This window comes from Callorhinchus milii, unplaced genomic scaffold (assembly GCF_018977255.1).
Source record: "Callorhinchus milii isolate IMCB2004 unplaced genomic scaffold, IMCB_Cmil_1.0 Scaffold5, whole genome shotgun sequence".
NCBI classification, from domain to species: Eukaryota; Metazoa; Chordata; class Chondrichthyes; order Chimaeriformes; family Callorhinchidae; genus Callorhinchus; species Callorhinchus milii.
The window spans coordinates 35,980,524-36,215,001 of NW_024704746.1; the positions used below are offsets into that span (position 1 = coordinate 35,980,524).

The 234,478-nt window shown below is 39.4% G+C and overlaps 4 protein-coding genes and 1 non-coding gene across 8 annotated transcripts; 2 read left to right on the forward strand and 3 right to left on the reverse strand.

The window, feature by feature from the left end:
* Nucleotides 1-17,233: 17,233 nt before the first annotated feature.
* Nucleotides 17,234-129,544, reverse strand: tmem117 (transmembrane protein 117). Of its 2 annotated transcripts, none has more exons than XM_007903723.2 (8): nt 129,480-129,544; nt 119,846-120,155; nt 95,861-95,993; nt 76,777-76,876; nt 53,328-53,425; nt 37,738-37,897; nt 20,167-20,296; nt 17,234-18,362 (listed from the first exon to the last, which is right to left on the reverse strand). In XM_007903723.2, exons 1-8 carry the CDS (start codon nt 129,483-129,485, stop codon nt 17,740-17,742), a joined length of 1,560 nt encoding a protein of 519 aa, XP_007901914.1. In that variant the 5' UTR covers nt 129,486-129,544; the 3' UTR covers nt 17,234-17,739. The 2 variants fall into 2 exon arrangements, with proteins under 2 accessions (XP_007901914.1, XP_042191417.1); XM_042335483.1 differs by lacking the exon at nt 129,480-129,544 and adding an exon at nt 124,379-124,401.
* On the reverse strand, nt 119,127-119,198 carry trnal-caa. The gene has a single exon. It is a non-coding gene; the product is annotated as a tRNA-Leu (tRNA).
* Nucleotides 129,545-141,788: 12,244 nt separating the features above from the next.
* Nucleotides 141,789-156,833, forward strand: mdm2 (MDM2 proto-oncogene). 2 transcript variants are annotated; one of them, XM_007903725.2, is made up of 11 exons: nt 141,789-141,973; nt 144,863-144,953; nt 145,107-145,181; nt 146,686-146,819; nt 148,421-148,470; nt 149,481-149,545; nt 150,113-150,203; nt 150,666-150,826; nt 152,410-152,529; nt 152,702-152,785; nt 153,362-156,833. In XM_007903725.2, exons 2-11 carry the CDS (start codon nt 144,876-144,878, stop codon nt 153,860-153,862), a joined length of 1,359 nt encoding a protein of 452 aa, XP_007901916.1. In that variant the 5' UTR covers nt 141,789-141,973; nt 144,863-144,875; the 3' UTR covers nt 153,863-156,833.
* Nucleotides 156,834-158,871: 2,038 nt separating this feature from the next.
* On the reverse strand, nt 158,872-175,349 carry cpm (carboxypeptidase M). Of its 2 annotated transcripts, XM_007903724.2 has the most exons (10): nt 175,226-175,349; nt 174,728-174,893; nt 169,873-169,970; nt 168,050-168,228; nt 167,502-167,689; nt 166,179-166,349; nt 164,871-165,023; nt 163,846-163,994; nt 162,750-162,882; nt 158,873-159,097 (listed from the first exon to the last, which is right to left on the reverse strand). In XM_007903724.2, the coding sequence occupies exons 2-10, from the start codon at nt 174,879-174,881 to the stop codon at nt 159,069-159,071; spliced, it is 1,254 nt and encodes a 417-aa protein (XP_007901915.1). In that variant the 5' UTR covers nt 174,882-174,893; nt 175,226-175,349; the 3' UTR covers nt 158,873-159,068.
* Nucleotides 175,350-189,242: 13,893 nt separating this feature from the next.
* Nucleotides 189,243-216,517, forward strand: cpsf6 (cleavage and polyadenylation specific factor 6). The gene is given in 12 exon segments (XM_007903726.2): nt 189,243-189,441; nt 195,800-196,018; nt 196,690-196,793; nt 197,706-197,851; nt 199,140-199,310; nt 199,467-199,520; nt 200,052-200,216; nt 200,219-200,555; nt 201,005-201,120; nt 201,529-201,682; nt 202,278-202,472; nt 214,249-216,517. Coding segments are annotated over 11 exon segments (1,716 nt in total). The 5' UTR covers nt 189,243-189,381; the 3' UTR covers nt 202,468-202,472; nt 214,249-216,517.
* Nucleotides 216,518-234,478: the final 17,961 nt, after the last annotated feature.

Below are 234,478 nucleotides of genomic sequence, written 5' to 3' on the forward strand. Positions count from 1 at the left end.
TCTGTGTTTCTCATGCTTCTCTGAATGAACCCAAAGACCTTGACTCCAGGTCACCTAATCTAATCTCCATAAAGCTGATTTAGAATGTCAAGCAATTTTTCCATGAAGATTATTATGGATTATGCCATAGTTCTAATGCAATGGATAAAACACGCTCCTGAATTGGCGTGTGTGTTATTTTTACTATCAATGCAAAAATGCTGCAAATATTTTGCATTTGTGCTGGGTAGGGAATGGCACATAGAAAGAGTCAGTGGATGCTCATGGTTGCTTCAGCAGTGACATCTGTATTCTGCTGTCATTTTGAAATCTGCCCCAACAGAAGGATAGGCCTCCAGCTCATCCTCAAATTAAAGATTCGAAGCTCAACAACAACAAATTGCAATTGTATAGCACTTTTCACATCGGGAGGACACACACCCAAGGCACTGGACAGTTGAGGGTTTGCATCTGAACTGTGGGTTGGATTCAGGATGGGGGGAAAAAGATGACCGAGTAACTCTGGGATCAAGTCCCAGAGCTTGGGGGCAGAAAGGCTGAAAGACCGACTGCCAATATTGGGCAGGGTGGGAAAAGACTGGAGCTGCTGTTTCAATTGAAAATATTTTCTCTGGTTTAAAATTTATGCCAATTGAAGACAGACCAACAAGCAGGTAGGTCTTGGAGGTAAATACACTTATAAAAAGCAAAACATTGACCCCCCCCGCCACACACACACACCGCCCCCACGCCCTCCTCATCATCCATTATGACATGAGGTCTGAGTGAATGCATAAAGCAAAAGAGAATAATGAGAGTGGCATGCATTTATTTTACAAGATACAGGTTTTAATGGTTCGGAGAATAAACCTGTGCACAATGACTTTGATATGAAAAGTGCTCTGTTAGCTATGGAGAGCTGCTGGACAATTGGGTGCCTGAACGATGTGAGTCACTGGTGCAGTTGGTTTAGACACCACATGATTGGAGTCATGTAATCAGCCCCTCTGATCTGTAGAATGTTGCTCACCCGTCTCTTTCCATATATAAGCAGTGGGATTCTTCAGATCTGCTCAATCTTTATCCCTTTATATTGTGAAGGGAGTGGATTCTTACCCAAACAACTGCTCAAGATACCCACAAATTGAAGCATGTTTAGCTTCCTTTCCTTTGACATCGTCCTTATTTTTAATCTTTCTGTCTTCCTGGTATCAGGCTTACAGGGATTTGGTGTCATTGGGATCCTAGCTCCCCTGTAAAGGAGACTTTTGCAAAACCTTTATAGCTTTAGATTTTGTGGGCACGAGTATCAGTCCAATATATATGAAAATGAACCTGACTGAGCCATTCTTACAGGGAATTGCAATACAGATATGTCAGTCATTTTGCCTTGTAGAGGTTTTATTCCAGATAGAAGTTTAGATTTTTCATGTAATTATAATAAAATGCATTATATCACTATATTATTATAAGCACAGTACTGTATTAGTTTAAATAGCTTACCCCAAAGTTTAAATACTGAAAGTATTTGGAAGCTGTATTTTGGTGGATGTCATGTGGAGTACAATGAATGTTTTCCTTTCTGACCCTCAGCTATCCTTCAAACCCCACATTTGTACTGTGACCCGTTCCGCTTTTCCACATCTCTGCAACATTGCCTCTGCCTCTCACCATAGGCCACCGAGACCCTGATCCACCGTTTCATTGGGACGTCCTCCCGACGTGAAAGGTGCTATACAAATGTAATCTTGTTGTTGTTGTTATTCATTACATCCCAGCTTGACTATGCCAACTGCCTGCTGGACTTCCCAACTCTTTCCTCTACAAGCTGCAGATTCAAAACTCTGCAGCTCGTGTCCTCTCCCGCACCAGGCACCAGGAACCTATAACCCCCGTTCTTGCCCAGCTTCACTGGCTCCCCGAGATCCGTTACTGTGAAGCGCTCTGAGACGCCGTCCGGTGTGGAGGGCGCTATATAAATCCAAGTTGTTGTTGTTATACTCAGAGTACAAAACCCTTGTTCTTACCTGCAAGGTCCTCCATGGTCTTGCTACCTTACCTCTCCAACCTCATAAGCCCATATCAGCTGTCCTTTCCCCCCGCTTGGTGGGCACCAGCCTACGTCAGGTCTCACGCACTTCTTGCCCCCGCCCCACTATTGGCAGTCGGGCATTCAGCATCTCTGCCCCACACTCTGAAACTCTATCCCGCAATCCCTCCACCTCACCCCCTCTCTTGCCTCCTTCAAGTCCCGTCTGAAGACCTTCCTCTTCGATCGTACCTTCAGCCACTCTCTCACCCCATCCCCCTGCCCTTCTTCTCTTCAGACCCCAACTTTCAGCTCGGGTCCAAAACCCCTGATTGTCCAGCGCCCTGGGACATCTTTCCGACGTGAAGAGTAATTTTTATTTTTTAGCCAACAAAATAATCCTAGAAATAACAACACAGCAAAAACTAACGCCACAAATCAAGAAATATTCAATCAAGAAACATTTATTTTATTGGCCAGCCAAAGAGGTTTTAGAGTGAAGTTGGGCCAGGCTATTCCAGGACGGAGGACTCGTCTAACCAACAACACCAGACAGCTCTGAGATTAACCCGTTCAAATAAGAAGTAGCATTGCAGCTCACTGTCCCACTGTATGAGAATAAACAGCATTGGTTATCACAGCTGTACATCTCAATAAAATGTGAGGTCCCAGGGTTCTATACCGTAATATTGTGGAGATTCTTATATTAAATTTACATTGCAATAATAATCAATGATAGACAAATGCAGGCCGGTCTGAGCAATTTGTTTTGCATGCGGCACAAACCATTTTAAAAGATGACAGTTGTACAAGCAATACTCTGGTTAAGTGACACACTGTATCAAGCTCATGCTATGGCCATGATCTCTCTACATGCATTTTACACTGGATTCCGGGAAGTGGGAAGAGCATAACATGAAAGGCGCTATATAAATGTAAATTATATTCAGCCATGCCTTTTCTCAAGTATATAACTAAAACCATAATTCCCTTTTCACACAGTTAACTCCATGAACTGTGATATCATTACCAAATGGAGATTAATCTAGGCTGACACTCTAATTCAGTGCTGGGGGTGGGTGTTGCATTGTTGGTTGTGCAGATGAGATGTTAAACCGAGGTCCCACCAGCCTGATCAGGTGGACACTGAAGATCCCACTATTCGAAAAGAGAAGTTTCTCCCGGTGTCCTGCTCAAATCCCCCAAATAAAATTATCATTCACCCACAAATACAGTTTTTCCACCTTACAGTATATTCTGCGAAGTGCTTCGAGACATGCTCCTGATAGAAGGATTATTATTCTTTTTTCCATCTGGTGCAAGTAAAGAAATAATTTGGATGCAAGGGCAATACCTTATATTAGACAGCAAAAATGGCCTTGCAGTAGCTACAGTACTGCGTGAGCAACAGAAATAAACTGAAACCTTGATAAGTGACCTCTTTATTAAAAGTTTCATTTAAGGCTGCATATTTTGTAACTCAAAGTTAATTTATAGGTCTGTTAAGCGGAAAGATCTTTGTCTACCTTATGAGTATCAGAAGATTAATTTCAACATTAAGTAGCTATCCAGGTTCATTTATTTCATGAGAATCTATGTCTGCTCCTTTTACATTTGTCTTAATTTTGCATTTTTTGCTGAGGTTTGTGATAATCGATGTAAGCGATGATATATGGCAGAGCAATGCAACTTTTCCACTTTTTTTTAAGTGCTTGTCAGTATGAAGTAAGGTATAGCTTGGGTTAGACAGAGAATGAAAAATTCCTCACGTCACTTGGTATGGCGGCATTGACTCTGCATTAACACCAGGCAAAATAATACACTTGTTATTCTGCCCATTGACGCAATTTGTCAACACTGCTACAGTTAGCGATGTGAGAATGTTTTCATCTCAACTGCCTTAACAATATGACACCTACTACAAAACATTCACACTTTCCATGCAAACCTTCAAATGCCATCTGAGAGCTCCAGTTTGAGATGTGAAAAAACTGAAGGTTCTGAAGTGGCAATCTCATGCCACTTAGGAATTAGTATTTTCAGGATTTCAACTCTTTTTCCCTGTGGCATTCTTCAAACATCACTTTTGTTTAGCATTTTCATTCACTTCCTCGCCTCATCTCGAAGAATTGTGTTTTACCAATATTAACAGTAACAGTAGCATTTGAACAGAGGCCTGTGTTTTAATCCAGGAAAATCTACAAGAAGGTAGCATCATGCTGATTACTACTTAGCAACACAAAACTTTTGAACAGCTTAAAAAAAGGAGCATCAGATTTCCATACCATATCTGTATCTCCCTTTAGCTATTTGACTGTGCTGCCATGTTTATGTCTCTTTGGAATATTGTTGCTTCCATGGCTCTCTTTTACTGATTGCAAAGGAGAAAAATCAATATCTCATTTCTCACATCAGGGAGACCGATGAACCTGGCAAAAGCTTCAGCAAGGACTTTACATCCTGCTGACAGAAAAAAACATGTTTTTCCCTTCTGCAGACCTACACTTTACAAGCAGTTATTGACAACTTTGTGGTACTTGCTCTTCATAATATCCATCATTTTATAGCTTTAGTTCTGACTCGCTCATTCCAGCTTTGGCACACTGCACCTTAAAAGACCGAAGCTCACAAAGTAAGAAAATAATTCCTTTACCATCCACACATCATGTCCGTACCCTTGGCTGTGAAGTATTAATGTGAATTTTCCTTTGGGGTTTGGGCCGTAGGGAGTCAGCACAGGTGGAATTGGAAACACAGAATACAGTTGCACAGGGATTAGATGCATCTGGTACCTCAACAAAAGTAGTCAGTCACTCTTTTCTATGATAATAATAATAATCCATGCATTTGATATAGCACCTTATCACATCTTCGAGACGTCTCAAAGTGCTATAAGCCTAAATTCTTAGGACATTAAATCCCAGATGAGATTGGTTAACCCAATGTAAATCAGAAATTGAAGGCGATAACCATATGTAGTGACATTCACTATTTTAGTTTGTGTGTTATATGGACCATCTTTGGTTTACATTGTCACAATCATTCTTTAACTTTCAGCTTTTGCATGACCTAGATATCCCAAAACTTCTTCCTTGTGTTCTTTCTTTCACACATCAGTTATCTTCCTAAATGCTTAGCAGATGCAATCTCTGGGAAATGCAGCAGTCAGGATATCACAATGAGAAATCAGTTTTCTTATTTGGGGAAAAAAAGGCATCTTGTATTTAGTAAGAAGTTATATCTCAGGATATCTTCTCAGACAACAAACTCCAACAACAGTGATGGAATTAAAGCACTTTTACCTTTTGTAGAAAATAGGTTATTTTGTACCCAACTTGGATAAAATGTCTAAAAGAGTTGAGTAAAAAAACTCACGCTGCAAAGTACAGTACTGATAATTTATATCAACGTTTATTCTTCTATAAACAAGAGTAGATAGCAATGAACTAAATACCCATGCTCGGTGGTGTATCACAGCTGAAGCAAAAATCTTGTTCTTGCCAAACAGATGCAATGTTTGACCAGGGTTCAGATTATTCCGTCTCCTGGAGGAAGCCTGATGGCACAAATCAATCATTGTGGAAATCAAATTCAAATATAAAATATATGTGACAAAATCCTTGCTAAAATTCCTCAGAGTATTTTGCTTTACTGGACAAACTTGATTTTTCTTAACAAAAATTCTGAATCATCAAGCAATTTGGGGGGATGTTTTTCTCTAAAGGTGGCTATATGAATGATGAATGAAATGGCTACATAAGATAAAGCATTATGAAGTAAAGTTTGGACAATTATTTTTTGAGACTATCCAGAATGTTACACAATGGAGGTGGGATGCTATTGCATTTTTAAGAACCAATCTAAAGGCAGATATTGTAATAATAATGATTCTTAAATTTGATATATTTCACATCAGGACGATGTCTCAAAGCACAATGCATGATATATGGTAAAATCTGGTGACTGTGTATTTTATAGGCAAACGTGGCAGCTAATTTGTGCATTGCAATGTTCCAATTTCTGCAATATTCTGAGGATATTGTAATTGGAAAGAAGTAGGAATAATCAGATATTTCATAATAAGCGATCAGCTATTTTTTTCTACATTAATCTGTTACTCCAAATCTCTGCCTCAGAAATAGTAAAGGTTTTGATGAAAATTATTTTACCATATTATTTCAGGCCGAATCAAGAGACGTCTGAGAAAGATTATAGTCGATGAATTAATGTAGGACACTTGTGGATTGTAAAATGCCAAACCTTTAGCTCAGTTCTGGTATAGATGTTGCCCTTCTTTCCTCAACTATATCGCCATCGTCACAAAACTGAAAGGAATGTCTGCAGGTTGAAACCAATGGCAAAAGGATTAGATTTTTTTTAAAAATCTACCATTGAAGCAAATGTGATTCAATTATGAGCGCCAGTCAATCCCTGTTCTTCCCCCTTGGGGTTCAGGTTTAAATGCAGCCTCGGGTAAGGCCATGAAAGTCATCTTTTACTAACAGCAATAAAGGTCATGGTTAATAGAGTTCCTGCAGCCTCAGCTGAATCCTCATTGGTCACAAATCCACAACATAAATCTGCCTCATATTTAGCACTAATTTAATTCAGCAGCAAGCTAGCAGAGTCAGCTCAAAGGCACTCAAGACAGAGTGGGAGGATGATGGTGTGAGTGCTTCATAGGAATGGAGGTGGGGTGGGCAGTCCAGAGTAAAAAGGGGAAGCTTAGTCTCTAATGGAAAAGATTTACTATGAGCACTGTATGGTTTCACAGTGCATTCATAAAACTTAATTTTCTGATGTCTCCCTTAAAAAGAAGTGAAGTACATAAGAATGCAAAATAGGGCTACTGAACAGAATAATTTCCTTTTGTGCACGGAAGCTAACTCTGATTGGAAATTTGAATGATTTGTATCACAAAAGGAGTTGACAATTTAGTTTTCTCCAATTATTAAAAAAAAGCTGTTACTATGCATACATATTGATGACCGAAAGAGTGAGTGCATAAGTCAATTTTTAAATAAAATTGTTTTGTGCTTTGGTTAACATAACACGGATCTATTTAATTCCTGCTGTTCCATGAGTTCATCCTGAAGGTATTTACCTGGTCTTCATTCAGGTCATCAGTCTTTACCCAGATAACCCTTTTAAATGAGTCTCAACTGAGAATATGGAGGTCACATCATTGAAGGGGTTGTTATTAATGTTCTGCATTCATTAGCATCCACCACCCATTAACCTTGCCTCTTGCATGGCAACCTGATATATTTCTCTTGCTGAGAGCCCCAGAAGCACTAATCTAATAAATAACCTTTACGCATCAGAAAAACCACAGAACGTTATGGTTTATATTTACAAACTGATAGTCTTGATTTAGTTAATTTAGTCATTCTATAGTCAGACTCATTTTAAAACATACTTGAATCTTATTCATGAGCAGCAAACCTTGTTGAAAGCAAGTGTGATAGAGTCACGTCAACCAAAGTTATCTGTAATTTCACAATGCGTTGTTAATGATTAATTAGACTTTGCAAAGTACACTATGTAATAAATCATGTCGTCTTTGAGATAATATTGAATGGGTGCTGTGTTTGCACAGAACTGTTAAATTCTTGCAAGTAACATGAGAAATGTGTAGACAGATCTCTTCCAGTAAAAGTAATCATGTCCCAATCACCATGTCAGATTGCAGGGTTAAGTTGTCTGCATAAAATTGAATTCCATGTAATATTGTGATTATAGAAGCTGTTCCTTGGTACTGTTCAGTTCCTCCACAAAGGAAGTACTGCTAAATCTGAAGAAAGCAATAATTTCGGAATTAAGTGATTCCATCTATCCTTGCAAAGATATTCAGACATTTAATAATAATATTCCTTGCGTTTGATATAGTGCCTTATCACATCTTCGAGACGTCTCTAAGCGCTTCGCAGAATATACTGTAAAGTGAATTGAATGCATATTTTATGGGAGACATTTTATTTCTGATAAGCAAAGAGTGCAGTATACATTGGCAGTTTTACATCCTAGTTAGTAACTGTTGATCATCACTGATAAATGGGTGATGTTACAACATACTATATTGTTGCTGGAAATTTTTTAAAAATCCAACATGTATAATGCTTCCATAAACTTCATTGAAGATATTGGATCTAACAAGTGGCGATATTTATTTATGGTATCCAGAAGCATGTCATGCTCACAAGAAAACTCACGGGATCTCTGCTCTGAAATTAGATCACATAAGAGTGGAGCTGTTTTTATACAATTTAAGGAATCCAGTTAGATATTGCCGCATATTAAGTTCCAATAAATTAACAACAATATTACAGAAGTGATTTCAAGGCTGTAATCTCATCTTTGGTCTTAGATGAGTTACAAACTACTCAATACCATCTACTCTGTTTATTGTTGTCTCCTAATAATTAATTATTCTCTATGTGAGGAAAACACAAATCACGGTGTGAAACATGGGAGAGGCAGCCTGGTTTCATCGAGGCTAAGATTCACAAAGGATATGTAAACACTGAATTTATTCAGAGCAGAGAGCTTGCAGTAAGATTACCACACATCTGGTTACCGGCAGAATTCAATATTTACAAATCCTTCGCAAATATCACATTTTGGATCGAATAGTACAAATACAGCGCAGGCTAATGCTAAATTATAGCATAAATACATAACTTTGAAATGCTTTATTCAATAATTCTAAACTGAAAAATACTGCAAATGGGCAGCATGTCAATGAGCTTCTGATAGAATTAAATAGGTATAGTTTCAGGTACAATCCTTTATTAGATCTGAAACCATGGGATGGGAGGCCCTATATAGCATAGAGAAGGGCAACTCCTTGTTTTCCTTTCTAGGTGTTCTCCCAAGGCTCTGGCCAATGCAATTTCAGAGCGGGAAATATAAATCACAAATCTCACTCAATCACTTCACTGCTGACAACAAATATCATACAGCTTCCAGCAATGTCAGTTGGGCATTAGTCTTAGTGTTGTGTGGTAGATTTTACAATGAAAATAGACAACATTAGTTAGATATATTGCATTTATTTGAACAACTATAATTGCTTCTATTCATCAAGGCAAGGTTTGGAACGTTTTTAACTGCAGACAAAAGCAAACCTGGCAGGTGATCAATTTAAATGATTCTGAAAAGCTCTCCTGACACCTCAGCATTGAGTTCAAAGTATACGTATTGACAGTTAACCCAAACTATACTGATTTTTAATAAACTTACAATTTTGCTGAAATAAATTAATCTGTAAAAAATACTGAAATACCTTAATTATTGCATTTTGGCAACATTATGAGCATTAACGTGTTCAGTAGCAACAACAACAATTTACATTTATATAGCGACTTTCACACCGTGCGGACATCTCAAAACACTTCACAGAGCTGACTGGGGACCTGAGCTGGAAGGGGGGAGCTTGACAATGGGGGGAGCTGGAAAAAGATGACCAAAAACATGGTAGAAAAGAAAGGTAATGAGGCAAGTTCAACGGGGGAGTGAGTGAGAGAAGGAGGGAGAGCAGGGGCGAGGCCAAGGGACTCTGGGATGGAGTTCCAGAGAGAAGGGGGAGAATGTTTAAAGCTCACCCACTGATCGAGCAATTAGCAGACCTCTAAGTATCTGTTTAGTTGTACATAAGCAGAGCTCTCCTTATCCCTGGAAAAGGAGTGATTGGAGCAGGTATAACACTCTAGTAACTTTCTGTTCTGAATCACTGAACTAATATCATAGACAGAACTTGCATAGTGTAAAATGTGCATAAGGCATAAAAAAATGAGCTTGGGACATGCTACTGTTGGTACATCTCTAAGGCACAGAAGGTTTTAAGGTCACATGATGCTCACTTCAGCACCTGGATTGGTATTTAACATTAGTTGGATTTGTGGACGCTTTGCAAAGCACACTCAGATTTTCCATTGTGCTTCATACCAAAAGCGACAACTTCAATAACATTTAATCTGTTTGCCCCACAAACAACTGATGTAACCATAAATTGTAAACCATAATTCATTTCCCAATGGACCTGTTGTTTGTGATGTTTTATTTTTTATGATATGTGCAATATGAAGTTAGATATTTGAATTTGTGTGGGTGAACAAGATTTCAAATTAGTTTTCAGCATTAACTTTTTAACTAAGTTTGTGTGGATCCGTAGGCTTATATATAAAAACAATTGTCATACTATTTTATAAAGTGAATTTTCCAAACCTTATTCTCTCTATACATACAGATAGATGGATAAAGTACTTTTAAAAAAATGGATATAATTCTCTTTTCATTCTTAGCCTTTCATCACTATTAGGTGACACTTGTCATGAAGCACATGTCCGTGTACTACCTCTACTACCCTAAAGGGCAAGAGTTTAAGGTGTCTAACCCAGTGAACTAGCTCTGAGCTAATAACAATTCATCACAAAGAGGTTGGCATTCTGCACTCAAGTTCTGGGCTAGCTGCCTACTCATTAGGGAATGCAAGAGGGAAGACATTTTTGTTAACAGCTTACAATAACCTATTATGCATAGGGACAATAATGTCTAATCCAGAAAGGGGAGACTTGGCGGTCGCAGCAAAACTTTTGTATACTAATTTAGAAGTGATCATCAAATAACCTTTCCCTATGAAGTTCATGCTTTAAAGAGTCCTGTAGCTCAGTGGTTAGAGCACTCGCTTTGCAAGCGAGAGACCTGAGTTCAATTCCAGGCAGGGCGAAACCTTGGGCAAGTTTCCTTACTCCACACGCCTAAATAATAATCCCTCCAAAAAAACCAAAAACAATAATTAAATTGGTCATTTTCAATCTACGACTGTTTGTGGGACATTGCTGTGCGCAATTGGCTGCCGCGTTCGCCCACAAATATACAGTCAATTCACTTTACAGTGTGTTCTGTGAAGCGCTTTGGGACGTCCTCCTGACGTGAAAAGCGCTATATCAAATGCAAGGATTATTATTATTATTATTATTATTATTAAACTCTTTACACCAGTAGCATTTTTGAAAAGAAAGAAGTAAACTTGCAATTCACCATGTTGGATAAAACTGAGCAGTTGGGAGTTTCCAGCTAGAAATACATGATAATAATGCTGCTATAGCCTTGGGTCACTGAATCATGAGCAGAAGAGCATAAATAATTGTTGCTATCGAGCTCACTTTCTATGCAGATGAAGCTGTTATTTGCTTTTTTTTAAAAAGCATTTTGTAATTTTTTTTGTCAATTTTCATACAAAGTAACTGCATTCGAGGAATAATGATTTTAGGCATTGTTCAGTTACTATATACATCATCCTCCAGTCCCCACATTGCAACCTTTAAACTGAGGAACAAATGAGATAATCATTTGTGTATTTTTTGATACATAATAGGACTGCAGTAAAGTAGGGATCAGTGACAACTCAAATGGTAAATCTGAACTGATCTCAGATCAAGAGCCCAGGAAAATTATAGATCTATCGATTTGGGAATAGATTTTCAACAAGTTCATCTTTTGCTTTTTTTAAAATTGTTCCCCACCAGAAAAGGCAATAAAAATGTACCAGATTCATACTAGGAAAGAGGAGAGGCAAAATGAACTGCAGTGTATTCACCCTGGATCTAATTTGCAATGACTTTGTAAAAATTAAGTTGTTGATCTTGAAAACAGATGTCTTAGAATCTCACTTTATAGAGATATAAGGTTTTAAATAGGTTTGAGAAAGTAAACTCAGATCAATGCTTTTGAATGCACTTAGACAGCAGAACAAGAGGACACAGGTTTAGAGATCGGAAAGTTTGGAGGGTTGGAAAGGACAATTTCAGCACAGTTTTTCATTGCTCGGAGAGTAATTGATAATTGGAACGGTACTAGGAATTGTCGTTTTGGCCAGAATGGATTCATTTAAAAAACTGCTTGTTACTGTGACAGAAGGAAGGCGGGTATTCTGGTAAATTCCACAAGAGCATCAATATGATGAAAGATGAAAAATATTTAAAATAGTATCTAGATCTTAAAATATTAAAAGAACAATTCTGCAGCTATTTCTAGTGAATTAAATTTCCAGCAAATGACACTTAAACATGTATTCAGCATCCAGCAAATTTCTCAGTGTTGTTTTATAATTTAGGCTCATTTACTTTTCTGTAGTTTATGTTTATACCAGAAATCCAGGTGATTCTCTAGACTTCATTAAATTTCAAGTTACTTCTCACCTTATGTTTGTAATTATCTTTTTTCCCCCAGACTTATTTGTAACAGTTGTTATATAGCTTTCCTAACTAATGGAAGTTCAAATTGCTTGTGGGCTTGATGTACCTTACTAAATTATCAGGTGCTATCTCCACAAAGTGCCAATTTAGAGGATTAATGATGAAAGCTTTATCTTCAGTTACAAGTGTGAATGCAACCAGGAGATTGTCTTAAAGTGCTCCACGGGATTTACTGTGAATCAATGTGACATTGTGTGTTTTATTAGAAAAAGTAGCAAGTGATAACTGTCAACAGAGTTTGGTGCAAACATTGATTCATTAGAAAACTTTTCTTCAAAATAAATGACTAAAAACAATGATAAAATCTCAGATTTAGTAAAAAGCTACAACATATACAGTTTTCAGTGCTTCTTCTTGCCACCAAATACCTTTTTACCAAATCCGTTACTTGCAGGACCTAAAAGTCAGTCTATAGGTAAAATCGTTAATCATTACTGACAAACCCCAGCTCTCAGAAGAGGTTGGGCCAGACAAGGAACAAGTAATTGTGAAACCATTACAGGACTCAATTCATCTGCAGAAAGATACCATCTGCTGGAGAGTCACCTCTCGCTCAATTTCAAGTAGCGTCCAACATTTAACAAGAACATATAAAAACATAAGAATTTGCATGTCAAAAGAAGACCAAGGTCCATCTGGTTCGCCTTCTACCATTCTAGCAGTGGCTTGACATGTCATGTCCCAAACTATATACTGTATCCCGAGATATTATTTTCTAGCAGAAATCTATCTAACTTGTTCTTGAAACAAACAACATTTCTGGTGAGAATTTATATTTTTCCTCTCTTCAGTATTCCACATGTCCATCAGTTTTTTTCTCTCCCTTTGAAATGGAAGGGTTTGGAGTTCAATAAATAATCATTATCAATCTATTAATGAAGGTTAACAAAATGCAATTTGTTTCATTCTGAGGCATCCCTTGACAATCAGCTAAGGCAGAACATCACTTCAGATGCACTAATTCTGCAAGAAATGCCTGTGATGCTTATCACTCAAATCTTGAGTTCCATATTCAAGCGGTTGGGGGAAGAGGAGGAAGAAGGTAGAGAGGAAATTAAACTACATTTGGCAATGAGTCATAGCTCATAGCTGAGCCACTGAATACAGGCTAAAGCACCCGTAGGAAATCTATTTAGTATGGAAACCTATTCAGCTCTTTAAAGGATTTAGCAATATACCTACCGCCACTTCTGATGTTTTGACTTGCCAACAGCTGTACTGATGTTATGCACGTGGTGTGATCAGATATCAAAATCATTTAAAAAACAGTTTTTGGATGTGCAGGTCTATTAGACCTTTAAACTGAGTGTGCTGACTCCCGATGTTCAGATAACACTTCTTGCTTCCTCCCATTTTCAGCATGATCATCCATACAGTAACTTTTTTTATTAATGAATAAAAAGACAAGCAACAAAATTCAACCTCCAAGTTGCAATAAAAAATAATAGTGGTTACTGGAACTGGTTTCAGAATTATCTCTATAAGTGTTGTTAGCACCATTAATGATAATAGATACAATTATAGAGCCCCAAAGTCAGAATATAAGTCATAGGATTTATTTTGCTGGATAAAATACCATTGGCTCTGAAAATAATCTCTCGAGTCTAATGGTGATTTGATAGTTAATGGTAGAAAAATAAGAGTGATATCAGGAGCTTTTTGAATATCACCAGGCTGACAGAAATTAAGTATGCAGATTGCAGTTTGTCACTTGTGCTTTCACTTGTAAAATTGAGAGATTCCTTGTGACATTGATAACAACAAGGCTCTCCAGTGATCAAAAGTGCTGCAAGACTGAAAATGTTTCTGTTCCAATGGAGTGCTCAGAGCTGGGCATCACACAAAAGATAAAATAATTCATATTCAAATGAATTCAGGAGTTTCAGCCACCAAAGCAACCTGTGATTGCTTAATTCTATAGAATTTGCTCAAAATTGCTGTGCACTGTGATACTCCAATGTGATTAAATGTATTATAAAGAGGAAAACAAGTTGACTCACACCTGAAATTAGGTACTGGAGAAACAATAACAACTTGCATCAGAAATGATGGCTATACCTAGTCATGCAACAATTAAACTGCTCAGAATCTATACTGTATATTAAGACATGTTTCCAAGTGACAGATAATGCTGCCACTTTAATCACAAGGATTTTAACAGCTTTATGAGAACATACGTTGCACTCTAATATATACAAAATGAAACATTAAAAAACGACATCACTTTTTGCAGATCATAAGTCATTTTAATGTTATTACGTAATTTTTGATATCAACATATGTTCATTAGTTTATTCATTGCAATAAATTACTAGCAACAATTAATAAGGAAAAACAGCAAATATGAAGACAAAAATTTCTGATCTTTGAAATAAATTAACATATATTCCAATAACAATGTTTTGTTTTCCAAATGTACTAAGAAACTTTTCCATGGTGGCAACACAGTTCATTAGAGCACCAGCACAGAGCACCAAAGAGTGGTCAGATGTTGGGTTTTGCCACAGGCTACCAATGCCCAATCTCAACTATGCTGGTGGGTGGAGGAACTAAAGGAAGATTGCTGGGTTGCTCTTGTGCATCTCTCAAGCTCAAAGGTGACACCGATAACAGCTTGGGAGCAGATCATAACCTACTTTATCAAAACAAAATCCACTAAACTTAAAAAGTGTCTAGCCATAAGAAAATGTTAATTGTAATCGTGACATTAACAACATAGCATGAAAGTTTTTTTTATCTATAGAACACATGTGCTTGTGCACACATTTCAGGCATATAAGACTTCAGTTCTCAATGAAAAGAACAGGCCCAATAGAAACAGTTTTATACTCAGCTCCATGACTTTTCATTCTGATGGTATATGAGGCACATTACGTTCCCCAATGCTTTAACCTTATTGAATTTTTTTTTTTTAATTCCGTGATTCAGAAGTTTGTTTCCTTGTGGTTTGAAAGAGACAAATTACACAGATTTAAATCCAGACTAAATGGATCTGAACTCTCTTTAATAGTCCTATACAAAATGGTATGATCTAACCAAGTTTGTGTAACACCCCCTCTGGCCCCGTAATAACTAATCCAGTTAAACATAGCTTCCCATTAAATTGACTGCCTTACTTAAATGGAAGGACAACCGTAGTATATTCAGACTTTGTTCAGCAGTAGGGCTCTCATCGTAGAGTGAGGATGTCATATTAAGGGGTGTTGTTCTGCGTGCCAAGAAGTAAACCACACTTTGATGATTTGCACTTGTAGTGGAAAAATCCAATTATCCTCATGCAACTCAAAAAGTGTTAAATGTATTGGCACACAAAGTATCAATCATCAAGATGGATAAGAGTTTAGGAAGCTTTATTCATGTGCAGTATGAACTATGAGAAAGTGCCAATATGCAGAAAATGTGAATAATTCTCCAAGCACTGGCCATTCTCATCTTCAGTACAACATATTACAATAACCTCTTTTGCTCTAGTACCGACACCATTTAACTCCAGGAAAGTACTACAAATAATAATCTTTGCATTTTACATAGTACCTTAGCACTTGTTAAAACTTCTCAAATAACTTCACAAGATTTACTGTGAGGTGTAGTGACAGTACTTTGTACATATTATTTGACTGCCTTATTATTCTTTCAAGAGGTCTGTAGAGCAGCCAAGCTAAATGTTAAATCTATCCACCTCCCTACTCCTGCTATGGACCTCTATTGGATATCTATTTGGTTAGTGCAGTACCGGAGGTCTTCCCATGCTCATACCTAGTGTCCTTAAGCCTACATAACATTTGGTTTCAGTCGCATTTTACTTAGTTATTCCAAGTTATTCAGTATATTAAGCTTGTTAATGTTTTATAATAATAATAATAATCCTTGTATTTGATATAGCGCTTTTCACGTCGGGAGGACGTCCCAAAGCGCTTCACAGAACACACTGTAAAGTGAATTGACTGTATATTTGTGGGCGAACAAAGAAGGTACATTATTATGTCCTATTATGTCCTATTTTCAGCATGATCATTTATACAACACCATATTTACACTGGGCAACTTTGTCCTTATTTCTCTAGTCTCACAGTCCTGACATGTGTGCAGATACAATTGTGTCACTTGCATTAATGCAAAGTTTGAAAATCATATAAAATAATGTTTTAGTTATGAACAAGTCAGCACTGAGCAAAGTGAAACTGAAAGGAGACACATTGATCATATTTGGCAAAATTAGAACACAGGAAAATATTTGATTGGACAGTAAAAGAGTCGTGGCAGGGAGAGCATAGGTCACAGTGAACCCAACTCAAGACAGCCGATATAAATGTCATCCCATGTCCCAGTTCACGTCATCAACACTGAGCTGTGAAACCCCAACTCGGAAGGTTAGCCCAAGCTTGGACTCGAGAGAAGGCACACGGACTGAGCTGTCAATATTGCAGGAATGTTAGGGACAACTTCATGATGGGCAAGGGTGACCCATTTGAAACCAAAGATTTCAAAGGTGACACGGATCAAAACAGGAGAAGGCTTTTAAACCAAAGTGAGTGATAGTCACTCCACATCAGCATCACCCAGCAGGTATGCAAATGAGAACAGTATAAAATTAAAGACTTGTGATGTTTGTTCAACATTTTTAGAGAGTTAGACCTGCTACAGTGAACGCAATTCTTTCTTTGTGCTTCCGTTAGTAATAAAAGTTAGTCATCCACATACCCTCTGACCCATCACTGCCTCTTTTCTTGCACCTTCATTGCTTTTTTGGCAGGCAGCCATGAAAGCAGAATTAAAAAGATTAATCAAAATGCCTCCTTTCAGCTGTCAGAACTATCTGCACCACACTCAATTAAGCAATGGTGCCAAGTGTTCATAACTAGAGCACTGCCACAATCATTTCTTGTAAAGCTGTCTGCAAACAGTACAGAATTACATGATCAAAAAGTCCATCAGGGTATCAGGCAATGTCACAACAAAAGTCAGCAACAGCTACGGGTTTATTTGTAAATATGAAGACCTCTTATCGATTTTAAAATTCATCAAGTAGAATAAAAATGGAAGTTCTCAAGGCACGACAAACACAAGTACTTAACATCTTACCCTCGTGTTAGAGACAGAGACTAAATTACAGTACAATTCAATACAGCATTGAAGCAAACTGTGTGCAATTGTGGAAGGCAAGACATTAAGAAATGTCTAGGTGTAGGCACGATATACTTATTAAAAAGAATGGGGATTTCTTTTCTACAACAGAAGAACCACTTAAATAATTTGGTTAGCATTTTCTTTGTTATCTAGGACTGTGATTTTCAAGTCAAAAGTACACCAACACAAAATGTAAAAAGGTCTATAAATCTGTAAAAATGAAAAGGTTAAAAATCTACTTAAGGCCTGCGCTTGTTTTAAAATTGCATTTGGATATGTAGATCAGCCAATGCTTTTGCTTAAGGAACACAGAGGTTCACAGAGGAGATATTAGACTCAGTTCTCTCACCTAGTCTCAGTTATATCATTACTCTGTGGCCCCTGGTTGAAAGCGCACTGATCCTCAGTAGATAAACCTGAGGTGATATTGTGTTGATTAGGTAATGTAACCTCTGTGGAAACAAAATAGTCATCATTCATCTTCTCAGGCTCTTCCTGTATAACAATTGCATCGTCTGCAGCCAAATGTGAAACTTTGCTATGTTGAGAAAGTGTCTTTGTCTTAATCTTTACATACGAGCTACCAGGCTTATCCTTAATTTGTTCATTTTTCTGGAATCTTCCAAAGAAACATATGAAGAACCCAAACAAGATAAATGCCAAGATGCTTGGGACAAAAGCGAGACACTTGACCCCCAAGTTGGCACCTACAAACCTGCTATACAAAAATAGATCACCGTGGGTGTAGGTCTTGTTAGTCAAAGGGCTAATATTAGTGGACCTCCATTCCCAGCTGAGAGTAGTTTTATTTAAATCCTTTAAGCAGTCGGCATCTTGCACTGTATAGATTTTCTCACCAGGCCCCACATACTGGCCGTATTCATACGGTTGGTAAAATATCTGATTTTTCCACATATTCAGATCCAAAATCAATACCAGAAAGATGATTCCATAGTTAAACCATTTACCTGCAAGAAAATGCGATAACACTGTCAAAATCATAATAGACTTAAGTTTGCCAGATTAATTCCCACGAAGGTACACTCTATGCAAAGTGGTGGTGGGGAGGGAGGGAGGGAGGGAGAGAGGGTAAAGGGAACAACAACAACAAAATTACATTTATAGAGCGGTTTCCACGTCAGGAGGATGTCCCAAAGCGCTGAACAGTCAGATGTCGGGGCCCGAGCATGGGGTAGGGGTAGTGTAGGGGTGAGGGAAGGCAGAGAGGTGGGAGAGCGACTGAAGGCATGATCGAAGAGGAGGGTCTTGAAGGAGGCAAGGGAGGAAATGAGGTGAAGCGTCCGTGGGATGGAGTTCCAGAGTGTGGGGGCAGAGAGGCTGAAAGCCCGGCCACCGATGGTAGGGCAGGGCGGGCGGGAGACGTGGAGCAGGCCGGTGCTCGCTGAACGGAGGGAGTGGTGGGGGAGGGAGGGGGGTTTGATAGGCACTGCACTGCAATTTTTACAATGCAAAGCACTCGTATACATCAGCCGATGGGTAAAGCAGACATGCATTTTTTTTACAAAGCAAACATTCACATTTTATGAACCACTACGCTGTATGAACCTTTACATTTGCTTTACACATTTGCAACTTTCCCAGTTATTAAGGAATTTAATTTTCTCTGTGAAGAATTACATGCATGTGCAGATGCCTTTAAATACTGCAATATATCATGTAATCTAATCATTTCCATCAATTTGTACTTTTTGTTGATTACACACCAAAAGGATATAAAAGTAGCCAGTCGGCACAGAAGATAACCATTCGAGAACTATTCTGTTACTGAATATATGAAATTCAAGTTCAATTAATCAAGCATATTTTTAAATATAAGTATACAGAGTCAGATCATTGTGGGACAAATATTGATTGAACAACAATGTCAACAGTTTAATTGTTGGAATAGCCTAGGTGCAAGAAAAAAATTTTTGGACAGCCAAGAGTCTGACACATACAGAAGTCCATCACCATGCTAAAGAGTACTCAAACCAAACAGAGTTGCATGCCTCCCACCTAGACATGGAAATTCCAGAAATGTTTATTGGAATGGATTGCACACTTTGTCCCTGGAGGGACGCATCTTATATACCTAATTCTGGAAAGTGTTAGGCGCAGGTCGGCAAGTCAATGTTCGGAGATCCCAGAGTGTGCACTGGGGTACTTCTGGAGTCTAACCAGCTAAATCCACATAGTTTGCCATTGAAAGGACTGCCTGGCAAGCTTTTCCACTGCTTATTCAGCTAGGACCACCCTACCCATTAGGCTTGCAGGGTTAACGGGAGCTGACTGGGAAGAGTCCCTGCCTCCAGTGACTAGTCTGCCCTTACAAGTAGGCTTGCTGATGAGTCAGCCTGGCTATGCTCAGGAACTGGACCACCGAGACCACCACAGAGAGTTCGCTCAGTTCTGACATTTTGTTGCCAAAACATGTTACTTTGGAGAAAATTTAGCTCCATGGAGACCCTCCTTACCACCCCCCCTCACCTCAATCAACAATATGATTGTTCAGCAATATGAAAAATAACAATCAATCACCTATGTACTGGCACTTCCTAAAGTGCAAGAAAAAAAATTACTAGAATATTTCTAGAAATTGTTTTCAGGCTCATCTAGTTGAGTATTTCTTTCTTCCTTCTGGCAATGTCTAAATACTTTGCTGGATAAATGGCAAGCCCATATTAATACAGCAAAAGCAGCAAAAGGGCTTTCACATTCCAATTCTTTAACATATTGAAAAATTTAAATGTTCATAGTTTGCTTGTCATTTACCTGTGATGTGGATATGATACTCATCCTTGAATATTCTCTTGAAGTGAGGGAGTCGTAATCGAATGTGTGAGATGGGCAGACCAGGAAGGTTGATTTCCAAATTTCCCATGAATTGTGGAAATTCCCAATCCTAACAAAGGAAAACAATTGAAAAAACATTGAATTGCTTAATTCGACCTGGAGACATTGAGTTATTTTGACATAACGTAACTATAATGCATTCACATCAAGAAACCCAGGCTTTTCCTTTGTTATTGCATTTCCAATAACTATTTCTATTCTATTTTCTTGTGCAGCTGTTATTTTCCAAGGACTAATCTTTATACATTGCCAAGATTTTAAAAACCAAAATGGTACAAAGGTGCCATTAAACCCCAGCTTACTTTCTCCCATTCCTATTACACTAGTGGGATATTACAATCATTCTTATATTGAATGTATAATCTGTATAATTTCCTGAAGTAATTCAAACCAAAATTACATTTGCTAGAATTTATTTTATTTCACATAGCGATTTCATTCGACATATTCCACATTTCGCATAGCCTTTGTAAAAAACAATCTTTGCTGTATCCAAACAGCATTCATTCTGATCAGATGAATTTGCATTTAAATATAAAAAGTAAATGAATAAATCTGTATTGTTACAATGCCTTATTATGTCAAATATTTCAAAACACTGCACAAGTAATTATTGTCAAGTGAAGTGACTATTTTTGGAGGCAAACACAACTGCCATATGGGCCAGCAAAATCCCAGACTACAATGAGGAAAATTACCAATTTATCTATAGGATTGTAGGCAGAGAAATAGTGTCATGGGCTTGTTATATCCATCTAACAAGCAGTCAGGATCTCGATTTGACAAGATCACAAGATTGGTCTGGATGAAAGAGGCCTTTCAGCCCATCTGATCGCAACCGCACAGTACTGCATGACACTGCTTTTTTAAATGAGTCTAGTGCTGTGGCCTGTATCAACTTTCTTGGCAACTTGTTCCAGGCTTAAATGCCTTCAGAGCAAAGAGTATAATATGGGTCCTGCCGAAAAGCCAGGCTGGCTATGCCGTCATCAGTACTGTGGAGTCACCCGGTTCAGGTACCGGACTACTGAAACCACCACAAATTTGACAGCCTCAATCATCTTCACACCACAATCATTCAATCCTGACTTAACCCAAAAGACAGGTTCTAGATCCACAGAAACTACAACAACAACAAAATTACATTTATAGAGCGCCTTTCACGTCGGGAGGATGTCTCAAAGCGCTGAACAGTCAGGTGTTAGGGCCCAGTCACGCGGGAGGGTTAGTGTAGGGGTGAGGGAAGGCAGAGAGGTGGGAGGAAGACCAAAGGCATGGTTGAAGAGAAGGTTCTTGAGCCCGGCCTTGAAGGAGGCAAGGGAGGAAGTGAGGCGAAGGAACCGTGGGATGGAGTTCCAGAGTGTGGGGGCAGAGAGGCTGAAAGCCCGGCCACCGATGGTAGGGCGGGTCGGGTGGGAGACATGGAACAGGCCAGAGCCCGATGAACGGAGGGAACGGGCAGGTTGGTAGGGAGTCAGCAGGTCAGAGAGGTAGGAAGGGGCAAGGCCATGGATGGCCTTAAAGGTGAGGACGAGGATCTTGAACTCGATCCTCTGGGGGATGAGGAGCCAGTGGAGTCGGGCGAGGGTGGGAGTGATGGGGTCATGGAGCCTGGTGTGTGGGAGTACACGAGCTGCAGAGTTTTGGATGATCTGCAGCTTGTGAAGGGAAGAGTTGGGAAGGCCGATGAGGAGGGAGTTCCCGTAATCGAGCTTTGAGGTGACGAATGCATGAGTGAGGGTTTCGGCAGCCTGAGGGGTGAGACAGTGGCAGAGTCTGGCAATGTTGCGGAGGTGGTGGTAGGCAGTGCCGGTCATGGCGCGGATGTGGGGGAGAAAGGACAGTTCAGGGTCAAACAAGATAACTAATGTACACATTGGCATCTCACTCTGCACCTCACTCTGCACCTATCCCGAAAACCTCCAAGGATTGCTAAGAAGCAAATATTTATTCAGTTCTTTATTGAGAGAGTTAATTGATGAGGCATAAACTGCATTTGAGGTCCTCTTCCCCCATGTTTCTCTCGTCAGCTCCTCTAACTGTACATAAAGAGATGCCATCAGCCTGCCTGCACTCACTCCCCTTCTAGTGCAGTTTAACTGTGCAATATATAACATGTTAAGAAACCTTTATGTTTCAATCAAGAAAAAAATGTTACTGTGGCTATCACAAATCAAAAGAAAGGCTTGCAGCTGCATCATTTTATAAGTTATTGATGGGAGTTCTCTGCTTCTTGACAGTGTCATCTCTCACTTTCCTTCAAATAGTAAGGGATATCTGTAGCAGCGAAGGAAGTTGTAAGATAATAATCTGGAGTATCAGAAATTTTCTAAAACTCAGTAAAACATTTATTATTACTCAGCATTTATGCCCTCAGCCAATAATAATTGTAATAATTCTCATCACCGCCAAAACTGCTCAACAAACCAAAACAAAGGCGGTTAGATGCTGACATGGCTGCTGCAGATTTTTATACCACACAACCAGCCAGAGGCTGAATATTTTCAGTGTTGCAGATTCAGAATGCAGGTCTCAGTATTATTCCTAATTGGTCAAGGACACAATCACGTCTTGGAGGACAACATTTCAAATTGCTTGTATCTTAATTTCTGAACTTTTAACATTCAAAATAATATTTGTGCTATAATTCCCTTTTCAGACTGCTAGCCAGTTAAGATCATTAATGAGACTAAAAGATATTGATGGGAGTGTGTTACAACATTAAAACAACTGAAACGTTTTAATGTTGTCGTAAACCACAAGAATTATAACGAACATCACAAGTTATTTCGCTTGGATAAGGTCTTTGTGCCTGTGTAAAAATTTGCTGTTGATCTTTATATCTTCTGCCATCATTATAATTGCTGTCTCCAGTTTTGCCTTACATAAACAGAAGCAGAGGGGGATGAAGAAGGGTCATAAAGAGGGAAAAGGTATGGCCTCATCCTGTGTCTAAAATTGTTTTTTATTTACTGATGGTATGCAAATTAGGCAGCCACAACATTTATATTTAAGAAAATATGCTGCAGGAATCATAGATTGCATGTAAAACACAGATATAGAGTAAGCAAATAGCTGCTAATGCACATTGTACAGAAATATCTAGATCATGTTTTGTGATATCAAGATAAATGGAACGTAGGTTTCATGACAAATACTGTGGTCATTCTGTGACACTGTTTTGACACAAATGGGAACATCAGAGTCATTTCATCATATTCCTCTCCCACCGAGAAAGTAACAAATCCTCAATGATTAATAGTCAGAGAGGAAACGAGGACTGTCTGCAATACATACTTGCAATACAGGGCAACTGTTGTAATAGTCCCCGTTTTACAGCACTGGTTTCCTGTGGAACTGCACTGATTGGAAGTGTGATACGCCCAACTTGTGCACACAAGTTATCAGGTGACCTGATAATCTGGAAGTCGGCCATTTTTAGTGCAGGAAGCCAACCACTTAGCACTAAAAGCCAAGTGTATCACACGTGTAGGAAGTAATTTCCTGTACATAGTGCACCTGTACAAGAATGCAATGCACAGAACATGACATCAGCAGCAACCCTGTAACCCAGAAGTCTTGAATGAAGTTCAACTGTTATTATCAATGCATGTACTTTGTTACCAGTTTCTGATAATCCTAAATCGATAAAAGGCTGAGAAAAGGCCAGCAAGAAAAGTAGTGACACAACTAATGTGGTTTGCAAACACTGTATTTTAGATCTCATAAATCACAGAATTGATGGGTAAGATGATGGTACTGTACTGCTGAACTAAATGGTACATTTCTATCACTGCATATTCTAGTTTTCATTTTTCTTTGCTTAAAAAATAGCAAAATGGTTTTTTTTATAGGTAAGTTGTATTTACTCATCAAACAGTACAGTCTGATTTATTTGAGGTGACACATATAGAATTCACTATTTATCTCAGGGTGAGGTTTTATGATGTTCCTCTTATTGCTTTACTTTACTTGACAGCTGGTGTATTGTAGGGTGTAATACAACAATGATTAAAGTTGGATAGATATTGTGGAGTTTAGAAGTATTCAACTGTCGTTGAAAAGTTAGTTAAGAACGATGAGCGAGCATGAATCTACAATGTACATAGGATTTGATTTATTTCACTGGTGTATACAACACATTTATTAGAACACATCTGAGGCTGCAGGAACATTGGGCTCAGCCTTTCATTGTAGCTTATTAAATTCTGGTATTAAACTCAGGGTCTTACAATTTTGTTGTCAACAGCTTTACTCTTGCATGTTACCCCAGTTGGCAAAATCAACACAAAGGAGTTGTGTGAGGTTTTATGGTGCGAAAGAAAGGAGTTCCCAGACCATCATTAAACCTTTCCTGTAAACAATAGGGTTTTCTTCTTTGTTTTATACAGAGCACAGAAATGCATCTTGTATGTATTATAATAATGGGCTACATTTAGCTGCCCTGACTGTCTTTCAAAATGAATACATCAAATTAAAAAGAGCTTGTATTACAGGTATTCATGCATTATTATAATAATTATAAGAACTTATTCAAATAAAATGTCACATCAGTCAGGGTTGCTAGCTACACATGTTGGTTTTCTGAACATTAACAGATAAAGCCATCATCTAGCTCAAGAAAATTGTTCTTCCCTTTGATTAAAATATTGAATGGAGGGAAAATGCTGTGCTTATACTGAACTGTTTTTATGTCTCATGTTGTTGGCTGACCGTGGAATGATCAGTACCAGCGAAGGTGAAATACCCAGTCAGTACTCGGGTTTATTGGGTTGAGGGGATCTCAAGATAGCCCAAAGGTCCCCACCCACTAAGCTTACAGAACTCTAAAATGCAAGCATGTTCCTCTACACATCAAATGTCATAGTAGGGAGCAGGTCCCAAGAATTTTAGTGAAATGAGAATTCATTGCAAAATTCATTGCAAAATTCCTGCCAAACCAGAGCTGTTAGGAAATACTTTGGAACATCCTCCCGACGTGAAAGGTGCTAAACAAATGTTATTTTGTATTGTATATGTTGGGTTGTTTATGGAAGAAGAGTCTATATGTGTTATGCTTTTGGATAAGCAAGTTGGCAAGGTAATAGGAAAAATAGTTATAGTAATTCTGTCATGAGACTGCACCTATAGTCCTTGCCTCTTCTTATCATGACCTTCATCAAATATCTGAAGAAGAAAATGATGACTAGTACCTTTAAATTTGCTGACAATACAAAATTCTAGGAGATGACTGATTGCATTATGTAGGAAGAGATTATCCAAAAGGGATTTAAAGTGACTCGGTGAAATGATCAGTAAATTACATTTAACACAGATAAATGGAGGCTAATGGACAGTGGAGCTAAAAGCATTAAATAGGGCTATACAATGTTGTTTAACTTTGAAGGATTTGTGAATGATACAAGGGCATTCACTGACACTATCAACACGACATGAGATGCCAATTATGAAAGCAAATTAGAATAGACGTCATTGATAGGGGCCAGACAAGGATACAAGAGTAGAAGGATGTAAGTTCGGAAACTTGCAATGACTGGAGATTCTTACATGAAACATAACATACACACGTGGAGTCCTGTAGCTCAGTGGTTAGAGCACTCGCTTTGCAAGTGAGAGACCTGAGTTCAATTCCAGGCAGAGGGCGAAACCTTGGGCAAGTTTCCTTACTCCACACAGAGCCTAATAATAATCCCTCCAAAACCAAAAACAATAATAAATTGGTCATTTTCAATCTACGACTGTTTGTGGGACATTGCTGTGCGCAATTGGCTGCCGCGTTCGCCTACAAATATACAGTCAATTCACTTTACAGTGTGTTCTGTGAAGCGCTTTGGGACGTCCTCCCGACGTGAAAAGCGCTATATCAAATGCAAGGATTATTATTAATTATTATTATTATACACATAGATCTTGAAAGTAGTCAGTTTATATGTAGTACAAAAAAAACTTAAGGAAAAATAAACATTAGAGATATAAATTAACAAGAGGCATGCAGTGAGATTTTGTGATCACCAGTGTAAAGGGAAACAATTAGAGAATGGTAACCCATTAACCATAACAGAAAGATGGGTTGGAATTGCTAAAGAGAGTTAGAATCTAAAGTAACCAATCTAGTTGATTGTAAAGGAAACCAGATCAAATGGAACTTAGCAAGATTGTGCACAAGCTTTTATGAATGATAAACATCAATAAAGGAGAATAACTCATCCGCCATTCCTGGTAAAAGGTATTTTTTTCTACCCGTACTCCACATTTTGCTGAGCAATATAATGCAGCTGCTTCAAAGAAGTGAAGGTAAAGGCTTCCTTATACAAATGTGTGATATAAAGTGTACATGAAATAGCACAGAGCATAGTCATCCCCCATTACATTTTGATTTGGTATACTATGGGTCTGTATATAATGCAAGTGGACCACGTACGGGAAATGTGGGTCAATACTGGCTTCCTGAATGCTGAACTTCGGTGAAGTCAGCAGCAATGCCATTTGTGACCTGCCAACCCAGAAGTGCTGACCAGCACTACATTGTGACTCATTATACATGCATGATCTGGACCCCATAAAACACTGCATTACAATGTAGTCAAACCGTACTACACCCAATCCACTACTCAAAAAAACAAGTTAGCAATATTCTGCCTCAATATTGTTACCCATACACTAGCGGAGGCTCAGAAACGGTATCATCAGTCATCTTCCACCTTACTGAATAAGTATCATGGCCTGGATGGGTAGACTAAACTCCTCGCTATTTCCTACCACCATTGTACACTTTCATTTGGAGATTTTAGTGAGATACTTTGGGTATCTTGTGGGAGGATGTTGGTGTCTGTGTGAGGGATTATCACTGCTCCACGCTTTTCATTGGAAAAATGTCTGATATAACCACACTCAAGATTTTCCTGGAAAACTATCATTTTGTTTGAAGCAAGTAACAAAAAACAGCACAAGTCGAATAATTGTGAGGCAGTTATTCCATTGGAACATACCCAGAACAGAAAACATTGATTAATGCATTGGATAATCATATTTGAGTGGTCCATCATAAAATATTGACATTCCTCTAAAGATGTCAAACAGAATGTGGTCTTACTCTTGCACTATTTGTGGAAACAAAGCCATGATGTAAAATATGTTAAATTATATTTAATCTTAAAAATTGGATCCCTTTATTCAACTCTTATGGACCATTTGGATAAAATACACACACGCACACAGTTCCTTTTCAATGGGTCTGCATTCTGTTAATCACATTAATAATATATGGTAACACACTAGCAGGGTTATGTTGTTATGTGTCCTGTCACTCAACTTGTCAAACATGAGCTAATCTTTATTACTTCCTACAGAATGCATATATGACAACAATAACAACTTGCATTTATATAGCACCCTTCACACAGGGTGATGTCCCAGGGCTCCTGTAATGGACATTCGAAAGGCCCAAAAAAAAACAGACCGAGTAAAGCTTCACAATGTCCCATTTTCTTTATGTTGACATTTTTCTTCAATTTCTTCTAATTCCCTTGACTTTGGTATTCTTTCCCTGCCTTTACAAAGTCCATCCTGAACTTCAATTTCAAACTGGTTCAATATTTAATAAATAGGCTAGCTTTCACTTGAAAAAATACTTCAAAATAGTATGAGTTGTTTGTTCAACTTTTTAGGGTTTTCAAAATCGGCCATTAAAAATAGATGACACTGATTTAAAAAATATTGTAAATGTAGCAGTTAACAATTTATGTGTATTTTATATCAAGAAGTAGATCTTGGACCGTTGCCAATGTGGTCAGCTATAATTCAGCACCAAAACATGTACTTGTACTGCATCTGTAATAGAAAACTCCAACAGATCATTCATCTAAAACATGTGCCACCGCAAACCTAACTGGGATTGTCTTGCGGAATCTTTAGCGTGGAAAAAAAACTTCTAACAATGTTTTTTAAACCCTGATGTAAACACAGCTCTGATCCTCCTGCCTGTACCAGTGAAGTAACCAATGTTATTCTTGCAGGCACGAAAAGCCTTCATGCCCATTCTCTCTGACCATCAGATCAGGCAATGAATTGTCGTTCAATGCTGCTTGTCATATCAATGTCTCTTGTAACAATTTGGGCCATCATTTTTGGTGCCCTAATCGGTCCTATGCATCTCAAGTGATTTTATCTCTGTTTGTAACTACCGTAAAGACTATGGATAGAGCTGTTATTGTTACTACTGAATAGAATCATCTTCTTACCGCTCTAACAATTATTCTTTGCCAAAGCTGTGGCATTCATGTCAATGGATCTTGGTCCTTTACTTGGGTTCTAAATAAGAATAAAATGGGATACTTAAAAACCTTAATACATCTACCATTTTCACATCATGTTGATCTCGTAGTTTTACAGAAAAAAACAGAAATATTGGAATACATACTGGTCACTATACTGCCTATAAATCTCTTCAGTACAGCTATATATATATGCAGTCTTGGATTGATTGGTATTTAACATATTAAAGTTGTTGAGCCTTCAACAATATATTTCCTGGATAGGTTAGACATGCAAGAGTGCATTTGCCAATTAGCAGCTGAACTCATAAAATTTGTGGCTTGATTTCCAAATCCCGGATATGGGGAAATAAATTCTAAGAGCAGATTAATAACACATTTGACAATGTAAATTATTTGTGTTCAATGCTTTACGTTAAATGTTCAATAAAATTTACATATTCTATTACTTACAAGTTAAATGACTCTACTTGAACAGCAAAGTTCAGATTAAAATATTAGTGTTTTAAATTGATGGAAATTTCCAAACACAATGAAGGAATAAATAACTGGGAAGGTCATTAAAAAATGCAAAGTAAATAGAATGCGATTTTGGTCATTAAAATTTAAAGCCTAAATTTATCATTTTCACGGACAGCTTATTTAAGATTTTAATCTATTAAGTGCTACTTTATGGCCTTGTTTACTTACTTCTGAACAGCTCTTTTTAAGCATGACCACAAAAAGTTTGCCAAAGAGTATGAAGAATTGCAATGAGTTGTTATAATCTCCAGCTCTCTGCAGCAAAGAAAGTCTCAACAGTTTTATAATTTAACTTGAGTGAGTTTCAAAAGCTTTACCAACTAAAGGGCTTTGATTTGCTTGTTATATCCCAACTTTGTGGGATTTTTCTAGTAGATGAAAAAAGTATTTATAGTTGTAGAACATTGCTGTACACCCTGTATCTCGCCTTGGAGCTAGCTATTTAAAAAGAAGACTGTAGGAATCTGGGGTAGGAATAATTGGGCCAGTAAAGTAAACACAAATCCCTGAAGACTGTGTTTATAGAAACTTCTAGAAATTCTAGTTCCTTTGGGGTGAACATACTTAATTTTGAACCTACCTCAGTCAGTTCAGATCTTTTGGATTGTCAGAAAGATTTGCACAAATGTGTCTCTTGCTGCTCAAGATTTCTGGGCAAAGAGGAAAACTATGCATGGTGTGAGCTGTACAATCTGACAATCATAAAGTTATGAACAGATTTTTTGCAACAACCTGGCAGCTTTATTTTGAGCATGTGAAATGCCAGAATTAAAAAGCTCAAGGTTTTCTGAAGCCTTGTAATAAAAGAAAATCCCACAGCCTTTACTGCTGGAACTGTATGAATCTCAGTGCACCAATCAACAAACGTTTAGATAATGGAGATGCCACTTGAACAGGATTTGTAATGTTATGGAAAGATAATGTCGCCATGTATTGCATTTATTTTGAATCCAGTGAAACAGATGTTTCTGACAAATCCAAATCCATGAAGCTTATTCTGCCACATTAAAACCTTCTAACTCTGAAAGATGCCTTGGGAAATACACGCTGACAAAGACTCGTTGGTTATAGTATCATCTTCCAGAAGCCAGTGAGCAACAAGCATCATGTCTAAAGATATAGGAATTCAACTGAGGAAAAAGAGGAGCACTATTTGCCTACAAATTTGCCAACAAATACACAGTCCCGCTACAGTAAATCCTGTGAAATGCTTGGGAACATCCTGCTGTCGTGAAAGGCACTATACCAATTGCAAAGATTATTATTATTCATACATTATCATCATCATCTGGGTACCTACACGATCCACGATTTACAAATTGTTTCACAAATAAGAACCCCAAGTCAAACATGATCATTGTATTGTTATATAATTCAGAAAAGCCTTAATATAACTCAGTAAATCTGCAGCATCATCACTCTCAGAGCACATAAGGGCACTTCTCAGGTTCTATAGTGGAAAATAGGCCTCAAAAGGGAACAGTTTTTAGCTTTCCATCAATATTTTTCATATCAATACAATGCAATGCAAAATTTGTAGTATAAATGAATGTGATGAAAAATATAACCCCAGTTATGTGATTTAATATCACACCATGGCCAATTTTTCCATATACTGTCTCCATATATTATTTGTGGTCCTGAAATATTGACATGAATTATTGAAAAAAAATTGTGTTTTCCTTCGGAAAGAGTCTAAATATTACACTTACTTTGCTAAGTAGACAAGCTGTGGCTGGAAATTCAATTTAACCTGTCTAAAACATGTTTGTTGTATTATACGTCGTACCACCAAGTGATGGATTAACCACCTCCAGAGCTTGTCAGACCTCTCTGCCAAAGCTGACTTATTGGATGCAGATTGAAAGAAATGCAATTTCAACTCTTTATAAGCAGTAGATTTTCCCTGGACAACAACGTGCCACGCAAGTCTGGTCTGTAAGCCTTTTAGTGCTCAGAAGGCATTTGGGAGAACAAAGATTTTTAAAAAAATCTTTTTAAAGTGGTACTGTCATCCCTTTCAGTATTATCAAAGCAGCCAGAAAATATCACCCTCCAAAAACCTTAGTATCGACTTCAGCTGCCACCTTGGATACTGTGAACAGTCACTTGCAACTAATGGGGTATTCACTACAGCATAAGTTATTTACTGTTTTCACACATCAACTATTCAATTACACGTTCCCATTGCTGATAAATCTAGAAGAGATCCTGGATATTTTACAGGAATGATAAATAAGAATAATAATCCTCGCATTTACAAATGTTTCTTTCACGTCAGGATGATATCTCCAAGTGCTTCACAGGATTCTACTGTAAAGTGTAGTGAGTGCATATTTTGCAGGTAAACATGCAGCCAGTTTAACAAGCCTTACATTTGATATAGCAGTGGCACACAGCAGTATCTCACAGATAGCATGAAGTGAATGACCAATTTTATTTGGAGGTGGGGAGGTCGTGGGGGCAATTGTTGGCCAGAACACTCCCACCTCTGAGAACAATAGTACTTCTGCACCAGTTTGTAAAAAAAATTATTTCGATTAACCGACACTGTCTCCGATGATTTATGATCCCATTTTCTTTCCAGCAGCAATCAATCCTGTTTCCTGGTTCACTGGTGCTTCTGCAGGGTGGCACTGTACTTAACCAGTAACCTCCACCTCTGCCCTGGAAACGTTACAAATCTCAATCACAAAGGGAACTGAATGAATTTCAGGACAGGGTATCTGAATAAAAGGCTCGCCTTCCACTACGAGAATGCTGAGCTGGAGTTTGTTCACAACAGTAAGTTTAGCAGCACAACCAGGAAATTGCAGGCACATGTGCCATTTACAACAAAACTACTAGAACTACTACTACAAATACAACAAATTACATTTATGCAGCACCTTTCATGTTGGGAGGACATCCCAAGGCACTGGGATCCTAAGAGAATGTTTATATCAGACCCATGTAATTTCCTCCTCCCAGTCTAAATAACAGCGTACTGGAGTGGCCAATTCAGTTACTTTCAAACACGAAGACTGAAACAAGTCAACTGACGATGACAACAACAACATTACATTTGTATAGCATCTTACACATTGGCAGGACATCCTAAGGGGCTGGACAGTGTTTCAGACCCAAGCTGGGGTTCGGGAATGTGGAGGGGATGGAGGGCAGTGGGGAGAAGGAGGGTGATCGAAAGCACGGTCGAACAGGAGGATCTTGGGATGGGTATTGAAGGAGGCAAGGGAAGGGGAGAAGAGGAGGGCAGGATGCAGTTCCAGAAGGTCGGGGCAGAGTGGCTGAAGGCCCGCCCGCCAATGGTGGGGCGGGCGAGGTGGGGGACGAGAAGCAGGCCGGAGCCCGCTGAGCGGAGGGATGTTGGTAGGGTGGATCGAGGCCATGGAAGGCTTTGAAAGTGAGGACCAAGATCTTGAACTGTATCCTCTGTGTGATGGGAAGCCAGTGGAGCCGGGCGAGGATGGGGGTGATAGGGTCATGGATCCTGGTGCGGGAGAGGACACGGGCTGCAGAGTTCCGGATGATCTGCAGCCTATGGAAGGAGGAGTTGGGGATGCCAACAAGCAAGAAGTTTACATAATCAAGCCTGAATGTTATGAATACATGTATGAGGGTTTTCGGGGCCTGCAGTGTGAGGCAGTGGCGGAGCCGGGCGATGTTGCAGAGGTAGGGGAAGGCAGAGCGGGTCATGGCACAAACGTGGGGTAGAAAGGATAATTGAGGGTCAAACAAAATGCCAAGGTTCCGGACTGGCTTAGTAAAGTGGAATGTGCCTCCATGGATGGTCATACTGTGAGCGCCTGAGGTATGGAGGCGCTGATGGGAGCCAATTAGGAGGGACTCGGTATTGTTGATGTTCAACTGAAGAAAGTTAGCTCTTATCCAGGACTTGATGTCTGACAGGACAGCAGTGGTCCTGGAGTTGAGGGTGAAGGCAGAGAGATACAGTTGGTTGTCATCCGCATACATATGGAAGTTGATCCCATGTCTGTGGATGATGTCACCAAGAGGGAGCCAATAGATATTAAAGAGAAGGAGACCAAGGACAGAGCCCTGAGGAACACTGCACGAGGTGATGCGGGGGCTGGAGGAGAAGCCGTTTGTGGAGATGAAATGGAGGCAGTGTGAGAGGTACGATCTGTATTATATCATCTAATAAACATTTTGCTTCCTTCCCTCCTCTGGTCCCTTTGGTGGCTGAGCCTCTAGACTCTGGAACTCTCTTCCGCTACCCCTCCATCTTGTCCCTCTCTCTTTGCCTTTAATTCCTGCTTTAAAACTTATCACTTCAACAACATAAAGTCAAGCTTTTGGCAAGGTCCTCATCTCACTGGATTTTGTTGTGTTTTGAATGCTACAGGTGTTAATGAACTGATCACTGGCCATAGTTTAACCACAGTGAAAAGGATAACAACAACTTGGATTTATATAGCGCTCTCCATGCCAGACGGCGTCTCAGAGGGCTATACAGTAACGGATCTCGGGACCAAGCCAGGGGGAGGGGAGGAAGGTGACCAAAGGCGCGGTCGAAAAGAAAGGTCTTCAGCAGAAACCTGAAAATGGGAAGGGAGGGAACGAGATGAAGGGAGTGAGGAAGGCAGTTCCAGAGCCTCGGGGCATTGTTGCTGAAGGCACGGCCGCCGAGGTTGGAGCGGAGGACTCGGGCGACGAGGAGGAGGCCAGACCCGGAGGAACGAAGGCAATGGATACTGTTTTAACTAACAGCTATCCGTCCACAAGATAATGAGTGGATACATTCCAAAATACTCTAATCAGAGTTCATGTTCATAACTGTAATCCTCTGGATATCCAACTTGTTTGCAAGACAGTGTACAGGGATCCACAGGAATTTCGTTGAACACAAATCCTCTTCAAAATAATGATTTTTCAAAAATAGAATGCATAGGAGTCATCTGCCAGCAAGAGTAGGTATTTATAATGGTATTTATTTTTCTCCTGTAAACTACAAAACTAAAATTTAACAAGAATATACTATCAAACTTTTAGCCAATGTTTACCTTCTCTGCGGTATAAATCCTCCCACACTGCTCAGGAATAATATGTGCTTCCAATTGTTAATCTCAAACATGGCAAAGGCAAAGTACAAATTTGGACACCCAGGAGTTATGCTGCAGCATTTGTTTAGTCAGAGAATAGACAAACAAAATAACACTCAGTAGGAGTGGCACTGAGCAGTGCCGAAGGTATAGGGAGTAGTGGGGTGGGTGGCAGGATAACATGTCTGAAATTAAAAACTGGTATAATTGAAGGCGGTGCCATTAATGACCCATTCGCCCACCCTATTGCAAAACCCGTCACCGCCACTGGACATGAGGGATGTGTGATACTAGCTATTACAGGTTTTGATCTGTATTCTTTAAAAGAAATAATACATTTCTAAGATTTGTAAGTAACCTTTCCTCTGTCTCTGACTTTCTGTGGGACACAAGTTCACCATTTTTCAGGACACAACTTTGAAATCTCAATAATGTTTTATTGGATATTCAGCATATTGGATAACTAATTTCTTCCCATTGATTCACAGCTCCTCTTAAGCTCATACATTTGATTCCAATAGATTCCACTGTCACTTGCAGGTTAATTTTATATTTAATTAGAACAAGCAATATTTGTTATAATGGTGACGAGAGGTGACATATCGTATTGTAGCCACAGAATCACATTGATGAAGAAGGCCCTTCAGTCCATTTGATCTCATCAATCCTGAATACCAGCCCAAGTGAAAAAACTTAATGAATCAGCAGAATTCTCTTTTAAGAGGTCTGATATCATGCTACCCAGAGGCAAGTACACCATGTCCCCATGTAGAGGTGTAAGGCATGTTTAAAATAACCAGAAAATATTAACATAGACAGCAGTATCTTCTCAATATGCAGCCAATTATTCAGGCATGGAAAGCTTCTCAAGTAGTTGCCTGAATGACATTCATTCAAAAAGAGCAGCACTGAGTCTTTATTATCAAAGTTAACTACAGTATGTATTCAACTGCATTCTTGGATTTCATCAAAGGGAAAGAACACTGTGAAAAAGCTGCAATTTATTTTGTCACGACATTAACTTGCCAACTCACAGACTCCTGTGTCTCAGCAGAAATGCCAGTGCTCACTTGTCCTCTCACGTGTCCTAACACATTTCCATCAACTGTGAAACAACAGTAACTACCGCTTCATCTCTCAGATCAGAGCCTACTAAGCACCCACACAAATTTGGAAAAGCATTATGTAAAGCAGATTAGTATTAGCAAGAATTAGACGGCAAACTAGGATTTGATGCCATGGAAAAGATCTTAAATTAACTTGAAATGAAGAGATAATTCAGAAGGATCCAGCCAGTCCACTATTTAACAGGCCTTTTATCATAGGACCAGAAGGAGGCCATCCAGTCTGTCTACGGGAGATGGCCATTCTATCTGTTGAACCTGTTCTATCACTGTTCTATCCATGTTTCTATCATGTAAAAGTGCATTGCCTGTGGATCTCTGGGATGCATTTCTGGTTACTGAAAGGAATTATCATTTGGAGTCCACATTAAGAAATCTCATTTGAAATTTCTGTATTTCAAACCTTTTCCAGCAAACCTCAAAAAAAAGATTTTAAAATGTTTAGTACAAATGCTATCACCTTTTTAATCCATTGCTTGATAACACTTTCTCTTCCTGCCAAGTGTATGTGCACAAGCAGCCACATAAACCAGCCTTTGTGTTTATAGTAACACTACCCTGGCACCAGCTGTCTGACCACCAGCTCAGAAGTTATTGATGAGATTTTGGGAAAGAAAATGTTTCTACGCTAAATATAGAAATGCATTATAATACAAATATCAGAAATCATGCAATTATAAAAATAGGATAAGGCATGTCTTAAACCGACTCCTTTTAAACTCCCATTATCAATAGCTTCTGCAGCAGTTGGATAACAGTACCACAGTTTGGAATCAGGTTGCATAGAAAGTGGGAAGCTTGCCTGATATACACATACATACCTTTCCTCCACTAGATTACAAGAGACAAGAAAAATCAGTCTCGATATATTGTGCATGCCGAGGTGCATCTGAATCCAAAGGAACCAATTTACAATAGTTCAGCTTTTTTGTTCATTCCTTAATCACATAGTGCTTACAGAAAACATGCCAAAGCTTCCGTTGCAAGCTTATGTAATACTCTGTACGTGCAGACTTTAAAAAAGGTTACTTACACATTTAAGAAACAGAAAGCAGTGCTCCCAACTGGAGTCAGTTTTGATTAAAAATTGTTTTTAATTCTTGCCCTATCACTAAATGCACTTCACTGATTCTCAGCCAAGCACCTAAATGGATCATTTTGTAGCAGTAGTAGCAGAATGCTCAGTCATGGAAGAAAAAGAACTCTCCTGAAAATCAACTGCTTACAGATGCACAATTCTTGTTGGTCTAGTACAGAACAACACTAATGGCAACCCTGAGCAACCATGGTATAAGCAGCTGGCTGCAGAAGCTGCAGTGTAGCAAGAGACAACAGGAGAGAAACTGAAGGCGATATACAAGGACAAAATACAATCTGAAAATGTCACTTGACAAGACTCACTGGAAAACTAAGTTATACAACAGTATATGGTTTTTAAAAAATATCGCAAACAACTCTTCCTGCAACTGATTTTTCTTTATATCTGACAGAAAGCATTGGTTGGAAGCTTCACATTGAGGGCATTTTAAAATCACATTGAAAACCTACAACTGAAACATTGTGACCTATTTTTATACACTGTTGTTGTCTTGGAATGATGCGTTTTAAGGTGTGTATTATCATACACTTAACAACAACAACAACAAGATTGCATTTATAGAGCGCCTTTCACGTCGGGAGGACGTCCCAAGGCGCTGGACAGTTGGGTCGGGACCCGAGCAGGGGGAAATGGTCAGGGTGAGGGGAGGGAAGGGAGGAAGCGAGGAGGGGGTAGAGAGTCGAGAGGGGAGCTGAAGGCACGGTTGAAGAGAAAGGTCTTGAGACCGGCCTTGAAGGAGGAAATGAAGGAAGCAAAGCGAAGGCACTGGGGGATGGAGTTCCAGAGCCTAGGGGCTGAGAGGCTGAAAGCCCGGCCACCGATGGTAGGGCAGTTAGGGCGGGGGATGTGGAGCTGACTGGCAATGGAGCCAGAGGAACGGAGGGTACGGGCAGGTACGTGGGGGGATAGTAGGTCGGAGAGGTAGGAGGGTGCAAGGCCATGAATGTGGCCTTGTAGGTGAGGATGAGGATCTTGAATTCGATCCTCTGGGGGATGGGGAGCCAGTGGAGGCGAGCGAGGGTGGGAATGATGTGGTCGCGTAGCCTGGTGCGGGACGTACACAAGCTGCAGAGTTCTGAATGACCTGCAGCTTGTGGAGAAGAAGCACTGAAAGAGATAAAAACAAAGTTAGCACATGCTAAGACACTCCAACATACTTTAATGTTTAGTGATGTCCTTCATGTACTGATTTTCTTTCCCAACAAAGATGGACCTTATGTTTTGGGAAGGACTTCAGGTGAACCCTACCAAAATGTGATCTGATTCAAAGCAAAGCAACTAAAATGTTCACATTAATATGCAGATCATAAAGACAGTTTCACAATATCGTCTTTCACTCTCTTTAGATGCATTTTGACTGTGAAACCAAATTTCAGCTTCGGAAGAGTTAACAAATAATTTGGCAATACCTGCATGACTATAAGGAGGTCAAAGACTAGGACAAACGAGGCCAGGAAAGCTCTGGAGACTTCATCACTTGGCATAAATCCTCGGTTCAACTTGTCCCAACTGATCCAGTCAGTGGTAATGACAATAACAACAACAGATGTCAGGGAGATCAGCACTGACCTGTGAAAACAAGACAGAAATATATTTTTATTTGTTGCTTGCTAGTAAATAAAACGTGCTGGGTGGGATGGTCAAAGCTTTCCGTCAACTCTCAAAGCAAAGAATTACAAAGGAAACATTGGCTATTAACTTTTCTCCAAGACAAATAGTTTAGAAAGAGATGGCCTGTTTAATTCACATATTGTCCTTTCCCCATCTTTTGTGTTGCTCTATATATTTTTCTTTCAGCTGGATGCTGTGACGTTTACTCCCATAACCAAAGCAAGACCCACCTGCCAACAGGTGAGACACCTGGAATATCCATACACATCCAGGGTGAATCAACCACGATCACAATCGCTGATGATGGAAAAGATTCAGCACTCCTTTAATTTGTGATGTCAAATTAAATGCTGAATTGTTATGCTGAATTTGTCATGTTACTTGACAGTGATCATAAACATTAAGGTATGTACCAAATGCCACACACAAACAATTTGCATTTGCATTTTGCTGTACACCAGTATTATCAATTTTACTGTTTTGTATCACCGAAGGGAGTTGACAAGTATTTTTTTTCCCCCCTACGATGCCCTTTGAATTTCTCTCCTATTTCTCATCTCCCGAAGACTTAATAATCCCTCTAGCACCTCACCCAAGTAATCCTTCTTCACGTGATTAACCTGGACAGTAAATATCAGCATGATTTTTGACAGCATCAAAGCCAAGCCTGATTTGGGTTGCTATATATCAGTCAAAGCAGGAATCCTAGCCAAAGTTTCAGCCTTCTCTGGTAATTGGTGAGGCCAATTGCAGTGCCCCACTGCCAAACCAGCTGGCATTGGCAAATAACACAGACTAGGGATCAGACATTCCAGTCTATCAGGCTTTGCATAATCTACCCACTACAGAGTACCATATATGTAATTATTTAAGAGTCGAACTTTCGCGGAATCCTCAATATTTTATCTTTTTGAGTGGACAAATTTTCGGGGATGACCCACATTAAAAGAAACTAAACTGAAAATGGGTCAATATACCCATTTTCGCCAACAAAATATACAGTCAATTCACTTTACAGTATATTCTGTGAAGTGCTTTGAGGTGTCCCAACGACGTGATGAGGCACTACATCAAATGCAAGGATTCTTATTATTATACCAGTAAAGCGGGACGCAATAAAATACCTTACAATTCAAACCCTTTTCACGAGGCTGCCGCATGCGTGAACACAGCTCCGACACTTCCCGTCGTCACAGGTAAGGTGTTTTGTTTTGCTCTGCAAATTATTTTGCAATGTTTTACTTTTATGTATCCTGGAGCGGTTTCGTGATTTCCGCGGCAATTATTATACCCGAAGATATTTACATATACGGTAATTGTCATATTCTAAATGCAAGATCTAATATTACAGAACAGCAACATTTATGTGCATTTTTTCGTTTAATTTGAAAATGGAATACTAACACCTCCACTGTTAAAGCAGCATCTAAGTAGTTTAGCTTTCCTCTTTCTTGACAGACAAACATTAATTTTCCCCTGAACAACACTTGCTGTCCCTAAAGCCCAAACTTGTCCACAATTTGAACACTGCTCGCTCATCCAGAGAAGTTTTTTTAACACGGCTCATACACTTTGAACAAAACACAAGAAATGACTTGGCCTGAATGATTCTTCCCCGACCTTCATTCTCCATCCTCATGCTCACTTTTTGCAAACATTTCCATTATCCCCAATTTCAAAATCAATATTGCTATGATCATTGTTCAACTTGTTTTTTCACCTTTGAAGACCTGTTGGAGGTGTTTAAAATCCCAGAAAGATTCATAGGGCTGACAATTGATAGGCTGCTCCCAATGAGCCAAAATGATAGCTGTTATGTAGCAAATCTAAAAGGGAGTCTAGGAGGAAATACTTTACACAGAGGGCGGTGAGAATGTGGAACTCACTACTGTATGCTATAGTTGAAGGAAAAGAATCAAATTATTCAAGAGGAAACTTGTTTCATGCATGGCAATAGATGTGTACAGGAGAGGGGAATAGAAGGGATGGAGATTTGTGTGGAATATAAACACAGACATGGCCAAATTAGACTAAATGACCCATTTCCATTTAATTCAATGTAAAATACACCATAATACATGCTCATTCTCCTCATGGTATTATAAATCAAATCTCAATACACAGTCTCCTAATGTAACAGTCTTTTTCAGGATCTTAATCCTGTTGAATGCTTCAACTGATACAAATGTATTTCTGTTGGCCATTCACCTTAATTCTGAATAAAATAAACTCATCATGGCTCACAAAGGGAATACATAACTTGGCTTCACACAGTGATTTTAAACATTTGCTTCATTGGCAATTCATCAGTGGAATTGCTAAATTGTTGCAATTCCAACAGCAACAAATCTGCCAAATAAACAGTTAATTTAAACAACAAATGCAAATACAGTCCTCTTGCTGCTTTGCCAGCTTTGCTCTTAAAATATGACTGCTGAGAAAATGACAGCTGAATGTTCCTGTCCATATGCAGCCTGACCCCAATTACCAGGCAGTGAGTGTTCTGTGCTCTTGTGATGGATGTGAAAGGATAAGCACTATTTCAGCGACTCTGCCAGACCCAGAAACACAGTGGAGGCAGGGATGGCTGGACTGGGGATTTGCTGGAGCAATGACATCTTTAAGCAGAAAAATAAAGGAAACAGTTGGGTCTAATTTGCTGCATTTCTTCCCTTTGGAATTCCCTATGGCGCAGAGCAACTCAACTCTGGACATATCTCCTCCCGATAACTAGAAATATGTCAAGATGACTGTGGGACTTCACTTTGATCACTTCAGCGTGAAGCCCTATGGTCAACATGACATACTTCTAATTATCAGGAGGAGTCTTAAGTTACATAACTTCAGATCCTTATTAAGCAATTACTTCAAGAAATCTTCCAAATTAGACCACTCTCTTTCTTATTAAAAGTCAGCTTCAGCTGTATAATAATTGCACAGATAATTGAACAATGTGCATTTTTCTTTCTAGGATGACATGGTCATTCATTACAGAAATCTTCCTCACCATGCTCCATTTTATACCACACAGCAATGTATATCATACACATTACACCCTTCCTCTCTGCTTTCAAACCATCTCTCTTTGAACTGTGCCTTCAATTATCTTCCTCCTATTATACCTCTCCTTTCCCAGCCTGTTGGGGCTCCCACTCTGATTCTTGGGACATTTCACTGCATGAAAGTTGCTTTACAAGTTAGAGGATTTTCTCCCCCTTTGCTAAACTGTGTTATGTTATTGATAAGTTACTCATGTATATTTACAATTAATTTCCAAATTGCTCTAATCCTGTAATAATATTAATAATAATCCTTGCATTTGATATCGCGCCTTATCACTTCTTTGAGAGGTCTCAAAGAGCTTCACAGAATATACAATTGACTGTATATTTTGTGGGCGAAACGCGGCAGCCAATTACACACAACAGTGTCCCACAAACAGTCGTCGATTGAAGTGACCAATTTTTTTTTGAAGGAATTATTACCTCTGGAAAAACGATCCGCTAATCAACTAACAACCGGGCTCCTATTTGCTGCTAGGTAAACAGGAGCGTGTGAAGTAAGGAAACTTGCCCAATGTTTTGTACAGCCAGGAATCGAATCCAGGTCTCTCACTTGCGAGGCGAGTGCTCTAGCTACTGAGCTACAGGACTCCATGAAAGAAAGGAAATGTATTGTAATGAACTGAAGGTTGTGGAAATACTCCGATGTTGGTATTTTCTGCACTCACAATATATTTTGATTAACTGCAGCCCTGAATTCTAAATCTCAGTCAGCTTCATCACTTCCTTGGTGCAACTGTGTGTGACAAGATGAACTAATAGAATACCAGGCTAAAGGGATGAGTTTATATGGGATGTATAATAGGATTAAGCTATGGTGTACAACAAAGCACAGGCCTTAGGTTCTTGAAGTAAGGGCTTTCGGAGTATTATTGCTGTGATTGATTGCACGTTTGCCCATAAGATTAGATATACCAAATTTCTAACACCAGACAGTATACAAACAATTTAGTGGGAGAGTAGAACTGCAGAAAGGAACAGACAGTTACTGCAAGTCGAGCAACTGTAATGGCTGAAGCTGGCAACCCTTTTGTCTTTAAAATGCTAATTTTTAAGTGACAATAATGTCAAATATTGAAACATGCTCTCATGGCAAAAAGCATGCATGAATTAGAAGATATATAATGCTCCAGTGCGGTAATGTAGAGTGCTGCATTTCTGGAATCAAACTTTAAACTAAGGTAACGTCTAGGATTTAGGTGAGCATCAACAAACCCTTGGGACCTCCTCCCAATGTGAAAGGCGCTATACAAATGTGATTTGTATTGTGTTGAAAGGGAATTTATTCCAGCGTTCTACCTATCCTGCATGATAAGAATAATATGAATAAAATTTTGGGAAACAGAAACAGTGAGTCAACCTGGCTCCATGGTAGTACTTTCACCTCTGAATCAGAAGGCTGTGGGCTCAAGCCCTACATCGGAGCTTTTAGTTCAAATTCAAGGCTGACAAGTGCTGGGGTGCACTGCATTGACAGGTTCACATACTTAGATGGACAATAAAGATCCCATGGAACTATTAGAAAAAANGAGATGGGAGCTCCTCACGATGTTCTGACCAACACACCCCCAGATAAAATTGGTCTATTTGTGGGATATTGTTGTGCGAAAAATGGTTGCTGTGTTCACCTACAACATATATAGTTGCTACACTTAATGCAGTAGGATTCCGTGAATGCTTTAAGATGTTCTGACAACATAAGGTGCTATATCAAGTGCAAGGATTATTATTAATTAACACAAGAGTACACAATCAGTGCAGCACTAAATAAATTGAGTCATTTCAGAACCTCAGGCACAGCCAAGTAAACATGCTCATTACTTTGTATCAGTACAGATCTTTGCTTGGATCAACTGAGCACTTAAAGGGTCAAACTTTACACAAATCGATTCAGAGTTTTTATAATATAACTCTGCCTGTCCCAGAACTTACATTTATACAGCACCTCCCACATTAGGAGGACATCTCAAAGTGTTTAACTCTGCCACCTAAGCTTGGGGCGTAGACGAAGAAGAATTTTCTCACTACTGTCGTATTTAATCCTCTGAACTTTCTCCTTAAACTCCAAATATCATGTCCTCCATACACTTCATCTTCCCTGCAATGAAATAAAAATGAATCACATAGTCTCCAGCCCTTTCTTACACAGGATCTTAAAACTGGGCACCTTGTTGCCTTGGTGGTGTCATACACTATGGGCCTCAGTTAACCTGTTTTCACAGTGAAATAAACAAACTGCACACGTCATATAAGTAGGAGGCATTGAGCAGTGGTTTGTATCCAGTTGAGGCTAAAAGCCACCATCTACATCTCCACTGTCAATGATTACTGGACACATTTTCATATCTACTGACAGGTGAGGTGCTGGTTTAAAAAGTTACTGTCCTCCACCTTAGGAAATGCGTTCTACCTAGTTCACATCAGTGAACACCATTATTAATTTAATGATATCTCAGACACTGCAGTGAGCAAATAATATTCTCCATGATTCTGTGCTGAGCTGACAAGCATGAATTGGAAGAGTGGACAAATGAGAGATTGCGGTGTGGAAGATTTGAAGTTTGTCTGTGTGCTGCTTCCTGCCAGGAATTCAAAAATTTCACCACCAATGTCATGATGAGTGAGAGTTTACTTACTTGGAATTCAGAAGTTTGGTTTTTGTAACTCTTAAATTGGTATTGGATTTTCACGAATGTCAGACATCCAATTACCTCCCGCGCGCACACTCCACCCCCCGCAAATAAAACTGGTCTGCTGAATGGAATACATATTGGACCAAATAATTTGACACATCGGACTCACATTTGCAATATTCGCAATCTAGATATGTTAATTCAAATCTTTGGTTTGCAAAACATGCAGCCAACAGCCAAGATGCCAACAGAAAGTTGCAACTACCTGGTTTGTGAATATCATAAATTACCTCCTCATGTGATTGAAGAGAAGTGTTGGGTGGGTGGGGAGAGAGGGGATTTGGGTGTAGTAGATTAGCACTCTTTGATAATGTGCATTACTGAATAGGATTTCCTTTCATTTCTCACTTCGATTTGTCAAATATTTTTAACTCATATCGCGCAGTTACAAGTCTACCTTCATCAGGCAGACACACACCATCCCATGAATGTGGAAAAATCTGAATGCAGCACACAGACATAAAAGCAACCATCTTGGACAATTCAAATCAATAATTGAATCTTGATTCAGGCTGTGAATTATTAGCTACAGTTTATCTGGCCAGATATCATGACACTACTGAAGTCACTCACCCATTGTACTCAAATAAACATATTGTATTTAGTCAAATATATAGCACATCATCTGAATTATAAGCTTCCAGATAGGTGACATGCAAGCTTGACCTCTGGTTTTCGGTTACATTGTGATGCATATTTTGCAGATTAGTCTCATCAACGCAACATATTGGCACAGCACACCACATTACAACATTCTAACAGAGTCTCTCTGTGAACTATTCTTCACGGAAAAAAGGAAAATCGTTTTCCATGTCTTGACCAATATTTACATTGTATCAAACTCTCAATAGCAGATGCCAAGGCCACAGAATAATGGGTCTCAGATATTGGAGTCGATCACAAGCTGATCACTAAACAATAGCAACCAATTTCACTTCAACGTTTTCACTCTAAAAGCAAACAAAGGCTATTTTTAGTGATCAACATATGATATGTCCCAGTCTCTTAGCCCTTTGGGCTGCAGCAAAAATCTAAACCCAGATTCCTTATCTCTGGTATTAGTTGAAGAAAACAAGCTGGTTAACTCAAACATGCTATTTACAGAATCTCCCAAGGCACTATCACTGGTGAACTACAGATAATTCTATGATTCTACCCAGTCTTATTCAGCGAATAGGTCATGGCAACAGCTGTAGGAGTATTTTTTTTTAAAAATTGCCAAATACATGATTGAGCTTTTCATTCAAACGGTACAATGTTTACCACTCACCTAGCAACCTATTCTCGTATTTCAATGATATATCTTCCAATTTCCTAATTAAATACATAATTTTCCTGAAACATACAAGAGTTCACAGGCCATCAGACACACAAAAAAAGTTTCTTCTTTTACAAAGATAAAAACACAACTATTTATGAACAGGATTATTCTTTCATCAGTATCTTATAACAGCTTTTGTGACCATTGACAGAGTAGAAAGAGTAGCTAGCAGTAAAAGGTTTAGTGTTGATTTCTTTGACCCTGAAAGATGCAAGTAATGATCTCAAGTGGTACCTTTGCAAAGTATTACAGGGAGAGCTCATGGTTCGTAGAGTTTCACTTCACTGGTAGAAATAGAACAAGTTTTACTGCTTCTCACAGCAGCCAGAATTTTGATTCAGGCTGTGAATTATTAGCCACAGTTCATCGTATCAAATTGAGTCTGACTCTATTAATTTCTCCCTTGCACTGTGCATTTTAATCTCAGCTCTGTCATACCTTCCACTGACAATAAATACAATTAGCAAATTTAATTCTCTTCCTATCAATCAAGTAAAAACTTGCAGGATCTAGAGAACTTTAGTCTTTTAGACTGGAAGGCATCAGAAATAAATTAAATAGAAAATATATGCTGCAGGTTCCTGCACATGAATTTCACCGCAAACCCTAGTCATACATATTTAATCCCTCCCGAGACACTGTGCACTATTTTGGATAAATTCCAAGCATTAATTCCATTCCATTAGATTCCTTACACTCTATGATTCAGAAACTGAAAATAATTAAATTTATAAAAGTCTTTCTATTTGGTAAACTGAGCAATAATAGAGGATGCATTCAAATTAAAAACAAGTTTGTTTTCAAAGAAGCATGAAACATGCGTGTACTCATTCACTGCTGAAGATTAGATGCCATTTAGTGTCATTGCATATAAAACGTACACCAAGGAAAGAGAGAGGTGACTATTCTGCAGCACTGCTCTTCAGGAGAAGCCACAGCACTTTGGCTAAATCTGTGCTTCTTAAAATGATCAGAAAGCATTCACTCAATGGCTGTGTTGGTAAAGACATTTCCCAAGCGGAATCTGAGTCACATTGAGCAGGAACTTCCGATGTTCGACCCCTGGTCTGGGCTAAATTAGCTGATCCCAGCATGGGATGGGTTGATATATTAAAGAAAATGAAAATTAATAGCCAGGGTTCTGATTTCTGACTTCCAACACTTGATCCCTATTGGAAACCGCACAAACCTGAATATCTAGTGAGGACAGAGTAAGGCATTGTGATACTTTCCATAATAGCATAATAACATATTCTTAAGCGCAAACAATATCTCCTCAGTTGAGTGTAGCTTTCAACCAATGGAACTATTCAGGACAATTCAGAAGAGGAAGATTAAAAAAATGTTATTCTAAGCAGACATTAGGACAAGCCAAATTGAAGTAATGAAGAGAGTGAATGCTTATAATATCATTACTAGATCTAAGTATTTATGTCAGGTTCTTTAGAAGCAGAAGTATAATTGAATTTTTAAAAATGCTACCTAAAAGCTGTCAGGAGAAATTGTGTAGAATGCCTACAGGCTGCAGCAAGTGAGATTTCAACAATAGAGTGGGTGAAAAAATTTAACACCACAAGGTTAAAACAAACAGATTAAGAAACTATTCCAATATTAATAATGTTTAATTTTTTATCAGATTGGGAAGGGAGAAACACATCAAAAGGTACATTTTCAATCTCATCCTCGTCAGTGTGGCTGATAGCCTTTCAAAGTGTAATATTTTTGCAGTCAAAGATCGCAAAAGAAGGTTGGATGAAGAAAGCATTTGGCCCATTTGATCTTATTTCCAGAATGCAAGCAATCTTCCCATTACAGTATTAAATGGTTCGATGCTTGCGTAAGTCACAAGAACAGAATCAAGTTGAGATCAGCGAATGGAATACAAACTTCTTACAAGATGTGCTTTGAGAGGAAAAAGATTTATTTGCAATGTCAGGCTTGGCTGTGATGCGCTCCATAGCTCAGTGACCTGCCAGCACTCAATGCCTTGGTTATCACATGAAGAATGGGCACTTGGGTCAGATATTAGAGAACCATGAGCTCCAGTGGAACCATACTTCAGTGTCTTGAGAAGAGGTGGAAAAATGGTGTATCTTTCACCGCTCTTCAAAATGAAAACTGTAGTTCTCTCCAAGCACAAAATGTTTCCTTTTTTTCACAAATGAGTTCACCTTTAGCTTTTCAGGCATTAATCGATCGCTTTGCGTTATCGGAAAGCTATACATTTTAAGCAATACCACATAATACAACAGCTACCACAGTAAAACAAACCAGCTTTTGGTACCAGGGTTTCAGGATATCAACTTTGTCATAGAAATAACATAATCAACACAGACACAAGCAATAAAACTACAAGTAAGTTAACTGTAAATGTACTGTTAAAAATTACTCTCTCCAAGAGTTAACTTTTGACTGCCAAATCCTAACCATTGATGAATTAGTTGCTGTGTTGATCCATTAAATTCTATTACAGTATGAAAGAATAAGTGGTTTATAGCAGTCACCATCCCAACTGTCAGATGATGGAAGAGTACAATCCCTTGAGATATTAATCCAGTGCGAAAACATTAAGAAGCGCACTCACTGATTTCCCAAAGGAGACTAAGAATGTATGATTTAAAGCTTCTCTGAGGTTTTCTGTCAATATCGTCTCCTGTTAAAAGAAATTGCAGAACGTTTGCTTTTGTTCATAGCATATAGTTTTTTTTATTTTAGTTTTCCTACCTACTCCTCATAACTATCTACAGCTTTGCTAAATATAAATTAATGCATATTGTTGAGATATGAGCATCCACTCATGAATACACATCTCAAGGATGAATTCTGCTGATTTCCATTTATTCAGTAAAGTCCCCAGCAAAGAGTGTAAAAGGATTGGGTGTCTGGTGTGGACAGTAAGGCATGGCTGTGATACTTTCCATACTAGCATCATCTTAAACAGTCACTGTCACAGCTCACACAAAGAATATAACAATTATCTATTTTCTTGTCACACTGCCGCACAAAGTTCTTTCTAGTAGTGAAGGGAAAGCCACTTGGAAGCAGTTCTATTCTATTGTTATATTATCTGGCTAGATATAAAGCATTTTCCTCAAAGTTTTGTTATATAGAACTCAGGAGATTAAAGATCAAGACTACAGCATAATGTAAACTCTGGTTACAATTGCACAGCTAAATGCTCTAGTGTAGAATAACACGCATAGTTTATATATAATATATATATGTGTGTGTGTATATATATATACACACACGTGTGTATATATATATACACACGCACATATATATATATATATCAGTAGTGTGTTACAAGATCTAATCCAGTTGAAGGATTCTGGTGACAAGAGTGTTTATATAATCATTAGAAGCTCAAGGCGATGTTACAGCTCACTCCGGCTTAACTTATTTAAGCAATATATGCAACATACATCATTTTATGAGTAATTTTCCTGTCTGTTCACTATAATCCATTGAAATTGTGGAGTTCATCATTGCAGTCTCTGAAAAATGGCTTTTGTTTTACAGCAGGTGACACAGATGCCTCAGATTCATTATTATTGCAGTTTGCTTTGGGACGTCCTCCCGACGTGAAAAGCGCTATATCAAATGCAAGGATTGTTATTATTACTTTGTAGAAAGAGGAGTGTATTGGTAGATTCTGAAACTCAATACCAATTTTTTGTTGCTCTCTAATACAAACTAGATTTTTTGGGGTGAGGGGACTTTGGAATACTAGAAAATAAATTTCTATACTCATTCAACACAAATGTGCTAGTGGTTGAGCATTAGAAAATCAACTTAAAATACACACTTCCCTCACTAATGGTCATCTCCCTCAGATAGAATCTACACTGAACTTTCACTGGATATTGTGCACGAGTTGGATTTCATTTCTTTCCTCCAGTTAACCTGCAGCTTACATTTTCCATTCCTTGTTGCACTTTACAAATTTGGATGATGTCTCCTCCAGGCCAGGTCTCCCTTTCTCCATTGTAAAACATTTAACTTTGTAAGACTTTCTTATTAACTCAATGCCAGCTCTCAGAATTCTCCTCTCACAATGCTTGTTATTTATCGAACAAACAAAATGAAGCCATTTTCTCTATATCCAGTTTGAATGATGGTACCCCACGGTTTGGCATGTTTAAGTAAAATGCATTATAGATAATAAATCATAATAATGATAATAATCCTTGGCATTAGATATAAAGCCTTATCACATTGACAAGACATCTCAAATAGTTCACAGGATATACTTTAGAGTGTAGTTACTGGTTTATTTGTAGGCAAATGTGGCAGCTAATTCACACACAGCCATGAACTGAATGAGCAATTTTATCTGGGGGAATTGTTGGACAGGACACTTGGGAGGTGTTCCCTTCTCTTTGCAAGCAGTAACACTGGATTCACACCGCCATAATGTAGACTATAACCTTGAAATCCCAACTGTATCAAATTTCTACAGTGGAAATTACTTCGGTAAAATTTGTGTGTAGTATGATGTTCCGTTTCCCAAATTGTCCCCGAGATATTCATAAAACTAGTTTGAGTTTACTTGTGTTCTATTCTCAGTCCAAAAATAATCCCAAAGTGCTGTTCTCCATCATTTATCATCTCCTCTGCTCGCCCTCTCAAGCACCCTCCACCCTCGCATCTAATCCCAAGGGCAAAGCGGTCCTGGACTTCTTTGTCTCAAAGATTTTGCAACACTTTGAAAAATTTTGGAACCTCTCTCTCCCTCAATCCCTCTGCCTTGCCCCTCCTTCCCCCTTTTCAGATTACGCTTGAAGACCTTCCTCTTCCACCGTGCTTATGGTCACCTACTCCCTCCCCACAGCTCGATGGCAGGCTCCACCACTGTTACGTTCTCCAAGACGCTATTTGTGTGAAAAGAGCTATATAAATGCAAGTTGTTATTAGCTCATATATTAGGACTATTTAGGTGATTCCTGATTAATGTGTGGCAGTATGGAAGCCCTATGATTTATATTTGACGTATCTGTGCAAAAGGTGTGCGTTTTACTGTTCACAAATGCTCTTAAATTAATACATTTTCTTGCAGTTGCAGAAATGTTAGATTCTAATTTGTACAACTATTGTGAAGGTGCTAAAACCAGCACCATTCCTTCAATCCCCTCCCCTGCCCCACAAACAAAGTCACAAAAACAGTGGGATGTCACTGATTTTGCATAAAGCAATTGGTCTGTCTTTGCAAAAAAAAGCAATTAAACTCTCACTTACTGATTCTAATTCTTTGTCTGACTAAGGACTTTCAAAGGGTTCGCTTTTCCTTCTACAGTCAAGCGGTTCTATAATCTCTTTAGCCTTTGAAGCTCAGTGGTTCAAAAAGCACTACCACCAGACAACTCCTGTCCGATGAGGAATTGCTTACTCATGTGCAGAGGTCGACTCACAAATGACGAATAGATGCAAATAGCCTGAGATTCTCAAGTGTCCTTTAAGTGCATCTACGGGGAAGGGATTGACTTGCAATTAGATGCAACATTTAAAGCTCTTGCAACATCCACATATAAATGAATCTCCCTCGCCAATATGTATTTTTAAGAGCAAATGAATGATTTATAAGTACTTTAAATGGTTGCCTCACAGCTGCAATGCACACAAGACGATTTCAAGACTCGCGGAAGACAACGGTGCCTCCAGTGATTATTATAAATTCAGCTGAGAACATTCAATGAGGAATCATTCATCAGAATGATTATACTTAAGAAATAGTCATTTTTGCCACATGAAATAATTTATATTACACTATTGGATCAAAATCATAAAATATGATATAACAAGAGAGTAAAGCATAGGTTCCATAGAAATCTACATTACAATAGATAATTTCAACCCATTATATTAGTGTCCATGTTTGCTCTTCCAAACAAACTGTCTATCCCAATCTCAATTCCCTGAAGCCTCGAAAATCCTTCTTTCACATTTGCCTATCCAAGGGCAAAAATTACCTGGATCTAGACTTACTCTATTAATAATAAATTACAAAATACATCTTTTATGTTTGAAGCTGGTTTTCTGTAAATTCTTACAGAATAGTTAAGACTGAATTCAATAATTTGCCAAATCCTGAATGCTCTGAAATGCTACCAATAGCTGAAAAGAGTCACTCGGTGCTCCAAGACATTATCCTGCGTGAAAAACATTGTATAAATGCGAGTTATAGTTGTTGCTGTAAATCAAGATTCCAGTGGAATTTTACTCATTGCATTCCTTTTTAAATTCCCAATTGAGGCTGCTCCAAAAGCCACCCCTGGCAAATCATTCCACACACTGCCAAGTGAGTGGGAGAATGTCTTTCCTTAACTTCCCCTCTCATGCTCTGACCTTTAATGTGAAATGTATGCCCTCTTGTCCTTGAATCATTTGCCAGGAGAAATAGTTTCTCACATTTATTCTTTCAAGCCCTTTTATTATTTTGGACACCACTCTCATATAACTCCTTAACTTTCTCTGCTCCAGCTTTCCCTCATAGATATAGGCCTCATCTCCACTATCATCCTAATGAATTTATGCTGCACCCTCTCAACAGCTATAATATCCTTTCTGAAGTGGAGCACCTGAAATTGCACACAATATTCCAGCTGTAGCTTAACCAACATCTTATAAACATTCATCACCACACGGATGATCCCAGGAATGAAGTAGTATGTAAATTTCAATTAATGAAACTTAAAATAGCCTCACTAAAGCGCAATTCCAAAAAAATCTGTAAAACATTAACCTCATATTGGAGTCCAAACACATTGTTTCAATGCAGCCACAAACTAGATGACTCATCAGGCCTTGTGTGTGTGCACAAGAAGTGATATCAGCTGCCATGTGTATAGCTTGCATGATATAGGATGTGATATCATGACAACCTGATGACCTGGAAGTCCGCCTTTTCTTAATCGCAGAAAGCTAACTTGTCAGTGTCAGAAGTAAGGTAAACTGCGTTTCTATTGAGCATGGGACCATTGAGAACTCAATCATTGAGTGAGGCTGGGTTATAATTGGGTTTCACTACACTAATCATGATAGGCACCAAGCTCTGAATATATCAGTATGTGTTCACAAACCTGGATTCATCATCGACTATTCAACAGACTATTCAACATGGTGAAAGAACCTATACAGGATGGTTTACCCTGTGAAAGCCAGCTTGATGTTCTGTTGGTCCCAGCCCAGTACAACACTGATGTACGTGCAGTGTGTAGGGCAGCACACACATATTAATTTCAACAGCTTGGAAACATAAAGTGAACCTGTGCAAACATATCTGCTGTAGATTCAAGATGTATTGCTTTAAAAGCCAGTGTTATCACATATTCAAACACACTTACTGACTGCTAGAATGCATAATCCTACTGAATGTCATGACATAATATCATACTCCTTTAGACTTGATTCCCAAGTATTGCACTATATTCGCTCCATTATTTCCAAACAGGTGTCATCAGCTTTTGGACATTTATCCAAAACACCACAAAACTATGGCCTGCAATACCATCTTATCAGGTTCTGTTTATTTGCTCCATTATGCATATGTGTAGAAAAATAATGGAAGAGACTTGTATGGTTATTTTATTCTTTCAAATTCAGAAGTGAGCAAGTGTTGTATTAACTTTCATTAAATTGAGAGAAAAACTATGCCGTTCAATGAGTGGAACACTGGACTTGGAACCAGGCGGTTCTGGGTTCAAATTTCCATGTGCAATCTCCTGGGCAAGATTAATGTTTATTCTACTCTGTCAGAATTCTAAATTGTTAACATTTTGCATTCACTGCACGATTAAAATCAATTCCAACAAAGAGAAGCTGGGAAAGAGAAGCAGGTTGGTGTTTGCTGTATTTCAGTAGATTCAATACAGTTTTACCAAAAAAAAGTATATTAGTCCATGGTCATAAAGATCAAATTATTCCTTCCTATAGCCACAATGAAATTCATTAAGTCAGTGAATCAGAGGTGTTCCCATGGCTGCAAATAGTTTTGAGATAAATTCCAACTAACAGACAACTCTTTGGGGGCATAAAAGTGAGGAATGTTGAGATTTGTGCAGAACTAACTGGTGCCTTGAAATGTTATGCTAAGCAATGAGTTGTGGCATAAAGGGATATGTTAATGAGAGATCTGTGCAATATTTATAATCACATTATTGCTGTCACTGTTGCAATCAGTACAGTAACAGATTAACAACCATCACAGGAAAACTAAAAGGCTTCAAATGTGATTATCACAGGAAATAGTTTTACACGTAATTAAAATGCAGCAATTACAGTGAGAGCAATGGAACACAACAACTCATCCTTACCAGAACAAGACAATCCTGTTATATCCTTTTCTCCAAAAAGCTCGAGCAGTCTTTCCCCAATCGGGATACAATTCATCTTGAAGCATCATGTCCGTTACCTTGGTAGAAGAGAAATGGAAGTAAAGTTTTGAAACAATGTGAATGTAAAGAATTTGTATTCAATCCCAAAGTAAAGCAAACATTTTTTTAAAAAAATTATTAGGTGATCCACTTGTTTAAGAAACTTTATTAATGGACCAAAAATGTTTCTGCTCTTTGCGGTGACCCTTATGGGGAATGTGAGCTGCTGAGCGAGTTGAGCACTGTTTTGGGATCGGATGAGTATAATATTTGGTCAGTTTTCTGCTCAATTTTTCGACATGTTGTTACCTCCTATCTCTACTAACATACAATAAGATCAACAGGCAAAATATACAGTTTAGTCTGCACATCAATAATAATAATCTTTGCATTTGAAATGAGACATCTCAAAGCACTTCACAGGATCTACTGCAAAGTGAATTGACTGTATTTTGTCGGCAAAATGCGGTAGCATTGACACAACTATGAAATTCTTGCGTTGTTAAGCAAATTTGTCAAAATGCAGCAGGTGCTGGGAAAGGGAAAGGCTTCCAATCTCATCTTGTACTGATCATTCAGGGATGGTGACATATCAGCATCGGAATCAAGTGATCTATACTGATAGATAAGTACAAGAACTAAGTACAAGTATCTTAGTGGAGTCAATCACTCCACACTAGAAAATGACTCTTATATATAATTTCACTCAACAGGAACAGGACATTTTTTAAAATCAATCTTCTTGAGAGTATTTATTTTATACTAAAAGTACTACTCTAACATATTATTGTTCCCTTTAATATCTATGGTTTATGTTCAATTCATGAATACTATCTGGACCACCAAATCAATGACTGTTTGTGGGACACTGCTGTTCGCAATTGGCTGCTGCGTTTCACCCACAAATACATAGTCAATCCATTTGGCAGTATATTCTGTGAAGTGCTTTGAGATGTCTCAATGACATTATAAGACGCTATATCAAATACAAGGATGATTATTATTCTTATCAGATATCACACCTTACTCATCTTGAAAATAGGCCACGTGTCCTTTAAGCAAAGGCGTATCTGAGACATAAATGACTTCTTTTGGTTAAGAAGCTAAGCATTTTGACAGCTATTCATCTAATTCTACATGAATTGTAGTGAACTCATCACTTCCAGAAATGACAACTGCAGGGGGAAAAAATCTCTCTAACTTGCCCTGACAGCCTCTGGTGAAGATGTAAAACAACTTACACTTGCCACTCTGTGTGCTTTCTATTCCTCCAATCTCTGGAGCTGAATCCTCCAACCTCAAGCCCTCCCTCTCTGCTACCTCCCTCTCTCTGACTACTATTTTGATCGCCCCCCACCCCCACACACACACTCCCACTTTCCTCAGGCTCCCATTTCATTTCACTTCAAGATGTTTTCGTACATGAAAGATGCTATACAAGTGCAAATTGTTGACCAATTCAGGTCAGATATCAAGGAAGGGCTGTGTGTTCTCCAAATGGTTAATGAGAGGTCCTTCTCTATAGCCAGTGCGCTGTGTGCATACAAACTAATAGCACTGTTAGCCCACACGTGCTCTATTGTTAAACCCCGAAAACAGTTCCTGCACACATTGTATTCAGTGAATTCTATTCAACTGTTCATATTTTTTCTCCCCCTCTCTCTCCCCCATAACATAAACCACAAAGATAATTTGAGATCCATCACCTTAAAGAGCCCTCCACGAGATTTCTGTTAGTGTAATCGTGCAATACAAATAGAGACCGTTACAGAAAGATTGGACTCTGCTGGATCATGGAAATGCCAGTGATATTCCTTTGGCATCAGTATAAATAAAATGCCTTGTACATAAAACTGTCCTTCTCCATCAGTTAATAAGCTTTTCAAATCATCAGCAATTCTGGTTACATCAATGAACGGCACTCTTGTTTGAACGATAGCAGCAGCATGTCATTTGCAACAAATTAATCCATGTATCATGTATTACAAAAGATCCATTTCAGTCGAGGAAAAAACATGACTTCAGCATCATTTCTTAATGGTGAGCTCCATGTAAACCAGCAATAACTGCTTATTCAAGAAAGCAGTTTTCCCTTTTAAGTTTCACTGCCCTGAAAGTTTATTCAATATCATTCCCTGCCAAATCATTAATGAGAATGTGCAAAATTGAACTGACATTGCTGAGCAGCAGTCTGAGAGAAGATCGCAATTTCAGTATTAGGTATGATCACACTCCTGTGGGTTTGAGGCAGCTGGCTGGGGTCTCCAGACAACTTGGAGCTTTTATTTGTATGGTCATGTCATCGGATCAATGTCAGGTCACTGACAGCCAAGCAGAAAGCTGTGGAGAGGATTAGCTATTTCAGGGCTTAATTCAATAAAGGAAAAAGCCAATTATCTTTTACATTTTTTTAAAAAATCTGATTCATTTCTCTGGGGCAATTACTGCAGAATCTGCAGGAGGTGATACCGTCAAGCATTTCAGCTGGTGAATATTGTGCCTATGTTATGTAGGATCAATACTATAATAAGTGACTTTCTATTGCCACCCCTACTGGAATGTAGCACAAGAGCTTCATGCTGCAGAGTACATGTATCCCAGCAAAAATTTCTATTTAAATCTGCAATCTCCATCATGAAACAAGCTTACACTCTTGCGTATACTTGCCTGTAGGTCTCTACTGCACTTAACAGTAAATCCTGTGAGGGGCTTTGAGACAATTTGACGATGATTTGATGTGAAAAGGTGCTATATCAAATGCAAAATGTATTATTCAATAAATATTAAGAAGAACTGTAAATTTTTCTTTGCTCACATTCATTTTATCAGGGTCTCAGACATCTCATTTATTGAGGGCAGTATATTTACACAGGTAGCATGTCCAGAAGAGGCATTTGTTTGCCTTCCCTGTGTAAAGGCAATAACTGAATCAAATACTTACCCTCCTCAGCAGGCTTTCTGTGAAAACAGCAGCATTTCAGGGTCAGAGCGTGACTGACAGAGAAGGTGAGCTATCCCAGCTGTCTAATGCTATCAAAAGTGCGGAAAAGCTTTAAGACAGCAGACGGGTTTATTTTCCCTGTGCTGAGCTAAGCTAAAGAAATGAATTGAAAGCTTTTACAAAAAGCTTACATTAATATAAAAAAAAGTTGCAATAACATGTGGGCTGAACTTTCATCAATTGGGAGTCCATAATTGTTAGGAAACAGGAGTATTCTTTAAGTGGTGCAGTTTCACAAATAATTACCCTTGCTGTCCAGGTCTCCTACCTAATAAACCCTGTGCATCAGCATCATTTGCAGGGTTGGTTTTAATTAAGAATAGTTTCCTAAGAGACCTGTAAGGAAACAGTTCACTGGCAGCACAGATTCAAAAGAATTGAATCTATATTTCTCTACACTGGAGAATTTGTACTGCTGGCAATCTGGCATAATTTTTAAGGATTGAGTGAAAATCAATTGCGTTAATTACGACAGCAAGAACAAGCACAATCCTTCAGCCTCTGGATATTGGATCTGCATTGGATTTGTAGGTAAACCCATTGTGAACAATTAGCAATCGGTGTTCATTGCTGGCTACAGTGCTTCAAAATGCACTGCTGCATGATGCTCGTTCATAGAATAATGAAGGATAAGAATGCGCTATGTAATAACGTGGGACATTCTGCTTCTGCACTAATCCCATTGATAATTATTGTGGGAACACCCCCTCCAGCCACCTCTGTCATTTTGTTAGAATGGCTCCGTTCAAAAGCTATTTTTCAAGCGAGTAAACCTGCTCGCCAGCCAGCAACACTTTTGATCCTCCCACCGAGCAGATCCCAGCACTTCACTGCCGTTTCGGAGAACATCAACTTACCTCAACTTTAAAACTCAAGGATTTAACACTTACTGTTATCAGATTTTTTGCCTTCCCATTGTAATGCAAAGAATGAAACTCGCTTACACTCTGGCTGCTTTTACTGATGATTGGAGAACTGTACATCATAACAGAGGCTATTGTAGATTGAAGAAAGCCTTTTGATCTACTTGAGCCCATCCTTCCAGAATACCCAACCCAACTTCTTCCTATTTCATCATTAAATGGTTTCTTAAGTGAGTCACCAGAAGAAAAACAGAAGGAAGAACAATGCTGGGAATGGCTAGTTTTTTAATGTTTGTATTCCTGAGAGTGAAAAANTATCACTTCCAGCAGACTCTTTCCTGGAGGCACCAAACTGTGAGAAAGAATCCCACACAAGCACAGAACAAGCGATAATGTAAGTTGACACAAACACATCAAGTCTGTGATTCACATTAAATTTCTAGCCTTGAAATGTCTTAACACATTCAGTTGGTCAGGAAAGGGAGAAGCTACAAACTAACATCGATCAGGTGCATCCTGAAATAAACCACAACCATCAGATTGGGTTTGTGTACCAAATGCTCTGCAGTCGTTTTGCTAGGGTGATTCAAAAGCAATTTGCTTACACATATCCCCCCGTTCAAGCAATGCATTTGGTGGCAAAATATAGAGAACAACCTAGCACAAGTGTGCTCCAGGGGGCCAGAGTTTTGATCTTTTCATTCCATGCTTTGTTAAGATACTGTTATACACCCGAAACAAATTAGGTTACTTAAAACTAATTTTAAAAGGAAATGTAATTACAAAGTCTCTCAGACTTGCAGCTATAACATGTGAAAATGACTTTCAATGTGTCGTAAGCTCAGTGAGCTCAAAATGAAGAATGATAGATAGGTTAAATCCTGGGATACAGATGTACCCAATTAGCCTTTGGATATAATTTGATACTTAGAAATTTTCCCCATCTCATACGTCACGGAATATTGCTGTGCGTAATTGGTCTGTTGCATTTGCCTGCAAATACACGTTCACTTCACTTTACACTAAATCCTATGAAGTCCTTGGGCATGTCCTCCTGACATGAATAGCGCTATACCAAATACAAGAATGCTAAATTTTTATAAATCACATGTTGGGCCTAAACTGGAGTAGTCTGTCCAATTTTGGGCACTACACATTAGAAAGGATATCAAGGCCACATAACTGAAGTATCTCATCCCTCAAAGGAAATGACCAGAATTATACCGGGGATGAGGGTCTTTAGTTATGTGGACAGACTAGAGAAGCTGAGATTGTTCTCCTTGGTGCAGAGAGGTTAAGGGGAGATTTAATGAAGGTGTTGAAAATTATGAGGGGTTTGATCGAGTAACTAATAAGGAGAAACTGTTTCACTGGCAGGTGGGTCGGTCGGTAACCAGAGGACATAGATTCAAGATAATTGGCAAAAGAACCAGAGGGGAGATGAGGCAAATTTTTTTTATGCAGCGAATTGTTATGATCTGGAATGCACTGCCTGAAAGGTTGGTGGAATCAGATTCAATAATAACTTTCAAAAAGGAATTGGATATATACTTGAAAAGGAAAAATTTGCAAGACTATAGGGAAAGAGCGGGGGAGTTGGACTAATTGGATAGCTCTTTCAAAGAGCCAGCACAGGTACCATAGGCCAAATTGCTTCCTTCTGTGCTGTAAGATTCTATGATTCTAACAATATACTTATTTGCTGAAAATGAGCCCATTCCACCTGGATCTGGAATTGCCATGTGTAGGTGGGATGCATGGAATTCTCAGTTTGGTTTGGATACTCTTAAGCATGGGTTTCTGTACGTGTCAGGCACCCGGCTGATGGAGGTCATGAGAAGATATGGGGGGGGGGGAGAGTAGAATGAGGATGGAGAGAGATGAGGTGTAACATCTGGGGTGTATGTAGGTGGGTTGGAATGGAGGAAGCAGAGACAGCGCAGCTGATCTTGTCAATTTTGGATACCAGGAAGTCCACTACCTCCTCATGGACTTGGAGATGAGGGTGGAGGCAGCATGTGAGGGTGGTCAAAAGAGGTGGTTGTTGGTGGAGTAGATTCTGGATTAGAAGATTTACTGCGAAATGGAATAGATAAATCATCGTTGGTGTCTGCAAATGAGATAACAGAAATTCCAGACAACTACCATAAAAAAAAGTTACATATATGAGAAAACAGAAAAGTTCAGAACAAAATGCATGTAAAACAGAAAAGGTTTACAAACGTCAAAACTGGGACTGATTATCTCCAGGAACCAATTAATGGATAATTCCATTTGCACTTCTCTCAGAATCTATAACAAACACCAGTCAATTCATTTCATGTAGACAGCTCAATTAACACTTCACAAAACAATTAATGTTTATTCAACTGATTTTCATTAATCCCACTCCACACAAATGTCACATAGCCTAACTACATTCAATTAGATGGCCCTTATTATATTAATGTTATAACCCGCCCCCCCTCCCCGTTAAAGCAGTTGAATAATTCTGAAAAGAGGCACAATTTAGCCCTCAATTACTGAAAGATCCAAGATTTTCTTGCTCCTCCTTTTAGGCTCATACCACTGGTTAAGAGATATCTTACTGTCAATGCTGTTCTTAATGAATCACTACTTGGAGGTACACAAATGCTACACTGGCAACAACCACTAAGATGTAGAGATCCTTCTTGTGAGGAGGAGAGGAAAGCAGAGTTGCTTTGGAGCTAAGTTGATACTCCTAAGCATGGTGATGGCTTTCCATGTCAGTCACCCTGCTGACCAAATAATAATGATACACACAGGTATGATTTATCCACAGGTGCATCAGAGGCACACGACAATGGATTTCACATATATTTCTGCCAATCTTGTACCACTTACTGTGAGAGAATTTAGAGCACAAGTATAAACAAGCTATTCTAACTATGGAAAGCTCACAAAAGAGTCATCTGATATCCACACAAATTCCTCAGTCCTTGAAAAATGGACAAATCAAGCAGGTTGTTTGCTTGAACCTATTCGATTACGTGGTTTCATTGTTGACACTTCACAATCAAATGTCTGAGTGTGTGGGTTGTGCAAACCAGACCTCACAGTCATTAAGCAGTTATCTGTAAAGAGAGTGCAATAGTTAATTAGAACCAGAGAAACAAACTGTGTGCTCTGCGGTAATTGCTATACTCATGAAACGTTTTTCCTAAAAACAAATGGTTATTCAGCCACTTAGGGTACTCGCTAAAAGCTGTCTCATAACACTTGCTGTATGATCACTTAGTCCAGCCAGATCAATGAAGTTTAAATAAAATATTACCACCATGTAGAGTCCTGTAGCTCAGTGGTTAGAGCACTCGCTTTGCAAACGAGAGACCTGAGTTCAATTCCAGGCAGAGGGCGAAACGTTGGGCAAGTTTCCTTACTCCACACAGAGCCTAATAATAATCCCTCCAAAACCAAAAACAATAATAAATTGGTCATTTTCAATCTACGACTGTTTGTGGGACATTGCTGTGTGCAATTGGCTGCCGCGTTCGCCCACAAATATACAGTCAATTCACTTTACAGTATATTCTGTGAAGCACTTTGGGACGTCCTCCCGACGTGAAAAGCGCTATATCAAATGCAAGGATTATTATTATTTGTTTAAGACTACAGCAACGGAAACATAAATGTTGCAAGTGCTCAAAATTGAGCATTTTGTGTGATCAGATCCATCTTATGCTGTGTTTATACTGCTAGGGTGCCTGAGCAATAACAATAAATTAAATACCTTCAAAGCCCCTCCATGACCTGGCTCCCCCTTAGCTCTGTGACCTCCTAACCAACCAACCTGCCCACTCCCTGCGCTCAGCGGGCTCCAGCCTCCTTCACGTCCTCTGCCTAACTCGCCCCACCATTGGTAGGCAAGTCTTCAGCCATTCTGCCCCCACCTTCTGGAACTCCATCCTGCAGTCCCTCCGCCTCACACCCCCCCCCACCCCTTGTCTCCTTCAAGATCCATCTGAAGACCCTCCTCTTCGACCGTACTTCTGGTCACCCTCCTCCCCCCTCTGCCCTCCATCCTCCCTGATCCTGACCCCCAGCTTGGGTCTGAAACACTGACTGTCCAGCACCTTGGGACATCCTCCCGACATGAAAGGCGCTATACAAATATAATTTTGTTGTTGTTGTTGCTACCTGATTACAGAGATGATAACATAAGCGTACATTCTATCATTCTACATAAAATAGATTCTATCGTTATTAAGGAACTTGGCGCGACATAAACCAGCATAAATGTAAGCACTTCACATACTTTACTGTGGCTCTGACATTCTGGGCTGAAAAATAAAAATCAACCCATTTGCTCCTAATTACTCTCTGGTGACCCCTGCTGGAAAGTGCTTATGTAATAATAATAAAACTAATAATAATAATCTTTGCATTTGATATAGAGCCTTATCACGTCTTCAAGACGTTTCAAAGCGCTTCACAGAATATACTGTGTTTCTTGTGGCAGAAACGAGGCAGCCAATTGCGCACAGCAGTGTCCCTGTTCGGACAATAGGCGAAAATACGATAGGGATTCAGTATTTATACTCCCCGTGAGTCTTCACCCATTTCTTACTCCCTCCCATATCCTTCTATTCCCCTCTACCTCATGTGAAGATCTAACTTCATTTTTAATGCTGCTATGCTGTCTGATTCAACCACCACTTCAGGCAGCGAGTTCCACAACCTCACCCTTCTGCATGTATAACCATTACCCTTAGCTATCCGATGTTATTAAATGATTTTCAATATGGACTCCCAAAATAATGGGAAAAGTTCATTATTTCATCAATTTGCTGTCACAAGATATGTGTTAACTTACATTTTAGAGCAAGGCTTATTTAAATAGTAGCAAATAGATCATTTTGTGATTATTTTACTAAATCATAGCTTACATTTTATAAATTTTTACAATTATTTTACTACGTCCTTATGGGCATTTACTCATTGGTATTCACTACAATATTCCAACAACTGTACAGTACAGAGCAGAGGGTATTGATTTGAAATGGTTATTCTGTTTTACATATTCATATAAACAATTGAATTAGTGTTTATATTGCATTAGCACAGAAGTGCACCAAAGCTTTGAGGATCAGAGGGATGCAAGGTTGACACCCTCGACTCCCTCCCCAGTGAGCTCCTAATCTCAGCCGTGCTATTATGGAAAGCTACCAAGTGATACCAAGATGCTTCAGCCCAAAGAAGTCATCCAGTCTTTCTCACATCTAGTAGCTTGTTGAAATGTAAGAACGGTAGATGCCTTGGAGTAGAATGCCAGACATTGTTTCACCAGAGAATTGTGCACATGTCGAAACATTAAGTGGGTAAAACATAATAAATTAAACATAATGTGTTGTATTTGGTCAGGATTCCTGAATTAAGGGTCGTGCCTCTGTCCACATCCCACAAAGGTAATCACGTCCCTGTCTAAATCACACCAAGATGGTCAAGTTATTCTACGTAATTCTTTTTTAACATACACACTATTCGCTTCATCAAGTGTAAAGTAGAAGCTGCCCACACACCCCACAAAATAACAAGAAATATCTACCTTTAAATTTTCACATCTGGAACTGTCCAAGAAAGATGACTTTTGAATAATTGCTCAATTATTTAGTGGGAGTCTGCAGCACATTGCTGTGCCTTCTCATGGGTACAGAAGATGAACAAAGCACTCACTGGAAGAAAGTGGGCAGTTTGACAATGACTGGAACAATAGAGATGAGTCATAAGGATGTCAAACCACACAGGTGCCAAAATGTTCATCTATTTTATTCTCCACAACGACACACAAGCTCCTGTCGAGCAAAGCTTTAGCTATAAAAAAAAGTTATGCAAACATTCCACTCTTAATCTGAGTTAGTTGCTGTTATTTTCTACTTTTTTTTTAAAAAAGCACCCATAAGAAAATCATAGATATAATCTCTTGCTGCTATATATTTAATGGATAAACAAAGGTTAACCTGGAGTCATTCTACAGTGTGGATGAGAATCAGTGGGAGGCTTGCAATGCAGTCCTGCAATTCTGCTTCACATAATGAATTTTAAAAGAGGAAAATGTCAGCATCTTATTTGAAATCTGAGCAACTATTAATATTCTACTCCTATAGCAGCTAGATCAGGGGATACCAAAAATATTAATAAGCAGATTGATTCCAGCTCACGGGTTACATGTAATATTTTTGGTTATTTAAGTGCAATCTCTTTAAAAGCACCCTTAATCATCAATACATTACAAACTCTTGCACTTTTAAAACCAGCCAAAATGAGATTTTGTGTAAAAATTACTGCCCGTCGACTTTTGATATTGAACAGAAAATGAACTTTAGTAAAACTGAGTTTTCTTGCCAAAGATGCATACTAACATAGCTTTTAAAGGTAATAAAAGGATCACGGATGGAAAAAGTCTTAATTAAACAGGCTAGCTGCTTAGGTCTGTTAACAGAAAGTATGAGTTGCTGTATCGCAGAAAGGTCAATATGGGCACTGAACAGAAAGAGTTTACAGATTGCATTGAACAACACTGCAACACTCCGAGATGTCAATCTGCATCTAAATACAATAGACCAGCCATCAGAAATGAATAATAACTTTTAAACATTTGTTCTTTCACTCATTTTTTTCAAGCAAGCACAACAACAAAATTACATTTGTATGGCACCTTTCATGTTGGGAGGACATCCCAGGTGCTGGACAGACAGAGTTTTGGATCCGAGCTGGGGGTCGGGTCGGGGAGGGTGGCGGGCGGGGGGGGGGAAGCAGGGAGATTGAAAGCACGGTCAAAGAGGAGGGTGTTGAGATGTGTCTTGAAGGTGGCAAGGGAGAGGGTGAGACAAGGGACTGCGGGATGGAGTTCCAGACGGTGAGCGGCAGAAGGCCCGTCCACCAATAGTGGGGCGAGCGAGGCAGGGGACATGAAGCAGGCTGGAGCCCACTGAGCGGAGGAGCGAGCAGGATGGTAGGGGGTTAGGAGGTCGCAGATGTAGGGGGGAGCAAGACCATGGAGGTCTTTGAAGATGAGGACCAGGATCTTGAACTGTATCGTCTGTGTGATAGAAAGCTGTGCGCAATTGGCTGCCGCGTTCGCCCACAAATGTACAGTCAATTCACTTTACAGTGTGTTCTGTGAAGCGCTTTGGAACGTCCTTCTGACGTAAAAAGCGCTATATCAAAAGCAAGGATTATTATTATTATTATTAAAGCTAGTGGATGGCTGTAATAAGGTCATAGAGCCTGGTGTGGGAGAGGCCGCGGGCTGCAGAGTTCTGGAGTTCTGGAGTATTGCTAAAAGTATGTTTCTAAGCCTCTCCTGTGTTTGTTTTTTAATGGATCTGCAACAACTTTGAACACAACTTCCATTTAAATGTCTCTTTTTACTTAGGATGAATGTAAATCTGAGGAAATGCTACTTCAGTGAGCGAGTAGTAAATGTATGGAATAGGCTTCCAGGGAGACAGTGGAATCAGAAAATGTTGATTCTTTATAATATCTCGGAAAATATATAGTTTGCGACATGAATGTACACCCGACTGCCAGGACGGTGGAAGGCAAACTGGATGGAAATACTAGAAAAAGCTTATCAGAAACAAATCTGCTATGATTTTATGTACAGTGGAATCTGCTTTGGCCAAAAAACGGACGTCGGGTAAATCGAACAAAATGGCCAGCCCCGATTCTTTTGTATGCTTACCTGTTGTAAATATGCCTGTTAATTTGGACGAAACTCCGGTTCATTCGGGCAAAATGCCCCATTGGTTGCCTGAACTGAATGTACTCGCTCACACCTTCTGTGTATCGAGGGCAGCCAAGTGGGACACCCGGACGGAGAAGGGAGGAGTCAAATTGAGATTGACAGCAGACTCCAGCCATTCAAAAGTGGCAGGAGTTGGGCTGTCAATCAGTGTGGAGACGGAGGAATGGGGAAGAACAAGGAGGGAATATCGCAATTGATTGACAACTGAGCCGCTAACTTCGGACACAATATACATCACTGATGCATCCAGCATAACTGGTTTCCACTGTATTGTTAACCAGCAAAAGTTATATTATACAAAAATTCTTCTTCCTTCGGTCTGGTACCTTTAAAAATCTTGAGAATGTTTGTTAATTGACCAGAACCGATGAAGAACTTAAATACTGAAATAATGAATGTATAGTTGTGCAAAAAGCTACTCAAACAAAAAGAGGTAACAAGCCAGATGAACAAAATGGAAGGAGATAACAGGGTGATTTATGAAGCAATAATAAAGCTAGATTTGGACAAAATGTAAATATAAAATGAGGTAAGAGTCAGGGGGATGAAAGAGTAAACGGGACCTATGGCGGCAAAGTCTTCCCTAAGATGTTCAATTTCATTAATATAAATTGCTGGATTCTCCCAGAGCTGGTTAAACTCATTCATTTGAACTCAGTGTCTTGAGTTCAAATGAAAGTCAATGGAATCCAAACCCTTGGCTTTGAATTGGATGTGTAAAGCGCTTGAATTCAAATCAATAACTAGCTGAAGTATCTGACCTGCAATTAAACATTAAGGGAGTTCCTTACAGTGAAGGTAGCCTTGACCCGGTGGATGTAAAATCTAATCTGAATGCTTTCTTTCGAATAACGTATGGGATTTAAAATAAAACAATGCACTTCTTTGTTAGGAGTAACAAAATACTAAGCAACACATGGGCAAGATTTTCATTTAAAAAAAATCTAAATCACTCTCATTGTGAGACTCTGATTACAATGCTAACTGTGTTATATAGTGAGTTATTCTAGGCTGCTCAATTCATCTCTTTATAACAAACAAACTACTTGCCTCTAAGTACTGCATGATAACAAGAGAGCAAACAACAATGACAATTTGACATTTATAGAGCGACTTTCATGTCAGCAGAATGTCTGAAAGCACTTTTCAGAGCTTGCTGGAATCCCAAGCTGATTTGTGTGTGTGTGTGTGTGTGTGTGTTGGGTGGGGGGGTAGTTGAAGAAAAGGAAGATAGGTGACCAAAAGCACAAGCTCAAACTGGGCTACACATATTATGGCTGTAATGTTGCACATCTTTAAACGTCGAGATTCGGATCAAACGTATGGTTTAAACTTGGAAATTCCTTGAATACTGAACATAAATTACCTGGGTGTGATGGAAATAGACCCCCACCACTCATGGCACCATTCTCAAAGCCCACATCCGTGAAGTTGGAGCATACCTTTAATAAACAATTCTGTTTCTTTGTTTAGCAAGAAGCCACAATCTCACTAACCAGAGATTGAAAGCAATGATTTGCAAGTCAAATGTAAGACCTAGCTTCAAGGATATCAGCAATGGGAATGCTGTCTGGGCTGCCAGATAATTCATATTCAATACTTGAGAATTTTCTAAATATAGAATGCAAAATTTAGTGTCAGATCTCAAGGTCAGAAGTTTGTGGCTTCCAGCTCCACTGGGAGACGCTACATTACTGGAGTTGCCTCTGTTTCGAATGAAGCATAAGTCAAGGACCCACTTGCTTCTTCATGTGAATGTGGAAAGATTCCATGACACTATTAAAAGACAAAAGGGAGTTTCTCCCGGAGGTTAACAATCCTACAGATTATTTGATTGTTCACCTCTGGTTGTTTTGCAGGAACTTGCTGATACAAGTGGCTGCAGTGTTTGTCAACAAAAAGACTCACTACCCTTGACATTATTATAACTAAAATTATTCTCTGAGATGCTGCAATGAGATAAACTACTATGAAATACATGTCATTTCTTTCTAACGTTGCATTTATAAGATGACTGAATAATTTTGAAGTTTCTATTTGTGCCTTGTTGCTGTGCACAGGTAGTGCAAATGTAATTCATTACATCTTAAATGGATAGAGTTAATGAAGATTTGAGCTCCTTTGCTCACCAATAATCTGAATCACTCTACTAGCTAACCAAACTACCGACTCAGGCTGTGCTCATCGACTTCCTGGGTTTGATCGCTGATTGATCCTAAACAGAACAATGTTTTATGTCTGAGATGAAAGAGGAATGTTAAAATGCAGGCTAATATAGTTCCCGTTTCCAGCAGCACTCCAAAGTACTGATCTGAGTGAGTGAATGAAAGCAAATTCATTTTAAATTCAGCTTGAGGCGCTAGTGTCTTACATGGCGTCCAGCATACCAATCTGCCTTTTGCACAGGCCTGTCAAGTAGTTTGCCAATGTGGTGTCAGAAGACCTTTCGCCTCAGAAGCTACCCAAACCCCAGAAGACTGAATTTCGTCTTCATGTTGACAAATGAACAAGACCAGAATAACAGGGGGTTGATCTTCTGTCAAACAACAGTATTCTGTACAAGAAAGGCATGGTTTCCATTTTCACTGCTCCTATGACCTACAAACTGAAGTCTACCACTAAAGGAATCTTATTAGTTGAAATGTACTTGTAATTGATTTAGAATGTCTTACCATCTACTGCACATTGTACAACACTATCACAATATGTTGCGATTCTTCCCCATAAAAAATGTAACATTTAGTATGGACTTGGCAAAAGGAACTCTTCACTTTTGGTACAATCTTTGTTCTGCATTTCAAAGTCGCACATTAAAGAAAGTTGCCTGATATTCAGCATCGACTTTGCTCAGTTTATTGCAACTTTGATTTTGACATTTTTTGTTTCATCTAAGTCCTGCAGCTTAGTGGTTAGAGCACTCGCCTCGCAAGTGAGAGGACCTGGGTTTGATTCCTGGCAGGGTGAAACGTTGGGCATGTTTCTTTACTCCACACACCTGTTTACCTAGCAGTAAATGGGAAGCCGGTTGTTAGCCAATTGGTGGATCGCTTTTCCAGGGGTAATAATCCCTTCAAAAAAAAATAATACTAATTTGGTCACTCAATCCACAACTGTTTGTGGGACACTGCTGTATGCAATTTGCTGCCGCGTTTCACCCACAAAACATATAGTCAATTCACTTTACATTCTATTCTGTGAAGCACTTCGCGACGTCTAGATGATGTGATAAGGCGCTATATTTTGTGTTTTAATTATTAAACCACTAAAATCCTGCTAATCAGTTACTGAACAATAGTTTTAACAGGTATGGCAGAAAGCCAAGTACATGCATGTACAATGGTGATCCAGAATAATAATAATTATAATAATAATAATAGTCCTTACATTTGCTATTGTGCCTTTCATGTCTGGAGAATGTCTCAAAGTACTTCACAGAATATACTGCAAAGTGTGAAGACTGTGTATTTTTGTCAGGGAACATGGCAGCCAATTGTGCACAGCAATGTCCCACAAATAGCCACAGAACGAATGATCATTTTATTTAGGGAATTGATGGTCAGGACACTGGAAGAAACTCGCTTCATTAAGGTAGATTTGAAGTGAGCATAAACATGAATAACCAACTGGAGCCAGGATGTGGAAGCTGGAAGACAGGTAAATTAAAGCATTTTAAGTTAGTAGAAAAAAATAGAATAAGTAAAAAAAAGCAAAATATATAGAAAATAGTAAAACATAAAAATGGAGCAGAGAGGAAGCAGAAAAGAAACAATTCAAGGGAAAAAAAGTTTAGATAACTCAGTACCGGCAACTCTATGGAGATTCCAGACTGGTTCTGCACATTCAAATTGCACTCTGTGACAGTAAAATGCTAAAATTACAGTAATTAAGCAACTCAATTATCAAGATAGTTTTATTATATATAATAAACCTAGCTTCCACATTCACTTTTTTTTGGAATGAAATTAATAGCTGGAGTTTGATTATTTACAAGAACAAATTACATCTGTTTGGCGCCTTTCACGTTGAGAGGATGTCTCAAGGTGCTAGACAGTCAAGTATTTTGACCTGATCAGGAGGAGTGGACAGTAGGGAGGGTAGGAGGCTGACCGAAGGCGTGGTCAAAGAAGAGAATCTTGAAACGTGCTTTGAAGGAAGGAAGGGAGGGAGGAAGGTGAAGGGACCGTGGGACGGAGTTCCAAAGGGTGGGGGCTGAGAGGCTGAAGGCCCGATCGCCGATGGTGGGGTGGGCCAGGCAGGGGACGTGGAGCAAGCCAGAGCCTGCTGAGTGGAGGGAGCGGACAGGTTGATATGCTGTTAGCAAGTAGTTTACGCTCACACTTGTGCTCACTTGACAAAATGTAGCATTGACTTCAAAAATTAAATACAAAATATACAATTTAAAATAATAGCTATAATAATAATAACAATACTTGCATTTGATATAGAGCTTTTTAGTTCAGGAGTATATCTCAAATCGTTTAACATGATTTACTCTTGGCTGGTTGTGGGACATTGCTGTGCCTTCAAATAAAAGTGACTGCACTTCACAGTATATCTGTTAAGTGCTTCGAGACCTCCTGAAGCTAAAGTATAGTGATGTGTATTCTGTAGGCAAAATGAACTGAAAACAAAACATTTTAAAAACCTGACCAGGTCACTTTCCTTTTCAATCCCTTCTACATTCTCTTCTTCCCCATTTTCTGTACAAATCATTCATCCCATTTGTGATTTCCGCATTTGTTACTTAAACCTAGGTTTAGTTTGACACCTGAAATCCTCTGGTAAGTGAACTGACTGTCTCCAGAGAAAAAAGCAGATTAAATCATTTAATAAAATTCACCATATGTTCAATAAATAAGTGGGGAGCCAAATCAGAAGTTCATATCTAGCAGATTCAGCAATGGATACAGTCAATACAGGCAACACAATTGACCAGTAATTCACTTTGCACAAGATCTACAAGAGTGTTGTTGCCCTGGGAGCATATTCAGTGTCTTCTTTATTGATACATTCCCCTTACAATGTCTTCCAGCTTCCATTCCAAGCCCGCAATATTCTGCAGACGAGAAATATAAAGCAAGGTACAGAGAGTTGCCCCCCTCAAAAGGTCACACTCAAAGATGCCATTAATGACTGCAGGCATTTAATGTCGATTGTTCTCACGTGGACCTTAAAACTACAGGAAGGCTTTAATTACTTTTACATCTAAATGCAGAATAGAATTGATCTAATTAAAAATAAATAAATATGCCGTGAAGAGGGAGTCAGTAAATAATTCAGAACATTCTGATAACGGTGAGGCTACTTGGATTCCATGGTTTGCCTACCAAGCACCATAAAAGCAATGCTATGCACAATGAAACCCCTTCCAAACCAAGTCCCTGTTTGTGCCCCCTGTAGAGCTGCCGATCAAACACTTCTGCACAAAATTATATGCGTTTCTTATTACAAGGAAGGATCTGAGTGAGTGATGTAATGGTGTCTGGCAATGATATTTCATAACTATAAATTATCAAATGCCCAAATCATTTTTAAGTCCTCATTCAGCATGTCACATGCAAGAAAGAGCTTTGTCAGAGCAATCCGTACTTTTGACAGCAACAGTTACGACAAAGTGACCCCATTTACATGAAGTCGATAATGCCAGCTACTATATCAGCAAGATTCAATCTAACAGATCAATTTAATAAAATTGGTATTCTAATCACTTTACACCCAGTCAATATTTTAACTGGTACCGACAATTATCAAATCTTTGTATATAGGCTAACTTAGAAATTCCCCCAAACCTATATCTTCATCTGCTTGAAGTCCAACAATCTTAACTACTGCTTTCTGCCAAGAACGAAGTTAAAGGATCAGATGTATAGAAGTCAAGAGGTCATGTCTCTGTTGATAAGGCTGAACAAATCTTCTCTACTTCTCAAAAATAGGTAACTCAATCCTAAATCTTCCTGAACGGTGAAAAAGTTATTATCTGCCTCTCACTGAAATAAAAACAAGAAGCCAAATACAAACTAACAAATGTAATGGCATAAAATGAGTTGCTTCACAATATGTGTATATTGTTTACATTGTGCTGCTTGTACCAAAATGAAAAAAAAATGTCATGGCAATTCATGATGGAAAATCTGATTAAATCTGTGGTGAGCAATAGTAGTGGATCCCAAAACAAATCCCCATGAAGTCTCACTGTCGATCCTACCTTGAAAAAATGCTTGCCATGGCACATCTATTTACACCGTTGATATACGCAGCAACTGTAAATTGGTTTGGCCTCAGTTCTGAAATGATATGTTGGGCAGTCACACAAACTCTCTACTCTTTAAGAACAATAAAACTGAACACCATACCAAAGTTCTTAGCTGAATTTTCCTGAATTCGATTTGGAGCAAGAAATATAAAGCTTCCCACTGCACACCATTCTTCTATTGGAAAGGATAGGAACATACTCTGTAAGGTTTATTATTAATAATAATCCTTGCATGTGATATCACACCTTTCCCACCAGGAATATGTCTGAAAGCGCTTCAATAAATTTACTATGATGTGTAGTAACTATTATTTTGGAGGCAAACGCAGCAGACAATTTGCACACAACAATTTCCCCCAAACAGCTATGAAGTGAATGATTAATTCAATCTCTGGGATTGTTAGCCAGGAGACCGGGTGAAACCCTCTTCTCTTTTTAAATAGTGCCAAGGGATCTTTATCATCCAACTGAACAAGCAAACTTGACCCATCATCACTTACGAAGGAGAGTACCTCAAATAATATAGCGCTCCCTCAGCACTGTATATTGCTGACCTGGACAATGACATTGTCTTGAATCCACAACCTTTTGACTCAGAGGCAAGAAATCGTGCTACCAACTGGGCTAAGCTGACACCAAACTGTCAAAGTGTTCTCAGCTCATAAATATCACGTCCTACTTCTCACAAGGCACAAACACATTGAAGAAAATGTGTTCCAAAACTTCTTTTTGCCATCCTGAAAGTGCTGTATAATAAGAATGTTGTCTAATGTAGAGACTGAAGAATAGTATTGACCCCTTGCAGTAGCAGTAAAATATTCCCAAGCACAGTAATTGCATCGATCAATTACTAAGTATCAATCAAACAGAGAGATTCATTCTCATTGTACTCTGAATCATTTCAGCAATATTCATTATGGTAATTTCTAATTGCCTGCTTCATTATTATTCAACATAAGCCAGAGGTGGTTTGACCAGTGGAATCTAGGGACATTTCAGAGTGTTACATTTCCATTCGTTAATGTTTATACTTAAACAAGGATATAGGAGTCGAGTTAATGAACTGAGAACTATCCCTCCACCCTGCCCCTTCCTTCAGCTCATGCCTGAAGACCTTCCTATTTGACCGTGACTACGGTCACCTCCCCCTTCCCCTCAGCTCGGGGTCGTGCTCCGCCACTGTCAAGCGCTCTGGGACACTACCCTGCGTGAGGGGCACTATATGAATGCAAGTTGTTGTTGTTGAGAATGGTTCTGTTATCCAGAAATTGTATCTTTGTTTAGGTCAGCCAAGTTTCTGACCATGCAGAAACCCATAATCGCACTTATGAGGATCCATACCAGAGTTCCACATATACATGCCCTCTACATGTAGAAACGTCCCCATATCTGGAATGCAATGCGCACTCTCTCCCTAGAAGTTTGCACTCTGCTTAACTAATTCCAGAGAGTATGAGGTACAGATTGGCAAAAGTCAAGGCTTAGAGGCTTCAAAGTGTGCATTGGAGTATTAATATAATTTAACCAGCTAACACCACATAACTTCACTTTACAGTATATTCTGGGAAGCGCTTTAAGACATCTTGATGACGTGATAAGGCGCTATTAATGCAAGGATTATTATTATTATTGGCGTTGAAAGCACTGTGTGGAAAGCTTATCATTGCTTGTCCAACAAGGTCTATCCTACACAATTTGACTTTGGCTTGCAAGATTTACAGTAACCAAGTGGGAAGAATCCCTGCTCCCAGTGTTTTGGCTGCCTTTACAATGAATCCTGTCGATGAGCCAGGCTAGCTAGCCCACACACAGAGCATTGACCCAATTCCAGCATTGCATTGCCAAGTATGTCATCAGAAAATGAAGACATAAGTTCCAGGAGCACAAGGTGTAACGAGTGGGAGGTCACCTGGAGACGAATAATACAATAAAGAGACAGGATGATAATCTGCAAGCAAAAGCCAACAGTAGTAATGAATGGTGGGCCACTTGGCCATTCTGGAGAATCCAATAAGATTTAAGTTGCAAGTAGGGGCCTGTATAAAGCCCGAGCAAAAGACAAAGACAGGAGTCCTGGTGACCAAAGTCAGGAGAGTGTTGAGATGGTATGATTGACCTATTCTGACTCCAGACATCTGCAACCCAATTCTTCCAAGATACTGCACTGTCGCTTGCTCAAGCTCAGAAGGATACTTAAGTGTGTGCATTTTATTAGTTGTAACGCTCAAAAGGAACAAGACACAAATAATAAACACATGTCCTTGAAATCCTAATTGTGCATTTTGAAGTATTGTTACGGAGCATAATCTCAGAGCAATAACTCACACTCATGCCGTGCACGAACATAACTCTGGTTGAGTTTCATGACAGATGTAAGGGTTTATGTTAACAAGATTTATTTGTTTTGAAACTATAATTCAGGTCATTGCTTTTAATGACTTTCTAAGAAACTCCAAGACAGAAAAACACATGCAACAAGAAGTTTGAGAGTGTGATAACAGGATCCAGTTGTGTTTCCTGACATGTATGTTTATTTGTAGGAGGTGACGGAGGATCTCAATGGTATTAGCAATCAGTCTCCTTAACAGGTAGGGCTTTGTTGGATTTATTCAATTCAATGAACTACCAAAAGTTAATACCTAATTCATAAAACTAGGCCACATGAGGAATGATTAAAGTTAAATAACTCATTACAGCCAGAAGTTACTACACGCTTATTTCAGAATCTCACTATTACTCATCTTGATTGTTATATGTGGCTCTTGACTTCTTAAGCAAACAACTTTAAACCTTTTTTTTAAATAGTCTTTTTGCTAAGAGATTGTAAAGAGATTAATCTTGGAAATATTGCTTCCTAGTTTTCAATTTGATCTGAATGTTGTTACAAGTTATTTTACTGATAAATATTGCATCAAGTTGCCAAAATTCCCATTCAATTCAATATGCTGTTTGCACAAAACAACTACATTGGTGTGAAACATTATTGAAAAATAAGAAATTGACAATGAAGCACAAATGCAGCCAAGGAAGCTTTGTTCAAACCTGAATACAGATTTCATTTGATGAAGGACAGAGATGCTTTCTCCAATATGGTCATCACAATAAATCATTGCCCATGCAAACAGCCTTCCTGAATACTATTAGAGGATGTTATTTCAGAAAATATTCCATTAACTATTTAACCCTTTGATGGCTGCCAGGTCGACAGAGACTCATCTCAGTGGATGTGTATATTTTCCAGCTCAAACGGTTTAACATGCAATGCTAAAATTGATAGAGCCACTCAAATATCAGGAACAGCTTTATTACTATAATATTAGCTAAATCCACTTACTAATACATTCAAAAAAACCTCATTTTAAATTTAAAACTTCACCTTTGGTTCCTCTGTTGCTACTTTCACTTCTATTTTCACTTCTTCCATAGGCCCTATCTTTTAATTTTAACCTGGTTTTCTACTTTGCATCCTTTCTATCTTTTTTTCCTGTCTATTCTTTCCTTTCTTCAAATCATTTCTAATTTCTTAAAAGTGGTTCCTTGCCTTTCTTTCAACCCCCGCCATGCAATTTTGTGGAAAGCAATATAGGGAGACCATTAATAATCATTGCAAGCTATGGGGCATATACTGTATATACTGTATATGCCCCATGGCTTGCAATGATTGATGTCATTGCAACCTTTGCTTTTCAGATTTTTGATGTCTGCAACATTTGTTTTTCAGATTTTTTTAAGCATACACTCATTTCTGCAGAGTCACAAGAGAGTCACTTAAACTACCTACAAAATGCCTGCTCAATGCATCAGCTATTTGGGTACAAAGGCTGACTTGCAAATACCCAAAGAGTTTGACTGGGAGGCAGCTGGGAATAAACATAAGAGAATACAGTATTTGCTTTTGGGGGAAAATCTAAGAGGTGTGACAAGTGTTAGTCAAACAACAATTGTCAAAGTGGTAATAATGAAGGATAAAGGCAACGGAAGAGTTTTTGGGAGAAGGAACCAAAAGAATGAGAGATGCAGAGAGATGGAATAAGATTAAAGACAGAGAAGATAGGGTGAAACTATTGAATGAAATATCGAGGTGAAAAAGTGAGTGGGGAATACAATTTATATTATCACAAATATGTGTGTGTGATATCAGTCAGCTCTAAAGATCACTACGTAGTTACAGTAGTATTGTAGATTAAAGGACAATCAAAAGGATTGCTTTATTGCATTGGTCATTCACTTCATGGCTGTTTGTGAGATATTGGCTGCCACATTTGGCTACAAATACAGTCACTACACTTCACAGAAAATCTAAAGTTCTTGGAGATATTCAATATTAGAAGCGCGGTATGAAATGCAAGGATTGTTATATTACTTCAAAATAAAATGGGGCTTATTTCATTCTTTCACAAAACTTTAAGATGGAGGAATGATTATCTTCTTCAAGTTTATCTTATTAATAAAGATATACATATTTCCAGGTGATACAGCACCCTAACATATTAAACTCATTGAAAGCATTTCTTACACACAATGCTTTGAAGTGTGTTATAATAATAATAATCCTTGCATTTGGCATAGTGCCTTTCACGGTGGTTGGACATCTCAAAGCGCTTCACATGAACTTACTGTGAAGTGCTCACTCCATGGCTGTTTGTGGAACACTGCTATGCACAACTGGCTGCCTCATTTCGGTCACAAAATCCACTTTACAGTATATCCTGTGAAGCGCTTTGAGACATTTAAATGACATGATAAGCCGTGGTATAAAATGCAAGGATTATTATTATTTATTATTATTAAATGGAGTGACTGTGAATTTGTACGTGAACATGGTAAACCAGTTGCATACAGCAATGTTCCAGAAACAGCGTTATGTAAACATGTATGATTTACAGACTTTAAAAGCCCAGGCCTAGCATCACCAAACCATTACGTCATGATTTATCTCATTGTGTTGTCTGCACTATGGGCCTGGATTATTTGCTTAGGTTTCTTAATATAAAAAAGCTTGTTGGACTTAATCGAGGGTGAAAAATTCTGACCTTGTTTAGATAATCCTCTCTAAAATTTGATAACACTATGGTTAATGCACCCTTTTACACTTTCAAACACTTTCAAAGGGCAACTTGCAAATAAGATGTTCTTGTACTATAAAATGTACTTTGAGCAGGATTTTTAGCAGTCAAGAAGATTCTCTTCTCACTCATTTAAAACACGAAGGACAACTCTGACAGGATACATCATGCACGTCTTTGTGAATGAGTTTAGTTGTTCATTAATTTTGACTGTCACATACAGTAAGAGAAAAAGGCAAGCAGCAATTGACCAAGGAGGTCAGCATTACAATGGTTTATTTCAGATATTTAAATGGATCTTTACTTAGCTGTCTGTGTGTCCGAATAAGTCTGATGCTAACAAATGTACAATATAGGAAACGTATTGGGATCTTATATTTTTTTCTATCAGCGGCAGCAGGATAATAATGAATCTGCCATAAAGAAATGTTCGCTCACCATCCACGCGGTGACAAAATCTCCCATCCAGGTTCCGACTGCTGCTAACTTCATGAAGGTCTCGTTTCTTATGCCCATGTGTTCAGTGATGAGGTACATACTGCAGAAAAATGACAAATTGCTATCACTATTACAGAGGACGCAAAACAGAAATATTAAAATATTCACCACAAAACGTCATCTCCTCTGGGATATCGTGCAATTTCAAAAACACTTCCATCAATCTTGCAAATCTCTTCAAATCACCAATGTATTAGGAAATGTGTAGCTCAGAATAAATCCTGGGAATGAGAAACTACCATTCAGCCTACTGAAGTTCATCCCTCTGGTACATTAACTCTTACTATCAGGTTAATTACTATCCACCCAAAGTTTGGGCTTTGCAGCAGTTAACAAGGATCCACTATAGAACATAGTGAGATTTTAGAACTCGCCACTTGGAAGTGGTGGTTGAATCTGATAATATAGATGCATTCATGAGGAATGCTACACCTTTAAAAGAGGAATAGGGGAAGAGAAGGGATTGGGAGGGAGTAAGGATGAATGAAGACTCATATTGAGTATATACACCAGCATGGACTGGTTGAACGAGTGGCCAGTTTCAGTGCTGTACACTCTTTGTAAATCTTTGTAAAGACAGTTCTAACAACCTAACATTTCTTTTCAAAGTTGACAAATGTGTCAGCCTGGTTCAGTTAGTAGCATTCTCGCCTCTGAGTCAGAAGCTTGGATTCAAGCCCTACATGCTGCGACTTTGAACTCTGGTAGTCTAGGCTGACAGTCCACTGTACTGCTAGCAGCATGTTGCAATTTTGAAGATGTATTTCTTTGGATGATGTGTTAAATTGAGGTCCAATCTGAACATTAAAGATCCCGTAATAATAGGGAAAAAGAGAACAGAGTTTCTCTCAGTGTCCTGGCCAGTAATCCCCCAGATAAAATCGGTCATTCACTTCAGAACTATTTGTGGCACATGGCTGTGCATAATTTGGTTACTTTGTTCACCTACAAAATATAGTCACTACACTTTACAGTGAATTCTGTGAAAAGTTTTGAGATGGCCTACTGATGTGAAAGGCACAATATCAAATGTAAGGATTATTATAATAATAATGCTCTCCAAGCATTGGAAGAGTATCACATAGAGTGTATTCGCACGACTCCCTTTTAGCCATTAACTGACAAACACGAACCACTTAGAATTAAAACCTGAATAAAATGTATATACATTGTGAATGAAAGGCCTGTCTGGAAAATAAGTCTCAGTCTGTAAGGATTAACAACTGCAGAGTGGTATTTCCCATATATTTATTTAAACACTTAAAATCACTACTGATGAGAATTGTGCTTTAACAACAAGTTCAAACACTGTAGCCAAAGAGCACTAGCTGAGGATGAATGTGTCATATATTGATCCTGGGTGCTGTAGATTTACATACAAAGTCCTTCACTGTACATCAGCAGACCATCCATGCATTGATTGAATGGAACCCTTTAAAGTTGATGTAGACTTTGTATTTGACTAAGTGCACTTTTAGCTCTGTGTTTGTATAGATTATAACACCTAAACCCTGGGAAGGTGGCAATTGGTTGAGAATTGTTGATGTACCTCTATTTGCTTTATAGCTCAACAACAAGTGTGTCAGACACATATTGATTGAAAAACTGACATTGTACGCTGGCTCACGCCCAATAAAATCTCGACTAAGTAATTGAAAGAAGTCAGTGTCAAAAAGCTGTAACCTTCACAGGCACAAGCAGAGCAGACCCTGAAACCATCTGCTAACATACAATACTTCAGTACAATAAACTCACAAGGAGTTCATGATATCTACTATCCATCCAGTGAGGGCTGAAACTCCAAAACAGACCAGCCAAGCTGGTTCATTGTCAGGACTTGGAAAGGAAGGAATTCTTCTCACTCAGCTCCTGTTAACTCTGAAAATGAAAGACCCAATAGTAGGGTGGCCCTAGCTTAACAAACAGCAAGAAGCTTGCGAGACAGTGTTCTGAAAAGCAAGCTGTGTATTTTGTTTGGTTAGATTCCAGCAGTAAACCAATGTAGAATCTGGGGTCCCCAAATTTTGGCTATTGTCAACCTGCATCAAATACCTCCCAGAATTATATAAACAGGATGCATCCCTCCAGGGAGAGTGTGCATTGCTTTCCAGCCACGGGGAAATTTCCATGACTAAGTGCCACATATATGTTTGGATATTCTTAGGCATAGTGATGGGTTTCTGGATGTGTCTGACCAAAAGAAAAGTACAATAATTGTATTGCTTTCCTGGAGAAGCTCAAGTTCCTTAAGCACTGCTCCATTGTTGGGCTACATTATGGCTTTTTAGACACTTCTTTAAACATGGAATCTCCTAATATTCCTCACCCATGTCCTCATTCTTCCTCCAAAAGAATAAAGGCACCTATAATAAGATCAAAATCCATGTTGCAGTCCTCTTGTGCTTAATGTACAATGTAGTCATTTTATTAGAAATTGTTGCGGTACTGAACAACTCAGGCCAGGATGGTTCAATCTCAGATGTATGCTGCATTGGTTGGCCTTAACCAACAGCAGTTAGATGTAACCAATGGCTTCAAATGTGTCAATGATCCTGATTACCAAGCCCCCAGATGGCAAACACATCTGGATAAAGACAGGATCTACCTCAGCTGTGTGTTTTCCCCCTTCCTCCATCACAATTGAATAGCCTTCCCACACTCAAGGCTTGCACAGAAAGAATGTCACTTGGACAAGGAATCCAAGAAATTGGAAACCTAAAACTTAACAACTGGTTTCGGGAGACAAACTTAATATATACAAAAGCATTTTTTTTAAATGTAACTGTATTGCAATGTGAATAGCTAAGGACAGCAATTTTTTTGAAACAAAGTGTTAATTACTTGAAGGATACTGCTCAAAATATACACATTGCAATAAAAACAATAAATTTACATTGATGTAGTGCCTGTCCTGTTCAGAGGTCATCTCAAAATGCTTTACACAATAGACTGAGAGACTGAGCCAAACATTGCCAAATGTCCATTAAAAATTCTAAATTAACACCGAAGGACATCCAATCGGTTAAATTATTTCGAAGTCTCCTATCTGCAAACCACAATAAAAAATGTACAGGCAATAAGATCAATATGGCTATGCAGAACTTAAACCATTTGGGATCACTCAACTTGTCTTAGAAGGAATGTATCTAGTTTGTTACTCGGTCTTCAATTAAGGAATCTTTTATGTTTGCTCACAGGACTTGTAAAATAAGCCGTTTAAAACCTTTGTTTTTTGTCCTGCTACCAGCTGTCAGCCTGCATTTCATAATGAATATAATGAATGCGTTAAAATATTGAATCTGTAATTGTGAGCGGCTTGAGCCCAGTGTATTCAGTGATATCTGAAGTAAGAGTGTCTCCTTTGTGTGTCACTGTTACAGCACTGCAGATGCTGCTGGAACAGCTTATTAATCTGTGCGAAGGGCAAGTTATAAATCATAAACCATCAATAAACTATTAATTTTAGAATTTCTGATGCAGGCTTCATTTATGCAATTGTAGGTGTACAATGACTGATCTCTTCCACTATCCTAAAATAACTATCTTGATGAGATTAGGGATTTATAGCTGCATTAGCTCAGTTAGAAGTGGAGTGACTTGGACTCAATCCAGCCGCTGAAGTTGATCCTATGGGAGACATTCTCTCTCTGTGTAATTATAATCAATAATTCTTGAGGCTCAGACACACATCCACAGACTAACTATGGCTTTGACGATGTGCCTAAACTGCACAAAAGAAATACATACTTCGTAGGGATTATTTAAAAGAAGAAAATCTGTATTAAAAGTACGCCCTTCTCCCGACTCCAAGGTTCTAGAACATTGCTATGGTAGATATCAACTCTTAGCACAACCAACCCCACTTGAAATCAGCCCTCATTATTACAATAAAGACTGGTACTGTCATTGCCATAACATAAGTAAGGTGAAACAGCATATTCTTAAAAATACCACAGTACTGTTAGGTTATTTTTTCATTGGTTTACTCGATCTTTAACATATTAAAATTGCATTAGCTCACATTAAACAAACAAATAAATGAATATGCAGACAAAGATAGGTACGGGGGGGGGGGAGGGTAAAGCAGACATAAGAATATAAGCAATGCTAGACGAAAATAGACCAAGGTCCATCTGGTTCGCCTTCCATCTTCCTGGCGGTCACATGCACATATGTCCCAAAATACCTTATGTACTACATCCCATAAAGCAAATTTACCTATGTCTTATCTATACTGATAAAGACAAAACGTTTGTGCGTCTGTCTGTGTGACTGCCAATAATCCAATAACCGATTGACAAAGAAACATGATTTATACTTCATCAGAAAGTTCTTGCATGGCGGAGTATCATGGGAATGTTTGTTTTTGGGGATCTCCTATCGTCAATGAGCTATATTAAAACAATGCTTTAATTAAGCCCCAAAATATGAGGTAGGCATAGTATTCTGCAACATAGTAGCAACACAGGAAATCACACACCCTTCTAGAGAGATAGTGCTATACTAATAAAGACAAAATTTCTGTCTGTTTGTCTGTCCGCCAATACCATAATAACCAATTAACGTAGAGACATGATTTATACCTCATCGGAAAGGTCTTGCATTGGGGAGTATCATGGGCATATTTTGGGGGGATCTCCTATTGTTATATAAAGTATAACAGTATAATTTGAAGTATAATAATCTAGTATAAAGTATAATAATCTAATATAAGGTATAATAATACTGAAATCTACATTCCATACTGGATCCTTTGGTTGCAAACGTAGCTATATGGGTACAGCTAGTATCCTATAAAGCAAAGGAGATCAATCTGACAAGCCATCATCGCTGAAACTGGCAAGTTAATGTTTATAATGATCATAACATTTCTAATGCTGATTGTTTCAACAAAAACAACTTGCATTTATATAGCACCCTTCACCCCGGACAGAGTTTCAAATACTATTCTGGCCGCTATGCACCTTATCCATGGCATTCACTGAAAAAGTTAACAACTATAATCAGATTTTTCACCATGATTTATTAACAGTATCATGGTTCTCAAAGGTTAAGATGCAGATGGATGCTTCCATCATCTAACGTTCCCCTGATTCAAGACTTAAACATTCACTGTGGAAAATGCATAGGTAGATAAATGAGTTTAATACCCTAACAGAGTCAAATATAGCTTTAATTTGACTTTTTCAAATATATCCGACATAGTGGTTTTCCTCTTCTCATTCATTTTAAAGGCTCAGTGGCGTATATATGCCAGTGTGGTAATAGCCTGGGCACGTTGCCATGGGAACAACATCCCACTGCAAAGTGCCATTTACGAACACAGAAAGATGAGGTAAGTTTACACAGGTAGCATAGTGTTATTACAATGAAGACTGGAATCAGTCAGCTGAATGTAAACTATTCCTTGGAGAGTTTGAATTCCAACTTCAGTGAAACTGCCGCACAGAGTAACATCAGTCTGTGATCAATTGAAGGAGTGATGCAGCTTTCATTACGCCTTTGCAATAATGTTAAACTGAATATACCTCTCCCTTTTTTTCCTGCCAGAGTAACTAAACTAACAGTTCTTCTAAGGAATCAACATTCAGATAATGGGTCAATGGGATAATGAGGGGAAATTGCGGAACATGATCATTGTTGTCACATCTTACAGCACAAATTTCCCCCCAATGGGCAGTTGGGGTGTTGCATCACTGTATTATAATTCCATCATTTTAGCTAAGTGTAAGAAAAGGGACAACTAAGGGACTTAAAGGAAACAAATTCATTTGGTTACTAAGTTGTCATCTGCAACATAGGTACAGCGCTGTGAGACATACTGTCATAAGGATTCAAGGAACAGATGCAGAGGATAAATAGGTTCGCTAGGGATTCGTTTCTCCATGATGCCATCTGTGCTGAAGCAGTGAATCTGGTGATTATTGAGGTGGGACAGAGCATTGGAGCCTATATAGCTACCTTGCTCATCTTACCATATGGCAGGATTTCTCCTGGAATGTGGTAGCAGGTATACCACCTGTGATTGGAATAATCACAGCGCCTTGGGAGGCCTCACGACGTGAAAGGCACTGTACAAACATAATTTTGTATTGTATAATATCCAAAACTAGTACTGAGCCATGGCCTGTGTAATACAAATCTAATTAAATATTCAAACGACTATTGAGTAGATGCCAAGTGTTTTATGACACAGGGTGTCATAAAATGACACAAATTTCAATTTATTTGGGACACACAGTGACTAAAAAGAAAAGGAAACAAAAAATCCAGTGACCTTCTATATTGCAGGGCAAGAAACTAGCCTAATGTGAAGCCAGCTGAAGACCATAAGACGTATTAAACATGTGATGAGAAGAAACAGCTGAATTCAGATTTTTTTGAGAGGTAACTAAACTATGTGATGAGTCTCTCTTTGAATTGGAGCCATGAAATGTTACAACACTGAAGAAAGCTATTCAGCCCATCAAGTCTGTCCTGGCTCTTTGAAAGCGCAATCCATTTCAGTCCCACTTACCTGCCTTTTCTCCATATCCCTGCAAATTACTCTGTGTAGTCTATCTATATAGACTATATATCTATATAGATATTTATATAGCACCTTTCACGTCAGGAGGACATCTCAAAATGCTCAACACTAGATCTCTCTTGAAAGCTAATACAAATCTTCTCTCTACCGCCGCATCAGACAGGATAATCCATACCTTAATATCCCTTCCAAATCTCCCCCATTTACTTATCCATTTCTCTTGATCCTAAATTTCCATTGTTACTTCAGTTATGATGGTAAGACGACCTTGGTGATTTCCACAACCAACTTCAATGATGGTTGTCTATTGAGTTTCAAAATGCATTGCATTTATAATCTTATAAATTGATAATCATATCTCTCAATGTGAAATGTGTCATACCAAAAGCATTATTTTTAGGATTATTATTAATAAATCGGGAAAGTAACAGGTGCAGTACAAGCAACTTTTTTTGCTTTACAGCATTTTATTTTCTCTCTAATCTCTCTAGACCGTGAAACAACTCCAACTGAGAGAACAAGTAAGTTACCACCCAGCCTTCACTGCTGTGTGACTGCTTGCTATGAGGTGTGCAAAGAAACTTAATTCCCTTCCCATGGGAAGTGGATCTCCAGCAGCTGAGATCAGAAACTCCAATTGTGCGGAATCACAGGAATGGTCCTGCTTTCTCCCTCTGCCTCATACAGTCTGTTGAAACTCCAACACACTGCACCACTGAGGGAGAAACATTAGCACCTTCTACATTCATTCCCAATTGATTTTGCACATTAATAAGCTCATCTCCAAATTGGTCAATAACTTTCGGCACTCATTCACACCCACACAAGGCAGTTCATAAATTAAGCAGTTGATTTATAGGTTCAGCAGTAAATTTGTTTGCAAAATTTCCATTGCGTATGAAGGTTCTTGTGCTACTTATTACGATAAAGTGATTCAATTTTTAATAAAATAAATTAAATTTTTTGGGCAATAATATAGATTTCATTCTCTCAGTTCATGGGAAGTAACAGTTTACAGGAATCTTGCAGTTCGTGAATCAAATATTGACAGTCTTCACATTGGAGAGCACAGCCAGAATTCTTGATGCTCGTGTACAGTCAGCCACTTAAATGTTGTGATGACACAGAATATTTAAAAAATGTCACTAAGATATAGGGAATCTTTGCTACAGTAATCTTAGAATTATGATTTTTTGGGGAGTATCTTTTTAAAAAAGAGTTTCATAATGGCAAACATTGTATCTGTGGCTCATTTGTGCAGCAGTTTTAATGAACTATTTGGAATGCCTTCAGCATGTTTTCACTGTGAACCCTTTCTTCCTGCTGAGAATGTGAGCTGTTGCCACATCTATTATCTCCCTAGGAGCCTGTCAGCACATCTCCTGGAGGGCATCAGATGGCTCTTCATGTTGGAGGTACCAGCTGGCAGCAGAACGAGTACCTGACTGAGGTCCCTCTGCATTATACCAAATTCCTAGTCTGTGACAGATATATGGCAGCTCAGAAATAATTGCTTCAAAGTAACGTCCTGCATCATGACAGGGTGAAGGGCTCTTTCTGAACTTGCCTGGAAAAGTCCAGGGACCTGAGACTGACCTGCAGAGGCTTTATTGCATCTCAAGCTATCCCACTGGAGCCATCATCTCCTCAGTCCCTCCCATACAGCTGGTGCCACAGCATTAATCACTGCATTATTAGATTCTTGGGGGCTCTGCATTGATGTGTGGAGTTCAGAGATAAGGGTCAAGTGTTAGTTATTATCTTAGCAATTCATGCAATGCTAGTTCCTGTATAACGTACCATCTAATCCTTTGAGACAGCAGAATATGTGCAACAATACAACATTCAACAGTGCTGATTTTGACAATATCGAGTGCTGAATGGGTAGCCAGGATTCGATCGCATGATTTCAATACAGTTTTCCCTTCCATTTAAAAAACAAAAAAAATTAATCAGGTGTAAGCCTAGCAATCTTCTGGTCATGCATCCTGGGAAGCAACCATTTGTTCAATGAATGAACACTCGGACAGAGCTGGAGAGTCAGGGAGGACACAATGTAGAGATGCATGTTCTTTATCCATCTTCTTTCCCTTCATTGCTTTAAAATGATATTTTGATTTTTTTTACTGTATATTATTTAGGAAATCAATGCATAAGTAATTAAAAAGTATTTCGCTCATCAGTCCTCACACAGTAGATAGAATGGCATTCGGTTTGTCATTAATTCAGTTTACATTGTGTACATCTGTCGCATGCTTTACACTGGAAATATTGTGACAGTGAAACAGTCCAGCAAACTGCACTGTGTTAAGTCAGTGTTACAGAATGTATGACATTCACAGAAGATTGAACCCTTACAACAGGGAGAAACATTTTACTAACAAAATCCGATTAGATCATGGTTCCGACATTAAGGTACAACCTTGTAAGTTTTTAAATTCTTGTTACAATAGTTTTCCCATCAAATACATGACTGTTTCATTGTAACAATAAGAAAAATAAGCAAACCAGCAACCATATATATATAGTGCTAATTTTCTCCCTTTGATGGAAAGGAGTGATCTGGCTTCCTTAAAAAACCTACATCTGTACCAGACTCCTCCTGCACATTCATTCTCCCAGCCCTACAACAATGACACTTATCAGTAAGCTGACAAAATTTGTGACACATTGAAAAAAGGAGGAAACGAAGCAATAAAGTGGAAATAGGCTGCTGCAGCAGAATGTAAGTCAGGGACCACCGCTTTCAAGTTCACACATCACTTAACACTTGTGCCGACCAATGATAGAATAAGACCCAGTCACAAACGCCTCACAGCAATCATTTCAATACTCACCTGGTTGCTCAGAATCCTTTCAGCCTGTCGCAATCACCATAAAGATTATGGTAATGGCTCAGCTCATTTAAGATCGGTTACAATAAATAATCACCAGCATTATGGATATTAATTTGCCCGTTTCATAAGCAGGTACTTTTTTAAAGTACAAAATTTCACATAGTTTGTGATTATATCTGGCATATGTGTAAATTAAATATATCTATCATACACAGACATGCACACATTGGATCTTCTATTTACAATCTAGGAATGCAGCAGTTAACAATCATGAATAAGGCAAAATAGTTGAGCTAACACTTTGTGGAACCAGAGTGCCCTCCCTCCTGGATTGATTTGTAAGTATTCGACTGTAGCTATTGTCTCATAATAAAAAATCACATCTCTTATCCATTTACAAGCTAGAACCTTAAATTCAGACTGATAAGAATTGTGCTCTTGCAGTTCATCCCAACACCGCTCTTTGGACACAGAAAGGCCAGCAATAATTAGGGCTTTTCCTTTGCCGGCTGTGAATGAATAAACATCAGTTGCATTTGAAAAATTATGCAATATGGAGGACAGCAAATTCCTTTGCTACTTTTCATCGGGAAGAAATCCGATATTGCGCCAGGCTCTCTGTTAACGTTTACTCACTTCTCTTCAAAACAAAATGGGATTGCTGAGCACCCTACTAGTTTGTTTGCTTGAGCTTCTTTCTTTTCCAGATCATAACTTGTGCTGACTTTGTGTCCTTGCTCAACACCCCCCGGCCATACACACACACGCACACACTGTCTTAATTAGCATTGATTATCCAATTTTATGCTCAGTTAATCCTTTTCTTACACATCAAATTTGGAATAATCTCCCTTTGCATATTTTGTAATGATTTTAACAACTCAGAATTCATTATTTACTTGCCATTTGTCCTGCTCTGCATCAAACCAACTGATCTAATTAAAGAGAGTGTGGGGTGGAGAGAGCTTTTGCCGAATGCTGCTTATTTGGCAGAAATAATTCCTGCTCATAAATAAATTTCTTCCTGAAGAACACAACCATCTTTGGAAGAAATAAACCAGCACATGTTGAAAATGCACCTGAAAGAGAAATACAGCCAGATATTATCCACCACTTTAACCCATTTTTGCATACAAACAGTCCCCCAAGGTGAAAGGTCAACATGCTAAACGATTTCTCGTCCTCTGGCATACTTTTGCTACCAACAGATGTGTATGGATTGAATGCCTTCATACATAAGAGGTAAAACAGAGACTGATGCATTTAGAATAAAGGAAGACATTTTCTTTTTGATATTTTAAATTCGTTAGAGGTGCACCATTTCAGCTTAACACATCATTGAAGATAATTTTAGTCTCTTTGGTACAGGATATAGAGTTGCACTGAGGTCTAAGTTGCAGTGTTTCTTAACAGAATTGATTAATAACAATGAGTCCTAAATCGGAACTCTTTTCTAGTAATCTTCAGCATGTTTCACTGACGGATGTGATCTGCTTCCAGTTACCAAAAGGAGTCCCAGTTTGGGAATCAGAAGAGTTATTAAGAAGCCCCATCAAGAAAACACCACAATCTAGATCACACTTTGACAAAATTAGCGGATTCACTTCTTACATTAATCCAGAATGACCAGTGCCTTCAGTTTACCATACATATTTATCCACTTGCTTCATTCTGTACTACCACCCTATTCTGTAAGTGGTGTTATCACCCAACCAGTCCTTTTCATGCCTGATGCAACTTAGGACAAACAGCTTTAAAGTGAGGGCCAAGATGATTCCTTTGATCAATTAGCAACACATTGATTATGCTGTGCGCAATTGGCTGCCGCGTTTCGCCCACAAATATACAGTTAATTCACTTTACAGTATATTCTGTGAAGCGCTTTGAGACGTCTAGAAGACGTGATAAGGCGCTATATCAAATGCAAGGATTATTATTATTATTATTATTATTATAGACTCTTGAACAAAGAGTGCACAAATGTCACAGCCAGATATTTGGCAGCAACATCTGCTGAATATCTCTACTTTCTATTTTTAATGAAGAACTCTCAAGGTTTTCACAGGGGACTTTGAATGTATCAGGAAAGGCAGGCAACATACACACAATAAACCATTAGCTGCAATACCAAGCCCCAGATAGGTTCCTAGTGTCACGTAGGAAATGTGTTTCATACAAGTTTCAGACAATTAAAAATATAATAACGGTAGCAATCAAATGCAATATTACTGCGATTACGCACGTCGATTGTCTAGAAATGTAATCATTCCACTATTGTCAATGTGTGGATTATAGATGGGTTTCACACATGCTCCTTTAACATGCTCCATAATATTTGAAGAATATCTCAGTATTAAAAAAAATTACAATGACTGGGAACGTCATTCTTACTTCTCTGCCCATCCCCTTGATCCCCACAACAAGTGACTTCAATGCAACTGAATGGAGAGTTTGATACATTTTACCAAATTGTCCATGCAGCATTCAACAAGAGTCCCACTGAGGATCCTGCCCAGTACCCAGTCAAATACAACAACAACTTATATTTATATAGCACCCAGAGCGCTTCATTACAAAGATGTTAACAGCTATATTTACCACAATTTGGTCCCCACATACATAGGAGCAGAAGATGGGAGTGGAAAGATGCAGGTTACTGTTTCACAGTGGCAATCTTGCAAGAGATTCTCCCTGCAAACAGTGCAACCGAAAAGCTGACAACACATACTTCTTCATTGCTTGGCATGCAGTCTGGAAGGGCTCAGGGTGTTAGAGCAGCTTCTTTAAACAGTTTATTAACTCTGGTGGCAAATGAATGTACGTGAGGTAACATCACTTTGTGTTCACAACGGTTAGCACTAAGGAACAGAAGTAATCCACTTAACTCATCGAGTTTATTCTACTGGTTTGTTAGATCACAACAGATCTTTTAAAACCCATGTTCTTGCCTTTTCTCCAATACTTTTTCATGCCCTTACTTCCCAAATATCAATCTCCCTTTTAAACAACCAAATTGATTCAGACTCTCCAGCTTTCTGGCGGCTAAGTATGCCACATTTTCATAATTTTATTTGTGTAGAATGTTTGTTCTAATGTTACTTTTAATAATAATCCATCCATTTGATATCGCACCTTATCACGGCTTATCACATTGAGCTGTCTCAAAGTGCTTCACAGAATATACTGTAAAGTGAATAGACTGTATATTTCGTGGGCAAGACGCAGCAGTCAACTGTGCACAGCATTGTCGCACAAATAGTCGTGGATTGAGTGGACCACATTTTTAAAAAATGTATTTCAAGGAATTATTTATTATCTCCAGATAGCGATCCACCAATCAACTAACAACCAGGTTCCAACTTACTACTAGATAAACAGAAGCGTGTGGAGTAAGGGAACTTGCTTAAGGGGGTTTCGCCCTGCCCGGGAATTGAACCCAAGTCCTCTTGCTTGCGAGGCGAGTGCTCCAATCAATCCACTACAGGACTCTACCACTTACTAGCTCCAATGCCTATTTTTTTCCTTTCTGATCTGGGCTCAAATCACCCTAGTAGTGTTCTCCATCATAGTATTGTCCATTACTTTCACAGCAAATGGTGTCCTGAAATCTGTGGCAAACAAGGGCCGAGTATACATTCATACCAAGTATTGGAAGGCTGAATCTGATTTTCTATCATCTAACTGGTGAAGAACAAATGCACTTGACGTAAACTGCATTGGTGAAGAAGCAATGTTGAATATTTCTGCATCTTTGACTCACCAGGATCCTACAAGTTCATTTCACGTATTGAAGTGCAACTGAAGTAATTCGCGTACACTTCAGCCTACAAAGAGTGCATCAACTTGAAATGTTGCAGAATGGCTCCAAGTCATTTGCCACCCATAAAGCATTTAGTTCCAACCCAAAGGGATTGAATAATTGCATGACAGTGTAGCTCAGTGAAAAATGAATGCAGCTGCTTAAATGTCTCCCTTCAGCATTGGTGCTAAAAAAAGCAAAACGTGCCTGCATCAAACCGCTTCATTTTTGCCAAGAGCCCAATTAGCTGCCTGAATCTCTGCCTGGTTCGATACTGATGATCTCAGTCATCTGTTCTCCACATTGTTCCCCTCCCCTGTAAGCACCAGACAAAGGCACAACACAATACCGAGGTGCAGCTGTGAAAAGCTACAGGGAAACTAGTCTCAATAGAGACTGCAAATGCAGGAACAGAAGGCATAATCTAAATTAGGTATGATTAATGACTGGTCCACAAAAAGATGACCCTAATTAAATAACAGTGGTTAATTAGCGAATGATTTATGCAGATGCAGACACTTCGAGAGGCTGGAAATGAGATTTCTAACCATTAATATATAGGACTGGAAATGCTGTCTGTGTTTTTTATTTCCTGTTTTTTTACTGAATATCTCGTCACTTAGAAGAGGTTTACGCTCTACAAAAACGTTCATTATTTAAGGCAATACAGATTCACTGAACTACAGTTGCAGGCATTGCAAAAAGCCTGCATCCTTCGGTTTATTTACATCGAATGGAAATCCATCACCACCCAAAGAAGCAATCCAGTTGGTTCTTTTATCTTATGTTGATGGTGCGCAGAATTATCTTTTATTGAAAGACAGAGCAGTGAAAGCATGTAGGGGCAGAAAGCAAAACAGGGAGTATTAACCACATAAATGAGCGTCAGTTTTTCAAAGCCCTGAATCAAATCTGTTACACTGTTGCCTTTGTGTCACATATAAATAAAAACTTTACAACTGAAGATCAGTGTTGTTACGGGTCACTGCTTTACCACAAATCATACAAAGGCAGAATAGCAGAGAATGTTACATCATCTTCCCATTCAATGGACCATTGAGAGATTTTTAAATCTATTGTCCCCCCTCCTCTCTTCTTCCAACGGCAATGATTCTTTTCTGAGGAATGGTTCTGTGGGCGTCTGTTACCTCGCCTTGGGAGCTAGTGCCTATCAGCAGGCTATATGATTGTGTTCGCCAGACAATCACACATCCAGGAAGAGCCACTGGATTGCAATCAGAAACGGAACCACAAGAACGATTTGGAAGAAAGCCTTACTAATTTGCCCTAGCTAATTTGTCCCTTTCCCTTGTCCAAAGGTACTGAGTCCAATTGCCATGCCCTGACTGCTGTCCTCGCTCGAATAAGATGAGACAGGGAATAAAACTTGAAATCATACAGAGGAGGTGAAGTCTTTTCTCTCCAATGGCTAACGAGGAGGTAATCACAAACCCGTGGCTGGTTGCTTTGATAGATAAATTACTTGCAGCACAGGAATCACCATTTACCATGTATTTAAGAATTTTGGTCTACACGTAACCCTAACCTTCTAACCAGATATTTATCTGTATTTTTGATGGTAATTTATTGACTCCCTTTCGTTGAGTTTGTCGATGCATCTCTATTATCACTAGAGAAATTAACACAATCTTTTTTCCCACTTGAGGCCGATTATATTTGTCCATGTGAGCACCAGTTCTTTGCTCAATCCGAATCATTGCATACAGCATTACACAACATGAAACAAACCATTCCCTTAAGTAGCCCATGCTGGTGTTTAAACTCCATGTGAAACCCCACCCCTCCTAATCTCCTCGTCCATATCCTCTATTCCCTTCTTCGTCATATATGCTTTTGACGAAAATCTTTAAAAAATGAAAAGGTTTAAACTTTATTTTTTTGACATAATCCTTTCATTATTTTGGAGAGCTTAATGATTCCGCTTCACTCTGTTTTTCTAATGAAAACTGGTTCAGATTTGCAAGTGTCTGTCCAAATCTCAGAGCACCAAATCCCAGAATCATTCTTCGTCATTCTTCTCTGAACACTTTCCAATACTTCAATGTCCCTTGAAAACAATGTCCCTAAGAAGACAGTCACAAAGTGTCTTCCAAAGTATCATTTCAACAGCAGATGCAGTGCTGAATTCCCATTCAAGAAGACTGTCCATTAGACAGCCAGGAAAAACAATCCGGGAAAATACAAATGGACAGTAAAAAAAACAGCCACCGAAGTGGGGCCAATCATTCCCTGCAATTACTGACCTCAAACCACAGAAGATTCTGGTGTAAATTGCACTACTGCATGAAAGCTGGCAACCTGCAAACCTGACAAAATCCCTCTGTATTTGTATGACGCCTTTTATTTTGTAAAAAGGAGAGTGTGTGGGTGGAGGGGAGGTTACAAGTTCACAAAGCGCTTCCAATAAAAAGAAACTTCTGAGAGAAAGATCTAGGAAGCAACATCTGAGTGGTTCCCTCAGCCTCAGGGTTGTGGAGAGAGCTGGGATTTGTATCTGTGCCAACCTGCTTTTTCATTTCCACCTTCATGCGGAAACAGCACAGAACAAAGGGAAAACTGGTCATGTGAGACGGCAATAATAACAATAAAATGAATGAGATAAAATGAATGAGATAAAACGTCTCACCATCACAGAAGCACTGAGGTTCAGATTTTGTTGGCAGACAGTTTTGCAAAATGGCCTTTTTGGAGACAAAACAGCAAGGTTTGTGGACTGACGTGGAAAACAATAGATAACATTGAAAACTTGAAAAGAGGTACTCACAAAATCTTAACCCTCCTTAGTAGCACCACCAGGGTGCTCACACTATGGGGTTGTTTAACAAAGGCCTTGTTGAGAAGGGATATGTCTAAAGCTCTTCTGACTTCTCCATATGCAAAGCAAGTTCTGATCAAAACGTTTGCCACAGCACCACCCAGTGGATTAACTTCAATTTTAACTCAATGCACAGAGTAGGTGAGATAGAAGAATAATCCTTGCTTTGATCTAGCCCTTCTCTCGTCAGGAAAACATCTTAAAGCGCTTCAACAGATTTGCCGTAAAGCATAGTGACTGTATTTTGCAGACAGAAGTGAACTACAACACAGATGGACATTTTTCTGAATGGTGATGTACCTGGTGAGTGATTGTTCATTTAACAAATGGATATACACAGGTCTAATCTGCAGTATTTCAGAAATCTCATTGCATGAACCTTGCTCCGCAACTAGATCACATCAGAGCAGTGTCACTGCAGGTCAGCACAATGTATTTCTGGTTCCCAGATGGAATCCCCATTTGCGTGACTATTAAAGATTCCAGTTATAGACATCACTATATACATTCACAGATGACATTTTCTGAAGAACTATAAAACAATTGGGTCAACAAATCTGGGTTGGTTTGTATTCAAATCTCAACATGTTGCTCTTTTGGTTCTCTTTCAATTTTCACAGACAACCAACTTTTAATGCATCAACATACACAGAAAAACTGCACAGCAAATGTAGATGCAGAGACAGATGAAGAATATCTCCAGTAATAAATCAAAATGACCATTAAAAAAAATTGCTCTCGTGGTTGTGGTCTATTCATATTCTGTTTAACTAACATAGAGCAACTTTGATTTCAGGATTACTTGAAGGCTCCACTGTGTTGGAGATTAGCAAATAACTTGAAAACGTAGTTCAGTGTTTCTATGGGAATCAGACACTGTGAACCATTCATAGAGAAGGAAAATGCAACATGTGAGAAGATAATTATCCCATCACCATCACAGGCCACATTTTTCACCCCATTTTCTCCACTAATGAGAACTGTGTTAAAAAAAAGGATTAAAAATAAAACCCAGATTTCAACAAAGATAACCAGTGGACTTGTCCCTTCTGAGTCCTGGATGGATGGGTACCTCATAATTAGTCCCATTTATTACTGGTGCAGATGTACAATTTACCACTGTGCTACATTGAGGCTTACAAATAATTGCTCAAATTAAAACAGGTTAACAACTGGAAATTGATCAGCACTAAGAAGTCAAACTTAACATCCATTAGAGGCAAACAAGTGTGAAAAATAGTGTGAAATAAACCACCAAATTACACTTCAGCAGGTTTTAGCTTTCAGTTCAGCAATTTGTTGACAGGACAATTTTTGACCAAAAAGCTGAGTCTCTACAGCTCCCATATCTGACACTATTGAGTGCTTGTGAGGAACCTGCCATTCACATGACCTAGCAACCAAGATGAAGAAAAGGAGGAAAAGGAGGTGATTGACATTGTTCAAGAGTATCCGACATCAGAGGTCTACAAGGTAACCAACTGAAGAGGAAGTCTAAAGTCTTGGACCCAAGTTCAAAGCTCTCCACTGCAATTGCCTTACTAGGACCAACCCTTTCATTCTTGTGCCAGAACAACACAAGAGGGTTAAGAGCCTGCGTTTCCAATCCTTTCCCAATCCATATATTTAGACTATTGGAATTGGACGAGCTACAAATTTAACAATGCAGAAAACTGTAAACGTGCTATATGTTAGTTAGTTTCAACACCAGTGTGGGTACCACTACATGGCTCTGGATAGACAGACATTGCAGAATTTAAATCTCTCTTCTCCTTCTCAGTTTGTCCACAAAAAACGCAGTCATTCCTCTTTAAAGTATATCCCTTGAAGTGCTTTGAAACACAGTCTTGAAGTGAAAGGCACTATACCAAATGTAAAGAATATTATTACTGTTATTTATTATTTTTGGCAATGCATTTAGGTACACAACCAAACCTGCTTTCTTTCCTGACAGCCTCTCTAAACTTGCAACAGTTCAAAACATACTTAATCTGAAACTTCAATTCCTTCAATTTCTATTCATTATTAATAGAAATCACAAACAGCGGCCCACAAAATCTAAACACCTTTCATCAATGGGGCGATTTGAACCTGCCAGTTTGAGACTGAAGCTGAAGCTGGTGTCAATCAAATTCAGCAGCAATACACAAAGCCATCTGTTGTGAAGTGAAGGGCTGTTGCTGTTCAGCCATTAGGAACAGTATCGTGAGCTTCAGGGAAAAAAATAGCAAGGCCTGAGCTGCACCCACTGCAATAAAAACATTTTCAGAGATCTCTCAATACAAATCAAAAAGAAACAAGCAGTGGCCAGGTTACAATTGCAATAAGATATGAAAATTGAAACGGAAACCATCAGCGCATGGCTGCCATGAGTAAGTTTCCCATTTAGGTTTCCACATCACTGCTGTTACTCTTAACTTTCTTCCCCAGCACTTCCTTCCTGATTTGCAATGAAAGCCCAGAAGGCACTTAGTTCAGATCTATATTTAGGTTTGCACCAGTAAAGGAGTTAAACGTTACTGGGTGATTTACTCAGTGAAGATCCTGTTTGAATCTGGCTTGAGTTCACAAAGTGTGGCTGAATCTGGAATCATAAAGTGGATCTGTAATTGACAAGCAGTTCGCAGAAAAAGAATATGACAGATTTAAGATTCCTCCGTCGGTAAAGCACAGAGAAAATGACATCAAACCCCCTCTCATCTCAGGGCTGAGTGGCAATGCCATGAATTAAGGAATGTTTCAGTTTGAAAAATGTGTCAATTTAATTCAACGATACACCTGTGAATTTTCATTTCGGTCACATTCTCAAACGTAGGCAAGATAATCAATGACCATAACACTGTGAACTAAGGTCTTGATTTAAACAAAAGCAGCACAGTCAATGTCTAACTGGTTAACAGGAAAGGTGGTTTAAGGCAGGATGCTGGATGCTTTTTCAAAAAAAAAAGCTTGATGCTATGGGAAGATGCTAGGATGGTTATTCCGGAAGCCTCACTAGCAGAAATAATTGCTCACAAACTTACCTCATGTTTCCATCGAGTGTGAGGCACATGTTGTAAATATTAGAGAAGATGAACAGGGACAGAATAGTGGAAAAGAACATCACCATCCAGGAGCCATGATCCTCTCGAAACATCTTCAGTCGAAGTAACTGACCTAGTGCAAGAAATGGTACACAATGTTACTTTGTTCCAAAAGAAGCAACAGGTGATTTGCTTCAGGTACAAGATTTTAATAATAAAAACAAGGGGTGAAAGTTCTGCCATTATATGATAATCATCATCATAGGGGTAGAAATTCCAACAATTGGGAATTTAGAATTATGAAATGCTACATTAATTGACTAAATCTAGACCCAGGTGGAATTCTCTCCACACGTCATAATTTTGCCCACAAAATACAGTCACTACACATCACAGTATATCCTGTGAAGCACTTTGAGAAGTCCTCCCGATGTGAATGACACTATATCCAATGCAAGGATTATTATTATTATTAATATGACTGCTGTTTCAAACTGTCTCCTAGCATGAACACTTTTCGGAGAAGAGGATATTAGAAAAATACTAAAATAGCCTAATTTCCAAAGGGTTGCTTTTGTATGGGGCAGTGATAGCAAGACACTGGAATAGCTACACAGGATTATTTCTACCACCTTTTTTCCACTGTAATTGGCATTACTTTTAGCTTAATTTTTAAATGTCTGTTTTTTTATGCTGCTTTTGCAGGATTGTGCTACATCCTGTATGGCGGGGAAGGAAACTTTGGTTTGCAGAGACTTAAGCCTACCCTGTGATTTGCACATGCAAATACAGCGATAAGGTTGTCACAGAGCAACTCTAGCAAGGGACAACATGTCTCGGTCTTATCCAAGCAACCATGTGGAGAGGTTATCCAGTAGCTTTTGTCGAGGTTATCAGTCCGCCCATGATATGGTTTATCAATTATGGTATTACCTGGCAGATAAGAAATGTAGAAAAACTTTGTGCTGATTCCTTCACACAGACATAGAACCAGGTGCAGTATTAAGATTAGAAATTGGAAAATTGATTGAAAATAGGATTTGTTGCTGTAACTCAGATACAAGTTTAAAATTTTCAATATAAACTACCTGCGTATATACAATACGGTCGCTTCTGCTTAACATCAGAGTTTCTTTAAGAACTCCATGCAACCTTCTCAAGCATGTCACATTGCACTGGCACATCATTTACAGTTCCAAAACCACAAGTATCCAGATTGGCTCTTATCAGTAAAATTCCAACCTTCTTGTTCATGCAGATACACAACATTCAGTCCAGCCATATCCCCCACTAACAGGACTTCAAATTACAGCTCAGGTGATCAGATGAGAGGAAAGTCTTTAGAGAGGTTACTGAGGGTAAAGCTAAATCTTTGAGGGCTGGGCACAGTTTAGGCAAAGGACACATTTACTCTCAGTGGTAATCCGCTCAGTGTAAGTTTAAAGTAAAGAATTAGTTTTGGTGGGTAGCAGTGAATGAATATGATATAACAACACTGTAGCCAGTAACAGTTTCAAGTAGGATAAACTAATGGTCCTTCTAATCTACCCATCCAGAGAGTTTGCAGTTTGTTGATTTTATACACAAAGCAAACTATATTTCTCCCACTCTTTGGATTAACATTCAAGTTCTGACTTTGCATTTGGAGGACGCAAGGAACTGTTATGTAAACAGTTTTCTGAGTTGTGCACAGGGTCACGGATCATTATCTGAATGGTTAAATGCTTATGCATTTTGATGACAATTTTCAAGGTTGCATGGTTTTTCCTCCCTAGCCACCCCCGCAACAAGCAGATATAAATTTACAAAAATCTGCTACTTTTGTATGGAGCTGTGAAAAAGTTGTGAAAGTGACTTCCTTGCAATAAAATCATCTAAATATAAATCTGATGTTAAGCAGAAGCAACACACATGCCACAGACCAACCGAAAGGAGCTGAGATTGAAGAAAACAGTGTTGACTGAGGACATGTTCCACAGCCAATATCCTGGAGGAAGAACAGATGTTCTGGCAGAGAATACTACAGGAGGGTGCAGGTGCTTAATATAAGTGGTAGAACACACTGAGAAAAGCTTGCACAATCTTTTAAGGCAATGGACATGAAACAGAAAGTGATTTGACAATTGGATTTTGCCTCTGTTGACCGTCTAAGAATGGCCAGAAACTTCAGAGGCAAATAAACGCTGAACAACTTGATGTTTTAATGGCAAGGGTGTAAAGGTTATACATAAAATGTTATATATACATATAAATACGGTAGAATACGGTGGGGAGCGGGCAAAACTGAACTTCCCAATGGTTTTGGTGGTAAAGTCACTGCTGCACAGGAAATGGCGACATAACAGACATAGAATGTCCCATTTATGCTGATCTCTCATTTGTGCCAAATTACCCAAGATCACCTCTGGATTACGGATTGGAGAAAGCAGTCAAGATTCCCTTTCATGATCACTATCCAGAAAGCCCTGCTGGAAGATGTTAGGAAATGACAGGATCAACCTGACATTCACTGTCTGAACTGATGCATGAAGAACAGTCACTCGGGTAAGGTGCCAGACTTTGACTGACAAAATCTCACCATGAAACAGTGATTTTGAAAGATTAAATGGAGGAGGGTAACAAAATTTTGTTGTGCAACATTAGAAACTACAATATTGAATCGTTTGTTGTTAAACAAATTATGTGTATTTCAAAAACAACAGTTTCAAATTCTTTCAAAACATTACAGAAAATATAATAATGTATCTTTCAAAGCAGGCTTAGTTTCCTCCAACAAGCATCATTGTAGTCACCTTTTGAATAATACCTTTGTTTTACTTACCAACACAACTGATTCATAAAATACATAAATTGCATTGCTTCAATTTTGCCACTGATATGCAAACAGCAGAACATTACAATTTAATATTACTGGTTCAGAATTACTGTGTGTAATTTAGTTTTTTATTTAGTAATTTAGTTTATTCAAAAATTTAGTATAGGTTCGTATTTCTTATTGAGGGTTATAATTTTAGTTGAGGTGAATACATTGACATATTTAATGTATGCATCCTGTGTTTATCAAATTAGTTTCTTTGTTGGATTTGTACTGATTATTTCAATGAAATCTTTGTCAACAATTTTGATGTTAGAATAACTAAACACTCCAAGGAATTTCTTATAAAGTAATAAAGCATCAAATCTGATTACACCCAGATTGAAATTGATGAAGATTTCACTGTAGCGGGTGGATTGAATGTGAATCTGGTCCTTTATCTGATAAAGTAATGCAAGTAAATTGGATTAAATGAATACAGGCAACCATTATTGATGACATGCTTCAAATAAATCTTTTCTGTCTTTATTGTAATTCTAGATTCAATCATTATTGATGACGGCCCATTGGATAAACCCTGATACTCAAGATAGTGATGAATTTTATAGGTCTGGAAAATCTGAGGTTCAATATTTAATCTACACTGAGTTAGCCAATTTTAGTCATGGCAGCAATAAGGGCATTACAGTTGGCCTCAATGTCTCTGGGCTAAGAAAGGCAAAATTGCCTATAAATCTTGCACTCAACTACTATCGAATGACCATTCCTGGAAAACTCACTTGTGGAAGTATATTTGGTGCGAGTAGAACAAGCCTTCACATAGGTGCTCCCCACAGTTAAACATTCTATTCAGGCTGACAATTGAAGAATGGCCACTCGATCAACGTACTGAAAGGTTGAACCTGGTCTTAAAACTGTACACCACAATGACTGTCAGGAAAGGAGGGGTCAGCAAAGAAATTGAAGAAGCAATATTCCTCAAAGTAAGAAACAAAAAACACAATTATATTTATGAAGAGGGAAAAAGGAGAAAAATTCTTATGACCTTGAAAAGAATTATAGAATTTTTCTTTTTAAAATCACGGTTGTGTGAGGCTTTTCACACAAAACTGGGATATAAAATAAAACCTATTTTGACTTGCTACGTATCAAATTCCATATTTTGCACATCCAAACCTAACTCGTGAAACACTGCTTTCAGCACTTAAACAAAAGTATCATTAGCAGTGCAGGTTCATTCACTACCGAAGCTGTGCTAATAAGGAAAAGCACTGTCCATGGAGATTTTTTCACTGGCAAATCTTATCAGCTCAAAGGTGAACACCATTGACCTAGAGCCTGAACAGATTGATGTGCTTCTATTGTAGAAGAGGCAGTAAGCTTCACCCCAGTTGGGAGAGCAGGCTCCTGGTATTATGTTGGACACCTTCCATGAGGTTACCAGAAGCCTGAAATTCTACATAAGTCTTTATCCACCGCAATACCAACATTTGATGTACAGAATTCAATCTTAATTTGAAAGTCAGTTTTCAAAACAAAACTGTAGAAAGCCACTTGTAAATGAAAGTTATATTTATCAATTTTATAGAATTCTGCACACATTCTTAAATTTGTAGACAAGTAGATGCTCAATCCACTTTACAATCTATTCTGTGAAGCGCTTTTAGATGTCTCAACAATGTGATAAGGTGCTATATCAAATGCAAGGATTATTATTATTAAAACTAAGATCATGCAAAATTAGGGGATTTATTCTTAAATTGCTGAACAGAGAATAAATACTATCTTTTTACAATGTTGTAAGTAAATTTTGGTCCTGATATTCAATCCTAAAATCTGCAAGTATATTTTCACCACAAATTCAAGAAGGAAGGGAAAAGCGAGATCTAACCAAACTCACATGGACAAAACGATGAAACACTGTGTACAAAAAACACAGGTACACAAGGCATCCAGCTTTGCTGATATTCTGGACAGAGACTGACAAAGTTACATTCTCCACTTTATATATTTTTAGATAAATAATGCACGTTTTGAAAAACACATACACCATAGACAATGTTCCTGTTAAAACTATTAGTGGAGCTGATTCCTGCATCACCCTAATGCTCCACTATTCCAGATAAATCATTAATTTCTTTTTTCTAAATAAGTGTAATGATTAAAATTCAACGTGAGCGTAATAAAAAAAATCAAACAATGCAATGGCAGAATGCAGAGCTTATTTTGATACTAATATATTCATGGTACCTACAGGGCTAATGAGTTACTGGTCTTTTCAGACTTGTGAAATAAATTCCATATTGTGGCTGTCACAGTGAGTTATTCCCTCTTTATATGGGAATTGCTATCTTTCTCATCTATTTTATTTGGCTTGTGTGAAACATTAATCCTGGAACTGGTGGCTCAGTAATGGAAACCAATAAATCATGAATTCATTGACAATAGTTATTCTGCCAACACCAAGGTTAGTAGCATAGGCAATAAACAAATTAGGATGTAAATTTAGGTGTGAATGGATTCTCGTTTTAATGTCATTTCCTACTGTCACCTCCTGCCAGAATGCCAGACCTTTTCAATGGAGCTTTATTTATAGGGTGGTTAAAATTGTGGGGTTTCCTAATTGAGTTAGGCCGGTGTACGCAATAAGATCAGAAAGGGCATTTACCACCCTCAAAATGATTCCTGGGGCTTTCCAGCCAGTTTTGGACACTAACATTATTGAGACTTCTTTCAAAACACATTAAATAAGCAACAGAATGTGTTTGGCAATAACATAATTTAATGCCTACTTTTCAAATTTTTATGATTTGCAGTTGTAACTGTTTAACCAATAGTTTCCATGTACATCAACACTTCATCCCCAGTTATTACTCTTCTCTTTTTGAATCATGTCAAGGGATCTCTACAAGGCAGACAGAGCCTTAGTTTAACATCTCATACGAAAGTTCATTCAGAACTCTGCAGCTCGTGTACTGTCCCGCACCAGGCTTCGCAACCACATCACTCACACCTTCGCTCACCTCCACTGGCTCCCCATCCCCCAGAGGATCGAATTCAAGATCCTCATCCTCACCTACAAGGCCATTCACGGCCTTGCTCCCTCCTACCTCTCCGACCTACTATCCCCCTACTTACCTGCCCATACCCTCCGTTCCTCTGGCTCCGGTCTGCTCCACATCCCCCGCCCCAACCGCCCTACCATCGGTGGCCGGGCTTTCAGCCTCTCAGCCCCGAGGCTCTGGAACTCCATCCCCCAGTGCCTTCGCCGCCTCCTCCCTTTCCTCCTTCAAGGCCGGTCTCAAGACCTTTCTCTTCAACCGTGCCTTCAGCTCCCCTCTCGACTCTCTACCCCCTCCTCGCTCCCTCCTTTCCCTCCCCACACCCTGACCATTTCCCCCCTGCTCGGGTCCCGACCCAACTGTCCAGCGCCTTGGGACATCCTCCCGACGTGAAAGGCGCTCTATAAATGCAATCTTGTTGTTGTTATTGTTGAAAGATGGCCTGAGTGTCAGCTGGACAAAGAGCTCAAGTCCCGACAAAGGGCCATTTTGTGTCAGCCAAATGCCTGACACATGCGGAAATCCATCGCCAAGTTTAAGAGTATCCAAACCAAACAGAGTTCCATACATCCTACTTATACAAGGAAATTTCCGAGCTATTACCAGAATGAAATGTGCACTCTCTTCCTAGAGGGACACTTACCTAATTCCAAGCGTATTAGATGCAGGTTGGCGATAGCCAAGACTTGGTGATCACAGAGTATGGATAGGGTACTGCTAGAGTCTAACCAGCTAAAGCCATATAGTTTCCTCCCCACATTACCAGTGATCTCTGCTGAAAGTTCACGGATGTCAGGATCAAGTAGGACTGTCATATCTTCTCCTTTCCCACCCTTGCACCATATTAGATAGCAGAAATAATTTATGACTTGTTGGCTGGCCAGAAGTCAGACTGCAGTCATGTAACTTTATCCTTGTAAATCTCAGCGCTGATCCCTTAATGGAGGAAGTTGAAGAAAAAGTATTATTTGGAGATCTCTTAATGCCCAAGTATCAAAGTCCATTGGACAGTGTAGTTGTTATTTATTTTATTGCAAAATGCTTTATCCAATTATTTGAGGAAAAATAGAATGGAACTGTTATAGTTATTTTGTGCTCATGAATTTTGCAACTGTCAATTTGAATGCAGCAATAAGAAGCATCCATTATAATCAGCAAATGAAAGACTGAGATAGGAGTTGACTACCTCACAGTAACAAGTTGAAAACACACATAAAACAGTAATTTAAGTAGCTAGAAGGTGGAGCTGCCAAGTAAGTGGGTTTGTTGTCTTCATATTGATTTTCCATTTGAGTAAGATTGAAACAAGCAAAGGAAAAGGTAAAACGAATGGGAATAATAAAGATTCCCCCTCGGCCCCCATCTTCTGATACACAGCATATTATACTGTTCAATATTAAGGAATTTTGGTGGGTTTTTTTGTTGTAGCATGAAAATGGACCAAAATGTGAATAATTTGGTCACTGGACTTTGTTGTGTAAATTTAGCTGTGGAAAGAAAAGAAATATTGCTGCAGTGAGTCTGCTCTCACAAAATTGCAAGATACAAAGGGCACAATTGCAAAACAGCAGCAAATCCTCAATACTGAAAAGATAAAGACGACACAATTTTGCCTGTAGCTTCTTTGTATATGACAGAAAATGAATCCAAACTTTCCAACCTTTCGTAATCTTAAAGGTTTCCCCTCAGTCTTCTCCATTCAAGAGAGAAAAATTGTAAGGTGGCTAACATTACTTCATGAACGAAGCAAAAGACTAGAAAAGAAAGTGAGGGAGGCAAAATGAAGTTTCCAGAGAAAAAAGGGAAGTTTGTTTTTCCTCCACAATAAATTCTGTGCCACACATAGATAACAATAAACATTCAACAGATTATAACAACAACAAATTGCATTTATATAGCACCTTTCACGTTGGGAGGACATAATGCAGAATTATGCACTGGTTAAAACGAACATATGTCAGTAGTTAGTTTAAGAATTGATTCAGAATCAAAAATATTTCAGACTGTTATGCTTATTATTTAATGTACTTTTTCCAAGTCATAGCCCTTCAGCTCTGTTGTGTCTAGTTTAATGGGAATAATCTGCACTATGGCAGTGTGAAACCTTGAGCAAATTTCCTTACTCCACATGCCTGATAATAATCTCAAGAAAAAATTAAATACAATAATAATTTGGTCACTCAATCTACTATTATTTGTGGAATATTGCTGTGCGCAATTCGCTGCCGCGTTTCACCCACAAATATACAGTATATTCACTTTACAGGATATTCTGTGAAGCGCTTTCAGACATCTAGAAGATGTGAAAAGCACTTTATCAAATGCAAGGATTATTATGTTCCTACAAACCTAACTAGAATAGGAAGACCTGCTGTAAATGGTAACTGTAACCTGTATACCAGATAGTTGCAGTCCTGTATCTCAGTGGTTAGAGCACTCGCCTCGCAAGTGAGAGAACCTGGGTTCAAATCCCGGCAGGGCGAAACGTTGAGCATGTTTCCTTACTCCACACGCCGCTGTTTACCTAGCAGTAAGCAGGAACCGGTTGGTAGCGAGGGGGGGGGGGGGGGGGGGGGGGGGGGGGGGGGGGGGGGGGGGGGGGGGGGGGGGGGGGGGGGGGGGGGGGGGGGGGGGGGGGGGGGGGGGGGGGGGGGGGGGGGGGGGGGGGGGGGGGGGGGGGGGGGGGGGGGGGGGGGGGGGGGGGGGGGGGGGGGGGGGGGGGGGGGGGGGGGGGGGGGGGGGGGGGGGGGGGGGGGGGGGGGGGGGGGGGGGGGGGGGGGGGGGGGGGGGGGGGGGGGGGGGGGGGGGGGGGGGGGGGGGGGGGGGGGGGGGGGGGGGGGGGGGGGGGGGGGGGGGGGGGGGGGGGGGGGGGGGGGGGGGGGGGGTAGTCGATTGGCAGATCGCTTTCGGGGTTAATAATCCCTCCAGAAAAAATAATAATAATTTAGTCATTCAATCCACAACTGTTTGTGGGACAGGCAATTCACTTTCCAGTATATTCTGTGAAGTGCTTTGAGATGTCTCGAAGACTTGATAAGGCACTATATCAAATGCAAGAATTATTATTCTATATTATTATGCATCATCACATCAGATGAGTGTTGTCATTGTGCTGCTGAAATTTGGGAAATTAGAAGTGTCAGAAAAGTAGGGGGCTTTTATATGGACATTTCACAGTTTCTGTCTGAGTACAGAAAAGACAAATTCTGTACATAAAACCATCATCTTGGGGTCTGCCAAGAAATTTATACCATTACATCTGCCCGTCTGTTCTTACAAAACCCTGTGACAGTATTTGAAAAGAGAAGGGAGTTTCTCTCAGTGTCAAGGCAACAGATAAAATTGTTCATTCACTTCAGGATTATTATAGCTCTGCATCTATTTTCACCACTGTATCAAATGTTGTAAACACAGTTCCTAAGGTATACAGAACTTGCACTGGAATACAATCATAACATAAAAACGTGGCTTCTGTCTTACGGGTTTAAAACATTCATATTTTAGGACTAACTCTTGCATGTTTTGGTGTTTTTTTAAAAATGGCATTCTTTGGGGCTTTCACTTACTTATAATAAGAAGATTCAGACACATCTGCACACATGGAGGGGAGAGGGAGATACAGAGAAAGGGAGTAACACATGCATAGTTAGTGTCAGGACAGGTAACCATTTATTGGGTGCTTATTGAATAAACACCAATTTAAATTTTTGGTATCAGTAGTGTTTAATCAGGGGTTTTCAGTTAAAAAATCAGAAGCCCCACATATAAAATTGGTGTAAAACAATACTGAAATTTACTGAAAACAAAATTGCAATATATCAATACCAGTCGTTCGTCATCTTGGAAGTAGTTTATCCAAGCCTAATGCTTTTTGCTGGTCTGTTACATATGCTTTGTAACCTAGCAGGTGCGATATTAAAGTATTAAGATGATAAATTCCAGCAAATCAAAAAATATTTAGAATGCATGAAAGCTTCAGTAATTTGTGTTATTGCTGTTCCCATCTGCCAAGGTCATCTTGTAAATATGAATTAAAGACAGTGGCTATTGATAAAAACGGAAAATGCTGGAGGTGCACAGCAGGTCAATTAGCAGCTAAAAGAGAAACTTAGGTTAACACTGGAGATCTGACTCCTCATCAGAACTGTCCTGATGGCAAACCATCAGTCCATCTTTCTCTTTCAGATGTTGGTCAACCTGCACATTTCCAGCTTTAGATTCACAGTTGTCCTGCTATAGCAATGCACTGTACTGTTGACGTTCCTTTTAATGTGATTACGTACAGCAAAGCTTGCTTTAAACCTGTCTTCCATGTTCCTAGAGTTCACAGCATGGCTTCAGTGTGACTGAATTAAAGAGGCTTCATTTGTGGTGTGTGCTTCGGATAAATATAGCTTCTGGTTGAAAATTTCAGTGATTTTGATAGGCAATGCACTTCCTGGCTGTTTTATACTTCCTTATCTATAGTTATGAAGGGCCTGTTTGGCAGGTATAGAAAAGGTCAATATCGATTCTGCTATCCATTGAATTGGATAAACCTAAACTAATTACTACTTCAGAAGGCTTTGTCAAGCTTTACAGAACTCTTTAAATTCTCTTTGTATTTATCTCTGCTTAAGATGAGGATGCTGTTCACAGATTTTTTGAACTTGCAACTTCCACCCAAACCATAATGTTTCAAATGCCTGCACAGAATCAGTAGACTTACAAAACCATTCAAGGAGTACAGATAAATTAGGTTTGTTTGGCCCATTTTATGTGATCCTTAATCCCTGCAATCTGTATTCATCAAGCTGTTTCTTAAGAGTCCAGTGTTGTGGTCTTTACCACACTTCTTTGTTACACACTCAAGCTGTAGGTTAACCGTCCCAACCTGGTGAAGCAAGACTGAATCGCCTCAGCCACCATTAACAACACCACTTTGCAATGCAATCACTAAAAACAATAACAATGGCTTAAATTTTCAGACGTTTCCAAGCAAAACTATTGTTGAGGTTGGAAGATGTCATACCCATAGCAGGCAATACCTAAGCATTGGCTTTGACTGCATTTCTGTGCGTTATGGAGTGGCGTTCTGTAGCTCAAAGCACTCGCCTCACAAGCAAGAGACCTGGGTTCGATTCCCAGCCAGGCAAAATGTTGGCCAAGTTTCCTTACTCCACACGTCTCTGTTTATCGAGCAGTAAGTAGGATTCCGGTTGTTAGCCGATTGGCAGATCACTTTTCCGGGGGTAATAATTCCTTCAAAAAAATCTTAATAAAAATAAATTGGGTCACTTCAATCCACGACTGTTTGTGGGACACTGCTGTGCGCAATTGGCTTCTGTATTTCGCCCACAATATATATAGTCAATTCACTTTACAGTATGTTCTGTGAAACACTTTGAGACGTCTGGAAGACGTGATAAGGCACTATATCAAATGCCAGGATTATTATTATTATAATTTTTAATCATTATCACAAGTCACATTTCCTCCCCCCATAATATGGAAATAACTCTAAGCATGTGATCACTGCTGCATAAGGGTTGCAAGTAGTTTAATTAATCATGGCAGGATTACACTCATTCAACCAGAATATTCAAGCTCTAACACTTGGGAGTGCTTCAGATCAGAAATGCTGGGGATATTTGCACAGCTATCCTGTGTGAATGATAATAGGACAGAACAATAAATGCTGAATGTACCTTATAGAATTATAGGCGACCAGAGTCAGTAATAAGGTCATTATGTAATATAGAAAGTTTCAAATGAGGCAAGGCTGCTTTATAGATGCAATCTGATTCTTCAGATTAAATAACAGCCTATTACTCACTCATTAACATCTATTTTTACAATATAATTTATGCTCTCAATAAAACTTATCGCATAAATGACATTTAAAAGCCTTATTTAATTGTTTGCAGCTCCTGTTCTTCTAAATGATGTTGATGGTGATATTACAACAATGTATTCATCATACAATATTCCTGCCACAAGAGAATATACTGGGAGAATTGTTATACAGTTGGCAAGAAAGATTATCCAGCTATTTTACACCATAAATATTGTATGATGTTATTATTCATGGATGATAGCAATATAATTTAAAGGCAACTTGGTGATATGTGCCATTTCTGATAGCAAACAAATGAACAAAGCTCATTTCCCAACAGCAAATAATGGTTTTCAACCTCCTTCATTACATTAGAAAAAATAACTGAAATGCTACTCTTCTGCTCACTTCCTGTGCAAAATATACAATCAATTCACCTACAAAATATACGGTCAATTCATTTTACTGTATATTCTGTGAAGCCCTTTGAGATGTCTGAACGACATGATAAGGCGCTATATCAAATGCAAGTATTATTATTATTTATTATTATTAAATGCATGGTTTTAGTCACTGAAATTTAATGGTTTCCGAAAATAGGAATACTGCGCATGTGAAGAGGGCTGGTCAGTTTCACCCACAAACCTGTGGCCTTTCAACACTGTCTTAATCCCCAATTTAATACTACATCTCGCCGTCGTGTTTATCAAGTGCTATCGTTATCATGTCATTGGCAAGATCTCTGCTGATGTTTTTGTTGCTTTTTGTTTGACCACAGCCACCTCATTGTCAGTCTGAAATTCCAGCTATTCTGTCCAGTAGGACTATGTTCTCCTAACTGTGCAGTTCTGTAGAAAATTATTCAATGCTGTCATAATTTGGAAGTAGTTCTTAAAAAGAAATGGCTTTTAAATTAAGATGCTCTGCGCCTTGTTAAATATGAAGATAAAATAGTGTTACAGACTAAGGAGAGGTGGAATTTTGGGCTGCAGATTTCTTGATCCCCTTTTTCCCCACTTATGAGGGCATCACTTCCTTGGTGATCCCTTCCAACCCCTTTATTTGCACTGCCTTGCTAATGAACCGCTTGAAATCATTTGCACCATCGGCACATTTTAGAGTTAGCAAAAAACCCAATTTGATCACCAGCAAAAAAGAGAAGAGATGTGAATTTACAATATTAGATTGGACTGTCGCTGGTGTTATCCCAGATATATTACTTGTACCTTCAGCGGCACTAAAGCTTTAACAGAATCCATCAATATATGGAAAGGAGCCTGAAACACCAATTTAAAGAGAAACTTCACGCTTCAACACAGGTTGTGCTTAATGCACAGACACTATCCCCAAAATATGGTTCTTACCATAAATCGTTTTGTTATTTCAGCTGCGCAGTAAACAAAATTTCAGAGTGCCTACATTTTCTATTTACTGAAAGTAGCCAGAGATTGCTAAGGAGACTATTGTGCTACCTTTTGTCTACGGATTATTGCAACTCACTGATGAAAATGCTCAGAAGCCAAGGAACTCAAGTTTTAATACATTTTCTTTGTTATTAAAGGGTGAGGAAAGATGAGAGGAATACCTTGTTCAAAGGACTCATTCTAGTTCCCTGGAAGGAGACATTATCAAATTATTTTCTACATTTAACAAACAAATCCTCATATTCCAATGTTTGCCATGACCTACCTCCTGTAACCTCATCATTCCAGTCAGATAATTGGGGGACAAGGAGACATTGGAGGAATTTTGAATGAGCTGGAGTTTGTGGATGGTGGAATTAGGGAGACCAGCAAGGAATGCATTGGAGGAGTCAGGTTAGAAGGTAACAAAAGCATGAAAGGAGCTTTTAGTGGCATTTTGTATGAAATGAGGTGAATACATTTTTTGTTGTTCAAAGAGAGGGAATTTGAGGAAGGAAGAAGTACTAGAGATCGAACCAAAGTTGCACACTGGTTTGATCAGTCTGAAGGAGAGGCCAGGGAGGTTGAGGAGGTGAGAGCCCAAAGTGAGGGCATGCTGGTAGAAGCTGAGCTTCCATCTTGTCCATGTTGAGCTACAACAACCTGAGGCTCATCCAGGCCTTGGTGTCTGACAGAAAGGCAGAAAGACAGACAGATATAACATCAGTGGGTTTAAAACACAAAGTACATGTGGAAAAGTAGACAGACATTTGTACCTGCAAGGAAGGTCTCACAAAAACTGGAGCGGTAGCCTAGACAATGGACTTGAGATATGGGACTTCATCCCATGATTGTCTGACCTAGAGACAAGAACGCTACAAACTGAGTCAAGGTGACGTCTGGTTCAGTGCATATGTACACACATCATACTCCCACGTCACAGCAGTCCATATGCACAGTACAAGTGCACAAAGGTGATAGTACTGCATCATTTTGTTTCGCCCACAATTTTTTTGGTATTTCAAATTGTTAGAAATAAACAGTCAATTTACTTTACAATATATTCTGTGAAGCGCATTGTGACGTCACAACAACGTGATAAGGCACTACATCAAATGCAAGGATTATTATTATCAGAAAGCATGCTATTATGACAGGAACAGCTCAAAAAAGGATGCATTGCTATTTCAGACAGAAATAGAAGCGGCATTGTGAATGCTTTCTTCATTCAGTAAAATATTACATGAGTAATGTTACATTTCTATTAGGTTAAAGTCATTGCCTTTAGCAATCTTTTTAAAGCGAATGACTAATCATTGCTACACAACAGTATTTTATTCGCACGTTGATGATTCAACATTTACCTGCTTGTCCCAGCAACCAATGCTAGTAGTTTGAACAGAATAATTTATGGACAAGAGTTAATTGCTTCGAAGCATATTAACTTGTCTGACCATTTACAGTACTTTTTTTTTGGGGGGGGGGGGGTCTAACCAGTATATAAAGGAGATTCCTGCATTGCAGGAGGATGCCAATGATAGGATCAAATATTTCCATGGCCAACAGTCTGGAGCTATGTGTTTTTGTCACATTCCCCTTGTTTTGCAATCTTATTTTAGATGTTGAATTATATTTTTGTGAAATCTGTTACCTCGAACACCCCTGCCATTTCTCCCCATAGGATTCTTTTTGTAACTGAAGCATTTGGGAAAATACAATATCCAAAGCAACACTGGATACAATCTTCACAGTATTCTGGCTCTTCTTCAGATCAAATAATCCTGACTTTCTTCCTGAAGTTCCTCAATGTTTCCTCCCAAGAGTTGAACCAAACCTCTCGTCTCTGCTACTTTTCAGTCTTTGGCATAGAGCTTCCTTTCCTTCCAACTACCACTAGCCTGAGAATCAATCAGCAGGTCTGTCACTTATCATTCATCTACACTAATACAATGACAATGTCTGTCTGTGTGCGCTTCAATAAGGATCTCAATAACCAATTGACTTGGAGACATGATTTATATCTCTTCGGAAAGGTCTTGCATCTGGGAGTGACATGGGCATATTTGTGTTCAAGTATCTCCTATTGTTCATGAGTTATGACCTAAAATGTATTTCAGTTTTGCGTTTTTCGCTGCAGTCACACCTGGTGACAACCGAGACGAAGTGGCGCTGTGACATTGTGCAGTTACACCTGGTGGCCGCCCCGGCTGACCGTGGCGCTGTGGCGTCCTGCGTCACAGAGCACGCACGCAGCTAAGCAGTGGCGGGAACAAAATAAAGAACACAGACAAAGCTAAGCCGCAGCAACAACAACAAAATTACATTTTTAAAGCACCTTTCATGTCGGTGGGACCTCCCAGTGATTATAAATTATACATTTATACTTATCGTTATAAAGATGCCTAAGTTAAAATCAAAACTTTCAATCCTATGTGTCTGTCTGTGTGTCAATCTACATTCCATACTGGATCCTTTGGTTGCAAGCGAAGCTGCAACGGGTACAGTTAGTATTATATGTTGATTTTATTGGTATAACTCCCAATGCGCTTTTGGGGATTGATGTAACATCAAGGTCTGACATACTTGTGTATGATGGAGGATTATCAATTCACAACATTTTATAATCTGCAGTACAAGATACCAGTCTCATAAACTAACAGTTTGATTTGCAAATGGAAAAGTGATTAGCTTGCTCTCAGGAGCCTCTCTCTTTCTTTCCAAGTTTTGTTTTATAAGGAATCATTAGCTGATCTGTCCATCTCCATTTCACTTTTCTGCAGTCCAATACTTTCTACCCTCCCTACCCATTCTTCCATGCACCTGTTTTCCATTCCTCACACTTACTCTCTCTCTCTGGCACCGCCTGACAGTGAGTGTTCAGGGAACTAGGATATACCAGCATCATTCCGCTAGTTTGCATCTAAGTTCATTTACCCCAAGGATACCAGGACAGCACAGCTCCCAAAGCACCTCAAGTCTCACTGCATGAGTCAGGCGCAGAGAACAGCAGCAATGAATAGAAACAGGTCAAACAGCAATCTTTTCTCAATCTTCCACTGGTACTCTCCTTACTCCTTGTATCTATTTTTCCTGCACCAACATGTGTTTTGAACAAAAGCTTATTCTATTATTTTTGCTTTGCTTCACACAATGTTAAAGAAAAGTTCATTTTAATGTATCTCTTTGGGTCAGTTCAGCTACTATGTCAGTTAATAGTGTAGTTTTATGTGTAATATATTTTGATCAACCTACAAAAGCATATGAGGCTTGTACTATTCCCTTTTCATTATATTCATTGATCTTCTGTACTTCTGTATTAAGGCACGTGGTGACAAAACAGTATTGTACTACAACAGTATGCCACCTATGGCCCAAAATACAGACTGAAGCTGTAACAGCAGATTTTCTTTCAGCACTAAGTCCAAATCTTTTTAAGGCTTATGTGAAGTCCCAGAACTTAATGTTCATGCTAACTCAATGCTGAAAGGTAGTGTTTAGGCCCAATAATTTAATTGTTAATCCCTTTTTAAAAGAATTGTAAAATAGTAAGCATTCAAGTCTTGAAACGGTATCTCATAAAACATAATGGAAAGTACAAATGTGTTCTCCGTGGATATAATCTTCATCAAAAGGAAATGTAAAAGGTTCCATTTTAACATTTTATTATTCCCGTGTGCTGTATGAACAGAATGAAGAAGAATTAAATGCATGTTTATTCCACTCCTGAGATCTTTGTAACTCACTCATGACTTCCTCAGTCAAAGAATGAGCTTGTTATTTTGCTAATTTGCCAACTCTAGATTCGGTTTAAATTAGATGATCAGAATGCCAAACATTTCTGACTTATTTCCCAACTTTCAGAATTGCTGCCTCAGATCATTCCACAGGCCACAAACATCCTCCGCTGTATAATTAACAACTGGTACAATTCACAAGTAAAGGTGTTTGAGGTCAGGACACTGGACTCATAGTAAAACACACAGCTCGATGCTGTGATGGGAGGACAGTAGGGTGGGTATTCTAGAAGGACCAGATGAAATATTGCTGAAGGGCCTTTTTCCCACATCCGCGGCCATGACCAGCACTGCCTACCACCACCTCCGCAACATTGCCAGACTCCGGCATTGCCTCACCCCTCAGGCTGCCAAAACCCTTATCCATGCATTCGTCACATCAAGGCTTGATTACAGAAACTCCCTCCTCATTGGCCTTCCCAACTCTTCCCTTCACAACTGCAGATCATCCAAAACACTGCAACTTGTGTACTCTCCTGCACCAGGCTCCATGACTCCATCACTCCCACCCTCGCCTGACTCCACTGCTCCCCATCCCTCAGAGGATCAAATTCAAGATCCTCATCCTCACCTTTAAGGCCATCCATGGCCTTGCCCCTTCCTACCTCTCTGACCTGCTGATTCCCTACCAACCTGCCCACTACCTCTGTTCAGCAGGCTCCGGTCTGCTCCATGTCTACCATCGGTGGCAGGGCTTTCAGCCTCTGCCCCCACACTCTAGATCTCCATTACACAGTCCCTTTGCCTCGCTTCCTCCCTTACCTCCTTCAAGGCTGGTCTCAAGACCCTTCACTTTGATCGTGCTTTTGGTCACCCTCCTAACTCTCTGCCTTCCCTCCCCCATGCTCAGGTCTCAACCCCTGACTGTTCAGCGCTTTGGGACGTCCTCCCGACGTGAAAGGCGCTCTATAAATATAATTTTGTTGTTGTTTTCATCCAAACCTCTCATTTGCCTTTAATGTAACAGCTGTGATAACAAATGATACTCTTTCACTTGTGGTCCCCAACAAAGTGAGCATGGTGTTCATATAAAACACATGTTACATACCACACAATTGAGCTCTCTGCAGCCTCCTGGATGGGCACACGTGCACGTTTACAACAGGGGTCACTGGATAACATTTAAGAGCAGAAACCTCATCTTATGTTTTTTCTCTTCCTCAAAAAAACAGTGATCAATCCTGCAGTTCTCCAGGTTCATATGGCACAGTGACTTTATTAACAAAGTGAGAAGAGCGTGGTTTAACCTTGAGTTTGAACATTACTGTAAAAGCCAGTTTTAAAGTCTAACCAAACATGGTGACTGAGTGAAAATGTTAACGACTAACAAAGGTCCCCATCTTTCAGTGATCCAATTTTCCTGTACACCATGATAAAACATTACACAAGGCTCTGGCCATTGTGAAAAATGAACTATTTATGTCTAAAAACAAAGAACTTTTAGTACTGTTCTAAATAAGAAGCTGAATCACAATGGCCGTTCTCAAATACACATTGGAGCCAGAATTTTGCCTCTAATAACATATTGGAAATGGGGTCACTTCTAACATTCAAGATAGCCATTTTAATTCAATTAATTGTGACCCCAAGGAACCTAACTTTAGTACCAGTGACTATATTTTTCACAGTTAAAGCTGTATAACGTTGACAGCGGTAACATTGTTGAATGGCTCCACAGTATTTGCTGACAGTGAGAGAAATGACATACAGTGACTTTGAATTCTCATTGATCCCAGTGTCTCATGCGTTAATAACTAGTAATGCTGCAATCAGTTTTCCCACAATAAGTGGAGGCACACTATACTGAGATAGACACCAGTTAACAGCTGCATGCAACACATGGAAAGTAGTTCAACAACAACTTGCATTTATATAACACCTTCATGCTCAGAACACTTGACAAGGTTGGACACTGAGCAAGGCAGAAGGAAGAGGGTAAGAAGGAACTTAGGTGCTACTCATTGGATACTTTTTCTATCTCTCTGATTCCTACAGATCATTTAGTTTAGTATGAATAGAATTGACAAATTCTGTTAATTATTCATAGAACCAGGACTCATTGATGTATGATGTATGTTTGATGTATCAAACATTTTTGATAATCCAAAAGATACAATAATAATTTTGCAGTGTACACAATGAGTGCAAAATGATGCATTTTGAAGATTCCCTATTAGCTAATATTGAGAATTCAACACTTCTACATTGCTCCTGGTGAGCGCACTCAATCCCTTGTGGAGGGCTCAATTCCAAATGAACTTTGATTAAATCTTTTATTTGCTCAAATCAGCTTAATTCTGAAATTGATTTGAAAGCTAGCGATTTGCGTAGCTGGGTTTCCTCCTCAGATTTGTATTTGAATATCCTACTCTGTCCTAGCCACAGTGAATAATGCCTTTTTTAATGGTGCAGATAGAAACCAAGATCTTCAGCATCAGCTGCTTTGAATCTGGATCAAACTGAACACAGCTTTCCACTCTGGCCTGAGATGAAACACCTCACGATTGTACTGTTCCCTCTTGTGGTCTAATAGAGGATATACAGCCTACAGGTTGAAATCATGGCCTGCAATGTTCTACAGTATGAACTTTCCCTGTTACAGTAGTTTTCAAATCAATCATTTAAATTTTATCAAACAAAAATCATGTAAATTTTCTTCTGGTGAATTATTCTACATGTTTGACGGTCAGCTCTCAATACATCTTCTTTAGGGAGAGGAGATGAATAGTCTCCTCCTTGCCAGCCACAGGTCTGGGTTATGTACCATGGGAGTATGTCTCTTCCTCCGCTCCTGCCCCTGATTAATTAAATTCTAGTATAGCTTTCGCAAAGATCAATTGATTACATTATTCAGTGTCTCAACAAGTTTATCCAATAAATACCTGAAACACACCCATCAGGAATTTCCCTGATTTAGTCACCTATATGTAATAATAATATTCCTTACATTTGATATAGCGCCTTTCACATCAGGAGGACAACTCAAAGTGCTTTTGGGATATACTGTAAAGTGTGGTGACTGTGTATTTGGTAGACGAACCCGACAGCTAATTTGCACGCAGCAGTGTCCCACACACAGCCACAAAGTAAATGGCCAATTTTATCTGTTGGCCAGGACACTGGAAAAATCTCCCTTCTCTTTTTCAAAACGTGCCATAGGATCTTTAACGTCCACCTGAACAGGGTAACAGGACCTCAGCTTAACGTCTCATTTGAATAATGGCACCTCCAATAATTCAGCACACCCCTAGCTAGCACTATATTAGTTTGTAAGACTATGTGAGCTCAAAGTCCTGAAATGGGGCTTGGAACCCATAGCCTTATGACTCAGAAGTGAAAGTGCTGCATGACACTTCAAGTGTTCAGTACTAAGTTAGCTGATCTTAACAGGAGTGGACAAGAGGGCACAGCAATTGGCCTCAATGCTCTGGGTCAGCGAAGAAAATTAACTGTAAAATTAATTGTGTTTATGCATGATAGACTCCAGTGTTTTTTAAGAACCAGCAGATGATGAACAAAATTACTCGGACCAGAGCTTGCAATCTGATAGCAACATTCATTGTAATATTGCTACCAGGGTATCACATGTGTTTGAGGCTTTCCGGAATTATGCAGCTGCTGTCAATTGGATTGTTTTAAATTGTTTCCGAGGAAACATCCTGTGTATCCTTACTGAAATAAAACTCAACAGAGGCCACATGAACACTACACTTGCCCCCATATAATTTGCTCTGATTTACATTCCAGCTTCTCTCAAATCCCAGTGATCTTTCCCTTTGTTTATTTTATAAATATTTTATAACCTGAAACAACAGCCACAAAAATTAACCTTTCAAAAAAATACAAAGAGACCTAAAGCTATTTCCCCATGCACTGACTTGAGAAGTTTTTAAACTAAGAAATTTGACAACTATTATAAAATTAATTTACATTTATATCACAATTTCCACATCAGAAAAAATGTCTCAAAATTCTTCAAACAGCTGATTGGACAACTGATCTGGGATGTGGGGTAGCTGAGGATGGTGCGGGCAAAGATAGGTCTTAAGGTAATGTTTAAAACGTGGGGATCTGAAGTTTCATATCATCAAGTTAAAGCGACATAGGGAGAGAACATCGATTCAAAATAATGAAGAAATAGTAGATTAGGCTCTATTGATGCATTTTCATTTGACTGAGAGGTGGTAAAATGCACTGTAAAATAAGCCAAATTGTCAAAAATCACCGCAACTTAAGTGTAGTGACTTCACAAATAATCAGTATTGTTTATGGATATTACTGAGAGTTTCTGTGTCCGAGAGAACAAAGTGAAATGACACCTAGAGGCTGAAGAGATGCCTGGGTTGCCATACTTCTATATACTAATAAAAACAAAATGTTTGTTTGTCTGTCTGTCCACCAAGAACGCAATAATTGACATGGAGACATGATTTATACCTCATCAGAAAGGTCTTGCATGGGGGAGTGTCATGGACATATCTTTTGGGGGTGCTCGGGGATCAAACCCAGGACCACTCGCTTATGAGGAAAGTGCTCAAACCAATAAGCTACAGGATTCCAAAGAAAGGGCATCGGCAAATTAAAAGCTCTAAGATTGAGAATGACATTGTCATATCCCAGGCTTGGCTAACACCTGATGAATGATCACTGTGGCAAGGAACCACACCCCACCATAAGTCAGGAACGTACTTCAGAGGAGATGGGAAGAACTAAGGAGAGGGAGGAATAAAGGAAATCGGATAGGGGATAAAGCATTTTCATCCAAGATAAAGCATCCAAGCATTTTCTCATTACACCGGATTGCACTTTGCAAAGTACAGCAACACCTTTCAGTTGTGTGTTTAAGAAGCACAGGTGGAAGTGAACATCTAAGTAATTGGGAGAAACAATGAAAGAATCAATAATGCTCAGAAAAGCACCCCATAAAGTTACTGCCTTACTCTCCAAAATGTCAACCTAGGTCCAGACTCAAAACAATTTTTGGTGCAATTTCGGTCTTAAATTCAGTCTTAATTTTTAAGCGTTCTTCAGAACTGCAGAAAAACAGCTTCAAATTTAGGACTGCATTAACAAATTTCACCTTCTGAAGTGATAAATAGTGTAAACTAGACCCAGATGGAAGGCCTCCCTTCACATGCCTGAAGCTGTTCTGAGGAAGCAGATTATTGCTTAAGTAGTTGGGCCTTTCCAGGGACTCCATTTATAGGAATCCTTTTTAGGTTTCCTTCATGTGTCAGGAATTCCCCTCCCACTGATTAGGCCTTAACACTGACAAAGGGTGAGATGGGGATCGCACAGGGGTTGGGAGGCTTGAAAAATCTCTGCAGAATGCTTCAAATGGCTACAGCTACATTTCTAGTGAGAATGTGACAAATGTACATAAATTTAAGTCTTGGAAAGAAACCATGCAACCTACCAATAGCCAGAAAACAAATCCTAATCTAAATCTTATCAGTGTCATTTTACAGCATCCTTTGTCGCTAAAGAATTCCAATGGGCTGCTTATTCACTTTCATATTCACTGGCAGTATTCTTGTCTTCTGGCTCAATTAGTAGCACCCTCTCTTCTTAAACACAACTATAGATTCAAGCACCAAGACTTGAAGCTGGCATGGCACTTCAGTGTAGTGCTGAGGAATGCTGCACTGTTCTAGATACAGATTTTTCAATGAAACATTAAATCGAAGATCTGTCTACTTGTTAAAGTGGACATCCTAGACACCATGGCACAACTCAAAAAGGAAATTCTTCCAGACACTGCTTATGTCTCTGATTTTCTCCTGCACTTTCCCTCAAACAACAACAACAAAATTACATGTATATAGCACCTTGCACGTCGCGAGGACATCCCAAGGCATTGGACAGTCATTGTTTTGGACCCAAGCTGGGGGCAGCATTGGCAGGGTGGAGGGCAGGGGATAGTGATCGAAACACGATCAAAGAGGAGGGTCTTGAGATGGGTCTTGAAGGAGGCAAGGAAGGGGGCGAGGCAGAGGAACTGCGGGATGGCATTCCAAAGGATAAAGGCAGAGTGGCAGAAGGCCGCCCGCCAATGGTGGGATGGACGAGGCAGGGGACGTGAAGTAGGCTGGAGCCCGCTGAGCAAAGGGAGTCAAATAGCCCACTGACACTCACTATCCAAACACATCATCACCATAATAATAATAATAATACTTGCATTTGATATAGCACTTTTCACGTCTTCTAGACATCCCAGAGCGCTTCACAGAACATAAAGTGAATTGACTGTATATTTGTGGGTGAAGCACAGCAGTGTCCAACAAACAGTCATGGATTGAAGTGACCAACTTATTATTGTTTTATTTTCTTGAGTGATTATTATTAGACATGTGGAGTGTGGAAACTTGCCCAAGGTTTCGCCCTGCTAGGAATCGAACCCAGGTCTCTCGCTTTTGAGGCAACTGCTCTAACCACTGAGCTACAGGACATACATGAACAGCAGGCAGTTGAGTGACATATTTCATAGTGTTTGGTGTCAGCTCAAGAGTTGGCATCTTCAGGGTAAGAGGAAAAAACTAACCAGAAAAAATACTATGAAAAAGGACTGAAGTGTAATTCATGTTTAAATTAAATAAATCAAACATGGTGTAAAAAAAATCCATAGTAATGCCAAAAATAACAGAGCAAATGAATTGCCAAATTTGAACGATTTCCTAGATTTTCAGGCAATATGCGAAGCGTCTTAGTAATTTTACCAAATTTATATTGACTTTTCCAGTAAATTGTGCTAGCAATAATAATAAAAAAAGAAATTGTATTATCTACATCCTGCAGTGAAGCTATTGAATTTGTCGAGGAAGTCAGTAACATAATTTAATTGAACTGTAGTCAAGATTTAAGACTACAAATTGACTCAATAGAAATTCTCCCTTTAATCTTCTTACAGATTATCACGCTGCATTTTGTGAATGGCCAAAGAAGCAGTTGACACCCAAATAGCACACAAGGCATACTAATCTAATCATATTTATAAAAGGAAATCCGTTCTGGTCTTGCTCTCAGTTTGGCTGGTAGCATGGAACAGTTTCCATAGCGACGGGAGAGAATTCAAGGCAATTCGTTCATCATAACTTACCAAACATTTGCTGATGGAAGAGGAATTTTCCTGCTAGCAGCCCAGCGGCAATGCCCAGTAGCCACAGCAGCACCTTTAGGATGATCCATCCTCCTTTGGGGTATTTATTTAGTACAAAGGAGAAGCAGTTTCCAACGACAATTACCCGGGCCTGAGTCTGACTGTGTGAAAGCGGATCTTCGGCAAAAATGAGGAAATTTAAGAAAATCACCAAGTAGGCCACACACAGGCGACTCCATGGATGCTGGAAATAATAGCGGAATTTTCTGATCATCCTCAGACATTGGAGCCAGTGGCCATTATCTTCAGCCTGTGTAAAATTGATAGAATCTGTTAGTGACTGAATATGTTACGTGTATAAAACCTCAAGATTTGACGTTATATTTTACCTGCTGTACTGTTCAAGCAAATCCAAACCAGAGTCACTCTGCAAAGTTAGTGCTCCGTGATTAACAGTAGCTGTTAATAACTGTCTGAAAGGGAGATCCTAATGGGAAGCTAGCTACCTGTCCCTATGGTGGTTCCTGGTTTAGTAATTGTCTCAGCTGTAATTAGACTACGAACGGCCCTGTGCTGCTGAGCACACGATCTGGTAACTGACATACAACACAACAGCTGTAGGAAGGAATACTGCTCTCAAGAGCTAAATTTGCCTGTGCAAATATTCAAAGAAGACAGTTATGACTGGCTGAGACAGTAACCAATTGCTAGGATTTGAAGCTACCTTAAACAGGAAATTCCAGCAATTTCAATGTCATAGAAGGGCTCAGCCAAACGAGCCAGCAGACTGCCTACATTCTGCAGAATTTTAATAGCATACACAACAACAATGTCTTTGTTATCACTGTGCAACTCAAATGATGCTGTAAAATGATCATTGATTCTAAGCGGATTAAATTACATCTTTTGACATCTTTCATTTCAAGGAGCAAAACATAATTACCGAGACAACTGGCTCAGCAAAATGCCTGGCAGATTTTTACAATGATTGAGCCTTTTGTGTCTCAATCCCACATCTAAGGTCAGGTAGAAAATGTTCTGCGATGATAATTCACATTCTACTACTAACCTTGCAATCCAGGCTTTCCTCTAGCTAGCCAGTACCCGTGCTTCAAGGATGCAAGCTCTTACAGTATTAATAATCTCATCATGCTGTATTCACTTGCACTGAAGCCTCTGATCATGTTGTAAAACAGAAAGCATCAATTTCACAGATGTTGTATAAACACATGATCCGATCACAGTAGGTTCGGAGTATCTGAAGGAGCATCTGAAGCTGTTTTTTTATCACTGTGAGTCTGTTAAAAGCAAGGCCAGACACAGCCGTGTCAGTACAGGCAGGGTGGAACACTCCTCAGTGCATTTCTGATCAATGCTGTCAGAAAGCAGCTGAGCAAGTTTGCCCAGTCCCAATCACAAAGACAAAGCCTGTGTTTTTAAATACTCCATGAAAGGAAAGCTGAAAGGAAAGTTTCAATGTTTCAATGTTTAAAGTGCAATGCAATATGTTTAACCAGGAAACAATTTAAAAATCATTATCTGCAGTGTTGCCAATGCCCTCAAAATAAATTTATTGACATCATTCGTTTATGTAATGGAAGTGATTTTTTTAACACGTTTGAAATATTAGAAAACAATTTAAGCGTTTGTGTGTGAATATAATGCAATTCCTTTTGCAAATAACATTCCAATTAAAATGATGAACACTGAACTAGAGTTTATCTGTTGGTTCTTCTAAATCTGCTTCACAGTCTCCAGTTTTTTCAGTATACTTCAAAAGATTGATTCAGGCGAAAAGGGATCTTCAGCCTACTTCATCTCATGCTTCTCAACCCAACTCTCTCCTGGCCTCACCGACTCTTCCTAATAGTCTGTTCTAGCTGTTGATGACTGCCCTGTGTAAAGAAATATATCCTGGTGTCTATCCTATAATTGTCCTTCACAACCCTGAACCTGCGCACTTTTGTCCTGCTGCCTTTGTCTATCCTAAAATATTATCATGCGTTTATTTTCTCTAGCCCATTTAGCATCTTTACTGTTTCCTTTGAGGTGCCTTTGCGTCTGAAGCGCTCTGGAACGCTACCCTTCATGAGGGGCGCTATATAAATGCAAGTTGTTGTTTGTTCAAAGCTACAGACACCTGTTTTATCCAGTCATTCCTCAATGCTGATCTCAACATTGGGATCAGACAGGAATTGCTTTTAAGATCTGGTTGCTCTCTTTATGCCACAACGACCCGAACTGTATCCAGTATTGAAGGTGCAGCCTGACTAGAGTACTCTATATGGTCATAGAAGCTAGCATCAAATGTCATTGCGGCACAGAAAACAGACCATTGCAAGATTAAATGAGATGTCCCACATTGCAGCATCTGCCAATAAGAAATTCTGAGTGGCTGGGAACCAGGAGAAAGGAGAAGAGGAAGTCATCGCCAAAAGCTTCAGGCCTGTTGAATTTTGTCATGTCTTTCATGGATTGACCGCTACACCAACAGAGTTATGGTACATATATAGTTGGCAAAACTGGACTTGAACAAAACATACTACCGTGGACAACAGTGCAGCGAGGTCAGGATTTTCAGGCAGTGAGATAGATTCTTCAATTGGTCTAGGGAGGGATTTAAACCATCTATCCATTTATTTAAAGTTGTTTCAAAAGAGCCGTTAACTTCCTATCACTTCACACAACATTTAAAATAACCGGCAAATGTAACCTAATATTTTTGCACAGTTTAAATTTAACTAATGTCTTATGCTGCTTTAAAACTTAACCATGAGTCATGAGTATCTCCCTTAGTCTTCTATAATGGACAATCTATTAATAATGAATGAATACAATATATTTTTAGTGATATTTATTTTAAATGAGCATATAGATTTCCTAATGGTTTAAGTGGGTAAAAGCAATGTGCATAGAGTAGCAGGCCAGAACATCCAAGGCTCAAAGTGATGGAAAAGCAGCATTTAAAGTGCAACCATTATCTTCAGTGCTAAAATAAGCTAACTAATGGAAATACACGAGGTATGGTTCCTACTCCTGCTTGCCATCCAGTTAGAAAATGTGGATAATGATGTCTGATCAGGTCAGGATGCCACACATAGTTAAATAACGCACTGACACTCACTATTTAAACTCAAATTGTATTTACATAGCACCTTTCATGTAAAGGAACATCAAAGTGCTTGACAAATGTGATGGTGTGGAGGAAAATAATAGATCGAACAATGTTGACCAAAAGCCCCGTAAAGAGATAGGGATTTTTTGAGGATTTTGAAGTAGGGAGAGAAGATATAACGCAAAGTAGTTTTGGAACCGAGTTCCACAGGACAGGAGCATGATGATCAAAGACTCCATAACTGATCATGGAGCAAAGAGAGTTGGGCGGAACGGGAACTGTGGAAGAAATCAAAGTCAAAACAACAGAAGATAAAGGCTGCAACATTGGGCTGGGTAAGCTTGACAGATCGGAACACAGGAACAGGAGTAGACCCTTCAGCTCCTCAAGCCTGTTCCTCCATTCTATTAGATCATGGCTGATCCGTAACTCAACTCTAAATAACCGCCTTCGCCCCATATCCCTTGATATCCTTACCTAACAAAAATCTATCCACCTCAGTCTTGAAAATTTTAATGTTTGAATGGATCCAGCATCCCAGCATGGGGCATGGCATTGAAGGGATTTGAAGGGCAGAACAACAATCTTAAATTCAATTCTCTGCAGTACTGAGTGCCAATGGAGCTTGGGTTCGATGGGGTGATGGGTGTACAGAACCATGTGGAGAGAGAATTTGGCCTGCAGAATTGTGGATCAATTGATGCTTCTGAAAGTGGAGCTATAGAGGTCAGAGAGGTGAGCAATGGCAAAATCTATTGTTGAGGTGATGATGATAAGAGTTTCAGCACAATGGGGTTTGCATAAGAAAATTGGCCTTTAGCTGAGATCCTGAAGTACTGTTGGCAACTGTTCAAAGACTGTATCTTCAGAATCAACGGGAAGAAACTCAGAAATTAAATGGTTTAAATCCTTCCCTAGGCCTAGGCGATACTACCTAAAAAGCATGATCTCACTACACTGTTGTCCATGATGGAATGCACAGCACATTGCACGGCACAACAATAACACAACAACGGACAACTAAACTGCTTCAAGGAAAAGTCCATACTCTTCACAAGATACCTGCATAATACCACAGGGACAACACGACATTCAAAGCCAAACACTCCTGTACCCCAAGATATATCCCATTCCTTGTCAGTAGGTACATTAGAACCAGCCAAACATGGCACTGTCCACGTCTCCAAGTTCCTTAGGAACTGAAATGCATCATGTAACTTATGACAGTATTATCCTGAACTCTGTGACTCCTATCCCACTCTTAAAATACATTAATGTTTAAAGTAATAATGCAAATCATCCTTGCGCCAAAGACAATTCAATACAAAATTACATTTAACACAACAACACTATACGGAAACCCCACAGTTAATCAGATCTTAATATTTCCTATGCTGTGCCCTGTTGCACAGCCTCACCTTCGGAACCCCAGCTTGGGCTGTCACTGAGCTAATGTGCTGAAATGTATAGTATTGTCTTTACAACAGCAGGACTCTGCAGCCAGACCAACGAGTATGCCCCCAAACAGCATTACAAACAATGTTAAGCAACTTACATAAACACTGGACACATACCATATCTATCAGTCAGTTAGCCATCATAAATAGGCTGCTCAGACACCACGAGATCGCATGATTACATTCTTGTGTGTGAAGTCACTGTTCTATTCATGTCTCCCTGTGTACAGTTCCAACCCTCCGCACACTCTATGCCAAGCTACACCCATTCCAGTATTGTCTAAAGGTACTAATGCGCAGCCAAACGACATGCATGTCTTCCTGCAACATGCTCTGTGACTGCTTGCAATCCATCCTCATTAACTCAATGCTATGTTAACCCATCTGACAGCCAACATGCTCCCTGCACAGTGCTACTCCAGAAGCAGCCAGCCTCTCTCTGCTTTGGTGCTTCTGTCAGATCCAGCTCTCAGCATTACAGTATTTGCATTGTACAAGCAGAATACTCGTACTGATCAGGTGGTTTAGGAAAAATAAATATTTGTGTCTCGCCAATATCTAACACTGGAATCAAGTAGAGGTTATTTTCAAGACTAAGCTACACAACATGTATCTACTTCTATGTACAGCATACCTCTTTCTCACGGTGAAAAAGAAAATATAATGGTGCAGTCTTAAACATCACCATTTTTCAACCTTTCTATTAATCATCTAGCAGACATACAAAGTCCATATTCTGCCTACATGTTTTCTTTGTTTGTATTATTTATTATTTATTATTATTTTTAGGAAACATTTCAAAGGAATTGCTTCAATGGTTTTCCATGTTTCATAATACTAATTCCCAAATATAATTCCTGCAGAACAAACACAATTAGGTAACTTCAAACATATACACACCACCGTTAACTGATTTCATATAAATATCTGCATTATATATAACATATGTATATATAAATAGCTGAAAAGGAAGTAATTCTTACAGTCAATGCCATCTCAAGCGGTTTTAAAAACATGTCAATATAGCACTTAAGACACTACTGCTGCTCTGTTGTCTTCAGGCTTGTCCAGCAGATTCTGAAATATGCAAACACAAACATCTGTCTGCCTCTCCCAGGAGATTCCAGTATCCACTTCTCAGGAAGCGCTGCAGAAATTGCACAGACCATTCCCATTGCACAGAGTCCTCTACAATATCTATAGAGGTCCAAGCTAGTGCCTGCAAGAATTGTTTCTTTATCAAAGCCAGACCAAATTTTATTTTTCAGAATATTCATTTGAAAATTAAGAAATATATTTTACTCGCAAAATGCAGTCTTTCATTTCATTTTTATGTGGTGCAATAAAGACTATAAAAATGCCCAAAAAGCACCTGCATTTTGCATCCATCCTGCATAAATTATCATCGTTGTCAAGATGTGTTTTACTGAGGGAACTTGCTTTAACCTAACACTTACTGTAACCTAAGTTAATATTGACTCTATTTGCTTTAACCAAATACTCACTGACTCAACATTGTAGCTGCTATTATTTAGCAGAAGTTTCAGATAAGGAGTATTTTATTACCTATACTTTATCTCATTTTAAAACTGTTTCAGCTTCACGTCTAATATTGAGCTTATTTGATTTTTCCTGCTTTTCTACTATTATATTGTAATTATAACATTGTGTTATTACAGAATGTAACTTAAATATGAACAAAATCTGTAATTGTATGTTTGTTCCAATTCACATATTTTAATTTAAATAACAATAATAATCCTTGCATTTGATATGGTATCAGGAGGACACCTCAAAGCAATTCACAGGATTGTAAAGTGTAAAGAGCTATTCACTGTATATTTTGTACAATGTTGATTCAACGTCCCTATGGTAGTCAAGTAACAACGTTCACTGTCAAAGATCACGCATTAATAATCCAGGTCCTCTTGCTTGCGAGGCAAGTGCTTTAACCACTAAACTACAGGCCTCCACTTGATGGTGATGGTCACTTTGTGGAAAAATAACTGCACTGGTGCATTTAAAAAAAGTTTATTTTGTGTTAAGTTTTGTAAGTTAATAATTAAAGAATTTTGAGAAAATAGAAAGGAGGCATTACTTTAGGCATCTTCCTCGTATATACCTTGGACCGCAATTGTCTTCCATATATTGTGTTGTTCAGACCAGCACACTTGAATATTAATACTTGCATTTAATGTATTGCCTTTCAAGTCGAGAGGGCATCTAAAAATGCTTCACAAGATATACTGTAAGGTATTGTGATTGTATTTGTGTAGGCAAATGAGGCAATCAATTTATGCAAAGGAATGTTCTGCAAACAGCCATGAAGTGAGCTACCAATTTTAGTCTTGGGGAGATTGTTGGCAGGATTGGGGGGAACTCCTTTCTCTTTCTGAATATTTCCATGGATTTTGAATGTCTCCCTGAACAAGCAGATGGGACATTGGTTTAATGTCTCATCCAAAGAATGACACCTTAAGCAATGCAGCACACACCCAGCACTGTACCTGGACTGTCCATTCAAATTCCTGAAGTCAAGCCTGTGGAACTTGAACCAGCAATGTTTTGATTCAGAGGCAAAAGTGCTACCAACTGAGCCAGGCTGTCATCTAAAGTTTAATTTATGTGCTTTGAAAAGATTTGGTTTCTAAGTATTGGCTTGAAGCCTTTCTGAAGCACACAGTTAATCTTTGAGGGAATTTGCACTCGAGATGGATTACTATTATTCATATAACTAATTACTTTTAATTCAACATCTGCTTCAGTAATTAGTTTCTTATCTTCAACCTCTGTACAATAATTATGCATTTCTTTAAAACAAAAGAGTGATGTTACATTAGGGTGAATTCTTGAGGATGCTGTGAACAATGGCTGACAATTTGCTGGCACAAGTGGTGAAGAAGCTCCCACTAGACACACAGTCATGCATTTGTGTCTCTGTCACTCCCATCTCTCTGCCTCTGCTTTACATTGAATATAAACCCATACGACAGCTATATGATTTTTCCTTATATAACCCAGGTCCAATTGTAACACTCATACTGCTATCCAAGTTGAGAACAACTCACAATAGCCAAGAAATGAAACCAGGGACTTTCTTACTCTGGCTCAGTTTATGACAGATAACTTTGATTAACCATTGAGGGAAATCATCAAGGTTTCAAACTCAACTTAAAACCAGCTAGCTCAGCCTCAAAGAGAACCCTTTACCCTTACCCTTTCTAGGAGGATAGTCGGACACTGAGATTGCATCAGAGACAGATATCATGGATTGACAGTTTTGATGAAAGAAAATTATGTTATTTCTACACTGGTTACTTGCTATAGTTTTCATGCTAGACTGATCAGTGCTCCTTCATTCCAAGACTTGGAAAATCAGTCAAGAGATAGCCTGGACTGTGCCAGATAAAGAATATGAACTATGTGGCCAAAACATTTACACACCTGTATAAGATCCCCACGCAGTCATTTTCTCTCAAGACTGAAGAGTTTGTCTAGCACACAGTAAAATAACTACAATTGTTATATTGCACCAAACATGATCTGATTTAACAATTAAACAATCCTGTATGACTACAATAAGAGAACTACAATATGAAGGGCTCAAAGCATTAGGCAATCAGCTATCTTCAAAGTTGTGTATGAGTTTGTCCTATTATGATGTCAGCACTGAAGTGCTGGTGTATATTGACTGAATGGCCTCCCTCTGCGCTGTAAATTTAACATAACATAACACGTAGGAGCAGGAGTAGGCCATTCGGCCCTACGAGCCTGCCCCGCCATTCAATCATGGCTGATCTTCTAATCTAACTCCAGCTAATAACCTAACCCTGCCTTATCCCCATATCCCTTAATCCCTTTTGCAATAAGAAATTTATCTATCTCAGTCTTGAATATGTTCAAGGACTGAGCGTCAACAGCCTTTTGGGGTAGGAGTTCCATACATTCACCCCCCTTTGAGTGAAGAAGTTCTTCCTCAACTCAGTGTGAAAGGGCTGGCCTCTGATTTTAAGGTTGTGACCCCTAGTTTTAGTTTCTCCAACCAGGGGAAACAATCTCCCAGTATCTACTCTATCATGCCCTTTGATGATCTTATAGGTTTCTATACGATCCCCTCTAATTCTTCTATATTCTAGAGAATATAGGCCTATCCTTGTAACTCATCCCCTTCATCCCTGGTATTAACCTAGTAAATCTACGCTGCTCCCCCTCCAAGGCAAAGTACATCCTTCCTTAAATGAGGAGACCAAAACTGGACACAGTATTCCAGGTGTGGTCTCACCAGGGCCCTATACCGTTGCAGCAAGACTTCCCTACTCTTATACTCTAATCCTTTCATAATGAATGCTAACATACCGTTCGCCTTCCTCATTGCTTGCTGCACCTGCAGACTAACTTTCTGTGATTGGTGTACAAGGACACCCAAGTCCCTCTGGATGCTAACATAATCCAATTCCAATCTCTCCCCTTCTAAAAAATAACCCGCTCTACTGTTTTTGCTACCTAGGTGGATGATTTCGCACTTCCCTACATTATACTTCATCTGCCACCTACCTGCCCAATCATCTAACCTTTCTATGTCTCGCTGCATTTTTTTAATGTCGTCCTCTGTGTTGACACTTCCTCCTAGTTTTGTGTCATCCACGAATTTAGATATATTAACTTCGATGTCCTCATCTAGATAGTTGATGTAGATGGTAAATAGCTGAGGCCCAAGGACTGATCCTTGTGGCACTCCACTAGTCACATCCCGCCAATCTGAAAAGGACCCAATTATCCCTACTCTTTGTTTCCTACCCGTTAACCATTCCCCAATCCACGTTAATATCCCCCCCCAATTCCATCGGTCCTTATCTTTTGGACTAAACTTTTATGCGGCACCTTCTGTGATTCTGTGAAGCACTCTGAGACACCGTCCGGCGTGGAGGGCGCTATATAAATCCAAGTGGTTGTTGTTGTAGTAGCTCTTCAGCATCGCTCCACTGATAGAAAGTAATGAGACATAGAAGTTGTTGAGGTATCAGTCCACGTTCTAGTACTTGAAGTAAAGTTCTGTTCCTACCTTCATTCATGTGGTAAAGGTCAATCTCCTCATCCCAACATACCCTTGCAGCAAGGAATAGTTTGTGGCCATGGGTTGGATGCCAGAGAGAGATCTTCCTCGATGGGTCACACTGATAGATCGAAAGGAAAGCATTCAGAAGATTAATGACAATGTGGTGACTTTCAGTCTCCCTCTCAGCCATCTGTCTGGTACTTTCCTGAGCCCTGGGCTCTTCCAAAATGTTTTTCCTGCCTACACTTGAACAACAGGTTAATAAGACAATGCTGAAGCTCACAAGAACGGATTCTAACTATAAACATCGCCCTAGCCAGGATCCAATGGAACATCTGCTTTCTCCCTGTGTTCATCATATGTGTGACTGGGTCAAGAAGTTGATATCACAGGTAGGCGAGAAATACTGTACTATTATTCTCAGCATCCTTTCGATTCTCAAAGTTTTGGTTTGAAACTACCATCTCCTGCAAAGCTTGCAAAGTATAAAACTTTAAGACAATCATGGCAAGGCTTAACTTCTAGTACAAAAGCAAAAGCTGGGAACACTCAGCAGGTCAGGCAGCATCTGTGGAGAAAGGAAAGTGGTTCAACGTTTCAGGTCTATAACCCTTCATCAGAACTGGGGGGTGATGGGAGGGAGAGGTTTTAATGCCGACCTTAACTTCTAGTATGTGCTTTGCTTGCCTGTGCTTCAGATTGTGCTCTTGGGAGAGAACTTCTGCTGAAAAGAGCCATTCTGAATACAAGGATGCTATGATCTGTCTAAAAGGGATGGAACCATTTGAAGGACACATGGTTTACTCTAAAACTGGTCATGGCACATAGAAAGATTCTTGCAATCTATTCTTTTTTAAGGGAGGTTTATGGAATGTGGGATAGTAGTTACCTCCTCTATGTCCAGTTTGGCCTCTGGATCATTCGTAAATTCTCCTTAGGGGAGGGTAAGTGGGGTTTCCTTGGAGCTGAACTGGCTCCAAGGTGACATGCCTCTCTTCTCTATGTCCAGTTTGGCCTATCCTTTAATAGGATTAAAGTAAAACTAGAACAATATTTTAAGAGGCACCAAAACAGTGGAACAAGCTGGCAGTTACAAAGGGCAATTTCAGGACAAATACCCAGAAGTAATTATTTACCCAGAGGGTAATTAACAGGAGAATGATGAAGGCTAGGACACTCACCACTGGCAGAAAAGGTTTGTGCATTCTTCAACCTTATAATATAGTATCAAAAATGCATTTGCTTACTACACCACTAGAGGGCTCCATCACCATTTAGCAATTTTTTTGGAGGTCAGCTGGATGTCTGACACATGCGGAAACTCATCACCATACTTAACCAAACTGAGAATTCCACGCATTCCATGGAAATTCCTGAGATATATTGTTGGAATGGAATGCACACTCTCTCCCTGGAGGGATACATCCGCTTACCTAATTCCGGAAAGTATTAGGCACAGGTTGGCAAGAGCCAAGGCTTGGGGACCCCAGAGTGTGCACTGGGGTACTGCTGGAGTCTAACCAGCTAAAACCATATAGCTGGCCAATAACAGCGCTGTCTGTCAAGCTTTCCCTCTGATTGCCCACCAAGGACCACCCTACCCCTTAAGGTTTTGGCTTGCAGGATTATCAGGAGTTGAGTGGGAGGATTCCCTGCCTCCAGTGACTGGTCTACTGTTCCAGGTCCTGCAGAGGAGCCAAGCTGGTTGTGCTGTCGTCAGCATTGTCCTAGAGTACTGCACTGATCCCTGGCTTAGGAACCGACCGCCGAGACTGCCACAGAAGGCTAGCTTGATTCCGACTTTCCATGTCACCTTGGAGCCAGTTCAGCTTCAAGGAGCCCCCGCCTACCCTCCCCCAAGGAGAATTTACTAATGATCTAAAGCTGAGATTCTGAAGTAATTACTTACAACAGATTTTTAATATTGCCCAATTAAACTTTTAACCATTCTCCAAGAATCACAGATTGGGGTGAAATAGAAAATATACTTCAGAGATTTAGATTTTCCACTTCTTTTCATGTGTAAAAAACAACCAAACTTGCCTTCATTGCAGTTTTTTGTTGTTGTGCAGTAATTCCTAATGCTGTCAATGAGATTTGAAACAAAAGGTCAGCTAGATTATCCATCATCTCAAAAGAGACTGATTAGGCAACTTTTGTATGAATTGAACAGTGTTATCATGAATTAGTTGACACATGATCTGCTGTCTGGAATTTGAACCTATTTTGAAAGGAATTAAAAGTGCAAAGAATTTTATCTGATTACCTTTCTGTTGTTCAAGCAGCACCAAACCACTGAAACAACAAGCTGATGGAATCTTGTAGATTCCTAGTTACATCCTCGCACTCAATTGTCCACATAAGATAAATTCCAAAGGTTATACTTACAGGAGCAGAAAGAGAAGATTTACAACCAGGGCTACAAGTGGGGATAACATTTTTGAAACCGACCACCCGCTCCTTCAACCCCATCCCTATTCCTCTCCTTACCTCCCAGCTCCACCTCCTTGCCCCTCTACTCACAGAGAACATAAACCTCTCCCTGTCCACTGGTACTGTTCTCACCCATTAAAAACAGCCGTCATCACTCCTGTCCTTAAAAAACCCTCTCTGGACCTATCACTGCTCTCAAACTACCACCCCATCTCCAACCACCCTTTCCTCTCCAAGGTCCTGGAATGAATTGTTGCTTCCCAGCTTCTCTCCTTCCTCTTCCACCATTCCCTTTACGAACCCTTCCAATCAGGTTTCCGTGCCGCCCACAGCACAGACACAGCCCTGGTCAAAGTGACAAATTACATTCTGTCCATCTGCGACCAGGGCTCCGTCTGCCTCCTTGTCCTCCTTGACATCTCTGCTGCTTTCGACACCGTTGACCACTCTATCCTCATCCACTGCCTCTCCTCTCACCTCAACCTTCATGACTCTGTCCTTGACTGGTTCAGATCGTACCTTTCACGCCGCCTCCACTTCATCTCCACAAACGGTTTCTCCTCTAGCCCCCGCACTGTCTCATGCAGCCTTCCTCAGGGCTCTGTCCTTGGTCCCCTCCTCTTCAATATTTATATGCTCCCTCTTGGTGACATCATCCGCAGACATGGGGTCAACCACTACATGTGTGTGGATGACACCCAATTGTATCTCTCTGCCTCCACTTTTGACTCCAGGCCACTGCTGTCCTTACAGAATGTCTGTCAGACATCAACTCCTGGATGAGGCTAACTTTCTTCAATTCAACGTCAACAAGACTGAAGCCCTCCTGATTGGCTTCTGCATCCACAACTCAGGCGCTGACAGCATCACCATCCATGGATGCACACTCCACCTTGCTAAGCCAGTCCGGAAACTTGGCATCTTGTTTGACCCTCAATTATCCTTTCCACCACACATCCTGCCTTCCCCCACCTCCACTACGATCTCACACTACAGGCCATCGAAACCCTCATACACACATTCATTACATTGAGGCTTGACTATGCAAACTCTTTGCTTGTCGACCTCCCCAACTCTTCCCTCCATAGTCTGAAGACCATCCAGAACTCTGCAGCCCTTGTCCTTTCCTGGACCAAGCTCCATAACCCTATCACTCCCATCCTCACTCGACTCCACTGGCTTCCCATCACACAGAGAATACAGTTCAAGATCCTGTTCCTCACCTTCACAGCCCTGCATGGTCTTGCTCCCCTCTACCTCTGTGACCCCCTAACTACCTACCAACTTGCCTGCTCCCTCCGATCAGTGGGCTCCAGCCAGCTTCACGTCCCCCGCCTCACCCACCCCACCATTGGCAGGCAAGCCTTTTGCAACTCTGTCCCTACCCTCTGGAACTCCATCCCACAGTCCCTCTGCCTCTTCCCCTCCTTTGCCTCCTTTAAGACCCATTTCAAGACACTCCTCTTCAATCATGCTTTCGATCACCCTGCTTCCCCCCCCCCTGCCCTCCACTCTCCCCAATCCCGATCCCCAGCTCGGGTCCGAAACTCTGATTGTCCAGGGCCTTGGGATGGCCTCCCGATGTGAACGGCGTTATACAAATTTAATTTTGTTGTTGTTGTTTTACATTTTCAATTCATTCCATGGTCTTACCCTTCCCTACTTACAAGATTAATTATTGCATTTGGAATAGTGCCTTTCATATTGGGAGGACATCTCAAAGCAATTCACAGAATTTACTGTAAGTATAAGCAAATGTGGGAGCCAATTTGCACAAGGCAATGTTCTACAAAGAACCTTGAAGTGAATGACCAATTTTAGCTGGGGGAAATGCCAGCCAGGCCACTGGGAGAGACTCTTCTCTCTTCCCTTCTCACTTCTCTTATGCAATCCCCTCCAGTGCTATTCTTCTGCCCACGTCCTCTGCTCTTCCAATTCTGGTCTATTTCCAGCTCCTACTGTCAACCAGTATTTGAGCCTTCAGCCATTAAAGAACACATTTAATTTTTGCCTCCTCTCTTCCCTCCTGTTCTCATGAAGCTTGTCAACACTTTCATCCTACGTGATATACGCTCTACAATTGCAAGTTGTTGCATGACGACAAGCTTCTGAACATTATAAATTGATATTTTAGATCAGAAATTAATGCTGACTGGAAATAAACATTGGTCTGTGAGGCAATGCGGACTCAATGGACCAACTGGCCCCCTTCTGGACAGTAGATTTCTTTGTTGTTACATGAATATATATATATTTCAACGTGATGAAGCCTTCTCCTTCTGAACGTGGTGCAGTATTTGTAATGAGCAATGTCACATTACTCTCCTTATCCTCCCGTTCTAACTCAGTGTAGCTTTTCATGCACTCAATTCTTGATAACATCCTCTTGTAATCCGACTCTAAATCTAATGCCATCTGGCACCCTGTGTCCTTATGACACCTAGTATTCAGAGATTCTGAGTGGCCAAATTACTTTATAATGCCCATCTTCACAACCCTACAACCTTTAACCATTGTGGTGGTTTCTCCTTTCAATTGCCTCCTTCCCCTCCCACTGTCTTTACCAATGTGCATCAGATCCTATTGTGTGGAGGAATGTAAGAAAAGCTGGAATGTTATCTTTGAAGGATAAATAGAGCCATCACACATTCATAATAAATGAAACCAAATGAATAGAAATAAAAGATTAAATCTTTTGTCTGGTCTGATGATAGGCTCATCAGTTGTATAAATATCATATATAATGGAATCTGTTATTTGCATTCTTGCCTCTGATCCAAAGAAATAAGGCCGTACTTATTTAAAAAGAGATAAAATGCAACAACTTGCATTTATATAGTTCAGTTGATGTAGCACAATGTCTCGGAGGGCTAAGATGTCAAGTGAGGTAGAAAGGGAGGTGGAAAGGGGAGGTAACCATAGGTGCGTTAGAAGAGGTAGACAGATAGAGAGGGGGTGAGATTAGAGGGAATTCCAGAGGTTAGAAAGTTACAAATATTTTGGTAATTATCCAAGTGATCATCTGATTTACTGTAGTAAGAATTGAGTTGATTTACAGAGAGTAAAACAAAATAAGTTAAAAGACTGAAGGGAAGTGGAAAATGTAATGAATAGAAGATTTATTTAATAGTGCATCATGAAATGAATGTTCTTTGGTTTGAAAAATATCAGATGACAAACAGTAGCAAAATATCCTGAAGCTCATTTGATAGTGAAGCAGGTCCGATTTAATAGAGTAGAGGGGGCAAACAGATAAAATGCAAAATACTGAGGATGCTGGAAATCTAAAACAAAATCAGAGATCACTGGGAACACTCAGCAGGTCAGGCAGCATCTAAGGGGAAAGAAAAGTGAGTCAACGTTTCAGGTCCATGACCCTTCATCAGAACTGGGGGAATTGGGAGGGAGAGGTTTTAAGGACTAATAGAGAGGGGAGGCGGGGCAAAGACAAAGGAGAAAATGGGGTGGAGGACAGGGGATGATGGGTTAAAGAGATGTTAATGATTCAAAACAAAGGAGGGCAGCAGAGGCAGACCAGAGAGAGACAAAAGGAGTGTCTGGGACCCAGATGATGTGCTAATGGTCACAGAAGAGAGGAAAGGGGAAGGTAAGCTGTTATGGGAGATGGGAGCTGTTATTACGGTCTGAAGTGGTTGAACTCAATATTGAGGCCAGAGGGCTGCAAGTTCCCTAGCGGATAGATGAGCTGCTGTTCCTTGAGCTTTCTCTGTGCTTCCAACCTATGTTTCCTTGCCAAAGTCCTGGAACGCATTATTGCAGGTCAACTTTGGTCACACCTCTCCCTCCTCGAGTCCCTGCAGTCAGTTTTTTGCCCTGTCCACCGCACAGAGGCAGCACTTGTCAAAGTCACAAACAACGTCCTCAGTAACTGTGACCAGACCTCCCTCTGCCTCCTTGTTCACCTGGATCTCTCTGCCACGTTCAACACAGTTGACCAGCCATCCTCCTTCACCACCTCTCCTCCCTCAACCACCTTAGTGGTTCGAGTCCTACTTGAGTCCAACCCGCCACCATTTCATCTCAGCAAATGGTTTCTCTTCCCACCCGTGTCCTGTCACCTACAGGGTACCCCGGGGCTCCATCCTTGGCCCCCTTCTTTTCCTTATCTATATGCTCCCTCTGGGTGCTGTCATCCGCAGACATGGTGTAAAGTTCCATATGTATGTGGATGACACAAAAATCTACTTTGCCTCCCCCAGTACCAACTCCACGTCTGCCGATGTTCTATCAGCTTGACTAGCAGATATCAGGGTAAACTTCCTGCAGCTGAATGTGGCCAAGAGGAAACCATACTCCTTGGCTCCCGTCAACGTCTTCACTCCTGAAGATCTGAACTCCTCACCCTCCCTGGCTCTCCCTCAGACTCACCAAACCAGTGCACAACCTCGGTATCCGGTTCAACCCCCAGCTGTCCTTCCTCCCCCACATCCGGTCCCTGACCAGGTCCATCTTCTTCAATGCCTTGGGACGTCCTCCCGACGTGAAAGACGCTCTATAAATGTAATTTTGGTTGTTGTTGTTCCACTTCTGCCACATTGCCCGCCTCGGACCTTACCCCAAATGCAACCGAAACCCTTGTGCATGAGTTTGTCACCTCCCGCCTGGATTACTCAAACGCACTCCTTGACAGGTCTCCATTATTCAAAGATCTAGCTCATTCAGAACACTACCGCCTGCATACTTACCCAGACCAAACTCCATACTTATATCTCACCAGTTCTGGCCAGGCTCCATTGGCTTCCCATCACCGAACAGATCGACTTCAAGATCGTCACACTCGTGTTCAAATCCCTTCACTCTCTGGCATCTTATTTTCTTGCCTTAAGATTGCTGCTCTATTGATGTTGATGCCTTGCCAAAGGAAGTAATATTTATGTACACATCTTGGCATTTGGAGTTGATGGGCAATTTGACTGACCTTAATCCTTCCTCACTTCACGCACACCTTAGCAATGAGGAGTGAGAACTGACTAGTTTACCCCTCCGCTCTCCAGAGATGCTAAAATCAATTATAGTGCCTGGATGTCTGCATTAGCTGAGACTAGGATTTGAATATGCAACTTCTGGTCTGTGTTCAATGCCACGAGTCCCATCCAAGTGAAACCATTAGTCATTTAGCTATCAGAGGAGCTAGACAGTCGATATTTAATGGAGACATGAATGTTGTTTTATTTTAGGACAAAATAACTCTTTGATGAATTATTGAACACAGTCTTAATTTCTGTTCAAATTTAGTGAATTGCTCACGTGTAATTTTCCTGGTGCTATTGATACTAGTGGTTTTGAAACAAAAATGAACCTGCAAGACAGTGGATACACAACATACACATCTGGCTCCAGGACCACAAACCCAGACCCTCCCGCAATCTAACTCCAGGGTGAGTTTGAGACAACAGGTTCACCAACAATGAGCCCAGTAGAACCCTGACCTCCCCCTCCCACTTATTCCCCGTCCTTAGCCTTTGTAAAACACATATCTCCATAAGGTGAGCTCCCCATGGCAATTTAAGCTTCCAATTACAAATAAGTGACACCCCCCCACCCCGCTGTAGACTTTATTTCTTTGTGCGATTCAATGTTGTTAGGCAAATACTTACTGTTAATGTTGAAGAGGTGATAAGGCGATATATCAAATGCAAGGATTATTATCTACTTTACTCAATGATCCTGAATTTTTTTGAAGAAAGAAAGTTTTTAACTAAAATTACATTTTCAAGACATTCCATTGCTAATCTTTCTTTTAAAAAAAATAAAATGTTAGCAATTATCCAAGTGATCATCTGATTTGCTGCGGTATGAATTGGGGCAATTTTTGAAAGGTAAAATTAGATAAGTTAAAAGACTGGAGGGAAGTGGAAAATTTAATGAATAGCAGGTTTATTTAATATTGCCAGCTTTCAACTTGAAAAATAATGTTCTTTATGGTCTGAAAAATATCAGCTGATAAAACAGTGACCAAAATATCCTGAAGCCCATTTGATCAAAACAGACTAGATACTATTTTGAAAGGTTTGCACGACAAAAGCCCTTCAGCTTACGGGATCTCATCTTTCAGCATTAAGCTGTTTCTTAAATGACTCCAGTGTTCTGACGTTAAACACCCTTCTTGGTAACCCATTCCAGCTGTTCATTACCTTTTCTGTGTTGTAGAATCTTATTTTTCATGACTGAATTTGGAAGCACAGTCAAAATTTTTGGTTGGGATCCCTTTTTGTTTCACGCAACTGCAAATGAATAGTGGTTGTCTAGTCTTTTTTAAATAAAGTTTTATTTCTACCCACAGTTAATTTTCTGAAAAAAAATCCAGGCATAAACACAGTGAAAATGTTGGGGCCTCAAAAAATTCCGGTTATAGAGTACTTCTCAGGATGTGTATTTGCATCTCGCCAGGGAGAGTGTACACCTTTAATTCTAAGTACAGAGAAATTTCCATCTATAGATGGAATTCATATGTAGAACTCTGTCTGATTGCATAGATACTCTTAAGCGTGATGTTGGGTTTCTGCACAAGTCAGACACCGGCAGAATAAATGAAACATATCTTAAAATGGCTCTGCATGACTCTGAACCCATACTGCTATTTTTCTGTTCCATTTAGGATGTTACATATCTCTATACCTTCCATTCTGAGGAGTCCTTTATAAGGCTGAAGAGCTCCAATGCATCTAGTCATTCTTCAAATGATGTGCTGCAGTAAGAATTGGAGCTCATTTCTGACACAGTAAATGAACCATGATGTCCTCAACAATAAAAGTGACCATTATATGGCCAACGGGGGAATCAGCCATGGCTTCTGATTCACTCTTCACTGATACCTGCGGAATGTATAGAATTACCACTTCAAAGGAGCAGATACTTTAATTTCATGTTAGAACAATATTTCTGTTTCTTTCCAGTACCAAAAAAGTAGAAAAATAATATTTTTTAATTAAAACAATAATTTCTGGACTAGTTGATGCCCCTCGTTTTCAATGTGGATTGACTGAACAAAATTAAACTTTGGATTCCTTTCAGTGATCATTCACATCTGGACAGTGTGTGATATAGATAAAATGCAAGTCTGTTATCCTGCCTGACTGTAAAACAAAAACCATAGAGGGAAACAGCTGAGTTCAGGGTGCAGTAATGTGACTATTTGAATCCGCAAATGTATTGCAGAATTTGGTCCAGATTGGCATCGTGCTCTGTGCTACTGGTTGATCTCAGTCAGGAAAGTGGTGGGGCAATTAACTGGCGTCATTATCACTGGGTTACATTAATACTGAAATTACCAAATTAGGTTATTAATATGGTGGATTATTTACCTGATCTTCCCCCCGCCCCTCTTTCTAGTGAGATTTTTCACTCTATAAAACCATTCTTCACTGCTCCACGACCCTCATAATTGGCTGCTCTTACCCAGGCAATTTCTAAATTGCTCCATCCAAACTTCAGAAGCAGTATCTCACTTCCTTTTGAGTGCTCTTTGGCTGAATGGCCTGAACACTGATGTTAAATCTTGATTGGCTCATGTGATTTTAACAGCACAAAGTTCATACTGTCACTACATTTTTGTTTGATAAACCCAGTTTTGACATTTGTGTCATATACTCTCACCTCTGGGTCTGAAGGTGGTGGGGGGCTGGTACACTCATAGATCAAGCTCACACTCTATGACATCTGTTGTTAGGAAGTTACTTAAAAGAAAAATTGAACGTTCACTTCATGGCTGTTTGTGGGACATTGCTGAGCGCAAACGGCTGCCTACAAATAGAGTCACTACAATTTACATTAATTTCTGTGAAGTGTTTCAGAGGTCTGGACTATTTCTGTGCAGTGTTTGAAACAACTGGACTATGTGAAAAGATTGCATATCAACAACAACAACAACAACAAGATTCCATTTATTGAGCGCCTTTCACGTCGGGAGGACGTCCCAAGGCGCTGTACAGTTGGGACAGGACCCGAGCAGGGGGGAAATGGTCAGGGGGAGGGAAGGGTGGGAGCGAGGAGGGGGTAGAGAGTCGAGAGGGGAGCTGAAAAAATATATCAAATGCAAGGCTCATTTTATTATTAGTAAAAAAATTTATTTCCATTCTTGATTCCACATTAATGCAGACTGACCATGTGGTTTTACAAACATAATGCAGTAGGTTGTGTCCTTGCTCCATCAGGAGTCCTGTAGCTCAGTGGTTAGAGCACTCGCTTTGCAAGCGAGAGACCTGAGTTCAATTCCAGGCACAGGGCGAAACCTTGGGCAAGTTTCCTTACTCCACACAGAGCCTAATAATAATCCCTCCAAAACCCAAAAAAGTAATAAATTGGTCATTTTCAATCTACGACTGTTTGTGGGACATTGCTGTGCGCAATTGGCTGCCGCGTTCGCCCACAAATGTACAGTCAATTCACTTTACAGTGTGTTCTGTGAAGCACTTTGGGACGTCCTCCTGACGTGAAAAGCGCTATATCAAATGCAAGGATTATTATTATCAGTGTGGGCACAAAGGGTGAACGCTCGTTAAGAACTTGCACTTATATAGCACCCTTCGCATGGGATAGCAATTTACAGACAGAGTTAAAAGGGGGAGGTTACAGGGGGGGGGGGCTGGGTTGGAGATGAAGATACAGCAGGGGGCTGAATGGAGAGACCGGGGAGGGAGGTCACCAAAGGCACAGTCAAAGAAGCAGGTCTTTTAAGACCAACAACAACTCACGCCCCTTGTACAGCGCCCTCCAACACGGGGTAGCGTCTCGGAGCTCTTAACAGCGGCGGAGCCCGAAGCTGGAGGAGGCCGAGCAGATCTGCATGTCATCCGCCCACGTGCGGAAGTTTAAGCCGTGGTCTGCGGACGCCATCGCCAAGAGGGAGCAATATAGATGAGGAAAAGCGGAGGGGGCAAAGATGGAGCCTTGGGGTACCAGGCAGGTGACGAGTTTTGAAAGCAGAGACAAAGAGTGGGGGAGGGAGAGATGGGGCGGGAAGGGGGGGGGAGGGAGAGATAATAATAATCCTTGCATTTGACATAGCGCTTTTCACGTCGGGAGGACGTCCCAAAGCGCTTCACAGAACACACTGTAAAGTGAATTGACTGTATATTTGTGGGCGAACACGGCAGCCAATTGCGCACAGCAATGTCCCACAAACAGTCGTAGATTGAAAATGACCAATTTTATTATTGGTTTTGGTTTTGGAGGGATTATTATTAGGCTCTGTGTGGAGTAAGGAAACTTGCCCAAGGTTTCGCCCTCTGCCTGGAATTGAACTCAGGTCTCTCACTTGCAAAGCGAGTGCTCTAACCACTGAGCCACAGGACTCCACATGGGGGGGGGAAGGGTGGGAGGGAGAGATGGGGAGATGGAGGGGAAGGGGGGGGGAAGGGAGAGATGGGGGGAAGGGGGGAGGGAGAGATGGGTGAGAGGGAAGGGGGGAGAGATGGGGGGGAAGGGGGGGAGGGTGAGATGGGGGAGAGAGAGATGGGTGAGGGGGAAGGGGGGGAGAGATGGGGGGGAAGGGGGAGAGGGTGAGATGGGGGGAGGGAGAGATGGGTGAGGGGGAAGGGGGGGAGGGAGAGGAGGGGGGGAGAGGAGAGGGGGGAAGGGGAGGGAGAGATGGGTGGGGTGGGGAGAGGAGGAGGGGGGGAGGGGAGGGAGAGATGGGTGGGGGGGGGGGAGAGGAGGAGGGGGGGAGGGGAGGGAGAGATGGGTGGGGGGGGGAGAGGAGGAGGGGAGGGAGAGATGGGTGGGGGGTGGGGGGGAGAGGAGGAGGGGGAAGGGGAGGGAGAGATGGGTGGGGGGGGAGGTGTCCAGGACAAGGTCAGGGACCACAGTGCCTCTCGGGTGGCTCGGCCTCCTCTCGGCTGTTCTCGCGAGATGTGAGTGGCGGTGGTGGGGGGAGGGGCGGCGGTTCGAGGACGTTTGAATTCAATGGAACGCGGACGCGGTTGAAGGGCGGCCTTGTTCTAAACGGCAGCCGCGCCGCGTCGCGTCGCGCGGGCCCGAGCTCGAGCCACAGAGCAGCGCCGCTCCAAATGGCGTCTCCGCCTCGACCGGGAACCTGCGTGTGAGCTGTAAGTCCCCCGGGGGCGGCGGCCTCCTCCTCCTCCTCCTTCTGGTCACGGGAGGGAGGGAGGGAGGGAGGGCGGTTGAGCTCCCAGGAAAGGCCCCGAGAGGCGGGTGAGCTCCCAGGAAAGGCCCCGAGGGGCGGGCGGGAAAGAGAAGACAGAGAGAGAGAGAGAGAGAGAGGGAGGAAATCTTGCTGTGCTGTCGGAGCCTGAAAAACGAGCTCTTTGCAGATTAAATTAAAAATAAACCAACCGCCTCTCCCTCCTCAGAGCAGCTCTGCTCGTGGCGCTTCAGGCGGGTTTAGGGGGTGAGGCCTGAGGGGAAAGAAAGGGGCGCTGGTGAGCCCCGATCCTCAATCTGAGCCCTCGTAAACTCTCCCTCTCCCTCTCTCCCTCCCCCCCTCTCTCTCTCTCTCTTCTCTTCTCTTCCTCCTACAAAGTTCTCAGCTGGTGATCTTCTCAAAGCAGAATATATATAATCTTCCTCTTGATTTTGGAAACGCCACGCGTTTCGATCAACCTATCTTGTGACAGATTTGTTGCAATGTGTGCCACTCGTGTTGCTTTTTACACGACCGCATCAAGGAAAGGGATTTGCGGGGCTCGATAGGAAATCGCGCGGAAAAAAAAAGTTTGCGGGGTTGTCGGTGAATTTAGCGGGAAAATTGCAGGGAGGCACATTTTACTGCTGCATTTTTTTTTCCCCGCTCGGTCGATGAAAGCTAAGCCTAAAGAAATTAAGCTTTCATTGCAAAAAAAAATATTAATTGCTTCTGAAGTTTTTTTTTAAAAAAACCGGGTGGTGGCCATTTTTTTTTGAATGGGTGGGGGGGGGGGGAAGAAAGACCACCAGCCAGACTACAGGAGCTCATCACCTCCTGCCTCTCAGGGCCAGCACCGGCTACACACCCAGAGAGAGAGAGAGAGACACACACACAACACACACAACAACAAGACTCCATTTATAGAGCGCCTTTCACGTCGGGAGGACGTCCCAAGGCGCTGTACAGTTGGGTCAGGACCCGAGCATTGGGGGAAATGGTCAGGGTGTGGGGAGGGAAGGGAGGGAGCGAGGAGGGGGAAATGGTCAGGGTGAGGGGAGGAAGGGAGGGAGCGAGGAGGGGGAAATGGTCAGGGTGTGGGGAGGAAGGGAGGGAGCGAGGAGGGGGTAGAGAGTCAAGAGGGGAGCTGAAGGCACGGTCAAAGAGAAAGGTCTTGAGACCGGCCTTGAAGGAGGAAAGGGAGGAGGCGGCGAAGGCACTGGGGGATAGAGTTCCACAGCCTCGGGGCTGAGAGGCTGAAGGCCCGGCCACCGATGATAGGGCGGTTGGGGCGGGGGATGTGGAGCAGACCAGAGCCAGAGGAACGGAGGGTTACGGGCAGGTAGGTAGGGGGACAATCACAACAGCAGGGCCTCAGAGTAGAGCTGGAGCCCCCGAAACCTAGCAATCAATTGCGTCCAGGAGTGTCCCACAAACAGTCCTACGTTGAGTGACCAATTTTGTTTTGCACTGAACATTTATTGGCCACCATTGCTAGTTATCAACCGCGTTGTATCGGCTTGGCTCAGTCGCAAGCCTGTTCATTGCACTCTGATTTCTGGGTCAGAATGTGACCTGGGTTCCAGGGTGACACCCCACTAGTTTCTGGTTGGATCCTTATTCAGTGCTGAGTTTGCTAAGCTTAGTGTGGATGACAGTGCAGAATTCAGGTGCAATTAGCCTCAGCAGCTTTGGTTAAGGCGTTTAAAAAACATTTGGGGTTCATGTTCATAGTTGTTACAAAGAGCTGCTAGGAGCAACCATACCCACAATTAGATGCAAAAGAGTCAACTCTCGAAGGAGGAATTGAAGAGGTTGGCATGACGATGCCAGTTGCTGGGAATATAGATCCACACAAATCTGGGGTTAGTGAGCACTTGGAAAACAGGCAGATCAAGGGAAATGTTGCAACAGCTCTCTTTAGCAGACAGAGTGTGACATAACGACTATGTTTCGCCTAAATTGTGGCACTCAGTCGTATGTAATATGAAAATAGCAAGGATGCTTAGGTGATTTTGAATATATGAGGGAATACCTGCATCTCCCTTGGTTATTGGGGGAGACGCACTCACTCTGAGTTAACTTCCCTTCCTCTGGGAGAAGTGTACGACTCTATTCAGTGCAGACACATCGCAATAAAATTAGGAGTTGGGAGAGGGACAAATTAGCCCCTCAACGGGATTCTTGACCCACAATGTTGTCGTTACCACGTTTTCCACTTCATTCTGTGCTTCATTCGTGGTTCCTTTTAATAAATACAGTGCGATGCTTATTTCAGTCAATTTCCAGCTCATGTTCAATTTTCAGTCATGTCGATCACACATATACTGAAAAAGTGAGTTAAAATGCTAAAGTTACGGTCAGGAAATGCCAGTTTACAGCAGATCCGCCTGTTAAGTAAATTAGAGGTCGCTCAGTTAGTTCGGGTGAGTTGAGAGCAACCAGTTGAAATGGGTTACGTTTTGTTTACGGGTATATTTTCCTGACGCCCTCCTGTGCTGTGTTCGGGCATGTCCGGACAGATCTGCGTGATTCAACAAAAAGCTCCGTGTTTACTGTAATCTCTGAGGGCGACTCAGCTGTTGGTGACTGAGTCATGCTCGAACATGTTAACGCACAGACCTTGCATAAAATCCACGGAGGATATTGCCCTGACTTGTTTCTAAGGCTTCTATAAAAGGCTTCGACAGGGGTTTAAAAGGAAACAGAAGCATTTCATATGCTTCTCGCGAGGCACTTGCACTTTTGAGTGGTTGGAGTTGTTCTACCCATTTGTTTATTTCCTTATGTGAAACGTGTTTTTTTAATGTGAAGAAAATGTTTTTTTATACGGGGCTTTTTATTTGATTAAAAGGAATATTGGAAAGATGGCAAGAAACGGGCCAACAGCATGTTTCAGCACCTCAAATGAACAGCAATTGTTAGCTTCAGAGCAAGAAAGTCAAGTAAGTGATTTTTTTTTACCTTTTTAAAATTTTAACTAATTACGACAACTGAAGGCTTTGTATTTTCTCTATTAACAAAATAATAAAAATACGATGTTATGCCGTTTTGAAAAGTGTTCACTGTGAAAGAATCTTTTTTTGCAAACATTTTAGGTAAGACCGAAGCCACTTTTACTCAAGCTGCTGCAGTTTGCAGGAGCACAGAATGAAATCTTCACAATAAAGGAGGTCAGTCTTAAAATTAAAGTGACTGTGGGTTTTATTAACTAAATGATATTTAAGAGTTGTAATTTTTTAAATCTTTCATTGTATGCTCTTACATTTTGATCTGCACATACACTGTCAATGCACTGAAAGGGGAACACTTTTATTAAAAAAAAACGATTTTACTTTGTTGTGTTGAAAGTGACACAGTCAGGGCTCTCTTAGTGGGTAGGTGCATTGCTGGATTGGTCTGGAATACCCAAGTTTGATTTCCACTCTTTGTAATAAGTTAGCTGGTACTGGCTGACCTTGTTACGTGTCCTGACTTAGCAGTTTCTCTTAAGAGTCTGGTCGTGCTGTGGATCCATGGTATTACCAGAATTGCAGTACACTGCAGGCTTCCTACATACAATGAGCAGTGGCACCAAGCCTCTTAGCATACAGCAGTATCCTAGCAACCACTGGAAACTCAGAGCAGTGCCAGCTTCCTGTGCAACTTCAGCAGTGACCTGATGACCAGATGGTAATTTTTAGTGTTCCTTTTCTTAATGTGGGGCCTGAATTTATGAACACAAACCACTGCATTATAACTGGGTCACTGGAGGTCAACTGGCACAGTGGTAGCACTCTCGCCTCTTGAGAGAGAAGGTTGTGGGTTCAAGCCCCACGTCGAATCTTGGAATCGCATCGTCTAAGCTGACATTGTAAAACAGTCCTGGGGGTGACATTGTCAGAGGTACCATCCTTCGGATGAAGTGTTAAACCGAGGTCCATCTTCCTGTTCAGCTGGATGTTAAAGATTCCATGGCACTCTTCAAAAAGAATAGGGAATTTCTCACAGTGTCCTGGTCAACAATCCTTCAAATAAAATTGGTCACTTACGTCATGGCTGTTTGTGGGACATTGCTGTGTACGACTGGCTGCCGTGTTTTGCTCACAAAATACACAGTCAATCTACTTCACAGTATATCCCGTGAAGTGCTTTGAGACATCTTAATGACGTGATAAAGCACTATATCAAATGCAAGGATTATTAAAAACCCTCCACCAGCAATTGTCAGCAGTTTTTGGACAGCGTTTGCCAGGGGTGAAATCTGCACTGAACACAAACCTACACCTACTCCATTTGGAGCATTTAAAAACATTTGTTTTAAATTTTGGTCTATTTTTAAATATTCATAAGGCACCTATAATGTATAGAAAGTAGGAACAATGCATCACACATCATAGAAAGATTGTAATTTATGCATGTTCATTAGGCTCAATGGGATATTATTTGTAGATGTGTCGAGCTTAATTCTCTTCCCCCCCCAAACAAATTTGAAATTCAGAGACAATTTTCATGTCTAAACTACAGTGCAACACTTGATGCAACATAACATGTAACTAAAATCTGCAGGGACCTGTTTACTGGTTATAATTCTCAAGAATTATCTTGCTGATGTAAAAGACATTGTTATTCACTAAACAGTGAACAATAACAATTTTGTGTTCATATTTTGTAATGCAATTTTTTTTTCTTTTGCAGGTAATGTACTATCTAGGACAATATATAATGGCAAAACATTTGTACGATGAAAAACAGCAACATGTAGTCCATTGTTCAGATAATCCTCTAGGTCGCTTGTTTGGAGTACAGAGCTTTTCAATTAAAGAGCCGAGGTAAGATATTTGTAATCAATTTTCAAAATTTATTTTTGTAATTTACATGGAGACTTGCTTGCTTGTTTTCTACTTGATTTTGTTTTTTAATAACGCCTTCCCCATTATGTTTTCACGCATCGATTACACATCAGAGGGTGTGAGGCCTTTGTCAATACTACTATAAATCTGGCCTTTAGAAAATACTAGCTGTACCAGTTGCAGCTACGCTTGCAACCAAAGTATCCAATGAGATATAAATCATGTCTACGTCAATCGGTTGTTACGTTATTGGCGGACAGACGCACAACACCGATAGAATTTGGTGCGTATTAGTATAGATATATCTCTCTAGAAGGGTGTGTGATTTTTTCACTACTTTGTTGCAGAATACTATGCATACCTCATATTTTGGCGCTTAATTAAAGCATTTTTTAAATATAACACATCAGCAATAGGAGATCTCCGAAAAATCTCCTATCCATGACATTCCCTCATGCAAGAACTTTCCGATGAGGAATAAATCATGTCTTTACGTCAATCGGTTATTGCGTTATTGGCAGACAGACAGACACACAGATATTTTATCTATTAGTATAGGTGAAGAGTTTGAGCAGAACCCTCTTCCCTTGGATTTGTTATTAACATGTTCAAGATACATTTATTTCACTGAGCTATTTTTGGCGCTTTGGATAGATGTGTATACTTTTACACATATTAAGAATTGAAATGTAAAGTTAGGTAAAGGTTGATGAGCATAATAACTACTGAAACATAATCCTGATTAAGGCTTTGGGTCGAGAAGGGAAGAAATTTATGCATTTTTAAATTTAACTGCTGATCTGATGGTTTTTATAAATTTGAGTGTTGGGTAGGTTGGTAGGTGGTGTGATCAGTGTCCTCATGTTGACTTTGGTGTTGGACTGCCTGCTGGAAGAGGCTACGTGGAAGCAATAAGATGTATGTTGCAGATGGTGGTAGTAGTGCAGAATGCCATGTACCTACATATATGTACAGTGTTGCAGTGTTTGTTATTTAGCTGCACAGTTCAACTAAATCTGCAACATGAAAGGTAAGTGTCTAGCAATCTTTTACAAATACAGTGTATATTAGAAATCTACAGGCCAGAAAGGAGGACATTCAATTCAGCCCATCACGTCCACACCTTCTTACGTCTAATCCAATCCCTATATCAAATGCAAGGATTATTACTATACACATACACCTTTAAGCTCCTCTCTTTTATATGCCTGCCTGCTTTCCTCTTGAAAGGTACAGTGGATTGTCTCCACCACCTTACTTAGAGTCTGGGAGAGAAACATAAAGAAAGTAGAATCTGAGAGAAAGAGTATCAGTGTATAATGAAATTAGAAAGAGTTGTAATTTAGAGAGATAAAGACTGAGAGCAGGGCTAGTATATTGTGGGCTATAGCGACAGTATAACTTCTGGTGGACGAAGTTTTTGGTTAGTAATGTAACCAGTTTGTATTTTGCACGATGACTATTTACCCACATTATTTCCTTATCCACATGAGGCTTTTTTTTACAGATAACCGGCTCCACTATAATGATTTTAAAAGTCGACATTATAAAATAAACATTTAATTATTTTAATTTCACAGGACACTGTACACAATGCTGTCAAAAAATTTGATACCCTTGAACCCAGAAGGTACATATATTTAATTGTCAGTATTTTAATATGAATGAATATAAATGAGTTACTCTTTTATGTAATGTGGTGTAACGCTTTAAAGAAGTAGATTGGGACAGGAACCAATCCAAATTTTGCATATTTTTGAAACCCTGATGTCCATTTGGACATAGGATATTGTTTCCTGCAATCGTAATATTTAAGGTCTTTGGGCGTTGCAGCAGCAAAGTTGTGGTAGGAAGTTTTTGGTTCTCAGTGTTGGTTGCATCTTCATGGGGAGGAGTCAGGTAGAGTCTCTGTGGGTTCCTAAATTAGATCAGTCACTGCCTGTTTTCCATTGCTTATGAAAGCATTAAAAGCTTAAAATAAAAATAAATGATTGGGGATAGAGAAAGATTACAACTGACCAAGATGGAATTTCATGATTTTCATTTTCTTTGAAAGTTATTTTGTGTAGAAACCACTCAGAGACCTGGAAATCAAAATATTTCTTTGGAGTTCGTGCAGGAAATTAATTCCCATTTCTAATAATTCTGCCAATTACATTCTGACTTTTTTTGTACCTTTTTAAATTACTAGAGCTAGGAAACAGGTCTTTATAGACTTATTCTAAAATTTATGGTTTTATTGCTACATTTTATCTCATTATCAGCATGGTGCATTTTTTCTTTTCCCTTTCCTCCCCTTCCCCACCAAATGCTGCTGACAACCTTATGACTATTAAAGGCCTTTCACCCCTTTGTTTAATGGAAATTATTTTAAAAATCTGATAAAAAGGATGTTGTTATAAACCATGAAAGTGTGTGTATATATTTTAAAGATCATGTTTACAAATAGGATGACATTTCCAACAAGTGAATATGTATGCATTTATTTATATTATAAAGATTAGTTTACAAATAATCTGATCAGCTTCACTTGAGATATAAAATCAACATTTTTGTCAGAGGTCTAGATGTAATTGTATATCATTTTGAGTTGCATAATTTAGGTTTAAAAAGTAAACATTCATCTTATTCTATCTGCAGATTCTGCAAGTCACCTGCCTCTTATGAAGGAAATTAACTGCGAACTTGAAAGTGAAGATTATTTGGTAACAAAATGTTCTCGTTTTCATTGTTACTATTTCCCATTAATATATTATTGTTATTGAATGCTGGAAAATCTTGGTAGTGTTTTGTGTGGGAACTTTAATAACATGTTTATTTTTCTTCACCGTTGGTACTAAACCAACGCATAAACATGGTGCTAATAAAGTCAAAGATGACATAGGCATTAAAAGCAGACCTAAAGAAGGCAGTGAAGTAGTTTTGCTGTTATTGACGTATGTCAATCGTCCCCAGCCAAAGCCCTGAGAAATGGTTTTAAAAGTTTCTATAGCAATGGACTCTGGAATCAGTATTGCAGAATTATGCTGAGAAGAGATTTGAGAATAGAATACAGCAAACTATTTGAAAATGAGTATTAATGTTTCACCTTGAAGTAAAATAATTTAATTACTGTTCATTTCACAAGATTGTTTGTGTTTTCCTTGCTTTGTAGTATTTTCCATAATCTTATGATAATATAATAGCCATAACATGTTTTTGTATGAAAGCTAAAATTATGGTTGCTGAGTTCAAAACCATATTTAAGTAAATATTGTTTTTACGTTTTACAGAGGGTGAGGTCAAATGAAGGGACTGAATGTACATCGTGTGATGTTTCCCCTCTTCATACCTCAGGAAGGAAATCTACTTACTATGACTCTGGTAGGTATAGTATTGATAATCACCATGTAAAACAAATTTCCATGCGAGATGTTGAATTAGGAACTGTAGTAACTCAATGCTCACAGTTCTCTACACTTTATATATCTGTTTATGTTTCTGCTGAGTTTATATATTAACTTTGTCGCAGGACTATTTAAGCAACTGGATTACCCAAGTGTCACCAGATCGCAACCAGGAATAGGAATCCTGGCATTCTTTCTTTCTCTCGATCCTGCCATGCTTTTTCTCCCACCTCTCCCCTCCACTTGCCCAATGATTTTAAGGCAAATTAAAGCTAACACAATTTTTCTGTCTGAGATTGGTTATGTGGACACAACCCAGGGATCAAAACCTGGAACATTATTGTATAATATCACATGATGCAGTGGATTTATTCAATGAGCCATAAGGGAACTGTTATTTTTGTTCAATACATTCATATTATGTGGAATTTGTTTTTAGATAATGACGTTCCATCTGTTGAGCAACCTTACACTGGGCGTCGAAAGCGCCACAGATCAGATAGCATTTCCCTCCACTGGGACGATCTGTCTTTGTACCTGATAAGCAAGTTGCGTCGTGAACATGAAAACTGTGACTCATCAGACTCTTGCAGTAATGCGGTTAGTAAAACCTCAAACCTTCCAAATGAGGTTGCCTTATTCAACGTTGAATTTGATGTGTGCTTATGCGGTTGTTTTTCAAAAAGTAATGTTTTTTGTGTGACCATTGCTTAAAGTTAAGAATATGACTCCCCTGCTGGTCAAATTGCACTTTCATATATAGCTTGGTAAAATAGGATGGTTGATTCTCATTTGTTCACCCTCTACATACATACAGCTGTTAATCCAAAATGGTTAATGGAATAGGACAATGTTTGCCAGAAAAGTTTTTATTGGCACTTCATTAGTTGCTGGACATATGGTCTTTTACTGATTTTGCATCTCTGTTTATTTTGTCAGCAGTAATTTATCCTGTTGATCCGTGTCCTGCTTATTCTTTAGTGGTGAGGTTTGTGCTTAAATTGTGCTCCTGAGTATGTAAAGTGACTAATAACTTTTTCCCATTAAGTTTTGATGTCTACTGTTGCTTTTCAGATCAGAAATGCCAAACACCGGTTTGATTGTTAGGAGGGAGATTTCTACATGTGTTCAGTCAGATTCCTTTTGTCACTCAGCTTGAATCAAACTACAGTATCAATAGCTCTATATTTCCTAATGAGCTGTAATGCTCACCAAGAAACTCGCAGTAACTCCTTGGACCAGTCTGGGTCCATAATACGCCAGAGCACTGCTAATGACAGATCAGCCAACCTGGCCTGTCGGCAGGACTTAGAGAGGCATGGATTTTTCCCACTCAGCTCCTGCAAACTCTGCAAGCGAAAGCCCTGATGGATGATCCTAGTTGGATACATAGTAGGAAGCTTGCTAGGCAGTGTACTTAATAGCTATGTGATTTTGAGTTGGTTAAAATCCAACACACTCCATTCATGCCTTTTGCCAACTTGCACCAGTCTGGGATTAGGGAAGCAGGATATTGTCCCTCCAGGGAGAGTACACACATTCCATTCCAGACACACAGAAATTAGGTGGCATACATATGTGGAACTGTCTGGTTTGGATGCCCTTAAGCATGTTAATGGATTTCCACATGTCTGATATCTGGCAATGAAAAATAATAGCCAAATATAATGTAGTTTTTAATCCTTTATGGAACAGAATATTGATAAGCCAGTTGCTGTTTAATGTAAAAGAGGGCTCTTGCAGAATCCGTTCTATGGTTAACTCACTCAGCATAGACTGAGGATTGAAGAAACAACAGCAACTTGCATTTATATAGTGCCCTTCAAGGGGGCAGCATCTCGGAATGCTTAACACTGGCGGAGCCTGCCCTGAGTTGGTGGGAGGGAGGAAGTACTGTCTTGGTCTGTAACGCTCAACTTCACAATTGGCAGTAACTTTAAAGACTGATTCGATAAACCTCGACTAAGTTCACTTTATAATGGTTGCTAGAAACCTAAACCAACATTTGAATTCTACATTCTTGGGTCTCCTTCAAGTGAAATGCAAACATTGATTATTACAGTGGTCTACATTTATTACATAGTCTGTTTACTTGAGATTATATTGGACTTAAAGTGCTGGAACAGTTAGCAAATATTGTGTTGATTTCATAGGGCTTCAGTTCATGTGCTTTTGTGTTTCAGGATGTAGATGCTGGTACAGACGGTGAAGATTCCAGTGATAAATTCAGTGTTGAGTTTGAGGTTGAATCTATCCATTCCGAAGATTACAGTGAGCATTCACAAGAGCTAAGCGATGAAGAGGCAAGCTTTAAACAACCATTTTATTCATTTCAATAAATGCACATGCAGAGATTATTATTCCAAAATATGAAATATAGTGTCCTCCACAAATATCAATAAAATGCAAAATTATATTTGTATAGTGTCTTTCACGCCCATAGGATATTTTACTAAATATACATTTGCATTGCAGGTATATGAAGTTACTATATATGAAGCGGCTGGCAGTGATGAGGACTCCTACAATGATGACATTGATCCAGAAATATCAGCAGCTGTAAGTTTTTTTTTTAAAAAAATCCTTTTTGGGGTTGAAATTCTATTCGTGTCATGTTGCAATACGTTTTTGCTGCGAGTCAATTCCTTTTCTCCATCTTGCACCACGCATTTCTATATCAAATGATTTTATGCTGCTACCCAGATATGTTAGCGTGTCACAAATTCCACTCAGGAAATTTAATCAGGGAGTGGGATTTCTTTGCCTCAAATGAAATTTAAAATGAAGCGGAAATAAAACCAGTTTATTTTCCCCTGGAGCACCTGCTACCTGTGAGAAGGAGTGCAGACAATCTACTCCCACATTTCTACTTGACACCTCACCAGGGGACAACATTCCCTCTAGTTTCCCCCTTTTCCACCTTAGGAACACTGTTTTGTATCTTTTTACATCAGTACAGAAAAGACACAGTTCAATGGGGAATGCAGCACGCACACCTGGTTTCCAGACCTTAATCTGTATCCTGAATATTAAACTGCATCACCAAAGCAAGCCTTTTTACTTCTTGCTGTACATTTCCTTTGTATGTTTGGAGATTGAACATCAATCTTAATTTTGCAACAAACTTAAATGCAGGATTACTGGAAATGTGAGAACTGTGGAGAGCTGAATCCTCCGCTACCACGTTACTGTCATCGATGTTGGTTCCTCCGCCGGGACTGGCTTCCAGACAAACCAAAACGTCAGACGTGCAACACTGACCCTTTAATTGAGCAGGATGAAGGTATTGATGTCCCTGATTGCAAAAAACCATCACTTGAGACAAATGAATCTTACTGTTCAGAATCTCAAGAAACGGAGAGCTCACAACCTTCTGTATCAAGTAGCTTTATCAACAGTAGCCAGGAGACTGAAGAAAATGCAGAAAAGGGGGAGAAAGGTGAATCAAACAATTCAGGACCTGTAGAGCCTTGTGTTATATGTCAAACTCGACCAAAGAATGGGTGCATTGTTCATGGAAAGACAGGCCACCTTCTGGCATGCTACACTTGTGCAAAGAAGCTGAAAAGAAGAAACAAACCATGTCCTTTGTGCAGAGAACCAATTCAAATGGTTGTTTTGACCTATTTTAGTTGAATCTTTATGACTTATTTATAATTGTAGATTTAGCTTTCAATGAGGGAGTCGATATAGAAAGATGTACTGCTGTTTTAAATGTTGAGCACAGATTACACTTTAACCAAAGGAAGGTTCTGTTTAAGAATTATTTTCCTTTATTTTCAAACAAATTCTTTTCAGTTGTTATTGTCTTTATGGTTTCTGCTCTTCTGTTTTGAGGGGATCTCGTTTGGGTGATGAGGAATAAAGCATATGGAATTACAGCAATAGCCTACTACATTTACAGGCTATAATTTTATTTCTGTAATTCTTGTTGGGAAATTTTTCTATATAATAAACGTAAAATGTAGTTTAGATCTATTGAAGTGTCACTTTTATGTAAATTGCAGAAGAATGTTAGTACAAATATTTATCGTAGAGAACATGGCTTAATAGAGGTTCAATCAAAAAAGATAGCAGTAGTGAAAAGTCCAAATCCCTTCATTTAGAGTAAACGTGTACTACACACAGTAAAGTTGTAGATTAAATACATGGGAGTTACAGGCACTGGTAGTTAAATACAATATTGACACTTTTGGAAACATGCATTGATGACAAATCATACATGTCAATGGAACCATACACCAGGCAGGATTATGGAAAAGTAGAGATGTGATAAAATTAGCAAGATTGTTGCCATTAACCTGCTGACAGACTGAAGAGGGAGAAGAGCTGACCTTGGGTCAATCTTTTATTCAAATGCTGCTTTAAGAGCAACTGATGAAAACCTGGAACAATGTTACTTGTGCCATTATCTCCACAGGGAAAATGGAGAAGAGAATATCTCAAAAAGATGTCAACTTGTATGAAAACCTTGAAGCATTACTTTTGCAAAATAGTATGAACAAGTGTGGTCCTACTATTTTGCAAATATTCCAGGCCAGTTTACATCAAGTCCTGTATCTTTTTTCCCTTTTAAATACTGATGTTTTAGCACCTATTGCAATGTCACAAACAAAAATGTGTTAAATGCAAGTTAAAGAGCTGCACTGATCAGAAATAGGAAATGCTCAAACCTAGTTAATAGTTGCTTTGGTTCACTTTATCTAGGAACTTTGGTAACGGGAATATTGCCTGTAAAAATTAATCTTTAAGATACATTTCATTTAACTAGGTATGTGTTTAAGAAACTAATCTTTTGAGAGCCTTTTCACACACGGGGAGGGCCAATGCTTAGTCTTTAAACAGAACATTGCAAGCTATAGTTGTCAAATGGTAGTTATATTCTATGTAGATAATCCATACTTTTTATTTACACGTTCACTATATACAAGATCTTTGATTCAATTTTAATACACTTAACGCTCCCCCCCAAAAAAAATTCTATATCGATTCAATTGTATCCTGCAATGGGTGATGATGATGATGGTCAGTCAAAGAAACCAGCAGTGACCTACCCCAACTTCTGAGTTGGTAAAACCGCTGCCTACTGTGAAACTGAGTGATTCAGTTGTGTGCTGATTTAGCTGTTCTCAGTCAGGACAACGAGTATTGCATTTGAATTTAGCACCAACTGAGCTCGGGAGGTAGAAAACCAGAGTTCCAATTTCTACTGTGTTCACTGACTCCTTTTGGAAAAAGGGACCAGATGCTTTCTACAGTTCAATAGCTGCTGTGCTTGCTGTCTTGGCTCATATGCAACTAACTAGTTGAGAAAGGTTGAAGAGAGCTGCATATCCCCATGAATATGTAGCAGTAAAATTCAGTCCCCTCAGGGAAGGAAGAGGAGAACATTGGGTTTAAAATGTATAATTTCCGTGCTGCTCTCTCCTAAAGCATGGCTTTAGTCTCTTGTGTTTAATGGTGGTTTATATAGCCTCTGATTTCTTCACCTCACTCGGAAAAGCAAAACTTTGGAAATTATATTGATTTAACTTGTAATACCTGTACAGTAGCCAGAGCATTCCAGAATGTTGGTTCCATTTAATAAGTTGTCAGTACGGATGATGCTGTAATAGAGAGACGCTGCTGATATTTGATCTTGAGGGAGGGAGAGCTTCAAAGGGACATGCACCTGGACTGTTCCATTTTAACAGCTTGTTGGTAGGTGCGTTAAGGAAGCTGCTTAAACTTCAGGCAGCTTTAACCCCAACTGGCTTTAACCCCAATAAATTGACCTCACCTGTTTGGCTTGTCTCAAATTTAACCACAGTATTTCTTTCTGAGATCCTTCAGTCTCCCAGAATGGGTCTTACGTTCTCCCCCCCCACCCCACCCCCAACTCCCCTCAGTAATATTGATCTTTAACATATTCACATTTTGTAATGTTAATAGTTTGGGAATAGTTTCATAAATGTCTATTTAAAAACTAACGTAAGAAGATTTATTCACTTTTTGTCTCTTTGGACTTTACTCTTTAGAAAATGTGTGCAGCCTTTAAACTCGTATACTGGCTCCAATATATGGCTATTAGTAAAAATACATAATCTCATGCGATTACTGAAATTCTGAGGTCACTGTATCACACTCACTTCCTATTTTCTTTAAATAGAACACCTGAGTTTGCTGCTGTATGACCATACTAGTTTGCTTCAATAGGTTAGATAGTAAATAGCAGAATTGTCAGAAAATTCATGCATATTGTAATGTAAACATGTATGCCTTGATGTTTTTAACATTTGCTTAAAATTTAAACTGCATCTCTAGATGAGATCTATTGGGATGGACTGTTATATTGACTGTAGCATATTAGATAGAGCTGTTTTGTGCTTCTTTGCATTTCTGTTTGGCCAATTTCATACAATACTGAAGTACAATATTTCTGCAATGAGGTATTATAGATTGAAAAACGATTTTGTGTAAAGAATATGAGAATTTCATACTTGTATGCCGGTAATTCAACTTGCCTTTACTTTGATGAAGAATCTATTTAAGTTCTGAGTTCTGTATAAACTTTATTTTCAAACATCAATTTACTTTTGAAGAATAAATGGAAGATTTTGTGAGAAAATGTTGAATGTTTGATTTTTTTNACCTTTATCAAATAAACAATAATCCTTGCATTTGATGTAGCATCTTATCACTTCTTTGAGATGTCTCAAAGCACTTCACAGAATATACTCTAAAGTGAAATGACTATCTTTTGTGGGCGAAGCACGGCAGCCAATTGCGCATAGCAGTGTCTCCCACACAGTCATGGATTGAGTGACCAATTTATTATTTTTTTAACGGAATTATTATCCCCAGAAAAGCGATCTGCCAATCGACTAACAACCAGGTTCCTACTTACTGCTAGGTAAACAGAGGAGTGTGGCGTAAGGAAATTTCCCCAATGTTTCGCCCTGCCAGGAATCAAACCTAGGTCACTCGCATGGTTAGAGGTGATTCCTCTAACCACTGAGCTACAGGACTCATAAAATATAAAAAACAAAATATAACACTGAAGATATGAATGAAGATGGGAGTGAAAACTAGGCAGTTTAATTTTTTAATAGTTCTATGAGGTAGATGTTATTTATCTTGATACTAGTTCCATAAATTAACATTTTAAAAATAAAACTGTTTAAACATTGACTATGAGCTTTTTTTAAAAAAAGCTCATAATCTCTGTCAGTATTTGGTGGGATTCATTTAGCCTTGTAGTAAAATAGATGTAATTTAACAGTATGTCAGTCCAATTGTATATTATTTGTTTTGATTCAATAACTTCTGAATAGAACTGTAATCAATTTCTAATTGGATTCCTGAATGCCCTCTGATTTTCAAATAGTGACTCTTAAAAATGGGCCTTTTATTTTGGTCTGCCTGGTGTCATACACAACCTCTTACCATTTTTAAAAAGCAAGGAGAAGTGGGAGAGTAGTAAGGAATGAGGAGAGTATGGTGACTGTCAAAATAATACAGAATATAAATACAAGTTGGTAATGATTTATATAATAATGGGATTGAGAAATAAATTCAGTTATTTATTTGCACTTGAATAATCACCACATTACTGGCACATGGAGTGGTGAAAATTGAATTTCCAATTATGGAAGGACACCTATTTTCATCATGACAACACTGAACTAGCTTAACCTTGGTCATATATTTAACTCTTTAGTTGTATTCAGATATCAAATTGAATCAATGAATTTGTATGTGTTGCGAAAGAAAAACCCTATAATCAATTAAAATTGTTACTAAACCAGTTGAACATTCATTGGTATAAACATATGAGTTAAAAGAAAAAAAATCTTTGCATGTAACACTTTACATTTAGTATAAGTCTTAAAGCACTTTACAGGAATTACTGTAATGTTTAGTGACTATATTTGTAGGTGAACACAGCAATCAAATTGCACACAGCAATGTCCCACAAAGGACCAATTTTAGCTGAAGATTATTGGCCAAGCAGGCCACTGGGAGAAATTCCCTTTCAAGTCGTGCCATGGGTGATGTATTGGTGAGGATGCAGACCTTGAAATTGAACCTTTGAGAAACTGAACCTCTGCAGATGGCAGAGTTTTGCTGAATCTTGTGGATAGTGGAATTCTGCAAGAGTGCATTAGAAAAATCAAGGCAAATCCCCAAAGATTTGACAACAAATATTTAGAAATATTAAGATTAAATTGCAGTTTCATCTTCCCTTCTTCCTTAGGTTAATGCAACCATCATAGAGCTCTTATAATGCCACCTTTGTCAATGCTTAGAAAATAATATTGTTTTCAGATTATTACAAAGAACAATAGATTTGTTTATGTTCATATTTCTGTGAAATCTAACTATTGACTGTTGAGGAACTGAAAACGTTAGGAATTGCTTTGCACCTTTGTAGAAAAGCAATCTGATGTTAATACGTATAAATATGTAATGCCAAGCTTTTGGGGCTGGGTGCTTTATCCGGTAAAATGAGTGATCTATGGAAAAAGCCAAATACAATGCCTAAATACATTGGCACTGAATAACTAAAAACCTGCACTATTTACCTTGATTCTTTTAATAACTCAAATATATAACCAAGATCCTCCATTTAAATTTGATAGCTAATAGAAAATCAATGCATAAAAAAATGATCATTTGTTTTTAATGTCAAATATATCGCTTTCCAAGCTGTAGAGAAAAATCTCATTCTTAACGAAGCCTGTGGACTGCCATTTGAATCTTGGCTACTTTCAATGTCCATCAATATCCCCTTTGCAGGAGTTGTTCACATTACGTGCATACAAATGCACACAAATATGATCCTTCTTCCATCATTGATTCACTATACACGTCTCGTCCATTGGCTGTGGTCTGTACAAACAAGAAAAGAAAACTTACTTGTGCCAAACTACAAAGAAGTCCTGAATTTAAAAATACCAAATATAAACCAACTAGTTATCAATAAAATAGCACAGTTGTTATTCAGTGCTGCAGCCAAAAGTATAATTTACTTCTTTCCTTCACTTGCCAAAGTCCAAGGATATGAGTTACAAACAGAGGGTATCCTATACCAAGAAAAGTCTTAGCACCTTGCATTTTACCCACAAAATATACAGTCAATTCACTTTACAATATATTCTGTGGAACACGGAAATTCTCGAAGACATGATAAGGCGCTATATCAATTGTCAGGATTATTGTATCATTATGTATCATACACACTACTTTAGGTTGTAACAAAAGTTACTTATAGTCATTTTATTGAGAAATATTGTAATGCTATGCTTCTGATATAATAAATGACCTTTGTAAAAATCTTTCATACATTGAAATGTAGACTATTTTTGTTTCCTAAATCTGCTCAGGAACAACAAGGAATATGCTGCTGCACTAAATCAAGGTAACTCCAATTAGTTGTTGGAAAGCTGCCTCTAGCCCCAAAATCTGAATCCACCCATTTTTTTTAAAAAACAGTACTGTTAGATATTACTTTCATCACTTAAAACTTTTGTAGTATAAACATGGGTTAAACAGATATATCTGGCAGGATTGTATGTACCTGTACATTCAATGGAGAAAAAACATAAGGGCTTGTTAAAGCGAATCTGATAGGGAATTAATAGCATGCATGGAGTGATGTGAATGCTGTTCTCATGACCCAGATGTCGACCATTTTCCAAGTCATTAGGCCGCTGCCGATGGCGCTCTGTGCATGCGCGGTGTGCAAGAAGTGACCGAACGATGCGCAAGTCAAAGACAGTTTTTGCACAGGTCCAGCCTGCACACACATGCACAAAGAATAGGGTTTCTGGCCATCCACGCTCTTAAGCAAAGCTGCAATATAACGGTTGTATCGTATGTTCCACAACAAATCCATTTCAAGGGAATTTCCATGAGTCAACTGTGTACCATACTTTTTGATTCCTTGTTTAAGAAATCCCATTTAAAATCAGGGTGAAATTCATGGAATTGTTTCAGCAGAGTATTGCAGAGCCTTCAAATAATGCAGCACTCCCACAATAAAAGTAAATTTTTTTGGTCAGTCGACACATGCAGGAAACCTATCATCCTGCTTAAGAGTATCCAAACCAAACTGAGAATTCCATGCTTCCCACCCACACATTGCAATTCTAGAGATAGATTGTTGGAATGGAATGTGCACTCTCTCCCTGGAAGGACGCATCCTGCTTACCTAATTCCAGAAAGTATTAGGCACAAGTTGACAAGAGCCAAAGATTGGTGGACCCCAGAGTGTGCGTAGTGGTGCTGCTGCAGTCTAACCAGCTAAAATTGCATAGCTTGCTATTGATATTGCTATCTGGCAAGCTTTCCCACTGCTTGTCTAGCTAGGACCATTAGGACTTTGGCTCGCAGCGTTAACAAGTGCTGAGTGGGAGGATTCCTTGGTCTGCCTCAAGTCTGACATCTATTGCTAAATATGCCACCTTGGGGCCAGTTCAGCTCTAAGGAGACCCTGTAGCCCTCCCCCCGCCAAGGACCATAGTCACTAGTTGGTCGTTCAACATCCGACAAGCACGGGTTTGAGCCCTCACTAGGAGGGTGGCAGGAACTCCCTGCGAGATTCCCAGTGAGCAACACAGCTCAGCATGAAATGTGAGAGTATTGCCAAATACAAGTGTAGAAGGATTGCACCATTGAAGTAATCATTCCGAGACAAAACAAAGTTCCATTCTCTTTCAGTGGATAAAAGCCCAACTCCTTCTTTTCTCTCCCATCTCCTACGAGAATTTATTCTTGCTCTGAAAAATACCAGACTAAGATGACTCTTCTGCCACTATCAAGAAGATATGATATAATTAGTGTAAATGTACTTAAGAAGTAATAATCTTTTTTAGAGTAAAGCTGGAAATGGAAAGCACCAACAACAAGAACTTGCTTTTATACATCGCACCCTTCACGATAAGATAGTCTCACAGCATTTTGGGCTAAGCTTATTTCTGCAAGTTTCAAATGAATATTCAAGAAGTACAAAATAGCTTACACTATTTGAATCACTGCACTTGCTTTTTAACCAGTTTTCTCATATTTTCTCTGCTCCCACTTCATTAATTGAGGTAGAATTCTACAGCCGTCCACTCACCAACCTCGTGTTTTGCTCATGTGGTCATTTGGCCTGAGTGAGCCGACACCGTGAGAAATCTTAATATTTTATAGTATTCCATGTGAACTTTAGGTTGCAAAGTTTACGTCATCCACAGCTGTCACAGCCTTCCATAACTGTAACACTCAAGCTACCCAGTGCTGAGGTAGGCTGGATCTGTACAGTTTGGTTGCCGCAACATAAGGGAGGTTGCCCAGGCTTTAGAGACAGCGCAGAGGAGAGCAACAATAATTAACCCCAGTAATAGAATTGTTTCCCCCAGTAATAGAAGAATGACATATGAGCAATGGTCTGACAGGCTGGACCTTTTCAGTCTTTAGAGTAAGACCTTTTAGAGACGTACAACATTTTAAACGGGATTGAAAAAGTAAACTCACAACAATATTTTACAATGTACCAAGACAGTAGAAAGAGAGGATAAAGATTTAGAGTTGCAAAGGGCAAATCTTTGACAAAACATCTTGAGATTCTGCGTGGCTGCACTGGAGAAGTGCCCTTGAACTGCTGAATCAGATCACACTTCCATTCTTCCCAATTGTTTTATTTTTCCTTTAATAAAATCTGTAGCCAATTAAGGCATACTTAAGAATACTGTATTTCATATTCAATCAAGAATATTTTAAAGCAATTATAATATAATTAAGGATCTTTTCAAAGATTGTTTTATTCACATAATAAAAACCTGTATTTTTTTCCCAGTTTATATCAAGCTCTATTTTTCCCAAGTAAAAAAAGTTAAAAATGAGGGGAGTGGGGGTGAGAAATTGACAAAACAGAGTCAGTAAATTTGGTGAAAATTGGCAGGGGAAAAATCTGCCATTGATTTGCATTTTCTACTCATATTAAAGGCAGCCAGAGAAATATTATAATGTTTTACACTGTGCAATTTCAAAAAAATCTTTCAGTCTGGGATCACCAGGAAGAACTGCGGGCAATTCTGATGGCAAGTATCACACCGGTTGGGATAAACATGTCCTGGATCAGGTTGCACACTAATAGCGCCACACTGAACCTTCACAGGATTCAGACGTTATCTGAGAGCTCTCCAGGTTGTGCATTCAGCAGAACCATGATTCATGCACATCTCAGAAGTTGGAAAATTCAAGGGAATTGGGAGAAAATCATGTTTTGCTGAACAAACTTCACACACAAAAAAAAAGACAGTGATAACTCCCTTTAAAGGGATATACATTGCCATATATGGCAATGTCAGTATTGTAAGTATCATTTTGGTAAAAAAATGTAATTGAGTGGATTTGTTGCTGTGCTTCAACATTAGGAGGTTGTGATTCATAGGTTAATGAAGGAGAACTGTACAAATGATCATGGGACAGACCAATAAAATGATATTTTGCTGCATGAGCAGTGCTATGTTAACAGCGTTTTGATAAGTATAAATACCATCTTTAATAGATGGCACATATGTAATATTGGTGGTGCTGAAATGAATGTTGAGCTTCATTGCAGAAAACATGGTCTCATTGTTGGAAAGTTCAAAGTCCTCCAGAATTGTTCCAACTCCTGGCACAGTAACCTAGAAGAAATACAGTATAAGTCAGCCTTCCCATTGAATTGAATGCACCATTGTATCATTTCCTTAGATAATATGTTAATGAAATCACACAATGAGAAACATTCAGATGCTTTAAGTACTTCAGAACCATAGGTTTTACATCTTAGCATTTTGCATGAATAATTCCATTATTCAAATTCACCGTGGCTAATAAATAAAACAAAGTACATAAGAACATGTAGTATGTTCACTGTGACTATACACATTACAATACATATTTTAGGCATCATCCTGGCTGAATTGGTAGCACTTTCTCCTTTGCGTCATGGGTTCAATTCCCCACACGCACCTGACACTATCTTCACGTCAACAAGTATGGATAATAACAATGAATAATAATTACTTTTGTATTTAAGCATATAGTCTTCAAATTGAGTTTCTAACAGTTTCAGGAATATATAATGCATATTAATGTAAATTTCCTCTCCCAAAAAGTGCTCTCTTGCATTGATACGGTTCTATAGACAGAGTGCTGTCTGTAATTAATTGGCATTTTTTTTTAAATCCGGGGTAATCCAAGGACATTAGAAGAAACTCCCTTCTCTTTTCAAATAGTTGCAATGGATCTTAAGCATCTACTGGAACAGGCAGACGAGACATCCTTGGTTTAGCTTCTCGTCCAAACGATGGCATCTCTGACAATACAGAACTACCTAGTGCTTCATTTGACTCTCAGCCTACAGGGTGAGCTCGATGTCCCATCACAGAGCTTGTACCCACAAACTTCTGACCCAAAGGCAAGAATACAACCAACTGAGCTGTAGATATTTACACTCGTATATAATAATTGTCCTTACATTTGATTGCATAGCATTGCATATCTTATCTCAAAGGTCTTCACAGAATTTTGTGTAAAGTGGAGTGATTGAAAATATCAGCTGGAAAATATGCTTGGAAGTTAAAAAATAATTGAATTTAACTCACAATTAAAGTGTATGATCCAGGCAACAGGAGTCTATAGTATTCTCCCCACTTATTAGTTTCAAACGGGTAGATGTTATCTCTGCCTTGAATCTGTACCTGTGCATTTTCAATAGGATTTCCATCAACATTCAGAATTTGCCCTTTTATACCTGCAAAGATGTAGATTTAACGATATTAACATGGAACGCATTGGAAGCCACTTTATGTTCAATTTTCCAGCCATATTCACTGTATATTTTACCCACCTGTCTGCAAGAGGAAGGAAAAGGGTTATCATCAAGTGGAGAATGTGGGAGTTCCCTGTAGACAATAAATATGTATGTAGCAATCAGGTATGCCATTTAACTACTTCTGCTTGTAACTTGTTTCAAGCCCAAATACCAGTACTAATACGCCAACGAAAGATATGAACGTGTATAATACATGAGAAGTTCAATAAGAATGCTTGGACAGGAAAAACAAATCATGAATAGCATTTTAATAATAATAATCGTTGCAATTGATATAGTGCATTTCACATCTTCGAGATGTCTCAAAGCGTTTCACAGAATATACTGTAAAGTGAATTGACTGTATACTTGTCGGCAAAACACAGCAGCCAACTGCACACAGCAGTGTCCCGCAAATAGTCGTGGATTGAAGTGACCAAATTATTATTGTTTTTTTTCTTTGAGGGTTTATTATCAGGATTGTGGAGTAAGGAAACATCCCCAAGGTTTCGCCCTTCTGGGAATTGAATCCAGGACTCTCGCTTGCGAACCGAGTGCTCTAACCACTGAGCTAAAGGACTCCACAATAACACAAGTGACAAGATAACTTACTTTCAAGTGTTGCTAGACCAGTAATGTTATGTTTAGAGTGCGGTAAGAATAAGATTGGCATTGTAACCTGTAAAAATGTTGCATAGACACAGAAACAATTTCAGTAGGACGTTGAAAAGACTAGAACCAAAACATAATGAGTCAGTGCTTTAGAATTATTGAACAGCAGACAGAGATAACCAGCGAATGAGATTTGACACATACCTAAATGAACCTGTTTGAGGAATTCAATCAGGGCCACTCGATTTTCTTCCCAAAATTCCTCTAGTGTATGTTCAGGTGGATTTTTACAACAAGATAACTCTAGTGTTAATTCCAAACACTGTCCCCAAACATAATTGAAATCCTGCATTCCACCTAAAAAAGTTAAAATGCTGTTTTACTGATCGTTTAGCAAGATGAAAGTTGTAAAATACTCACCTTTTAGCCGACTGAAAAACTAAAAATCCATTTTAGATACAGCGTAAAAATCTCATTTTGCAGCTGTTAACTTTCTGACATGTCGGACTTCAGACACAGCTGGATTATACTACATAAATATTATTTTTATTAAATATTATGTATTATTATATACTAAACATTTTATATGTTCAATGGACTTCAATTCACTGCATTTCTATCACCATTTTTGAAGGTCGAACAATTGAGTTAAACCAGTTTACACTTCTATATTTTGCAATGTGTACAGCTTTTCATGTTTTCAGATATACAAAATAATAATCTTTGCATTTGATATAGAGCCTTTCAAGTCGGGCTGACATCTCAAAGTGCTTCACAGGATTCACTGTGAAGTGTACTAACTGTGTTCGGTAGACAAATGCAGAAGTCAATTTGCATACAGCATCATCCTACAAACATGAAGTGAATGACTAATTTCATCTGGGGGATTGTTGGACAGGACACTGGAATAGTGAGACAGGATCTTTAATATTCATCTGAACCTAGACAAACTTTGGTTTAACGTCTCAAAACGCTCTTTGACCGTGCCTTCAGTCACGCCCCAACCCTACCCGCCACCTGTTCCCTTGTTCGGATCCAAATCCCTGTCTGTCCAGTGGCTTGGGACGTGAAAGGCACTATACAAATGTAATTTGTTGTTGCTGCTGCTGTTGTTGAAGTAGGATATCTCATCCAAAGCATGGCACTTCCAAAAAGCTGTACTATTCCAGCACTCCTGTTCCCATGTTCAAACTTCTATCAGATTGTGAGAGATGTTTAGTTAACTCATTAATACTGTTCCTCCTAACTTAGTCATAGTTATATTATAGTTAGGAAAGGACTGCTATATAAGGCTGCGAACACACTTATGAAAAGTTCCTCAGAACCAATAACCATAATTGGGTGGGCGGGGGTGGGTGGGGGGAAACAGTGGGGAGAGCAAGAGGATAGAAAGGAAGAGAATGTACCACAACATGTCCCACTTATAATTGATAATTTGTCCTCATCTGAATATCTGCAGGTCAGAATGTAAAGCTAATTGAATGCAATGTTTATTTCATTTAAAAAGTTTACCTGCTAAAACATACCACTGAGCTCCATTGGTAATTCCATCCTGGAATTCTAATGAATTAACACATATTTCTCCGTAGTACATAATCAGGTGATTATACGAATATTTCTTTGCAAGATATATGAAGATATCATCATCGGGAGTTTTACTGTATTCTGGCAACTTCTGTCCGTCTTCAAAAAAAATAAAAGAACAGAAGTTAAAGGGAATCCTGTAACTGAGGCCAACACCACACCAAATACCTCGACGGATAGCCAAAAAATGAATTGAATTGTAGATTTTAGGTGAACTGATACAATAATAAACTTTGCATTTGATGTAGTGCCTTATCACGTCTTCTAGACTTCTCAAAGCGCTTTACAGAATATACTGTAAAGTGTAGTGTCAGTATGTTTTGTGGGTGAATCGCAGCAGTCAATTGCGCACAGCAGTGTCCCACGAACAGTTGTGGATTGAATGACCAAATTATTATTTTGAGACCTGTACAATGTAGCAAAACAATTCAGAATAATTTCAGACTCAAAATGCCCACAAACAATCTTTTAAAAAAAAACACCAAGTTTTTTCCCAGCATGTTTTTGTGCGCATATCAGATGAGAATAAGGTTAATCCTGGTTACGATGCCCTCTAAGGCTGAACAGAATGATGCCTGGTTGTAATGATTCTCAATCCACGACACTGGTGCATTAAGTAATTTGTTTCTTCTCAGCTCGCAACAATCCATAAACCCACTCTCTCTGGTTCCTTCCAGGGTCCATTTCTACTTCTTGCTTCTATTTTATCGGCTCTTTCTTAATTGCCATTACTTCTTAAGACAATATACAACACTGGTCTCGGCTCACCCGTTCAGAATGACCTGGCAGGTGACCAATTGCAGGTTAGCAGTGGAGAGGCAAAATGGAGAAAATTGGCTAAAAAAAATCTATCATGTTCAAATTCGGAGACGTTCAGTTAACACATAAGTGCGCTGGACACAGACTTTTGATGCTTGAAATTACTCAAGATCTTAGCCTTAAACTTGAAGGTCATGTGGAAGTTTAGAACATTCTTCAATTCAACCCAACCTTGGAAGCCAGTTCCACATTAACTAAAATGAACTGCAGAGAAACATCTTCCAAATTAAAAGTGAATTTAAGAATTCTCTAAATTTCTGTACAGTCATACGTTTTAAGATTTACGGCTTCCGTGCGAATCTTATCGTGAAAGACCATGAGAAATGTTGGACCTCCAGTATTATGCAAATTAATCCTGAAATCCTGTATTAAAAAATAGGATTAATTTAGTGCAACACACAATGTCTTAAACGTATGTTAAACATAACCTACCAGATTTTATGTTGTCAAATGGGTAGCTTGCTACGACATCTCCTCCATGCAAACTTGCAGACAGAACGAAAGATTCACTCATAACCCAGTCTATTACTGCCGAAGTTTCTGGTTGGCGAATTGCCAGAGTATTATTTTCAAAGATATCAGGGAAGTTCCTATTTAGATCGTAAGCATTTTTATTCTTTCTGAGGAGAGAGAGAAAAAAAAAGGCTATGACTAACTAAATCTTAAATGTAGACAGATAAATTTGCTCTGGACAAAAGTTACCTATTATAGGATCAAATAATAATGATAAATAATTCTTTAGAATTTCCTCTTTTGTCCACTACTGAAGTGGGGCTGGCTAGAAAATTGTAGTTTGATAAGAACGTTTTATTAATTATTTTAGTATTTAGACATCACTGCTGCAAAAAAATAACAAGGAATTTCCTGCTGCATCATAGAATTTAGGTTCAAGGGAAGGCTCAGATAGATAGAACCTAACATTGAAATACAATCCGTCTCAGTGTGAAGATACTTAGAAAAATTAAAAGTGATGTTCTTACCTGCCTTTAGAGTAATTGCAATCTGGTTTTGCGGTCCGTGTAATTGCAAATCCATCTGGATTCATGGATGGCATGATGTGAACTCGAGTGCTATTTATCAATGCTGTTATATTGTCATTTACTCCGTACATTGTAACCAGATGCTCAATAAGGTGAAGCAACATTTCTCTTCCAACCACCTGTAGTAAATCATGTTTTGCATTTTAAGTTAACTGCATCTTTAAATGTAATCTTATAAGTTTCTTCATCCAAGATTCCAGCGTACACTCTAGACCCGGGATTCATTTTTCTAGAGCTCCCATGGTCAGCTGGCTGGACTATGTTCAATTCTACTGTCATCCAATGTCCAAATACATGCAATTTCCAGTAGGGGTCACTGGACAGGAGTGGGAATCCTGGCTGATCTATTTCTCTCTGACCCAAGCGGTGATCCATTGCTGCCCCAGCTGAGATCAGCTAACTCAACAAAGACTTATCTTATTTCATACATAAAACAAGAAACTCTTATTTTATTGCATGTTTTATTAATTCCCAGTTTTAAATTCAATGTCTAAAGAATTTGTAAAAAGTTTCATCTTTTTGCCATATTTAAATAAGATAACTGAACCCACGTATCTCACCAAGTTAGTGGAAAAATTGTTTGCATTGATTTGTTAAAAATAATAATTGTTTTTATCAACTGAAAAACTTTCCATATGGTAGTTAGTTGGAGGACTCAAATATCAATTTCATATCAAATATGAAAGGCATTGATACGATTGTTTTGTAAATATTTTGGGGAACAGCAGCAAAATTAATCCTTGGAATTAAACTAAAATTAAACTCTCTTTTGTGCACACAGAAGGAATTACCCATTAGGGACATCCACTTCCTGGTTTATTTACAACAACAACTTGCATTTATATAGAGCACCCTTCACGTGGGATAGCATTCAGGATCACTTCACAGTGGTGGATTTAGGAAATTTACACCAACATTTCATCTGATCACATGTCTGATGCACCCATGAATCTTCCATATTCAAGAGCATTTTACGGTCAGAAACGCTGGAATGTAATAACTAACTGTTTCAGTGCTACGAGTCAAAAAGTACAGTGCAATTTCGCTTGAAGATATAGGTGACTGCTGGGAGACAGGTTAACACGTAAATAATACACTAAGTATCTGCTTTCTAAACAGATTTATGCAGTGCATTTTAAAATATAAATGGCATTTTTATTTTTCTATTTAGCATCAAACAATTCAAAATCTGAATATTACCTTCCTTGTGTTGTAAGTCAATTATGGAGGAAATTAGAATGGAGCATCTGATGGATTACAATCCCTTCCTGATTTAGTGCAAATGAATAACTTTTCCCTCCCTTGTTATCCAAAATTTAACTTGGGTTAAGCCTTGAGAATACAGACTATTGAAAACAAATGTACTAAGTTATCATTATGCTATGGTTTGGAGGGCAAAAACAGAAAATGATGATGAAATGTTTTGAATCACATATGAGGTCATGTTTCAGTCATTATTATAGGTCACAGAATACTTCAGTTTTGGATTTTGAAACTTAAGTAAAATATTTTAACAAGAATTGTTTTTGTTTCTTTTGAGCACAAACTCCTATTAATTTATGTATAGTACAGTATTTGTATTTTCTGCCTGTTCTTTCCCTGCACCAATTTTCAATCTTCCTATTCTGCAGGCAATAACTCTCGCTGCTGGTGTATACGTCAACAAACAATGGTGTCTCACTGTCACCTGACAAGTGGCTGTTTTTTTTACTTTTGAGATAGCATGGATCAGACGTTAATAAGGCACACAGAAAAATTGTTACCTCATCACCGTGGATATTAGCAACATATTTTATGTCAGGAATCCCTACAGCGTGTTTTGTTGGATATTTTCCAATTGCCAGAACCCAGAGATCAATACCTGCAACCAGATATACACAAAACAGAATTAGTTACTTAGCAATTTATCAACCTCTGGTGAAGGTCTTCTGTAAGCACAGCAAGCACTAAGTCCATTATTAAACTCTTTTAACCTATTCATTCTTGTACTCTGAAAAATCAAGAATGTGTGTATCCTGCTGAAGCACTAGACGTATGCACTGAAGTGAAATGTGTTAACTTTCTGGACAACTTTCAGTGATGTACACATGCATGCTGACATTTCTGTTTAATATTTTGCATATTATAATTTTTTATTCTTTCAAAAATTCCAAAATGAAAACCATAGTTTGCTGAATACTTGATTTTGGGACTATTATTTTATGTTGCCCCCCGCTGATAAAACTACACCATGTTTATTGTGTGTCATTTGTTCTGTTCTGAGAAAGGTTGGACTGACTTGGAGAGATGAAAGTGAATTCCACCAAAGTCTCAGTTAGCAGGAACAAAGATAGCAATGTTGGAAATCTTGAACGGAACACAAAATACTGCAGATGCTGGAATCTAAAACAAAAACAGAGAGAGCTGGGAAAAGTCAGCAGGTCAGGCAGCATCTATGGAGAAAAGAAAGTGAGTCAACCTTTCGGGTCCACGACCCTTCATCAGAACACGTGGACCTGAAAGGTTGACTCACTTTCCTTTCTCCATAGATGCTGCCTGACCTGCTGACTTTTCCCAGCTCTCTCTGTTTTTGTTGGAAATCTTAGAAATGGCTTCAGGTACAGCCATAATGATGAAGTTCATAACCATGGTAAACCTGCAAATCCAGGTTAATGTGTACAAGGAACAGAAGACGTCAAGGCAGACAACTCAAAATGTACTACCTGTTTTTGAAGAGAACAAGAACATACTTGAACTGGAATGAACATTTGAGAAGAAGTGCAATTGCAAAATTGGTTTAGTGATTAAAGAAGCATTGTTGCCAGATAAATTGTCCTGTGGAATAACTAGATGAATTGTCTTGAAGGACGATTTACATGGTTAGAAACAGATGAGAACAATAAACAGGTAAACCAACAGAAAATTATTTACGAACAGATTGCAAACAATTTAGAAAACTTACTATGGTAAGTTTATGCATCTATTCAGTAATTAGTCTGATCAGTGTAATAGAGAAGTTCCACATTTATGGAAGTCCATATTTATGGAACAGGTTTCTGGAACATATTCATTTATGGAATACATTTCATAACCATGTTCCATGAACCTTGGTTTGATTCCTGGGCAGAGCGAAACGTTAGGCAAGTTTCCTTACTTTCCACACATCTATGTTCACCAAGCAGCAAGTAGGAACTCAGTTGTTAGTTGATTGGCGGATAGCTTTTCTGGGGGTAATAATCCATTAAAAAAAAGTTTTAAAAAATAATTTGATCACTCAGTCCACCACTGTTAGTGGGACACTGCTGTGCACGTTTCACCCACAAATATTTTATTTGTTTAATATTTAATAAATTAATAATAGTATTAATAAATATTTAATATAAAATAAAATTTAATAAAATAATTTTTTATTTTATGGTCAATTCATTTTACAGTATATTCTGTGAAGCACTTTGAGAGGTCTCAAAGGCGTGTTAAGACACTAAATCAAATGCAACGATTATTATTATTGTAAAAGTTTGGAAGGATTCTGTTGCAAGAACTGAAACTGCCAAAAAAAGAAAATCTTTGTTGAGTTGATTATGTCACTTCTGCTGCCCCAATTTGATATTCTCCTCTCTTGAAGGTGCTGGCATATTCTGTGGTACAGTTCTATGGTGCTCCAAGTCCTTAATACCTTGCACGATGGACTGTTTGTGTGAACTAACACAACTATTGTTGAGCTATTTAATAATAATAATAATCCTTGCATTTGATATAGCGCTTTTCACGTCTTCTCGACATCTCAAAGCACTTCACAGAATATGCTGTAAAGTGAATTGACTGTATATTTGTGGGCGAAACACGACAGCCAATTGCGCACAGCAGTGTCCCACAAACAGTCGTGGATTGAAAATGACCAATTTATTATTGTTTTGGAGGGATTATTGACCCAACTGTACAGCGCCTTGGAACGTCCTCCCGACGTGAAAGGCGCTCAATAAATGGAATCTTGTTGTTGTTGTTATTGTTGTATTATTATTTGGCGGGTGGAGTAAGGAAACTTGCCCAAGGTTTTGCCCTGACCTGCCTGGAATTTAACCCAGGTCTCTCGCTTGCCAGGCGAGTGCTCTAACCACTGAGCTACAGGACTCCACAACTGTGAGGGTCACTACAGCTGATTACATGGTGTCTTGGTTGGTGTCGAACACTTAAATGTAAATGTCACCAAGAATGCAAAAATCCATTTTGGAGTGAAAATCATATGTCAAGATTCAATTTTTAGCAGGGTTCACAGCACTTCAAATCAACTTTCCTTTTCCTTGGAGTAAGGAAACTTGTCCAACATTTCGCTCTGCCAGGAATAGAACCCAGGTTTCTTGCTTGCGAGGCGAGTACTCTAACCCCTGATACCTTCAATGCATAAAAATACTCACAATTTAAAGGATAAATAAAAAAATGGGGCATTCAACCACTGCATATATGAGCAGGCTGTGTAACAAGGTACAAGAAATACAAGAATTATTTATTGCTATTTCTGCCATCAAAATACACAGATTAGATAGTTTTCTTTTAGGAAATAACACTATAACATTATGGGATATAGTACATAGGTCGTTTGGGACATGTGTGCATGTGACCACCAGGAAGGTGGAAGGGGAACTAGATGGACCTTGGTCTTTTTTCGTCCAGCATTTCTTATGTTCTTAACTATGAATTTTTAAAAGTTAACTAAGTTCATCATCAATTTCATGAATAATGCCTTTCGAAGTGCTTGGTCAGCTAATGAGCAATTGTACTATATATATTATAGTATTAGTCCCATGACTATATATATATATTATAGTATTAGTCCCATGATTGCAGTAAATTTATGTCTCGTGTCTTCTGAGTCATTCCGCAACTTCACACTGCTGTGAAAGAGACCACATTTTATAACTGCTAACCAAATATGACCATGCCTTTCTAAAAACATCCAGGAATTGCCCACTAAAGACAATACAACTGAGCTTGTTTGATTCATGGGCAAGTAGGAAATGAAAGGTAATTGAGTAACTATGGATTTCACAAGCAGCAACTTTAACTACAATCACTTTGTACAGCACAAGTACCTTCTATAAGCAGACTGGTACAGATCCATTTTTCTGTCGTAGTCTAAATCGATTCTTCTCCCTACCTCTCTTTACAATGTCTCCTACTAAATGGGAAGCATATCTGTTCATGGTGGTTGTTAAAGATCCCATGATACTATTCAAAAAGTGACTGGAATTTCTCCTGGTGTACTGGGCCAACAATGGCCCAGATAAATTGATCATTAACTTCATGGCTGTTGACAAAGTTTGTCCGACTTTGCTGTTGCAAAATGGCTGCTGTGTTCATCTACAAATACACAGTCACTACACTTGATTGCACACTCCACCTCACCAAGCCAGTTAGGAATCTGGGCGTCTTCAACCTTCAACTGTCCTTTCTCTCCATATCCATGCCATGACCCGCTCTGCCTTCCCCCACCTCCACAACATTGCCCAACTCCGCCACTGCCTTACCGCTGAAACTCTCATACATGCATTTGTCACCCCAAGGCTCCCTCCTTAGTCGGCCTCCCCAACTCTTCCCTCCACAAGCTGCAGATCATCCAGAACTCTGCAGCTCGTGTCCTCTCGCACACCAGGCTTCGTGACTCCATTACCCCACCCTCGCCCGGCTCCACTGGCTCCCCATCCCTCAGAGGATAGAATTCAAAATCCTCGTCCTCACTTTCAAGGTCCTCCATGGCCTTGCCCCCTCTTACCTCGCTGACCCCTATCAACCTGTCCACTCCCTCCGCTCAGCAGGCTCCCGCCCTACCACCGCGGTCGGACTTTCAGCCTCTTTGTCCCCATTCTTTGGAACTCCATCCCACAATCCTTTCATCTTGCTCCCGCTGTTGCCTTCTTCAAGGCACGACTCAAGACCTTCCTTTTTGACCGTGCCTTCAGACGCCCTCCTACCCCCTCTGCCCTCCCTCATCCCAATCCTGCCCCCCCACGCTCGGGTCCTGATCCCTGACTATTCAGCGCCTTGGGACATCTTCCCGACGTGAAAGGCGCTTACAAATGTAATTTTGTTGTTGATAGTAATTATCTTTGAAGCCGCCAGTTGGACCACTCTGCTCTAGGTCATTTAAAATCCCCAATTTGGTAGAATAATTGAAATGAATGCATTGTGATAGGCAAAGGAGAGATTCTCAGCTAATTGGTCATCTTTCAAAAGCTAGGTAATGTGTCATTTGCCAAAATAGTTTCAAGGCTATCTTTACTACAACATTGCTCTACTGACAAATGTAATAAAACAGATATAAAAATTCCTATGGTACAACAAGATCAAGCAGTTACACCGGAAGGACATCTCAAAGCACTTCACAGAGTCAGGAGACTGAGCCCCAGTGATTACTAATAATTCTTGCATTTGATACAGTCCCTTATCACATTGTTGAGACATCTTAAATGCCTCACAGATTGTATTGTAAAGTGGAGTGACTGTGTATTTTGTGAGCGAAACCACCATAATTGCCGCATTTTGAAAGCAGAAATGGTCAAAGAATTAGGAAAGTTCAGCCGAGATTTCCAGCTACTTGGTAGGAAGAGATGGGTGCAAACAAGCATCTCTTTGGAGACCTACCATCCACAGATTTCCCAATGCTGTACAAGTGCGTGATGGATGGGTAGTCTTGGTTGATGGCGCGTAAAAACGTCTCCAGTTGCCGCCCGTTGTGATAGGTGAAGTTCAGCGCTACCGCTGACGAGATGATCGCCCAAAGCCACAAGAAAGTCATTTCCGACCCGTCCTGTCACAAAACATTAAAGAAAAAAAAAAACAACAACAACACAGGTTACAAAAACGAGCCAAGCCTTTTCCCCTCTGCCTTCCCTCGCATTGCACTGTGCGGATAAACAAACAAAAAAAAAAAAAAAAATTTATAAATAAATTGCAAGGCTGGTTACTGTTCAACCGTGAAACGTTTGGCAATCTGACCAGCCCCAGGTTCCTGCCACTTCATTTCATTGCAACCTCTCTTCTTCTTCTGCTGGTGCTGCTGCTGGTGCTGCTGGTGGTGGTGCAAACGAGAAATCGGATCGACCGGTGTTCAGACCACTCGCACACCTGAAAGTGACTTACCTGAGCAGCAAAAACAACCCCCACCCCAGAGCTGAGGCGCCGCTCGCATCAACGAGCAGCGGGTGCTCCACACCACCAGCGGTTTGAAAGCACTTTGCGCTGCGCCAACTCGGTTGGATTGACAGCGCTTCCCACTTGCGATTTGCTGCAGATCTCTGACCGGTACTGACAGCAGAACCTATCAACAACGTGGAGAGTGGATTCCTCTCCGCCTCCCTCCACCCGTCGCTCCCTTCCTCTTTTAACCCCACACCACCACCTCCCGCACTGCCATTCCCAAAGATGTAGCTTTAAAAAGTAACCCGATGGCTTCAGGTTGAAGTGATGGATGGACCTCTCTCCCTCCCTCCCTCCCTCCCTCCTGTGTTTGCTGTGTGGTCGATTGTTGGTGAATTGGCCAATTTCGACAGACATGTCACTGCTGGTACTTGCACTGACAATTTCAGCACTAATTTGGCAATAGGGGGGGGGGGGAGGGGTAGGATTAATTCCACTTGGGTGGAGGCTTTCGTGTTTTTCTGAGCCTTTGGAAATGTTGCTCATTTTTTTTTTTGCGATAATTCTTAAATGTGCAGATTCTTTCAAGAAATACAGAAAGCTGGTGGTGGTGGTGTTGTTGTCGTCAGCCCGGCTCGGTGGTGGCACTCTCGCCTCTGGATCAAAGGGTTGTGGGTCCAAGCCCCAATGTTGGGTCTTGGAATCGCACAGTCTAGGCTGACGTTCCAATGCAGTGCTGGGGTGTGTTGCGTTGTCGGAGGTGTCGTCCTTCGGATGAGACGTTACAGCGAGGTCCCAAACTGCCTGTTCAGATGGCCATCAGAGATCCAATGTTTTTTATGGTCAGCCTGCTATCTGACACATGCGGAAACCCATCACCATGCTTAAGAGTATCCAAGTCAAGCGGATATTTCCAAGGATCCCACCCACACATGGAAATTCCAGAGATAGATTGTTGGAATGGATTGCGCTTGCTCTTCCTGGAGGGATGCATCCTGCTTACCTAATTCCAGAAAGTATTTGGTGCTGGTTGGCAAGAGCCAAGACTTGGGGATGCCAGAGTATTCATTGGGGACTACTGCTGGAGTCTAACCAGCTAAAACCACTTAGCTTGCCATTGATATTGCTGTCCCGTCAAGCTTTCCCTCTGCTTGTCCAGCTAGGACCACTCTACACGTTAGGGCTTTGGCTTGCAGGGTTAACAGCAATGCGATGACTCCCTGTCCCCTGTGACTGGTCTTCCAGTACCTGTCGATGAGCTGTGTTGTCATCAGCAGTGCCTTGGAATACTACAGACCCGCCTGGCTCAGGAACCAATCACTACCGAGACCACCACAGCGGGCTGGTTCAATTCCGACATTCCGTTGCCAGGCATGTCACCTTGGAGCCAGTTTAGCTTCAAGGAGACCCCGATTATCTCCCTCCCGCCCCAAGAAGGATAGTCACTAGTTGGTTGTTCGACATCCGACAAGCACAGGTTTGAGCTCTCACTAGATGGACGGTAGGTACAAGGAACTCGCCGCAAATTTCTGGGTGGGTAACACATGTCAGCATGAAATGCGTGAAAGCATTGCCACCATCTTTCTGGCCGCTGCTCAGGCATGTGTCCCTTCCTATTGAGCAATGATTCCACCAATTGGAGGTGCAGAGTTTAAGCATCAGCTGCTTGCCTTTCTACAAGTCAATCAATTTGGATTCCAGGTACTCGACGTATAAACGTGTGTTCACGAACTTGGACTCCAGGTTGTCATCCCAAGCAGTTGTCGCCCCAAGCCTCAGAGTTTCCTCATCAGCTATCTTGGTGGGCATCTGCCTTCAGCGTGGTGGGCTGACCTTTACAGGATATGCCCGCCACCTTGATGTTCTTGAGGTCCAAGTCCAATGTCGTGTACCAGGCTTACTCAGCATCAGCTGCTCAATCCAGGTTCTCATGAGAGGGGCCTTGTCAAATAGACGTGCTTGCTGTGAAGCTGACTCTGCCTCCAGGGTGCTTAGCGATGACACTAATCAAAAATAGAAGGGAGTTTCTACTGATGCTGACGAACGATCTCCTAAATAAAATTTGGCATTTACAACAAGACTGTTTGTGGGACATGGCTGCAAATTGGCTGCCCCATTTATCCACTAATGCACAGTCACTCCAATTCAGAGTAAATCCTGTGAAGCGCTTTGGAACATGCTCCTGACACGAAAGGCGCTTTACCAAATGTAAGGATTATTATTCTTGTGATGAAAATTGAAAACAATGGCATTTTTTTCTCCACAATTTGGACTCTTTAAAATGCTAAGAAGAAAAGTCTAAGTCTAGAACCAAGTGAATTTTCTCCAGTATATGACTTTGACCATGTTTATAATAAAAGCCTTCACAATGACCACACTGAAACTGGTGATATGTTAGTAATATAATAACACAATAGGAATTACATCAAAGTGGATGAAGAGGGGAAAATATAAGGAAAAAAAGTTTGTGCCACAGACGATTTAAGTGCCTGCTGAAATTGAATGCTCAGGAATGGACCATGCCTGAATGCTTCAAGTAAAGTAACAAAAACAGAAATGACGTCTGCTGACATCATTCAATAAGTTTGCTTCCATTGCTTAACATATTCCCTGTTCAGAGAAAATAGCACATGAAGCAACAATGACTAAAAGTGAAGTGGAAAAAAACAGTAATACAGTCCAACCCACTAATGTTGACATATTGGGGAATTTTCAAATTTTGCAAAAGAAAAATGGCAACATAAGCTAACAAACAAGGCACACTTACACTGGTTGAAAACTGCTGCTGTATTTATTTACATGTATTTCATATACAATATTGTCAGAAGAATTGCTGTACGATTAATTTACAAATATTTCTTTACTCTGATTATAATTTCTGTATTATCTATTTACATGTATTTGCCTTAATTTATATATTGTCTCCTGCTTTACCAATGTCCAGGCTTTTTTAAAATTGTGCATCAACTTCAAGTTTTTCATAACCTTTTCCTTGGCCTCGATGGCTGCCAACTTTTAATGAGCTAAATGTTTTTGGTCGTGTGTTTGCAAAATTTCAATCAACCTTGTAGGGTGTTATGCTTCACGGATAACGTTTTGCAGACTTCTTATCTGGACTTTCCACCTTCAATTGCTTTCATTGCGCAATATTTATCCTCCATCTTTTTCAAGTCAAGTTTACATTTCATTCCATTCGTCGACAACACGGTAAGTTTTGTGTGTTGATGTGCAAAGGGACCAGGACCAAGGAAGGGCTTTGAGATAAATGGGTAGGACTGTTTAGGCTGAGATAAAGACCATCAGGGTAGAGAAATGGCAAAGACGGACTGGCACCAGGATTTCAGAATCCTGTACTCCTGTACTCTGAAAAACATTTAGAGCAGCAGATCATTCATGCGGTGTAATGGGCAAAGGTAGGGAGAAGTGGAAGGATGAGATTAAATGAGCCAAACCAATGTTTTGACCTTTTGAACTGTATCTGGAATCATTACATTCTCCAAAACAATTTAAAAATGCACCAATTTTTTGGTGTATCTGGAACTCCATCCCGCAGTCCCGCCATCTCACCCCCTCCTTTGCCACCTTCAAGGTCCACCTCAAGACCCTCCTCTTCAACCGTGTTTTCAATCTCCCTGCTTCCCCCCTGCCCTCCCCCACCTCAACCCTCAACTCAGGACCGTAACTCTGTCTGTCCAGCGCCTTGGGACATCCTCCCGACGTGAAAGGCGCTATACAAATGTGATTTTGTTGTTGTTGTTGTCATACATAATGAATGGTCTCCTCCAGGAAACTGTTCCTCTGATTGATTAATTTCCATCAAGACAGGACTGGGGGAGAAAGAAACAAATGAATCCTTGCATTTGATTTAGCATTTTTCACGTTGGGAGGCTGTCTCCAAGGCACTTCGGAGGATTGACTGCGAAGGGTAGTGACTGTATTTTGTAGGCAAAGTAGCCAGTTTGTGCATAATAATACTACACAAACAACCATGAAGTGAATGACAAATTTTATCTCAGGGATTGTGGCCAGGACACGTGGAGGAATTCAGGAGGGGAGAAAAGGGTGGGATGACATCAGTTGGGAGACTATAATATTTGGATACTGGGTCCTTTATCTTGGATTGTGTTTGGTTGTTAACCAAGTGGATTGTAAATACACTTACTGCTATTTGCAATCCACTGCATCTTACTTTGCCAGCAGCTACAGTATATTGTCAACCCATCTTGTTGGATGTTAGCTGAAATCATTTGAACTTGTCAAGCTGATGAGTGGAAGTAGCCCAATGAATGTGATGTATGTATAATGCTGTTGATTAAAATATGCACTTTTTTGGTACAAAGTATTATTGTCCACAACAGAGGCTGTTGAAAGGTGTGGGTTATTTTTGTTGAGAGTTAGAAAAGATTCCAAATTCCTAAGCAGGTTACTATAGAAAATATAATAGGAAGTCTGATATATACACAAATTAGGGTCTGACCCCCTCCCCCCCACCCCCCTTGTAATTATAAATTCATTGCAATTATCAAATTACAACTGAAATACAATGAACTGCACTGTTATGCTTGCATAGTTTAACCAAAAATACTTTGACATGCACAGCACAGGATATTGCAGATGTTTCACAACCACTTCAGAAAAGCTATTTTTACAGCACAATGTACAATACAATTTACATTTATATAGTGCCTTTAACATTGAGAGAATGTCTCAAAGCGGTATTTACAACTGGCTAGGCACGCAAAATCAAATGAATGCAAATTTGAGTTCGCAAAAAGTTGGAAGTGGCAGTCAACAAGCAATTGACTCTGTCATGACTTTAAATTAAATTAAAATGATCCACTACAATTGAAAGATGGACTAGAATAAAAGCATTTTTTCTTCACAGTTTTCTTACAAATATCATGACGTAGTAAGTGTTGGCAATGCTAGTACTAATCATAATTTTAGCTTAATGCTGGGAACATAATAATAATAATCCTTGAATTTGATATACATACAACAAACTAGAGACAAACGTCTTGTGTTTCTGGAGAAGTTCAATCCACCAACTACTGTGAATTTCCTGGGTTACTAGAAGAAGTTGAAAGGGTTTTACTGAATTGAAAGAAACACAGGAAAAGACGAATGGTACAGAAATCTTAACTTCTGTATGTACAGAACAGTTTCTTACCAAACAGGCAGAAAAGTATGTGACTTAACCTCTATTAGATTCCCAGCTCAAAAAAAATGCACTTATTGTACTTGATGCAAATGTATGTCCCTGTTGATATTTTGGGACACTTTGAGCTAAAAGCACATCTGTGTAATTAGAAAAATTCCATGATGCAAATGAAATCTGGAGCAAATTCCAGGAAGGAAGTCAGATGACCTTTGCTAAAATGGGTTTCTATATAACTCATATATATTCTATATTTACAGGGTCAAAGGAAAGCTGCAACCAACTTTTGGACTCAAACTTTTTACATGATCAAAAAAAATCAGTACCAATAACAATCACCAAAATAAAAGCAGAATTATTGAGTTAGAATTGGAGAAGAATTCCAACTTTGGTGGGGAGGAAGGAATTTCTCAGAGTGAGGTTAAAGTGAACACATTTTAGTTCAATCTTGATAGAAAATGAAAATGGATCAGTAAAGCAGCCACCACTATCTAACACTCACAAAGCAAAAATGGCCCCAAACTAACAGAGGGTGTTATTGCAAACTATCAAGTTGTGACTGTGAATCAAACATGTTTTGTCTCAACAACAACTTGGATTTATATAGCACCCTCCATGCCAGACAGCTTCTCAGAGCGCTTCACAGTAACGGATCCCGGGGCTGAGCCAGGGGGAGGGGGGGAAGGTGACTATAGGCGCGGTCGAAAAGAAAGGTCTTCAGCAGAGACCTGAAAATAGGAAGAGAGGGAGCGAGGAGAAGGGAGTGAGGAAGGGAGTTCCAGAGCCTCGGGGCATAGTGGCTGAAGGCACGGCCGCCGAGGGTGGAGCGAGGACTCGGGGGACAAGGAGGAGGCCAGACCCAGAGGAACGAAGGCAACGGGCACTGTTTTGAGGAGAGAGGAGTTCAGAGAGGTAGGGGGGTGCAGAGGAGTGGAGGGATTTGAAGACAAGGGTGAAGATCTTGAAGTTGATCCTCTCTGGGATAGGCAGCCAGTGCAGTGTTGGCAAGGATTGGGGTAATCGGAGAGCGGAGTTTAGCGTGGGTGAGAATGCGGGCGGCAGAGTTTTGAATAATCTGGATTTTATGGATGGTAGTGGAGGGGTGGCCAGCGAGGAGGACATTAGAATAGTCCAGCCGAGAGGTGACAAAGGCATGGACTAGGATTTCAGCGCCTTTCGGAGAGAGGTATTGGCGGAGACGGGCAATGCGTCGGAGGTGGAAGAAAGCGGTGCTGGTGAGGGACCGGATGTGGGGGAGGAAGGATAATTGGGGGTCGAACCTGACTCCTAGGTTGCGTACGGGTTCAGAGAGTTTTAAGGGGAGGTCGGATAGGTGGAGGAGGTGAGAACCATGAGATTTTGGACATTGACGAGAGCCAAAGAGTATGGCTTCTGTCTTGTCAACGTTCAGCTGAAGGAAATTTGCGCTCATCCAGCCCCTGAGGTCTGACAGGCAGGCTGACAGAACATCAGGGGACTGGGGGTCGCAAAGAGAGGTGGAAAAATAGAGTTGGGTGTCGTCCGAATACATGTGGAAATGTACCCCATGTCTGCGGATGACATCCCCAAGAAGGAGCATGTAGATCAGAAAGAGTAGAGGGCCAAGGTATCCCGCAGGTGAGAGCGGAAGGAGAAGCCGTTTGCGCAGATGTACTGCTGGCGGTTTGTGAGGTAGGACTCAAACCAGGCGAGTGCGCTCCCACTGAGGTGGATGATGGAGGAAAGGCGGTGGAGGAGGATGGCGTGATCGACTGTGTCGAACGCGGCTGAGAGGTCCAGGAGGACAAGGAGGCAGAGGGAGCGCTGGTCACAGATAGAGAGGATGTCGTTTGTGACTTTCACAAGCGCAGTCTCTGTACTGTGGGCAGGGCAGAAACCGGAATGGAGGGGTTCGAAGAGGGAGTGGGAGGAGAGTTGATTGGCAACAACTCGTTCTAGGACTTTTGCGAGGAAGGGCAGGTTAGAAATAGGGCGGTAATGACTGGGGTTTGAGGGATCTAGGGAAGGTTTTATGAGGAGGGGAGTGATGGCAGCAGTTTTGAGGGGGCAGGGACTGATCCAGAGGAGAGGGACTGGTTGATGATGTCAGCCAGTAGTGGGCAGAGGAGGGGGAGCTGGGTGACCAGCAATTTGGTGGGGAGGGGGTCGAGGCAGCAGGTGGTGGGTTTCATAGAGGTGATGGTAGGTGAGAGGGAGGAGGAAGAGATGGGGAGGAAGGAATGTAGGATGGGGGTGGTGGTAGGAGCAGATGATGGGAAGGGTGAGGGGGACAGAGAGGGCATGGTGGGTGACAAGAGGCAGGTGGATGAGACTGCCTGGGGGATGTTAAGTATTTTAGAAGAGAAGTCAATGACCTCCTCGCACTTGGCATTTGATATGGATTGAGGAGGCCTGAGGGGGAGCACGGAGGAGGTAGTGGGTGGTGGAAAAAAGGATTTTAGGGTTCTGTTTAGCCTTCAAGATGATGTTGGAGTAGAAGGCCGTTTTTGCTCATGTCAAAGAATGATGGTAGCTGTGGAGATGCTCGAGCCACAGTTGGCGGTGAACTGTCAGGACAGTTTTCCGGCATCTGCGCTTGAGCAGCCGGGTTTGGGTTTTTTTTGGGCGGAGATGGTTGTTGTACCAGGAGGATCGGGTGGGTTTGGAGATGGTCTTGAATTTTAGGGGAACGAGGGAGTTGAAGGTGGAAGAGAGGCAATCATGGAGCAGCTGGACGGCTACTTCAGGATCTCCATGGGTGGAAGGCCAGAGGGACAGGATGTTTGATGATGTGAGGGCCTTTGTGAGGGTCTCAGGGGGTAGCTTTTTCCAAGGGCGGTAGAGGATGGGTGAGGGCTTGATGGAGGAGAGAGGGATGTGAGAGGAGAAGGAGATGAGGAAGTGGTCTGAGATGGCCTTGTCCACTATGCTGAGGTCGGAAATGTCCCAGAAATGTCTCCCGCAAATTCAATGGAAAGCAGTAGAAGTTGTAGCAGAAAAAAAGAGGGAAATAATGGAAGGCAATTACGTGGCAAAAACAGTTAAATTGCAAGGAGACAAAGGTAGCTTGAAAGAATGGTACATTGTGAGCAGCCAAGAGTGATTCAGATTGGCAGACACATTGTGCTGAAGTAATGTTAATGACAATTGTGTGACAAATCTGTAGAGAAGAAAGTAAACAAGAGGAGTAAAACAAAAGATATAGACAGATGGCAATTGTAAATCAAGTCATGGCTGGTGGAAAATTGAGTAGTAGATAATCTTCTGAAAGGAAAAGAACATTAAAGTGAACCCCAAATGGAATGAAACAGATGGGATTGCAAGTTTAAATAAAACAGTGAATGGAAACCAACAGATCATAGAGAACACAGAGAGGAATTAGTGGTAAAGGTCTTTGAATCAACAAACACAAACTCTACTCATCAAGTACTTTGTGCGTAGGAAAGTGAAATTTTAGGTTTACAGAATTGCTCAGTATATTATCTCCCTCAGTTTAGACTGAAGCAAAGAGATTTGTGTCTAGTCTTGATAGTGTTAAGAAGAAAAGTAAATAGTATTTATTGATTGTACGTGTTAAAATTCCTCTGTTAATGTAATCTAAAATTTATTCAGACTTGTAATTCTCTTATTCCAAGACACAGACTGTGAGCAGCAGATTAGAGATCGTCAACAAACACTCAGACTAGAACATGGAAACAAATATTTTCTAAACTGACCAGTTAATTATATGAAAGAGGAGAAATGGGTCATTTGCACTCTTTATAATATAAACAACCTTGCATTTGATAAAGCGCCTTACCTTGACATCAAGATGTCTCACAGTGCTTCATAGGATTTTACTGTGAAACGTAATAAATGTAAAATGTATATTGGTAGGCGAACACTGCGGCCAATTTATGTACAGCAATATCCCACAAACGGCCATAAAGCGAGTTTGGGGGTTTGGTGGCGAGTACCCCAGGGGAAACTCCCCTCTCTTTTTAAATAGGATATTTTGTATATCAAGGTTTTAAGTAACCAATATGAATGTTATTGTTTCTTGAGCGTCATTCATAAAAATTACTTCAACCAGAATATTTTGCAATTACACAATTGTAGCTAGGTGGAAGCAAAACTAATTGATAAACTATAATACTGTTTGGAGAGAGCTTTGTTGGGTGTGGGTGGGCGGTGGGGGGGGGGGGGGTTGTGGTTGAATCAAGACACAACTGGTAGAGAATTATTATACTAGTGGATAAGAATAATGGAAACTTAACTAAGCTAATAATGGAGCCAGAGCCCAGTGGAAAAATAGGAGTCAAATGCCTTCTGGAAAGGAGACAATTGGCGAGACAAAAAAAAGCGGGAACATAATTTGTTGATGAGATAGTGTACATACTGTATTTATATTATTTTTATACATTATTTGTATATATTTTATTACTGCACCTTCTTATTATGATTGCTCCTTTGTGGTAGAAGTAGTAAATAGCCTGTTAGTGTAGCCACTGTGTAATCCCATTTAAAAAAAAGTTTGCAAAACATGTCATGTCGTTCTTCTGTATTAGCTTTTGTTGAACGTTTGAAAGAGAAGTTATGACTGGATGAACATTTACACTGCAAACAAAATATTGTATACAATTTTCCTCCGATTTTGTTTGGGTGATGTGTAAAGAGATTTTGCCCAAACAATTAGGTTGGGGCAATCAGATTTTAAACATAACTTTCGTAATCCTCATAACGAGAAGATTTTTTTCAATGAAAGAGAATTGCTGCAGTTTATCCAACTTAGGCCTAAGTATTTTGGAAGGCTGCTTCCCTTTTAAGAAAAATGCACCGCCTAGTGGTCACCCTTTTAAGAAATGTTTTCCTGTTTTATTTGCTACTGTTGTTATGCACCATTCCCACCATAGAGAATAGACAAGGGAACTGCTTCAGGCCCTCTGCTAATGCAACTCTGAATCTGGGTGAGATTATGATAAGGAATGAAGGATTCTCCCCACAATCACTATAAAATATAGTTCGCAATTTTTCTATCTTCCCAAGGTAATCCATATGTGCGAACTTAACAATGAGTGTTAACAGGCAACCTGACTATTAACAGACATCAGCACCAGTGCAATCCTGTATTCATCAAATGTCTATACGTAGGCATTTTTTCACCGGATAACAATCATGAGTGGGATCCCTGGTTGATGTGTTCCTTCCCTGCTGATGAATTCTGGCAGTAATTGTAGTTCTATCACCTTGTCTTTGATCAGATAACTCAGCATATATCAGGGATTCCAGCTGGGACCCATTTCACACTTGATAGTGCATCTATAATAAGAATTAATATTACTATATAGTATATATTATTTTATATATAATAATTATTATTATCTACCAACTGACCCTGTTTTAAACCTGAGGATGAGGCTAAGGGAAGATGATATAAATCTGCTCAACAAATGGAAGCTGTCCAAAAATAGACTTAACGTACAATACCCGAATAAATCTTCACTGGTTCAACTTGGTGGATCCATAAACACATGTATTTACTGGAAAACATTTCTGCTCTCATCTAGGAAAAAACTACACATTGGCATTGTTTGAGCAAGGCAAGTCATTTAAAATTAATTAAATTTTCCTTTGGTAAGCACTCCTCTTTGACCTCAAAGGTTATTTGAAAGATTCTGTTTAGCCCGCTGTCTGTTAACACTTCAGAGGGTAATCAGTAACTGCATGGATTACCAGAAAGGGTGGTAGAGGCCAGGACTTTGGATTGAAAACAGCTTGCTACTGTAATGGGAAACAAATATAGATAACATTCAATTCCTAAATGATTTCTGCAATTCAAGAGTGAATTTGTCATCCATGAAAGATTTTCAAAGGCTCCCTGAGGTTATTGTATCAGCTCATCCTTTGTTGGGTAGTGTAACAATAGTGTATTGTATAATAATTATACAACAATTGTATACCCTCACATTGGCTCTTCTAGCTTAATAAACCTATCAATGAACACCCCGGTTCTATCCAATGTCTCAACCCTATGACCCAGCACGTGCGACATCTATCTTCTATATGAGTAAAGATGAAATGTCTGACTGTCTGCCAAGAACGCAAGAACCAATTGACACGTTCTTGCATGCGGGAGCGTCATGGTCATATTTATTTGGGGGGGGTGGGGATCTCCTATCATTGATGAGCTATATTAAAAACTGCTTTAATTAAGCCCCAAAAAGGTATTCTGCAACAAAGTAGTGACAGAGATCACACCCCCTTCCAGAGAGATACATCTATCTATACTAATAAAGACAAAATGTCTGTCTGTGTGTCAGGATTCCTCCTACTGAATCCTCCCAACAGGAGCCCTCCTAAAAGGATATGTGTGCACATATGTGAACAAGGGATGCTAATGAGTTCAATAGCATATTTTCTTAATCTTAAGGGATAAAGATGTGTAAGAAGCGAAGATCAACCCTTTCAAGAACAAATAAAAATGGCAGATGAAAGAGAGAAGGATGATTACATGAAACCGGTTGCAAGCGTAGTTACAACAGGTACGGCTAGTTTTCTTATAAAAACAGTCACTGCAGTTGTTAATAATTACTCTTGGAGCACTTTAAGACTTTTCAATGTGACAAGGTGCTATAAAAATGCAAAGTTTTTCTTTCAAGCTCGGATCCAATGATCACATGTGACAAAGGAATCTGTTTCAGAGGTGGCCTGGACTCTGAAAATCAATGATACCATGGTGTTGTTTCTCGACCAATAATACTTAGATCAGGAAGAGTAACATCTATCCATGAAAGGTAAGTAACTGCTTCCTAAAATAAAAGTTTTATCCTACAGCTTTGCATCTTCCAGCAACTCCTCATTTGATTTCCGTCAACCAGTTAGTGTTTATTCTGGCCAGTGAGTCTCCCGAAATATAAATCTGTTGAGAAAAACATGGATTGTTATTTTATGTTCACAAGTAATATAATTGCTTTACTTATCAGAGCACAATGAGTGAAGACAAGGAGTGGAAAGAGATACAGTACATGCCATTTGTCACTCAGACTTGTTTTAAGCTGTGTGAAGAGAGAATCAGAAAAGAAACTGGACAGAAACATACTCTACAGAAACCAGACTGGGAGGTAGATAAATAAAAATGTAATATCTGTGCATGGATTTTTTTGTAACGTTTACATTTGAGAAATAATGCCTGGACACTAGCGCACTATGTCTCCATGTCAGGTGAGCTTCACAGCCAAGTCTGACCATCTCCTCAACTGAGGAGCTTCTCAGGTCTCTGTGAGCTGGTGAGTGTTGGGGGGGGGGGGGAGTGAGGTCTCTGTGAGCTGGTGAGTGTTGGGGGGTGGGGAGTGAGGTCTCTGTGAGCTGGTGAGTGTTGGGGGGGGGGAGTGAGGTCTCTGTGAGCTGGTGAGTGTTGGGGGGGGGGGGGAGTGAGGTCTCTGTGAGCTGGTGAGTGTTGGGGGGGGTCTCTGTGAGCTGGTGAGTGTTGGGGGGAGTGAGGTCTCTGTGAGCTGGTGAGTGTTGGGGGGAGTGAGGTCTCTGTGAGCTGGTGAGTGTTGGGGGGGGGGGGGAGTGAGGTCTCTGTGAGCTGGTGAGTGTTGGGGGGAGTGAGGTCTCTGTGAGCTGGTGAGTGTTGGGGGAGTGAGGTCTCTGTGAGCTGGTGAGTGTTGGGGGGAGTGAGGTCTCTGTGAGCTGGTGAGTGTTGGGGGGGGGGGGGAGTGAGGTCTCTGTGAGCTGGTGAGTGTTGGGGGGGGAGTAAGGTCTCTGTGAGCTGGTGAGTGTTGGGGGGAGTGAGGTCTCTGTGAGCTGGTGAGTGTTGGGGGGGGGGGGTCGCTGTGAGCTGGTGAGTGTTGGGGGGGGGTCGCTGTGAGCTGGTGAGTGTTGGGGGGGGAGTGAGGTCTCTGTGAGCTGGTGAGTGTTGGGGGGGGGTCTCTGTGAGCTGGTGAGTGTTGGGGGGAGTGAGGTCTCTGTGAGCTGGTGAGTGTTGGGGGGGGTCGCTGTGAGCTGGTGAGTGTTGGGGGGGTCGCTGTGAGCTGGTGAGTGTTGGGGGGGGTCTCTGTGAGCTGGTGAGTGTTGGGGGGGTCTCTGTGAGCTGGTGAGTGTTGGGGTGGTCTCTGTGAGCTGGTGAGTGTTGGGGGGGTCTCTGTGAGCTGGTGAGTGTTGGGGTGGTCTCTGTGAGCTGGTGAGTGTTGGGGGGGTCTCTGTGAGCTGGTGAGTGTTGGGGTGGTCGCTGTGAGCTGGTGAGTGTTGGGGGGGTCTCTGTGAGCTGGTGAGTGTTGGGGGGGTCTCTGTGAGCTGGTGAGTGTTGGGGGAGTGAGGTCTCTGTGAGCTGGTGAGTGTTGGGGGGGGGGTCGCTGTGAGCTGGTGAGTGTTGGGGGGGGTCGCTGTGAGCTGGTGAGTGTTGGGGGGGGGTCTCTGTGAGCTGGTGAGTGTTGGGGGGGTCTCTGTGAGCTGGTGAGTGTTGGGGTGGTCTCTGTGAGCTGGTGAGTGTTGGGGGGTCTCTGTGAGCTGGTGAGTGTTGGGGTGGTCTCTGTGAGCTGGTGAGTGTTGGGGGGGGTCTCTGTGAGCTGGTGAGTGTTGGGGGGGGGTCTCTGTGAGCTGGTGAGTGTTGGGGGGGTCGCTGTGAGCTGGTGAGTGTTGGGGGGGGGTCTCTGTGAGCTGGTGAGTGTTGGGGTGGTCGCTGTGAGCTGGTGAGTGTTGGGGGGGTCTCTGTGAGCTGGTGAGTGTTGGGGGGGGGTCTCTGTGAGCTGGTGAGTGTTGGGGGGGGGTCTCTGTGAGCTGGTGAGTGTTGGGGGGGGGTCTCTGTGAGTTGGTGAGTGTTGGGGGGGGGTCGCTGTGAGCTGGTGAATGTTGGGGGGGGGTCGCTGTGAGCTGGTGAGTGTTGGGGGGGGGTCTCTGTGTGTGTTGGTGGGGGAGAGTCAGGCCCTGTTGTTGTGTATGGAGTGTGTGGTGCAGTTCCCGCCGCGGCCTGTGAGCGGCGCTCTCGCCGGAAGTGAAGCGCGGAGGCTTCAAACGCCCGCTCGAGCGCAGTGCGGGCGGCGACATGGCTGACGGCGTGGATCACATCGACATCTACGCCGATGTCGGCGAGGAGTTTAACCAGGTAACGGCCACCGGCGGGGGCCGGGCCGGGCAGCGAGCGAGCGAGCGAGAGGGGGAATCGAGCTCTGGGGAGAACGGGCGGAAAGTCGGGACCTTGCGCTTCGCTGCCGCCTCCTTTTCCTCTTAGTCACTCAGGCCGCGGCGGCCGTTTGTTTTTCACCTGTTAAGTTGCACGGAGGGGCCGGGGCGGCGGGGCCGGGGCGGCGGGGTCGGGTCGGGCCGCCTCGGGTGTAAGGGAATGACGAGCGGTCACAAGGCCGGTTTGAGGCCTCGGCAGCGCGCGCCTCCTCCCTCCCTCCCTCCCTCACTCTCTCTCTGCCCTCTCCTCCCTCCTTCCCTCCCCTCCCGGATAAGCGCGTTCATTTTACAAACGGCTCATCCGCTCGTCCGTCCGTTAACCACCCGCCCGACTGCTCACTTGCCGCCCGGCGCCAGTGCTGCTTCGCGTCGAAGCCGCTGTCCCGGGCGCAGGGCCGCTCGCGGTGGACGACGGCGGCCCCAACGCGAGTCGGGCGTCCGTCCCGCGGCGAGAACAACAAAAAAAGAGAGAGAGAGAGAGCAGCACAACATGGCGGCGGCGGCGGGGAGCGGGAGAGGCCGCGTCCACAGCGCCAACCACTGCAGCTCCCTCCCCCAGGCCGGCCAGGTAATGGCGGCGCCGACGGGCTCCTTCCTCCACCCATTTCCACTCCGTGCAAAGGAGAGAACGGCTTTAGGGGTCCGGAGGGAAAACCACAAATGGCTCCTTTTTTAAAAAAAATTAAATATTAAATTTTTTTTAAAAAAGGGTTTTATAGCCTCAGTGCAGCAGCACTGTTTCCCCCCCTCCCTCTCTCTCTCTCTCTCCCTCCCAATTAATCGGGGGGCAAGTCCTTTTGGACCCGAATCCCATCCCGTTCTTTGCCCCCGATTCGCGTGTGAAATTCGTTTTAGTTTGAATCCTGGAGGGGCGGGTTGGGGAGGGGAACGATTAGCGAGTTCCAGAAATAACAAATAATGAAAAAAAATCCTCTGCTTTGTTGTGGTTTATAGGGGTTTCCGTTTGTCAATAAACATTTAGGTTTACAAAAGTATCTAAAACGGACCCGTTAACATGTGGACGTGAATGAATGGCTCTCAACTGCTTTGATTTTCGGTGTTAAAAGATCCGCAAAGTACACTTAGCTACGATGCTTACCAGATAACTACCCATGGTTTTTTTTTCTCTTTCTTATGTGTATTGCTTACGAACTTATAGATTTCTGACAATTGGAGTAAATATAATTTTCTATAAATATGGGCCTTTTTCGAACTGTTGTGATGCTTTGCTTACAGTTTTTATTCTGTGAGCCTCAATGGGTATTTTTCTGAACGAAGAAAGGGGATTGAAAGATTTGGAGGGTTATGTGATGTCACTACCAACTGCATCCACCTCCTGCACTTCGCTTGTCCCCCTCCATTGTGCTATGAGCGGCCGTGTCTTCAGCCACTACACCCCGAAACTATGGAACTTTCCACAATACTTCTTCCTTCCTGATCTTCAGATCACACACCTGAAGACCTTCCTCTTCAACTGTGTCTTAGGTCACCTGCCCCCCCTTTCCTTGGCTTGGTATCAAATCATTAAGTGCTCAGACTGCCCTGTGTAAAGAGTGCCCTATCAATGCAAGTTGTTGTTATCTTGCCACAAATGGCTTTGGACGTGAAGTCTTAAAGTAGTTAGCTACAAGGTAATTGGGTAAATGCATGAGAGATTAATATTGAACAGTAAGAGGAAAGAGCAGGAAATGGGATTAGAGTTAAAATCTCCAGTGGGACTTCACAATTCTCCAGAGAGCATGTGTGCACAACTGTGGTGGGCAGAATAGCTTCATTCTGTGATGTCAGTTTTGATTTTATGTTGTTGGGAATTATAACTGCTGTCAACTTAATTGGATTTGTTTTCTTCAATCTACCTGGGTTTTTCAGTTATTTAAAAATAATTAGCATGAAAATTGGAAAGAGGAGGGACATTTTCTAAATGGCAAACTGGCAAAATTTCCTGTTAGGAAATTTGAAACTTTACACAATCAATTAATTTAATCTCTTACTAATTGTATAACTAAATCAGAATTACAGTATGACCTAAATACTTTTTTGTGGTGAACCAGATGAATGTTCCAATGCAGCACCAGTTTTAAATTGGATCCATCTTATGCTGGAGGCTGTCTACTTGTAGAAAAGGGGTGCGCCATTTCAGGGCTTAAGATACTGGTAAGGGTCGGTTTCTCGAGTGATAGCCTGTTTTGCTAGGACATTTGAAAACATGTCAACGTAATTGAAAACGATGTGATGAGCAGTACAAACCTCAGCATCAGACATGGCTGGTCGCTGCTCTGGATGCTATTGAGCTAGGAAAAGTTGATGATGTGTAGTACTGTGTGATGATATAGCTGGAACTCTTTCTGAGAATACTCTTATGAATTAATTTCTATTTGAGTCACTGGAGGTTTTCTGGGATGCACCCGTTTGCACATTAGCTCCAGATGGAGTGTAGATTGAGAAGACCTGCTCGCACTGACGGTCCTCCTAGAGGGATGCAACCTGCTTTGCTCATCCCAAAAAGTATTACAATACAGTTTACATTTAGATAGCGGCTTTTGTCTTGAAAGGCCGTCTCAAACCACTTGATACTGCTGGCTCAGGAACTGGACTAACGAGACTTCCATGGATGGTTAACTCAATTTCAGTATTCCGTTGCCAATTAAATTACCTTGGAGCCAGCTCAGCTCCATGGGGACCTCACATATGTGTTCTATGAAATGGGGAGTCCTGTAGCTCAGTGGTTAGAGCACTTGCTTTGCAAGCGAGAGACCTGAGTTCAATTCCAGGCAGGGCGAAACCTTGGGCAAGTTTCCTTACTTCACACAGAGCCTAATAATAATCCCTCCAAAACCAAAAAAAACAATAATAAATTGGTAATTTTCAATCCATGACTGTTTGTGGGACATTGCTGTGCGCAGTTGGCTGCTGCGTTCACCCACAAATATACAGTCAATTCACTTTACAGTGTGTTCTGTGAAGCGCTTTGGGACGTCCTCCCGACGTAAAAAGCGCTATATCAAATACAAGGATTATTATTATCTTATCTCTTCAAAGGAAGTTTAGTTAGAGACAGGAACTTTGGACGAATAGTTCACTTCCTAAGCTTCACTATTTTTTGTTTATCATTAAAGTAGTATGTCAAACAACTTAATAATTTATAAATAATTGATTAATTTAAACTGTGGAGGCATTGCCCACATTTGATAAGGTAGGGTTAAATACTGCTCCTATATTTCAAACTTTAATATCTTCAAACCTGCTTCTTAATTTTTATTTACTTCATACTATATATTGCTACCTTTCACATGCCATGGAGAAAATGACTTTTTCTTCTCCATGAATTTATCTTCTCCTTAACAATGGTGCCTGTTTGATATTACATATGTGTTTTGTGAGTCCAGATAACCCAGCACAGACCTTGATGGAACAGATATATTCGAAGTTCTACTGCATTTACCCTCCAAGCCAGTGTGAAAATGATGTATAACATTTTTGGACTAAACTTTTAATACCTTAGATCTAGAATGTCTAAAATGTCCTTGAACATATTCAAGACTGAGATAGATAGATTTCTTATTGCAAAGGGGATGAAGGGATATGGGGATAAGGCAGGGTTAGTTTATTATTTGGTGTTAGATTAGAAGATCAGCCATGATTGAATGGCGGGGCAGGCTCAAAGGGCCGAATGGCCTACCCCTGCTCCTACATAATAATAATCTTGCATTTGATATAGCGCTTTTCACGTCGGGAGGACGTCCCAAAGTGCTTCACAGAACACACTGTAAAGTGAATTGACTATATTTGTGGGCGAACGCGGCAGCCAATTGCGCACAGCAATGTCCCACAAACAGTCGTAGATTGAAAATGACCAATTTGTATTATTGTTTTTGGTTTTGGAGGGATTATTAGGCGTGTGGAGTAAGGAAACTTGTCCAAGGTTTCGCCCTGCCTGGAATTGCACTCAGGTCTCTCGCTTGCAAAGCGAGTGCTCTAACCACTGAGCTACAGGACTCCATGTTATGTTAAAAGTCATTCCTAGATTGTTTTACTGCTGAAATATATAAAACAAAACTCAATTGAAGCTTTAATCACATGTTATCTATAACATTGTTTGAAATTTAAAGCGTTTTTAATCTTATAAAAGTTTTTTTTTTAAAAAGTTAGCACTTGTATATACTTTCACTGACATATTCTAGCCACTTGTACATTTTTAGCAAAATCATGTTAAAACATGACAATGATTTTAATTGGAGCTTTAAAGTGTTTCAGGATTTCTTAGGATTTCTTTGGGCTGTGAAATGCATATATGATTTATTGTAATGTGTAACACAGCTGTTTCAAATAAAATATTTCATGCATTTAGTTTTATGTTTGATGCCCATTTAGCATATCCTGGTAGTAATTAGATACATAAGTGATGGGACTATCAGCTTCTAATGTGCATTTAATATTTCTACTACTTTTCCCTAACCTAAGAACTAAAAGCATGAAAGTTGTAAGCATGAAAGATTCCTTCCAGCATTATTATGCAGAGCAAATGTGAAAGAAATGCTGATGGCAAAGAACATTATGTTGCATATTTATCCAAGAATTAATTTGTTCTCCAAGGACCAAAGCCACACCATTCGATGAGGGGAAAAAAAGTGTCCCTGTGCTTAAAACTACCTCGTCCTGTGGCTTTGTTGTTTCCTATTCCACTTATAATACTGTTATGTGATGCTGTTTCCTATTTTACTTATAATACTGTTATGCGATCACCCTGTAGTTATTTCTCCTGTGATTGTGATCAATTGCATATGCTGTACATCGTAAGCGAGAGTAAAAGCACTTTTTCAACTGACTCAGCATTTTTCATTTATAGATGTTCTTATTTCTGCTGAAAATGACATTTGTGTAAATGATGTCAAAATCTACATTTATTTTGGAATAGAAGGTAGAAGTCTTGATTGACTTGTCTAAGTTTTAAGACTTACAGGATTTGAAGGAAATTGCAGCAGAAGCAGCAACTTCTAACAAATCCAGCTCTTAGCATCTGGTTAATTTTCTAATTCCAGGTTTGATTAGGTGGACATTTACTATGCATGATTGGAGTGTTTGGCACAAATACTCCCATAATATTACATTTGTTTCAGTTAAGTGCCTGCAGAAAAAACCCAAATGATCGTGATTTGAGTATGTCTGCTGGTATAGAAGTTGAGGATTACAGTAATGGCTTTCCTGCTGGCATATCTTCAAACTTAAGCTCACTAATCATATATGTAAGTGCTGGGCGCACTGACCTGAACAGAAGATGATTGGACAGATGATTCTGCTGATGTATTAAAGATTTCATCCTGGCTCAGTTTGAAGCATTCTTGCTCTGGGTCAGAAGGTATGGGTTCAAGCACGTGTCAGGACTTATACTCTCCCAATTACTATATAGACCTCTGTTCCCTTCAGCTACGGGAAACTGGGAACTCATGGTATGTGTTGTGTGCTGATAGACCTTTCATACCATTTCCAAGTGTCTTGCTTTTAATTTTGGAATGTAAGGCCTTTCTTATTTTGTAAATCTAGACAGTATATGTCACTGACTCCAGTTAAGGAATGGGTTTGGAAGATGGCTACATTGTCAGAGGTGCGTGGTCCATTGGATGAAATGTTAAACTGAAATGCCCTCTGTATGTACGTGGACACTATTCAAGGAGAAAGTTTCTCTCGGCCAGCAATCCTCCAGATAAATTAGTCATCGACTTAATAGCTATATATGGGACAATGCTGTGTCCAAATTGGCTGCTGTTTGCCTACACATCTACTCTTGATAGCAATTATCCTGAGATACAGTTCTATAGGCCCAAGCTGCCTTCTGGTACCTTTCCCAAGATTGTTGGCCATTATCCTTGTGTGGGCCTTAACAGTGCATCGTTGAACTATGGATTGGACACAGATTCACAGCCAAGCTGGTATTGATTTCTATGTTATGTGCTTCCATGAGGATCACTGAATATAAAAGCACTGCACATGGAATACAAAGGAGAATATTGATGTGCAAAGGAATGTTCAATCAGAATATTTTGTGTGGGGATATCTGTATATTTCCCATTTGCACATTTGCATTCTGCTATAGGTTGAAATGAAATTTATTGGTAACCTATTTAATTTTTCAAATGCTTATTTTGAATTTCTATAGTTCACTCTTACTCTAGAAACATTGCATTCAAAACATTTTTAAGTTTATTGTAAGACTATTGGTAAAAGTTGCCATGGAAAATTTTGTTTTATTTGCATAATCAAAAGCCTTATTTCTTTTATTTTAGGAGTCTGAATACAGTGGACATGATCAGATAGATTTGTATGATGATGTTATATCACCATCTGCCAATAATGGAGATGCACCAGAAGATCGTGATTATATGGACAGCCTTCCACAGTCTGTTACAGATGATGGTGGAAAGTCTTCCAATTCTATGGGCCCAAACATTGTCTATACCTACACTGGGAAGAGAATAGCTTTGTATATTGGAAATCTGACATGGGTAAGCAGCTGGACTTGCAATTGTTCTCTTACAGATTGAGAGTTGGATAGTATAGGTTAGCAGGAGCTAATGTATTTTACAGTATGTTGCGTGATTTGATTTTAAAAAATCAATTTTCTTTAAGTTCATTAATAAAATTGTTTGAAAGTTAAATTCTAATGAAGTCATACATTGTTAATTCCCACAAATTTTACAATAGATTTGAAAGTGTTGTGAAAATCTGGCTGTTATACTCACTTTGACATCTTCAGATAGCATCTACCGTCCTTTTATCATAAGGCACTAGATCGAACAAATTATTGTCAAATCTCTTGTCTGTAAATCATAATTACAATTTATTTGAGTTGCTTTGAACTTTCCTGACTCAGTTGATAGGACTCTCATCTCTAAGTCAGGCTCGAGTCCGAATGAATATTATGTGTTCGAGTCCAATGTCGGGGCATTGAACTCAGTGGGGGGGTACTAGATAATTGAAGGTGCTGTCTTCAGGATAAAACAGGATAGGTTAAACCGATGTCCTGCCTTTTCAGGTGGATGCAAATCACTTTTTTGGGGAATAAAAACTAGTTTTTCCCAGTATCCTGACCAGCAATCCTCAATTAATTAGTTATTCACATCCTTGGCAGCCATGTTCGTCTACAAATAAACATTTTGTTTTTCATGTCTTACAGTGGACCACCGATGAGGATTTGACAGAAGCTCTTCATTCTATGGGAATAAGTGATGTTTTAGAGATTAAGTTTTTTGAAAACCGGGCAAATGGACAGTCAAAAGGGTAAGCACATGGAATACATTCAAACATTCTGTTATTACTGGTTAGACAAAATACACAATTACACAAATTAAGATCCTGTACCTGTAGTATTAACTTCACTTGGCAGCTCCAAGCAAATCAATCTCCCTGGAATGGCTAGATTTTTTTAAAAAAGCACTAAAATTACAATAAAGCTGCTGAGATGTTGAGTCCAGCTTGTTACTGTAATGATTGCAAACAACATAAACTATTTTAAACACAAATATCACGTTCTTTAACTTTTTTTCCTCTGTCCTATTTTTACTTTGTTCTTGTAATATAATTTCCTATTGTCATTTTTTTATCATGTCTACAGCCACAATGCCACTTCTGAAACTCGCTTCAAAACCTTCTCAAAGTTTCCCTTGTGCTTTTGGGGAACATCAGTTCTTAAATCTCTCCTTTCCCTCTTCTGTACTTTTTATTACGTCTGTTTTTAAAAAAAACAGTGCACGTGTGTGGCTATCAGGTGTCTGCGATATCGCACAAGTAAATGGCCATCTGATACTTGCTGTTAACACTCTTACATTAATCGCCACATGTGTAAAGCCCTGAATGATGCTTGATGTCTATGGATCTGCGCGCAACGTTGGTCAGCACCTTCTGGTGTAGGGGAGAGGAATAGTTAACAGTTTGCAGTAACTTGGGATTTGTATTGATGTCGGTTGCTGGTGAGTGGTATGAGCTGTATAAGTTTTGGGCTAGCTCTGGAAACTATCATTAATTTTTATAAATGTAAATAACTGATAATTTAAGTACAAGAATGATTGTAACTGCCAATCAAAAGTAATTTCTTGTGCTATATATCATTATCTGTTAAAAATGTTTGCTAGCAGTGTGATAATGGGGTCTTGATGCTTGTTGACCAGTATATCTACTTGATGCCTTTTCTAGGTTTGCACTCATTTGCGTGGGATCTGAAGCATCCTCTAAGAAGCTGCTGGATATGCTTCCCAAGCGAGATATGCATGGACAGAATCCCATTGTCACGCCATGCAACAAACAATCCCTCAGTCAGTTTGAAATGCAGTCTAGAAAATGTAAGCACATTTAAACACTGAACTGTCTGGGTGTAAATTTAATGTAAACTGTAAATGTAATGTAACTATTTTGTAAAATTACATAGAACAGTATGCAAAGGGGCTATTTGGCAGATCAAGATCACAGGATTATTTTGGATAAATTAGGTTCTTCGGCCAATCTGATCACACCCACCCTACTTGCCCTCCCATCACAGCATGAAGCAGTTTTTCTTAAATGAGTCCAGTGTCATGGCCTTAGCCACCCTTCCTGACATACTGCTCCAGTTGTTAGTTGCCTTCATGGTAAAGAAACATTTCCTAGCGTCTGTCCTGAAATTGCCCTTTACAACTGTAAACCTATGTCCTCTCATTTTACTATCTTGGTGCATTCTAACGTATTGTTCTAGGTTTAGTTTTCAATCCCAATTAACATGTAATACATCTCTATAAAGTCCCCTCTGATTTGTCTTCCCTCAAGAGTAAAGAGCCCTGTTGCTCATAGCTAATTCCTGTAACATTGGGGGGGGGGGTCATCCTCATTTCTCTCTCCTATACTGCCTCTAAGGTGTGGGCTGCCCCCTTTGTGTTGCGGTGGCCAGAGCCGAGGCATGTGGCCACCCCTGGTCACCGATGTGCATGTCTGTGTATATATAATGTGAACATAGTAATTGTTTTAATCATAATGCATTTACCTTGAAATCTTAAATATCACTTCCTTGAACTGCAATACTTGCATGCACTTGATGTAAGCAGCCTACAGTATATTACGAGTGGTTTTCACTGTTGTCTATCTGTAGAACTTCTGCTCGTGTTATTGCTAAGATTTCTTCCTTTGTTCTGCATAATTCACTGTTCACTGAAGCAGGATTCTTTTAAGAAATCTCTGGCTTTCATGTTGACATCCCAGAACAATAGCTCACTCCTCTTAGCATTTGGTAAAATTCATTAACGTGTCTTCTCCAATCTGCCAACTCTGGCCTTCTTCAAGGTAACTATTTTGCCTCATCATCGGCAGGTGAACGCTCATCTACTTTAGTCTGACACCCCTTAGCTCTTCTTCTCCCCCCCCCCCCACCCGGGCTTTCAAAACTGTCCAGATAATTGTCTCTTCGGCTGTCCTTGGTCACCTCCCTCCGACACTTGGCACTTTGAAGATTCTCCCTATCTAAATATACTATATAGATCCTGTTACCCTGTATAGCCTTTAACTTGTAGTGAAAGTGATGTTTTAGTAATTTAGTGTGTGCACTGCCTTTAAAAAGCAAATTGTTTAATAGGAGTGATTGGGGTATTTTATGTCTTGCAGCTACTCAGTCTGGGCAGATGTCGGGGGAAGGCAAAGCTGGGCCTCCTGGAGCCAGTAGTCGCTTAGCATTTTCCCAAAGTGGAAGGGGACGTGGCCGTTTTCCACCAAATGGTCCTGGTGGGGACAGATTTCCAGGGCCTCCTGGTCCGGGAGGGCCTCCACCTTTTCCTGGTAAGTGTAATTTATCAACGCAACAACTTGCATTTATATAGCGCCCTTCACGCGGGATAGCGTCCCGGAGCGCTTTATTTTCCGTGTTTTCCGTGACATTTGCAAAAGTTATTTTGTAAACTTCTGATTCAACAACAATAACTTGCATTTATATAGCACCCTTCACGCGGGGTAGCGTCCCGGAGCGCTTGATTCACCACATTTTTTCTGGTAAGTATAATTTATGAATCAATGTAGTGAATTATGATGCATAAATTTACTTAAAATTCTAAATCACTTAACTATAAGTAACATAATTGAACAAGAAATACAATTGCAAAGCTAGATTTAAGTGGAATAATAAATCCTTACTTGAAGGATCAGTTACCCTCAGAGAAATGTATTCCAGTTAAGAGAATTGACCATGTTTGTAGAATGGCAGGAAATAGTCAAATTCAACACGTAATTGGAACAAATGAAACTTTCGCCTTAATTCTTGGTGAAACGAATGTTTTAGAAAATATTGTTATTACTTGGTGTTAATAAATATGCTAGGGTTCTTTTTTATTCTTACATGCCTTGGATCAGAAGTTTACAAAATAACATTTGCAAATGTCATGGAAAACAGGACTGGTTGCTTGAAAACTTAACAGATTATTTGACTGGTCAAAATGATGCTTAATTATGCTGAATGACATAGTTTCTCTAACATGTGAAAATCTTTTTTTTTCTCTAACATGTGAAAATCTTTTTTTTAAACAGGGCAAGGTCCACCACGGCCACCTCTAGGTCCTCCTGGCCCACCAGGCCCTCCAGGGCCGCCTCCACCCGGTCAAGGCCTTCCTCCTCCACTAGGCGGCCCACCGAATCGTGGTGATCGCCCACCACCCCCAGTTATGTTTCCAGGGCAGCCGTTTGGGCAACCACCTTAGGACCTCTCCCTCCTGGTCCTCCACCTCCAGTCCCAGGATATGGTCCTCCTCCTGGCCCCCCTCCTCCTCAGCAAGGTCCCCCTCCACCACCTGGCCCTTTCCCACCACGTCCTCCAGGTCCAATTGGTCCTCCAATTAACTTGGCCCCCCCTCCTCCACATCTTCCTGGTCCTCCTCCAGGGGCACCACCTCCAGCCCCTCATGTCAATCCTGCCTTTTTCCCACCACCAGCCAATAGTGTTGTTCCTTCCTCTGACAGTCGTGGACCCCCTCCATCAGATCCATATGGACGTCCTCCACCATATGACCGAGGGGACTATGGGCCTGCTGGCAGGTACGCACACTTGGCATGGATTTTTATTTCAATTAAAGCACGTAGATTTATTTACCTGCAGAAAAGGAAGCAATATCTTTTGAAGGCCAATTTTTTAGGTTATTTTTAGGCTTTAATTGGGTTTAATTGGATCTGCCTTTTAGTGGGCTAGAATGCTTTTATCAGGTACAAATCCATCACTTGAGGACTTGACTCTGTTGATTAATGATCCAGCTACAGTATTTAATATCCATGACAGTGAAATATGTAACAACATAATTGAATGAATTACGGCCTGCTCAGGTTACATGCACAAGGTCCAAACATTTTAAAATAAGAATTATATATAACCCACGTTTCATGCATTAGTGCTGGATGCCAGCAAATTATTTCAGTTTGGTAACAACATGATTCGTATGAATCTTGACAGATACCAGGTGTGTTTGTGAAAATCTGTGTTTGTGTGACAGAGATATGGATTCCTCAAGAACTCCACTGAGTGAAGCAGAATTTGAAGAAATAATGAATCGAAACAGAGCCATTTCTAGCAGTGCAATATCAAGGGCCGTGTCCGATGCTAGTGCAGGTAAGTTAAAAGCGTTACGTTTTTTGTCTCCTTTCCATCCTCACGTTTTCTAGGTGTTGAATTGTGTGAGATATGATTCCACATGTGCCTCATCAAATAAATTATTCTTCATGTGAATTGCTGTGTTTACTTGTTGGGGAGAGGACTGACTGGCAAATCTCACTCTATCCTTGCCCAAGGACCATTAACTGCTTTCTTGTAGTGGTCACTGGATAATAATCAGGAGTGGAACCTTACAGAATTTGTCCTCTGACTCAACTATATTTAGGGCAATTTACGTCACAAAAATGGACACATTGCTGCTGTAGTGGTGTTCTGGGGCATTGAGATGCTGCTGGCAGACAAGATCTAGATGTTGGAACTATAATTGTATGAACAGAATCTCATAACTTTTTGTTTGAATTGCAGGTGATTACGGAAGTGCTATTGAGACTCTGGTTACTGCTATTTCTTTGATTAAGCAGTCAAAAGTATCTGCTGATGATCGTTGCAAAGTTCTCATAAGTTCCCTACAGGATTGTCTTCATGGAATAGAGTCAAAATCGTATGGTTCTGGGTCAAGGTAAACCAATAACTTCAACTATTGTCATTTTGGTAAAGTGCTGGAATTGATCAAAATACAATTGTGTATTTTCTTTATTTTGAAAGATTTATTTTTATGCAAAATTTGACATCTGTCTACCTAAATTTGTGTTTGAAACTATTAGTTGATGACCAGAAATATCCCATTCAATGTTCCACTTGAAGAATGAAATGGATTAAAATTTAACCTTATTGAGTTTAAATCAAATATTGGTCTGGTTATATTGAAATTAATCCATCTGGGTCATTACATTGGTACACTTGTTAAAATGCCAGAGGGAATCCCTCTTCATGTTAGTACATATGCAAATAGGTAAGCAATTGCAGCTGAAACTTTGCACTTCTAACTAGAGTGTAGTGTACTGATTTTTTGAGCACTGTCTTATAAAATGCTATGGTTATTTCTGATACTCCAGGGATTTATTGTTCAGTCTTTTTGCTGCAACAAAAGCTCTGAGTAACGATCAAATTTCCCAAAAAATTATTTAGAGGAATTGGAGAAGTCTCTTACAAAATCAATTAGTATTGCTAAATAAAAAAAAATAATCGTCTGAACCAGTAACTATGTCTTTTAGAAAACGTGAACGCTCACGAGAGAGAGACCACAGCAGGTCACGAGAAAAAAGCAGACGTCACAAAGAGCGCTCACGGAGTCGTGATCGACATGATGATTATTACCGAGAAAGAAGTAGAGAGCGGGAAAGGCATCGCGATCGTGATCGAGACCGAGAGAGGGACAGAGAACGAGAGTATCGTCATCGTTAAAATAGGTGGGTTGTTTAGTTCACTTAGATTTTGTAAAATATTTAATTTTCTGACTTCTGCAAACAGATTTTGAGAATTCTTCAGTTTTGTACAGTGACTCAACTGGGACCACGAGTAAGGTTGCACAGATGCTGTTTAAGCGTGTTAGTCAAATAACAATGAGAGCTTCGGTAAGTATTGCTTTGATGTGAAACATAAAGAATGCAGGTCAGTGTCTAATTTGTGTTGCATTTGAATTTATTATAATTTAATTTAAACACTATTTCACACGTCGCTATTTTGTAAAAAAAGAAGAATTAAAATATTCTTCTGAAAGATTTTAACTTTGAATGGTGCCTCCCTATGTCCTTTCCTAAAATTTAAATTTTGTTTGCTTTATGTTACCTTTTCTGACAAGGGATTTGGCGGAAATGTAAGGTAACTTTGCTTCATATCAAAGAATTGCACTCTGCATCATATAACGGGTCTACAAAAAAAAAGGACGCCTATCCTGCTTCCAGGTCATCATTTCAACATTTCAGGCGTGGATCAGCAGAGCTCCTGCGCAGGAAGCCAGCCGGTCCTCATCTGAGGTGTAATGAACTTTCAGTAACCCGGGTTTACAGAAGATCCACATTAAAAGGAAACTAGCACTCTTAGAGAGGCACTTAATAGTGGAGTTACCTTGTATTGTGGTTTATAATCTCAGAAATAACTGACAAAAGACTAACATTTTCTGAAAATGTTTTTCTGACTTGTAACATCTTGTTGCAGTTCAGAGCTGGGTAACAACATTCGGTGCTGAGCTGTGTTTTGATGTGTGTTTTAGTACAACATGAACTATTTGCACTTAAACAGGAGATGTGTCCTAAAAGGGATGCCAGAATGCCATGCCTCAGATAAAGATTTTTTTATTGTCGGGTGGGTGGGTGGTGGAGCAGATTACAGAATCGTTTTATTGCTGTATGTGAGCTTTTTGACTCTTGGCAGCTTTGTTACAAAAGAATAAATGGTTCTTATTCAGGGGTGTGGGTTTTTTACAAATATTTAAAATTTGTAACTTTTATTTCTATTAAGTGACTTAATTTATAGGAACAATATGTACAATATGTGAATGCAAGAAAGTAATATTAGGAAAGACATTAGAGAAGCTGTGAATTAAAGGGCGGGGTTCTCCATAGGGAACTGAGAGGTGTCGCCCTATGCAGCTGGCACAAACCTCCAGCCACAAGTTGCAAAGTATTTGCGGAGGCCTGGCAGTGGGACTGTGCTGACTCATCGATTCGCCATTAGAACTTGTGGTTTTGTATACAGTGATTTGGGGCTAAAGGGAATCTTTACACCCTAAGAAACATTCAGTAATGGCTTATTTTTTCAGGTATAATGTACCTGTTACTGCTTCCATTTTATAGAAATTCAAGAATTATTTCTGAATGTAAAATTGTAAAGGTGCAATAGGCTGATAGACAAATGTTTAACGTTTTTAACCCAATTGATGTACATATTTTGTAGTATTTCTAAATGGGTATTCTTGCACAGTTGCCTTGGGATCATTACAGAACAAACATTAAGTATTAACTTAAACTTCCTAAATATGTAGTTCTGTCTTATGCACATGATTTATAAAATTTGTACAGATTATATTTTGATAGACCTACATGAGCAAAAGTACAAATAATTGTCATTATTTTGCATCTTAAGATATGAAAAATGTTGACCATCATAGTATTTATTTCATTATATTGTTAATGTATTGTCATATCTATGACTGAAAAGTAGGAAAGAATCAATAGGATCATCCAGAAGATGTAATGTATTGTATGAAATAGTGGATCTCTTAACATTTCAGTCATCTGCCTTATTTTTTACAGGATATATGGTGCTTTTTAATTTTTAATATATAAAAAGGAATGGGAGCCTTGATTTGCATTTTGTTCAGTACTAACTGGCTTATCTTTGTCCAGTTACAATTTTTCTGAATTGCACTATTATTTTATGAGATTGTGGTTTCCTAGGCCTCGAAATCAGTTGTAGCAGACTTCTACTTTTTCACTATTTTTAATACTTCTGGAGTAATGCAGGGAAAACAAAGGAAGTCTGGTTGCAGGTGTTACAAGGAGAATCCAAATATTCAGCTTCATCTTTGGCATCCAGAACCAGTCTTGTATAGATCATGTCATCTGTCATGATCACTATCTGAATGCTATGTACAACTTAATGGTTTCCTTTGGGCAGGTGAATCATTTTACTATTTTAACCATCCAGGTGTTAGAAGGCTTATTTTTTTCTTGAATTTTAGAGTTGGATATTGATTTTTGGTGGATAATGTCTTTGTTGCTATGATGAGTTCAAAAATATTTGTCTGCTATTCAACATTGTGAATGTTTTTAGTAGATGTTCGAGAAATCAGTTTATTCTGTTTTTTTGAAACAGTTGATGAACACAGCTCATAGGATTGATTCATTGTAAGCTGTAAAATGTTTTTCATGATAGAAAATTCCAAATCTAAGGAATGACTTTCAAAATGGAGTATATTTTCTCTAAATTATTTACCCACATAAATGTGGTTGTACAATATCTTGATTGATAGAATCATATGTCATTTGCCCTTGTAGAATCATGTAAACAATTTCTTTGTGAAACCACCAAAACATAGATGCATTTAATTTAATAATTTCCCATGTATTATTGCTGCATAAGTTCTTTCACTTAAAAAGTTAAAAATGAAGGTTTCAAAATTGGTCTTTCATATGAGGTATGCAATTATTCAGTGTACAATTATTCAGAAATTCAGAGATGGATATCTGTATGAAACCTTTCATAACAGTGCTTTAAACTGTTGTTCATTTACAATGTTCTGCATTTCCCAGAATGTGATAAAATAATTGCAAGTTGCACCCAAATGGAAATATTATTTTGAATGACTGTTATTGGTTCCCCAGTCAAGTACCAGAAGTGCTTGATTAACTGCCTCCCAACCAGATTGTAAATTTGACCTCGGCTTTCTTCTTTGATTGGATCATTTCAATCAGTTGAGTTGTTCTGTTTGTTGGAGTGCCTCACAGAAGCATTTCATTTTAAGTTCTCTGCAACTGTATCATCTCTCCTACTGGCTTGAACATGGAACTGCAGTTATTGGGAAGTCTGTGTCCTGGCTGGAGGAGAACACAGTGACTTGTGGAATAAGACAATGGAAAAAAAACCAACAGCTGTTGGCTAATAGTTTTTCTTCTGCTTTATCTTTAGTTTTATTTCAAGGAAAATATGTTGGCTTGTACTTAAGGACGTTAGGCTATTATGTTCTCTCCTTTCATTTACCCCCCCCACCCCACCCCCCCGGCCACAAACAAGTCCCCTTGAGGTTAACTTGCAACCAGTTTTAGATATGTCTCATGCACCAGGGCTTTTTGTCTATTCATAAATGAAGTCTGAAATATTCACCAGTCGTGCATCACAATAAATGTGAGGCCCTATTCACACAATTGCCACATGATGGAGTTTGTATAAATTACATTAGTAGATGTTCTTTGAAGACAAGTTAAAAGCTCCATAAATGAATAGCAGGCTTAAATTTGTGTGCCATAAATAGGTGATCCATTGTTGCTCCATTAACAGTTTGACTGAATAGTTTATAATGTCAATTGTCAGTCCAGCAGTCAGAACTGACAATTCAAAATGGAATTTAAGGCCGTCTCCTTCAAAAATGTGACAGCAAACATAAGGTTGTACGTTAGTGAATGTTAACAGTATTATACTATACTTATACAAGATTCCCTGTGAGATCCAATGTGATTGCTTTTCTTAGCTTTCAGTGTGTTTCCTCACTTTGTGCTAAGTGACCAGGTTTATCTTTTGTTTAAAATTTGTTGCATTATAATTGATTTTTAATCTAAAAAGTTGATTTTTGATAGACTCACAGTTCTGCTTCTTTTGGGGGTGAATAAAGTTGGTATTGTAGTTTTTTCTTAAATTTATATTGAATTTGATACAGCCTAATCTGATAACAGTGTTAAAGTTTTGACAACCATTTTAGAGGTTGCGCTAACTGTCAACGGTGGAAATGAATGTACTTTCATAAATTATTGTAAAATTCTAACCTGGTCACTTAAAATTGTGATAGCTATCAGTGGCTTCATTTCAATCATGCTCATTCATCTGAACGTCAGACAAATATTGCAATTCTATCTGCCACATGTAGGTTCAATTTGTTTCCTTGCATAAACAGCTGAATTAGAATAGTGGTTTTGCATTTATCTTGGCCCAATGCGTCCGTTATGTAAAGTGTTGCATAGATATGGTATCTGTGAAATTGCAACCATTGTGTTGATGTAGTTTGCAATAGTTGCTTTTTATATTGGGTTCTGTTCTCTTTCTATGCTTTTCTTTTTGTTTCCAATGAAAACAGAACTAAGTTTAGCACGAAATGAAACTCTTAACTACCACTTGTTACTCCGAAAACATAATTTTTTAAAAATGTCATTGATTCCATCTTTCAAAATAAATCTAGATTTGTTTATGCTTTTTGGTATGTTGAGAAGCCTGAATTATTTTTGTTGGTTCCCCTGTTAATTGTATGTAAAATTATAGTTTGAAACTGATTTTGCAATACATTTGGTTTTCTCCTCTGAATGAAATTTTAAATTTATTTAACATGGTAATTTTCTGTATCTGATTCTGTTTTGATTTCCTTTTTTAAAAAAAAAAGTTTAGTATTTTTGTTGTACCTATATAGAGGTCCAAGGTGTGATGATTTCAAATGGGATTACTTCATTAAGGGATCAGAAAGCACATCAATGCTTACTCATTGGAACTCCTTACAATCTGATCTGTTTTTGGAGTATGGTTCCTGTAAGTGAGGCGGGTGAATGTTCACTTATCAGAAGGCATCTACACTCAGATTTTTTAATTCAGATTTTCCATTTGAAATTGCTCAGTTTTAGATCCCGTATTAAGATCTGATTGTGCTATTTTCACTTGAAATGTAATTATTATGGGTAATGTATAAAGTGAGAGGAAATTGAATTTACTGATACTCTGCCCTACAAAAATTAAGATTACAGTGTAGATGAATAATATACTGAGTATTGTTAAAATTCTGTTATGGAAAAAAATGCTGCAATTTGTATTAGTATCTTGGTACATACTAAATCATGCCCAATGAAGATGTTGGCTTTTTTTCTGTTATGATTAAAGCAGAAAACTTGTACCAAATATGACAAATGCAAAAATACTGCTTTTGTTTCCTTTGTGGTATAATTTAAAATGAGCAATTTGTCATGCCAGGATAGAAAATTGTTTTGTAATGACAGATTACCAGGCCAATTTTATTTCAAGATAAATCAATTATTCACAACTTTGGAATTTCAAAACGGTAATTTGTTTATGCTAATTTTGTGGGTTAAATTGTAGACCATAAATATTGATGACCTTAGCATTTGGTGAAAATATTTGGCTGCATTTGAATTGCAAATCAATTTTGTTTCTAAATAGCCAAATGACAAAATATAACATACCAATGTATTCAACCTCAAGCAGTCCTTCAGACAAAAAACCTGAAAGGAACAAGTAAAAATATTTAATTTGCGTGCTGTATTTGTTGAACTGATCGTACGGCTAGTAGGATTTACTTGTTTTTATGCAGGACCGATCAATACCTCAATATTTCATATTTACCCATGCCAAACTTACGGCAGGAAATAATACTGTATAGAAATCTGGAATGGATAATAAATATATCTCAATACATTGCCACATTTTACATTTTCAATGTCTCCTAAAGATGAGCACGTTTGCAGGATTTGTATTGTTCAAAACCTGAGAGCAAAATAATTCCATTGTTAGAAAAAGATGGATTTTGCATTGCTAGGAATGCCTGTATAGTTAATCACCATGAGATATTATTTCCTATTTTGACATTTGGGTTTTAGTAGTCCAGTTGCCATACGTGCATTGAATAAAGTTGTTGAAACTGATTATTATGTTGGTTTGTTCATTTTAATAAGTTTGTCTTTAACACAATGCACAACAAAACTTTCCAAAGACCCATTGTTCCAACATAAATTGAATTAAATTAAACACAAAAAATTTCAATATTGATTAATTCCATTTAGCCAAAATAAATCTAGAATATATGGGGAAAACATTTCAAACAATGCTATATAGCCACTTTGCTATACAGAATTGACAATGTGTTGGTTATATTTCTATAGCATTGTAATTTAAATGCGAAACTTGTTCTGCTGAACTGTCCATAATCTCATCTGTTATAGAAGGGCTACAGCTAAGTATTTGCTTATATACAGGTATTTCTGGTCAGAGTCAGCATTGGAATAGCTTTTGTGTAAATTCCTCTTTACTGGTTCAAATTCATTTGCCCAGGGCTCTAAATCCTAAACAAAATATCTACTGCCAGGCTCAGCCAACAATTAAAATCTAGATACCAGGGAGACTGAGGCAATAGATATATGGATGTTTCCAGTCTAATTGGGTTATTTGGGCAACTCGGTATTACATTTGGCAAGCAATTTAAAATCTGTCCAATTATAATGTGAGGGCATAATGTAGAATGGCAAACTGCCTTTAATATTAACTTGCCCAATCTTTGCATTGGTAGGACAACATTGATAAATTGACTACTATTTGATAATTTTAATGGCAGAAAATATAAATACTTAGTTGCATCATTGGTCTGCTATTTGGATAACAAATTATTGTTCCCATAATATTTTAATATTCTGAAAACATTTGTTGTGTGTGTGGAGGGGTTCTATCCTTATATTAAAAAAAGGAGGGGTGGTGTATTCAGGCATCTTTTAATATGCAGCTCTTTTTATTTGAGGTGAGTTAGGTCGTAGAAATTGCCCTATTTTCATATTATGACCTAACGTGCTGAATTTCAGTAAAACAAAATTGTATTGAAACTTTCTGCACAATTTGTTTAATTCTAGAAATAATATTTGATTTTGTTACTTGTACAAATAAGCAGTTTTTTTTATAAATCCATTTTTGGTTTGTAAATGATATTTGACTACATTTTAAAAAAAGACATTTCAGGACATTTGGTTACACCAATAATACATCTGTAATACTGAAAATTGAGTTTGTATAGCATTAGAAAAGATTGATTGTACCTTGGCTGGATCATTTTAAATTCCTCTGGGTATCTGATAATCTTAAAAAAAAATACCCCAAGTCCAGTTTGTTTGCTAAGTGCTACAATTGTTTTTAAAGCATTTTAGACCCATTATTCACATGTCCAAATGTTTGTATATTATTCTACAATATCTCAAAGTGGGTTTAAGGTATCATTTTCTATGTAATTATACTAATGTAGCTTCAATACAATTTTTGGTCTTACTAAGATGTATGGTTAGTTGTCATAAACACTGGACACATAGTGAACAAATGTCACAGGTTTGTTGTATTGCATGTTCTCATGCCATTTCTTCATCAATGTTTTGTAATTTTAAGTTGCATTTTGTTAGGTTTAGCAGCGTATGTAGCAACCATTTTGAAGCTAAACCTTGCATTTGCCTGCTTTGGAAGAAATGATGAGTCTTTAAAATTCTACTTTTTATGTGATTAAATAGGAAAACAGATTATTCTGGCGTTTGTTTAACTGTTTTATGAAAAGCCATTTTTATCACAATAAATGCTATATAAAGCCCTGTATAGAATCGGCAGACAAGTGTGAGGCTAATGTATTTGTTGAGGAATAGTTTTATGGCAAAAGTATTTTTTATTAAATACTTTTTTCAAGTGTAAATGTTTTATTTCCTGAGAAATTAGCAGTGAATGGCCGAAGTTCTTTCTCCCTTCTCCACATGTGGAAATCAATGGATGATACACACTGGTGATGTTGACAATGGATGTGCATTGAGTGGCAAAACAACATTACTTGCTTTACTTCATCAATAAAATCAATACCTTGTCTATGAGAAGCGGTCTTCTGCTATTCTTGATTTTTTCTGAGGAAATAAGGTGTTGCATGAAATGTATACAATTGAAGTGTAAATAGAATGGTTGGAATTATGTAATTTTGTGGCAAGGTAGTTTTTTATTTTCATAAAAATTATCTTGCAAGGCACTTTAACAGATTTATCAGTTATGAAAATACTCTGTAAATCTGTGTTTAGAAGAATGTTTTCTATGTATGATTCGTGCACAAGTATTTTCTGAATTTCTATGGCTGAATGTTATCCTTCTTGCTATTTTTTTCCACTGGTTTCAGTTCTTTCTATAACTTACTAGGCCTTGACACACTTAAAAATAATACGATCTTCCTATCCACTTTTCTGGTTTCTTATGGATTCTCTGCTACTTTTATCTTTGTTTTTATAACTTTTTTCACCCCAGTCATTTCATGTTTTTATTTCCTGCTTGTCTTGTCTCTCTGTTTTGTGTACAAGAATTAATATGGGGGTGTTTGTGTATAAATATGGTCTGTTTGTAAAACAGATTGATGTGAATTATCAGATTGACTTCTGTAGGGTTTATACTTGTACTGCTATAATACAATCAGACTTTGGATTTCAGTTGTTAGATTTGGGCTTTTAACCAACACAGTATTTTCATAGGCAAGAATGTTATTAGAATCTGGACAACAGTCCACAATTTGGGCACACTTCGGGAAGTTGTGCATTACTATTCTAGGAACCAAAAAAATTGATGCAATTCACTGCTTTGGGTTTTGTTTAAAAGCTAATTTTATATTGAAGGTTTTTGTTTACATTGGTTTCAACTGTTAATTTGTCCACTTATTTAGGAACCTTCCATTTTTGAGATGACTATATTGTAATCTTGTGATGAACTTAACTATGGAAATTTGTACAACTGTTTTAATATCTGTATCATTTCCTTGATGTATATTACCCAACATTCTTTCTTAATGGTTTATGATTCTGGAAAAAAAGACATTCTAAATGATATTTGGAGATCAGTCCATCTGTGAGCATTCTGGACCTTATGCACATAGCTACTTGGTTTGTGCAGAAGAAAGGAAAACAGTTCATACACTTGCCATCTAAACATTTTTTTCAAGGAGTTGCAGGGGATTTCATGCCCATGTTCTCTCTTATAATGTAGTCCTAGTTTGGTTTGGCCATTATAGGACCACTTGTGAATCTAATGGTCTATCCTAAATCAGTTAAAATCTGATAAAGGTTTCCTCCTTGCTCTAATGTCTGAGAAATGGTGTGTGAGCTGGAAAGAAAAATTTAAAATATTTTCATAGAAAATCAGAATCGTTACTCAGTTACCCCATTATTTAGAACTTAATTTTTTTAAATATCAATGACCTTGAAGGAAGTTTTTGTTAAATTTGGGTCAGTAACTCAAAACAATAAGGTTTAACAACCATCAATTTCTGTTGTGGGTAATTGGGCTGCAGAAAGAATATGTTTTTGGATTAGTTAACAGCAGTGAGAACTACAGAATGTTTGTCAACAGTAATAGTGAAAGTATTCACTCTGAGCCTCAGAAGCAAATATCTGTTTGTGATTTCTACACTAGTTGATGCCATTTTGAACTGGCTTTGCAACAGGGTAGCCAAGTAGCAAAAGATCATTTGCTCATTGCATTGTGCCCTCAGACGCAGTTCACACGTTTGTAAAGGTGCAATGTGCACAAGGTTTTAAAGTCATTTTTATGTGAGTTAATGAGATTCTATTTTGTTGTCACATATGATCCTGTTAAAATATTGAATTAATGCAACTTTAGGGTTTTCAAAGTGTATCTGTGTTGGTGCAAATTAAGGAAGTCCCTTGAGAAATGGAGCAGGATTAAAATGCTGCTTCATCAAAGTTGAGTGGAATACAGGTTTAATTATCTAAGAGATTTAGTTTTTAAAAAGTCAGGGTGAATAATTAAGGTAATGCAGAACTTGTATGTTTTGCAAACCTAATGGGAGTGCAACTTTTACAGTTTCTTGCAATATTAGATTGGTTCACTTGCAAAATTTGCAGTATGTGATACTTTTGAGCGTGAAGGGATTGCAGCAGTAGAAAATTAGTTGTATTCATTCCTGATGTATAAAGTGAAACTGTACCTGAAGTGAAGTGCAAAGAAAATGGAAAAGTTGCTCTTTGCTTGAGGTTACTATTGCTAATAACCCCAGGTTCATGGATAATGAACACAGCCTCTGGATAATTAATAATTTGCAGATTTTTTTTCCACACAGTAGGTTGCTGTCAGCAGCTTGAGTAAAGGCAAAGTATTTAAATCTGTCTTGTTTTCACTACTGCTTTGTAATAGAATTCACAATATAGAGAGCACGTTTGATTCACGGTACTGACAGCAGTTGTGGGGAATATTTTACAGGAACAAATAAGTTGAGGGACATGGGTAACGAGAATATTTTATTATGCAGTTAGGTTAGTTTGATTGAAAATAATTAAATAACTTTAGATGACAGTATTTTACGAGAAGCTAATGTAACTGACAGTAAGCAATGTACACATATGCATGTCTGATTACAAGGACGTATTTCTTGTTAATTTTCTGTAAGTTGCTATATCTTTTCCAACAAATGCCTGTTTTTATTGAAAATGTGTTGTTGAAATATTGAAAGGGCAACATTTCCAAATGAATGATCCAAAGTTGATATTTAACCTATGGTCAGAAACCACACTTTCTAGATTTTAATACTGTATCAACTTTTCATTTTGATGTGAAGTCATTCTCCTTCATTGTTCCAAAGATGGCCCCAATTTTCTTTGTACTTTCGGCTTTCTATTTCAAGAATTCATATTTTGTGATATTTGTATGCAAGCCATTAGAGTAATTGCTGTATAAATAACACATTTTTACTTAGTATGAGTTCAATATAATGTACCTGTTCTTACAGAACAGTAAACACATGAAGGTTTACAGCTTGTTAGTTATTTTGTTTGATCACTTTGCAGTAAATACTTTGAAAACACAAAATGTAAGTAGGCTTTTTAATGTATCAAACTGACAGGTTTAGAAACTCTGAGAACTAGTGACTGGAACCTCCCTGTCTCTCCGACCTGCTTACCTCCAACCCACAACTCGCTGCCTCCGCTCGACTGCTCCAGCCTTCTGCATGTCCCTTGTGCCCTCCATTCCACCATTGGCAGCTGGGCTTTCAGCCACTATGCTCCAGAACACTCTTCCCGTATCCCTCCGCCTGTCCCTTCCTTCCCCATCTTCAGGTCGCATTTGAAGCCCTTGCTCTTCGAACGTGCCTGCAGTCGCCTCCCCTTCCCCCCGGCTCAGCATCGTGCTCCGCCACTGCCAAGTGCTTTTGAGACACTACCCTGTGTGAGAGGCGCTGTATAAATGCAAGTTGTTGTGGTGGGCGAGGAGTCTTGACAGTTTTCCCTTTGGTGAAAGGTCACAAATTTGGCCCATTCTTATTTATGAAACGTTTTCTAACAACTAGGCTTGGTGGTTCAATATTGCCATAGTTAAAATAGTTTATTTTTTAAAAAAATGTGGTTTACATCTAACTGACTGCAAAGTACTTTTGACTTGTGTTAACTAGTTAATTTACTGTTGTTTGCTCTAATATTGGTCTTGAAAATGCATATTGTTTGGAATGTCTGAAATTAATTGTTGCAAAAGATATTTATGCATATGTATTCTGAAAGCCTGGTAACTAAACTCTGCTCTATGTAGTATTTTAAATAATGAAAAATTGCTGTTCACGTTACCGATATTAATATGCATGACTTTAATGTATACATAAGTTAAATCAATTCATTAGAATATTGGTGTGAAATATGCACAAATGTAAATTCAGGGAAGAGCAAAATCTACATCATGAATTTTGACGCATTACAGTTGTCTGAAGAGGAACATCTCGCAAGATCAAAAGAACAGCAAGGCTCTTCACAGAAAAGACTGCCCTTTATCCCTCTGTTGGAATTTCATGGTTGAACAGGAATTCTCAGGCTACGTGGTTAAATGGAGCAACAGTAATGAATAAAGCAAATCCACTGTAATGGTAACTGATTGCTCTACTTTTTTTTATGTTGCTTGATTAACCATTTTATTTGGACACAACCTGTGTGACTTAAAAGTTACTAAAAGCTTTGGCATCCCTATTCATATTCTAAGCGTTAGATGTCCATGATGTGTATACAATTAAAAGTTGTTAGCTTCACTGAATGTTTTTATAGTTCTTTCATCTTGTTACCAAAATTGTTACAAAAAATGTTAATGTTCAAATAATGACTGTAAGCAGCTCAGTTTCAGTTTACCTAAATAGATGTACTATTAGTGTTGTAATAAACTGTTAAATGGAGCCTGCAGTTGTGTAGATTATGGAAGTTCTCGGATTCAGTTTCTTTAAAGAATGTTGAATCTTTTGAAAGTTGTATGTTGTGGTGTATTCATTGACAAACTCCAGCATTTGTATAATTTGCTCTTCTTGGATACTTAAGAATTTTGGTTTGGTGCTTCTTTTGGTTGATTACCTTCCATTGCAGTTTAATAGAGGTGTATCTTTGCGATAAGAGTAATCAGTGATGGTTAAATGAGCACATTTAAAATCTTTCAGTCAGTATCTTAGACATACAAATCAGAGCATTACATTCTTTAACATGTTTTTTTTGTATGTCTAAACATGATGAATTCCGATTCCTGTGGAAACAAAATTAAGAACCACTTATTTTAAATTCCAACTCAGCAAAATATTGGAAGGGGGAACAGATGGTATGCTTCTGAAATGTTAAAAGCATTGCATTGTATATTAATGCAGGATATTTAATTGGGATAGCAAATATTTTGCCTTTACTAATCTGAACACAGTACAAGACAATTCGAATGTAGATAATAGAAGCTCATATTTAAATTGTTCTTGTAGTATTTGAGAATGAAAGTTCTGTATCTGTTTATTTTGCTTAAATAATTTGCTTTTGGAAAAAACACCAAAACCTCTGCACACTGCTTTTAGTTTTCAAGGGAAGACACAGTTAATTTTTTGTGCTTTGTAGCCTTGTGTTTTTTTAATTAGGTAATGTTTTTGTATGTACGTTTAAAAAGGCAGTTTGTGTAGATTACATTTTGATGGTTTTAATCTACAAAAAACAAGTTGGTACAAAGGATATTACAGCATTAACTTTCTGTTTAAAAGTACTGACTATTTGCACTGCATAGTCTTAAAATGATCAATATGTGAAACTTGAGACCACTTTCAGCCAAATGCAAACAATGTTTAATTTATAAAGGTATGAATGGTTTGGTCTAAAGCACGTCTGTTCGTTGGAAAATGGTATGTGTTTTAACAGATCGACAGAGTAATAATGATAGTTCTGTGGTCAACTTGTTTCTCCAGTGGTAATATTGGATTCCTTTTTAGAGGCCCCAGGTTTGGGTAATAACCTTGACTGAACTTTGGTCTCAGGTTCTGTCAGTCATACCCAGGCCATTGGATACAAGTGCCTTGTGGTATTGTGCCAAAATTAAGCAGTAGGCCTTTCCTTTACAACAATATGTTTAGTAGGTTGGAGCACTATTAATGCATCCATGGAGTTGACTTTTTTGCTAGACAAATAATACAAATGTGGGGAAATGGAAGTGTGAAGAGAAGGGGAAATTGTTTTTCTTATTATAATCACTATTCATAGTCTTTCCAAAGGTCAGTAAAACTAGATGTGTTGAATCCTAGACTAGTCAAACTCATCTATTCTCAGTTACGCAGCAATACCTAGTTTCATTTTTTTTGTTTAGCTCTTCCCTACCTGTCCCACACAGAAAATATCAGCATTAGTTGTAGCCATAGAATATCAATCAGTATCGTGTATGTCCCTTACAGTTTGAAAAATTCCAATGTGCAATTTATCTGGATATGTATTTTTGGAAAGTCAATTTAATTCCTTATGTTTCATCAATGAATAGATGGTTGAATGTTATTGTAAAATGTACAAATTAGTATCTCTTCCTAAAGGACACTTCCATGTCTGTTCCAATTTCTTTTAATTCTAAAAGTGATAACTTCATTTTTGTTGCACTTGTCCTCAGCTGTAAATCTGAGTTGCTTCAATCTGTGTGAATGTTTGGCTGGGTGTAGGTAAATTAATTGTTGGTCAAACCTAGAAAATGACTATTGTGTGAAATAACTTTGCTGATTAACACAAAAAGCAAAAAAAAACTGTTCTAGTTTGGGGAGTATCTTTTTTAAAATGATAAATATGCTTATAAGATAGCTGTGTAAATATTTACCTAAAAGCCCAGGATGTACAAATGAGGAATCTCCATTCTACAGGTTTTAGATTTTCAATTCATTTACCTTCGAAACATGCATTTTTTTTAAAAAAATCACCATCAGGTAAGTAAAAAAAAAGTTCAAAGCTAAATTGTGGACACCTTGTACTATTTAGTATTTAAATTAATGGTTTAAGCACATTTTTGTTAACAGATTTTTAAACTGCAGTTTTTTAAATAAAGGGTTTTTATATAAAATTAAAGTTTTGTTTTTAAGTTATTTATTGTTGTATCTGCCTGTTTGAATGTTTAGTAAAGCATAAATGCATGCATCAAGATTGAATTCTAAAAGTTTTACCTAACATTGTAGATGCAATACCACGTTATATGTATTGGATTTTTAATGAAACTAAATAGTTCACATCGTTTTTCAAAAGAAATCACATTTGTACCCCAAATTAATATATAATTATTTAAACACTACTTCTGATGTGAAAGGTCAGGGCACCAAAATTAATTTTAATCTACAGTTTGTACTATAGATACTGAGTTAGGGTTAGGGTGCATGTCTCTTTTATTTCTGCCTGTTACTCATTTGGAATGAGACAACACTTCATAATGCTTCACGGTTTAATGAAAGGTACATGTAAATTCAACATTTCATTGCTTTAATCAATTCAAACCTATGCATTGCAGTAAGATGTGTTTACTTGACTTAACCTGCTATTTCTGGCAAAAATAAATCAGTAAATTTCCATTAATGTTTGTAATGGGCCCAACATATCTAGTTTGACATGTGTGTAGGGCATTTCTCAAACCCAGTTATTTGTTAACAATTTTAGGAAATCCTTGTTAAATTTAACCATTTTCATTTACTTCTGTTGAAAGGAAGTTTATTTTGTTGCTAGAGACAAAGCCTTTTTAACCTATTGTATTCCCCTTTTTACTTCAGTAGAAGTACATTTCCATGGGGTACATTTGCACGTGGGTACATTTGACCCACATGCCTAATTGACTATGGAGAGGGCTTATCTTTAATCAACTATACACACAATCTTTTCAGCAGTTGTCAATAGATACCAATCCGGAACAGAATCCTTTCCCTAACCCTCAGGCACAGAGGAATTTTTCTGCACATTGGATCCTAATGTAAACCAATTATCAAAGTTATCCCAGCTCATTCATAATTCATATTAGTGCTCCCCTAACTCATCGGTCTTCGGCAGGAATGTTAATTGGGGTCCAGGACACTTGTATTTCAATATTGTTCTGAGCAGGTTGTAGTTAAGACTCATTACATGTGTTAAAAACTTGAATCAAAGTAGTCACAGTAAGCATTTCAAAGTTAGCATTAAGTTATTCGATGTGAAGGTGTATCATGCATCTTTACCCATGTGTAAACAAGGTCATACTGAATTTTTTCCAAAAGTCTTTTTAAAAAAGCGAAACATTTAAGTAATATTTACATTTATAGTTAATGTTTTAATTTCTCCAACAATACAGTAAAATGGGGGCACGTTTTTACCAATTACTACAAACTACAAGCAATTTGGAGATGCAGAACATTTTTCGGATTTTATTTTGATTAACAAATTTTGCTAAGAGTTCATTTGTATTACTCTAACCATTGAATGTAAGTTGGTTTTAATGTGTTGGATTGGGGTACTGCAGAACTTTGTAGCATAAATTGGATCTCATCTAACTGTTGAAGTGCAATTGTATTTCATAAAGGATTTGCTGAGGAACGCCCAAGCTGAAATTCTGTAAGTATGGACTTTTTTCAGTTTAATTTTTTAAGTTAGAACATGAGAAACTGACATAGATGAAGAATGAAGTACAACTTTATGTGGATAAACTTTTTCTTTTCAGGTCTCTAAATATAGGTTTCAATTTGTTTCATTTGATAGGACTCTCACCTCTAGGCTCCACTGGCTCCCTATCACAGATCGATTTAAAAATCCTCACACTCGTTTATAAATAATGTCATGCCCTGGCACTTCCCTTCCTGTCCGACTTGCTTACACCCCACTCGACTGCTAGCTATCTCCGCTCAACTGGCTCCGGCGTCCTTCACATCCTGAGCAAGCGAGAGACCTGAGTTCAATTCCAGGCAGAGGGCGAAACCTTGGGCAAGTTTCCTTACTCCACACAGAGCCTAATAATAATCCCTCCAAAACCAAAAACAATAATAAATTGGTCATTTTCAATCTACGACTGTTTGTGGGACATTGCTGTGCGCAATTGGCTGCCGCGTTCGCCCACAAATATACAGTCAATTCACTTTACAGTGTGTTCTGTGAAGCGCTTTGGGACGTCCTCCAGACGTGAAAAGCGCTATATCAAATGCAAGGATTATTATTATTATTATTATCCCTCGTTCCCTCCTCCATCAGCAGCTGTACCTTCAGCCATTACGCTCCAAAACTATGGAACTCTCTTCCTTAATCCCTCCTCCTCCGCTGTCTTTAGATCACACCTGAACACCTTGCTCTTCAACCATGCTTACGGTCACCTTTCCCCAAATCCGCCACCGTTAAGCGCTCCGAGATGCTAACCCATGTACAAGGCACAATATAGACGCAAGTTGTCGTTGAATACATGGTTTTCCTTGGCTCCTTCCTCAAAGTTTATTCTGGGTTAATTGTTCCATGATCCTGCACAAATAAAACTTATTTCAAAAGAACGTATATCTGAATAAGTATTTGTTTCACTGTTTTATAGCCATTAATCTTTCTTTACAGTTTTTTTCTATAGATAACATTTGTATGCCATATCAATTCAGACAGAGCTTGAAGAGGAGTGCATTGTATGATTTTCATAAAACAGAATTTCAGGAAAACCAAATGGTTTTGTGAAGAGCAAAAATTATTTTTTTTGAAAAACCATATATTTATATATAATCCACACATTGTGCATCATACAAATATATAGACTAGCAAATTATTGTTTTTAAGAAACATTCATATTTGTACTAATGCTCTAGATTGTTTAATTTAGAAACTGGCTTTCAACGTGGCTTAGTTCTAAATTCACAGTAACCTTAGCACAAGATCATCAGGGGATTCCCTGCTGACTGGGGTGTTTGAACGTGCTGTGTTGAAGATTCATTTAGCAGCTCAGATGATTCCAGTTGCTGACAGAGAATGTCTAGAACTTCCACTAGACGACTTGCATCTGCAACCGGAAAAATATTTATCTGCTCAGTATAATAATTTGTACAAAGAAAGTGAATACAAAAGGAAATGCATGTCTTGAGTACAAAAGTTTATTTTGTTAAACCTTTGTATTCTGTGAAGCAAATGTAAGCCTTTCCTAATATTTTCAATGTTTGAAATTTCAAATGGTTGGCGCAGCCCTTGGATGTGTGGAGTAAATGGTTGTAAGTTTGATCTCTTCCCTCGGCTGAGCTCCCAATATTGCCTCCGCCGAGGAAAGATGTGTGACTTTGACAGCTCTTCCCCAACACCCAAAGTAGAAAATCAAGGAATTTAAATAGTGTCAGTTTTACATGCAGCCTAGCATTTAGCATGTCATTGGTGGAGATTTAGTATAAGGCAGCCACCTTTCTTCCTTCTCCCCACCCCCTGCCCCCAGTTGAAGGAGAGACGTGGCCTAATGAGACCTTCACAGGGAATTCATACTTTCAAAAAAAAGGTATTTGCCATCTTTTGATTTTCAAATTGATTTTTGTGACTGATGGAATATTGTTAGGTTATAATTGTGTGCCACTATTGCTGCACAAAAAATGGGTAGATGAGGCAATTCTGGATTTATGGTCTACTTCAACCACTCTGGGATGCTACCCTGTGTGAGGGACACTATATAAATGCAACTTGTTTTTGTTGTTACTTACCGTAATAATTTACTTACCACAATAATTTGTCCCAAACAATTTTCTGAAATGTTCTGCTTTTTTTTAAAAAAATGAAACCGGGTGGATTTATTATGGAAATAATTGTAATACATCTTAATACCTTTTAGTAGAGAAAAATTCTCGTAAAGCAATGGTATTTTTTCTAAAAAAAATCTTTTGCATTTGACCCTCAACATTTTTATTACAATTATTATTTGTATTTTTGGTTCATCACTGATGCTTCATTTCTGATAGATTTTTTTTGGGTGGGGAGGGTTGCAGAAGTATCCTGGGCAGCATTGCAGTGAACCATACTTTCAGAACCTTAACTGCTACCACTAATGGTAAGTGCAACTAAACTATTCTAAGTACTCTTCCAATCCAAACCATTTGCTTATTGGACAAAATTATAGGTGTGTGTGAATACTTACTCCCATAATCATTTGACTTCCATTTTAACATTTTATGGTCTCCATGATCAATAACTGCACTTTTGGCATTTACAATACTGGAATTATTTGCAGATCAAATCAGAAGTTATAACTTGGGGAAGGTAGTCTGCTTAATTGAAAGACTGAAAAGCTGATCGATCACTTTAAAGCATAAATTAGTATTTTGACTATTAATTTATTAAGTTTCCATTGAATTTTTTCCTTTGCGAGATTGATGTACACTCACGTTTCAGTGTTGCATCTGTGATTTTTTATTTAATTTTTGAATTACAGGGTCTTATAATAAAGAAATAAAATCAATATCTACTTGTGTTGTATATTTCTTGCACAACATGTATACTAAAGTGTAAAGCTCAAAAACTAATATTCTCCATTTCTATAGAAGCACTTTTCCTTATAATTTTGCAATGGTATCACCTGTGCTACAAAATACACTACAATAAATCCTGTGAAGCACTTTGAAAGAACCTCTTGACTGAAAGGTGCTATATAAAATGTAATAATTATTTAGGAAAAAGGATGAGGCTATCCAGCCTGTTGAGCATTCTTCACCTTTTTATTAGGTTATGACAGCTCTTTTATTCCCATTTCCCTGTCTTTCCTGTATACTCCTTACTACTCATTTCCCAAGTATATTTATCTCCATTTTAAACATCTGATGTTCTGGAACAATGAATGTTCACCACCCTCTGAATTAGGATTGAGATCAGCAATTAGGATTGCTGATCTCGATCCTAATTCTCCTCGCTCTAATTTTAGATGCCCCTTTTTTGGAGAGAAGAATTGTCCATTATCTAGCTTGTCACTTCCATTTGTTTTAAGCACTTCAATCAGATCACACAACAACTTACTCACATGTAAAGAATATAACCCAAGTCCACCCAGCCTCTTGTAGCAATTTCTTCCATCCCAGATTTTCTAGTAAACTATTTAACATGACTGATATAATTTTCAAAATAGGTTTTAAAAATTCCTACAAATTGAAATTAGTACTTTGATTTAAACTTCTGTAGCAATATAGGTACTCCCACCTGTATAAAAGAAACACAATTTTGTTTCTATTAATTCTATATTGCCAAAGTAACTTGCCAAGAATTGTTCATCTTTAACGGTATGTGTAGCCTTGCTATGTATTTGATTCCACGCCTTTCCAATATTTGCATAATATGAGACTAGTTTTATGACGAGCGGTTTTAAATATGGAATTAATTCATGACATCACTAGTTTTAATAAAATCTGAAAGCTCACCTGTATTTGCAATTGTTGCAGATTCTGTAGGATGTCAATTAACTTTTCTTCAATTAAGGAGAGTCTGACTCTCAGTTTAGCAGCTGAAGCTCCAACCTTAGTAATTCAGCTTCCTCACTCTTGAGCTGTGATTCTTTTACCATGGAGCTATTCAACTGCATTAGTTCCAACAAATAAAAGAAAATAGTAATTATTAAATTGATTTTCCATTTTTTCTCAAATTAATCATCAGATAAGCAATACATACTTTTGCTGCTTTTAAATGTAGATTTTCAGCCTACCTCAACACAGATTCATTCATTGGATTTGAATATAATGTTGCCATATATCCAATAGTTTGTATGATATGGGGTCTTATGCTGCCCAATTAATTAGAAAGGAAGACGTCTGAATGGAACTATTTTTCAGAAAATGGCATGAATTTCCTTTTAATCGAGTCATTTGCAAATTAAGTTATAAGAAACTCAAATATATTCCAGAGTTATCTGGTTACCATGACTTGAAACTTGACTTCTGGTGCTATGTAAGCAGTTAAAATTAATTTCTCTTATTTTAGAATACAAAGAAAAATTCAAGCATAATGTTTTGTGTTCTTTAATGACTAGAAAAGTATTGGAAACGGGGAACTTGTCCAAATGTCTTACAACTCCTTCATAATGACTTGTATGAGCCTCCAGATCAAATAATAATATGATAATCCTTACATTTGATATAGCGCTTTTCACGTCTTCTAGACGACTCAAAGTGTTTCATGGAAAATGCTGTAAAGTGAATTGACCGTATATTTGTGGGTGATACGTGGTAGCCATTTGCGCACAGCAGTGTCCCACAACAATCACCAATATTTACATTTATTTAAATAATAAAATCAGTATTTTGGAGGCATTTAGATACACAATGTTGTCTACTCTGTAAAGTTAGGAATGCCATCTAGTGAGGGAAGCTTTCTCTGCAAAGTGGGGAACTGCTTACAGCTGGAGTCTCCCCACTAACGTTTGTTCCTCAAGTGTAACGACTTGTTGCAGCATATGCCAACTGATGCCATTTATGATCCTTGCATTTGTTATCACATTGTTGAGACATCTCAAAGCGCTTCACAATAAATCCTTTAAAATATACTATGAAGAGGTACTGCATATATAGAACTGGTTAAGTGACAAGTTCTTGGGAAATCAATTATAATAATTACAATCTATGCTTTTATTATTTGGTTACATATTGTTGCTGATATGTAACTGGTACAGTTACTTTAGGTGATTTCTAGAACGTGTTGAGCAAAAGAGAAATCAGATTACAAAGTGAAATTAACAGTTCTAAAATTGAACCTACAATCTTGAACCTACAGGCACAATTAGGTGTTTTTTTTTATTTCATAATGTTTTCTGGGATACTGTTCAGCATATCAATTTTGTTTTAGCTCACTTGAAAGCCGGTCTCTATCTCTGCTTCTCACTGAGTAAATATGTTGTGCCTAAAGTAGATGCAATCAATTAACAATAATGTTAGAAAACTATTCCAACATAAGACATTTGTTTGCAATATTTTGTAATCTTAAAATTGTACCTGTCCCAGTTTAACGAGTTCAATATTTTCCTCTTTTAGTTGTATTGTTAATTTGGTTGACTTTTCCACCAGTGTAGTAACTGTAGGCTCAGGTTGATCATTATGTTGATGGGTGTGTGACAGACACTCCTTAGCTGGTGCCTCATAGTACCTACAAAATATAGAACACAAATATTCATCAGAATATTCTTGTTAAACAAATGCAATGTGAGGGATAGTGTACCATAATCCTGTTTAAGATGCTATTTCATGGAAGATAGGAATATTCTTGTAAAATACATCATCTGGTGAAATCTATTGTTCCAATAAAATGTGGCCATTTTAACAATGCTAAATACTTTCACGTTTGTAATGAAACCATCATTCTTCACCTTAATCCATATAAAATCAAGTGTTAACATTTATCCTAGGATCTTAATAACAGCTGAATTAAGAATACAAAGCATGCAATGAGAAAATATGATTGGACGCACACTTTCCATAGACTAAGCGTAAACTATTATTATGGTGGAAAAAACCTACCAATTCTAATGAGAGAAATTTATTTGATCCACCAAAGATTTCAGAATATTTATCCAGTGCTGGTGTGTTTCTTCCACGAGCACATTCTCTTTCCCTTCCTCCAGCCCACAACCCAAGAAGCAGCGACTATTCATCTGTGTCAGCTATGCTATTTCCAACCTTAAACTTAATTCTATTTTTAAAGGTATAGTATATTCAACACAATATACGGTGTCGATTTTATTTCAACCAATCAATTTCTCAGCTCACTTGAAATGTTTTAATTTTAAATGTTGTGTTCTGTGTTCATAGTCTTAAGATGGTCTGTTTGCATCTACATTACATTACTTTTCCTCATAACTTCGATCTGTAATGATTTTAGTTCCAAAATCAGCATTGCGGCTCTTTGAATTCTACAATTAATCAATCTTCTGAAGGTAAGATACCCCAAATTAGTGTTCGAAATATGGTCTTGTTAATAGCCTATACAATAGAATAACATCTTAAGGTTTATTTTGAAATGCCATCAAGGTAAAAAGCTATAATTGGATTAGCTTTGTTGATAAACACTTAACATTAACTGCAACTTAAATGACTGATCAATTCACATTAGTCATACTTGACACGTGACCATCTTTTTGATGGACATTATTAATAAACATGGCATAAAGTTAGGTTTGCATTTCAAAACAGGTGGAAGTGTAAATCGGTAATGTCAACATTAAACATCACATCTTTCTGGATTGGTGTAATAACCGATACTTGCCCTTTGTTGTAACAGTTCAACTTCAATAAAGGCTTTTTGTATTCACTGGATTGAAATTGGTGATCTTTTGTCCATGTGCCATTCCCTTCATCTGAAGCTGCTTGTCCCTGTACTGCTCTACAAAAATGTTTTATCTATAGACAAAGCAAACCAAATATTAGTCAATTTTGAAGTTCTAGTAGTAATAATTACTGTATCTCAATCAGACGTTGAATGACCTGGTGATCACCCGGAGCCTCAGCATCTCGGATGTCACCATTACCGACAAGGCCATCTCTGACCACCATTTCATCTCCCTCCTATATCCCTCTCCCCACTGCCGCCAAACCTACCACTGTCTTCTACTTCCACCCCCTCCCTAACCCCACCCCCCACCCAACACTCCGACCACCACCCATCTCTCCTTCCACACCTTTGAACTTGTCACCCCCTCCTCTGGCATCACCACCATATCCACCATGAAGCTCACCACCTGCTCCCTTTCCCCATCCCCTCTCCTTAAATCCTAGCTCCACCTCCTTGCCCCACTACTCACCGACATCATCAACCACGCATTCATCCCATCAAGGCTCAATTATGGAAACTCTCCTCATCGGCCTTCCCAATTCTTCACAAGCTGCAGATCATCCAAAACTCTGCAGCTCGTGTACTCTCACGCACCAGGTTCAGTGACTGCATCACTCCCACCCTCGCCCAACTGCCCTGGCTCCCCATGCCCCAGAGGATCAAATTCATGATCCTGTTCCTCATTTTCAAGGCCATTCATGGCCTTGCCCCCTCCTACCTCTCTGACGTGCTGACTCCCTACCAACCTGCATGCTCCCTTCATTCAGGGGCTTCCGTCTGCTCCAAGTCTCCCACCCTACCATCGGTGGCCGGGCGTTCAGCCTCTCTGCCCCCACATTCTGGAACTCCATCCCACAGTCCCCTCACCTCGCTTCCTCCCTCGTCTCCTTCAAGGCCAGTCTCAATATCCTCCTCTTGGATCGTGCCTTCAGTCGCCCTCCCACCTTTCTGCCTTCCCTCACCCCTACCAATTATTTAATCCTGTTATAATGCTACATATAAAGTTAGTACTATTGGTACATATGGATTCTGGCATAAAGAAACGTAAGTTCCTCCTTTAAACAAAGAAATTACTTGTTTCAATGTTACCGTGTCTGTTTGGCATACAGTTAAGTATTTGTACAGGCTTTTAATCTTTTAACAAAACTTGAACTGTTGATTTATCACAGTCACATTCTTCAGTACCATGAGTGAACTAGGCATAGTTTTTGGCTCCAACCACTACCTCATCACAATAAAACTAATGGTAAGGCGATTTTTCAGCTCATTGATTGTTGCTTTAGATATATTTCTCATACAAAAAGATATTTAGAAAACCATATTTGCAAATAATTCTTAATATCTGTTGACTCACTGAGTAGAAGCGGTGATTCATCTGTTCCAGTGGGGGAACTTTGCTCTGGAGAGTGGTGAGGTAACCACTTTAGGTTTTCGACCTTATGATTTTGTTATAGGTCTTTCACCTTCCTACTGTCATTTCCCCTCTGTGAACTTAACGAATAGAACAGATCTAATTTTAAAACAAAACCTTAACTTTAATAAAATCGGATCTGAGTATTGCTGGTGCTGTATAATGTAATATAATGTAAAGCACAATGTAGAAGATTATTTATTGACCATTATTTACAAGTTATAAAATTGTCACCATGCTGCTACACACCATTTTTTTCATAAAGCAAGCTGGAATTCTGCAAAAAATAAATGAGTATCAACATTGTTTAGCTTCAGGCAACTGAGAAACTTGACAGCTGTTTCACCAGCTGCAGTGAGTACTTTCTCTGTGAGAACTGGTGCTGCAGAGTAACACATGTTACCTCTTATTTTGTTTTTTCACTGCAGTAAAGGATATAAAGTTGCAAGCAAAGGTTTGGACACAACAGATGTAACTATTGTGAAGTGGCTTTGATTATATAAAAATGCTGACCAAAGACAGCCCCAAAATTCTCATTCAGTTTAACTATGTCCTCCTGAATGAACTTTTTGTTCACCAAAGAAACCAAGCATTGAAAAGAATTACACAGCACCACACCTACTATTTAATTCCACTTGAGTTATGACTGTTGTTTGCAATTAAACCTAATCCAGATCAGGTTTAAAGTTCCATGCATGATTTCAGCTATTAATTGAACCAATTGTTCGTTCTCTATTTAAAATGCGTGTTTTGCTAATAATTTTCAACTGGTATACAAATTAAATTCTTTGTCTTGAATGAATCTATTAATCCAATCTATTTATTTATAGGTGATGCAAAACAAAGTTTGAATTTGTAACAAACTGATAAATGATGTATGTAAAAATAATAATAGCCATCTTTGCATTTGTTATAGTGCCTTACCATGTCTTTGAGACGTCTCAAAGCTCTTCACAGAATATACTGTAAAGTGAATTGATTGTTTTGTGGGCGAAACATGGCAGCCAATTGTGCACAGCAGTGTCTCATAAACAGTCATGGATTAAATGACCAACATTTTTTTGTGATATGGGGGAGGGCGGGGCGAAGATGCTCTGGTTCATTATTTAGTGGAAATTATGGTGATGGCCATCTTCACAATCCTTGCCTGGCTCCATCAATCCAAACAAACCGATTTATAGATCCACACTCTTGTATACAAATGTGCTTTACTGCTTTGTGCAGTAGCACCTTCCTACCTCTCTGACCTGCCCACTCTTCTGCCCAACCCCTTCACTCAGCTAACATTGGCTTACCGCGACACCCCTAATTTCTGGAAGTCCTGCCTCAATCCTTCTGCCTCACCCCTCTTTATCTTTAAATCCCTCCTGAAAACCTATCATTTCGACCGTGCCTATGGTCACCTCCCCCCTTCTCACTTGTTTGGCGCTCATCCCCACCACTGTACAGCCCCACAAGATGTTATCCTATGCAAAGGGTGTTATATAAATGCAAATTATTGTCAGCGTTGATTCCTTGATGCTAAAGTTGCGCTTTAGTTTTAAATCTAAATTTCAAGTGAAATTCTATAAACATTTACAAAACTTAAAGTTAGTTCTGTCACATACAAACAGAAGGACTCCAGTTAATCATATCTAATACACCACCAGTACCCAGTCACTGTTTTGTGTGATCAGTTCTTGAAAAGTTTCTACGTTAAAGCTGGAGCTCATTTTTGGCATATCGTTATTTAACACCTCCAGCACAGGGGAATTGGAAACAGCAACACTTGATGGCAAAAAATTTGCAACAAATGAATGTTTGTTTTACATTTTTTTTTGTACGATTTCTTCCAACCCAGTTCAGGATGCAAATCGCACAGACTAAAGAAGCAAGAACACGCACAAGATAACCAATTACGTTTTGTAACTACTGAATACTAGGCATAGGTTCTGTTGTTTTTGTCCTGTTAAAACAACAGGACATATTGTATTTCACTTCTTTTTCTTATTGAAGAATCCTATTAGAAATTAAAATATGTTAGACTCCACTATTTATAAAACAGGTCTTTATTTCACTTTTTAAAATTAAAACTTTTCTGCAACAAATAATACATTTAATTTTTATATCCTGCTGTAGGTTATTCTACAAATTCATGTATTTAATACCAAACACTGAACAGAAATGTGATCTGTACTTTAATAAAATAAAAGTGACCTCAATCAATGAAACTCCAACACCAAATTGCAACAAAGTGAATAGGAAGAAAAATCTTGGGATTGGGAAGGCAATCCGAAGCCAGGATGCCTCAGACAGAGTGTCCTAACCCTTTGTAGGACTTCTAGTCAACACCAGTTCATCTGATTGAAAATCTCAAGAATATCACAGAACAGATCAAAGGAAGGGGAGGGTTGAGACAAAGCTGGTATCCTGTTAAGCAAAAACATTACATCAGAGTGTCTCAGCTTATTTCTCAATGTGCAAATTCCAGATGTGTTTAGTCACTTTGTAATAGTAGAATATTAAAATGTTTGCATAAAAGCTGAATTTTGATACAAAGCTTTGAATCAAGATACAGGTGAAAAAGGTGAGGCTCTATTGGATCATAACAATTATTGAGCTATGGCAAAGAATCCAAAAGCAATTGTAACTATTATTGTCGTGGGTGGAGTAGATGTCAACACATACTATAGAAATCATCAGAAACTTGCTCGCTCAGAGCTCCAGTATCCCCTTGTCAAACATTTAATACCTAGATTAGTTACAGTTGCTCTCTGACTGCTACTACTATCGTATTACCTCCTGTCAGTAAACCAAATATAATTAAACCTCTATTAACAGAGCTAACCGGACCAGCAAAGTAGTTCTTTAAAGTTTCATCTATTAACTCTTTGGCTGTAAAGGGTTTGTACTAATGTTATATCAAGGCTTGATACTAGTTAGAAATTAATGCAATGATTTTCCCACTCTAAGGATCTAGGTTCTACAATGATTACTTAGGAATAATGATTCAAAACCCTGTGCAATTGTTATTGCTTTTATAGTTTGCCACCAAGAAAAAGTACTGAAGCAACAATATGGTTTCCAAATTGTGTTGCATGTTTTCTGAAATGTTGAGGTTAAAATGATGAGGGATTTATTTATTTAAATATAACAACTTCTATTTCAATAAGGACTTTCAAGTATACATAAATATCTCAAGGTGCTTTACAAAATGAAATTGACAAGAAATGAAGCAAATGTTATATAGACATGCAAAGCAGCAAATCTGGTTTCTAACGGGGTGAATAATGAATGATATGCACTTTTGTCTCCTGTAATAACATTTTTCACACCTTTCATTTACATTAAGATTGGCATAACATTAAGATTGGTATATCTGTTTCCAGTCATCTTTAGTCATAAGATGGTCTATCAGGCATCCACACTTCCTAAGACTCAGATGCGGATCAAATGATTTCCAGTGCTGCAATCATTCCACTCAAGATTGGCCTGAAAAATGTCCCAGACCAACCTAGAAGATGGAAGGATGCTGCATCTCATCACCCAGCCAGACTCTGAAAGTTTCCTTCATAGAATCATGGAATTATACAGCACAGAAGGAGGCCATTCAGCCCATCGTGTCTGTGCCGGCTCTTTGAAAAGAGCTATCCAATTCAATCCCATTCCCCCGCTCTCTCCCCATAGCCCTGCAAACTTGTCCTCATTACTCCAACCTTCTCCCAAAGAAAAGAAAATGAGAAAAGTACAAGAACATCAACAGTAAGAAAGCGAGCTCATAAATTAAAACAATGAAAGAATTTGGGAGAATTCATGAAAAGGGTGCCAGAGTAAAAAAAAAGTAAAATATATGAATACAAAGGGAGTTTTTTTTAGAAAAAAGAGTCTGATTTGCAGTAATTCTTAACAGATTTCTTCATAAGACTTTATCTTCTGACAGTTGTTGGCTGACACTTCACATTTGTACTATGAGAACAGTCTCAGCAAAGAGCTAACAACTTCAAAGCAACCTTATCAAATTACACAAGTAATCATTAAGTTACTCCCAGATAGTGTACCTAACGACAAAACTCAAATAAACACTGTACACTATATAAACATACATATTTGCGCAAACTTACATCAATAAACTTACATCGTCCACGCCTTTATCACTTCCTGGCTGGACTTTCAAATGCCCTTCTCGCTGGCCTCCCAAGTTCCACCATACATAAAATACAATTCATTCAGAACTCCGCCGCCAGACTACTAACCGCATGAAACTCCGGACCCCCATCACACCAGTCCTTGCCAGGCTGCACTGGCTTCCCAATTTCCGAACGGATCGACTTCAAGATCCTCTCGTTTTCAAATCCCTTCATGCCCTCGCACCTCACTACTTTCAGACTTGCTCACCACCCATGGCACCACCCGTTGCCTCCGCTTGCCCGGCTCCGGCCTCCTGTTCATCCCTCGACCCTCCGCTTCACCATTGGCGGCTATGCTTTCAGTCACTATGCCCCGAAGATCTGGAACTCTCTCCCTTAATCCTTACGCTTGCCCCCCCTCCACCCACTTTCAAATCCCACCTAAAGACCTTTTTTTGATCGTGCTTACTACCCCCTTCCCTCTCCCCGTGGCTCATGGTCGGACTTTGCCACAGTTAAGTGCTCCGAGGGGCTACCTGGGCGCTACATCAATGCAAATTGTTGTTGTAGACTGGCACACAACTCGTAAATTCAAGCAAAGCTATCAACAACAATTTGCATTTATATAATGCCCTTCACATGGGGTAGTGTCTCAGAGTGTTTCTCACCAGACCTTTCTCATGGAATTGGAGTGGAATTACCAAAATTGTGGAGCCAAATGTGAAATGTATCTTTCTGTCAAAAAGACATTGACATCAATGGCATTCATCACTTTGGGAGTAAACTTTGAGCTGGAGCAAACTATTAGAAGCAGAGAGAATCTCAACAACCAGAATTTCCACATTTATCAGTTGATGTTGCCACATGAATAATTGAGGTCATTTGTGATTTCTGGGGAAATCCTATTGAAATGTTCATGATTTTAATGGGTGCAGATAAACTGAACCTGAATAGCATTTAACACAAACACAAGGAAGGGGATAGGGATGGAAGGGAAGAAGAGGAAAAGTTTAAAGCATAAACCCAACAGTTTAGATTTCACGACTTTACACAGTGATTGGTGAACATGTAGCAGACTGCTCAGCGAGGCAATTGAGGCTGACATTGTCGGCAAATTTAAAAGAGAACTGGTTAAGATTTTTGGCGAATAAAGCAATCTAAGGGATGGAAGAGACAACCTGGTATGGAATTTCTGATCTCTGGGACAGGACAAGCTGCAATACATTTGCAGACAGATGTCTACCCTGCAATACGTTTGCAGACAGTCTACCCTGCAAGGTTTGCAGACAGATGTCTACCCTGCAATACGTTTGCAGACAGATGTCTACCCTGCAATACGTTTGCAGACAGATGTCTACCCTGCAATACGTTTGCAGACAGATGTCTACCCTGCAATACGTTTGCAGACAGATGTCTACCCTGCAATACGTTTGCAGACAGATGTCTACCCTGCAATACGTTTGCAGACAGATGTCTACCCTGCAATACGTTTGCAGACAGATGTCTACCCTGCAATACGTTTGCAGACAGATGTCTACCCTGCAGTCTCCCCATCTTCTCCCCAAACTCACTTAACCAGATGGGAGCCGGAGTAGGGCAATCCCGTCCACTTGTCCTGCTTTAGTTTTGTAAAAACAAAAGTGTGTGTGTGGGGGGGGGGGGGGGTCAGGATGAGGATCCGACCAGGAATAGACTCGACTCAGGTTAACTCAGGTCAAGGAGAGAAGGACAGTGTCTCATTCCAGTCCAGACACAGGAATGTCCACGTTAGAGGTCGCGACACGTGCAACTCTGGGTCTCTTTGGTGGATGGACACTCCTCTCCGCGGGAGGCAGATACCCCACTGAGCAAAACCAAACCAAACAGTTGAGGGACGAGCACTTTGGGTAACTGAAGCCAAAACACTGTGAGCCTCGGCTGGTGTGGCCCGCGGGCCGCATACCCGACCGGTCATCCAATCAGAGATGAGAGTGGAGTACAACGAGAAGATGAAGCGTTTTTTTTTGAAGGAGAGCAAAGGAACGGTTCATCCTCTCCCTCTCCTCTCCTCTCTCCTCTCTCCTTCCCTTCCTCTCCCCCTCCCTCCTTCCCTCCCTCCCCTCTCCTCTCTCCCTCCTTCCCTCCCCTCTCCTCTCTCCTTCCCTCCCTCCCCCCTCCTCTCTCCCTCCCCTCTCCTCTCCCCTCTCTCCCCTCCATCCCCAGAACGTCGCACAGGAGCTCGAAGTCCCGCCACCGAGACCTGGACCGTCCGCCTCGTAATTCCCTCCTTTCTTCCTCCCCTCTTCCCTCCTTTCTTCCTCCCCTCTTCCCTCCCTCCTTTCTTCCTTCCCCCCTTCCCTTCTTTCTTCCCCCCTTCCCTCCCTCCCTCCTTTCTTCCCCCCTTCCTTCCCTCCTATCTTTCTTCACAGTGTATTCTCATTGTCAGGCGTTTCTTACCCTCCCTTTCCCCCCCCCCCCCCCCCCCCCACCAGGTAGTGTTTAATTTTTGCCCTTGTCACTCCACCACCAGAGTTCCCCCCCACCCCCACACCCCTCCAAAAAAAAACAGGTGGCAAATATATGGTACCCATTGGAAACCATCCCGAGCTGAAGTTGCTCACATTTTGGCGAGATTTCAAGATGGTTTACAATGTTTTCGAAGTCAAACATTTACCCAGAAACTGCAATAAAAGTCACGGTTATTGATTGTCGGCCACTTTTGATCTCTCGAGTTTTTTTTGGACAATTCAATGTATATAGAAATGGAAAGATATGAAAAAAAAACGATTCTGAAAGTAAAAAGGATTTGGGACATCTATGTACAGTATCATTGCCGAGTATTTTCAACATATCCTCATGGAAACGCGTCTGCGAATGCATAAAGTTATAGTTTCTTTTGTTTAGTTTACAATTTATTTGCAATAGTTATAATGTATTTTATGACAGTTTATTTTGTATTCTTTATGTATAAATGGTAACATCGATGCATTTTTCTGGATGTAGCTAAAATATACGCACAACATGAGTCTACATGTTTTGAGTGTATTAATATTTAAGACTAAATACTTAGTCCCATCCCTGGAGATTATAACTGGTTCGTCTACAAATTACTCAAAGCTTCATCACTTTACAGTCTCGACAACATGATAAAGAGCTATATCAAATGCAAGGATTATTATTATTATTACTACAGTAAAACTCATTCTTGGTTTGCAGACAACAATGAACATCACATTTGCATGTATAACTGGCTCTTACACCTTATCTCAAATACATAATTTTTGGCACATATCAGACTGTTAAAGCTGGTCTGGAGGCCCAAGAGATGTTTTACTGAGCCACACAGACCAGGAAATTCCCAAGTTCAGATGCCTGGTCTATGTTTCGGATTGAGGAGTAGTCGGGACATTGCAATTGGCCTCAAGGTTTGAGACTAGGGTGGAGAATAGTCAAACGGCATTCCCATTGCTGGTCACTATGCAGAGGCACCTACGTTGTGTTGGGATTTCCGATCCCGAGTGTTCAAAATATGACCCAACAATCCAAGATGGTGCACTAATTCTTTTATTATAAGACAGTGAGCTTAATAGTATGTAAAGAAGAGCATACTACTGGTTAATCCGTGTAGAACGAAAGTGGAAGAAAAATCTCCTGGCTGTCGTCACGCGCTTGCCTTGGTTTTTGCTGGTGTAATTCCCTCACTCCCCTCCTGCCAGCCGGGACTAACTGACTTCTCTTTTTCTTCACTAATTGTACCCTTTTCTGGACTCTTGCCAGATACCTTCTTCCCCTCTCACAACTTGTCCTGCACATACTCATCCTAATCGACCATTGGCCTGGTGCCAGCCTGACCGGTGTTGATAAGGTGAGTCTCCATTGTCTTGTCTATAATGATGTTATTCGGGACTGGCCTAGTGGGA

Coding starts and splice junctions, on each gene's coding strand:
- tmem117 (XM_007903723.2), bottom strand. Junction 20,297..37,737: donor ACCTCCTTATAGTCATGCAG/GTATTGCCAAAT, acceptor TTCCTTTGTTAG/GATTGGGAATTTCCACAATT. Junction 18,363..20,166: donor GTATCATATCCACATCACAG/GTAAATGACAAG, acceptor ATTTTCTTGCAG/GTAAATGGTTTAACTATGGA.
- mdm2 (XM_007903725.2), top strand. CDS start 144,876: ATGGCAAGAAACGGGCCAACAGCATGTTTCAGCACCTCAAATGAACAG. Junction 150,204..150,665: donor ATCTACTTACTATGACTCTG/GTAGGTATAGTA, acceptor ATTTGTTTTTAG/ATAATGACGTTCCATCTGTT. Junction 152,530..152,701: donor AAGAGCTAAGCGATGAAGAG/GCAAGCTTTAAA, acceptor TTTGCATTGCAG/GTATATGAAGTTACTATATA.
- cpm (XM_007903724.2), bottom strand. CDS start 174,881: ATGACTTTCTTGTGGCTTTGGGCGATCATCTCGTCAGCGGTAGCGCTG. Junction 169,971..174,727: donor CATTGGGAAATCTGTGGATG/GTAGGTCTCCAA, acceptor ATCTGGTTGCAG/GTATTGATCTCTGGGTTCTG. Junction 167,690..168,049: donor TGCAATTACTCTAAAGGCAG/GTAAGAACATCA, acceptor CTCTCTCCTCAG/AAAGAATAAAAATGCTTACG.